Source organism: Thalassophryne amazonica, chromosome 16 (genome assembly GCF_902500255.1).
Source record: "Thalassophryne amazonica chromosome 16, fThaAma1.1, whole genome shotgun sequence".
Lineage (NCBI taxonomy): Eukaryota > Metazoa > Chordata > Actinopteri > Batrachoidiformes > Batrachoididae > Thalassophryne > Thalassophryne amazonica.
The window spans coordinates 7,222,564-7,473,979 of record NC_047118.1 but is presented as its reverse complement, the minus strand read 5'-3'; the positions used below and the strand labels follow the sequence as shown (position 1 = coordinate 7,473,979).

The 251,416-nt window shown below is 42.2% G+C and overlaps 2 protein-coding genes and 2 long non-coding RNA genes across 10 annotated transcripts; 3 read left to right on the top strand and 1 right to left on the bottom strand.

The window, feature by feature from the left end:
- Nucleotides 1-10,795: 10,795 nt before the first annotated feature.
- Nucleotides 10,796-28,397, top strand: LOC117527295 (LIM and SH3 domain protein 1-like). The gene is made up of 5 exons (XM_034189593.1): nucleotides 10,796-10,905; nucleotides 12,196-12,303; nucleotides 17,746-17,827; nucleotides 21,196-21,293; nucleotides 25,899-28,397. The coding sequence occupies exons 1-5, from the start codon at nucleotides 10,897-10,899 to the stop codon at nucleotides 26,070-26,072; spliced, it is 471 nt and encodes a 156-aa protein (XP_034045484.1). The 5' UTR covers nucleotides 10,796-10,896; the 3' UTR covers nucleotides 26,073-28,397.
- Nucleotides 28,398-47,873: 19,476 nt separating this feature from the next.
- On the top strand, nucleotides 47,874-249,108 carry arhgap23a (Rho GTPase activating protein 23a). 7 transcript variants are annotated; one of them, XM_034189548.1, is made up of 24 exons: nucleotides 47,874-48,101; nucleotides 196,865-197,068; nucleotides 204,726-204,750; nucleotides 204,999-205,091; nucleotides 206,365-206,443; nucleotides 212,676-212,730; nucleotides 214,000-215,635; nucleotides 223,470-223,625; nucleotides 227,093-227,204; nucleotides 227,302-227,341; nucleotides 229,599-229,736; nucleotides 229,826-230,134; nucleotides 230,238-230,299; nucleotides 230,521-230,642; nucleotides 232,864-232,982; nucleotides 233,069-233,221; nucleotides 233,322-233,400; nucleotides 233,500-233,573; nucleotides 233,704-233,793; nucleotides 233,893-234,018; nucleotides 234,112-234,153; nucleotides 236,495-236,588; nucleotides 243,077-243,108; nucleotides 245,648-249,108. In XM_034189548.1, the coding sequence occupies exons 1-24, from the start codon at nucleotides 48,093-48,095 to the stop codon at nucleotides 247,082-247,084; spliced, it is 5,286 nt and encodes a 1,761-aa protein (XP_034045439.1). In that variant the 5' UTR covers nucleotides 47,874-48,092; the 3' UTR covers nucleotides 247,085-249,108. The 7 variants fall into 7 exon arrangements, with proteins under 7 accessions (XP_034045439.1, XP_034045437.1, XP_034045435.1 ...); XM_034189546.1 differs by lacking the exon at nucleotides 47,874-48,101 and adding an exon at nucleotides 89,198-89,478; XM_034189544.1 differs by lacking the exon at nucleotides 47,874-48,101 and adding an exon at nucleotides 160,978-161,993 and having other exon boundaries at nucleotides 227,132-227,204.
- Nucleotides 128,819-143,958, top strand: LOC117527276. Its single transcript, XR_004565484.1, has 4 exons — nucleotides 128,819-128,910; nucleotides 130,413-130,418; nucleotides 139,380-139,384; nucleotides 143,948-143,958. It is a non-coding gene; the product is annotated as an uncharacterized LOC117527276 (long non-coding RNA).
- On the bottom strand, nucleotides 129,715-130,402 carry LOC117527277. The gene is made up of 2 exons (XR_004565485.1): nucleotides 130,122-130,402; nucleotides 129,715-130,028 (listed from the first exon to the last, which is right to left on the bottom strand). It is a non-coding gene; the product is annotated as an uncharacterized LOC117527277 (long non-coding RNA).
- Nucleotides 249,109-251,416: the final 2,308 nt, after the last annotated feature.

Here is a 251,416-nt window from a genome sequence, read left to right as displayed (position 1 = left end):
CATTATGCGCACCACTGCATTGTGGGTAAAAACTGGAAGGTTACTTTAACTGGAGAGCGCCTCGTGGCGCGAGTTCACTCGGTCATATCGGAAAAAGGGGCACTGTAAGATTACAGTCACAGCGGTCTAGGTCGAGCTGTGGAGAAACGAAGCTGGAGCAGGTAGTCCTTCCCCTTTCCTGCACAATCGCCGTCGGCAGATCCATGAGCGAAACCGAAGGCTGTGCACGGCTCGACTTTTGACAATAAGTTTAAATTCATTCCCGTTTTTGTGAGTCAACATTCCTTGTTTTCTGTGAGTTGTGATCGAATGTCTGAGAAATGATGCGGTAGAAAAAGTGGGTTTTACTTCACAAGCCCCTCCCCCAAAGTAAAGTAATGGAATGTCAGCCGCAACACTTTTCTCATCAGTTTCGCCTTTAACAAGAGTCTGTAAGCGCAGGTGGGATCCTCGTACGTCGGGACCAGGGACTGAAGCAGTGCAGGTAGCGCCCATAAAGATTCTTGTGAGTTAGAAAATGTTTGTTACCGTTTGCGTTATTTGTGCGCTCGGGTACTTTAGGACGACATCGATCTGAGTAGTTGACGTTGGTGTAAATCTTATTGGCCCCTGATCATTCACGCCTCTTGTTTCATTCTCTGTGTGGTGACTTGCTGTTGTGAGCGATCGGGGCGTTGCGTTCACAGGCGGGGTGAGGGTTCAAACTTTCAACTTTATTTAAAAAAGCGGGGGGGAGTAGCTTGATTCCGTCATACAGTTATATGTATCTTAAAGTGACCATAAAATTTTATTACAGAGATTAGAGCATGCCATAGGTATTAAAGGCACTGCGCTGCGGTGGTTTGAATCATATTTGTCTAATAGATTACAATTTGTTCATGTAAATGGGGAATCTTCTTCACAGACTAAAGTTAATTATGGAGTTCCACAAGGTTCTGTGCTAGGACCAATTTTATTCACTTTAATATGCTTCCCTTAGGCAGTATTATTAGACGGTATTGCTTAAATTTTCATTGTTACGCAGATGATACCCAGCTTTATCTATCCATGAAGCCAGAGGACACACACCAATTGGCTAGACTGCAGGATTGTCTTACAGACATAAAGACATGGATGACCTCTAATTTCCTGCTTTTAAACTCAGATAAAACTGAAGTTATTGTACTTGGCCCCACAAATCTTAGAAACATGGTGTCTAACCAGATCCTTACTCTGGATGGCATTACCCTGACCTCTAGTAATACTGTGAGAAATCTTGGAGTCATTTTGATCAGGATATGTCATTCAAAGCGCATATTAAACAATATGTAGGACTGCTTTTTTGCATTTACGCAATATCTCTAAAATCAGAAAGGTCTTGTCTCAGAGTGATGCTGAAAAACTAATTCATGCATTTATTTCCTCTAGGCTGGACTATTGTAATTCATTATTATCAGGTTGTCCTAAAAGTTCCCTAAAAAGCCTTCAGTTAATTCAAAATGCTGCAGCTAGAGTGCTGACGGGGACTAGAAGGAGAGAGCATATCTCACCCATATTGGCCTCTCTTCATTGGCTTCCTGTTAATTCTAGAATAGAATTTAAAATTCTTCTTCTTACTTATAAGGTTTTGAATAATCAGGTCCCATCTTATCTTAGGGACCTCGTAGTACCATATCACCCCAATAGCGCTTCGCTCTCAGACTGCAGGCTTACTTGTAGTTCCTAGGGTTTGTAAGAGTAGAATGGGAGGCAGAGCCTTCAGCTTTCAGGCTCCTCTCCTGTGGAACCAGCTCCCAATTCAGATCAGGGAGACAGACACCCTCTCTACTTTTAAGATTAGGCTTAAAACTTTCCTTTTTGCTAAAGCTTATAGTTAGGGCTGGATCAGGTGACCCTGAACCATCCCTTAGTTATGCTGCTATAGACGTAGACTGCTGGGGGGTTCCCATGATGCACTGTTTCTTTCTCTTTTTGCTCTGTATGCACCACTCTGCATTTAATCATTAGTGATCGATCTCTGCTCCCCTCCACAGCATATCTTTTTCCTGGTTCTCTCCCTCAGCCCCAACCAGTCCCAGCAGAAGACTGCCCCTCCCTGAGCCTGGTTCTGCTGGAGGTTTCTTCCTGTTAAAAGGGAGTTTTTCCTTCCCACTGTAGCCAAGTGCTTGCTCACAGGGGGTCGTTTTGACCGTTGGGGTTTTACATCATTATTGTATGGCCTTGCCTTACAATATAAAGCGCCTTGGGGCAACTGTTTGTTGTGATTTGGCGCTATATAAAAAAAGATTGATTGATTGATAACTCACAAACTCGCAGCTTAAAGCAGATAACCCGTAAGTTGGAGAGGAAATGGCGTCTCACTAATTTAGAAGATCTTCACTTAGCCTGGTAAGAGTCTGTTGCTCTATAAAAAAGCCCTCCGTAAAGCTAGGACATCTTACTACTCATCACTAATTGAAGAAAATAAGAACAGCCCCAGGTTCCTTTAACTTTAACTAGTAATGACTTCATGACTTTCTTTGCTAATAAAATTTTAACTATTAGAGAAAAAATTACTCATAACCATCCCAAAGACATATTGTTATCTTTGGCTGCTTTCAGTGATGCCGGTATTTGGTTACTCTTTCTCTCCGATTGTTCTGTCTGAGTTATTTTCATTAGTTACTTCCTCCAAACCATCAACATGTCTATTAGACCCCATTCCTACCAGGCTGCTCAAGGAAGCCCTACCATTAATTAATGCTTCGATCTTAAATATGATCAATCTGTCTTTATTAGTTGGCTATGTACCACAGGCTTTTAAGGTGGCAGTAATTAAACCATTACTTAAAAAGCCATCACTTGACCCAGCTATCTTAGCTAATTATAGGCCAATCTCCAACCTTCCTTTTCTCTCAAAAATTCTTGAAAGGGTAGTTGTAAAACAGCTAACTGATCATCTACAGAGGAATGGTCTATTTGAAGAGTTCAGTCAGGTTTTAGAATTCATCATAGTACAGAAACAGCATTAGTGAAGGTTACAAATGATCTTCTTATGGCCTCAGACAGTGGACTCATCTCTGTGCTTGTTCTGTTAGACCTCAGTGCTGCTTTTGATACTGTTGACCATAAAATTTTATTACAGAGATTAGAGCATGCCATAGGTATTAAAGGCACTGCGCTGCGGTGGTTTGAATCATATTTATCTAATAGATTACAATTTGTTCATGTAAATGGGGAATCTTCTTCACAGACTAAGGTTAATTATGGAGTTCCACAAGGTTCTGTGCTAGGACCAATTTTATTCACTTTATACATGCTTCCCTTAGGCAGTATTATTAGACAGCATTGCTTAAATTTTCATTGTTACGCAGATGATACTCAGCTTTATCTATCCATGAAGCCAGAGGACACACACCAATTAGCTAAACTGCAGGATTGTCTTACAGATATAAAGACATGGATGACCTCTAATTTCCTGCTTTTAAACTCAGATAAAACTGAAGTTATTGTACTTGGCCCCACAAATCTTAGAAACATGGTGTCTAACCAGATCCTTACTCTGGATGGCATTACCCTGACCTCTAGTAATACTGTGAGAAATCTTGGAGTCATTTTGATCAGGATATGTCATTCATGCGCATATTAAACAAATATGTAGGACTGCTTTTTTGCATTTGCGCAATATCTCTAAAATTAGAAAGGTCTTGTCTCAGAGTGATGCTGAAAAACTAATTCATGCATTTATTTCCTCTAGGCTGGACTATTGTAATTCATTATTATCAGGTTGTCCTAAAAGTTCCCTGAAAAGCCTTCAGTTAATTCAAAATGCTGCAGCTAGAGTACTGACGGACTAGAAGGAGAGCATATCTCACCCATATTGGCCTCTCTTCATTGGCTTCCTGTTAATTCTAGAATAGAATTTAAATTTCTTCTTCTTACTTATAAGGTTTTGAATAATCAGGTCCCTTCTTATCTTAGGGACCTCATAGTACCATATCACCCCAATAGAGCGCTTCGCTCTCAGACTGCAGGCTTACTTGTAGTTCCTAGGGTTTGTAAGAGTAGGACGAGAGGCAGTGCCTTCAACTTTCAGGCTCCTCTCCTGTGGAACCAGCTCCTAATTCAGATCAGGGAGACAGACACCCTCTCTACTTTTAAGATTAGGCTTAAAACTTTCCTTTTTGCTAAAGCTTATAGTTAGGGCTGGATCAGGTGACCCTGAACCATCCCTTAGTTATGCTGCTATAGACTTAGACTGCTGGGGGGGTTCCCATGATGCACTGAGTGTTTCTTTCTCTTTTTGCTCTGTATGCACCACTCTGCATTTAATCATTAGTGATTGATCTCTGCTCCCCTCCACAGCATGTCTTTTTCCTGGTTCTCTCCCTCAACCCCAACCAGTCCCAGCAGAAGACTGCCTCTCCCTGAGCCTGGTTCTGCTGGAGGTTTCTTCCTGTTAAAAGGGAGTTTTTCCTTCCCACTGTCGCCAAGTGCTTGCTCATAGGGGCTCGTTTTGACAGTTGGGGTTTTTCTGTAATTATTGTATGGCTTTGCCTTGCAATATGAAGCACCTTGGGGCAACTATTTGTTGTGATTTGGCTCTATATAAATGTAATTGATTTGATTTGATTCATTCACTTTCACTGCGCTGCTCTGAACTTGTTGAACACTGATAAAGCATCAGAGGGACACTGAGGACTGTCAGGACACAAATGTAAGTTGTTTTTTTGTTTTTTCCTTTACTTTTCAAGTTGACTTTTGAACTTTCGACGCCCTGAGCTGTGACATAGCTTCGCACTGTCCAATAAGAACGACGCATCGGACCAAAACACGGAAGACTAGTGGCAGAAACCACTGATCTGTATAAATGGTAAATGGGCTGCATTTATATAGCGCTTTTCCATCTGCATCAGACGCTCAAAGCACTTTACAATAATGCCTCACATTCACCCCGATGTCAGGGTGCTGCCATACAAGGTGCTCACTACAGACTGGCAGCAATAGGGGATTAAAGACCTTGCCCTTAGTGATTTTCCAGCCAGGCAGGGATTTGAACCACAGATCAGTGCAGAAACCACGTGTCTGAAGAAACATCCTTGGAAATGTTTTTGTTGTTGTTTGTTACCTTAAAATATCTGATTACTGTTTAAAAAAAGTTTAGAACACTTGTAATTAAAATAGCTAAATCAATAAAGGGTTCTTTAGAAACCTTTCATCTATAAATTAAAACCACCTGTTATTTCAGATTAGATAATTTCTTGTTTAACATAAGGAACCTTGGACACTTATTTTTAGACAAAAAATAACATGGAAATTTGTAAATATTTTTAAGTCTGGTAGATTATTACTTGATTGTTCAAGCTACCTCGAGAAGTGCACTGTTTAAGTGATAATAAAAATAAGGTGATTAAAATGAAATTATTATATTTAGTATTTGTTCATTGTTCATTCAGTTTTTTTAAAGTATCGGATCGGGACTCGGTATCGGCAGATACTTAAAATCAGATGAATCGGATCGGGGCTAAATAAAAACCTGATCGGGACATCCCTAGTCTTAAGTAATAATCTAATTTTATGAGATACTGAATTTGGGATTTTCATTAGTTGTCAGTTATAATCATCTAAATTAAAAGAAATAAACACTTGAAATATATCAGTCTGTGTGTAACTAATGAATATAATATACAAGTTTCACTTTTTGAATGGAATTACTGAAATAAATCAACTTTTTCATGATATTCTAATTATATGACCAGCACCTGTATTTGTGACAAAATCAGACATTTGATTGAAATATATGGAGGGGTGGGCATTCTGACCTAAACTACTACTGGCTGCGCTCTTGTGCATCTGCTCGCCCTCTCTATAGGCACAACATATTGCGGAACACCCTTGGTATTCTGACGCTTGGATACGGTAATATAAATTTTCATTATCATATTGTAGAAAGGTATTTTAAAAAAACACATTTTTATTTTATTTAGGTTACAACTCCTTGAGCTCCCCCTAAATTAAAAATTCTTATATAGTAAAAGACTTGCAACTGAATACTGGGTTTCTGCTGATATTCCGTCTAATTATATTCTACATATTTTGAAGGGACATCACCTTTCTAATGTTTATTTAGCACGGCTGAAAGGAAAGTGGTGTTTATGGCACTCATTGTCTTTAAAGGGGACCTTTGGGTTTGTTCATGCAGATCATATTTACAGAGGTTTTTGGTTAATGCTTTTCACTCAGGACAAAAATAATTTTAATCGGTCCAGCATTGATTTAGAATGCAAATACTGTCATGGGCTAAACTGCTGTACAATATAAGGCTATGGGACAAACTAAAAACCTCAAAGTAAGCAGCCACCACTAAAGGGCTGAAAATATTAGTCTGTGGTAGCATGGAGAGGGCCAAGAGGGAGGTACATGTTTGCATGTTTACCTTGAATGACTATACAGTTGGCGCCTTCAGTTAGCCTTCTACTGTTTTGTCACCGTTACTAATCGGCAAGGTCGTAGAAGTGGATGATCGGGATAGTTAGAAGTTTCTAGTTACCGAAGAATAAAGTGAAGCAAATTTTCATTATCAAGTAGGAAAGTTAACTCGTTTTGCCCTGAGGTGATGTTTTTTTTTTTTTTTTTTTTTTTTTCTTTCTCAGATGTAGTATATATCCAACACATCCCCTCTTTTCTTTGGAGTATCAGTGTTGAACACTGGGGGGTGTTATAGGAAGGGGGATAAATGCAGAGCCACAGGGACAGATGGTGTTTTTCAACAGGGATTGTATGTCTCATAGTCTAATATACAGACTTTATGCTAATAGATTATTATATTAAGATCCCAAGAATGAGGTTATGAATTCACAAAAGATGTTTACATTTGTTGGTGAAGGTTGAAGGCTAATCTAGGTCAAAACACAATGGATAAACATTTTTCACAACAAGCACTCCAAGGGTTTTTTTTTTAAGGACATGTTTCATTTGTTTGTGAATCAACAGGATTTGTGCAGCTCAGTGTGACCAAATATTGAATGACCCTGCAGAATATTTGAGTTACAACTTAATGATTACTTTTGCAATCTAATTTTTCATCTTGGGAATGTCATTAAAATGCATCAGAGCCTGGAGGGGGTTCTCCAGTATCTAGGTAAGTCCTTTTGGTGGTTGTGCAGAGGATTGGCATTCCAGCCACTGTAAAAGAACATTTACAGAGGTCAAAACCACACTAGTAAAACTTAGTTCATAAATTTGTCTGTGGAGGGAAAAGGCTTGTGTACTTTTATAGTTGCTGCATTCTCTTGCAGTGTTCTCCAAAATAACATTTGATGGTAGTGAACAACTCAGTGAAGGCAGTTGAGAGATGACGCTCAAGCAATGGCAGCTTCCCATTTTGTCTACTCCCATTTCATCTGTCCCACTTAGTCTACATCCGATTTTGACAGTTTTTCCATTTCATCAAATGGAATAAACCCAATCAACAAGAGCAAAGAGCATGTAAACTAACTGAAGTCTAATGTCTTCAAGGGGTTTTCTAGGAAAATTTATCAAAGGAGTGACACTAGATGCAAGGGAGCAGAGTCCCCAAGAAAGAACTTTTGAAAATTTTAGGTCAACATGGGCCATTCTGAGACTTCTCGAAAGACTGGAACAACAGTGTGTGGGAGTTGTGTGAAAAAGACATGTTTACGCATTCTTACTGTCATTTTGCCACATTTTTTTAGTATTTTGAGGAAAAAAATGTTTATACGTACGGGCTGCTTTTTCCTGGCATTAGTGTTATATATTTACAGAAGAATTGATTGCAGAGTGGAAGGCTCTGTATGCTCAGTATAAAGCTTAAAAAAATTAATTAAAAAAAAAATCTGCGTTTTGGCATGGAGGCACGTAGCCAAAACAGGAGGGCACTGTGCCTCTACAAACCCATGGTCTTGTTGGCTTTTCCCATGATCTTGCTTGGAGTCGCCACAGCAGATCTGACATGGATCCACATGTTCATTTGGCACAAGTTTTATGCTGGATACTCTTCCTGACACAACTCCAAACATGCATGAAGAACAAGCACTGGTGGACTTGGGCTAGTGGTATTCTGCAATGTGTCTCTTATATTATCATAGGTCTGGTGGCTGCCAGGCTAACGAGATGATAACGAGTATGTCAATCATTGCAGTGCTTCCAGAGGGCTTTGATCTGTGTACTGTTCTCTCACACAAACCATCTTTGCGTGTGTTGTCACTTCAGTGGTTGGTGGACAGAATGATTGGCAGTTGCTGAGTAGTTTCTTCTGATGAGTCTGATAATCATCCCTGTTAAAGAGCATATTATGAATCTAGCACTTTGCTGAATTTCTCTTTAACGTGAGTGTACACTCCAACTGTGTTAAATGGTGTCTTGGTGTAGGAGGTATTTTACTCACACCTTCACTTGGTGGTTGGCAGTTGTCCCAGAAATGACATTTGTTTGGTCATGGGTGTCTTTCGTCCAACCGATGGTACAGAAATGGCTGATTTACAAGTGATGCATTGGGCTCTGAGGATCCAGTAACCATGGCAAAAGGGACTTAATGATCCTTGACCTTTTCAAAAAGGCAGGGACTAGAAGTTGTGGGACCCTTGTTCCATCATTTAAATACAGGAAGTATAGCTAAGGGGGTTCTTCTTGTTCTTCTGGGCACTATATTTTTATTTTATTTACTTATTTTAATGGAATTGCCCAGGCTGTGTACTCTAGAGTCTTGTTGCTTCTCTAAGGATCTAGCTGATTTCATTATCATATTTTTTACGTCTCAGGTTAGGTTCTTCTTAGGAGTGAATGCTGTCTTGTTCAAGGGCTCTGAGATACAGACATGAAAAACTGTGCTGATGCATTGCAGGACCTTTACTGTGATGAGGCCTAGAAGGCTGCCAGCCATTGGACTTTCCATTGTTCACAGGAAGAGGTGTTTCATTGTGGGAATGTCATCCATTGGCAGTCCATGCATTTTTTTTTGGTGGGGATATGTGGTGTCTTCTACAGGCAGATGTCGATAGTTTTCCAATACATTGTAGAGAAGCTTGAATCTGTCGACTGGACTGGGTTGCTTGACGTGAGCACATTTCGCTTCAAATTGCAGAAGCTTCCTCAGCTAAAATTCTTGCTCTGGTAGTCTGACTTCTGTCTTGACTCTTGTAGAGAAGACTAAACAGAAGCCAAACAAAAGCTGGAGGTTTTTTTTTAACTTAACCAGACCCCTCCTACCGAGAGGTTGACTGCTATAGGCTACTGACTAAACAATAGCTCTAATTAGCACCTATTGTGCTCTAGTTAGCACCCTCCTAATGACAGGGCAGCTGTTCCTCCTAATGATGGACAAGGAAGTTAAATCTAAGCCAGAGAGAAGAAATGGTTTGAGAGAGGTGTAAAGGAAGCACTCTATGTGAAACAGTTGAAACCCAGCCTTAACCGGGGAGGAGGTCTGAGACACGCTTTGTCCCCTGTTTACAATGGGGTACTCAGGTCAAAGCAGTTTCAGTCTTTTGTTCACGGTAATGGGTCATTCACGTCATGAGGAGACTCGTCAAGGGAGCCATCAGGAGAGGCTTCCGTCCCATCATTAGGAGGGACAGCTTGCCCTGTCATTAGGAGGGTGCTAACTTGAGCACAATAGGTGCTAATTAGAGCTATTGTTTAGTCACTAGCCTATAGCAGTCGGCCTCTCAGTAGGAGGGGTCTGGTTAGGTTTAAAAAACTCCAGCTTTTGTTGGCTTCTGTTTATTCTTCTCTACAAGAGTCAAGACAGAAGTCAGACTACCAGAGCAAGAATTGTAGCTGAGGAAGCTTCTGCGATTTGAAGAGAAACGTCCTCACATCAAGCAACCCAGTCCAGTCAAAGATTCAAGCTTCTCTACTATGGAAACCACCTGGACAACTGAGAGCCTACACAGAAATATTCCAATACATTGTATGAAGTGGGGTTTTTTTTTGGGGGGGGGGGGGGGGGGGGGGGGTTAGATCTGGGAGGCTGATACATCCCAACTGACTGGAAAGTGTTGCATGTTGTCCTCTAGATCGCATCAGTTGTCAGCCATGTGTTCTAGCTCTCTTCTAATCAGTGATTCTGTGGGCTGGGGGTTGGGAATGGTCACAGGCTTGGGTGAATGTCGGTGAGGAGAGATTCACTGACCTTGATTTTTGCAGACAATGAGGTCATCTTTGTGGAATCATTGTCCTGGTTTCCAGCTTGCATCTGTCCTTAATAAAGTCAAGATCCAGGCTTTATTGACTACCTGGACTTGGCATTCATCAGAGATACTATCTGATGACTGTTTGTTTGAATTTATTGGTAGATTGACTTACAATGATGGTGACATCCATGCCCACAGGAGCACAGCCTGTGAACTCAGACATCCAAAAAAGCTCATGGAATTGTGAACATGTGAGACACTGGTGTGTATGGTGTTGTTGATGACTTCGCATTGGGATGAAAGCCCAAGTTTTCAGGGTTTGGTACTTGTGTGTTTTTGCTGTGTCTTCTGGATGCTAACCAGTAACCCAAGATGACAACTGGACGTCTGTGGTGCTGGGTTTGAATCCTTGGGTACAGTGTATTTGCAGTCGCTATATTCAGTTTTGACGAAGCCTGTTGTTGTCCTGTAAACTATCAGATGGAGGAATTTGATGGTGATTTATGGAGAACGGTGGCATTGTAGTCCCTTATTTTGCTACTGGCAGTCCATTCTTATGGCAGTAGGGTACAGATTTGTCTCACCTCGTTACAAGACTTTGCAGGCAGAAGCATAATTACAACAGAAGAGGAGGCAGGGAAATATCGTAAAGACGGACACTGAATTGGGGAGGAGGAGAGGAAGTGCAGTAAACAAGGAAGAGACAGGAAGGCACCACCACCAAGAGAGGGAGGGGTGTGTGGTGAAAGAGGAAGAGATAACGCTGAAATCTCCAGAGGACAGAATGAGGAATGTAAGTCGAATCAGAGAAAAGCATAGATTATAGAGGAAGGGCTCTGGTTTTGGGAAGAGATTCTGTCTGTTGCTGTTGATACAAAAAAAAAAAGTAAATAATAAAGAGCGAGAGGGGTGTGGGTGGGGTAAGGAAGCAGGGATTTGATTGGAGAAGAAGCAGCTATTGCACAGACGCTTAATAACGGTGGGGAGGCAGTCTGAAAAGCTAAAATCTGGGCCGGCTCATCGTGATGACGGCAGACGGAATGAAGGACAAACAGGTCAAAGCCGTCTGAGTTTTACTGTAGGTTTGTCTCTGTGAACAGGCTGTGGATCAGATTTTATGTAGTGAGGATCCATCAGAGCACTCAGCCGAGACACACACACACACACACGGTGTGATGGCAGATACAGACACACACTCACTTCCTGTGACTCATAGTGATGTCACGTGAGCAGGGTTGTTCAGCGCTGTCACGTTATGTCTGTGTTGTAGCGAGGAGTGGCTGCAGGGATGAAGCTCTGCTTCCTGGTAGTGGACCACACGATCGGGCGTCTTTGTTGGCGTGAAGGCAATAGGTGCCGTCGCCATGGAGGCGAGAATAAGTGTTGGATCGAGGGGGAGGTGGAATGCAGTGGTTTTGTTTGAAAATCACTGGCGTGGCGAGCCTTAAAGAGATAAGATAAAGCTTAGCGTAGCTTTTTTTTTTTTTTGCTTTGATTTAACGCAACAGTCTACCTGAAGACATTTGCATGGTTACGGCTGAGAAATGCGCCAACAGGTTAACAGTTACAGGGAGAATTTCATGCGTTGCAGTTTGTGGCATTTAGCTCACTCTGCAGGGGCTGAACACTTCCTCTTCTGTCCAAAGGGTTGGGATTGGTTGGGAAGGCTAACACGCTCACGTACACTTTGTTTGTCAGACACAGGTTCTCAGTCTAACCATATATGGTTATAAACATGTCCCTGTGTGAAGCCTTCAATCAGCAAACGGGAAGTGAATGTCACCACACAAGCCAAAAATCAGTGGGCCGCACACAGACATACTCGTCACGCTTTATTTCCTCATACCTACATATTAAAACAATATATCCTGGTTCTGCCACTTTTTTTAAATGCTACACTTGCCCAACTCACTGTTTCATAAATAAATAAAAAACTTTTATGAGAATTCCATTTTTAGTGGGGTTTTTTAATGTTTATGACAGGATAAGCTCAACCTTTTGATCAACATTTGTAAAAATCTGTTGCAGTTGAATTTTAACACCTAAATGGCTGTTTGTTTGTTTGACTCCCCTGTTCTTGCAGGTAGCCTACAAGGAGGATTTTGTGAAGAATAAAGGGCGAGGTTTCAGCACGGTCAATGAGACACCAGAGCTGCAGAGACTCAAGAAAATTCAGGACCAAGTCAGCAACGTAAGTGCCGTCACGCTCACCGGGCCACCAAAGGGTGGCGCCTTGTAGTCCTTTTTCAGGAAAAAATAGGAAGCAACTTTTGAAAATTTAAAGGGACACTTTACTCATCAATGTTAACCCCTAAAGTAAGAGATTATATATTGAAATAGTGACATCTTAAATAAAAACAAGATTTGCAATAGATTAGCTTAATTTTTTATGATTTTTAAAAAACTGACCAGCCTTCCATGTGCTACATGTATGAAGTCACAAGTGCTGATTTTGCGCAGCCTGGTGTGCATACATGTATAGATACTCCAGTAAAACACCTGAAAACCTTACACTTAAATTATAATGTGACATCAGAAAGTAGAAAATTATATTTCTTGCTCTTATTTATGAATATTAGTCAAATCATTAGCCTATTTTTGAGATTTTGTAAGGAGTTTTACTGATATCTCTATACATGTGTTTACATTCAACAGTGTGTTAAGAGCACTTGTGATGTCACAGCACAGGCAACTGGAGGAAACTTCATTTGAAAAATTCTCAAAAAATAAATTCCAATTATTATCAACTGTATTTCAAGGTTGATATGATCTTTATCTTTTAGAAACTATTTTAATATGAGGGGAGTATCCCTTTAAGGCGAAACCAGGGCTTGTACTATTTGCTCACAGATTACTCAGGCATCCAGATTCGTCGTACGCTTGTGTATGTCTAATGAGATGTATAGCAGGAGAATTTCACAAGGACAGTTGCAGAATTAAGACTTTGACTATGTTGAACATGAACTCGTGAAAGTTGATAAAAGTTAATTTTGCAAATTAGGGCTGTTTTAATTACTTTGTTCAGTCAAGACTTCAACAAGGACTATTTTCATGTTTAAAACTGCTCCGTGACATCAGTTTTTCAATGAATTACAGGTTTGGGTGATGTGTACTTCACTGGATAACCACGATGTCTACAGTAAAACATCCCAGTGGATGTTGGAGGGGGTGCTATACTTTATACATACTTTTTTTATGCTTTTTAAAATAGCTTAAATTAAATGATAAACAAGATTATTTATTTACTATTGCTAATTTACCGTAACTTGATGTGTAACAGATGGATTTTCTGAAGGAGCTGATGTCTGGTTGTGTTTGAGGCAGTTGAGTCCTTCTCAAGATTTGGAAAAAGTTGTTTTTCCAGAATCTGATCCCCAATGCATGCATAACGGCATCTGATTTTGACCAACAAAATTGGGTGCCAAGTTCCACACAACATTCACCATCGGGTGTGAGCCAGATCACAAGGGATCTCCCCACTGGACATTCGGACAGAAAGGGCACGTGGGCTATTGTCTCTTCAGCCACACACTTTTTTTTTTCTTTTTTTTTTTTGTGCATCGCTGTTGCTGCCGGGCTATTCTGAGCTGACCAGCACAGCGCGTCTTCCTGTAGGAGCACATTCAAGACACCTTGACTCTTGCACAGATTTGATCTCCGCACTGGCTTGCCAGTGAGTAAACATGCTGTGACCTGTGCGTGGCTGCGTACCAGTGCACAGAGAAAACCTTGAAATGTTCAAAATTCCTGATACGCATTAATTTTGTCCCACTTACATGAACTAGTCACAAACATTGCACAGTGTATTCAAAAGCACTGCGTTTCTATGCGTGTCATTGCGCACACGACATCTGAACAATTATGACGAGATGTTACATCTATAATAAACATAACTTTATAGATATATTATCTAACTCTTGAGAAGAAATGAAATGCACCTATTTTACCAATCCGTTATAATACATATTATAAATAATCACCTTTGAGACAAGATTTCAAATGTGTTCTCCACCGCACAACTCGCACGAGACAACCTGCAGCTGTAGAAAATTCCTCTGATTCTGGGAGTGATGAGAGAAGTTTCATCAGCCAAGTTCTGAGAGCAAATGCGTCATTGGCTATGAAATGATAGCGTGGCGTCAAGCAGGATAAAGCGGGACGCATTGGCACAGCAAATTACGCGGCAGTGCGAGGATCAAATTCATTCAAGTGTCAAGGTGCTTGTTCAGCTTGTTCACGGCTGACACACAAACATAATTTAACACCATCTTTTGGTTGTATGTGCTGTGACTGGCACACAATCATTAGTGCACAATTTGTTCTCTGGGGAAATTCCCGACATCAACAAATATGTATGTATGTATGTATATATGTATGTATATATGTATATATATATATGTTGCAGCAGAGACAATGGAGTGTGTGTGTGTGGTTGGCTTGGGAACATGACATCACGATGATGGCTCTAACACAATGCGTCTCAAAGTTTTTCAGACCAAGTTCTGCTTAACCAATAATTTTCAAAATTTGTCAGATAACCTAACTCCCCCAAATAACCAAAAACAATAGTCTGCTAACCACCCCATCAGTGTGTTACTATCTGTTAGACTTTGGAGTCATTTTTAAACAGTTTGAGAACAACTGAAGTTAGAGTATATTTATTTAAAATGTGATATTTTACCAATATACTCATGGACCACTAGGGAATGCTCATGGACCACTTGTCATCTTCAGACCATTCTGAGAAACGCTGCGTTCATGTCATGCTGTCATTCAGCCATTGGTGATGGATGATGGATCTCATCCACGTGTTATTGCCACTCTGTAATGAATGTGCTATAGTAACTTCACTTTTTGTTTGCCTGAAATCTTTAATGACGAGAAGTGGCATCATTTTATATAACAGCTCTCGTTTGCTGCCCCACTGGAATACAGATGACAGATGTGACAATTTTCTGTAAAATGTGCCTTGAAAAGTTGGACATTCTTCCAGGCAGTTGTGGAACTAATTTGAGCTCTGTTCAGTTTGGAAAGCTGTCACATGCATGTGACACATCAGAATTAAACCACGTGAAGTGGTGACGCGTAACCAAAGCCTTTTAGCATCTGACTTCATGAGGTGTTAAAGTGCAGCGATCTCTCCTTGACAGTGCTTCTGCTCTACAGTGGTAGACTTATAGTTTTTCCACTTGAATCATTCACTGCCTCTTGACTCAAATGATTGATTTGCTTATTCTCTGTAAATGCAGAATAGGTAACTTGGTTACCAGTTTGCTGCAAATGTCTTTATTTCCACGCAAGACGCACTAAATCTTAAATTCCAACTCTGCACACATACCAGTTCTGCACCAGCCTCTCTAATTACATAATTACTGTGGAGGGTGATGGGTAATCGCTGTTTTCGTCTCATAAATGATATTGCAGGAAATTTGCGAGAGGAAACTTAATCATGTACCACACACTCACTCAGGGAGATGCTGATAAAGACCATTAAATGTGTTGCACTGTTTTCAAAGCAGATTGCATAAAATTAACCCTGTTGTCAAGAAAAGATTGTTATATACCTTTTTAAAAGTAACCATAGTCAAGTTGTGCACACCAGGTGCCACATTGGTCCTTCCAGGGTCACCCATGTGGTGTTTTTAAGGGGGAAGAACCACCATTGTGCAATCTCTGTAAAATGTCTGTGTCGATTCAGGTCTCTCCTTAGAAATTTAGAACATGATGGCGCTAGAAGTCAAGTCAGTTGCAGGCTTGGCCCAGAGGGCAAGTAGGCCCCTCCTCCATGGGGAGAAGCTCTTGCGTTTTGCCTTTTTCAACTACCAATAGAAGCCATTTCCTGCAACTTCAGCTAACAAATAACAAATAATAAAATAACAAACTAAAGAGCCAGGGGAAAAAAAAAAAAAATCAAAGTCAGGGTGCATTAGAGATTTCTTGACAAGAGCGTCTTTATTGACAGGGGCTGAAGCATTGTTGTTGCGCTACAATGTCTCCAGCCCATTGGTGGTAAGCGTTGACGTGGCCTGCAGCCCACTTTCTTCCATCTGGGCACTGTTTGGTGTTGGCATGTCCCCTTCCCACCTGCGGTTGTTGAATGCAGCACCCTGGACGTTCCAACGTTTCTACAGGTGGTCCACCTCTGTGGGCATGCATGGCGGTTACTGCCAAAGATGGCATAAAAAAAATACAGAAAGTCTTGTGATCGGTCGGCTTTGTGGACCGCTTGAGCTTTGTCATGATTCACGATGTAAACAGCGAGTCAGCTGAAGTTGTTTATGTGAAATTTCACAACTTGCACTGATAACAGTGCTTTATTTTTTTAGTGTCACAGTTAACCTGACCAATGACATGCGAGTCTCACATGTTGATACATCGAGATGACACCGCTTCACGAGATCTCACAGGTAAACAGTGGTACCGGGGGAAAATTAGATGGCGCAGCTGCAAACAGATGAGTTTTGATTAAATTTAAACAAAATTACCTGGGAAAATGGAGAGGAAGCATCCTCAGTTAGAAAATCACCGTGATGGCGTAGTGCCATTATTCCATTGGTTAGGGGAAGCCCTGCAATTAACCCTATTTTGCATTCTTGTTCTGCTCTTTAATGTTAATAGGAAACTGAAAATGTTTAACTTCTGAAGAAGCAGCGGAGTTTTCTGAGAATGGTTTGCGTCACACCCGCCCTGGCTGTTCTTCCAGGAATTACCATCCCGCAAAGACTTTTTTTTTTGTTTTTTTTGTTTTGTTTTGTTTTGGGGGGGGGGGATATGCTGCTTTTTCACTTGATGTGGTAAGTTGATTCACCGGATCGGTCACTTCAGTTTCCCATCACATTTTTCTTAGTACAGCAAAGACTAAGAGAATGATCAGAAAGGCGTTTAGTTCTCCACCGACCTGATCCTAATCACTGGTTCTCACTTAACATATTGCTGCTGAAGAACCACTGTGTTCTCTCTGTCAATTACCTCACTGTCCCTGCACAAACACTTCATCATCCCATCCAGTCTGTGAACACACTTGTCGCTGATGCCGCCGGCACAGTGCTGTCTTTGAGTGCTGCTGTCAGAGTGGACGGGGGGGGGTGGTGGTTGTAAATTTTTGTCCAAGGCAGTGTGAGTCTGTGGTGTCAGCACGGTAATAAGAGGACGGATTATTCAGGCCAGTTACAGGGTTTCATGCAGCGCTGAATGCTGCCATTGTCTGCATTTCTGGTAGATCTGGTAGTCTGCTGTCAGTGTTCCTCTCGCTGCCTCATTCAAACATTCACGCTTCTCTTGCTTCCTTTTTTTTTTCTCACTTCACCTGTTTGTCCTGATGTGTCAGTGCGGGTTGCTAGGTAACTCTGAGCTCGCAGGGCTTCCTGCTGCTGCCATGTCATTTCCTCTGAGCGCCAAGCTGCTTCCTGAGACATTGCTGCACGTAGCTGCCCCACCCATCACAAAAAAACTGTAATGCCAGAGGGCAGATGGGAGCCCTCTGGTGGTGGTTAAGAAAAACTGCAGATTTGGGTTGCTGACTGAAAAGTTGGTTCTGCTGCTTTTGCATAGTGTTTCAGGTAAAAAAAAAAAAAAAAAAAAGCATGTATGTTCCTGCTTTATTTAAAGGTAATGTCCTGTTGATCTCTTGCAGGTTAGGTACCATGAGGAGTACGAGAAGAGCAAGTCGGGAGTAAGAGACACCACATCCCACCAGCCCAGCAACGCTCCTTCAGGTATTCTGCTGCAAGTACAATGACGCTTAACAAAGCCCAACTATCGCCGCACTTCCCCATCCACTGTGTCTGGAATATTCAAATGAATTTATTACTCACTTGTGCATTTTTTACTCTCTGCTTTTCAGTCTTATTTAGACGTATTGGATGTGGGGGGTCTTGTTCTGATTACTGAAAGCAGTCTGGGTTGACATGCTGTCATAAATCCAACCATGAAACTAAGTGGTCACAGACGGAGCGGAGTGACTTTCAGCCTGGTAAAAGTTGGTCCCCAAAGTTATGTAACGATATGGATAAAATGGCTATTAATCTATTAATTTTTCTGATGCAGTTTGGCTTATTTTACTTTTATCAGCTATATCAGTGCCCGCACAAGTTAAAGATTTGGATGGAATGATTTAATAATCTGGCATATAATTATTTATAAGATAGTATTGACTGAAGTGAGATATGCACTTTAAGCCTGTACAAACTGGATCAAGACTGAGACCGAGGCTTTGAATCATTTCCTGGACTCGACACTCAAAATGTACCCGTGTGCAGCACAAGTGTTGAACTTGTAGGGACGTGACTTTTTATCACTTCAGGAAACGCAGATGAAGTATTGTTTGTATTGTGAGGGAGATTCAGCTGTGACATATTGACATATGGTGCGCTTCTCTGTGCATGATCCAGCACAATACTGAGGACCCCAGCAGCTGGAGAAGGCCAAGGGATCCTTTCTCAGCAAAGATGACCACCTTCCACTGTTGCTAAGGGAGCTTTGAAACATCCACGTTGCAATGCCTTTGCTGGCTGAGGTTTGAAGACCTGAAAGTGGCTCAAACCCAGTGGGAGGATGCAACTGCTTTGGGTTTGTGTTTTGAGGCTTGGACTTTAAAATTCACCTGGCTGTGGCAGATCAGGTAGTTATTTTGGAGATGTGGGAATGGACTGGTTGCCTGCCTGGGTGGTTGCCACCCAGGATCCAAGACAGGACCGTGGTGCTGTGAATGTAGCAATGCGTAGCACCAGTGCGTGCTCCCAGACTTGACCTGCCTCTACTCAGGCCCCAGAGGTGACATGCTCCTGCTCATGTGTGGTTTTTGGCACTGATGGGGCTGTTAGAGCAGAAGTATCTGTTAACCATTTCAGATTTGCAACCAATTCACCACCTACTCCCTCCGTTTTCAGAGGTCATAAGTAACTGGATGTGGTACTTTGTGGTAAATCTATCTGGAGTAGGCAGTTCTGAAAATCTGCGTGATTGTGCAGAATAGTGAGGGAAGCCATCAAGACACCCGTGACAACCCTGACCGTTATTTATAGGCTGCTACAGCTGTGCATGGAAAACTAGTGTTGGCTAGTCATGGTGGACTGGAGTACAGAAGAATTTTAATTAAAAGAAAAAGAAGCAGGATCAAATCTAGCCTACAGCCCCCCCCATCATGTCCCTTCTGGCAAACTATATCTAACATCTTATCAAAAGTTGCCTGATGCACAGTTACTCCAGTGACAACCGCAGAAACGGGGAACACCTTTGTTATTGTCATGAGTCTGTTGGTGGAGTCCGAGACTTCAGTCATTGACTTGGAAATATTCAAGTATCCATCCTCTGACAAAGTACTTGTAAATTAATTAAAGGAGATATAGTATTTTTGTTAAACTCTTTGAGTGTCAACGCTACAACCACATCTGTTGCAGAGTAAAAAAACTGCAAAAAACATGTAATCAAAGTTCAACTATTTACAGACCTGACTTTTACTGAATGACAACTGTCTTTGCTGTCTGCATCAAAGCTGTAAGATGTGGATGTTGCACTGTTCATTCCCCTTCTTGTCCACAAACACTAAGTCACTGTTGAGCGTCTGAACTTTGCCTTTCATTTCGTGTTTTTTGTCTGTACTTTGTTCCTGTTTTTTTTTTTTTTTTTTGCCAGAAGCTAGAATATCTCCGTTAACGGGGTGATGTTTTGTCATGCCGCTCATTGAACGTGTTTACTTCACGCTTTCATATTCAGTCACATTTTCCATAAAGCGTTTCAGATTCAGAAAGCAAATTCTAAATGTGTGTAATGTTCAATCCATAGGTGCATTTTGGGGGGCGTATTATTGCTGACAGTGAATTTTCACCAGATTACCATGTTTACATAAGTGTAGAACAATCAGACTTGAAGCAGTATATTTTGAAGCCTTCAGCACTGCAGCTTTACAGTGCATCCAGAAAGTATTTACAACACCGCACTTCTTCTGCATTTTTTTTTATGTTACAGCCTTATTCCAAAGTGGATGAAATTCATTTTTCTCCCTCAAAATTCTACACACAATACCCCATAATGACAGTGTGGAAAAAAGGTGTTTTGAGAAGCTCATAATTGAACTCTGGTGCATTCTGTTTCCACTGATAATCCCTGAGATGTTTCTACAGCTTAATTGGAGTCCACTTGGGGTAAATTCAGTTGATTTGACATGATTTGGAAAGACACACACCTGTCTACATATAAGGTCCCACAGTTGACAGTGCATGTCAGAGCACAAACCAAGCATGAAGTCAAAGGAATTGTCTGTAGACCTCAGAGACACGATTGTCTCAAGCCACAAATCTGAGGGAGGGTACAGAAACATTTCTGCTGCTTGGAAGGTCCCAATGAGCACAGTGATCTCCATCATCTGTAAATGGAAGAAGTTCAGATCCTCCAGGATTCTTCCTAAAGCTGGCCACCCGTCTAAACTAAGTGATTGGGCCTGTGTAGCTTTGCATTGTGCTGTGGATCTGTTACACAGGAATGGCTGCGTATGTTGCGCGCAGGGTGGAAGCTTTGGCCCGCCTCTTCTTCTGTGGTTTTGAAGCTTCACTGCTTCTGAATCTGAGTCTGAATCTGAAAGTGATGCACCAAGCTTGCGGCAACATATTCATGAAGTCTTGAGGCTGTAATTGCTGCCAAAGGTGCATGTGATTTCTTAGTTTTTTAATTTAATAAATTTTCAAAAATTTCAAATGTTGTCATTATGGGATGCTGTGAGTAGAATTTTGAGGGGAACAAAATAATTTACTCTTTTTGGAATAAGGCTGTAACATAATGTGGCAAAAGTGAAGTGCTGTAAATACTTTTGGATGCACTGTACACACAGAATACTTATTGTTCAAGGAGTTGTGTAATGGGGATTAGCTTCTACTGGATGCATGCCTTGACTTGTCGTGATTTTGTGTTCTTTATACTCTAAGAATTTCTGCAGACTTGCAAACAGGAGTTGTTTGCCTGCTATTCCATACATTATAATATGTATTTATCCACAAAACGCTAAAGTACATCTGGCTGGAGGTTCTGTTGCCAACTCTGTCCCGGCCACAAAGATTGTGTTGATTCATTTTTGTTGTCATTTCATCAGCAGCTTTCCAGCCTCCTGCGGCCTCTCAGAACTACCACTATGATCCTACTCCTGAACCGGTTCGCCAGGCGGCCGCCGCCCCACCTCCCAGCACTGGGGTACGTTCTCTGTCAAATTTTTAACAAGCATGAAAACATGAATTAAGAAACATAATTATTTGCTCAACTTTGGAAAGCACACTCTTCATAATGATTCAGCAGTGGTTCCTTTGTTCCTTTGTGCAGAATGATTTTATGTGTTTTCACAAGCTTACAATGAGCCCATCTTGTCCACATGGGAGCAGACCGCCATGTTGCACCACCATGTTGATATAGGAGCCCAAGAGGGGCATACTTATGTCTTGTCCGCAGAGAAACACAACTTTCCCTATGCAATCTTTTTCTTTGCCATTTTCAAAAAGTGTTCCGTAAACACGGCACTGTTTCAAGAAATCCATGTACACACGAAACCACTGAAAACTGCAGAAAACTCTGTAGTGTATATCCCGGGCCTGTAGGTGGCACTGTAATGCTCCCACAAAACGAACAAAAAACAACTAAGACGACGACGTGGAGCATGTGCATAAAACTTGATGGCAAACAGGAATACTAAAGGAAGAGCAAAAGCTGAGATGTTGATGTGGACCAATGACAAAGTTGAACTTCTGCTTTGAATTGCGCTGGATTATAAATTCACTAAGATGTGACTGTTTGCTGCCTCTTGTTGTAGAAAAGGAGCAGCTGATTTTTGCTGAAGCCACCCCAATAAGCTCAGTAGCTTCTGTAGCATGAACACAAATCTGTAGTCCGTAGTTGTTGTTACACGGGTTCTTGCGGTCGGGTTTAGGCTAAGATTATAGAGACGGGCAATCAATCAATCAACTTGTTTCTTATATAGCGCCAAATCACAACAAACAGTTGCCCCAAGGCGCTCCACATTGCAAGGCAAGGCCATACAATAATTACGAAAAACCCCAACGGTCAAAACGACCCCCTATGAGCAAGCACCCGGCCACAGTGGGAAGGAAAAACTCCCCTTCAACAGGAAGAAACCTCCAGTAGAACCAGGCTCAGGGAGGGGCAGTCCTCCGCTGAGACTGGCTGGGGCTGAGGGAAAGAACCAGGAAAAAGAGATCGATCACTAATGATTAAATGCAGAGTGATGCATACGGAGCAAAAAGAGAAAGAAACAGTGCATCATGGGAACCCCCCCACAGTCTACGTCTAAAGCAACATAACCAAGGGATGGTCCAGGGTCACCCGATCCAGCCCTAACTATAAGCCTTAGCGAAAAGGAAAGTTTTAAGCCTAATCTTAAAAGTAGAGAGGGTATCTGTCTCCCTGATCTGAATTGGGAGCTGGTTCCACAGGAGAGGAGCCTGAAAGCTGAAGGCTCTGCCTCCCATTCTACTCTTACAAACCCTAGGAACTACAAGTAAGCCCGCAGTCTGAGAGCGAAGCGCTCTAATGGGGTAATATGGTACTACGAGGTCCCTAAGATAAGATGGGACCTGATTATTCAAAACCTTATAAGTAAGAAGAAGAATTTTAAATTCTATTCTAGCATTAACAGGAAGCCAATGAAGGGAGGCCAACACGGGTGAGATATGCTCTCTCCTGCTAGTCCCCGTCAGTACTCTAGCTGCAGCATTCTGAACCAACTGAAGGCTTTTTAGGGAACTTTTAGGACAACCTGATAATAATGAATTACAATAGTCCAGCCTAGAGGAAATAAATGCAAGAATTAGTTTTTCAGCATCACTCTGAGACAAGACCTTTCTGATTTTAGAGATATTGCGTAAATGCAAAAAGGCAGTCCTACATATTTGTTTAATATGCGCTTTGAATGACATATCCTGATCAAAAATAACTCCAAGATTTCTCACAGTATTACCAGAGATCAGGGAAATGCCATCCAGAGTAACGATCTGGTTAGACACCATGCTTCTAAGATTTGTGGGGCCAAGTACAATAACTTCAGTTTATCTGAGTTTAAAAGCAGGAAATTAGAGGTCATCCATGTCTTTGTCTGTAAGACAATCCTGCAGTTTAGCTAATTGGTGTGTATCCTCTGGCTTCATGGATAGATAAAGCTGGGTATCATCTGCGTAACAATGAAAATTTAAGCAATACCGTCTAATAATACTGCCCAAGGGAAGCATGTATAAAGTGAATAAAATTGGTCCTAGCACAGAACCTTGTGGAACTCCATAATTAACTTTAGTCTGTGAAGAAGATTCCCCATTTACATGAACAAACTGTAATCTATTAGACAAATATGATTCAAACCACCGCAGCGCAATGCCTTTAATACCTATGACATGCGCTAATCTCTGTAATAAAATTTTATGGTCAACAGTATCAAAAGCAGCACTGAGGTCCAACAGAACAAGCACAGAGATAAGTCCACTGTCCGAAGCCATAAGAAGATCATTTGTAACCTTCACTAATGCTGTTTCTGTACTATGATGAATTCTAAAACCTGACTGAAACTCTTCAAATAGACCATTCCTCTGCAGGTGATCAGTTAGCTGTTTTACAACTACCCTCTCAAGAATCTTTGAGAGAAAAGGAAGGTTGGAGATTGGCTTATAATTAGCTAAGATAGCCGGGTCAAGTGATGGCTTTTTAAGTAATGGTTTAATTACTGCCACCTTAAAGGCCTGTGGTACATAACCAACTAACAAAGATAGATTGATCATATTTAAGATTGAAGCATTAAATAATGGTAGGACTTCCTTGAGCAGCCTGGCAGGAATGGGGTCTAATAAGCATGTTGATGGTTTGGATGAAGTAACTAATGAAAATAACTCGGACAGAACAATCGGAGAGAAAGAGTCTAACCAAATACCGGCATCACTGAAAGCAGCCAAAGATAACGATACATCTTTGGGATGGTTATGAGTAATTTTTTCTCTAATAGTCAAAATTTTGTTAGCAAAGAAAGTCATGAAGTCATTACTAGCTAAAGTTAATGGAATACTCAGCTCAATAGAGCTCTGACTCTTTGTCAGCCTGGCTACAGTGCTGAAAAGAAACCTGGGGTTGTTCTTATTTTCTTCAATTAGTGATGAGTAGAAAGATGTCCTAGCTTCACGAAGGGCTTTCTTATAGAGCAACAAACTCTTTTTCCAGGCTAAGTGAAGATCTTCTAAATTAGTGAGACGCCATTTCCTCTCCAGCTTACGGGTTATCTGCTTTAAGCTACGAGTTTGTGAGTTATACCACGGAGTCAGACACTTCTGATTTAAAGCTCTCTTTTTCAGAGGAGCTACAGCATCCAAAGTTGTCTTCAATGAGGATGTAAAACTATTGACAAGATACTCCAACTCCCTTACAGAGTTTAGGTAGCTACTCTGCTCTGTGTTGGTATGACATTAGAGAACATAAAGAAGGAATCATATCCTTAAACCTAGTTACAGCGCTTTCTGAAAGACTTCTAGTGTAATGAAACTTATTCCCCACTGCAGGGTAGTCCATCAGGGTAAATGTAAATGTTATTAAAAAATGATCAGACAAAAGGGAGTTTTCAGGGAATACTGTTAAGTCTTCTATTTCCATACCATAAGTCAGAACAAGATCTAAAATATGATTAAAGTGGTGGGTGGACTCATTTACTTTTTGAGCAAAGCCGATAGAGTCTAATAATAGATTAAATGCAGTGTTGAGGCTGTCATTCTCAGCATCTGTGTGGATGTTAAAATCGCCCACTATAATTATCTTATCTGAGCTAAGCACTAAGTCAGACAAAAGGTCTGAAAATTCACAGAGAAACTCACAGTAACGACCAGGTGGACGATAGATAATAACAAATAAAACTGGTTTTTGGGACTTCCAATTTGGATGGACAAGACTAAGAGACAAGCTTTCAAATGAATTAAAGCTCTGTCTAGGTTTTTGATTAATTAATAAGCTAGAATGGAAGATTGCTGCTAATCCTCCGCCCCGGCCCGTGCTACGAGCATTCTGACAGTTAGTGTGACTCAGGGGTGTTGACTCATTTAAACTAACATATTCATCCTGCTGTAACCAAGTTTCTGTTAGGCAGAATAAATCAATACGTTGATCAATTATTATATCATTTACCAACAGGGACTTAGAAGAAAGAGACCTAATGTTTAATAGACCACATTTAACTGTTTTAGTCTGTGGTGCAATTGAAGGTGCTATATTATTTTTTCTTTTTGAATTTTTATGCTTAAATAGATTTTTGCTAGTTATTGGTGGTCTGGGAGCAGGCACCGTCTCTACGGGGATGGGGTAATGAGGGGATGGCAGGGGGAGAGAAGCTGCAGAGAGGTGTATAAGACCACAGCTCTGCCTCCTGGTCCCAACGCTAGACAGTCACAGTTTGGAGGATCCCAAAAAATTGGCCAGATTTCTAGAAATGAGAGCTGCTCCCTCTAAAGTGGGATGGATGCCACTATGACATCATTGTTTAACAAAAGTTGCGTATTGGTTGTACACACAAAAATGCAAAGGCAGCATTTTGAGATTTATCCACTCTGGGAGCCATTTTCATGTTCTCCATGTGGACAGACCCTCAGTCTGTGTTTCACACTTGCAGCGCAGCAAAGACACGAGACAGGTGACTATATGGTGCATCATGCAATATCACCACTAGATGGCACTAAAATCGCACACACTGTAGCTTTAAGCACTTGATTGGTGAGTTCTTCTTTGTATGAAACTGATAAACACGATAAATGTGATGTGTGTCCACAGAAGCGTTACAGGGCCGTGTACGACTACTCTGCTGCCGACGAGGACGAGGTGTCCTTCATGGACGGGGACGTGATCGTGGATGTGCAGCAGATCGATGAGGGCTGGATGTATGGCCGCGTGGAGCGCACCGGCCAGCAGGGCATGCTGCCTGCCAACTACGTGGAAGCCATCTGAGACAGAGAAAAGGAGGAAGAAAGGAAAAGCCCAGTGCCATCTCATCTTAACGCCGCTTTCTCTTGATTTTACTCTTGTTCTTTAATCTGTTCTGCGACACCCTGAATCTCCCCACCCCGCCCCTTTGCACCCCCGCTCTGCCCCCACTCTAGGTCAGTCAGCAGCACCTGTCTGTCTGTCTGTCTGTGCTGATGTCTCCATTTGGATGTTTGCCATCGTGTCCGGGGTCGTGTCGTGTCACACAGTTCATCTCTTCACTGTAGCACTTAACCCCAATACACCCAAACACAAGAACAAGAAAGAACAAAAAGTCTTAAAAGACCCATCAGCCAGTGCATGGTTGCCATGACAGCAGACGCCGACTGGCATTAATACCGTGTTCAAATTAATTCCAGAGTTTGGGTATGGTAATCCACAGGCCGATGTCTTTGTTTTTGTGAACTTCTCACTGTAATCTTGACCTGACTGGAAACGATGTAGAATCTCAGAACTAAACTGGAATATTTTTGACTTCTGTACATTCCTTTAACCTCGTCACCCTCATGCTGTCACAGCATTCAGCAGGAAATCAGTCTTAAGAGAGCTTTTTAAATATATATATTTATAAACAGACACGTTCTTCTACTAAAGTAGACATTATGCGCACCACTGCATTGTGGGTAAAAAACTGGAAGGTTACTTTAACTGGAGAGCGCCTCGTGGCGCGAGTTCACTCGGTCATATCGGAAAAAGGGGCACTGTAAGATTACAGTCACAGCGGTCTAGGTCGAGCTGTGGAGAAACGAAGCTGGAGCAGGTAGTCCTTCCCCTTTCCTGCACAATCGCCGTCGGCAGATCCATGAGCGAAACCGAAGGCTGTGCACGGCTCGACTTTTGACAATAAGTTTAAATTCATTCCCGTTTTTGTGAGTCAACATTCCTTGTTTTCTGTGAGTTGTGATCGAATGTCTGAGAAATGATGCGGTAGAAAAAGTGGGTTTTACTTCACAAGCCCCTCCCCCAAAGTAAAGTAATGGAATGTCAGCCGCAACACTTTTCTCATCAGTTTCGCCTTTAACAAGAGTCTGTAAGCGCAGGTGGGATCCTCGTACGTCGGGACCAGGGACTGAAGCAGTGCAGGTAGCGCCCATAAAGATTCTTGTGAGTTAGAAAATGTTTGTTACCGTTTGCGTTATTTGTGCGCTCGGGTACTTTAGGACGACATCGATCTGAGTAGTTGACGTTGGTGTAAATCTTATTGGCCCCTGATCATTCACGCCTCTTGTTTCATTCTCTGTGTGGTGACTTGCTGTTGTGAGCGATCGGGGCGTTGCGTTCACAGGCGGGGTGAGGGTTCAAACTTTCAACTTTATTTAAAAAAGCGGGGGGGGAGTAGCTTGATTCCGTCATACAGTTATATGTATCTTAAAGTTCGGGAAGGCTTTGTAAGGGTGCGGCTGCTCTGGGAAGCAACTCATAAAATCGGCGACTGTGGCAGGTGGGAGTTGAGTGTTTAACATTTTGCAGCTTCCTAATGCGATGACTCGTGGACGTGCTGATGAAGACGATCACAAATCTCTTTAAACTGGCTGGAGGCTACTATTCCCAAAACATATCACATGAACATTCCAAGAGTAAATTTTTTTTCTCCCTTTTCGTGCGGACTTCAATAGATGGTTTTTAACGAGTGGGAGCAGCCAATGTTCCGTCTTCATGGTTCAGACTGGAGTTTTATGATGCGTGTAGCGTTGATGCGTTTGTGGTGCCTGGAGATGTGCAATCCTTCACTCTCACCCCTAGGTGGCAGAGCATAGGGATGAGAGCAAAGGGTGTTCAGCTGACCTGGATATTAGTCCGGAGTTCACCTCCTAATCCCGCTCGCTCTTCTACTCTGACCTCGCTTACTCCACCTTTGTGCCATTCCATATCCACCATTTCATTCACTTTTCTTTCTTAGTATCCCGTCATCCATCCTTCTGCGGGTTTCCGTCTTACCTTCAGCCTTCATTGTAGGCTCCTGCGCTTCTGATAACATTCCCTGCTTCTATGATACTGGTTATATACTGTAGACTTTGAAGAGTGAAATCATGTAATCGACAAATGCATTCAGCACAATAGCATTGAGACCAATTATGTGCATTCCATCTCTAATTGTTGTTCTTTTGATATTTTTAATTTTTAAGTATTAATAAAAAAAATGAATACCTTATGCATATTGACACACACACATATATTCAGTTCTTGGAATGCAATTGACCTTCAGGACCTGATGTCATCTCCTGCTACAGCACTTCAAATTGTACTGATGAATCTGCAGTTCAATAAAAGGTCATTTTTTTTCTCACACTGCAGTTTGTGGTGTTGCAAAAGTTTGGTGTATGTTTTATCTGTGCGTACTATAACTGCAAGGTGCTTTGGTGGATTTGGGTTTTTATGTTTTCCACATGTAATGTTGGGAAGCGTAAAAAAAGTATGTAAGAAGACAAAAGGTAGGAAAGTGAGCATGCAGATGCTTCCAGAGAACTTTTGCTGCACTTGTAACCTGTGATGAAAAGTTTCTTATTCAAGGGTGGAAATGCTGCCATCCACAGGGTACTCGCAATCCCTGAACATCTTCACTACAGGGAAAGTCTTCCAGTCGTCAGTCACCCGGGCTTATCTCGTTCATAGGTGGATCATAATGTTGATGATTTTGTACAACATATCCAGGAGTGGCTACACTATTAGGTTGGATTCTCTACAGTGGACGTGGCATGGTTTGTCATTCATGGTGATTTTCCAGATAAGCAAAGAGACTGAGGCACAGTTGGGGTTTGAATCAAAGACCTTGCTGAGAAGTACAAGTAATAGCTGCTACCCCATCATATAATCATGAAGTACTACTGATTTATTAATCATATTTCACTACAACCTGATTCACGTTCTGGCATAGTTTCATATGACATCAGTAATTCAGTGGACACACTCTGGTGAATTCTACTGTTGGAATATGATCTACTCCATTTCTGTTAAATGTCTTCAGTTCTAATTTTCTTAATTTTTGTGTTTGTGGCAGATTCCTTTTTTTATGTGAATAGTTTGAGTCTGCCAGTTTTCTGCACACACGTTTTTTTTTTTTTTTTTGTGTGTGTGTGTTATTAGTGTTCACTGAATCATCTTGCTAAATCTACCATAGCCATCTAGTGGAAACTTAATCCACTGGGGTGAAAATTTGCACATTTGAATTTCCTCCAATCAAATTTGTGATCATGGGTTTCGTGATCAATACAAACCTGAGTCAATGACCACTGGTGCACGTAATCATGAGTCCAACTTGTCAACTAAAACAAAAATAATTAAACGAGGAAGTTGCCCGTAAGGTCAGGGACACAGTAGATTTTTAACTGTCAGCCTGTTTTATTTTCACCAAAGGTCAACTTCCCAAATGAATAAACTGTTTGAGCAGCTTTTCTTGTCATCTAAGTGGGCTCATATGCCCACTTAGATGACAAGAAAAGTTATGGTTCTTCAGTTTTAAGATATGAAAGTTTGCCAGGAGGTCCGAATTTCTCCTAAGTGCAATTTACATTTGTGAATAAAATGATCAATCCTCACTTGGGTTTGAAAAACTGAATGTCTTAACAGGGTTGACATGATCAAAGTCAGCCATTTGATCCTGGATCTTTTAAGTAACTTCAAGGATTCTTTGTCCAAGATGACCTGCAATGTGCATCGTCTTAGTCCACCCAGCTGTCAATGGTCATCAGTCTTGGCTGGGGAAGTAATTTCCAATGGATTGGTGCCCAACCCAGGGGGACCTGGAGGCTGTAGTCCACTTCATGGTTTGATATCCAGGGATAAGCGTCAGCTTGCAGGCTTCAAAGTCAAAATGAAGACTCGTGTCCTGAAGTCAACCCAACCGAAGAGGTATTTTCTGATGCTCTGCATGCAAACTTTCTTCTCGAGATTTTAATTTGTACTGAGCCTTTGTGATAAGGATTTCAAGGAAGCATTTTTTTTTTCAATTACTTAAGCCACAACTCCTGATTTTGTTAGATATGAGGAATTTTTTTTTTTTTTTATATATACATATTACCATTATGCAACCGCAACTTGAGTGACAATTTCAGGGCCGTATATAGGAATGGGAAAGGGGGGGTTCAAATCCTTGAGTTGGGTGTCCAGTGGGCCACAGGGCCCCCGGTGGGGTCAAGGGATGACCTCGGGGGGGCGAAGACCCCGAAGCAGAAGCTTTTTGAGGATTTCGAGGGGGAAAAAGCTACATAAATTTCATTTGAAACCCAAAATGTATCATTTTAGGAAATACATTTTTATATACAAATAGTTCTTGCTTTGGATTGGATCAGTTGCCATAAGAACCACCCAGGAAGAACCAAGGTAACATTAATGCAAACTTTATACCTGCCTGTCGGTTGCATCATTCGCATTCGTCGCAATTTGGCGACCTTGTTTAACTCACGAAATTCGCATAATAAATCCCACGCGAATATTTGCACCTTTACAGTATTTGCAACAGGAAGGAGAAGCTCCCTTTATTTCTCAGCTTATACATACAAACATGTTTTTACAAACCAGACAAGTGTAATTGTGTGTCTACATGGTATTTACAAGCCTACTAATCTGTTTGATATCAGAGGAGGATAGAGACCAGGGAGCAAAAACTCTCAACCCCCATGGGAAACGTTTGTCTAGCAGTTTCCCCTTTCATCACTTAAGGGATTACTCTGGCAGAGGAAATTGAAACTTGAGGGTGTGTGATAATAGCTGTGTAACAGTTAGTGCTTGTTGCTTATTATCAATGAAAAGAAAATACTCGTACATAACGTTGATATCCAGATCAGAAAAAAATCAGCAGAATTCTTGGGGGGTCGGTTGAACCCCCCTGAACCCCCTCTATATATGGGCATGCGTTTGATTATTTGAGATTGGATCATGTAATTTATAATTCTGAGGGCTGAACAGCAAGCATTTTTAAAGTTTGACCTCTGTAATTCTTCATTGACCCCTACTTGGCAACAGCTGCCACCCTGGGATGTCTATCATACATTTTTGTGTGGGCCATGATACACTGAGGCTGGATTCTTGCATGTCGTTTCTTCCCCTTAAGTGGTACCGAAAACCTGCTTGGCCCATGGACTAAAAGGCTTTGTGCTTTCTATCCTCACTGGTGGTTTAGTGTTGGAAGTGCACTTGAGCAAGATTGGCAAAAATTATGGAATCACCGGCCTCGGAGGATGTTCATTCAGTTGTTTAATTTTGTAGAAAAAAAGCAGATCACAGACATGACACAAAACTAAAGTCATTTCAAATGGCAACTTTCTGGCTTTAAGAAACACTATAAGAAATCAAGAAAAAAGATTGTGGCAGTCAGTAAATACTTTTTTAGACCAAGCAGAGGGAAAAAAAATATGGACTCACTCAATTCTGAGGAATAAATTATGGAATCACCCTGTAAATTTTCATCCCCAAAACTAACACCTGCATCAAATCAGATCTGCTCGTTAGTCTGCATCTAAAAAGGAGTGATCACACCTTGGAGAGCTGTTGCACCAAGTGGACTGACATGAATCATGGCTCCAACACGAGAGATGTCAATTGAAACATGGGAAGGTTGTTAAAGGCAAACATACTGGTAGACCAAGGAAGACATCAAAGTGTCAACACAGAAAACTTAAAGCAATATGTCTCAAAAATCAAAAATGCACAACAAAACAAATGAGGAACGAATGGCAGGAAACTGGAGTCATCGTCTGTGACCAAACTGTAAGAAACCGCCTAAAGGAAATGGGATTTACATACAGAAAAGCTAAACGAAGGCCATCATTAACACCTAAACAGAAAAAAAAACAAGGTTACAATGGGCTAAGGAAAAGCAATCGTGGACTGTGGATGACTGGATAAAAGTCATATTCAGTGATGAATCTCAAATCTGCATTGGGCAAGGTGATGATGCTGCAACTTTTGTTTGGTGCCGTTCCAATGAGATTTATAAAGATGACTGCCTGAAGAGAACATGTAAATTTCCACAGTCATTGATGATATGGGGCTGCATGTCAGGTAAAGGCACTGGGGAGATGGCTGTCATTACATCATCAATAAATGCACAAGTTTACATTGATATTTTGGACACTTTTCTTATCCCATCAATTGAAAGGATGTTTGGGGATGATGAAATCATTTTTCAAGATGATAATGCATCTTGCCATAGAGTAAAAACTGTGAAAACATTCCTTGCAAAAAGACACACAGGGTTAATGTCATGGCCTGCAAATAGTCCGGATCTTAATCCAATTGAAAATCTTTGGCGGAAGTTGAAGAAAATGGTCCATGACAAGGCTCCAACCTGCAAAGCTGATCTGGCAACAGCAATCAGAGAAAGTTGGAGCCAGATTGATGAAGAGTACTGTTTGTCACTCATTAAGTCCATGCCTCAGAGACTGCAAGCTGTTATAAAAGCCAGAGGTGGTGCAAAAAAATACTAGTGATGTGTTGGAGCGTTCTTTTGTTTTTCATGATTCCATAATTTTTTCCTCAGAATTGAGTAATTCCATATTTTTTTCCCTCTGCTTTGTCTAAAAAAGTAACCGCTACTGACTGCCACAATTTTTTTTTTCTTGATTTCTTATAGTGTGTCTTAAAGCCAGAAAGTTGCCATTTGAAATGACTTTAGTTTTGTGTCGTGTCTGTGATCTGCTTTTTTTTCTACAAAATTAAACAACTGAATGAACATCCTCCGAGGCCGGTGATTCCATAATTTTTGCCAGGGGTTGTAGTATGATTTCTGTGAATGTATGAATTTGAAAAAAAAAAATAATCGAATGGATAGGAATTACTTATAATAAAATGTGCAAAGGCCTTAATTTTATGTTTTCTTACACAAATGGACGCACAAGTTTGAAGTTGTCGATCAAGGATGCGGGAGCTATGCTTGTGTGAGATTATGCACTGCAAAAAAACAAAAAAAACAAATCGCCTGTCAGTCTCAACTGAGGGCATAAACTCTGAAAGCCACTCTGGCTCTCTATTAGCGGGTGGGGAGGGGCTTCCGAACTCCTCCGATCTTTGCCGATGTCGGGCAGCCCGCTGCGTGTAAGGTGATTTCCGAAATCTACAGCATCCGTCCGTGACTTTGTAATTTTTTTTTTTAAGTCTTCATCATGGTGGACATTTTGGTGTTGATGTTTTTCGCCATCATGGGGCTGGTTTTCTTGTCCTACATCATCTACATGCTGTGATGACGCGCCTTCTGTCCGTCATGGACGCGGCGGTAAGACCGTGTCACGTAACGTCGAGATATGAGCCAAAATAAACGTGAGAAAACGTTTAGGAGCGATAAATATCAGATTTAATTTTGGTTAGGCTTAGGCGATATTATTCATTAAAAAAAAAATGGCAGTTAATATTTTCTGTGCTGCAAACTAACGAATCTTCACGTTATTAATTAGCCGGATGATTGATGCGTTCATTTTTATATCTGGTTCACAAATTGCTTTAAAATAATTTAAAAACGCATCCGTTTTTAAACAACTTAAGACTAATTCAAATATGTACTTTAAAATCCGGACAATTGGCTAAAATGGTTTACCCAAAGGTGGTTTGTTTAAACCAGTTTAAAATAGAGGTGGGCGGATCGATCCTAATATCGATACCAACGCTGGTATTGATATTGAATAATCCTCATGTAAAAAGATCGATACTCAAGCTTTTTTTCTCTCCCACACGCACTGACTGCTGCGCACACAGATTCATCAAAGCCTACTCTCTGTCTGTAAGAGCAGCGCTGCGCTGTGTCACACAACACGGAGCAGCGCACCCTAGTATTGTGGTTTGTCAGCCCTCTACCTCAGGAGATTTTGTTTTAAGTTGTGTTGAGTAATATTTTCTTAAACGTATTTTGTTGTCACGTACAATGTTTGGTGAAATTCTGCCCTAGGTCTTTTGGATCCTTTGGATCTGTGAAGCTTAAATATGAAAAAGTATCAGTATCGATATCGGCGATACTGGGCCTGTATTTACTTGGTATTGGATCAATACCAAAATTCCCAGTATCGCCCACCTCTAGTTTAAAACCAGTTCAGAACAGGTAATATCTGGCATAAAATCTATTTAATCCAGTCTATGAATCACATATGATGGTTTAAAGGGGTCTTATTGTCCACCATGTCAACAAGCTTATACAGGTTATCAGGTCAGGTTGGGCCAGATCTGAGGCCACGCATGGTGCCACCGATCGCCACATCCACTACACTTGGGAACCACCTCCATGGCAACTATCCAGGCAGACAACGGCTCCATCCTTACCTCTTGAAAGTAACTATCTGTTTACCAGAGCCATGTGAGAGATTGCCATTGGTCTTTTCCAGCCATTGGGGTCCTTGGCACTTGGGTATCTGAGTCATGCCCTGGAAAACGTACCACATGGCCAAAATGTCAGAGTTGATGTTCCCTCACAATGCAAGTGATACTCATCATCTGTGTCTCCCTAAGTAACCATTTCTTTGACACAAAGTTATTCCAGTGGAACACATGGATCCTCCAAAGAGACGAAGAACCAAAGACATCCAGTTGTTGCCTGAGGTCACTGGTTAACACACCTGTCCCATGGACAAGTGGATTTCAGAATTAGCATTCAAAGTCATTCCAGCAGACCCCAAGGATCCTCCAAAGAGACCAAGAGCCAAAGACATGGACAAATGGATTTCAGAATGAGTGTTGAGGATCTGGAGCTCTCTGATCCATGTTGTTCAATCTGGATTTAACTGCAGGCTTTGTTTGTAGGCGACAGCACATACTAGTTGGAATTAATAAAAAATAAACAGAAAACAGAGAAAAAAAATGCAAGTATTGATCTGGATAGCGTACTGGCCTATTGCAGAAGCACAAAAATCAAAGAGAACCAGCAACACAGACAAAAAAAAAAAACGCAACACTTCTTACACCTATTCAGTGTTCTACAACCAGACTGATCTGTGCCCATTGTGGTTGAGGGGTTAGTCAACCTAATAGATCACCATAAAATAAACCAAGGTGATCAGGTAGTGTAGGTTGTTAGGTTTAATTCAAGGGGTTTAACAAAAATATCATGATAACCAAATCATACTTACATGTGGCCAATATGTTTTCCTATTGTTTATGTAAATGCTTGAGGCCAGCTGTCATCTTTTTCAGGAGGAGGAGCTGGGGTGGAGCCATAGAAGGGTCCAACAACAGACTGGTGGGATGTGAGAGGCGATCCAGCTCAGAGGAACCAGACGCCAGACGTTTCCAGTTGCACTCTGTCATCATTTCTGCCTGTCCCTCGTTGAGTCAGTTTGGCCTTGGATCCGTGTCCCTTCCCTCACGCGCCTGTCAGCAGTAAACCGTATACGGTGTTTTCTAAAGGCTGTTCATGATCCTGTTTCTCTTTCTCCAGGAGAAGCGTTACTTCTAATGAAGTCCACTTGATCTGCACTTTTCTCCTTCATATATAAATCATGTTCATTTACTGAGTCAGTGTTGTTAAATAAAAATGACTGCAAAACTCAGTTGCTTCTTCATCAGCATTTAACACAAGACTTTCCGTGCATGTAGAAGTAGAATATTTACCATTTTTGTTGCATTACAACCTGTAATTAAAAGCATAATTGGCGGGATTGTGCAATTTTGTGCAAACGATGATCTCACAAATCCTCTGTGGGTGAACACGTAACACATTGCTGGATAAAGTGCATCCAGAAAGTACTTGTATTCACAGTGCTGCACTTACTCTACATCATATGTTACAGCCTTATTCCAAAATGGATGAAATTTTTGTTTTTTTCCCCCTCAAAATTCTTTACACAATACCCATAATAACAATGTTAAAAAAGCTTTTATGAGAGTTAAGCAAATTTATTAAAAATAAAAACTAACAACTCATATATGAAGCTCAAAACTGAGCTCTGATGCATCCTGTTTCCACTGATCATCCTTGAGATGTTTCTACAGCTTAATTGGAGTCCACCTGGGGTAAATTCAGTTGATTGGACATGATTTGGAAAGACACACAACCTGTCTACATCTAAGGTCCCACAGTTGACAGTCATGTCAGAGCACAAACCAAGCATGAAGTCAGAGGAATTGTTTCTAGACCTCCGAGACAGGATTGTCTCGAGGCACAAATCTGGGGAAGGGTACAGAAACCGTTCTGCTGCTTTGAAGGCCCCAATGAGCACAGTGGCTTCCATCATCCATAAATGGAAGAAATACAGATCCACCAGGACTCTTCATAGAGCTGGCCGCCCGTTTAAACTGAGCGATCACATGACAAGGGCCTCAGTCAGGGAGGTGACCAAGAGCCCGTTGATCACTCTCAGAGCTCCAGCATTCCTCTGTGGAGAGAGAGGAACCTTCCAGGATAAACATCTCTGCAGCACTCCACCTTGGCCCATGTGATTAGGCACATGAACAATAGTGGATCACATATTTCCTCCAGGGGACACACAAAAAACCCACTCTGGTTTATATACCTGGGACTCTCCACCTTTTGGTTTTTAGAACTGAAGTAGCCTTTCGGATGAGAGGTGAAGCGTCTTCACGAAACTTAAAGAAGTCTAGTCGTCCTTTATCAAGCTCCAGAGACGTGTTCCTGCATACATGTTGCTGCATACGTAAAGTATTCCTGCATACATAACCTGTCGTGTGAGTGGTATCTGAAGAGAAAGTAAATCCAACTCAAGCCGGATTGCCAACTCCAGTCTGAACGGGGTCTAATATTTTGAGGGTTGTCACCTCATGTAAGGACAGACTTGATCTCTAACATATCTTTTACACCAACAGTCACATGTTGGCCTGGTGGAGGGAGCAGCCATCTGCAGGAGTAGGAAATTAATGCTGCTGCCATTCCTGCAGGTGGCGCTGTTTGTCTGCAGTAGGCTACAAGTAATCAACTGATTGTAAATTCCTGGTGTCCTGATGTGGAGCAGGTCATTACAAGAATCAGAACAACAGCAATGCTAGTATATTAACAGTCAAAGTATGATAGTTCTTCCAGTCTTGGTATGATCTGGTTTCTAGCTCACCAGTGTCCAGTTTGGAGTTTGCATGCTCTCCCATTTATTCAGGGTTTTCTTCCCAGGTGCTTTATTTCTCTTTGTACATATGCAGTTGTGTCAGAAAGGACGTCTTGCATTAAAAACCTCTGCCAAATCAAATTTGCAGCTCATAAAAATCAGGTGTATAGAAGTATATTTGAGTGGTAGAAAGACCCCTAACTTATAATAGGTATATATTTTTACTGGAGGCCATTACATATGGCCATCGGGTATTACGAAGGCTTTGCGTCTGTCTTTCTGTCTGTGCTCAGCATAAGTCCAGTCGTGTTACAGCTAGATTCTTCAAGTTTACAGGGAACATTCTTGGGACACAGACCTTAGATAAGTTCAAAGATGGTTAACCGCGATGTATTTTAAGAGGTTAAAAAGTCAGATTCTTTTTCAATCTGTTCATTTTTGTTTATGAGTGGCGGGCGTGACAGCCAATCAGAGTAGAGTTGCACCATGACGTCAGTTGCTAGTCTCTCAGATCGCTTTGTTTTGTGTGTAACTACTATATCCTCTTTGTCATATATTATGCAAAAACTAGCAAGAAATAAACACTTCTAAAACTAAAAATGCTGTTTTTGTAATCTGATAACACTTCTGGAGTCATTTACAAGACATTTTGCAGGTGTTAGCATGCATGCTAACTTCCGCTAACTCAAAGCTATGGAGTTAAATTTGTCCCAATACCTGCATATACACAAGTTGTGATGTATAAATATTCCTTGATTTGCACAGCTTCCACTCTTAAAATGTAAATACTGTTTTTGATTGATTGATAGAGGAGCTTTATCATTAAACAACTGCAAATTAAGAAGAACGCGATGCTCATATTTTAGCATGTTCGTATTTTAGCATTGTGTTATATTTAGATATGTTAGCACATCCATACATCTAATAGGTAGATATTTTTGACAGGTAGGAAAATCTGGTGGGACACCACTTCTACATCAAGGTAGATGTGGACATGATTAGCTGTAGTGAGCCTGACGGAGTGACATCACAGGTTTAGCATTGCTAGAATGGACATATTCAGAAAAAGAATGTATACTAATTATGAAATTGAGAAATTCTAAATTAGTGCAATTTATTCCCCAAAAGGAGGAAAAAAGTGTGTGTGTGTGTGTGTGTATGTATATATATATATATATATATATATATATATATATATATATATATACGAGGTCCGTGATGAAAAAAGCGGTCCTTTTTATTTTTTTCAAAAAATAAATGGATTTGATTCATATGTTTTTACGTCAGACATGCTTAAACCCTCGTGCGCATGCGTGAGTTTTTTCACGCGTCGGTGACGTCATTCGCCTGTGGGCAGGCCTTGAGTGAGGAGTGCTCCACCTCGCCCGTCGGAATATCTTTGTCTGAATAGCTGCTGCGGACGGCGCGCGTTGCTTTATCAAACATTTTTCTGGACCTGTGAGGAATATCCGAGTGGACACTATTCGAGAAATTAAGCTGGTTTTCGGTGAAAAGTTTAACGGCTGATGAGAGATTATGGGGTGTTTCTGTCGCTGTAAGGACTTCCCACGGAGCGGGACGTTGCGCAGCGCTTCCAGGCGCCATCGTCGGCCTGTTTCGACCTGAATACATTCTAATTTAAGGCTTAATTCACCCAGGACGTCGTGAGAGAACAGAGAAGATTCAGAAGAGGCCGGCATGAGGACTTTATGCGGACATTCCACTGTTTAAGGACATTTTTTTTGCGCGGAAATTCACCGAGTCGTTTCTGTGACGACTCGGCGAATCTGTGTGCGCCGCGACAGGAAAAACACCTCCGTGTTGAAAACCATTTGTAAAATTCAGGCGGCTTTTGATGGCTTTCAACAAGTGAGTAACTGAGACATTGTTTAACAGCTTGGGCATGTTCCAACTTGCCCGTTAAGGTTTCCAACGGAGGTGTTTTTCCTGTCGCGACCCCCCACGGTCGGGTCCAGCCCGACATGCGACTCTGCCCGCACGTTCTTTCATTACAAAATGTCCGTTAACAATGGAATGTCTGAATAAACTCCTCATGCCGACTTCTTCTGAAAGTTCTCTGTTCTCTGACAACTTCCTGGCTCAACAGAGCCTGAAATGTGGAAGTTTTCAACTTGAAACGGCGAGACGCTGCCGCCTCAAAGCGCAGATCGCTGTCAGGCGCCGTGGGCCGTCCTTACGGCGACACTACCAGACCAAAATCTCTCATCAGCCCTTAAAATTTTTACCGAAAACCAGCTGAATTTATCGAATGGTGTCCACTCAGTTGTGCCTTACAGGTTTTGAAATTTTGATCAAACAAAGCAGCAGTCTCTGAGCCATTCCTAAATAATGAAAAAATTGAGGAGAGGGTGGGTGACTCCTCACTCAAAGACTGCCCACAGGCGAATGACGTAACCGACAGGCGTGAAAAAACTCTGGCATGCCCACGAGGGTTCAAGCATGTCTGATGTAATCACACGTGATTCAAATCCATATGGTTTTTGAAAAAAATAATAAGGTCCGTTACTTTTATCACAGACCTCGTATATATACAGTAGTGTTCAGAATAATAGTAGTGCTATGTAACTAAAAAGATTAATCCAGGTTTTGAGTATATTTGTTATTGTTACATGGGAAACAAGGTACCAGTAGATTCAATAGATTCTCACAAATCCAACAAGACCAAGCATTCATGATGAGTGACGCCGGTAACGCGTTACTCTAATCTGACCACTTTTTTTTAGTAACGAGTAATCTAACGCGTTAATCTTTCCAAATCAGTAATCAGATTAAAGTTACTTCTCCATGTCACTGTGCGTTACTATTATTTTTTCATTGTGGGTCGATAGCAGCATTAAACTTGTTCCGTGGGCAGGGAGTTGGGGTTTGACTGAACTGCACACTTTAAGCGAGCTGTGAGCTTTTCAGCTGCTCGACTCGTCCTCACCTCTTAAAGCGCAGTGAAAACAGCACACCTGCACTGAGCTTTACAAAGACGTTTTTATACTTTTTTCCTCCTTTATTTAGAGCTGAGCTGAGCTGCTCCGTATCGTCTCATTAAAAACAGCTGATCCTCCGCGACGCGTCAACAACTAACACTATTTTCCACTCAAATGCACCTAAACTCTCTTTCTGAGGACCACATGATGTGAAAACGCAATAAAACTTTCTTACCTGTAAATCTGGTCATGTTTTCTGCATAAATAAATGTTATCCATTCTTTGTGCTCAAACGCCAAAGCAGGGGCGAATCCAGATGGAATGGGGGCGTGGGGCAGGGATGTGCCCCCCTCACAACACCCCTAGATTAAAGGTCCAGTTTTGAAGCCGTTTTTTACTACAACTACTAATATTGCTTAAAATAATAATCATTTCGACAAGTAAAATGTTTAGAGAGAATTTAAATGTTAGAAAAATGTTAGAATTTAATAGTCGCATTTATAAACAATGTAGGTTTGAAATTGCAAGTTTTACTGTTACAGTGCTGTCAACAGTTAAATATGAGGTCAAGAAAGAGGTCTTTATTTTACTTTTATAAAACAAGTATTTATTTTCATTGAAGTCAAGAAAGGGTGACTATAAAGTGAGTTTTGGCAAAACAGGTATCATTGTCATGATGACGTGGGTTGTTGTCAGCAGCTGGGGAAAGTAACTAAAAAAGTAACTAGTAATCTAACTTAGTTACTTTTACAATTGAGTAATCAGTAAAGTAACTAAGTTACTTTTTCAAGGAGTAATCAGTAATCAGTAATTGGATTACTTTTTCAAAGTAACTGTGGCAACACTGTTCATGATATGCACACTCTTAAGGCTATGAAATTGGGCTATTAGTAAAAAAAAAAAGTAGAAAAGGGGGTGTTCACAATAATAGTAGCATCTGCTGTTGACGCTACAAACTCAAAACTATTATGTTCAAACTGCTTTTTTAGCAATCCTGTGAATCACTAAACTAGTATTTAGTTGTATAACCACAGTTTTTCATGATTTCTTCACATCTACGAGGCATGGAGTCAACCAGCTTGTGGCACCTTTCAGCTGTAATTCCACTCCAAGATTCTTTAACAACATTCCACAATTCATTCACATTTCTTGGTTTTGCTTCAGAAACAGCTTTTTTGATGTCACCCCACAAGTTCTCAATTGGATTTAGGTCCGGGGATTAGGCAGGCCACTCCAAAACATTAATTTTGTTGGTTTGGAACCAAGATTTTGCTCGTTTATTAGTGTGCTTGGGGTCATTGTCTTGTTGAAACACCAATTTCAAGGGCATGTCCTCTTCAGCATAAGGCAACATGACCTCTTCAAGTATTTTGACATGTCCAAAAACTGATCCATGATACTTGGTATGCGATATATAGGCCCAACACCATAGTAGGAGAAACATGCCCATATCATGATGTTTGCACCACCATGCTTCACTGTCTTCACTGTGAACTGTGGCTTGAATTCAGAGTTTGGGGATCGTCTCACAAACTGTCTGCGGCCCTTGGACCCAAAATGAACAATTTTACTCTCATCAGTCCACAAAATATTCCTCCATTTCTCTTTAGGCCAGTTGATGTGTTCTTTGGCAAATTGTAACCTCTTGTGCACGTCTTTTATTTAACAGAGGGACTTTGCGGGGGATTCTTGCAAATAAATTAGCTTCACACAGGCGTCTTCTAACTGTCACAGCACTTACAGGTAACTCCAGACTGTCTTCATCATCCTGGAGCTGATCAATGGGTGAGCCTTTGCCATTCTGGTTATTCTTCTATCCATTTTGATGGTTGTTTTCTGTTTTCTTCCACGCGTACACTTTCGTACATTTGCTAGTTTGCTGTTGGCTAGTGGCTGTTGTAGTTCTGGAATGCACCAGATAGTAATAATATAATCGCTGCCCAAGCATTTATGATGTGGATGTCATTAAATATATGTTATGTAATCTAAGTAGGTGCTATGGTAGTACTATATATACTTCATGTCATGGCCCAGTCAGTAAAATGGCTAAATGCTATCTTCCAGCTAAACTAAACATGCTAGCTAAACATGCGCAGTATCTGATTTGGAAATGAACATGTCAAGATTGTTTTCATGTGAATAATGTTTTTTAATTGGGAAACATCAGGCTGGAACCCAGTTAGAGATTTTGATTAAAGAATTTAGCATTGAATCTGTAATTTTACACATTGTGTGCAATTAGCGCCATGTTAATAGAATTTTTTTTTTCAACCACTTGCTAGTGTAATGCTAGCATTGATAAAATTCAGAACGATTTAAAGGAATAGTATTAAAAATGAGAAAACAAGAAAAATAATTGGAATCATGTTTTTTGTTCTTTCTTACAAACACTATTTTCTTCACATGAATTTTGACTTTTCACAATAATGTTATATGTCTGAAAGCAAGTTCTAATTTAAAATAACTGATCTTACGCTTTTGTCAGGTTAATTGCATAAAAATTGTGAAGGTCTAGGAGCTGTAAAATTGCCCTTTGATTAAGTATTGCCTTTAGAAATATGTTCTTATGTTGACAGTATCCCCCAGGAAGATTTAGAGGACTTGTCCAAGGATTGGGAAATGTGGGATGTGCTGCTTGGTCTACTGCCACTGCAACTACGACCAGAACAACAGCAAAAATGAACTAGACCTGCCAGCAGGTACACACAGGGTTAAATCCTTGTATGCAGATCTAATTTACCTTCATATCTGTTCAATCAAGTATTCTACCAAATAGGAGCAACACTGATAGAAATATTTTCTTTGTGGTACACATGAAGGTCAGAGGTGATTGGGCAATGGATTGAGTTGAACATTTTTATATATGAGAGTCAATCACAATATCAGTCACTTCTTCTGAATAAGGTTTAACCTGAACCCCCCCCCCCCCTTATTGGGGAATAGCGTTCAGAAACAAAACTTCCTTGGGAATTTTGATTATAGCAAGGGATCTCAAGCACACCAGACTCAGTGTGGTGAATGTCCTTGCACATAGTTCTGCAGCTCATATACGTGTTTGCCACATCAAAATTCCTCATGCAATACTACAGCTTTTCTCTTGGCACCCTGTCAAAAGCTTTCTTTAAGCCCACAAACAATGCAACTCCTTCTGGCCTTCTCTCCACTTTTTCATCAGCACTCTCTGAAAGCAAATGTTACATCTGCAGTGCTCAGTCTGCGCAATTTAAAACTATTAATACTGAAAATGATCAAAATTCTCCTTTGAGTATTGCTGCTCTTTGATGGATAAGTTGTTGAGATATGAATTTCATGCTTTTCTATGCATATAATTTCAGATTATTGCTTCCACACTTGTGGCACCAACTTGTGACTGACTAATATGAAATTTGGCATTCGGTGTTTTGTTCATTTTTCTGTGTGATTGGCCCATGTTTCATGTTTATTGGACTTAATCATCATAATGACATAAACATGTGAGTGTCCATTGAATGTATGTGCAGGTTGTGGCATAGATAGCAATAGTGGCCATCACCTTTGGTCACTTCTTAGTGTCGAAGTGTCACAGCCAAACAGTAAAGGCAGTGTCTTACTGGGCTGCGACAGCCTGTGAACGGCATCTGTGAGGAAATTTGTGCCGTTTGGCAACCGTCCCCTCGCCTCAGTCGCGTGGCGGTGCCCACACTTTGCTTGAATTTTGAATTTCTGCGTCGTCAAATCATCAGGTGGACACCTCGTACCTCTCAGCACATCGTCTCTGTAACTCAGAATGTGCGCAACATGTGAGACAACTTGTGTGTGGTTGACACACACTTTCCCTTTTATATGATTGGAGAGGAACAGCGCTTCTGGAAGTGGCTGAACACTCCAGCAGCCTCCAGCCACCCCGCTCTGCAGTCGGCCGGCAGCCACCCGACGTGCACAAGCATGTGCATGAGCAAGCTGGATATGTCCTGTCCAGCCACAGACGAGCTGCAGAGACCGGATCGGATTCATTGTGTTTATTTATTTATATATATATTTTTCTGAGGAAGGAAGTGGAAATTAAGTGTAATGCTCCTGGTCAGTGCACACCCGCTGTGCACGCCGTGCTGGATGGACGATGTCAGCACTCTGGCTTTATTCTTTTATTTTATTTTTATCGAGCTCTTCCAAAGGATCACGGCCACCCGTCTTGTCTGCCACAGCAGAGCAGCGCCATCTCTTGGAGCTCAGTTCGGGACGACCAATTCTGTGAGATTCCACATGAGAAAGTTATTGCCTTTTTGCCTGTTTTTGCATGATGTTGCGTCTCCGCCTCCTCTCCACCACTCATGTGTTAGTGAGATACTAGCCTAAGACAGGAAGCACCAGGAGCCTAAAGACTTTGGACCTCTGTTCTCCTGCCAAGATATCAGCATTGCCAAACACATCTGTACAGGGATTTCATGACTACATAAGTTCTTCCTAGTGTCTCACAGTCTCAAAGGTGGAGGACCCAGAGACATGACAGTCACTACTGAGATAAGTGAATGTCTCTTCAAGTTCAACACTTCCACCACATACAGATACACCTTTGATCAGTAAGTCCAGAAAGTTATTGATCCCAGACAAATGGAAACCCAAACAGCCTGACTCCTCGCTCACTTCGATCACAGCATTGTCCTCAAAGTCAAGGTCAGTAACTGTCTAGTCATCAAAGCTGCTGGTTTCCATGACCTTACCCAACACCCAGTTGATGCAAGCATTGAAAAGTGTAGGAGACAGAACACATCCCTGAGGAACACCAGATTTTACTAGGAAAAATTCTCATATTCTGCCCCTGCAGTGCACAGCACTCACTGGCTAATTGTGATGTCCAGCGATGTCTTGGCGTTTCCGAGAATTCTCAGGATGTCTCAGAGAGCAGCCCGGTTAACCGACTCAAACACTTTGTGAAAATCAACATAGGCTACAAAAAAAAAAGCACCGTCGATAATCACGCTTGTGTTCAGTGAGTAGTTACAGAACTAGGACGCGGTTGATTGGTGACTTCTTGGCCGTGATATATGTCCATCTCTCTCAAAATGCACAGATGAGGATTTCGCACAAACACTAAATGTTAAACCTTGAGCATTTTAAAAAGTTTTCTACTTTCTAAAAACCCATGGCACCGTGTACGTTCCTCAAACAATGAGTTAAAGACTCTCCCACATGAGTGCAGGCAGAGCCACTGTTGGAAATAATTGGAATTCCTTCGTTGATAGTATAATCTACCACTCTCGACGTTACAGTACACCCACTGTGTCTGTCTCAGCGCGCACGTGTGTGTGTGTGTGTGTGTGTGTGTGTCTGTGTGTGTGTGTGTGTGTGTGTGTGTGTGTGTGTGTGTGTGTGTGTGTGTGTGTGTGTGTGTGTGTGTGTGTCTGCGTGCTCTCGTACTCATCTTACTTCAAACAGCACCTTTGGCCAGATCAATTGGCACTGCAGAGCTCTGCATCGATGGTGGTGTTCATTTGAGAGAGAAAAGAGAAAGACGCATCGATGGTGGACTGTGGAATGATGGGGTGGTGATTCCGCGTTTGCTGTTCCTCAATTGTTTGACCTTGTTGTGCTGCTGCATTCCATGACCCTCCCCTTCGCTCATAGCTCATCATAGTGCTCCTCGATAGAATATCGGATCATGTCACAGCTATGTTATGTGTCCGTTGAATCAAAATAAGCCAGAACAGGTGCGCTTATGTCTTTCGGCTCCAGAGACTTTGGGTTTCCACAAACAGAGTAGCCAGTCGCCATACTGTGGAACATTTAAAGAGTTGATTATTTCTTTAAAATTACAATAAACATCTGGAATAATTCATTTGAACTTTTCGGCCCCAGATAAGCTGAGAAAGCTGCAACAATATGTGTCCAAAATGCAGCATCGCTATTTTTCTAGTGCTGTTGTAATACATCAGAAAAACATCATAAGACCAACTTAAAGCTACAGTGTGTAGGATTTGTGGGCGTGTATTAGCGTAAATTGAATATCGCATTAATAACCGTCGGTCCATTAGTGTATAATTACGTGGAACAATGATTCAGTGTTTTTCATAGGCTTAGATTGATCCCTTCATATCGACATGGGAGTCGGCCTCCTTATGGAGACCACCATGTTGCACCGCCTTGTTGATACAGTAGCCCAAAAGGGACACGTCTACTCTACGTTTTGCATTTTGCAGTGCAGCTGGAAGACTGATGGAAAAAAAAGAGGATGAATCAGTGGTTGGTGAGTGTATCATAAAAAGCAGTGCAGCAGAAGAGTGCATAAAAATCCTTTAGTTTTCCACAAACCAAATTCATTTACCTTTCCATAACACACACACACACATGCAATATCTCCGCACCCTCGCAATAGCTGGTCAACACACTTTGGGAACCACTGATATAGTCATTCATAGGTAGATACATAAATCATTTTCACTGACAGCAGGAATGTTTGCTCTTGGCTGCATCCGTGATGCCATGCACTGCCTTGGCACCCAGGCAACTGTTCTGTCCCCGCCTCTCAAAATAACCATCTATCTGCTGCAGACAGATGGAGAGTGGGCGTGTCCCATGGCCTTCGTATGGGCTGGATTGTGCACAGAGAAACATACCACATGGACAAAACTTGAAACTGACGCTCCCTGACAATGCAAGTGTGATGGGGGCCAGCAGGAGGCGCTGTGCAATAGCAGTCAATAGGTCTTACCTCCCTCGACTGCTAAAGGATACGCTGGCTACTCAGGCTACAGCCCGGTTTTTAGGTTTTTAGCCAACTGGTCAGTTTCCTCCCATGCCGGAGATCTCAAATTCGCGTCCCGAAGGGAGCGACGGGGAGGAAACACAACAGAAACACAACAAAGATGAAAGAGAACCCCTCATTTGATACAAAATCATTACAGTGTTACCCAAGAAGAAACTGCTAACATCCCCCCTCTGTGGCACCTGTAAACTAATGCGAAGGTTCCTAGAATGGCACCGAAACACAACTGGAGGCGGAATATTTGGACAAGAGGGAGAGATGTGATATAAACAGAGCAAAAGGACAAGAAGGTAATAGTGTGCATGGGGGGCAGGGGGGCTGTTCTTAGCAGTGGCCTTCGGCGGTTTGAGTTCCTGTTGTTACGGGGTGGGAGTTCCCCTCTGTGGGGAAACGACAGAGGATGTATTTTTGCCTCACTGACCAAGAATGCCCGGGACTCGAGGTCTTTCCTCTTCTTGTGTGTTTCATATAAGCATGTGCTAAGCGTAGCATGCTGGTAGCGTGGCGAGCACGGTGGAAAACGTTCGGTACGGGAGCACCGGGATGCCCGCTTATCCACACCCATCAATCCATCCATCCCACCACCGGAGGACTACACGTCCCAAACTGCTCCCCCCATCACAATAGGAGGCGGGGGCCGTAAATCCTGCCGACCAATAGGTTTGTGTCTGAGGTGCTGTGGCACAGCAGCTGTTGTCAATGGCAACAGAGGTTTTGAGGGAAGCATGAGCTGGACAGCTGGTAGAAGGTCGCTCAGCGTTCTGCCGGGACTCACGTGGTTGATTGCCAACCAATCTCTTCCACCCGCCCTCCTCTTGTCCGCGCTCCCTCGCTCTCATTTGCTCATTCTGGCTCTCTTCTGTGACAACGGGGGGGGGGGGGGGGGGGGGGGACATGGGCAGAGAGGAGGGAAGTGCTGACGGAGGGAGTGAAGGAGGGAAGGAGGCAAGGGGTGAGCTTACACAGGGAACTAGTGAAAGAGGTTGTGAACAAAATCGCAGAGCGGGAGTCCCGCCGCGGTGCCGGTTTTCAAGGAGAATCCTCACGCACGCCCTATTCACCCTCTGACCTCCATCTGGAGACGAGAGGACGAGAGGACAAGGAAGGATCCGGCTTAGCTTGGATGTATTAGACTGTCACCCTGGGAGACAGGAAGACGGAGGTTTAAGAGGAGAGAGGAGTCATGTCTCTCTGGAGAGGCACGGCGGTCAGCTGTGTGAGGAGAGCCAGACTGGTTTGCTGAAGCAGGAAGCGGAACGAAACAAGTGGGCAAGCCTGAGGTATTGTGCCATGCCTGGGAACCGGAGGAGGGAGGAGGCTCACTGAAACCATGGACCAGGTGAGGATGGAGGGTTGGTGTGGTTTACATCACTTGCACCTTGCACAACCTCACATCTATGACACAAAGCACACAGCCACTCCTAGCAATCTCTCCTCAGTGTCCGTAGCCGGTGCAGCATGCTGCCGACGCGCTGCTACGTGCTCTGAGGGAGACGACCATGAAAGCGCTGCCGGCAAGAAACGGACTCCTTGGAAGGATGACACGCCTCAAACACACCGGTTTGTCTCAGATAGCAGACTTCAAGTTCAACATTTGCAGGAGTACAGAGGAAGGTCAGGATAGAAACAACATGTGATAAAAGGGGCGTGGCTACATTTGGTGGGTTGTTAACAGCCATCAGGGATGCAGTTGACATCCTGGTCCAGTTTCAGGGAAGAGCTGGGAGGTTTGCTGTGTGGATCAACGCTGAGATATCATGCAACAGACAGGGCTGCCCAGAGGAGCGAGCGTTCTGCTTTGTGACACGGGGTGCTTATGTCACAAAGCGTCATCCACAGATCAACATGTTTAATTGGTAAGCGTGCCACACCTGTGACAGGAGGTGTCTGTTTGATCAGTTTCATTCAGCAAGGTGTCAGTAAAGGCATCATTTGTGGTATTTACTAGCATAGCACTGCAGGTGTCAGCTAGTTTGAAATTCTACAAAAGGGGAAACTGCTAACGAAGGATAATGAATTAAAAAACAAACAAACAAGCACATCCTCTGAAGTGATGCATCCCAAAATAACCCCATTATCAGGTCTCTAACGGTGCACGTTGCCACGCAGTGTACAAATATGAAATATTCTCAGGCTGGACCATATCGCACTTCTGCTGTTGTGCAAGACCTCCAGAAGTGTGCAAAGTAATGGTTCACATATGGAAGCGTTTTTCAAATTGCTAAACTTTCTATGCATGTCAGGATAATTAAACCATAACCATAAACCAGTTAAGAGAAAGTTAGGTTATGTGCATCATCTGAGACACCAGGTTTAAAGCCTCATCTTGAAAGGAGGAGTGTGCACGCTCTTCCAAAAATGGTGGTCACTTTTGGAAGTGCAACATATTCTAAGTTTGTCCATACTCGAACACTGCGCGGAATACATAATATTAACAGTCAACCTGGAAGATCCGTTTAGTTCAATAAAAGAAACAGCTAGCTGGTGGTAGCATGATAGGGGGAAAGCTGAATTTTTTTATGTTAATACGTAATTAAATTCAGACCACTTTATGTATTAATTAATTATTATTAATTATGTATTGTTAATAATAAATTGCAGACAGTGTTTATCACTTTTGACATTTACAATTTTATTTTATAATAATTTATATTTTCAACATTTATCAGTTAATTTTTTGTTACTTATACCCTTGAGGTTACTTCCTTAAAATGCTAAATTTTTATTTTTGTTGTTGTTGTCAATGATGAACGATGAACATAAGACTCTATTTTAATCACATTATTTTTATTCATCTGACAATGTGTTGATTACTCCATTTTTTATCATTTGATGTTTTTATTATTGTTATTTCCGAGCCTGTTGCTTTAAATGGAAAGAAGCTGCTGCTTTGCCATGCAAATAACACAAAGCCGGTCTTTTACAGAGCAGAAGCCCAAATATGAACTTCTGTAACATATGTTACAGTCGTCAGAAACAACCCATTTCAGGCTTGTATTAGCTTATAGCAGGGGCGTGTCTACATGTTTAGTCATAGAACTTTGAGAGTATGTAACATGAATCTTTGGCCATATTTTGGCACTTTTTGAATCGATTGTTTCCCAGTGCTGACCATAATCCCTCTAACTCATCACAGCAACATGACAAACAAAAGAACATGATGCACACTAACTGGTGAAAAGTTTAGCGTTTGTGTTATAGCACAGTAAAGATGGCGCTACTTGCCGAGCGATAGTTTAAAAATGGCGCATTTGTTATGGACGTCTTTTCTCTCCCATCTTGCATAATAATGACAAGCTGAGCAGTTAATAATCTGCAGTGCTTTTGTGTCACCTTTGGGTATCGTCGAAAACACAGCCATGGACCATGTACTAGGTCCTTTGTAGAAGGTTTGGCCAATGGAAAACTGAAAAACGTGGGTTGGGTCAAGTTGTGGAGGTACTCAGCAGTAGAAAAGCACCATTTGACTGGAAAAAGTAGATTCAGTGAATTTGCACAACATGACCCCTTTAAAGGTTGACGGGAGGCAGTCGGTTATTGGCAGTTGAGGAAAGATTAAATTTAGAGGAGAAGGAGAAGGGGTCCAAGACGTACATCTTACTCCCTCTCCTGAAGTGGAAGTGATCCTAGCATCAGGTTTTAGTTGAGGAGGAGGCGTGTGTGTGTGGGGGGGGGTTACAGGGCCCAGCACTTCCTTTAACTGAATTATGTATTTGATCCATGAGCGGAGTGTCTCCTGCCTGTGTTCGTCCACTCAGGTCTGGGTAACGTTAGCCCCTCAGTGCAGCAGAGATGATGTCACCGTTGCTGCCCGCCAGACTGTGTGTGTGTGTGTGTGTGTGTGTGTGTGTGTGTGTGTGTGTGTGTGTGTGTGTGTGTGCGCGCGCGCGCGCACGCTTTACACATTTAGCTGTTTCTTTCTTAATCTTATTACTCGCACGTATTACCAGGTGTGTTGTTTTGAAGAACACATTAATGCCCCGCCTGCAGGTCGCTGCCTCAGTGTTACAGTCTACCTGTTCACATTCTGCATACAAAACAACAAACAAAAAAACAAGTGGTATTGCATACAGCGCAGAGGAAAGGAAAACTCTTCACCGGCCAGTGCGGTGAAATGCTGACGGGGTTTGGCCTTGGTGCAGTACTGAAGCCACGTCAGTGTCATCTTAGACGAATCATATCGTGATGTAATTGCAAAATATGATTACAGCGCTTCCTGTTCAACACATCAGTTTACAGTAGTGCCAAAGTGGCCGTGAAACTTTATCTCTGCCACTTTCATCCCACAGTGTTATATGGTCTCTTCAGCCTCGATATAAAATCACATCCACAAGCATTTGGACATTGACTCCAGTCAGCGTAGTGTAGACTTTAATGTTCCTTTACACTTACTTTAGACATGTCAGGGGATGGATACATGTACATTTCTATGGTCCTGAATGGTGCATCTGTCTGGAAGAGGCAGTTCTGAAAAACTGAGTGAGCGTGCAAGAGCGAGGCTAGTGAGGGAAGCCATCAAGACACTGACAGTCATGACACTTCTGAGGGAGGTATCAGTGGCTGTGACTGTCAATAGTTCCAACTACTGTACTTATAGACCTGACTGTGCAGCGTGTCTTTGACATTATGAGCTTCCTGTCACTGTGACTGCGTTCACATGCACTAAGATCACTGTCGAGTGGAAACACAGACAAGTGTTGTTTACTATAGTAAAGTAGCGCATCACCTTTGTAAGTAGTTCTTTCTTTCCTTTTCCTGTGCAGGACAGTAGTTCTTTCTTTCCTTTTCCTGTGCAGCACATCAAATCAAATCAAATCAATTTATTTATATAGCGCCAAATCACAACAAACAGTTGCCCCAAGGCGCTTTATATTGTAAGGCAAGGCCATACAATAATTATGTAAAACCCCAACGGTCAAAACGACCCCCTGTGAGCAAGCACTTGGCAACAGTGGGAAGGAAAAACTCCCTTTTAACAGGAAGAAACCTCCAGCAGAACCAGGCTCAGGGAGGGGCAGTCTTCTGCTGGGACTGGTTGGGGCTGAGGGAGAGAACCAAGAAAAAGACATGCTGTGGAGGGGAGCAGAGATCAATCACTAATGATTAAATGCAGAGTGGTGCATACAGAGCAAAAAGAGAAAGAAACACTCAGTGCATCATGGGAACCCCCCAGCAGTCTAACTCTATAGCAGCATAACTAAGGGATGGTTCAGGGTCACCTGATCCAGCCCTAACTATAAGCTTTAGCAAAAAGGAAAGTTTTAAGCCTAATCTTAAAAGTAGAGAGGGTGTCTGTCTCCCTGATCCGAATTGGGAGCTGGTTCCACAGGAGAGGAGCCTGAAAGCTGAAGGCTCTGCCTCCCATTCCACTCTTAAAAACCCTAGGAACTACAAGTAAGCCTGCAGTCTGACAGCGAAGCGCTCTATTGGGGTGATATGGTACTATGAGGTCCCTAAGATAAGATGGGACCTGATTATTCAAAACCTATAAGTAAGAAGAAGAATTTTAATTCTATTCTAGAATTAACAGGAAGCCAATGAAGAGAGGCCAATATGGGTGAGATATGCTCTCTCCTTCTAGTCCCCGTCAGTACTCTAGCTGCAGCATTTTGAATTAACTGAAGGCTTTCAGGGAACTTTTTAGGACAACCTGATAAAATGAATTACAATAGTCCAGCCTAGAGGAAATAAATGCATGAATTAGTTTTTCACGCATCACTCTGAGACAAGAGCTTTCTAATTTTTAGAGATATTGCCGCAAATGCAAAAAAAGCAGTCCTACATATTTGTTTAAAATGCACATTGAATGACATATCCTGATCAAAATGACTCCAAGATTTTCTCACAGTATTACTAGAGGTCAGGGTAATGCCATCCAGAGTAAGGATCTGGTTAGACACCATGTCTCTAAGATTTGTGGGGCCAAGTACAATAACGTCAGTTTTATCTGAGTTTAAAAGCAAGAAATTAGAGGTCATCCATGTTCTTTATGTCTGTAGACAATCCTAGCCGTTTAGCTAATTGGTGTGTGTCCTCTGGCTTCATGGATTAGATAAAGCTGGGTATCATCTGCGTAACAATGAAAATTTAAGCAATGCCGTCTAATAATACTGCCTAAGGGAAGCATGTATAAAGTGAATAAAATTGGTCCTAGCACAGAACCTTGTGGAACTCCATAATTAACCTTAATCTGTGAAGAGATATCCCATTTACATGAACAAATTGTAATCTATTAGATAAATATGATTCAAACCACCGCAAGCGCAGTGGCCTTTAATACCTATGGCATGCTCTAATCTCTGTAATAAAATTTTATGGTCACAGTATCAAAAGCAGCACTGAGGTCTAACAGAACAAGCACAGAGATGAGTCCACTGTCTGAGGCCATAAGAAGATCATTGTAACCTTCACTAATGCGTTTCTGTACTATGATGAATTCTAAACCCTGACTGAAACTCTTCAAATAGACCATTCCTCTGTAGATGATCAGTTAGCTGTTTTACAACTACCCTTTCAAGAATTTTTGAGAGAAAAGGAAGGTTTGGAGATTGGCCTATAATTAGCTAAGATAGCTGGGTCAAGTGATGGCTTTTAAGTAATGGTTTAATTACTGCCACCTTAAAAGCCTGTGGTACATAGCCAACTAATAAAGATAGACTGATCATATTTAAGACCGAAGCAATTAATTAATGGTAGGGCTTCCTTGAGCAGCCTTGTAGGAATGGGGTCTAATAGACATGTTGATGGTTTGGAGGAAGTAACTATGAAATAACTCAGACAGAACAATCGGAGAGAAAGAGGGTCTAACCAAATACCGGCATCACTGAAAGCAGCCAAAGAGAACGATATGTCTTTGGGATGGTTATGAGTAATTTTTTGTCTAATAGTTAAAATTTTATTAGCAAAGAAAGCATGAAGTCATTACTAGTTAAAGGTTAAAGGAATACTCGGTTCAATAGAGCTCTGACTCTTTGTCAGCCTGGCTACAGTGCTGAAAAGAAACCTGGGGTTGTTCTTATTTTCTTTCAATTATGATGAGTAGTAAGATGTTCCTAGCTTTACGGAGGGCTTTTTTATAGAGCAACAGACTCTTTTTCCAGGCTAAGTGAAGATCTTCTAAATTAGTGAGATGCCATTTCCTCTCCAATTTACGGGTTATCTGCTTTAAGCTGCGAGTTTGTGAGTTATACCACGGAGTCAGGCACTTCTGATTTAAGGCTCTCTTTTTCAGAGGAGCTACAGCATCCAAAGTTGTCCTCAATGAGGATATAAAACTATTGACGAGATAATCTATCTCACTCACAGAGTTTAGGTAGCTACTCTGCCCTGTGTTGGTATATGGCATTAGAGAACATAAAGAAGGAATCATATCCTTAAACCTAGTTACAGCGCTTTCTGAAAAAACTTCTACTGTAATGAAACCTATTCCCCACTGCTGGGTAGTCCATCAGAGTAAATGTAAATGTTATTAAGAAATTATCAGACAGAAGGGGGTTTTCAGGGAATACTGTTAAGTCTTCAATTTCCATACCATAAGTCAGAACAAGATCTAAGGTATGATTAAAGTGGTGGGTGGACTCATTTACATTTTGAGCAAAGCCAATTGAGTCTAACAATAGATTAAATGCAGTGTTGAGACTGTCATTCTCAGCATCTGTGTGGATGTTAAAATCGCCCACTATAATTATCTTGTCTGAGCTAAGCACTAAGTCAGACAAAAGGTCTGAAAATTCACAGAGAAACTCACAGTAACGACCAGGTGGACGATAGATAATAACATAAAACTGTTTTTTGGGACTTCCAATTTGGATGGACAAGACTAAGACATGAGCAGGCAACCGTTACATGGCGCTCTGAAGGGACTGCGCGGGTGCTTTCTACTGAATTATTTTCTTTTCTATCCGGCACTGTGGTATTACAGAGGTGTAGAAGGGTTCTACGTTTGAGATCCTGCCTGGATAGGAAGCTGGACTGTGCTCAGCAGATAGCCATCAGGATCAGCAGATTACTCACTGGCAATCCAGGGAGTAGCAGAAGACCTGTGGGGAGGGCGGGTTCCAATCAGGAATCATGGAAACGTATCTGACTGATCCATCCAGGACTGAGACTAATGAGGTCCACATGGGAGCTACTTGCAATCCAAAAAGTGGTTATCGAACAAAGTGGCCATCATCTAGAAGTTTTGGACTTGTATCAGAGTTGGGTAATGTCTTATATGATGATTGATTTGGCAGCAACACAAACGCTGACTCGCCAGTTCCAGTCCATTTTACTGGGACTCTGCTCAACCTTTGTTTGTTGTTTTCTCAGACATTGGTCATTGTGATCACTGGAGTATGTGGTCGCTTAGGGTTTTCACTGCATGTTTGCAATTTTTTTTTGTTGTGTTGTTGCTTATTTTATTAATTATTGTCCTGGCAGTCCCTCTGTGTTGAGGAAGATAGTCTCTGATCAGTTCTTGGATGGTAGATCCAGGTGTTGATCCAGACATGCCTGTGCGTGGGTTTTGTTTAACGTGGAAATGTCGTTGCATGCAAGACCAAACACACGGTCCTGACAGATCCTTAGCCTGGTGTGGATGGCTAGGAAATCCCAGAAGATCGGGGTCTGAGGACCTGCTGCAGCCTTCATTCGGACCGTCACAGCTGTTTGGTTACAAGCCATCACCTCCTCCGTCTGATCTGCTGTTGAGGACTTCTTGTTTCACCAGAGCCCCATTAGGAGTGTCCTGTTCAAGGTTCCTGTTGCATCTTCATGGCGCTATGGTAAATAGCAGCCACAGGGTACAACAAGGTCCCCACCATATTTCATTCCACAGGCAATCCTCTACTTGATCCACTTACCCTAGCTGTCAGTGCGGATGAGGGGCTGGATTTTGACACATATTTTGTTTAGTATGACCAAAGCAGATGGTCCCCCACTGAGTCTGGTCTGCTTGAGGTGTCTTTCTATAATCAGAAGACTCCTGCAGGATTTTTTCCTTAACACGGGTACGAATGTGCTGCCCATGGTGTAGGTATGGTTTAAACCTTGCTTGTGTGTAGTGCCTTGGGGAACCTTAGTTGTGTGTTGAAACTGACCACATGAAAGATGAAGAAGGGTGATGTGTAGTCTTCCCTGCATCCCTGTATGCCTTCCTTGTGTGTCACTCACAGTTATGTTATTACATTCCTTTCTTGGAGGTGTCACATGTTCACAAGAAAGAAGGGAAATGCATTGACCTCCGCCAGGTCAATGCAGATTCCCAGATTAAATACAACACCAAAATACCGGCAGCTAACATATGAGCTATCTGTGCCGTTGAATTAAGAAAATTCTGTTGTCCTGAAGAATAAACTGTTCTAAAAATGATTCAAGTACAGACTCTGTTATGTAAATCATGAATTTATTATCTAGATATTAGATGACAGAAATCTCCATTCATGGTTTTAGAGTATCCCAGAATCCTTTGCGCGCTGGAGAGGTCAGTCCCATTTTTAAATTATAAAATACATCTATCAACCATTTCAGAAGACAGTAACAGGTCGGTTTAACATAAAAAAAGGTAAAAAATTACTCACAGACATATGCTTTTTAGGGTTTAGCAGGGGAAAAATTACGATAAAGCGAAATAAAACAAAGAACCAATGAAGCAGCAGAACGAAGATCGAAGCACTGCTTCATTTGTTCAAGTTCAAAGCAAAGCCGCGCGCAGAAACGGTTGATTACAGACCTGCTGCAGGGTCTGTAATCAATTGTAGAGAAATGTCTATTTTCCTGACAAACACCCCCAAAAACAACAGCCACTCTGAAAAACCGATAAGGGAATCATTAAGCAAAAGGCTATTGATGTCAATAGATCAAATAATTTCTTAAGGATACCTGAAAAGAACCGGTTTCCGACACACAACCCTAACAGCAACACGCTTTTTATTTATTTATTTATTTTTTATAAAACTCACATTAAAGACTAGTGATTATCTTAGTCAAACACCTAAATACATATTTTGGTTGAACTCACCTTGTTGCTTGTCCACTCCACCAACCGCAAACGCTTGTTTACACTGACAACAAAATCTCAGCCTCCCTAGCGAGAATGTGATTACGTACGTGATTTGACACCGTAAAGGCGTCAGTAGATTATAATGTTCATAGATGACAGTGTAATCTACAGGGGGAGTAGGTAGCAGGCTGAGATTAGTTTTGGGGTGTGGAGGTATGCACTGGAAAGAAGAGGAATGAAAGCCAGTCAGAGCAAGACGGAGTACATCTGTGTGACTGACAGGGAGTGCAATGGGATATGGTGGTTGAAAGTAGTAGATATGACAATGTTGGATGGGTTTACTATACTTAGATATCTGTGTGCCTCTCTTTCAAATCCAAACATACACTACAACACAACACACAAAAACATTTGCAGATATTTAGCCGTGGCTGGCACCAATGTACCTCTGGACCAACACAGGTCTTGAAGATGCAGTGGAGACACAAAGCAGTTAGCAGATCTTTATCTGTAGAGTGGGTGCCTCGATGGAATAAGGGGTTGGACTACCAACTATGTTTGATTCCCGGTCACACTATGTCTCTGTGTGCTTGGACAAGACACTTCATCTGCAACGTCTCAGTCCACCCACCTATAAATATGGACCGGCCTTGGCTGGGGAAGGAATCTACAGTGGATCGGTGTTCCGTTCAAAGGGAGTTGGAGAGTCTCATCCGCTTCATGCTATGGAATCTCGGGGTAAGCTCCGAAACCAGCAGGCGTAAAGGCGTGTAATAGGACTTCTTATTTATGGGTCTCAGGCTGTTTGGAGTTTTAATGTAATTTGATTACTTTTATCTTTTGTTGAGAAAATGTATAAGATCAAGAATTTCATGCATAAACTGTCGATTTGAGAGTAGGAGATTGTAACGCATTCCTTGCATGTGATTGATGATGCACTTCATGCTCTGTACAAATCTTTAAAACTGTACATTTAAGACTCTACACACAAAACACTTTTTCCAATTGCAACATAGACACAAGACTTTCTGCAAAGTCTGGATTATTAGCAATTTCTGATCAATAGTCGTAAAGGCGGACATGAGTGTGACTGTGGCGGCTGTTGCTCTCTGAACTCTAGGTGTAGGGATGGAGTCGTCTGACTACATCCATCACTCTGCTGCATCAGTGTTTGCTGATGAACATCCAAGAAGTCTGAGGTCACCAGACGTGATACTCGATTTGTGTTTTTTTGAGATGTGCAGACCGGCAGAGGGAGTTCCTCCTGCAGCTGGATGAACCTCAGTGATGTGGACGCGGGAACACTGTGGTGTTTACCCCGCTGTCAGAATATGACCACCCAGAGGCCACGCGACATATGTCTCACTGCAGAGTGTGTGTGTGAGCCTGAGTGTGTGAGTCCCCGTGGATCTCAGCTGGCCTTATCTGACAAACTGTTTTGTCTGTTTCCCACAGATGTGACTAGAATGGAATGCAGTCAGAATTAGCTCAGAGCGAGGCAGCGACAGTGAGATAGTACGTGTTTTATGAGCGATAAGAATAAGGCTCTTATTAAGAGAGGGAATGTGGAGGAAAACAAGCGTGAGAGAGAAACGCAGGAAGGTTACAAGAGTGGAGGAACAGGGTGTCTAATCTGACGCCTCGTCCATGACACTCAGGGATCCTCAAAACCATTAAATATCTGTCAACTGCAGCTTTAGGATTTTGATTTTTCTAAGTGGTTTGGAAGCTAAATTGAAATTCAGCAGATTTGGACAGACATATGTCCATTTTTTCGCCTTACACAGAGCTGTTCCAGGCTCTCTAATCTGATCGTTGCATCAGGCACCATGTGCAGGACTGTTTGGGTGTCACAGACTGAATGGTCCCCCCCCCTAAAAATCGGTCCACCCTGCCTCCACTGCGCATGCATCATTTCGGACCACAGCAAAACATCTGAGACTGAGTCTCTTCACCCAAAGCAATCAAATGAATTAATCAGATGATAAAGGTCAAACCTCTTAAATCACTCTAAAGTCAGTTTTAAGCAGAAACGAGGCGATATTCTGTGACACTTTGAAATGACGGCCACCCAGTGAGCATACCAGCTAGCAGCCCATGTAGCCGCATTGCTCTGATCGCTTCCTCTGTCTTTTATGATGAAATAATGCTGAATTTATGTGGAAATGATTGCTGTACAAAACCTTCAGATGTCTGTTGCTGAGATAGATGATGACTGGAGTGCAGTTTGAAGCAGAAACGAGGTGATAATCTGTGAACCGCGGCTGATGATGCATGCTCAGTGAAGGCAGGGCGGTCCGAGTTTTAGGGGGGGGGACCATTCGGTCTGCGACACTGGTACAGGTGCTCAGGGCCCGTTCTTGTGCGATCAGGATCAGAACATCTCAGTTTATTCAGGCCATGTCAACAGAAACATGCTAATGTTTTGGCCTGATGCTCTGATGAAGACCACGAGGCCAGAACGTGAAGATATTTATTTTACTGTCAGAGACGATTAAAAAAACAGAAATATTTGCATTGACTAAGGTGAAATCAGAGAATATGGACATTAAAAAAGACTTACAATGATTAATGGATTATCACCATAACTGGTGGTTAATTTAATAATAATTACATAATTATTCATTACAGCTCCACAAACATCTTGAAACTAAAGGCTCATTTATGGTCCATTTCTTTATGTAATTCTGTGCATTTGAAATGATGTAACCGTCATTGTCGACATACTTCCATAAGTTCTTTATGTTGGCATAGTTGTTAAACAAAACATCCACTAGATGGCACTGCAGGCTCTGTTGAAAGTTTCTGACAACATTAAACATGATCAGAGTTGAAGAAATCATCATCATGTTTTCAAAGTAAAAGAGACAAAAGAGTAGGCAGCAATTTAGGTGGATGGTGTGGACATTAAGTTCTTCATTTCTAGATAGATAAATAGATATATGCTGGTGATGTAATCGCCATCTGGTAGTGGAATATATAGGTTTAATGTCAATTTTTTTCATGAGAATATGCTGATATATAGACTTCTCATCAAAATATTTCACCTTTGTTCATGGTCTTCTTCATGTCTGTTTTAAGGTTGTGCTCACAGATGAGTTCTACACAGACCTGACACTGTACAGTCCTGACTAACTCAAGATTAATGTATAGTACACTTAAAATTGATCTGTCCTGAAGGACCAGTGGCTCCTGCTAAATGGCTATTAGAGTGACAGGTAGTCGGGCACTCACTGATATCTAATTAAATAAATTAAATAATCACACTGCTGTATTTCCCCACCACCACCATAATCCTCTGTAGCCGCCACTGCAAGATTTTTTTATTTTTATTTTTTTTAGCGGGATTACACTGAGAGGGGGTAAATATTAAATTAAGTTTAAATATGCACACCTGTGCAGTCTGTTATAGCTTATTAAAATTTACTTTTGCAGAGTAGTTTCTGTAGGTTCATATCATAAATTTTTAACTTTGACTCAAAAAAAAAAACATGCTGTTTTGCATTTTTACAAAAAAAAAAAAAAAAACCAGATTAGCGTTTTTTTTTTTTTTTTTTTTTTAATATATATATTTGAAACATACAAGTACCAGTGTGAGCACCATGTTAATGTCCCGGATTCAGTCTCAGTTTGATTGACAGGCGAATGATGACCAATTTAGTGGATGCCTGAAGGCAAACAACGAGCCTATTGTCTGGGGACAGAAACTAGGGCAGGCATCTCCAGTAAGTAAACAGCTCCTGTTCAGCTCAGGACCTCAACATCAATGCACTCGGGTGCCGAGCAGTGAATGCACATGACCGAGGGGGCTCTCCCTCAGAGGTCAAAGGTTAGCCCGCGTGGTTACAGCCCTCCCTGTGAGCAGCACTTTGCATTGCTCCAGCCCTTGTTGGAGCTGCGATGGAATAAAAGATGCAGTTTATTAGAGATGCAAGGTGACCGTCCAATCAGGATTCTTTTTTTTTTTTCATGTATCACATCGCGATCCTGGTGGTCTGTTACTGCTGTCTGTTTCTGGTTGGATGTCCCTCCTTCCACTGCTCTTGTCCTTGAGTCTGCATCCACTTCAGCAGCGTCCAGGTGTGTGAGTGTGTCAGCGCGGTATGAACAGCTGTGCTGCAGAATCCCGTGGTTTCATCGTGCACAGAGATGCCCCGCTGTTTAAGCTTCACCACCACAGCTGCAAAAATGATGTGTACGGTTCGTGGCCCCTTGATCGGTTTTCCTAACTGCCGTCGACTTCTCACAATATGCAGATGATGATGTTCTGTGGAAGACAAACGGCCAGTTATTTTTGCAGACATGTGCCCTCATTCTTTAGCTGCATTGACTCATTAGATGTATCTCATGACAGATTTATTTAACAGTCTGTGTCCTGGTGTCCAGAAGAGAATGTACTCTACATGTTGCCATCTTCTTCTTCTGTAAATGTGGAGACATTTTGGGCTCAGACTGCATTTGTGTCATAACTTAAAATCCTGTTGCCTCCCTCTGACTGGCATGAAATCAAAAATTCAAAAATGTGCTTCAGGGCAACTTTTCACTCCCCACCATCTTGCTTTCCACTGCAAGTACTGCGTCCCCTAGTGGTGGTCACATGCAACTACAGATGGGGGGTGTAGTTTGAGGATTATCTCCGCAGTGAGCAGTAAAAAGAACACATGGTCACCTTTTGAGGGAAATCAACCCAGAATACAAAAACACACTTATTTACACGCTTATGTTGTTCACAGTGATGAAAATGCACATTTAGGGGATAATAACAGGCTCCTAAAGGGGCTGTTTAACCATTTCAATCACACACACACACACCACACACACACACACCACACACACACACACACACACACACCACACACACACACACACATATATATATATATATATATATATGCAGAATTTTTAGACACTGCGGCACGTGAGTGTCTGGGTTTGATGTTGTCCTTGAGTCAGACTGAGGTCCAGGCTTTTAATGACTTCCTGGACTCGACCATCAGAAGTGTGTGTATGTGGTGAAAGTGTTGAACTTGTTCAAGATTGGATTACTTCTTAGTATTTCAAAATGACATTCATAGAGTGACCAATTGTAAAATAGGAGTTATGGACATATCAGATCATGCTCCAGTTTATATGGATATAATAACAAGTGAGGAAAAAAGGGAAACTTCCTGGAGGTTGAACACTAGCATTTTACAGCCTATGAGAGAACAAATTAGAAAAGACATAGAAAATTACCTAGCTGAAAACAATAATGAAGATGTTAAGCCCACAATTGTGTGGGACGCTTTGAAAGCTGTCATTAGGGGTAAAATTATTGGTTATAGCTCAAATTTAAAGAGGAAAAGGAATCAATGTCTAATGACCCTCCAATCTCAATTAAAGAATTTAGAAAATGCCCACAAAATAAGTTTAAACAGAAACTTGAAAACAGAAATTGGAAAAATTAAAAATGAAATGAATGAGATTCCCTCAAGTGAAATAAAAAAGAAAATGACTTTTATGAGGCAACGTTATTATGAAGCAGGAGGAAAATCCGCAAAGTTACTGGCTTTCAGATTAAAAAAGCAACAACTGGAAAATACCATTCATAAAATAAAGGAGCCATATACAAACAATACAGTATCAAGACTAGAGGATATTCAAAAGGTATTCTTGACTTTCTATAGACAATTATACACCCAACCAAGTGTGGATACCAACCTTATGATTGAATTCTTAGATACAGTAAATTTACCAAAAGTAAGTGAGGATCAAAACAAACTTCTGGTCTCTGATATAACAGAGACCAGAAGTTTAAAATGCAATATCTGAATGTAAAACGAAAAAAACAGGCTGGCCCGGATGGGTTTCCCTCCGAATGGTATAAGGAGATGAAAGACCTTATTGTTCCTATATTGACAGCCACATTTAACCATGTATTAAAATTTGGATTAATGCCTCCATCTTGGGATGAAGCAACTATCTCACTGATACCAAAGGAGGAAAAAGATAGAACTGAATGTTCCAGCTACCGGCCCATAAGTGTGCTTAATCAAGATTATAAACTATTTACACATATAATTTCCAAAAGACTAGAAAATATCTTACCTCAAATTATAAGTTTAGATCAGACCGGCTTTATTAAAAAGAGACAGACACAAGATAACATTCGCCGAACGCTACATATAATTGATCATGTAACTAGAAAGCAGGATAAAATGTTGATGCTGAGCCTTGATGCCGAAAAGGCATTCGACCGGGTTAATTGGGAATTTTTGTATAAAGTCTTAGAAAAATTTCAATTCCACCAATCATTTATAAAAATAATACAAACACTATATAAATATCCAAAAGCAAGAATTAAAGTAAATGGAGCCCTTTCCAAATGATTTAATCTGGAGAGAGGAAATAGACAGGGCTGCCCTAGTAGCCCATTATGCTTTGCCATTTTTATTGAAGCTTTGAGTCAGGGTATCAGCCAAAACACTAATATAACTGGGGTGAACATGTGCGGCCAAGAACACAAGATTTCGTTATTTGCAGATGACGTGTTGATTTATTTGACAAACCCTGACACATCTCTTCCTAGCCTTCTTTCCTACTTAGACACTTTTAGTTCAGTATCTGGGTATAAATTGAATATTTCTAAAACACAAATACTGAGTTTCAATTATAAACTATCTCAAATACTGACTTCCAAGATTCAAACAAATTGGAATTTGGAGCATATAGAATATCTTGGAGTAAACATTCCAAAAGATTTATATAAACTGTATGAAATTAATCTAACTTCTCTGTGTCAGAAGATTAAAAGTGATATAAAAAGATGGGATCTGCTACCAGTATTCAATTTTGAATCAAGAGTGGACACAGTCAAAATGAACATTTTACCCAGGATGTTGTATTTATTTCAGTCACTCCCAATTCCAATTAGTGATGAGCAGTTCAATAAATGGGATAAATTAATCTCCAAGTTTATTTGGCAGGGGAAAAGGCCAAGATTGAGATTGAGGACCCTTCAATTGGTCAAAGGGAGGGGAGGCCTTGTCTTGCCATGTTTCAAGGATTATTATATGTCAGCCCAATTTAGAACATTGGTGTGTTGGTGCAACACAGATTATGAAGCCAGGTGGAAGCAAATAGAAACTAAAATTTCAGAGAATTGCCCAATTCAAGCCATACTGGGAGATAAAAGACTTGTCAAACAACAAATTCAACAAAATAATCAGTGGATTAACCTACCACTGAAATTATGGTTGCATTTCATTAAAAAACTATAATCTTTATGAACAAGTCAGAATATTACGGTGGGCTCCCAATGATCTAGGCTTGCACCAAACCACAATGGATAAGACATAGTGAGGTCTGGGCAGGCGGGCCTAACTTCATTTTGTACATACTTCTTGAAAGAAAACTATGGGAGGACTTTCAATCATACAAGACAATTCGAATTGATGAACAAAGATTTCTTTTGATTTTAACAATTCGTCACCATATATCGGCTTTTTTACCAAAAAGGATAGCAATGTATTTGAAATACCAATTTTAATGATATTTATCAAGTATAACAATGTGATTCTGGCCTTAAATTGATATCAAGAATTTACAAGGATTTCAGGACATCAAAAACTAAACACAGAATACATTAAACAAAATAGGAAATGGAGTCCAATTCAATCATGTCTAATTGAAAGCTGGTTAAAATATACTGCTTTCCAGTGGAAGATCACAAATTCAAATTCCTGGAGAAGTTTTGGCTGGAAATGTCTTAGCAGATATTTTATTACACCTGCTCAAAGTTCTCATTATTCAGGTCAGTCCGATTACTGGGAGGACACTGTGGGACCTCAACAGCAAACCACTTTCATTTGTTTTGGTCATGCCCCTTGATTACAAAATTTTTAGATTAATGTTCAGTCTGAACTGAGTACAATGTTAAATTTACCATCAAACTTAAACTGGGATGAGTTATTGTTTGGCTTTTTGAACTCTGTGGACACCAGTGCTAACGTGTGAAACGCCTATTTGGAATTTTAAGTTTAGCAGCACGTAAATCTATCACTAAAAAGGGCTAAAGCCTGATTCCCCAACAACTGATGATTGGCACAACCTGATCTATTCAATTTTTATAATGGAAGAATTACAATGTCTAAACAGACTTGAGGGAGATAAATTTTGAAAAAAATATGGGCTAAATGGAATGGTTTATATTGTGCTACGGAAGGCCCGAGTTTGTTTGATATGTAACCTGTAATTTTGTATATGGAACATACTTAAGGACAATACTGTACACCTTGTAGATGTTCTGGTGTTATGTATTTTTCTGTGTCAAAGTATTTGAAATTTCTAAAAAATAAAATTATATATAAAAAAAAAAAGAAAGTGTTGAACTTGTGGAGATGTTTCACTTATCTTGCAGTGACATTCATGCTCTGGGTCCTCTGCCTTTGAGATTGAGATACATTTAAGAAGAGCTGAAGCAGTCATGAGGTCGGTGGACCACAGAGGTCTTTGGCGATGCTGATATCTTTGCAGGAGAATGAAGGTTGTAGGTCTGTAGGGTCCTGGGACCTTCCTGTCTTACTGTTTGGTTGTGAGACTTGGACGCGAACCGAAGGGCAATGGCTGGATGTCTTCGGTCCTTGGTCTCTACAGTGAATTCTGATGGAATGGAAGTGAAGTTTTCACTGTGTGTCATTTAGTCTCAGGCATAAATTCTGTCTCCAGACTCTTAATTCTCTCAGGACATTGTATACAGGGTATATAAGCAGACTGTGATTGCACTGATAATTCACTAAACGAGAACAAGGAACTATGTGAGAGCTTCAGACCTGTCAAAGCGTTCCTGTTGTGTGACCTTATATCCTGAAAACTGAAGGAGAACTCTCTGCTTTTAAGGCCGTGTCTAGACAAACGTATCTGTGAGTTTTAATGCCAAGGAGATATACGGATTAGGATCTGATCCCCCTCGGACACCAGGATTACTTTGTTTGCTGTGATTTAAAGCCTTTGTTGCACCACAAATGTTCATGAGATCATAAAGCTTTTCCTGTAAATAAAAAAAAATTATGATTTTTTTCTTTCATTAAAGAATCTTTAATGAAATCCCTAGAGTAGATAATTTGATGATAATAATAATAACAATAATTGTCTAAAACATTTGAAACTAGACTGTATTTGATAATTTAATGGTTGTGCTTCTTCTGAGTGTTTTTGTCTGATCACATGTCCATCAAATACCTACAAATATCTGCGTAATCCAAAATGCCATCTGGAATACTTGAATGATATACTTTTTTATATCTTCTTTTAAACAGAAGATATAAAAAAGGCGGTGGTATTGCTCTGTATACAAAAACAGATCTGATGTGTACAATTGTTGAAGAAATGACAATTATGAATGATGTCATAGAAATTGTAACAGTGGAACTTGTACATGAAACATCTAAGAATATTTTAATCAGTTGTGTATACAGAGCACCAGATTCTTGTGTTGAGAAATTTACAGATAAAATAATTGAATTATTCCATCAAATTAAAAACAAACGCTTTTATGTGTGGGGACTTTAATATTAACATAGAAAGCTCCAGCTGCCAAAGATTAAGTGATTTTGTGAATTCAATGTATAGTTGGGGTTATTCCCCTTGATAACAAAACCAACCAGAATTACATCGCAAAGTGCAACGGTATTGATAATATATTTACAAACCGAACAGATGAAATTATCAAGAATGGGATCTTCATGACAGATATTAGCGACCATTTACCAATTTTTCAATATTTAAACCTAAAATAGGTACAACAAAAAAACTGATATAAACTTTAAAAGGGATAAGTCAGTAAAAGCCTTAGAGGCATTAAAATATGACCTTAAAAATCAAAACTGGGAAGAAGTTTATGTCAGTGATGTTAATGTAGCTATAACTCATTTATGAAAATATTGATGAAATCATACAATAAAAATTGTAAATTAATTGAAATTAGTAAGAAAAGAGTAAATAAACCATGGCTGACAAAGGGAATAAAAAATGGCTTGTGCAAAGAAAAACTGTTTATACAGGTGCTTTTTAAAATTGCAAACAAAGGAATCAGAACATAAATACAAAAAATATAAAAATAACTATTAACAATAATTAGGAAACAAAAAAAAGATTATTACAGTGAAAAACTAAATAAGAGTAAAGATAATATGAGGGTAACATGGGAATTATAAAAAGTGTGATTGATAGTGATGGAACGAAAGAAACTATTCAAAATTACTTGTTAAGGAAAATAAAGAGATATATGATATAAAAGAAGTTGCAAATGGGTTTAATGATTATTTTTCAAATGTAGGGTCAAGTCTGGTGGGAAATAAACCAATAATAGAAGATAAATTATGTACATTGGTAAATACGGTCAATAGTATTTTCCTGGACAATGTGGAAAAAGATGAAATAAGAAATATTGTAAAAAAAAAAACTGTGTAAGCAAAAGATCAACTGACCATGAAGATTTAGACATGGTGACTGTAAAAAGTATAATAGAAATTGTTATTGAACCATTTACTTATATTTGTAATCTGTCTCTGTCAACTGGGGTTTTTCCAGATGAAATGAAAATTGCTAGGTAGTCCCATATATAAAAATGGAGACAAACATAATTTTTCTAATTACAGGCCAGTATCATTGCTTCCACAGTTTTCTAAATTATGGAAAACGTTTTTGTAAACAAAATTGGATAAATGTATTGAGAAACATCATATTTTAAATAATGCTCAGTATGGATTCAGAACAAAACATTCGACAGCTATGGCAATTATGGAACTAATAGAGAAAATATCAACAACAATAGATAATAGGATTATTTTGTAAGTATTTTTATTGACCTGAAAAAGGCTTTGATGTTAGACCACTCAAGATTGCTCCACAAGTTACAACAATATGGGAATAAGAGGTGTTGCACATCAGTGGGTAAAAAGCTACTTAGAAAATAGAAAACAGTTTGTTCAGATAAATAATACCAAATCAGAATTGTGTAACATTATTTATGGAGTACCACAAGGATCGGTACTTGGACCCAAACTGTTTATTTTGGTATATCAGGATTTGTGAATGTAATCCAATGTGCTTGGCAGCATTTTATTTGCTGATGATACAACGCTGTTTTACTCTGGATCAGATATACAGGAAGTAGCACAAGTGATAAATACAGAGTTGGAAAAAGTTAAACATGGTTTGATATAACAGATTGTCACTAAATATTAATAAGACAAATTTCATATTGTTTAATGATAGAGCGAAAAAAATAATGTGTCATTACAAATAGATGGGAATGGATATACAAAGGGTAAAAGAAATGAAATTTTTAGGAGTCATGATTGATGAAGATCTTACATGGAAGTCACACATAAAGTACATAAAAGGAAAAATAGCAAAAGCCATTGCTGTTTTGCATAAAGTAAAATATTCATTAAATAGTTATGGTTATTAACATTGTACAATTCATTGATTGTCCCATATTTAACTTACTGTGTAGAAATCTGGGGATCAACATATACAACCTATATACAACCTTTATTTATTTTGCAGAAAAGAGCTTTAAAAGTGATTAGTAACAGTGGTTTTAGAGATCCATCTAATCCATTGTTTATTAAGTATAGGGTACTAAATTCATGATTTAGGTCGATTTGAAAATATTACAAACGATGTACCAAGTTAATAAAAATACTTTACCAACAAACATTCAAAATATGTTTGAAAAAAGAGTAAGTAGTTATACATTGAAAGGAATAGAAGCCTTTAAAAAAAACAAGATTTAGAACCAAAGTAAGGAAAGGAGTATTGCAGTAAAATGGTGTCAAATTATGGAACAATCTTAATAAAGAAATTAAAGAATTAAGGTCGCTTAAATTATTTAAAAAACATATTAAATTAGATGTATTAAGTAAGTATGAAACTATGAAGTAAGTCAGTGGGCTGCAAGAAAGTCAAAAAAAAAAGTAAACTTATTAATGTTTGGCGTGTCTTAAGTTTAAATGTAACCTATCAGTGATGTAATCTATTAATTAATGGTCATAATTATGAAATGGGTCAGTGGTATGTGACAGTTAAAGAAATGCAATCTGTTAAATAATGTTGACTATGATGCTGTATATTGAAAGATTGTATTGTTAAAAGGGGCAGAAATCATAAGACTTGTTCTTCTTTCTGCTCCTTTTCATTCTGGTATTGTGGTGCTTTTGTTTTTTGCTTTTCTGTTTTTCTTTTAAATGAATGAAATAAATATAAAAAAATAAAAAAAAACCTGAAGACAATCAAAAAGTAAATATACAAACAAAAAACACCATGACCCTTAATTAGATTAAGCAGGTTTAGAAAATGGATGCACCATTTTACTTTGAGCGTAACAGACATAATTTTAGAAATTTCATTTAGAAAGCCATGTTTTTCCCGCCTGTCTTGGTAGCGGCATAGGGCTTGTCCAGCAAAAATGTAGCTGAGTGGGTGAGTGAGTGAGTCCATCCTTCCCAGCCATCCTGTGCAGACAAGAACTCAAATGAAAATAACATGTAATGTGGATGAAGTTATTAGTTGGTGTTAACTTGGATGCACCACCTCTGTCTCAAGTGCATCTTTGTTTTTTCTTTGTAATATCCTATAGACGTGTCTGCCACCTACTGAATGGTTCCTTTCAAAATGCTGCAGCCAGACCTTCGACACGAAGCAGAAAGTTCGACCACATTACACCCATTTTGGCGTCTCTTCACTGGCTTCCTGTTCCAGTGAGATCAGATTTTAAGTTTCTGCTACTAGTCTAGAAAATTGTTCATGGACTGGCTCCTCCCTACCTAGCTGACCTAATTAAACCTTACGTACCGGCCCGAGCTTTACTTTCTCAGGGTGCAGGACTATTTTGTGTCCCTAGGGTGAATTAGAAGTCTGTGGGTCGCAGAGCTTTCTCTTATCGTGCCCCTGTTCTGTGGAATGATCTCTCTGCTTCAATAAAACAGTCAGATTCTGTGGAGACATTCAAGTCCAGACTTAAGACGCACTTATTTTCCCTTTCGTATGGCTAGCATACTGGCATAGTATGTTACTATGCTTTTTACTCTTTTAATTCATTTATTAGGAAATGGAGCGTGCTGCGGCCTCAACTTGACCTAAATTCTGGGTCTTTTAATGAAGTTTAGGGCTAGTGGTCAGCGATCACCTTAGTATTTCCTGTTTTTCTTGTTAATTAATGCTGTCAAATTATACAGTATTTCTTGTCTTTCTGATGCCTGATTCTGTTTTTTCTCTCTGTTTATGGTGCAGCTCCATCCAGAGATGGGAGTTGTATTTCTGCTGGTGACCCTCCTGTCCTGTGCACCAACAGTATTTCCTGTATATTCGTTTTGTGAATTGTTCTGTAATTTATGTCTGTAGCATGGCCAAGCAGAGGGTCAACCCTTTAAGTCTAGTCTGCTTGAGGTTTCTTCCTCAGAATAAGGTTAGACCTTACTTGTGTGAAGCGCCTTGAGGCAACTCTGTTGTGATTTGGCGCTATATAAATGAAAATAAATTGAAATTGAAAAATTTGTCAATGCTGGATGGAAAATTACAAACAGCCATGATTGAATTTAAATGTAGTTTACTCACCACCTGCTGAATACTAGAGACATCATTTGCTCATTTGTGTGTTCATCTTCACATCAGCATCTGCTAAGAAGTTAAGTTAGCAACCAGAGGGAGAAACAAGATGAACGCTGTGAGGGAAAATAAGGGATAAAATATACAGCAGAATGAGAAAGTAAAACCAAAATTAAAGAATGGAGAGAATATGTGGTTGCAGATGATATTAAAACTTTTGTAAGTACTGCAAATTAGTGACGCCAGACTCGAAACACTGTTCTGAAACGTTTCAAAACCTTTGCAGCAATCATGTTTTGGAACATGCGTATAAGTTACACATTTTTTTCTGTGTTATCAGGCCTTTAATTTGGAATTTCTGAGCATTGTTGTAGTGTAATTTTACTTTTGGGAAAGCCCTAATTATTTTTGTTACCTCCATCAACGAAGTTGGGTCTGGGGGGTGGAGCCCCCCCAGAAGCTGAAAGGCAAAAAAAAAAAAAAATATATATATATAGAGAGAGAGAGAGAGAGAGAGAGAGAGAGAGAGAGATAGAGATAGATAGATATATTGATCTAATTATACATGAAATATTTTTAGGATATTATTGATTCATCACTTACCAGCAGATGATATAAACAGAGTAATACCTCGACTCAAGAAATCACTGTGTCTCCTTCTTGAAGGTGACATACATAAAGGTCTCTTTTCCATAGAGTTCATTTCTATTGTCTGCTGTGCCGCAGGAAGTGATGCTATGGACAGGAAGTGGAGCTGTGAAAAGTAAAAAAAGCTCCAAACCTGTGAAGTGGAAACTTCCAGCACCGCTACTGGAACTATGAGCTTATGTTTATTGTCCGTCTCTGCCTCCGAGAAAGGATTTACGGGAAAAGATGTGTTGGAGGTGAGGATGAATGGCGTGGCACCGCAGGCCTTTCAAGGCATTTATAGTAACAGCTGCCATTAATAGAAAGAGCGGAATATCCCTGATGTGCTGTCTGAGTGTTTCTGCAGCTCAGAGGAACCGATTTTTAATGTACAAAGCAGACGGGCGACTTGGGAAGTTGAATCAGAGTGTCATTCCAACAATTTGTACACCTGAACATCTGCAGTTCTCGTCATAAGACACGCTGCCCTGAAAACGTTTCACCTCTTTGGGGCTTTTACCCAGTTTAAAAAAAAAAAAAACATCTATAATTATGTTCTTTGACATTGCAGTGAAGACAAATCTCAATAATACATATGACAGAAATTAAGCAAGAATTGCAACGCTAATATTTTCTTTAAACAAATCGGGGAATGGATACATGAACATTTGCTAGTCACTAAATATATTTTGGGCTTCATTTACATCATTCATGAAGAAATAGTTGCACCAAGAATGGCATCCGCTTTGGGGAAACCAGTGCAGTTTAGAGCTATGTACTGTTTGTTTATTCTTTTTGGAGGAAACTGAGTGACTGTAGGAAGGAGACGGGTGAGGGAAGCCACCAAGATGAGCAGAGCAACTTTTATCAATTGTAGCATCAGTTATAGAGCTTTATGGAGTAATGGAACAGAGAAGGATTTTTTTTTTTCAACACCCGTGATCTAAGTATTACATATTTGTGTTATATTAAAGGGTGCCGTTACTTATGCATTCCATTATTTGGGATTTGATATGTTTATGTAATATACATGATCTTGTAGAGATTTGTAAGAACATAACTTAAGAAATCTTAATATCAAGAAGCTACAAGAAAGTAGTTTTTTTTCTTATAATTTGATGTCTTTTTAAATGTGTCAAACCTCAAAGGAGCTCAAATGTTTCCATACTAGTGTGTGGTGTTTTTCATTCCTTTGTTCCTTTATCAGAAGCACGACCACATGACCTCTGTAATCACCACTCACCGTGTTCAGCTCCACTTTTACGCCGGAAAGAAAACACCAAGTGAAGGTCTGATTGTTTGGCCATGAGATTATTCAGCACAAACTATAATATGACTTAAATTTCAGAGAAAGTCCTACAGCATGTTTTAACACCCCCGGGGAAATCTGTAGGTATTTTATCTTTGACATTTTAAAACACACAAAACAAACAAGACATTTTATATCAGACGTGCACTTTACTCCAAAAAATTAAACTAAATTGCCTCATCATAATCTATATATATATATATATATATATATATATATATATATATATATAAAACATAAATGAATGTATTTATATTTAATAAATATAATATTTATGTTTGTATACATATATATAAAATTTGCGCTTTTTTTCTCAAACTATTCCCTGAGTTGTGCAAAGCCAGCCAGCTGTAAAAGTGATGATTAAGTTATTTTACATTAAAGAGTGTGCATTTTTGAAAGTATTTATTTTGTCTTTTATATGTTATTGAACGCCACTTTGACATTCAATAACATTAAAAAAATACAATTTGTATCAAGAAACCTGAGATATATATATATATTTAGTTGATGTTTAATGGTGTTCAAATTTTTGAATAAATCTGTACCTACCAACCCTGATAAAGATTTTACATAGATTTTTGTTGTGAAAGTGTAGGAACACGGACCCACAACAGGGGGCGACAATGAACGGACAATGGAGGAATCAAATATACTGTTTTTACTGTTGTGAAAAAAAGGGCACAACAAATACAACTGATAACAATAGAGAGATTAAGTCTAATTCAAAGGTGTCGTGTGGGCAGGCTCGACGATAGGAGACGTCTGTCCAAGTCGAACCGGAACCAACCCGATCTCCACCGCCACCGGACCCCGGGGATACTGGAGCCGCCAAGTCCCGAATTCCCAGGTGGCCACTGCCTCCGCTCGCCGGATCCGGTACTGCTGGCAGGAAACAGAAACAGTCAGGTGTGGATGCGGCTGCACCCAGCAAAACGGAGGGTGGAGAGTCCACCTCCACCTCTCGTCAGGAAAATACTGGTGAGTGCAGGAGTGTGAGTACTTATCCAAGAAGTCCAATACAATCTCCCGCTGTACTACTCACTATCTGCTATCCAACACACAAGCAACAAGGTATTATCGTCAAGAATACAATCGGCTGAGTACGTTACCTCTTAGGTATGGCGATATCTCGGCAAATGAGGTGGAGATGCCGTCCTGCTGATATACCTCCGTCTTGATTGGGATCAGCTGTCTCTAGTGATGGATGACAGCTGTCGTCCTGGCTGCTCCTGTGAGGCGGCAGCGCCCTCTGGTGCCTGGAGCCCGCACTCCAAGCAGGGCGCCCTCTAGTGGTGGTGGGCCAGCAGTACCTCCTCTTCAGCGGCCCACACAACAGGACCCCCCCCTCAACGGGCGCCTCCTGGCGCACGACCGGGTTTGTCAGGGTGGCGACGGTAGAAGTCGGCCAGGAGGGCCGGGTCCAGGATGAAGCCCTTCTTCACCCAGGAGCGTTCTTCGGGGCCGTACCCCTCCCAGTCCACCAAGTACTGAAAACCCCGGCCCATTCGTCGAACGTCAAGGAGCCGGCGCACGGTCCAGGCAGGCTCTCCGTCGATGATCCGGGCAGGAGGTGGCGCCGGACCCGGAGTGCAGAGGGGTGAGGTGTGATGGGGTTTAATCCTGGAGACATGGAAAACCGGATGAATCCGCAGTGAGGCCGGAAGCTGGAGCCTCACTGCGGCAGGATTGATGACCTTGAGAATCTTGTAAGGACCAATGTATCGCTCCTGCAGTTTCGGGGAGTCCACTTGAAGGGGAATGTCCTTGGTGGACAACCATACCTCCTGCCCAGGACGATACGTGGGAGCCGGGGCCCGCCGCCGGTCTGCATGGTTCTTCGCCCTCGTCCGGGCCCTCAACAAAGCAGAACGGGCGGCACGCCACACCCGACGGCACTTCCGTAGGTGGGCCTGGACCGAGGGCACACCGACCTCCCCCTCAACCACCGGAAACAACGGGGGTTGATACCCCAAGCACACCTCGAAGGGGGAGAGGCCGGTGGCGGACGACACTTGGCTGTTGTGGGCGTACTCGATCCAGGCCAGGTGGGTACTCCAGGCCGTCGGGTGCGCGGCTGTCACACAGCGTAGGGTCTGCTCCATCTCCTGGTTGGCCCGTTCTGCTTGTCCGTTGGTCTGGGGGTGATACCCGGACGAGAGACTGACCGTGGCCCCCAGTTCCCGGCAAAAGCTCCTCCAAACATGCGAGGAGAACTGGGGACCGCGATCGGAGACGATGTCTGATGGTATCCCATGCAGACGGACGACGTGGAGGACTAGGAGGTCCGCTGTCTCCTGGGCCGTTGGTAGCTTCGGGAGGGCCACGAAGTGGGCCGCCTTGGAGAATCGGTCCACTATCGTGAGGACGACGGTGTTTCCCTGGGACGGCGGGAGACCCGTGACGAAATCCAAGCCGATGTGAGACCAGGGGCGATGAGGCACGGGCAGCGGCTGTAGCAATCCCGGTGTCTTGCGGTGGTCCGCCTTGCCCCTGGCGCAGGTGGTACAGGCCTGGATGTAACCCCGGACGTCGGCCTCCAGGGACGCCCACCAGAAGCGCTGCCGGATGACTGCCACGGTTCTTCGCACCCCAGGATGACAGGAGAGCTTAGAACCGTGACAGAAGTCCAAAACTGCAGCCCTGGCTTCTGGTGGGACGTAAAGTTTGTTCTTTCGGTCCGGTTCCGGGGTCCGGGTCTCGTGTCAGGGCCTCCCGGACGGTCTTCTCCACGTCCCAGGTGAGAGCGGCCACGATAGCGGACTCCGGGATGATGGGTTCCGGGGGATCCGACGGCTCCGTTTTGACCTCATCTTCATGTACCCGGGACAAGGCATCCGATCTTTGGTTTTTGGTCCCGGGACGGTAGGTGATCCGGAAGTCAAAACGGCCGAAGAACAGTGACCAGCGGGCTTGCCTGGGGTTCAGCCGCTTGGCGGTCCTGATATACTCCAGGTTCCGGTGGTCAGTGAAGACCGTGAATGGCACGGACGTTCCCTCCAACAGATGTCTCCACTCCTCAAGAGCCTCTTTCACCGCAAGGAGCTCTCGATTGCCGATGTCATAGTTCCGTTCGGCTGGGGTCAACCTGCGGGAAAAATAGGCACACGGGTGAAGGACCTTATCGGTCTTCCCGCTCTGGGATAGCACGGCTCCTATCCCTGAGTCCGAGGCGTCCACTTCAGCCACTAACTGGCGATTAGGATCGGGCTGCACCAGAACAGGTGCAGACGAGAAGCGCCGTTTCAACTCCTTGAATGCGACATCGCACCGATCCGACCAGGTGAAGGGGACTTTTGGTGAGGTCAGGGCTGTCAGGGGGCTAACTACCTGACTGTAGCCCTTAATGAACCGCCTGTAGAAATTAGCAAAGCCTAGGAACTGTTGCAATTTCCTACGGCTTGTGGGTTGGGGCCAGTCTCTCACCGCCGCAACCTTGGCCGGATCAGGAGCGACGGAGTTGGAGGAGATGATGAACCCCAGGAAGGACAAAGAAGTGCGGTGGAACTCACACTTCTCGCCCTTCACAAACAGCCGGTTCTCCAACAACCGCTGCAGGACCTGACGTACATGCCTGACATGAGTCTCAGGATCCGGAGAAAAGATGAGTATATCGTCTAGATATACGAAGACGAACCGGTGCAGGAAGTCCCGCAAGACGTCGTTAACCAAGGCTTGGAACGTCGCGGGGGCGTTTGTGAGGCCGAACGGCATGACCAGGTACTCAAAGTGACCTAAGGGGGTGTTAAATGCCGTTTTCCACTCGTCTCCCTTCCGGATCTGAACCAGATAATACTCATTTCTAAGATCAAGCTTGGTAAAAATTTTGGCTCCATGCAGGGGTGTGAACACCGAATCCAACAGGGGCAACGGGTATCGGTTGCGAACCGTGATTTCGTTCAGCCCCCTATAATCAATGCATGGACGAAGTCCGCCGTCTTTTTTACCCACAAAAAAGAAACCTGCGCCCATCGGGGAGGTGGAATTCCGGATCAACCCGGCAGCTAACGAGTCCCGGATGTAGGTCTCCATTGATTCACGCTCAGGCCGTGAGAGGTTGTACAGCCTACTGGACGGGAACTCACTGCCCGGAACCAAATCAATGGCACAATCGTACGGACGGTGGGGGGGAAGCGTGAGAGCCAGATCCTTGCTGAACACGTCGACAAGGTCGTGGTACTCCACCGGCACCGTCCCCAGATTGGGCGGGACTCTGACCTCCTCCTTAGCTTGGGAGCCGGGAGGAACCGAGGAACCTAGACACACCCGATGGCAGGTCTCGCTCCACTGAACCACTACCCCGGACGGCCAATCAATCCGGGGATTGTGCTTCAACATCCAGGGAAAACCTAAAACCACACGGGAAGTGGCCTGAGTCACAAAAAACTCGATCACCTCCCGGTGGTTTCCTGACACCACCAGCGTTACAGGTGGTGTCTTATGCGTGATCGGAGGGAGTAGGGAGCCATCTAGTGCCCGAACCTGTACAGGCGAGGTAAGCGCCACCAGAGGGAGCCCTATCTCCCTGGCCCATCTGCTATCCAACAGATTCCCCTCAGAGCCCGTGTCCACCAGTGCTGGGGCCTTCAGGGTTGAGTCCTCATAAAGGATCGTAACTGGGAGTCGTGTGGCGATGTGGGTGTGTCCCACGTGAATGTCTCGGCCCACCCCTAGCCCAGTTTCTAGGGGCGGGCGTTGGAGTTTAACCGCTTGGGGCAGTCTCTCATATGGTGCTCTATTGCACCACAAACAAAACAAGCTCCATGGGCCCGTCTCCGCTGTGCATCTGGTGCCCTAAATGTTGCCCTACTCGTGTCCATAGCTTCGTCAGTAGGGGGAGCTGTGGCCCCACGGAGCGCAGGGGCCGTGGAGCGTGGGGAAGGCGGAGCGCGGTCGGAACCGGAAGGGAGAGTGACGGCGCGTACCCGGCTACGCCCTTCGTCTCGTTCCCGCCGACGTTCTTCTAACCGGTTGTCTAATCGTATGACGAGATCGATGAGCCCATCTAAGTCCCGCGGTTCGTCCTTAGCCACCAGGTGCTCCTTAAGAACCAAAGACAGTCCGTTTACAAAGGCGGCGCGGAGGGCAGTGCTATTCCAGCCGGATCTCGCAGCCGCAATGCGGAAGTCGACTGCATAGGCAGCTGCGCTCCGGCGCCCGTCTCATTGACAGTAGCACGGTTGAAGCGGTCTCGCCTCTATTAGGGTGATCGAACACGGTTCTGAGCTCCCTTACAAACCCATCGTATGTCAGAAGGAGCCGTGAAGTCTGCTCCCAGAGCGCTGTAGCCCAAGCGCGTGCCTCACCGCGAAGCAGGTTTATAACATAAGCTACTTTACTAGCATCGCTCGCGTACATAACGGGACGCTGTGCGAAGACGAGCGAACACTGCATCAGAAAATCCGCGCACGTCTCCACACAGCCTCCGTACGGCTCTGGGGGGCTTATGTATGCTTCCGGGGAAGGTGGGAGAGGTCGTTGAACAACCAGTGGAACGTCAACGCTACGCACAGGGTCTGTGGGAGGGAGAGCCGCAGCGGTTCAGGAGGACGTTCTGCTCGGTCATCAAATCTAACCGAGTCGTGAAAGCGGTGAGGATCCGCTGCAACTCACCGATTACCCCTCCCGCGGACACCTGCGCGTCCTGTTCTTCCATTGGCCGTTCAACAGCCGGTTGACGCCCCTCGGGATCCATGACGTTGCCGAGATATCCTGTTGTGAAAGTGTAGGAACACGGACCCACAACAGGGGGCGACAATGAACGGACAATGGAGGAATCAAATATACTGTTTTTACTGTTGTGAAAAAAAGGGCACAACAAATACAACTGATAACAATAGAGAGATTAAGTCTAATTCAAAGGTGTCGTGTGGGCAGGCTCGACGATAGGAGACGTCTGTCCAAGTCGAACCGGAACCAACCCGATCTCCGCCGCCACCGGACCCCGGGGATACTGGAGCCGCCAAGTCCCGAATTCCCAGGTGGCCACTGCCTCCGCTCGCCGGATCCGGTACTGCTGGCAGGAAACAGAAACAGTCAGGTGTGGATGCGGCTGCACCCAGCAAAACGGAGGGTGGAGAGTCCACCTCCACCTCTCGTCAGGAAAATACTGGTGAGTGCAGGAGTGTGAGTACTTATCCAAGAAGTCCAATACAATCTCCCGCTGTACTACTCACTATCTGCTATCCAACACACAAGCAACAAGGTATTATCGTCAAGAATACAATCGGCTGAGTACGTTACCTCTTAGGTATGGCGATATCTCGGCAAATGAGGTGGAGATGCCGTCCTGCTGATATACCTCCGTCTTGATTGGGATCAGCTGTCTCTAGTGATGGATGACAGCTGTCGTCCTGGCTGCTCCTGTGAGGCGGCAGCGCCCTCTGGTGCCTGGAGCCCGCACTCCAGGCAGGGCGCCCTCTAGTGGTGGTGGGCCAGTAGTACCTCCTCTTCAGCGGCCCACACAACAGATTTTAATATAAAAGCGTGTCAGTATTAAGAAAAATAGAAAACAAGAAAAATAAAAAACAGAAAAATAACCCTCAGCTATTTTAAGTCACTTTTGAAGAAAACAACAACAAAAGTTTCACCACACGTTATCTGGTTCGCCAGTTCAAATGTGAGAATTTGCTTCTTTTAATCATGAAAATAATAAATTTCATTGCATATGACTTTAACTCAGACAACTGGAAGTCCTGTACAACATTAATATTTATTAAAATACAAAAGGAAATAAGCTCATAACAACAGAGAACAAGTGTCAACACAAATATTATATACACAATAAAAAAAAGTACCCCACGAAATTTGAAAAATAAAAATATCATTCATTCATCTCCTACCACTTATCCAGGGTGAGCTTGCAGCAGACCAAGCAGACCAAGCAGCTCGTCCCATGCTTCCCTGTCCTTGGTCAACTACTGTAACTCTTGCTGGGTGAGCCTGAGACGTTCCCAAGCCAGTTGATAAATATAATCCCCCCAGTGTGTCCTGAGTCTTCACCTGGGCCTCCTTCCAGTTGGATGTGTCTGGAAGACCTCTCTAGGGAGACCACAAGGGGGCGACCTCAGCAAATGCCCAAACCATCTCAGCTGGATCCTTTTGATTTCAAGAAGCAGCGGCTCTACTCCAAGTCTCTCCCAGATAGTCGAGCTTCCCACCCTGTCAGGAAGTGTCATCCCAGATACTCAAAGAAGGAATCTCATTCCGCCGCGACCTCGTTCTTTCAGTCATTACCCAATGTTTATGACCATGGGTGAGGACAGGAGTGTAAATCAACTGGCAAACTGAGTCTCACATTCTCGCTCAGCTCCTTCGTCGCCACGACTGTCTGTTACAGCATCCGTGAAACATCAGACGCCGGCGCTGCTCAATCCATCTATCTATCTCACGAATCAAATAGAATCAAATGAATACTGTCATTTATAAGTACTTCAAGTTGACCATAGGTGTGAGTGAAAGTGTTTTTGAGTTTGTCTGCATGTGTTGGCCGTGCAATATTCCCCGCCTCTCGCCTAATGGCTGTATAACTAGGCTCAATCTCACTGACCCTTATTGGGAATAATGGGATCAGAATATGGATGGATGGAATTAGTGCCATATGTCAGCCTGTCATTAATATTTAAATTATTTTATATAAAGAATGTCTTACTTGTTTTAAACCACACAATATAAAACAGACTCCTGCCTGTTGATGCATGTGTAACTGACTGTGTGTGTGTGTGTGTGTGTGTGGGTGGGTGTGTTGTTCTGTTCAGGAATTAGCCACACTAACGTTCCGTGCAGCACACTGTCGTGTCCACAGGTCTGTTGCTGGCTTACGTCTGATTTACTGCAACCTGCAATGGAATGATGGAGGCAGCTGCAAGAGAGAACAGGATTGCAGTAAAAATGTAGTGTGAGAGGTCGAGGAAGGAAAATAAGTGGAGAAATAATGACAGAAAGGATCAAGCACAGAGATGAGCGTTAGATGGATCTATTGATTTGACAGAATTAGCCTTTTACTGTGCAGAAACTTTAAGGCTTGTCTTTGTTTACGTTCTTGTTCAGGGTTTTCAAGATATTATTTTTCATGTTATCAGGTCCAAGAAAGCGTGGCTGATGCAGATATTCTATAGTCCTATTGTGCTGCTATTACATCTATTATTATTATTAATAATAATAATAATAATGCATTTGTGAATCCTTCACATTTACCTTCTCATTTTTCTGGTGGAGCTTCTTAAATTCATGGTGGTGGTGGTGTTTGGGGGGGGGGGGGTAACAGCCCTATCAAGCACCACTCTAGAGCCGCCTGTGTAATGTTTCAAGTTTCATATGTTCCATGTTGAAAGCAAAATCATCTGGGTTTGAGTATCCAGACTCCCAGGAGACACCAGCTTCTGGTTTTGGGAACAGCCTTTAAAAATTCTTATGAGTCAAAGCCAAAAAACCCGTTATCTGCGTGGAAGTGTTCCACGGTGATATCTCAAAAGTCTGATGCAGGAAAACGCGATGCTACATCGTGTTGGAACACAGTGTCTCCCTGCTTGTCTGCGCTGACAGATCAGCTGTTTTCTCCTCTTTGTGCCAGTTGTCCGGCCAGACAAACAGTACTCCTCCTGTCATGCTAAGTGGGGAATTTTATGACTCCCGCTTGAATCCCCCCCCTCCCCCAAAAAATCCCATATTGGCATTCAAAAGAATGTCAACAGGCATCTTATCTGACCGTAGCAGTCACTCACATATGAGTACATTCATTTATAGTGCAGCAGCTAAGAGAATATTTAGAGCAAAATCATGCAAATGGTGATACAAGCACCAAAATTGGCACAAATACTCTTTAGATATTACTCTTTTGAACAAATCAACTGGCCACTTGAATTTTCCATAGGCAGCCAGGTAGGGGTCAATTGAAAAATTACACAAGGGTCAAAATTAAAAATGCTCAAATCATTTTGAAAGCTACACCACATTATTTGTCTGATTGTAAAGATTCCAAAAAGGTATAGTTTGGACTATATGACTGAATGATCAGGAGTTATGGTGTAAAAACAGCAAAAATGGTGACAAAGGTCACTTTCAGTTTGTACAGGGGTCAAAACTTAAAGTTGCTCCAGTTTTGGTAAAACATGATGCAAATTATTAGTTGAGTTAACAGGGTTTTAAAAAGGAATAGTTTGGACCATGTATCATGCTTAGTTATCATGTTACGGGGTAACATATCTCACATGTCAAACAATCCAATGGACGTTGACCTTGTTTGACCTTTACTTTGGAGACCAAACATTCAACACAATCAAAACTATTCCATTTATTAATCCTATTAGCTCAACCAATAATTTGCATCAAATTGGAGCAACTTTAACTTTTGACCCCTGAACAAACTGAAACTGACCTTTGTCACCATTTTTGCTGTTTTTACACCATAACTCCTGATTATTCAGTCATATAGTCCAAACTATACCTTTTTGGAATCTTTACAATCAGACAAATAATGTGGTGTAGCTTTCAAAATGATTTGAGCATTTTTAATTTTGACCCCTGTGTAATTCTTCAATTGACCCCTACCTGGCCGCTTATTGAAAATTCAAGTGGCCAGTCGGTTTGTTCAAAAGAGTAATGTCTAAAGAGTATTTGTACCAACTTTAGTGCTTGTATCACCATTTGCACGATTGTTTCAGTTATCTGCTGCACTATTAACAGTAATCGGTTGAACTTAACCGGTGCATTAAAGCTACAGTGTGTAGGATTTAGTACTATCCTTTCACCAGTCACGGTTTTGCTTCGTTGCAGGTAATATTATACAAATACTTAATGTTTGTGAGTGCAGTGGTCATAATATTTCCATGAGTTGAATGGAACATTCCATCTTTCAATGAATGTAAATGTTTTTACCTTTGCGCTCATAAACATTCATTATTTGTTTTATATGACACCCAAATAGATAAAAATCAAGGCAAAATCCATGTGCTAAAGATACGTAGCTTCCTCATACTGTATATCATAGATGCATTTTTACAAAAAGGTAGTGGAGTTGATCAATGGAGTGAAATGTATGTAAATAAATGAAAAATGGAATCAAAATTAAGGAAAAATTATGCGAATCAAACATTGGACAAATTTTTCTATATAATGGGGCAAATAATCAGTGTCATGGGGCATATATTCCACCATTTGTGGTGTTATATACACATGAATGCACATATGGTTATGAATTCTATATTCCATTTATGCTAATAAACGCCCTTAAATCCTACATATTGTATCTTTAAAGCAGGTATTCCTATCAGCTCATTTACCACATTTCTCCAGCTCTGGACTCTATCTGCCTGCAGCTCTCGTTGGACACATTTCACAGGTCTTGTGTCTAACTAGCTCTCTGCGGTGAGGAAGATCATCTGGGCTGTGTCCGTAAATGCAGTTATAACGCCTTAAAGGTTTGACGGAGATGTTTCCCAGGAGCAGCAACCGTCCACTTTGAGAGATCTAGAATTCTATGCTACTAGGTGCCTGTAATGATACTTAGGATAATAGGGGACCATCCCACTCCCCACTTCCCCCTTCCTTCCTCATTGCCATTAGATCCTCTGCCGACAGAGGGAATGCTCGAGCATCCACCTGGGATGCACCACTTCCTGAGCCGGAGGAAAGATGCGGGACTTGTGGCGTGGTCGAGTGAGTAAATGGGCTGATGATGGTGGTTTTTGGGTGCCAGGCTGCATGTTATGATGGGTGAGACCTCTTGCAGACTCTGCCACCTTTTGAGGAAAGAAGCTCAGGGTGTGCCGCTTCTCATCATCATCATCTTCAGTCAATCACAGGGACATTCCCAATGCCCGAGGCTGTGTGTCAGTGAGGACTGACCCAGAGAGAGGAGGAGGAGCAAGAGGAGACTGGGGTCACCACCCAGTGTGAGATATTAGATGCTGAACACACTTGTCTTCATTTCTTAGGCTCAGCCATCAATAACAGGAGGGCGAGTTTCCTCACCTGACAGTGTGCCAGTGTGTAGCTGCATAACCTGGAAGATGTGGACAGAGTCCATGACTGGAGGGAGCACTGGCACAGGATTATTCTCACTGCAGAAAATTAAATGTCCAGGCACAGACTGATTTATCCCTCTGTTCCAAATGAACTCCACCCACCATTTTATTACCCTTCCCATCCTCAAGGGGACCATCTGTGCTGATGCTACCCCCTGGGGACTAGTTGAGGTCAAACGTTTACATACGCATTCACTAAAAACTTCCAAACTCCATTTTGTCTGACTTCATAGATTTCATTTAACCCAACAGAAGACGGTGGGAGTGTAGACTGTTGGAGGTTTTACAGTATTCTACACAACGAATAAGCTGCAATGTTTATTTACTATATCAGTTGTTCAGTGGATCAGAAGTTTCCATGAACTTTCGTATTTGGTCGTATTGCCGTTTAACTGCTTAATTTGGATTAAAGTAGTTCACAAGCATCTTACAACATTTTGTTGGAATTTTCATTCATTTCTAAATCTGTCAAGAATGTGCGCCTGTTTGCTCAGAGTCTGAGCAATTTTTCCTGTTGGGTTCAGGTCAGGGCTTTGGGATACCCATCGTAACACTTTCACATTGTTGTCTGCAAGCCAGTGTGGCACAGCTTTGGAGGTATGTTTGTGATCGTTAGCTGTGAACAAGTGTGAACTTTCTGCCTGAGGTCTTGATTTGTTACTTGATCATTTCAAAATGAAGCCTAATGCAATTCCCCCGTTGCAATTTTTTGTAAGGACTGTACCAGTCCCTTTCCTAAAATGGTGTTGATCCAATGTTGATCTATGTATTTGAAAATTGGATCAACATACAGAGCATTTTCGCCGTAAATATTCAATATAATATTCAATTTATTAAAATAAAGGCTAAAATAAACAAGTAAGACAACTACAGCTTTTGGGTAAATCATTAAAATACACTACCCACAGGTTTCTGAGATAAATTAAAAATAGATAAAAAAAAATACAGGTCACAAACCTAACCATGTTTAACCATATTATTTAAATTAATGTTACATAAATTAGCTACATTTGGTGTTAAATGTTTTACGTAATATTCATATATTGTTTGAATATTGTGAAGGAATGCAAAACACTTAAAATATTTTACTATTAGATTATATGAGTCAATCAACTTAGTTTTACTGAATTAAAATAATTTTTATGCTTGAATTGCTTGTTAACTAAATTTAAATTATCGAAGGCAATTTCCTCAAGCCATTTGAGTTGATCTCATTCTTCAGGTTTTACAGTGTAAGATAACAATTAATTAATTAATTAGTTATGTGCTCTTAATCTTAAATGGTCGACCAATAGCTGCTGGAACATCTAAATTAAATAAAAATATAATATAAAGCACAAATAGAGTCTGGTTCTACTCGAGGTTTCTTCCTGACTGGAGAAGTCACCCCTTTAGTTCATGTTGTTTGGACAGTTTATATGATGATCACAATTTTAGCACCACTGACTGTCCTTTAGGGTTCTGTTAATTTGTCAAATCTGACTTATTTGAAGAAAACTGGCTGTAAAAGTGATAGTGTTGTATTGAAGAGGTTCGGTATGGAAGCCCTGAGGGGTGATGGATGTATATATTTCATTTCCTCTCTTTTTTCTAGAGTTAGTGTTAATTATCTCATTAGCTAAAGAAAGCAAAAGGCCGTTTTCTTGAGATAAAGCGATAACTTATCAGCTTCCTATTGGGATAAACAGGCTTTATACTGACCACAAACACCATTCCGTCAGAGGAACAGGAGACTATAGATGGCCGCATCACATATTTGTACCGCCAAGGCCTGATACAGGCTGAAATAGCTTTATGGTTTGTTGTGACTAATGATGTACACGTTCATGTGCGTCATCAGAAAAAATGCTGAGCAAGGCTTCAACTTGATGGGCGGCACAATCAAAGTGAGCCTTACATCACAACTGGGCGCGCATCATGGCAGGAAATGGGGCATTCGTCAGTTGGTGCGTCATGTTTGATTATGGAAGAGGACGGGTTCACTGCAGTTGATTCATAAACAATATCAGATTTTTGTCTTAACAAGGTAATTAATTTAACTTCAGAAAGCAGAGGAAATGAAAGGCATCAGAGGGCTGATCCATACCTTACACGCTAGTAAATATACATGTATCTGTAATGGTGTTTTTGACTATGTATGACTCCTGAGTGACTTTGTGATGTCATTCATGCCAGTCAATCATAAATGCTTTGTTGATCAATATATTCTTTAGATCATCTATCTAGCCTTCTTGGTTGTTGAGATATACAAAAAAAGAGGTTCTTTTTCCGACCACAGTTTCCTCGAAGCCACACTTGTGGGACACTTAGACAAATTTCACATCCAGCTCAACAGTGATTGTCTGCTCACTGTTTTCGTGCTGACAGTGCAAATGGCCACACAGTGCCAAGCGAGCGGTGTTAGATGTTCGTGCATGTCACCTGGAATTTGTCCGACACCTGCCGCGAGAGGGTTTGATGGGCTCTCACAGCGCACACTCTGTCTTTCACCCGCTAGTGTGCGCAGATAGTTGTAGCAACAAGTGTACAAGGCGTTAGAGGCAGCTGTGATTTTACACGTATTGCATACGATTCCTGCTTCATACGCACTTCATGTGCAATTCGACCAAATCTGCACTATGTGTAAAGGGGACCTTATTGAAGTGAGTACAAACATTTTATTGTAAGTGAACTTAATCATTTGGAGGTGAGGATTATTTATATCTAGACAATCTTAACAAAAAGCACAAATTTTAATAAACAGTTAATGACTATCAGTGACAGCACAGAGGTCCTGCTTTATTTGTTAAAAAAAAAAAATACTCTTCTTGTCCTTAAAGCTCCGTGCCACAGGCAGAGGGCGCTGTGGGCTGGCAGAGAGGAGTTGTAACTTTTGCAGGCCTGACTCTTTGACTCCTGAGTGTGAAGCTGCCCACAACACCAATAAAACCCTTCTAAAGATTCCATCATCAAAGCCTGGAATTATTCTCTCTCTTCATGTTTTTCCCCCCACACATCTGGGGTCAAAGTGTCAAACAGCCTGGTCCTGCACCTACTCCACATCCAGTCCTTTTTTCTTTCTTCCTTGTCCTTTCCATTACCATCACATTCCTTGTCCATTCTTCCCAAACCACCTCAACCTAGTTCTCTCCGCTCCTTTCATTACCTCTCCCATTCTGTGAGTTGGTCGTTCAAACACTGTTCAGTGTTCATGCAAACACGAATATCTCTTAAAATCAAGCAACTTTTTGCAAATATCTCAAAGAATTGTAACAATGTGAGCAAGGAAGGCAAATATGATTTTCTTCTAAAGTATTATTTGGGCCCAGAAAGAAGAGACAAGAGCTTGTTGCAAAGAAAACAAAGATGGATCGAACTGCAGCAAAAAAAATCATATCAGCCGGGCTCTAATAAAGAATATACTAACTAAAATGTAAAGAATGCTGATAAAATACAACACTGAAAAAAGACTTCTGTAAATTTTCTTGATTTAAATGTATACATTTGTCCAACTAATATATTTTCCTGATGTAGTCCAGTAAGAGATAGAGGAAAAATATGCTCATTGCAGTTACAACTACCTAAAATATAAAGAAAGCTGATAAAATACTACACCCTAAAAAGGTTTCTGGAAACTTTCTTGATGACAAATGTGTCTGTTACACTTACAACTAACTAAAATATAAAGAATGCTGATAAAATGCTACACTGAAATAAGTAATTCATAATTAATTTATTAATGTGATACAAAAATGTACAACTGTACATAAAAAGCACACATTATGCTCAAATACAAGTATAAAAATTGTCAAGAGATGATTGATACACCATCAAAAATATTAAAACTCTCAAAGGAAGCTATAAAGATTGGCCCAAATAAAAAAGATTTCTTGAAACTTTCTTGATTTAAATGTGTACATTTGTCCAACTAACATATTTTCCTGATGTATACCGGTAAGACATAGATGACAAATGTGTCTGTTACACTTACAACTAACTAAAATATAAAGAATGCTGATAAAATGCTACACTGAAATAAGTAATTCATAATTCATTTATTAATGTGATACAAAAAGTGTACAACTGTACATAAAAAGCACACATTATGCACAAATACAAGTATAAAAATTGTCAAGAGATGATTGATACACCATCAAAAATATTAAAACTCTCAAAGGAAGCTATAAAGATTGGCCCAAATAAAAAAGATTTCTTGAAACTTTCTTGATTTAAATGTGTACATTTGTCCAACTAACATATTTTCCTGATGTATACCAGTAAGACATAGATGACAAATGTGTCTGTTACACTTACAACTAACTAAAATATAAAGAATGCTGATAAAATGCTACACTGAAATAAGTAATTCATAATTCATTTATTAATGTGATACAAAAAGTGTACAACTGTACATAAAAAGCACACATTATGCACAAATACAAGTATAAAAATTGTCAAGAGATGATTGATACACCATCAAAAATATTAAAACTCTCAAAGGAAGCTATAAAGATTGGCCCAAATAAAAAAGATTTCTTGAAACTTTCTTGATTTAAATGTGTACATTTGTCCAACTAACATATTTTCCTGATGTATACCAGTAAGACATAGATGACAAATGTGTCTGTTACACTTACAACTAACTAAAATATAAAGAATGCTGATAAAATGCTACACTGAAATAAGTAATTCATAATTCATTTATTAATGTGATACAAAAATGTACAACTGTACATAAAAAGCACACATTATGCTCAAATACAAGTATAAAAATTGTCAAGAGATGATTGATACACCATCAAAAATATTAAAACTCTCAAAGGAAGCTATAAAGATTGGCCCAAATAAAAAAGATTTCTTGAAACTTTCTTGATTTAAATGTGTACATTTGTCCAACTAACATATTTTCCTGATGTATACCAGTAAGACATAGATGACAAATGTGTCTGTTACACTTACAACTAACTAAAATATAAAGAATGCTGATAAAATGCTACACTGAAATAAGTAATTCATAATTCATTTATTAATGTGATACAAAAAGTGTACAACTGTACATAAAAAGCACACATTATGCACAAATACAAGTATAAAAATTGTCAAGAGATGATCGATACACCATCAAAAATACAAAAAATCTCAAAGGAAACTTATAAAAATTGGCCTGAATAAAAAAAGAGTTGTGGTAATTTTGTTGATTTAAACGTGTACATTTGTTGAACATGTGAATAGCAACTGACATATTTGTGGATCTCAACTGCAGTTTTGCACTGAGAATGTCTCAGTATTGCATAACTGAGCAAAGTGATGAATGTGTGTGTTCGGTGATCCACCAATGCTGAATCACCCTTCACAAACAGAATTTTCAGTTTTGCAAATAAACATTTATTTGTAAAAACCGACACACAAGTTATAAATCAGAAATTTGTGTCTGTGGATCACAAAGCAGGTGATTCTAAGTGATGCGTGTGCATTGATACCACATTTTAGAGGAGCATGGGTGACTAAAACATATACCTTGGTATTTATAAAGCAATTTACTATATATTATTCATTTCAACGACATTTTGTGGAGCCCCTCCAACTTTTACCCCAGCCCCCCAACAAAAATTTCCTGGCGCCACCACTGGTCGAATTAACATATTTTCCTGATGTAAGATATTGATTAAAAATGTCAGTTCCACATTTTGATCATTGAAATCAAGACAATTCACAAAATCACACAACTGTTTCCCCCCCCAATGTACACTTGGAAAAAAAAAAGTATTTGTCATGTCATTAAAGCTCACCTTTGTGCACCTTTTCCGGGTTTTATTTTGAAGGCTGAGTCACCCGTTGTTCCCGTATGGGGCGGGTGACTTGACGTTTCCAGGCAGCGCGAGCCGCATTTGTTATACATCTGATGCGGTCTGGCGGAAGAAGAGGAGGAGAAGAAGGAGAAGGAGGAGAGGGGTCGAGCTGAACGTCCCGAAACAACGGGAACAGAGTGGGCTTATGTATTTATTTATTAATTTTTTTTCTAAGGAGGAAGGAAGCCGGATAAGTGGCGGCCGTATAAAGTTAGCTTGGCCGCGGCGGTGCTGCTCACAGACCTCCGCGGGACGTGTGCGCGTGTTGCTCCTTGCTGCGGCTGAACGGTGCGCGCTGTCCAATGAATGGAGTTGCTTTCTGCCTTGTTGGAATACCACCCTACTCGGAGAACCACGTAAGTAGTCACAGCAGCACTTTGGTGCTGCAGGGCTGGTCAGAGAGCGTGATTTCCTAAGAGGATTAACACCAGTTTACACAGCTACTGTGTGCAGACTATCGTGGTGTTGTAGTCTGCAGAAAAGTACTACACAAAAGCTGCTCCCAGGGGCGGCTCCAGGGTTTCTGACTTGGTGGGTCTTGTGTAGGTGGTTGCATAATTGTGGACTGACGGCTATACTAAAATACGAAATGGACAAAATGGAATACAAAATGGGGACTGATTATTACGAAATGGGCGTAAATAATCATGAAATGGGATCAATAAACGTTAATTTCATGAAATGCGTGATGATCTGTGATAATGTGCAAAATGGGATCAAATGTGCTGCTACTGTGGAATCAATTTTGGGTTAAGCATATTTTATTATATGAGTAATCTATGATATAAAGTTTGTTTTATCGTAATTGAGTGCATGTAACGAAATGTATCGTAATTCTAGGCTCCATTTCGCTCCATTTCATTACATTTTACAGATGAAAGATGGAATTTTCACCTGTAAAATTCCATCTTTCACCTCATGAAATATTCTTACCATTGCACGAATGAAGAAACATTCATTATTTGTATACTATTGCACTCGTGATTACAGTACATCAAGCCTTAAATGCACAACTAACTCAACCACTAATGCAATAAATGTTATTAATATCATTATGTCTGTCTATAGATTCTTAGATAACGCTCACTTTCTTAATCATTTTTGCAATAGCAGCCCAAATTTGCTATGAATCTCAACTATTATTGTAATAGTTATTGTAATAGCAAACATATTGGTTAACTCAGAGCAAACCTTTAGTGGTTAGCTCAAATATGGCAACATTTTGCTGTCATTGTAATTCTGTTACCGTAGGTTGCCCTATTAATTCATAACTGTAAGTTGTGCTTGTCAAAAGAAATTTCTGTCCTTTTATCTGTCTGTCCTTACAGCAAAACTTTCTGCGCCCTAAAACTCAAGAACTGTAAAATGCACAAATCAAAATTTTTATACATTAATAGTGGGAGGTCAAAGCTCTGCCTGCCAAAAAAAAAAAAAAATCATGCATTTTTGACATTTATAAATGCCTTTTTTCACTTTTATTTATTTAATTATTATTATTATTTTTTTTTACTGAATTTCAGGTTTGAAGTAGGAAATGTACCAGAAGCTTTGAAATGCTCACATCATCCAAAACCTGCTCAAATAAGTTAATTTTTGGTGAAAATAAGATGGGCTGGCAGCCAAAAATCAGCTTGCAGTTGTGTCCATTGCCCTTATGGGCAATATACTTGTAATTATAAAGAAAGTGACAATTATGTGATGAAGAATCTATAGACAGACTGCTGTGCCAGTGGAAAGAAGTGCGGGTGAAATTTCAAACATTTATTACAATAGCAGTTGAGGTAACAGTGCATTTGCGCACTTTATTGTTGCAATTATGACAATAACAGGCGTGCATGCGCACATTTTTCACCCAATATTACAATAAATATCACAGTAGTGGTTGAAATTTCTTTGCATTTTCACTCGCTGTTGTAATAATTCCAGAGTTTATATAATCGAAAGTTAAAGTTACATTTTTGGTACTGTTAAAAATATCAATTCTTTAATAATGTTTATTACCTAGCAGTCACAGTGACATGAAATTGTATTTTCAACACTTCAGAGCCTACTTTAATTCTTCAGATTTAAATGTCTAACAGTGTGTTTCTAGGAATAGCACAGACAAAGACCTCAGGTTGGGTTTGAACCCACAACCTTCTGGTTACAAGGAAAACAATATTTTTGAAACTGCATGTCGCAAGAACTCATGTTCTTATTTTTCACTCAGCTCTTAGTTATTCCGAACACTTTCTGAGAGTTAAAATTCTGCTTGAAGACAGCTACATCAATGCTGATATTATCAACTTAAAGTCTTCCAGTAACACTTTAAGAGTTAAAGTCAAGTTTGAAATACTTGACTGAGATTTTTAACACTGTAGGTTTTTTTTTTTGTTTTTTTTTTTGCTGTGAGCTGAACCAAAAATATTTCTGGTGTTTAATCTTGTATGAAGGACAAAATACAGTTGTTTTGCTTTGCTGGAATATTTACATTCACCCTGATTGGTCATCTAGTGTACCATGTGATATATGTGTATTTTGTGGGCGTGGCCTTGTGGTTGAAAGTTGGCATGTTGCTTTTAGGACGGGCTTTGATTTACTCAGAGATTCTGTTTTGGTCTTTGTCATGTTTATTTAAAAAAGTTGAACATTAGTCTGTGAATTTGGAGTCGTGTGTGTGAGACAGATATTTTACAGGGTTGTGAGGTCCTTGCGGTGTGTTTCAGGCCCTCTCTGGGCTTATCAGCCTCTGTTGTCACTCTGTTTATTTTGCTGATTCTCACAGTAACTCTCTTTGTAATTAGGAGTTACTGCTTTGTGTTTCGTGAATTGTCCGTCTATCTTTGGCTCGTTTTGTTTTCTTTTTTCCCCGATGGAGCTTCTGTGTCTTTCTTGTGGTGAAGTTTATCCCCTCCAGCGATGAATGATGTTTCCTCCTCTGTGGTCGTACCTTAAAATAACCTCTGCTTCTCTCTTCAGATGCATTGAATTCACTTTTATCTTTTTATTTCCATGCCTGTTACTTGGAGTGTTGCAGGGAAACGATCAGGCCCTTTGTGGTAAATGTGTAGCAACCGTTGTGCATCCCCCATAAAGCTCTCATCTTCAGCACACACTCGTAAAACTCCACGTAAAGTGTCTGATAACCTTGCACTCTTTTTTGCACGTGCCTCTCTGCGCAGAAGGTCCTCCATGCTGCCGACCTCAACTCATCTCACTTTTTTCATTCCTGACTTTTGACCCCACACGTGTCAGCCAATAAAACAATGTCAGTCTGCAGCCACGTGTCGCCACGGAGAGAATGAAAGAGTCTGTATGCTAGAGGCGGTTCTGCTGATGTCTAGCGGGACTAGTTGTGTCTTGTTTGCAGGCAGCGGGCTGTGATCATGTCGTGCAGATCAATGGAGTTGTGTTTGCATGGAGCTTGTGTGCGGTAGGGCGGGGCCGACATCAGGTGCTTCTTCATCCCTAAGTGCTGCACCGGCAGAGTGTATTGATGATGGGAAACATGAGAGCACTGTTATGAAGCTCATGAGCCGAGTCAGTCAATGTTAGGTTCCTTGTGTGTCCTTCCATGGCCTGTTTTGCATCTGTGTGTTTGTGTTCTTTGACACGCTGCATCCTTGTGCTGTATTTTAAGGTTTCTTAAATGTTTGTGTCCAGATGTGATGCTGACAATATTGATGATGGAATCTTTTATTTTTTGCTGATCCTCTTCCTTTCCTCAACCTTTCCGTGCCTCCTTTTTCCTCGCTCGTGCTCCTGATTCGGTAAATGGAAATATCCCTGGGATCACTCGTGACAGTCACTTTTAAGACTCAAACTTCAGACCCATGCTTTCAACACAGTTGACCCACAAACTGCCTCTTTCTGAAATAGTCTACTGATCCAGGACGACCACTTCAGAAAGGTTGCAGACCTCAGACCACAGCAGCCAAGCTGGTCTAGGATCAGTTCCTGGGCCAAGCACTGTTAAGTGAAAAAAGCTGTGTAATGCTGCAGGGGAAGGCATTTCTGTGATCATTAGCAGATGGTGTTACCACATAACACAGCCAACGCTGTAGTGCAGAGAATTCATGGTGACTGTTGGAACTACTACTGATGTCCATTTTTGCACAATGCATCTGGTGTCTGTCTCTGTTCTGCTGTATTTAATAATAATTCTTAACTACATAACAGATTTTATAGTGATTTTCCGTTTGTGTCCAAGACATATACCTCGTGCACCCTCTTTTTGTAGCAGTAAGTTAAGCAAACCGTGCTGATCAAAATCAGTTCTGCTGTAACTTTGGAATTTTTGTGCCAAACTCTGCTGTAAAAACTTAACACTTACCTGGTGAGAAGGTTGTTTAACGGGTACTTAGGGAGCCTCACTGAGGAGTATCACTTGCATCATGAGAGAACATCCGCTATGACATTTTGGCAATGGGACCATGAGGACCACGGCAACTGGGGCCTTGTCCACATGGAAACGGATATGATCTTTTTCTTTGTTGTTTTCAGAAAGTGTTCCATAAACATGGCACTGTTTCAGGAAATATCCGCATACATATGAAACCACTGAAAACCCTGTAGCATATATGCCAGCCCAGTGTGTGGCACTGTAGCACTCACAGAAAAAAATTAAGAAGAAGGAGGCATGGAGCATGTGCATACGGAGTTGAACTTCTTCTATGTCGACTAAACTACAAGACAATGTTGACTAGTGAGCACTTCTCCTTTGCCGAGATAATCCATCCCAACTCACATGTGTGGCATATTAAGATGCTGATTAGACAGCATGATTATTGCACAGGTGTGCCTTAGGCTGGCCACCGTAAAAGGCCACTCTGAAATGATCAGTTTTATCACACAGCACAAAGCACCAGATGTCGCAAGTTTTGAAGGAGATTGCAGTTGGCATGCTGACTGCAGGAATGTCAACCAGAGCTGTTGCCCATGAATTGAATATTCATTTCTCTACCATAAGCTGTCTCCAAAAGCGTTTCAGAGAATTTAACAGTACATCCAACCGGCCTCACAACTGTAAACCACGTGTAACCACACCAGTCCTGGACCTCCACATCCAGCATGTTCACCTCCAAGATCATCTGAGACCAGCCACCCAGACAGCTGCTGCAACAATCGGTTTGCGGAACCAAAGGATTTCTGCACAAATGGTCAGAAACCATCTCAGAGAAGTTCACCTCATCGGGGTCTCGACCTGACTGCAGTTTATTGTCGTAACTGATTTGAGTGGGCAAACGCTCACATTCATTGGCGTCTGGCTGCTGATCAACTCTTTGCGAAGGGGTTGTGTTGCACTACATGAGGAAAATGGTGGTCACACCAGGTACTGACTGGTTTTCTGACCCCCTCCCAATAAAGCAAGACTGCACATTTCATAGTGACCTTTTATTGTGGCCAGCCTAAGGCACACCTGTGCAATAATCATGCTGTCTAATCAGCATCTTGATATGCCACACCCATGAGTTGGGATGGATTATCTTGTCAAAGGAGAAGTGGTCACTGACACAGATTTAGACAGATTTGTGAACAATATTTAAGAGAAACAGGTCTTTCGTGTATATACAAAATGCTTTAGAACTTTGAGTTCAGCTCAAGAAAAATGGGAGAAAAACAAAAGTGCTGCATTTATATTTTGTTCAGTGTAGTTTGACAAGTTTCACCTGAATCAGGGCGATTCCAGCTCTTCCCAAGGCACTTCATGCTTGAATCCTGTCTGCTTTGGAACTATCAGTTGAAGTCTTTCTCAACAAAAAAATCCTGGGCAAAGATCTTATTTTATTTAGAACTACATCACACCACAAAAACTAAAAACACTCACACTTTTGCTGCATTACATATTAATGCAACTTCATGTTTTGCAGTGTGCAGTTCATTAATATCATCAAACTTTCTCTCTTATCCTTCATACAGCCCCCCACCCCACCCCCCACCGCACAGCTACCCACCCCCCTCATCCATAATTATTAACCTGCAGAGCGTGCATGTTGGTAGACCCTCACCACTCATGTACGCATAGTCAAACACAAGTAGCCTCAAATAAATAGACACTCCAGCATGCTTAAATCACACAGTCAGACTTAAACAGGTGCACAAACATCACGTGTTCACATTGGATTTATTTCTTTGCATTCAGACTGAGTTTCGAAGCGCTAGTTCAATGGAGTGTTTGGATTTGGTCTACCTCTCATGTTTGCATGAGGAAGTCCTTGATGCTGTGCAAACATAGTGCCGTGCGTGCATGGGTTTGCGAAGGACATCAGTCATCACTGACCTTGTTTTCTGTGGCAGGGTGGAGCAGCAGATGTAGTACTGCTCTGCAAAGCAGGTGTGGTTCCGTTGCTAATGCATCTTCATTGATCTCTTTTGCATGGTTGGTCAGGCAAATCAACGGGATTTTCTCTCTCAGAGCCATAACTGACTATAAATAATTCAGTTATTTATTTATTGCAAATGGCTGTGAATATAATTACTGTGATAATTATTGTGTATTTAGAGGAAGTGATTGATGGATGAAGAAAATTGCCTGCCGAGTGCTGAATTTGATTGACACCAGATTCACAACTGTTTACTAACTAGGCTAAATTTTCCAGTGGTTTTTGGACGTGTTTTATGGTCTTGATTTTCATGTTACATTACTCCCAACACATAAAACCATTTCCCTTCTGTGTTACATCACCATAGGTTGAAAGAGATGTTTGAGTGTGATTGTCTGGAATAATTGTTCTGATTATTAAATCATCTGGTACATTGGTAGGTGTCAAAAGACTTTATAAAAACAATTTGCACATTATATTACTGATTGCTTTGTTCTGTTCAGTTATATTATTTTTCTGATTGGTACCTTGTTCTGAGGGTATTTAAATGTGTATAGTAACTGGTGCAGGGGGTGGGCATTTATAAGCTTTTGCTTCAGCCCACACCCTTTCGGCCACACCCAGTTGGGAAAACATTTGATTTATTGTTGTATTTTCTTCTGTTTTTTGCATTTGTTTTGTTAGTAAGAGATTCTTATGTTGGTATTCTGTTTATGTGCATGCTGAATAAAACTTATTCATTCATTCATTGTTAAATTGAGATCTTTGAGTAATTTAAACCCAAATTCTGTTCTTATCTCAATCATCGTGTTGGGAAAGTGTAGTGACACGGACCCACAACAGGGGGCGCAAATGAACGGACAATAGAGGGAGTTAAATTTGAACACTTTACTGTTGTGAATGTCACAACCACACACAGCAGATTATAGAATAAATACAAGTCAATGGATAAAGGTGTCGTGTGGGCAGGCTCGACGATAGGAGACGTCCGTCTGGAGATGAACCGGAACCACATGATTTCCACCGCCACCGAACCCGAAGAATACTGGAGCCGCCAGGTCCCGAATTCCCCAGGTGGCCACTGTCTCAGCGTGTCGGATCTGGTACTGCTGGCGAAGAGCAAAGACAGTCAAGTGTGGGTGTGTGTACACCCCGTAACAACAACGGTGGGAATTCCACCTCCACCTCTAACACACACTCGTGCAGCGTCTGAGTACCACTTATCTGGTGGGACATAGAACGAAACAGTCGCGGCCCACGCCGGTCCTCTGGGTAGACAGCTGCAACAAAGTAGCTCTTGAAATCAATTAGTACAATACGCAGGCAGAGAAAGTTACCTCCAAGAAGCACGATATCTCGGTGACGTGGTGGAGGTGTCATCCTGCTTTTATCTGGGGTGAAGTGCAGATGATCGGTGACAGCTGTCATAGTTGATGAGTGACAGCTGTCACCTCGGCTGTTCCTGTAAGGCGGCAGCGCCCCCTCGTGCCTGAAGCCTGCACTTCAGGCAGGGCCCCCTCTGGTGGTGGGCCAGCAGTACCTCCTCTTCTGGCACCCCACACAACAGGACCCCCCCTCAACGGGCGCCTCCTGGCGCCCGACCAGGCTTGTCCGGGTGGCGATGGTAGAAATCGGCCAGGAGGGCCGGGTCCAGGATGAAGCTCCTCTTCACCCAGGAGCGTTCTTCGGGTCCATACCCCTCCCAGTCCACCAAATATTGGAAACCCCGGCCCATTCGACGGACATCCAGGAGCTGGCGTACTGTCCAAGCTGGCTCCCCATCGATGATACGGGCAGGAGGCGGCGCCGGACCGGGTGTACAGAGGGGTGAGGTGTGATATGGTTTCAACCTTGACACGTGAAAGACTGGATGGATCCGCAGTGAGGCCGGGAGTTGGAGCCTCACTGCGGCGGAACTGAGGACCTTGAGGATCCGGAAGGGCCCTATGTATCGGTCCTTTAGTTTGGGGGAAGCCACCTGGAGAGGTATGTCCCGTGTGGATAACCATACCTCCTGCCCGGGCTGATATGCGGGAGCCGGGGACCGTCGACGGTCTGTATGGGACTTTGCCCTCGTCCGGGCCCTCAACAAGGCCGAACGGGCGGTGCGCCACACCCGATGGCATCTCCGCAGGTGGGCCTGGACCGAGGGTACACCGACCTCTCCCTCCACCACAGGAAACAAAGGGGGCTGGTACCCCAGACACACCTCGAACGGGGAGAGGCCGGTGGCAGAGGACACTTGGCTGTTATGCGCATACTCGATCCAGGCCAGGTGTTCACTCCAAGCCGTCGGGTGTGCGGATGTAGTACATCGCAGGGCCTGCTCCAGCTCTTGATTAGCCCGTTCAGCCTGTCCGTTGGTGTGAGGGTGATACCCAGACGAGAGGCTCACGGTGGCCCCCAGCTCCCGGCAGAAACTCTTCCAAACATGCGAGGAAAACTGGGGACCACGATCTGAGACGATGTCTGTTGGTATCCCATGCAGACGTACGACATGGTGGACCAGGAGATCCGCTGTCTCCTGGGCCGACGGGAGCTTCGGGAGGGCCACGAAGTGGGCCGCCTTGGAGAACCGGTCCACTATCGTGAGGATGGTGGTGTGACCCCGGGACGGCGGGAGGCCCGTGACGAAATCCAGACCGATGTGGGACCAGGGGCGATGAGGCACAGGAAGCGGCTGAAGGAGTCCCTGTGCCTTTTGGTGGTCCGCCTTGCCCCTGGCGCAGGTGGTGCAGGCCTGGATGTAAGCCCAGACGTCAGCCTCCAGGGACGCCCACCAGAAGCACTGCCGGACCACTGCCACGGTCCTACGCACCCCTGGGTGGCAGGAGAGCTTGGACCCGTGACAGAAGTCCAGGACGGCAGCCCTGGCTTCTGGTGGGACGTATAGTCTATTCTTCGGCCCTGTTCCGTGATCCGGGCTCCGTGCCAGGGCCTCCCGGACGGTCTTCTCCACATCCCAGGTAAGGGTGGCTACGATAGTGGACTCCGGTACGATGGGTTCCGGTGGATCCGACAGCTCAGTCTTGACTTCGTGTTCATGCACCTGGGACAAGGCATCCGACCTCTGGTTTTTGGTCCCGGGGCGGTAGGTGATCCGGAAGTCAAAACGGCCGAAGAACAGTGACCAGCGGGCTTGCCTGGGGTTCAGTCGCCTGGCGGTCCTGATATACTCCAGGTTCCGGTGGTCAGTAAAAACCGTGAAAGGCACTGACGCTCCCTCCAGCAGGTGTCTCCACTCCTCAAGAGCCACTTTCACTGCTAAGAGTTCTCGATTGCTCACGTCATAGTTCCGCTCTGCTGGGGTCAACCTGCGGGAGAAATAGGCACACGGGTGAAGAACCTTATCGGTCTCTCCGCTCTGGGATAGCACGGCTCCTATCCCTGAGTCAGAGGCGTCCACTTCAACCACAAACTGGCGACTGGGATCGGGCTGCACCAAGACGGGTGCAGTCGAGAAGCGCTGTTTCAACTCCCTGAACGCGGCATCGCACCGATCCGACCAGGTGAAGGGAACTTTTGGTGAGGTCAGGGCTGCCAGGGGGCTAACTACCTGACTATACCCCTTGATGAACCTCCTGTAAAAATTTGCGACGCCGAGGAACTGTTGCAGCTTCCTCCGGCTCGTAGGTTGGGGCCAGTCTCTCACCGCCGCGACCTTGGCCGGATCCGGGGCGACGGAGTTGGAGGAGATGATAAACCCCAGGAAGGACAAAGAGGTGCGGTGAAACTCACACTTCTCGCCCTTCACAAACAGCCGGTTCTCCAACAACCGCTGCAGGACCTGACGTACATGCCGTACATGAGTCTCAGGGTCCGGAGAAAAAATGAGTATATCGTCCAGATACACGAAGACGAATCGATGCAGGAAGTCCCGCAAGACGTCATTTACCAAAGCTTGGAACGTCGCGGGGGCGTTAGTGAGGCCGAACGGCATGACCAGGTACTCAAAATGACCTAACGGGGTGTTGAATGCTGTCTTCCACTCGTCTCCCTTCCGGACCCGAACTAGGTGATATGTGTTCCTAAGATCCAGCTTTGTGAATATTTTGGCTCCATGCAGGGGGGTGAACACCGAATCCAACAAAGGCAACGGGTATCGGTTGCGAACCGTGATCTCGTTCAGCCCCCGATAATCAATGCATGGACGAAGACCGCCATCTTTCTTGCCCACAAAAAAGAAACCTGCTCCCATTGGGGAGGTGGAGTTCCGGATCAGCCCGGCAGCTAAGGAGTCCCGGATGTAGGTCTCCATCGATTCGCGCTCAGGTCGTGAGAGGTTGTACAGCCTGCTGGACGGGAACTCCACGCCTGGAATCAAATCGATGGCGCAATCGTACGGACGGTGCGGGGGAAGGGTGAGTGCCCGATCCTTGCTGAAAACGTCAGCAGGATCGTGGTACTCAACCGGCACCGCCGACAGATTGGGAGGGACTTTGGCCTGCTCCTTAGCCTGGGAACCGGGTGGGACCGAGGATCCTAAACACACCCGATGGCAGGTCTCGCTCCACTGTACCACCACCCCGGACGGCCAATCAATCCGGGGATTGTGTTTTAGCATCCACGGGAAGTCCAAAATCACGCGGGAGGTAGAAGGAGTCACAAAAAACTCGATCTCCTCCCGATGATTCCCAGACACCACCAGAGTTACAGGTGGTGTCTTGTGCATGATTAAAGGGAGAAGGGTGCCATCTAGTGCCCGCACCTGCAATGGCGAAGGAAGCGCCACCAGAGGGAGCCCTACCTCCCTTGCCCATCTGCTGTCTAGCAGATTCCCTTCGGACCCCGTGTTCACCAGTGCTGGGGCTTGAAGGGTTAATTCCCCGCTCAGGATTGTGACTGGGAGTCGTGTGGCGATATGTGTGTGTCCCACGTGAATGCTATGACCCCCCCTTGGCCCAGTCTCTAAGGGCGGGTGTTGTCGTTTTGGCCGTTTGGGGCAGTTTTTCTGTATGTGCTCTTTTGAGCTGCAGAGAAAACACTCCCCGTGGACCAGCCTCCTCATTCTGTCAGCTGTTCTCATTTTGGCCCTGTGCGTTTCCCTAGCAACGTCAGCAGGGGGAGCTGTTGCCCCACGGAGCGCTGCGGCTGTGGAGCGTGGGGAGGGTGGAACCTTTTTGAACCCGGAAGGGAGAGGGACGGCGCATGCCCGGCCACATCCTTCGCCTCGCTCCCGACGGCGTTCCTCCAACCGATTGTCTAACCGTATAACGAGATCGATAAGCCCATCTAAATCCCGCGGTTCTTCCTTAGCTACCAGGTGCTCCTTCAGGACCGACGACAGTCCGTTTACAAAGGCGGCGCGGAGCGCAACGTTATTCCAGCCGGACTTCGCAGCCGCGATGCGGAAGTCGACTGCATATTCGGCTGCGCGCCGGCGCCCCTGTCGCATTGACAGCAGCACTGTTGAAGCGGTCTCTCCTCTGTTAGGGTGATCAAACACTGTTCTGAACTCCCTCACAAACCCAGTATACGTATGAAGGAGCCGTGAATTTTGCTCCCAAAGCGCCGTAGCCCAAGCGCGTGCCTCTCCTGGAAGCAGATTAATTACATAAGCTACTTTACTAGCATCAGACGCGTACATGATGGGACGTTGTGTAAAGACGAGCGAACACTGCATGAGAAAGTCCGCGCCCGTCTCCACACAACCTCCGTACGGCTCTGGGGGGCTTATGTATGCTTCAGGGGATGGTGGGAGGGGTTGTTGAACGACCACTGGAACATTCATATCTTGCACAGGGTCGGCAGGAGGAGGAGCTGCAGCAGCGCCCTGAACGCTCGCTGCCACCTGTGCGGAGAGAGCCTCCACCCTGCGGTTCAGGAGGATGTTTTGCTCGGTCATCTGATCCAACCGAGCCGTAAAGGCAGTGAGGATGTGCTGCAACTCACCAATCACGCCTCCTGCAGACGCCTGTGCACCCTGCTCTCCCATTGGTCGTTCAATTGCTGGGTGACGCCCCTCGGAGTCCATGACGCTGGCCGAGATATCCTGTTTGGAAAGTGTAGTGACACGGACCCACAACAGGGGGCGCAAATGAACGGACAATAGAGGGAGTTAAATTTGAACACTTTACTGTTGTGAATGTCACAACCACACACAGCAGATTATAGAATAAATACAAGTCAATGGATAAAGGTGTCGTGTGGGCAGGCTCGACGATAGGAGACGTCCGTCTGGAGATGAACCAGAACCACACGATTTCCACCGCCACCGAACCACTTATCTGGTGGGACGTAGAACGAAACAGTCGCGGCCCACGCCGGTCCTCTGGGTAGACAGCTGCAACAAAGTAGCTCTTGAAATCAATTAGTACAATACGCAGGCAGAGAAAGTTACCTCCAAGAAGCACGATATCTCGGCGACGTGGTGGAGGTGTCATCCTGCTTTTATCCGGGGTGAAGTGCAGATGATCGGTGACAGCTGTCATAGTTGATGAGTGACAGCTGTCACCTCGGCTGTTCCTGTAAGGCAGCAGCGCCCCCTCGTGCCTGAAGCCCGCACTTCAGGCAGGGTGCCCTCTGGTGGTGGGCCAGCAGTACCTCCTCTTCTGGCGGCCCACACAACACATCGGAGATCTGTTGATGATTTAATTTTCTTGTTGTTTTGTCAATGCCAAACTGTTCAGTTTCTGTCGAGCTCTTGTATTACAGCCTCTAGAAACAGTTTGTGCACCCGTAAACTTGTTGGGAAAGTGTAGGAACACGGACCCACAACAGGGGGCGCAAATGAACGGACAATGGAGTAAGTCAAATAACAACGCTTTACTGTTGTGAATGTGCACAACGAATACAACCAATCACAGAAATGGACAACAGTCAATTCACAAAAGTGTCGTGTGGGCAGGCTCGAAGATAGGAGACGCCTCTCCAAGGTAAGACCGGTACCACACGGCTTCCTCCACCACAGGACCCCGGGAATACTGGAGCCGCCAAGTCCCGAACTCCCAGGTGGCCACTGCCTCCGCGTGTCGGACCTGGTACTGCTGGCGAGGAAACAAAGTACAGTCAGATGGGGGCGCGTTTGCACCCAGGACTCCGAACAGCAGGAAAGTTACCTCCACCTCTCGTTGGAACAGTAATCCAAATAACTAGCTCAATCCAAAAAGATACACTCTGTTAGCGTCAATACGTTACCTCTCCGGTAAAAACGATATCTCGGCAATGAGGTGGAGATGCCGTCCTGCTGATATACCCCACTGATGATTGCCATCAGCTGTCTCAGGTGATGGGTGACAGCTGTCACCGAGGCTGCTCCCGTGAGGCGGCGGCGCCCTCTGGTGCCTGGAGCCCGCACTCCAGGCAGGGTGCCCTCTGGTGGTGGTGGGCCAGCAGTACCTCCTCTTCAGCGGCCCACACAACAGGACCCCCCCCTCAACGGGCGCCTCCTGGCGCCCGACCGGGCTTGTCCGGGTGGCGACGGTAGAAGTCGGCCAGGAGGGCCGGGTCCAGGATGAAGCTCCTCTTCACCCAGGAGCGTTCTTCAGGGCCGTACCCCTCCCAGTCCACCAGATATTGAAAGCCCCGGCCCATCCGTCGGACGTCCAACAACCGGCGCACTGTCCAAGCCGGCTCGCCATCGATGATCCGGGCAGGAGGTGGCGCCGGACCGGGTGTACAGAGGGGCGAGGTGTGATGGGGCTTGATTTTTGACACATGGAATACTGGATGGATCCGCAGTGAGGCTGGAAGCCGAAGCCTCACTGCGGCGGGATTGATGACCTTGAGAATCTTAAACGGACCTATGTACCTGTCTTGCAGTTTTGGGGAGGCCACTTGCAGTGGAATGTCCTTGGTGGACAACCACACTTCCTGCCCGGGGCGATACGTAGGGGCCGGGGTCTACCGCCGGTCTGCATGGGTCTTCGCCCTCATCCGGGCCCTCAACAAAGCAGAACGGGCGGCACGCCACACCCGACGGCACTTCCGCAGGTGGGCCTGGACCGAGGGCACACCGACCTCTCCCTCAACCACCGGGAATAATGGGGGCTGATACCCCAAACACACCTCAAAGGGGGAGAGGCCGGTGGCTGATGACACTTGACTGTTGTGGGCGTACTCGATCCAGGCCAGATGAGTACTCCAGGCCGCCGGGTGCGCGGCTGTCACACAACGTAGCGTTTGCTCCATTTCTTGATTGGCCCGCTCTGCTTGCCCGTTGGTCTGGGGGTGATACCCGGATGAGAGACTGACCGTGGCCCCCAGTTCCCGGCAAAAGCTCCTCCAGACATGCGAGGAGAACTGGGGGCCGCGATCGGAGACGATGTCTGATGGTATTCCATGCAGGCGGACGACGTGGTGGACCAGGAGGTCCGCTGTCTCCTGGGCCGTTGGGAGCTTCGGGAGGGCCACGAAGTGGGCCGACTTGGAGAATCGGTCCACTATCGTGAGGATGACGGTGATTCCCTGGGATGGCGGGAGGCCCGTGACAAAATCCAGGCCGATGTGGGACCAGGGGCGATGAGGCACGGGCAGCGGCTGTAGCAGTCCCGGAGCCTTGCGATGGTCGGCCTTGCCCCTGGCGCAGGTGGTACAGGCCTGGATATAGTCCCGGACGTCGGCCTCCAGGGAGGCCCACCAGAAGCGCTGCCGGACAACTGCCACGGTTCTTCGCACCCCTGGATGACAGGAGAGCTTAGAGCCGTGACAGAAGTCCAGGACTGCAGCCCTTGCCTCTGGTGGGACGTAAAGTCTGTTCTTTGGTCCAGTCCCGGGGTCCGGGCTTCGTGCCAGGGCCTCCCGGACGGTTCTCTCTACATCCCAGGTGAGGGTGGCCACGATAGTGGACTCCGGGATGATGGGTGCCGGTGGATCCGACAACTCCGTTTTGACCTCGTCTTCGTGTACCCGGGACAAGGCATCCGATTTCTGGTTCTTGGTCCCGGGCCGGTAGGTGATGCGGAAGTCAAAACGGCCGAAGAACAGTGACCAGCGGGCTTGCCTGGGATTCAGCCACTTGGCGGTCCTGATATATTCCAGGTTCCGGTGGTCAGTGAAAACTGTGAATGGCACGGACGTTCCCTCCAACAGATGTCTCCACTCTTCAAGAGCCTCTTTCACTGCAAGGAGTTCTCGGTTGCCGACGTCATAGTTCCGTTCAGCCGGGGTCAACCTGCGGGAAAAATAGGCACACGGGTGAAGGACCTTATCGGTCTTCCCACTCTGGGACAGCACAGCTCCTATCCCTGAGTCCGAGGCGTCCACTTCAACCACTAACTGGCGACTAGGATCAGGCTACACCAGAACGGGTGCAGACGAGAAGCGCCGTTTCAACTCCTTGAACGCGGCACCGCAACGATCCGACCAGGTGAAGGGGACTTTTGGTGAGGTCAGGGCTGTCAGGGGGCTAACAACCTGACTGTAGCCCTTAATGAACCTCCTGTAGAAATTCGCAAAGCCGAGGAACTGTTGCAGCTTCCTACGGCTTGTGGGTTGGGGCCAGTCTCTCACCGCTGCAACCTTGGTCGGATCAGGAGCGACGGAGTTGGGGGAGATGATGAACCCCAGGAAGGACAAAGAGGTGCGGTGAAACTCACACTTCTCGCCCTTAACAAACAGCCGGTTCTCCAATAACCGCTGCAGGACCTGACGTACATGTCGGACATGGGTCTCAGGATCCGGAGAAAAGATGAGTATGTCGTCTAATACACGAAGACGAATCGTGCAGGAAGTCCCGCAAGACATCATTAACCAACGCTTGGAACGTCGCGGGAGCATTTGTAAGACCGAACGGCATGACCAGGTACTCAAAATGACCTAACGGGGTGTTAAATGCCGTCTTCCACTCGTCTCCCTTCCGGATCCGAACCAGGTGATACGCATTCCTAAGATCAAGCTTGGTGAATATCTTGGCTCCATGCAGGGGCGTGAACACCGAATCCAACAAGGGTAAGGGGCATCGGTTGCGAACTGTGATTTCGTTCAGCCCCCTGTAATCGATGCATGGACGTAATCCGCCATCCTTTTTCCCCACAAAAAAGAAACCCGCACCCATCGGGGAGGTGGAATTCCGGATCAACCCGGCAGCCAAAGAGTCCCGGATGTAGGTCTCCATTGATTCGCGTTCAGGTCGTGAGAGGTTGTACAGCCTACTGGACGGGAACTCAACGCCTGGAACCAAATCAATGGCACAATCATACGGGCGGTGCGGGGGAAGGGTGCGTGCCAGATCCTTGCTGAACACCTCCGCAAGGTCATGGTACTGCACCGGCACCGTCCCTAGATTGGGCGGGCCTCTGACCTCCTCCCTGGCCTGGGAACCGGGAGGAACCGAGGAACCTAAACATACCCGATGGCAGGTCTCGCTCCACTGAACCACTACCCCGGACGGCCAATCGATCTGGGGATTGTGTTTCAACATCCAGGGAAAACCTAAAATCACACGGGAGGTGGCCGGAGTCACGAAAAACTCGATTTCCTCCCGGTGATTCCCCGACACCACCAGAGTTACTGGTGGTGTCTTGTGAGTGATTGGAGGGAGTAGGGAGCCATCTAGCGCCCGTACCTGCACAGGCGAGGTAAGCGCCACCAGAGGGAGCCCTATCTCCCTAGCCCATTTGCTATCTAGCAAATTCCCTTCTGAGCCCGTGTCCACCAGTGCTGGGGCCTTCAGGGTTAAATCCTCATAAAGGATTGTAACTGGGAGTCGTGTGGCGATGTGGGTGTGTCCCACGTGAACGTCTCGGCCCACCCCTAGCCCAGTTTCTAGGGGCGGGCGTTGGTGTTTAACCGCTCGGGGCAGTCCCTTACTTGATGCTCAATCGAGCCACAAACAAAACACGCCCCGCGGGCCAGCCTCCTTTGTGTGACCGGTGCCCTAAATGTTGCCCTACTCGTGTCCATAGCTTCGTCAGCAGGGGGGGCTGCAACCGCACGGAGTGCAGGGGCCGTGGAGCGTGGGGAGGGCGGAACGCGGTCGGAACCGGAAGGGAGAGGGACGACGCGTGCCTGGCCACGCCCTTCGTCTCGTTCCCGACGGCGCTCATTTAACCGATTGTCTAAACGTATAACAAGATCGATAAGCCCATCTAAATCCCGCGGTTCGTCCTTAGCCACCAGGTGCTCCTTGAGGACCAATGACAGTCCGTTTACGAAGGCGGCGCGGAGGGCAGCGCTATTCCAGCCAGACCTCGCAGCCGCGATGCGGAAGTCGACTGCATAGGCAGCTGCGCTCCGGCGCCCCTGTCTCATTGACAGCAGCACGGCTGAAGCGGTCTCTCCTCTATTAGGGTGATCGAACACCGTTCTGAGCTCCCTCACAAACCCATCATATGTCAGAAGGAGCCGTGAACTTTGCTCCCAGAGCGCTGTAGCCCAAGCGCGTGCCTCACCACGAAGCAGATTTATCACATAAGCTACTTTGCTAGCGTCAGTCGCGTACATGACGGGACGCTGTGCGAAGACGAGCGAACACTGCATCAGAAAATCCGCGCACGTCTCCACACAGCCTCCGTACGGCTCTGGGGGGCTTATGTATGCTTCAGGGGAAGGTGGGAGGGGTCGTTGAACGACCAGTGGAATGTCGTTGTTACGCACAGGTTCTACGGGAGGGAGAGCCGCAGCGGCGCCCGGAGGGCGTGCTTCCACCTGCGCGGCAAGAGCCTCCACCCTGCGGTTCAGGAGGACGTTCTGCTCGGTCATCAAATCTAACCGAGTCGTGAAAGCGGTGAGGATCCGCTGCAACTCACCGATTACCCCTCCTGCGGACGCCTGTGCGCCTTGTTCTTCCATTGGCCGTTTAACAGCCGGTTGACGCCCCTCGGGATCCATGACGCTGGCCGAGATATCCTGTTGGGAAAGTGTAGGAACACGGACCCACAACAGGGGGCGCAAATGAACGGACAATGGAGTAAGTCAAATAACAACGCTTTACTGTTGTGAATGTGCACAACGAATACAACCAATCACAGAAATGGACAACAGTCAATTCACAAAAGTGTCGTGTGGGCAGGCTCGAAGATAGGAGACGCCTCTCCAAGGTAAGACCGGTACCACACGGCTTCCTCCGCCACAGGACCCCGGGAATACTGGAGCCGCCAAGTCCCGAACTCCCAGGTGGCCACTGCCTCCGCGTGTCGGACCTGGTACTGCTGGCGAGGAAACAAAGTACAGTCAGATGGGGGCGCGTTTGCACCCAGGACTCCGAACTGCAGGAAAGTTACCTCCACCTCTCGTTGGAACAGTAATCCAAATAACTAGCTCAATCCAAAAAGATACACTCTGTTAGCGTCAATACGTTACCTCTCCGGTAAAAACGATATCTCGGCAATGAGGTGGAGATGCCGTCCTGCTGATATACCCCACTGATGATTGCCATCAGCTGTCTCAGGTGATGGGTGACAGCTGTCACCGAGGCTGCTCCCGTGAGGCGGCGGCGCCCTCTGGTGCCTGGAGCCCGCACTCCAGGCAGGGCGCCCTCTGGTGGTGGTGGGCCAGCAGTACCTCCTCTTCAGCGGCCCACACAACAAAACTTTTACATTTGAATTTTATGATCAAATAAGTAAATAAATAAAAATAAATGAATCAGGATTTTTATATTAGAAATTCTAAAATTATGCCCTTCAACCTCAGTGAAAAGTAATCTTTACATTTTAAAGTAAAAGAAATTAGAAACTAAAAGCCATGTTTTGTTGCAAAAAGTTTCACACCAAAATGATTCCTGAGATGCAACATAACTACACTGCATCTGTTTATTTTGGGTGACAACACAGGTCAAGGTATTTGCACGTGCTCCTGTATGTATCTTTATTTTAATTTTTTAATTATTTGCCTTTTGTGTGTTCATGATGTTTTGATTTTCTGTTTTTTTTTTTTTGTTTTTTTTTATGTTTTTATGGTTCTGTTTTGAAAATTCCTTTTTAACCTTTCTGTGTCTTTTTTTTTTAATTTTTACAAAACATTATTATTATTATTATTATTATTATTATTATTATTATTATTATTATTATTATTATTATTATTATTATTATTATTATCTTGAGGCATACAGAGTATAGCCAAACATTCTTCTCTTAAAAAAGCATAGGCTTGATTTATTTGTTTATTTATTGGGTAAATAATTGAAGATTGCGTTGGATAGAGTTAATTCAACACCATACTCAGAGTCAGGAGTTTAAACTGAAATGGTCATAAATGGACTTTCTCTACCCACCTACTGTGAAATACATTACTGTGCAATATCTGCATCTAATCCCAACTCTCTCTGTCCAGTATCCACATATAAATGAGGTGGGCTTCATAGATAATTGGCAAAGCTTCTGGGGAAAACCTGGTCTTGTTAGGAGAGACGGCATCCATCCCACTTTAGATGGAGCAGCTCTCATTTCTAGAAATCTGGCCAATTTTATTAAACCCTCCAAACTGTGACTATCCAGGGTTGGGACCAGGAAGCAGAGTTGTAGTCTTACACACCTCTCTGCAGTTTCTCTCCCCCTGCCATCCCCTCATTACCCCATCCCTGTAGAGACGGTGCCTACTCCCAGACCACCAATAACCAGTAAAAATCTATTTAAGCATAAAATTTCAAAAAGAAAAAATAATATAGCACCTTCAACTCCACCACAGACTAAAACAGTTAAATGTGGTCTATTAAACATTAGGTCTCTCTCTTCTAAGTCCCTGTTAGTAAATGATATAATAATTGATCAACATATTGATTTATTCTGCCTTACAGAAACCTGGTTACAGCAGGATGAATATGTTAGTTTAAATGAGTCAACACCCCCGAGTCACACTAACTGCCAGAACGCTCGGAGCACGGGCCGAGGGGGAGGATTAGCAGCAATCTTCCACTCCAGCTTATTAATTAATCAAAAACCCAGACAGAGCTTTAATTCATTTGAAACATTGACTCTTAGTCTTGTCCATCCAAATTGGAAGTCCCAAAAAACAGTTTTATTTGTTGTTATCTATCGTCCACCTGGTCGTTACTGTGAGTTTCTCTGTGAATTTTCGGACCTTTTGTCTGACTTAGTGCTTAGCTCAGATAAGATAATTATAGTGGGCGATTTTAACATCCACACAGATGCTGAGAATGACAGCCTCAACACTGCATTTAATCTATTGTTAGACTCGATTGGCTTTGCTCCAAATGTAAATGAGTCCACCCACCACTTTAATCATACCTTAGATCTTGTTCTGACTTATGGTATGGATATTGAAGACTTAACAGTATTCCCTGAAAACCCCCTTCTGTCTGATCATTTCTTAATAACATTTACATTTACTCTGATGGACTACCCAGCAGTGGGGAATAAGTTTCATTACAGTAGAAGTCTTTCAGAAAGCGCTGTAACTAGGTTTAAGGATATGATTCCTTCTTTATGTTCTCCAATGCCATATACCAACACAGGGCAGAGTAGCTACCTAAACTCTGTGAGTGAGATAGATTATCTCGTCAATAGTTTTATATCCTCTTTGAGGACAACTTTGGATGCTGTAGCTCCTCTGAAAAAGAGAACCTTAAATCAGAAGTGCCTGACTCTGTGGTATAACTCACAAACTCACAGCTTAAAGCAGATAACCCGTAAATTGGAGAGGAAATGGCATCTCACTAATTTAGAAGATCTTCACTTAGCCTGGAAAAAGAGTCTGTTGCTCTATAAAAAGCCCTCCGTAAAGCTAGGACATGTTACTACTCATCACTAATTGAAGAAAATAAGAACAACCCCAGGTTTCTTTTCAGCACTGTAGCCAGGCTGACAAAGAGTCAGAGCTCTATTGAGCCGAGTATTCCTTTAACTTTAATGAGTAATGACTTCATGACTTTCTTTGCTAATAAAATTTTAACTATGAGAGAAAAAATTACTCATAACCATCCCAAAGACATATCGTTCTCTTTGGCTGCTTTCAGTGATGCAGGTATTTGGTTAGACTCTTTCTCTCCAATTGTTCTGTCTGAGTTATTTTCATTAGTTACTTCCTCCAAACCATCAACATGTCTATTAGACCCCATTCCTACAAGGCTGCTCAAGGAAGCCCTACCATTAATTAATGCTTCGGTCTTAAATATGATCACTCTATCTTTATTAGTTGGCTATGTACCACAGGCTTTTAAGGTGGCAGTAATTAAACCATTACTTAAAAAGTTCTCACTTGACCCAGCTATCTTAGCTAATTATAGGCCAATCTCCAACCTTCCTTTTCTCTCAAAAATTATTGAAAGGGTAGTTGTAAAACAGCTAACTGATCATCTGCAGAGGAATGGTCTATTTGAAGAGTTTCAGTCAGGGTTTAGAATTCATCATAGTACAGAAACAGCATTAGTGAAGGTTACAAATGATCTTATGGCCTCAGACAGTGGACTCATCTCTGTGCTTGTCCTGTTAGACCTCAGTGCTGCTTTTGATACTGTTGACCATAAAATTTTATTACAGAGATTAGAGCATGCTATAGGTATTAAAGGCACTGTGCTGCAGTGATTTGAATCATATTTATCTAATAGATTACAATTTGTTCATGTAAATGGGGAATCATCTTCACAGACTAAGGTTAATTATGGAGTTCCACAAGGTTCTGTGCTAGGACCAATTTTATTCACTTTATACATGCTTCCCTTAGGCAGTATTATTAGACAGCATTGACATTAAGACATGGATGACCTCTAATTTCCTGCTTTTAAACTCAGATAAAACTGAAGTTATTGTACTTGGCCCCATAAATCTTAGAAACATGGTGTCTAACCAGATCCTTACTCTGGATGGCATTACCCTGACCTCTAGTAATACTGTGAGAAATCTTGGAGTCATTTTTGATCAGGATATGTCATTCAATGCGTATATTAAACAAATATGTAGGACTGCTTTTTTGCATTTGCGCAATATCTCTAAAATTAGAAAGGTCTTGTCTCAGAGTGATGCTGAAAAACTAATTCATGCATTTATTTCCTCTTGGTTGGACTATTGTAATTCATTATTATCAGGTTGTCCTAAAGGTTCCCTGAAAAGCCTTCAGTTAATTAAAAATGCTGCAGCTAGAGTACTGACAGGGACTAGAAGGAGAGAGCATTTTTCACCCATATTGGCTTCTCTTCATTGGCTTCCTGTTAATTCTAGAATAGAATTTAAAATTCTTCTTCTTACTTATAAGGTTTTGAATAATCAGGTCCCATCTTATCTTAGGGACCTCATAGTACCATATCACCCCAATAGAGCGCTTCGCTCTCAGACTGCAGGCTTACTTGTAGTTCCTAGGGTTTTTAAGAGTAGAATGGGAGGCAGAGCCTTCAGCTTTCAGGCTCCTCTCCTGTGGAACCAGCTCCCAATTCAGATCAGGGAGACAGACACCCTCTCTACTTTTAAGATTAGGCTTAAAACTTTCCTTTTTGCTAAAGCTTATAGTTAGGGCTGGATCAGGTGACCCTGAACCATCCCTTAGTTATGCTGCTATAGACTTAGACTGCTGGGGGGTTCCCATGATGCACTGAGTGTTTCTTTCTCTTTTTGCTCTGTATGCACCACTCTGCATTTAATCATTAGTGATTGATCTCTGCTCCCCTCCACAGCATGTCTTTTTCCTGATTCTCTCCCTCAGCCCCAACCAGTCCCAGCAGAAGACTGCCCCTCCCTGAGCCTGGTTCTGCTGGAGGTTTCTTCCTGTTAAAAGGGAGTTTTTCCTTCCCCCTGTCGCCAAGTGCTTGCTCACAGGGGGTCGTTTTGACCGTTGGGGTTTTTCCGTAATAATTGTATGGCTTTGCCTTGCAATATAAAGTGCCTTGGGGCAACTGTTTGTTGTGATTTGGCGCTATATAAATAAAATTGATTTGATTTGATATGATCAATACTACTATGCAGCATCTAATTAATAATGTGCAATACATGACACTATATATAAACACATTTTCAGACTTCTTGCAAATACATAGTATTTATTTTTTTGGAATTGTATATACATCGCAGACTGGGCACCGTATCTCCCCTCCTGTATCATTGTTTTATATGTTTGCACTGAGAAGGAGTTGCTTTTACACTGAAAAAAGTATGTTCGATGTATATGAAAAAATATGTACATCGGTTGCACATATTAAAGTTATGTTTACTAAAAATGATTTAGTCATGCTCAATATCCTGAATTCTTATTTACTCAAATAACATGACTTTCTTATGTTGATTTAAAGCTTTTCTTTTGTTATGTATATGAAACTACCCTATGTTAAACCAACATGACTTTTTTATGTTTAGTGTACTTAGTCATCATCTGTTAAAGCAACATGACTTTTTTATGTTTAGTGTACTCAGTCACCATCTGTTAAAGCAACATGACTTTTTATGTTCAGTGTACTTATTCATCATCTGTTAACGCAACATGAGTTTTTTATATGAAGTATACAGTGTTTTTTATGTTATCAACCTAATCTGTTCAAGAAAGTCTCACACACCTGAGTTATAAAGCTTCTGCATACTTTGCTTTTTCTGTATGTTGATTTCTGTTATCTAAATTACTTAATCCATCCTAACCTCTCAACTACAGCATTTACTACCATTTCAAAAACATGAGGCATGAAGAAGAACATTTATTTTACAACAGCTGTATTTTGTCAAAAAATAAGACAACTTAACACTGGACTATAAATCCAGTTTTAACACATCTCACTTGTTAGAACAGACCCTTTTTGTTCACAAGGACAACACTTGTTGACCAGGTTATCAAGAGTGCATAGTAAACATCCATAACTGCTACAAAATGCATCACAACACTGAAATGTGGCTTTCTTCTTCTTCTTCTTCTTCGTGTTTAATGGTGGTTGGCAACCAGCTTATATGGAGCATCACCGCCACCAACTGGACTGCGGTGTTGGTCAGGAGGCTAACATCACGTGGCTAACTGCTTCACTGGTAAAGTTGTCCCTGCCATGGAGCGTGGTCCCAGACGGCAAAGTTTCCAGACAAAACATAACTACAACCCCTGGCAATAATTATGGAATCACCGGCCTCGAAGGATGTTCATTCAGTTGTTTAATTTTCTAGAAAAAAAGCAGATCACAGACATGACACAAAATTAAAGTCATTTCAAATGGCAACTTTCTGGCTTTAAGAAACACTATAAGAAATCAAGAAAAAAAATTGTGACAGTCAGTAACGGTTACTTTTTTAGACCAAGCAGAGGGAAAAAATATGGACTCACTCAATTCTGAGGAATAAATTATGGAATCACCCTGTAAATTTTCATCCCCAAAACTAACACCTGCATCAAATCAGATCTGCTCGTTAGTCTGCATCTAAAAAGGAGTGATCACACTGGGAGAGCTGTTGCACCAAGTGGACTGACATGAATCATGGCTCCAACACGAGAGATGTCAGTTGAAACAAAGGAGAGGATTATCAAACTCTTAAAAGAGGGTAAATCATCACGCAATGTTGCAAAAGATGTTGGTTGTTCACAGTCAGCTGTGTCTAAACTTTGGACCAAATACAAACAACATGGGAAGGTTGTTAAAGGCAAACATACTGGTAGACCAAGGAAGACAACAAAGCATCAAGACAGAAAACTTAAAGCAATATGTCTCAAAAATCGAAAATGCACAACAAAACAAATGAGGAACGAATGGGAGGAAACTGGAGTCAACGTCTGTGACCGAACTGTAAGAAACCACCTAAAGGAAATGGGATTTACATAGAGGAAAGCTAAACGAAAGCCATCATTAACACCTAAACAGAAAAAAACAAGGTTACAGTGGGCTAAGGAAAAGCAATCATGGACTGTGGATGACTGGATGAAAGTCATATTCAGTGATGAATCTCGAATCTGCATTGGGCAAGGTGATGATGCTGGAACTTTTGTTTGGTGCCGTTCCAATGAGATTTATAAAGATGACTGCCTGAAGAGAACATGTAAATTTCCACAGTCATTGATGATATGGGGCTGCATGTCAGGTAAAGGCACTGGGGAGATGGCTGTCATTACATCATCAATAAATGCACAGGTTTACGTTGATATTTTGGACACTTTTCTTATCCCATCAGTTGAAAGGATGTTTGGGGATGATGAAATCATTTTTCAAGATGATAATGCATCTTGCCATAGAGCAAAAACTGTGAAAACATTCCTTGCAAAAAGACACATATGGTCAATGTCATGGCCTGCAAATAGTCTGGATCTTAATCCAATTGAAAATCTTTGGTGGAATTTGAAGAAAATGGTCCATGACAAGGCTCCAACCTGCAAAGCTGATCTGGCAACAGCAATCAGAGAAAGTTGGAGCCAGATTGATGAAGAGTACTGTTTGTCACTCATTAAGTCCATGCCTCAGAGACTGCAAGCTGTTAGAAAAGCCAGAGGTGGTGCAACAAAATACTAGTGATGTGTTGGAGCGTTCTTTTGTTTTTCATGATTCCATAATTTTTTCCTCAGAATTGAGTGAGTCCATATTTTTTTCCCTCTGCTTGGTCTAAAAAAGTAACCGTTACTGACTGCCACAATTTTTTTTTTTTCCGATTTCTTATAGTGTTTCTTAAAGCCAGAAAGTTGCCATTTGAAATGACTTTAGTTTTGTGTCATGTCTGTGATCTGCTTTTTTCCTACAAAATTAAACAACTGAATGAACATCCTCCGAGGCTGGTGATTCCATAATTTTTGCCAGGGGTTGTACTTCTTTCTTTCTTAACATGACTGAGACTTGTTGATTTTACATCCCTCTATATTACAAGAATTCTGCAAGACTGACATATGTTCAGAAAATGAACATAAATGAATTGTGTCATATATACAAACTACATATTTGTACATTGAACGATCCCCCTTTCCCCTTTTTTCAGTGTAATGTCATTGTACATGCATATAATGACAATAAAGGCATTCTATTCTATTCTGTGTGTAATTCCTGCACTAGCATCGTACAAGGTTGAATTTCGCACTTTACCCTGAACCTTCTTTGTCCTGTTTCTGCAACATGTTTTTCAGTGCATTTGCTCTACGCGAGCTTGTCTCGAGATCTTGTCTCAGGCATGCTCTTCTTGTGTAGCGAGCAGTCCCCCTCGCTTGTGTTTCAGGTGGGACACAAGAGGGCCGTATGATCACCAGTCGCTGGGAGGTTTGGTGTGAAACAAAGGCCCTCTCAGAAAGAGATGAAAGCTAATTAGATTCAGCCTGTTGATGGTCTGGCCTGCGTCAGTGCCTGCAGAGACGCCGCGCTCATGTTTCTCAACGTGTTGTTTTGTGTGGGGGAAATGCAAAGCGGTTTGACAGTACGTGAGGGGTTCATAACCATGTGATACTTAATGCATAAGAGGAATGAAGAAGGTGTTGCAGCTTGTCCTGAGATGTAGCTTTGATTCTTCATCTGGCTGCAGAATCAGGCTGAAAGCATCGTGGTTGGGTTTGAACCAGGGTCAAGGTTCAGAGGTTAGGGGTCCTCTGGTGAAACACTTGGCCATCAGTAAAGAGGCTAAAGAGGCAGGAGGGAAACCCTGTCAGTGTGTGGCAGCAAGAGGTCACAGAGGTCAATTAGGAGCTTCTGTTCCACTAATCTCTCGTCAGATTATTGGATCATGCAGCTTGTTTTGTCTTTTGACCATTTCTTGTTGACATATTTCTGAGATTTTTTTGTTTTCGCAGAGGCCTGAGATGAAGACTATCTGTGTGTGCATGTGCAGTGTTCTGCACAGAGGCTTTTACAAACAACAAGGATTGCAGTGGAATGTGGCAGAGGACAGACTGATAGGGAGGGGGCAAGAGAAGGAGGGTAGAAGACAACAACATGGAGAGATTCCCGATGAGTCATGGGGAGACAATAATGCGAAGAGGGACAGCCGAAACAGAATGAAGCAGTGAAAAGTGAAAGCGAGCAGAAAGAAAGCAGGTGCTCCTTTCACAGCCTGCAAAGTGCCAAATTTGACAGTGAGCTGATGTGAACCACAGGTAACGAACTCAGGAGCGTGCACTTGAAAGTCATTTCTGGACAACCAGAAAATGTAAACCCTTTTGGACACAAATAAACTGTGAAATTGTTTGAGTTATTTTTGTTTTACGAGCTTTTTTGTTAAGTATGTATGTGTGCCGAATAAATTAATTCATTCCGTTTAGAGTAGCCTTTTATTGTGGCCAGCCTAAGGCACACCAATAATCACACACAATAATCATGCTGTCTAATCAGCATCTTGATATGCCACACCTGTGAGGTGAGATGCCTTATCTCGTCAAAGGAGAAATGCTCGCTAACATAGATTTAGACAGATTTGTGAACAATGTTTGAGAGAAATAGGTCTTTTGTGTATATAGAAAATGTTTTAGATCTTCAGTTTAGCTCATGAAAAATGGGGCAAAAACAAAAGTGTTGCATTTATATTTTTGTTCATTGTATGTTTGCTGTTTTTGTATGTAGTAGTGTTTGACATTTAATATAAACGGTGTGATAGAATATGGGAGGTTATTGCAGTGCACAGCTCAGCTCATTTGACTGTTAAGTCACTGTCCTCAGAAGATTTACAGTGTTTAACATAAACATTATAAACGATGGCTGGAGACTCTGTGTTTAGCTTCCCAGATTGCCTTCGGTCTACATCTGTACAGAGAATGTAAATGGATGGACTTGAAATCAGACTCACTGTCTGTAACCACTGCAACACTGCAAACTTTGCGTTATACAGTGATGATACGGTCTGTTTTTGTATAAATCATATTGTTGATGGGTCTTATGAATTTTTTCAGAAAATCGTGAAGCAGAGTAGTTGTGGCTGATTTGTTTACTCAGTGTGGTTTGTATTCTGCTACTAGATCAGGGAGGAAGCAGCGTACGTGGCAGTAAGCCAACCGGCATCCATCAAAGTGCCGGCTGTGACTTGATGAACTGTAAACTGCAGGTCAGACAGTGAATTAGTGCTGTTCTATTGAGAGTAGCGTGCTGACTCACTGACCTCTATCTCTACTTCCTAAACATCACACATCAACACAAACAGCAGTTCTGCAGCAACATTATAGTGCACACACATGTAATTGTCGGCCATGACTTTGGAACTGTTTGTGAGCACATAGGAGGGAGGGGTGCATTTGTTAACAGCGCAGTAAGATCATGGGACACAGATTTTTCTGGAAGATAATAAGGAGCAGTGCATGCTGGGATGAGATAGGTTGGTTCAGCACAACACTGACTCACTATAAATTCTGAATTCTAGAATTTGTGTGTGTCTGTGTGTTTTGTGGTCTGACAGATTGTCTCTGTCTTCTTTAAAGAGTTCTTTAAGGTTTGTTGCCTCTTTGCACGACTGTTCAACGTTGTTCACTTTGAAAAACATCTACTTTGAAACGTTCCTCAAAGCCCATATGAGAACTTTTTTGTTGAGATTCCCTTCTGTTACTTCAAGGAACGGATGTTACTGTATGTTTTTGGACTGCTAGTCACACCATTATTAATAGTAGATATTAGTCATATCTGTCCAAAAATGGGTGATAAAGAGGAAAAAACATATTTTAGTCACTTTTACTTTTTTAAACATGGTGCATTATTTATTTGTAATGCAAACAGTGCATTGGTAAGCAGAAGCTAATGAGTTAATGTTACTGTATGAGGCACAAAACATGAGTAAAGTTTTTGTTACCACTGAACACTCACTCATCTTAAACTGCTTATCTGGGATCGGGTCATGGGGACAACAGCTCCAGTAGGGGACCCCAAACTTCCCTTTCCTGGGCCATATTAATCACCTTTGACTAGAGGATCCTGAGTAGCTTCCAGTCCAGTGCGGAGATATAATCTCTACACCTAGTCCTGGGTCTTTCCCGGGGTCTCCTCCCAGCTGGATGTGCCTGGAACACATCCCTAGGGAGGCTCCCAGGAGGCATCCTTACCAGATGCCCGAACCACCCCAGCTGGCTCCTTTCAACGCGATGGAGCAGCGGCTCCACTCCGAGCTCTTCATGAATGACCGAGCTTCTCACCCTATCTCTAAGGGAGACACCAGCCACCCTCCCAAGGAAGCCCATTTCGGCTGCTTGTACCCACAATCTAGTTCTTTTGGTCATGATCCAACCGTCATGACCATAGGTGAGCCGTAGGAATGAAGATTGACCGGTAGATCAGAGTTTCACCTTTTGGCTCAACTCCCTTTTCGTCACAACAGTACAGTAGAGGGAATGTAACACCACCTCTCCTGTACCAACTCTGACCTCCTTCAGTCCTTTGCTGAACTCAATCACTTGGGGAAAGACCTCATTCCCTACCTGGAGTAGGCAGTCCATCGGTTTCCTCCTGAGACCCATGTCTCCAGATTTAGAGGTGCTGATCCTCATCCCAGCCGCTCCACACTTAGCTGCGAACCAACCCAGTGAGTGCTGGAGGACACAGGCCGATGATGCCAACAGCCCCACATCATCTGCAAAAAGCAGTGATGAGACACTCAGCCCACTGAACTGAAGACCCTCCTCCACCACACTATGCCTCAATATCCTGTCCATGAATATCACAAAAAGGATTGGTGATAAGGCACAGTTTTTTTTTTTTTGCTGCAGAACAGATGATCATAAATCAGATAAAGTTGTAATGTAAAATGTTTGAAAACCCTTTTGTAAAACTAAAAGAGTTTTAAAAATGGAGTTACCTTAGATTTGGCTTACTGACCTGTCGTTGCTGTTCTTGTTGTTTCTCACAGTCCAAACAAATCTTTTTTCAAGTAGTTTGCAAGTTATAGAAAAATATAGAAGAAAAGGGGGTGTTCACAGTAATAGTAGTCTGGCATTCAGTCAGTGAGTTCATCAATTTTGTGGAACAAACAGGTGTGAATCAGGTGTCCCCTATTTAAGGATGAAGCCACCACCTGTTGAACATGCTTTTCTCTTTGAAAGCCTGAGGAAAATGGGATGTTCAAGACATTGTTCAGAAGAAAGCGTAGTTTGATTAAAAAGTTGATTGGAGAGGGGAAAACTTAGACGCAGGTGCAAAAAGTTATAGGCTGTTCATCTACAATGATCTCCAGTGCTTTAAAATGGACAAAAAAAAAAAAAAACAGAGATGCATGGAAGAAAATGGAAAACAACCATCAAAATGGATAGAAGAATAACCAGAATGGCAAAGGCTCGCCCATTGATCAGCTCCAGGATGATCAAAGACAGTCTGGAGTTACCTGTAAGTGCTGTGACAGTTAGAAGACGCCTGTGTGAAGCTAATTTATTTGCAAGAATCCCCCGCAAAGTCCCTCTGTTAAATAAAAGACGGGCAGAAGAGGTTACAATTTGCCAAAGAACACATCAACTGGCCTAAAGAGAAATTGAGGAATATTTTGTGGACTGATGAGAGTAAAATTCTTCTTTTTGGTTCCAAGGGCCGCAGATAGTTTCTGAGACGACCCCCAAGCTCTGCATTCAAACCACAGTTCACAGTGAAGACAGTGAAGCATGGTGGTGCAAGCATCATGATATTGGCATGTTTCTCCTACTATGGTGTTGGGCCTATATATCGCATACCAGGTATCATGGATCAGTTTGGATATGTCAAAATACTTGAAGAGGTCATGTTGCCTTAAGCCCTGTTTACACATAGATGGTAAGAGCTCCCGGATGTGTCTCGGAAGAGTTTTGGCCGTCTTAAGGATCAAACGCCATGGTCAACGCTGGCACTAGGGGGCGTGGCTTAGTTCCGGCTTTACCGGGAATCGTCGAAAAAATTATTCAACATGTCGAATAATTCCGTGAGTGCTCCCGGAGAATTCGCGTGATGATGGAGACAACGCAAACAACGGCGTTAGATACTTTTTAATCACCGTTTCATCCTGCCCCTTCCTGTAGTGCCACAGTTTACACCACCGTAATTGGCGGCCGGCGTTGTATCCCAAACCAGCGGTGTGTAAAACGGCGATAGAGCCCACATCGGCGTCCTCAAAGGTGTTTTAAACCGACGACAGAGGCAAACAAAACGGCGGCGCTAGCGGACAGTACTCTGTTCTAAACGCCACCTCCCGGTTAACGGCGTTCCAAACGGCCGATAGGCGGCGGTCAGTATAAAAACGCTAGCGCGCTGCATGCAGGCCTCTCTTGTGGCCAGCTCCAGATATTTTTGCAGAGAAGCTCCAGTATGCCTCCTAAAAGAAAATTGGCAGCGGCAAGGACTTACCAAGAGGTCTGGTTCAGAAGCAGAGGGGAGGCCTGTGGTGGAGACGAGCAACACGTTGAGGAGGGAAAAAGGAGAGGAAAAGAAAAGGCTGAGAGATGAGCTCCCTCCCCCTGCAGTGACAGCTGCTTCAGCCTATTATACTCTGGGGGCGGTACCTATATGCAAAAGTTCCTGGAGTAACGCAGGATTTGCCTGGATAAATCCAGCGGTACACAGGGCATTTTCAGCGGCAGCAGAACACCGCCGTTCTCACGCGCGTCTTAACCTGCGATTGTAAAGGATAGAACTGGGTATTACCCCCCGTTGCCTGACGTGTGCCGGATGCTATGGCATCAAAACGCTGCTTTATTCGGCGGATTTAGCGGTATTTTATCCGCATATTTTCGGCTAGTACAGCGCTCAAAACGCCGGCGCAATGCTCCGCCCCTTTCCACCGCGAAAACAGCTGGAACTACCACGAACTTTGGTCTACGTACTGCCCGCGGACAAAACCGTCTATGTGTAACCTGGGCTTTATGCTGAAGAGGACATGCCCTTGAAATGGGTGTTTCAACAAGACAATGACCCCAAGCACACTAGTAAACAAGCAAAATCTTATTTCCAAACCAACAAAATGAATGCCTCGCAGATGTGAAGAAATCATGAAAAACTGTGGTTATACAACTAAATACTAGTTTAGTGATTCACAGGATTGATAAAAAAGCAGTTTGAACATAATAGTTTTGAGTTTGTAGCGTCACCAGCAGATGCTACTATTATTGTGAACACCCCCTTTTCTACTTTTTTTTTACTAATAGCCCAATTTCATAGCCGTACGAGTGTGCATATCATGAATGCTTGGTCTTGTTGGATTTGTGAGAATCTACTGAATCTACTGGTACCTTGTTTCCCATGTAACAATAAGAAATATACTCAAAACCTGGATTAATCTTTTTAGTCACATAGCACTACTGTTATTCTGAACACTACTGTATGTGCGTGTGGTACATGTCCACAACAGGTTATGTCCTCAGGCAAAGCTGGTGCACATTTACAGCTGGGTGGACTGGGAAAATACAGAAAAAGTGTCCTGTCCAAGGACATAGTGGGTGGCATGACTGTGAATTAAACCCAGGTCTACATATTGGGAGCCCAAATCCCGAGGAGCTACCTGCTCTATTGGACCCAGTGTCAGAATTAGACTAACATAGGTTTTTGGTTTATATACATGGTTGTGGATCTCATCGGGCTCAAAATGTAATAAACTTTTCTTTGTTTTTCTGTCGAACTGCGCACCAAATTTAATTGAAGCACCTACATTTTTTACCGTTCCTGCTAATAATAAAAACAGATGAAGTCGTAGTCATTGGTTATCGTTGCTAAATGATGCAGGGTTTCTTCATAAAGATTTTAAAGGCTGAGCCACTGTTAACTAATGAAAATAACACAATGAAAATATTAAGTACAGTGGAAACGTAGTGCTTTCATCATTCTCCCAGTTTCTTCTTGTTTTTTCTTCTTCACTTCCTCTCACTTTTCATTCACATTGTTTTTTTCCAACTGGTTCTCCTTTCCCTCATATGTTCATTTTATGTTTTCGGAATTTCACCTTTCTTGTTTTCAGCATGACTTTGAGCAGTTAGTGCCGGCTTTGATCTCTCCTTTGCTGCCTTGTTTGGTCATTTTTCATGTTCCTCGTGATTTGTCTTTAAAATGTTCAAGCCTTGTCTGAATATGCTCTCACAGATATTTGATGTTTGCCTTTATTATAAAGTGGAAAACTTTATATTTATATTCCTTGTTGGCAGCAGCAAGGACTTACCAAGATTATTAATTTATATTTATATTCCTAAACTTTAACTTTATATTCCTTGTGGAAAACTGTACTTGCTTCTGTGCACTTCCTTTTTTTTTTAACACAGCGCATGTGTGTCATCTGTAAAAATTGTGTCAGACCATATGTGTGCAGGTCCCATGCAAACTCTCAGAGTTCACAGCTGTTTTCCGGCAGGGCATGTGAGACATGAGACAAACCCGCCACCCTTTGAGTCTGCCAGTCTGAGCTTTTGTGCAAAGGTGAAACAGTCATCAGATGATGGGTTATTTTTGCAGGCATCACCTCCACATTAAAGGGGCACCGATACAGAATGACGCAGGCTAACAACTTAGCAGCAGCAGCAAATTGGCATATATTCTAATAAAGGGCATTGCCTTAAGAACTGTTTAGAAAAACAGCTGTGCAGAGACCCATAGCATCCATGTCCTCTAGGGACATCCTTTGCAGCGCTAGGCTGGACATTCTTCAGTGCAACAACAGGAAGGAGCAGGCCGTCCTGGTGCAGATGGACCGATATCGCGGACTGATCCTCTTGCACTCAAAACACACCAGGCAGTATCTGCATATCGTCTTTGTGTCTCTGGGGAATGAAGACAGCAGGAAATGGTTGGGATGTGATCTCTGGTTTAACAGTACACACAGGGTGAGGGTCAGAGCTGGTGTAAATGGCGGGAGAGGCGCATTTCATAAGCCATGCTTGGACTTTATGCTCTGCTTTACATTACGTGTGATCCAGAAATGTGCTTTGTGTGTCAGAGCCGATATATGATTAGACTGAAGAATGTTTGATTTCCAAAAGTTCTTTCAGTTTCCCTGCCACATTGTCACTGGTTAAGGGAGAAAGTAGGAGCACTTATTTTATTGAAGATGATGCCACAATCGAAAAATGCACCAGAATTGTGATTAAGGAATACGTTTGCATAGAGGTGTGACTTGAGATTGCAATTTATTAATTAATTTATTATAGCTAAAATCCAGAAAGTATTCACGGCGCTTCACTGTTTCGACATTTTGTTATGTTAGAGCTTTATTCCAGAATAGAGTAAATAAAATTTTTCTCTCAAAATTATACTCACAACACCCCATAATGACAACATGAAAATAAGTTTTGTTTTGTTTTGGGTTTTTTTTTTTTTTTCTTGCTTTTTTGGGGGGGAATCTATGAAAAATGAAAATCTAAGAAATCACCTGTACATAAGTATTCACACCTTTTGGTCAATACCTTGTTGATGCACCTTTGGCAACAATTTCAGCCTCAGGTCTTGAATATGATGCCAAAAGGTTGGTGCACCTATCTTTGGGCAGTTTGGTCCATTCTTCTTTGCAGCACCTCTCAAGCTCCATCAGGTTGGATGTGGAGTGTCGGTGCACAGCCATCTTCAGATCTTTCCAGAGATGTTCAGTCGGATTCAGGTCTGGGCTCTGGATGGGACACTCAAGGACATTCACAGAGTTGTCCTGAAGCCACTCCTTTGATATCTTGGCTGTGTGCTGAGGGTCATTGTTCTGCTGAAAGATGAACCATTGCCCCACTCTGAAGTCAAGAGCGCTCTGGAGCAGGTTTTCATCCAGGATGTCTCTGTACATTGCTGCATTCATCTCTCCCTCAATACTGAATAGTCTCCCAGTTCCTGCCACTGAAAAATATCCCCACAGCATGATGCTGCCACCACCATGCTTCATTGTAGGGATGGTGCCTGTTTCCTCCAAACATGACGCCTGGCATTCACACCAAGTCGTTCAATCTTTATCTCATCAGACCAGAGAATTTTGTTTCTTATGGTCTGAGAGTCCTTCAGGTGGCTTTTGTTAAACTCCAGGTGGGCTGTCATGTGCTTTTTACTATGGAGTGGCTTCCGTCTGGCCACTCAACCGTACAGGCCTAATTGGTGGGTTGCTGCAGAGACGGCTGTCCTTCAGGAAGGTTCTCTCTTCACAGAGGAATGCTGGAGCTCTGACAGAGTGACCACCAAGTTCTTGGTCACTAAGGTCCTTCTTCCCTGGTCACTCAGTGTAGATGGACGGCCAGCTCTAGGAAGAGTCCTGATGGATCTGTACTTCTTCCATTTATGGATGATGGAGGCCACTGTGCTCATTGGGACCTTCAAAGCAGTACCTTGCTACCTACCAGCAGCAGTCCCTTCCCCAGATTTGAACCTCAAGACAATCCTGTCTCAGAGGTCTGCAGACAATTCCTTTGAATTAATGCTAGGGTTGAGTATCGAGAACCGGTTCTTTTTGGGTATGGTTAAGAAATGATTCGATCCATCGATATCAATAGTGTTTTTGCTTAATAATTCCCTTATCGGTCCTTCAAAGCAGCCGTTGTTTTGGGGGGTGTTTGTCGGGAAAATGATCGTTTCTCTACATTGATTACAGACCCTGCAGCGGGTTGATTACAGACCCTGCAGCGGGTCTGTAATCAACCGCTTCTGCAACGCGACTCCACTTTGAAGCGTGAACCAATGAAGCAATGCTTTGATCTGCTGGCTCGTTGGTTCTTTGTTTTATTTCGCTTTATCTTAACTTTTCCCCGCTAAATCCCCAAAGAGCATATGTCTGTGAGTATTATTTACCTTTTTTATGTTAAACCAACCTGTTATGGTCTTCTGAAACAGTTGAAAGATGTATTTTATAACTTAAAAACGGGACCGATGCTAACGCGTTAGAATGTCTATGGCATTTTCAATGTTAAAGTTAGCATTAGCTGTTCACATCTCAGCACGTTTGTGTGCATTTGTTTTCTGTATAATAATTAATGGCTCAGCATTTGTTGTTGTAAAATAGTCAGATGTATTAAAAATTGTAATTTTTTAAAATTTATTTTAATAGTAGCAACAACAGCAATAATAGTAATAAATCTTCAGAAGCGGCAAGTCCACTTCTTAACCCCTCTCAAAGCCATTAAAATATGTAAATGATTCATTTTTGTGTGGATTAAAGTCACTAACTGGGACTCTTATCTTGTTGCAGTCAAGAAACAAGAATCGTGCTCCTTTTTGTTGGCACAGCGGTGAACGGTGTGCGGCTGTCTGCCAAGACAGAGTCTGGTCGGAATTAATAACTTCAAAACGAATTGCCGCTTTAAATAAAATGACACCTCTTACAAACATTGTAATACAGATAATAAACTACAATAGACTAAAATGTTTTTTCCTCCCAAAATGAGACATCCTGCGTTCTTTATATTATGTCCAAAGTTTAAGGATCCAGTGACCAATTTCATATTTATTTACTTTAAGACTCAATTTTTATTGAGTCTTAAAATGTTGTTGACATAGAAAACCTGTAAATCCTACTTTAAGGAATCGGATCGATAAGCGGAATTGATAATGGCATCGATATCGATAAAATCTTATCAATACCCATTCCTACTTAATGCTTGGTTTGTGCTCTGACATGCACTGTCAACTGACCTTATATGTACACAGGAGTGTGCCTTTCCAAATCATGTCCAATCAACTGAATTTACCCAAGGTGGACTCCAATAAAGTTGTAAAAAAAAGTGGAAACAGGTTGTACCTGCGCCCAGTTTTGAGCTTCATGGCAAAGGCTGTGAATACTTACGTACATGTGAGTACTTAGTTTTTTTTTAAATTTTCAATACATTTTCAAAAATCTAAAAAAAAAAAAAAAAAATCACTGTCGTTATTGGGTATTGTGTGTAGAATTTTGAGGCAAAAATGCATTTCGTCCATTTTGGAATAAGGCTAGGACACATAATGTGGAAAAAGTGAAGCACTGTTACATTCTTGATGCACTGTATCCCCGGGTGCTATTGCATGAAGCGGATGAGTGCCTATAAGCACGTGTGCACGACACACGCGAGACACATGGGGGCACTTAGACACATTTCACATCCAGCTCGAAAGTGATCCTCTGCTGACTGTTTTCATGCTAACAGCGCAAATGGCCACACATTTTCAAAGTGTCAGGTGAGCGGTGTTAGATGTTCATGTTTGTACCTGGAATTTGGCCGATGCCTGCCGCGAGAGGGATCGAATGTGCTCTCACAGCGCACACTCTGTCTTTCAGCCGCTGGTGTTGTAGCAACAGGTGTATGAGGTGTTGGAGGCAGCTACGATTTTACACGTATTACATATGATCTGCTTCATGCGCAATTTGACCACATTCATACTATGTGTGAAGGGGCCTTAATCAGATTCATCAACATGAGAAATATGAAATTGATGAAAGGCTCTTACGGTTGGTTTTGATACATTTTTGATCAATTGTTCAGTGCTAGCATGTCTCATTTTTAAAATGACACACAGTTTTAACTTTTATTCCGTTTCTGCCTGGTCTTTTAAATCCAGTCACAAACTTTCAGTCACTTTACATCCACACCCTCCTTCTCATGCCCTGAGATGGAAACACCTGAATAATTATTTAAACCTGCTCTGCCTCACCAACAACTACACAGAATACATCAGTTCACATTCCGTCAGAAACGGCCAGGTCGCCCTGTCAGTCTGCTCATCATCCAGGCCTTATTCTCCTTGTTCAAGTTTTTCCTGATAACCTTGTCTCGCTCTGCTTAACCACACCTGGTTCTAGGACTTTGCTTGTTAACAGGGACTCTGAAATTTGCCACACATTCCATTGTCACTTCAGTTTTATCGAGCGTCGTTCTTTGTTCCTCACTTTTTCTGCCTTATTGTATTTAGCTCTTTTCTTATTATTTAATGTTTGTATTTTAAACCTACTCAGGTTCATCCATTAACCTATGCAATTAGAGGTGCATCGATCAGGATTTTTTAGGCCGATCACTGAAATTTTGATCGGCCGATACCGATCAAGTACATATTTGGATCATGCCCAAAATAATAATAAATTAATATATAAACAAAAATAAATTTAAGAAATATTACAATTTGAAAACAAATGCACCCGAACGTGATGACAGCTGCAAATGCGTAATGCTAACTTTTAACATTGAAAATGCCATAGACATGCTAACGCGTTAGCATCGCTCCCGTTTTTAAGTTATAAAATACGTCTATCAACTGTTTCAGAAGATCATAACAGGTCGGTTTAACACAGAAAAGGTAAATAATACTCACAGACGTATGCTCTTTAGGGTTTTAGTGGGGGAAAATTAAGCGAAAGAAAGAAAGTATAAACAAAGCAACAGGCTCGAAGCATTGCTTCAATCTGCGAACCACTGGTTCGATTGGTTCAAGGTTCAGAGCAAAGCCGCGCTGCAGAAAAGTTGATCAGGGACCCGCTGCAGGGTCTGTAATCAATGTAGAGAAATGATCATTTTCCTGACAAACACACCAAGCGCTCCCTGCGCTACTGCCTGCACTGTTGTGATCGGTCCTTTTGATTGGCGCATTTTGCCGATCACCGATCAAACCGATCAAGGCGTGATCGGCCGATAATGATCGGTGGCCGATCGATCGGTGCACCTCTGTATGCAATACATTCGCAGGATATTACAGCTTATTTTATTCCTTTTAATCAGAATTAAAATCTTGTTAAACACTAAAGTAGTGAACTGGGTCATAGCAAACCTATGTGCAAAAATAAATGGATAGGTGTCTGTTGAGATGTATGTGTGTATTTTTCTCCTTATATCTCTGACCAGTCAACAGAAAGAAGGCAGATTTTAAGTGCTGCCTTTGGTGTTTGATGTTATGAATGGGTCTGAGAGCGTGCGCTGGTGCTGTGCGCCACCACATCCACCACAGTACAGAACTGTCCTCCGTCTTGGACAACAATGACCCAAGGCATTTCTGGGCAGGGTTCCGCGTCCAGCTCTCGGAATTTGCTACACAAGTCATCTATCTGCTGCAACCAGATAAAATGTAGCTGTCCGCTCTGCCTTTTCCAGTTGGTGGAGTCCTCACCATAGGACCCTAGCATGTTATAAACAGTTAATAGGGCACCCCAAGAGTTGTAACTAACAGAGAACTACTGTTTGCCTATGGTCACATGAGCTACAAATGTGGGTGACAAGCAGGTGGTATTTATCGCTTGGTGGGCGTGCCCAGGATGTTGCCATATCCTGGTTATTTGCCGTTAATGTGCACAATATTTAATGACAAGGATGGAAAAAAGTGACGTCACTGTGATTTTTTTTCCTTCATGCTTAAGAGCTTAACGCAACCAAAGTTTTATTGATTTGTTTCAGTGCAACATCTTTTACAGTGATGTTCCTGTATCGCTAGTTAGCATTTTCAATTTCAATTTATTTTCATTTATATAGCACCAAATCACAACAGAGTTGCCTCAAGGCGCTTCACACAAGTAAGGTCTAACCCCCAGAGCAACAGTGGTAAGGAAAAACTCCCCCTGAGGAAGAACCCTCAAGCAGACCAGACTCAAAGCATGGTCTTGTAAATCCCTTCAGAGATGTCATGTGGTTACACAAACAGAATTTTTAGATTTAGAAGTGTTTATTTCTTGCAAACTTTTTCAAAATAAATGAGAAAAAAATGGCTAATATGTTAGATTTATACAGAAATAAGCTGTTTTAAAGCGTTTTTTTCCTCCATCTTATTTTGTTTGAGCGAGCAGCCAGCTGACATCACACCACACTGCCCTTAGACTCTGATTGGCATTCGCCGTGTCGCGTCGCTCAGCATTTGCGTAAAATAGACTTCTTGCCTATTTTGGCCCCACTTTGCTGGTGTCATCACGAGGGTTGTCTCTTGTTGCTGCAGAATGCTCGCTGTTGCTTCTAGCTAACCGATGTTACTTCTGTTTTGGATTTAAATTTTAAAGTCCTTCACTATAATTCAGCAGTGGACCTGCAGTGGATTTCTTTGATGCTTTGAATGGCCTATAAACTTTTGTTTTCAGTTCGATCCGGTTTTGATACACAACTGCAGATACTGGTTGATGTCGCATGTAGCTAATGTGACCCTTGGGTAAGCAGCAGTAATTTAAAAAAATAACTGTTACGACCACAACTAATTCTTTGTTTTGTGCATACGTTAGCTTTACTCCTTGCCGTAACCGACAGCTCAGCAACAGCAAATAACAGTCCAACAATACTCACTGCTACGTGAGGTAAACGTAAGCATGCTTTACGATTGAAACTTTATTCATGAAATGTCTTAAAACAGCTTTACACATGGCAGATGTGTATTTTCATAAATGTTTAAATTTTATTGAAGTTTTTAATGGCTGAATTAGTTGATAAATCAGCCATATTAGCGAACATTCATCCAGGCAAAAGTTGTATTATGAGAAATAAGTTGATCGGGAATTTTTGTGATATTAATTTAATCATTTAAACTGGTAAAACCCTTGTGCTTAATTTCCTCAGTTGCACTTCAGTGGCAAAAATGTAGATCCATTTCCAGCTACTGTCGTTGCTTAAATTCCTTATTATTTTGTCTGCGGTGCCCCGATATTGTGCAGGTTTTGACTGCACTGTTCTGAGTGTTTCCTTAAGACCTATTTGGCATTGTGTACTTAATTTTGTGACTCATTCAGCTGTACGATATCGTGTGAACAGACTGATGGATTACATTGTCCGTATGAATCAAGGAGTGGGGCACGGCAGGAATGCAACAACCAGATGACCTCAAATGGAAACTTCAGGACTACTGAATCAAGCGGGCCATCTCATTTTCTCAAATAAACACTCAAAACACCTTTCCAAGCTCAAAGCTCTTCCCTCCATTAGTTGGTCTCAACTTGGCTCAGTATTGGCTGCACCACACCCAGCTGTTGGTCCAATGCCTTGTGTTGGGTCTTTCAGCCTGAAGTGCATCCTTTGCTCCAGTCCTCGCCAACGCACTGAAGGAGAGCAATGATGTCATGGCCAAGTCTCAGAGTTATAATTTTCATCTGTTAATTGCACAGAGGTAGAGAAGAGCTAAAAATACACACCACATCTGGGCCTTTAAGTGGGAGGGAGGAAGCCAAGCGGAGAAGGTTCCAAGTATGGCCATCTTTTGCCCAGACATAGTTGGGGGTGGAGAGATTCAAAAGGTCTGCTGGAGCCCTGTGGTTTTCTGAAGCTCCACACCGCTGAGGCCTACAGTATGTCTGAAAACCAAAGGAAAGAAAGGGAAGAGAAAAAAGGAGGCACAAAAAGAAGAAAGGAGGAAGGGAGGGCTTACTCTTATTGCATTGGAGCTCAGATGTGACGCTCTGATTGCTCCCAGCGGTTGTGGTGAGTATAGCGTAGAGGAGGTGGGGTACAGTACAAGGAGCGCAGCGTTAGCTCTTTGCCAGATGTCGTCATTGGCCCCATGCTGCAGTATATAGTAGACACACACTGAGAGACATAAGTACCGTTTCACAAGCAAGAACAGCAAGATGTTAGCTGAGAAAAGGCAGCCGCCGCCTCACAGCAGCAAAGTCTTCATGTGTGGCTGTTGGAAAGCTAGCGTAGGCCATAGCATCAAATGCTTACTCCGCTGTTGGAGGTTTCACATCTCAGAATATGCCACATGAACATGCTGTGAAACATTATCAGATGTTAACAGTAACTGGAAGTAACTTGTGTGGTGTTAATGATTACAAGTTATATCTACATGGTTGTTCCACATAAAACCAAAACAGAGAAAGGAGGAAGACGTTGCATTCTAAACTTGTATTTGTTATAATTGCCTCCTGTTGCACTCTGTAATTCATTGGTTTTCACGGCCCGAGTCATCCACAGCCTACCCCTGACTGTCATATGAAACAGGCTACTTACACAATCACTTCTGGGTTCTACTGTTTTGTTGTTTCCGGTCCAACAATGATAACGTTCTACACCCGCAGGAGTTTCCAAAATTTGATCAGATTTGCAGAAAGACGAAAGCCCCAACCACAATTTTTTTAAAAAAGGATTTAAATTATATGTTTGGTCATATATACGTAACTACAAAGTAAAGAAAACAACAATTCACTGACTAAGTAACGTTAACTAACACGAAATGCTAGCTTTCAGACCAAACTAAAATAAAATGCTGTGTAACGTGTGCTGTAATCTCCGCACTACTGCTAAGAGAAGCTATTTTATGAGAGAGAAAAGCTCCACGTTACTGTTAAGAGTGGCTGTTTAACAGGGAAGAGAAGCTACCGCTAAGAGAGAAGCTACCGCTAGGAGTGGATAAGAAAGTTTATTTTACAGAGAGAGAAGCTACCAATAAGAGATGCTATTTTACTGGGAAGAGAAGCTACTGCTAACGGTTGCAGCTAGGGCTGCAGCTATCGATTATTTTAGTAATCAAATATTCTTGTTGTGAAAGTGTCGTGACACGGACCCACAACAGGGGGCATTAATGAACGAACAATGGATAAGCCAAAAGCAACAATTTAATGTTGTGAATTGCACAACGACGTACAGACAATAACAATATGGTGGACTGTCAATTATACACCAGGTGACGTGTGGGCAGGCTCGACGATAGAAGACGCCTGGCGAGAGAAGAGCCGGATCCCACACAGCTTCCACCACCAACGGAGCTGAAGAACACCGGAGCCGCCAAGCCCTGCGCCCCAGGTGGCCACTGTCTTCAGCAGTCAGACCCGGTACTGCTGGCAGAGAACAGAGACAGTCCTGATGAGTGTGAGTACGCACACTCAGTAATCCCACAGTCTGTGTTCTTTAAGGAGGGAGAACCTCCACCTCCAGAAACAATTTCACCCGTGCAGCTCCTGTTAGTCTCTTCCCTGGATGGAGTGAGAGGCGAAGACCGTCGCACTCCCACTATCCGCCAATCCAGCTTCAGACTGTGTCCACAGGAAAACGGCTGCACACAGAACAATGTTTAGATACAACAAAATCACAGCAGAGAAGGTTACCTGAATGGTAGCTGATTTCTCGGCGGGGAGGTGGAGTTGCAGTCTGGCCTTTATGGTGTTGGTGATGAGTAGTGGATGAGTGACAGCTGGTACAGATGATGAGTGACAGCTGTCACTCCTGGTTGCTCCGACGCCCTCTCCTGCTTGAAGCCCGCACTTCAAGCAGGGCGCCATCTTGTGGTGGTGGGCCAGCAGTACCTCCTCTTTAGCGGCCCACACAACAATTCTATCGATTATTCTGGCGAATAATCGTGTAATTGGGAAAAAATTAATTTAATTTCATTAATTTACTTAAGCTTAATTTAACAGTAATACTTGACAGAGAAAATAATAAGTCAGTTTAATGAACAACCACTTCAACTCCTCTTAAAATAAACATTTTTATTGGCATAAATTGGTGGCCTAACTTAATTGATAGCTGCTTCTTTAAAGTAGACCTGCACTGAAATAAATGCAGTCAGATCTTTGGACCAAAAAATGACTTATATTTACACATAAGATCCTTCTGAATGTTGTAAAGTAAATCTGCAAACCCAGATCTGTCATTCAACGGAGAAATCTTAGTTTAAAAATGACAAATTTACAGCTAAAATTTAGCCCTCCGCAAAACTGTCAGCACATCCGGGACGCTGCCGAGACGTCAGAGAGGAAACCCTATCCCAGCATGCATTGCACGCGCCAACTGTAATTTGTGGATTTACGTCAGTTTGCATCTCTTACAAAAGCACCTTTTTATTGTCTTATCGAGGGTTTTCATGTGACGTATCGGTCATGTCATTTTGTGTCCCGTGGCCATTCTGGATTACAACGCGGTGGCCGCTGTGATTACACTTCGTGCATTTGGCGAACAATTGCAGAAGTTTCAACGTCGGCGTGAAGAAGCCTCACGGCACCGTGGCACTGTGAGAGATCCGCCGCTAACAGAAATCCACTGCTCCCAGAATTTGATTTTATTTTATTCGGCAATAAAATTATATAACAATACATAAAAATACCGCAGAGGATAACACAAGAACGCTTCCAATACGGATGCTTATTTACATTGTGGTCCTCGAGCACCGAGCTGCTGATTCGCAAGCTGCCCTTCCAGCGCCTGGTGAGAGAAATCGCTCAGGACTTCAAGACCGACCTCCGCTGTCTTGCGGTACGTTTGGTGAGTATACATTTCTTTTATTGTTGCTTGAAAATGATTTTTGGGGACTTTTTCCATACGCCCATTTGATTGAGTGGTGTTGCATTGAAAATGTACTGTCTTTAGCCTCCGGTGTTACCGTTGCGGGGTACGGATGCGGGACCTGCAAAGGGGGGGGTTGGCTTTTCAGAGGATTTAATACTCCCATAATGGACTGATGCAGAAGGTGGCAGCGATGCCACAATAAGGATGCCAGCTGCCATTAAACACCACAGAAGAAGAAGAAGGGTACGTTTGGTTTTTGTCACAGAAGAGGTCAGAGTGCATTTTTGCATTCACAAAATGCCTCAAGAAACCACAAAAAATGCAAAAGTACTTACTTTACTTATATTTGTTATCAGTCTGGTTACATCGTCAGACTCTGATCCACTGATCCATGTTCTCTCAAGTTGAGAGGGTTACCGAGAAGAGGTGTAGCACCTGTGATGAACTTCTGCTATGCCCGGATGTTTTTTGTTGTCCATACTTCACGAGGTGTGTTTACATTGTGCCCTAAGCCAGTGTCGCAGACCGAACGGTCCGCCCCTAAAAATCAGTCCGCATTTTGCATCTGCGCGTGCATCATTTTGGACCACAACAGCACGTCTGAGATGGAGTCTCTTCACCCAAAGCAATCAAATGGATTAATGGGATTATTAATCATCAGCTGATAAAAGTAAAACCTCTTAAGTCATTCTAAAGTCAGTTTTAAACAGAAACAAGGCCGTTTCAAGCAGAAACTCGGCAAAATTCCGTGACGCTTTGAAATGATCAACGCGCAGTGAACGTATCAGCTAGCAGCGCGTTTAGCTGTGGTGCTCTGATCACTTCCGCCGTCTTTTATGATGAAATAATGCTGACTTTATGTGGAAATGATTGTTGTACAAACCCTTCAGATATCTGTCGCTGAGATAGATGATGACTGGAGTACAGTTTGAAGCAGAAACGAGGTTTTAAACCGTTAACTGTGGCTAATGACGCATGCGCAGATGCAACATGTGGACCGATTTTTAGCGGGAAACTGTTCGGTCGGTGACACAGAAACTCTGCTGAAACTGACCTCTCGTGTGAATCACGGACCACGAGACGGCGCGAGATTCACAACTGTGAAACAGCGAATTGAGCATAAATGAGGCCTTAGATGACAGTGGAAAGGAACTTTGGGTCTTCAGGTGACATGTGAGATCATTAGAAAGTACCCGTGAGTACATTTACACATGTTGGGTTTCATTGCTCTGTAAATTGTGCAAAGCGTCTCCTTGCAATCTTGTCTCTTGGAATTCTTGACTCTACTGTTTTGGATACACTCTTCTCTCTCTCTCTCTCTCTCTCTCTCTCTCTCTCTCTCTCTCTCTCTCTCTCTCTCTCTCTCTGTCTCTTTCTTTTTTAAATTCTCTGTACGCTTTTTTCTCTAGTGCTTTCTAACGTCTGGCAACCCCCCCTTTCACCTACATATCGCAGAATAGATGCTGGCTGGTTGGCTCACGTATCCCACATTCCCTTGTGGCAGCTGTAGAATAACGAAGAGTCCTGTATCCAGTATCCTGATTTAGCCAGCCATCTCTTTGTGTAACTTCAGAAACAGAGTTCATCCCTCTGTTTCCCATGAAAAACTCATCCACACCCAAGTGCAGTCTCATGATCTGATTCAGTTTAATACGGGGAACCTACAACCCCAATTCCAATGAAGTTGGGACGTTGTGTGAAATGTAAATAAAAACAGAATACAATGATTTGTAAATCCTCTTCAACCTATATTCAATTGAATACACCACAAAGACAAGATATTTAATGTTCAAACTGATAAATTTTATTGTTTTTGTGCAAATATTTACTCATTTTGAAATGGATGCCTGCAACACGTTTCAAAAAAGCTGGGACAGTGGTATGTTTACCACTGTGTTACATCACCTTTCCTTCTAACAACACTCAATAAGCGTTTGGGAACTGAGGACACTAATTGTTGAAGCTTTGTAGGTGGAATTCTTTCCCATTCTTTCTTGATGTACAACTTCAGTTGTTCAACAGTCCGGGGTCTCCATTGTTGTATTTTGCACTTCATAATGTGCCACACATTTCAATGGGCGACAGGTCTGGACTCCAGGCAGGCCAGTCTAGTACCCGCACTCTTTTACTATGAAGCCATGCTGTTGTAACACGTGCACAGTGTGGCTTGGCATCGTCTTGTTGAAATAAGGAGAGACGTCCCTGGCAGCATGTGTTGCTCCAAAACTTGGATGTAAATTTCAGCATTGATGGTGCCATCACAGATGTGTAAGTTGTCCATGCCATGGGCACTAACACACCCCCATACCATCACAGATGCTGGCTTTTGAACTTTGCGCTGGTAATAATCTGGATGGTCTTTTTCTCTTTTGTCTGGAGGACACAACGTCCATGATTTCCACTGTGGACTCATCAGACCACAGCACACGTTTCCGCTTTGTGTCAGGGTCACCTGATCCAGCCCTAACTATAAGCTTTAGCAAAAAGGAAAGTTTTAAGCCTAATCTTAAAAGTAGATAGGGTGTCTGTCTCCCTGATCTGAATTGGGAGCTGGTTCCACAGGAGAGGAGCCTGAAAGCTGAAGGCTCTGCCTCCCATTCTACTCTTACAAACCCTAGGAACTACAAGTAAGCCTGCAGTCTGAGAGCGAAGCGCTCTATTGGGGTGATATGGTACTATGAGGTCCCTAAGATAAGATGGGACCTGATTATTCAAAACCTTATAAGTAAGAAGAAGAATTTTAAATTCTATTCTAGAATTAACAGGAAGCCAATGAAGAGAGGCCAATATGGGTGAGATATGCTCTCTCCTTCTAGTCCCCGTCAGTACTCTAGCTGCAGCATTTTGAATTAACTGAAGGCTTTTTAGGGAACTTTTAGGACAACCTGATAATAATGAATTACAATAGTCCAGCCTAGAGGAAAATAAATGCATGAATTAGTTTTTCAGCATCACTCTGAGACAAGACCTTTCTGATTTTAGAGATATTGCGTAAATGCAAAAAAGCAGTCCTACATATTTGTTTAATATGCGCTTTGAATGACATATCCTGATCAAAAATGACTCCAAGATTTCTCACAGTATTACTAGAGGTCAGGGTAATGCCATCCAGAGTAAGGATCTGGTTAGACACCATGTTTCTAAGATTTGTGGGGCCAAGTACAATAACTTCAGTTTTATCTGAGTTAAAAGCAGGAAATTAGAGGGCATCCATGTCTTTATGTCTGTAAGACAATCCTGCAGTTTAGCTAATTGGTGTGTGTCCTCTGGCTTCATGGATAGATAAAGCTGGGGTATCATCTGCGTAACAATGAAAATTTAAGCAATACCGTCTAATAATACTGCCTAAGGGAAGCATGTAGAAGTGAATAAAATTGGTCCTAGCACAGAACCTTGTGGAACTCCATAATTAACTTTAGTCTGTGAAGAAGATTCCCATTTACATGAACAAATTGTAATCTATTAGACAAATATGATTCAAACCACCGCAGCGCAGTGCCTTTAATAGTCACTTGTAATGACTAACTGTGTTAACTGACAATGGTTTTCTGAAGTGTTCCTGAGCCCACATGGTAAGATCCTTTACACAGTGATGTCGGTTTTTAATGCAGTGCTGCCTGAGGGATCAAAGGTCACAGGCATTCAATGTTGGTTTTCGGCCTTGCTGCTTACATGTAGAAAGTTCTCCAAATTCTCTGAATCTTCTGATTATATTATGGACTGTAGATGATGGAATCCCTAAATTCCTTGCAATTGAACGTTGAGAAACATTGTTCTTAAGCTGTTGGACTATTTTTTCAGGCAGTTGTTCACAAAGTGGTGATCCTCGCCCCATCTTTGCTTGTGAATGGCTGAGGCTTTGGGGGATGCTCCTTTTACACCCAATCATGACACTCCCCTGTTTCCAGTTAACCTGTTCACCTGTGGAATGTTCCAAACAGGTGTTCTTTGAGCATTTATCAATTTTCCCAGTCTTTTGTTGCCCCGTCCCAGCTTTCTTGAAACGTGTTGCAGGCATCCATTTCAACATGAGCAAATATTTGCACAAAAACAATAAAGTTTATCAGTTTGAACATTAAATATCTTGTCTTTGTGGTGTATTCAATTGAATATAGGTTGAAGAGGATTTGCAAATCATTGTATTCGGTTTATATTTACATTTCACACAACGTCCCACCTTTATTGGAATTGGGGTTGTATGTTGTTCTATGTTGATTACTGATGTTATGTATTGACTGTAGCGACTTTGCACCAGCGTCACATGATAACAGCCAGAACCATCCATGCGTACAGGCAAAACAGTCTATTGGTGGGCATACAAGAGGTTTGAGTTGAGTTTGAGCCTAATTTCAGTGCTTATCTGCAACAGACAACAAGAGATATGGGTGTAAATGAGTATGTAATAATTTCAGAAGATCAGGCTCTTTAACCATGACAAATCAGCATCTGAAGATCACAGCGGCCTATAAACATGATCTACCGCATAGTTTGTTGATGTAACATGCCAGTGTAGCGTGCAGCATCACGATGTAACGCACAGTGCTTATCCCATGCGATGTGTGCAAAAAACCATAGCACACTAGTCGTACAGCTTTAGCACAATCATGGCACTTCTGGAAAACCTCGCAGTGATGTCACATTACGCATGACAGCATTACCATGAAAAACAAGAATTTACCAAAGTATGTCAAAGGTTGCAATGAAAAGTAAATTTTTATTGTAGAGGGGGAAAAAAAAATCCTAATTTGTCCATTTAATTAATGCTGGTAAATAATGTATTCTGCTGTAATGACTGACATGATGGCTTTTGCCAAAATGTGAATCTGTAAGAAAGGTGAGGTCATAGCTGCACAATTGGAATGATTGTGTCCAAACTCAGCCAGACTCACTCAGTCTCTCCATGTTTTTCAGAAGATCTTTTGTCCAGTTGCCTTCATTTTTGACATCTGTTGGCAAGCAAAAGAATAATTTTCCTTTGTCTCTGTGTTTCTTTTTTTCTGTAACCTACAGGAAAAAAAATGCACACATAATACTACATCCAACTACATGACATTTAACAACATTAAATATAAAATAAATGCTGACAGCTTGTTATATGCGCTGCAGTATGTATTTGTATTCCAAGATAGCAGCACGCACGATAGATGACGTCAGCTGCAGAGCCTCTAATGGCAGAGCTGTGTGTCCACAAGGAATGTGCCTGTACAAGGGAATAATGCAAGATTCAAAATTCTGTATTGTCATACATAGCAATTGTGACACCTGGAGGCACTCATGCACACATGCACCCTAAAATAAACAGTAAAATGAAATCTCATGATCACTAGAGCAAAGGTTATTGGCCTTTAGTGTGCTAAAATTGTAAGATACTTTCAAACAAAACAAAAATCATAAATTCCACTGGTCCATAAATAAAGTTAATTTCTGGCTATAGTGTTGTAGGTATTGAAATCTTCTGTATCCGTTCTAATGTAGCTGTGCGCTTCATTGCTCCAGTTGCTAAAGCTGCTCGTTCAGAAACCAAAGAGCAAATATATGAAACAAGATTTACTTGACAGAGGTAGTAAAACCTTTAAGTGTTGTTTTCTCTGCTGGGTAGCTGTTTAATATGTTTGAATTATGCAAAAATATATAAACACACCTTCCATATATTTGGCTTGGTGTCACATTTGCATGAATGAAGAGGTGGGAAAATATAAACAAGGACGTGCTCGTTTCTTGAGGTTTGAGTCCAGTTTGGTGTTTCCGACAGTAAGGGCCCACATGGTGTGATCTCATGTGGTTGCTGTGTAACAACACACACACATCACACGGAACTTATTATGCATGCACAACGTGTTTCCTTCCTGCACAGGCACACACGGTCTGGTGGACTGCTTTTTTCCTTGTGCCTACAGCCTGCAGGAATGATCTGTGCATTTAATCCCTCTTGTATGAAATACAGGGGAAATATAGTGATCAGCATGTCCGTCCGTCTGTCCAATCATCTATTTTCTCTTGTTAGTGTGATATCTGACGAACCAGTTGACCAATTTCATTTATATTTAGCATAAGAGTGTACTTGGGTGTTCCCTGACATCATTCAGTTATGGTGACCTTGGGGTCAGTTTCAGGAATACAGCAAGATATTCAAGATATTGTCATTGCCACCCTTGTTAGCGCGATATCTCAAGAACCAGTTGACCAGTTTCATTCATATTTAGCATAAGGATGTACTTGGGTGATCCCCCAACATTTTGTATTTCTGATTTGTGGAGACTGGGGGAGTATTCGTATATCCACTGCAGTGCAGTGGCTTAGTGGTTAGCATTGTTGTCTCACAGCAAGAAGGTCATGGGCTTGATTCCTACCTGTGGCCTTTCTGTGTGGAGTTTGCATGTTCTCCCTGTGATTGCATTGGTTTCCTTCGGGTGCTCCGGCTTCCTCCTACATCCAAAGACATGCAGTTTAGGTGGATTAGAAACTTCATAATTGCCCAGGTCTCCCTTGTAAACAAGATCTCGATCTCAGTGGAACTAACCTGGTTAAAGAAAGGTAAACAAAAAAAGGTCAACTCTTGATGACTCTTGTCATTGAATTCTGCCATAAAGCTTGTTTAGGCTCACATCTGTTCATCCATTTAGCTGAGATAGGGGTGGTCAGCTTGTTCCAGAAAGGGCCAAGAGGGTGCAGGTTTTCTTTGCAGCCACTGACTCCACCAGGTGATTTCACTGATTAATATCACTTTGAGCAGATGGAATCAGTTAATCAGTGAAATCACCTGGTGGAGTCAGTGGCTGCAAAGTAAACCTGCACCCTCTTGGCCCTTTCTGGAACAAGTTGCCTACCCCTGAGCTGAGATGACCACAAATTAATCAGCTGATCCTCCTGAAAACTTTGGTGTCAAGAGATAATAGGGCACTGCAATCTCATTTGAACCCTGTGTGATATAGTGGGATTTGTCCAGAAGAGAGCGAGAGAAGAGTGATCCCGTTCTGCAATATATTTGTTTTCGGTTGCAATTACCGAAGCTGTTGCAAAAAGTGTTTTTTTTTGTTTCGGTTCCCAGTGGAGAAGGGAAGACAGTGAGTGGGAGATGTGGTGTTGGTAAGTGTTAGCCTACATGGCTAACCAGAGTAGCTGCGTTCTCTCACTTGCAAAAGCACCTCACATGTTTAAGCTCCAGGTTATAAACAAACTGCAACACATGTCCACTTTCCCACTGCATCATCACTTTTTCTTTGCATTTTCTCTTTGTGTATAATTTGCCCATAAACCTATTGAAAATACCATGGTTTTTCCCCGGAGGTAGCAAAATTATCATCATATACGTCATATTTTACCCCTTTAGCACCCGCCCTCAAACGAGACTGCGGTGCCCAATTGTGTAATTTGCACTTTGTAATTTTTTTAGATGTTAAAAAGGGCCTGGGATGCATCACAGAATCTTTCAGGTCATCTGTGGAGCCCAGCCTTCTCTGGGCCTTACACCCATATTCCACAGGGCGCCATTCTTCTACGATCACCCACGAATCCAAAAAATACAATGGCTTAATCTGGCTTGCCTCCTCAGGCTGTCTTATAAATTGCAGACCTGGCAACTCTCCCGAAAATGAAAGAAATGAGCTGCAGCCTCGGCCAGACTTCATTAAAAATTGCAACAAATGCTGCTTGGCTTCAAATTTTTACCCCAGTGGAGCATGATCAAACAAGTTTCAACCAGCAGTCACTACGAATACCTCGTAAAGAAGTTTGAACATGATTGAAGCCGTTAAGACTGCGAATACCCAGAAGTTACCACATATGCTCAGCGATTTCAAGAAACGGGATGAAATTTTTGAACAGTTCAAAAATTGGATCCCGATTTCAAATCTGGTGCCAATGATCTCTAGCTACTACATACATCGAGTATATTCAAGATTGACAAAGATGGATCAAGAAGTTACTATGATGCTTCAAAGCATGCCCCAATTTGTTATTACTGATTAAACAGGAAGGAACGGCACCCTGTGGAATAGCCCCATTACCATGAAGTTACTGAGAGGGCTGCTGCGAGAGAGGTGGATGTGTGTCTCCTTTCTAAATTAAGAATCAGGTGCAAAAACGATTTTTTAAGAGATGCAAAAAGGCCTAATTTCAGGAAGCATTTGTGTGGTGATTGTTGTGCAGAATGTTCTGCCTACGCTTTGTTTGTAGATGTTTTGGTGTTCAATAATTATTTTAATTGGTCCACTTTTGAGTTTGAATTCTTTGAGCTTCACATGTGAATAAGCTATGCAGCGTCATGGTATGGGGTAAGCTAAAACCCTTGGGCCTGTTGTAAGGAGAAGACCAAGCCCACCATAGACTTTTGACTTGTAATGACTCAGTGCAGAGTGGCAGCACCAACACAAAAAGACGCAAAGGTGAGGTAAATATGCACGCTTGAGGTAAATATGCACACATACACCTGAAGGAAGTCTGTCATTTTCACCAATTTGATAATGACAAGAAGTGGTTTACTTTGAGGGATTCAGCTTGCCCCGTACTATTACATTGGATACCTGTTTAGCCCACGAAAGTGTTTGTGTCTGAACTCAATATCATTTTTGGCCCATTTGAAAAATTTAACCAAAAACATCTCGATCAAGGTCGAGGTTAAAATATTTCAGAGTTCCACTTTTAATATCTGTTTTTAAGAACCCCAGTGAGATGTAATAGCTTGCTGAAAAGATCCAACCCTTCAATTTCTAAACCCACATTTTCCAGTCTCAAAGGGAGGCTGGACCCCATCCCAGTGGTGACTGGACGAGGGGCCGCCAGTCTATCGCAGGCTTGCTGAAATCGAGTCTAATGAGTCTCCTTCTGGTTTTGCTGTTGTACTCGGTGGAGAGATGGACCACCCAGCTGCACTCAGCTGCTTTTCATGGGGTATCTGACCTTTGCACTCCTCGTCTCCATCTCCACCTGCTGACGTCTGTGGATTTCTGTGGGCTGTTTTCTTCTCAGAGCCCACAGCAGGTGTGACCTCTGTGATCTTCAGCCCCACTCTGATGTTACCTATTAGCAACTGACACACGGCAGCAGATAAATTAATCATTCTGCAGACATACACCATCGTCACCATCGAAAGTTGCTTGCTTGCAAATTGCTTGCTTGCCTCTACTGGTGGTTGGCTCTCACTGCGGTATTGTATCACTTACTGTTCCGGAGCACAGCAGTGTTTTTCTGTATCTGTTAGCTGTTTAATCTGCGCAGTTAGATTGATCTAGTTATCTAGATTACGATTTGTTTCCCAGTGTAATCTTTACGTGCCTTAACTAAAGCACTCCTTCTGCTGAATCACCTCTAAATTATTTACACATTATTCACTTTGCGTGTTTTTAGGAATCCGCTAGCTTAGCGTAGCTACTAGCTCTTAGCCGATTTAGCATGGCGGCTTCTCCTGTCTCTCCCGCACTTTTCTGCTCTGGGTGTGAAATGTTTAGTTATTCCTCGGCCTCCTTTAGCAGTAATGGTACTTGTAATAAGTGTAGCTTATTCGTAGCTTTGGAGGCCAGGCTGGGCGAATTGGAGACTCGGCTCCGCACCGTGGAAAATTCTACAGCTAGCCAGGCCCCTGTAGTCGGTGCGGACCAAGGTAGCTTAGCCGCCGTTAGTTCCCCCCCTGGCAGATCCCGAGCAGCGGGAAAGCAGGCTGACTGGGTGACTGTGAGGAGGAAGCGTAAGCCCTAACAGAAGCCCCGTGTACACCGCCAACCCGTTCACATCTCTAACCGTTTTTCCCCCACTCGACGACACACCCGCCGAGGATCAAACTCTGGTTATTGGCGACTCTGTTTTGAGAAATGTGAAGTTAGCGACACCAGCAACCATAGTCAATTGTCTTCCGGGGGCCAGAGCAGGCGACATTGAAGGAAATTTGAAACTGCTGGTTAAGGCTAAGCGTAAATTTGGTAAGATTGTAATTCACGTCGGCAGTAATGACACCCGGTTACGCCAATCGGAGGTCACTAAAATTAACATTAAATCGGTGTGTAACTTTGCAAAAACAATGTCGGACTCTGTAGTTTTCTCTGGGCCCCTCCCCAATCAGACCGGGAGTGACATGTTTAGCCGCATGTTCTCCTTGAATTGCTGGCTGTCTGAGTGGTGTCCAAAAAATGAGGTGGGCTTCATAGATAATTGGCAAAGCTTCTGGGGAAAACCTGGTCTTGTTAGGAGAGACGGCATCCATCCCACTTTGGATGGAGCAGCTCTCATTTCTAGAAATCTGGCTAATTTTCTTAAATCCTCCAAACCGTGACTATCCAGGGTTGGGACCAGGAAGCAGAGTTGTAGTCTTACACACCTCTCTGCAGCTTCTCTCCCCCTGCCATCCCCTCATTACCCCATCCCCGTAGAGACGGTGCCTGCTCCCAGACTACCAATAACCAGCAAAAATCTATTTAAGCATAAAAATTCAAAAAGAAAAATAATATAGCACCTTCAACTGCACCACAGACTAAAACAGTTAAATGTGGTCTATTAAACATTAGGTCTCTCTCTTCTAAGTCCCTGTTGGTAAATGATATAATAATTGATCAACATATTGATTTATTCTGCCTAACAGAAACCTGGTTACAGCAGGATGAATATGTTAGTTTAAATGAGTCAACACCCCCGAGTCACACTAACTGTCAGAATGCTCGTAGCACGGGCCGGGGCGGTGGATAGCAGCAATCTTCCATTCCAGCTTATTAATTAATCAAAAACCCAGACAGAGCTTTAATTCATTTGAAAGCTTGTCTCTTAGTCTTGTCCATCCAAATTGGAAGTCCCAAAAACCAGTTTTATTTGTTATTATCTATCGTCCACCTGGTCGTTACTGTGAGTTTCTCTGTGAATTTTCAGACCTTTTGTCTGACTTAGTGCTTAGCTCAGATAAGATAATTATAGTGGGCGATTTTTAACATCCACACAGATGCTGAGAATGACAGCCTTAACACTGCATTTAATCTATTATTAGACTCTATTGGCTTTGCTCAAAAAGTAAATGAGTCCACCCACCACTTTAATCATATCTTAGATCTTGTTCTGACTTATGGTATGGAAATAGAAGACTTAACAGTATTCCCTGAAAACTCCCTTCTGTCTGATCATTTTTTAATAACATTACATTTACTCTGATGGACTACCCAGCAGTAGGGAATAAGTTCATTACACTAGAAGTCTTTCAGAAAGCGCTGTAACTAGGTTTAAGGATATGATTCCTTCTTTATGTTCTCTAATGCCATATAACAACACAGTGCAGAGTAGCTACCTAAACTCTGTAAGGGAGATAGAGTATCTCGTCAATAGTTTTACATCCTCATTGAAGACAGCTTTGGATGCTGTAGCTCCTCTGAAAAAGAGAGCTTTAAATCAGAAGTGTCTGACTCCATGGTATAACTCTCAAACTCGTAGCTTAAAGCAGATAACCCGTAAGTTGGAGAGGAAATGGCGTCTCACTAATTTAGAAGATCTTCACTTAGCCTGGAAAAAAGAGTCTGTTGCTCTATAAAAAGCCCTCCGTAAGCTAGGACATCTTTCTACTCATCACTAATTGAAGAAAATAAGAACAACCCCAGGTTTCTTTTCAGCACTGTAGCCAGGCTGACAAAGAGTCAGAGCTCTATTGAGCTGAGTATTCCATTAACTTTAACTAGTAATGAGTTCATGACTTTCTTTGCTAACAAAATTTTAACTATTAGAGAAAAAATTACTCATAACCATCCCAAAGACGTATCGTTATCTTTGGCTGCTTTCAGTGATGCCGGTATTTGGTTAGACTCTTTCTCTCCGATTGTTCTGTCTGAGTTATTTTCATTAGTTACTTCATCCAAACCAATCAACATGTTTATTAGACCCCATTCCTACCAGGCTGCTCAAGGAAGCCCTACCATTATTTAATGCTTCGATCTTAAATATGATCAATCTATCTTTGTTAGTTGGCTATGTACCACAGGCTTTTAAGGTGGCAGTAATTAAACCATTACTAAAAAGCCATCACTTGACCCAGCTATCTTAGCTAATTATAGGCCAATCTCCAACCTTCCTTTTCTCTCAAAAATTCTTGAAAGGGTAGTTGTAAAACAGCTAACTGATCATCTGCAGAGGAATGGTCTATTTGAAGAGTTTCAGTCAGGTTTTAGAATTCATCATAGTACAGAAACAGCATTAGTGAAGGTTACAAATGATCTTCTTATGGCCTCGGACAGTGGACTCATCTCTGTGCTTGTTCTGTTAGATCTCAGTGCTGCTTTTGATACTGTTGACCATAAAATTTTATTACAGAGATTAGAGCATGCCATAGGTATTAAAGGCACTGCGCTGCGGTGGTTTGAATCATATTTGTCTAATAGATTACAATTTGTTCATTGTAAATGGGGAATCTTCTTCACAGACTAAAGTTAATTATGGAGTTCCACAAGGTTCTGTGCTAGGACAATTTTATTCACTTTATATATGCTTCCCTTAGGCAGTATTATTAGACGGTATTGCTTAAATTTTCATTGTTACGCAGATGATACCCAGCTTTATCTATCCATGAAGCCAGACGACACACACCAATTAGCTAAACTGCAGGATTGTCTTACAGACATAAAGACATGGATGACCTCTAATTTCCTGCTTTTAAACTCAGATACAACTGAAGTTATTGTACTTGGCCCCACAAATCTTAGAAACATGGTGTCTAACCAGATCCTTACTGTGGATGGCATTACCCTGACCTCTAGTAATACTGTGAGAAATCTTGGAGTCATTTTTGATCAGGATATGTCATTCAAAGCGCTATTAAACAAATATGTAGGACTGCTTTTTTGCATTTACGCAATATCTCTAAAATCAGAAAGGTCTTGTCTCAGAGTGATGCTGAAAAACTAATTCATGCATTTATTTCCTCTAGGCTGGACTATTGTAATTCATTATTATCAGGTTGTCCTAAAAGTTCCCTAAAAAGCCTTCAGTTAATTCAAAATGCTGCAGCTAGAGTGCTGACGGGGACTAGAAGGAGAGAGCATATCTCACCCTATTGGCCTCTCTTCATTGGCTTCCTGTTAATTCTAGAATAGAATTTAAAATTCTTCTTCTTACTATAAGGTTTTGAATAATCAGGTCCCATCTTATCTTAGGGACCTCGTAGTACCATATCACCCCAATAGAGCGCTTCGCTCTCAGACTGCAGGCTTACTTGTAGTTCCCTAGGGTTTGTAAGAGTAGAATGGGAGGCAGAGCCTTCAGCTTTCAGGCTCCTCTCCTGTGGAACCAGCTCCCAATTCAGATCAGGGAGACAGACACCCTCTCTACTTTTAAGATTAGGCTTAAAACTTTCCTTTTTGCTAAAGCTTATAGTTAGGGCTGGATCAGGTGACCCTGAACCATCCCTTAGTTATGCTGCTATAGACGTAGACTGCTGGGGGGTTCCCATGATGCCCTGTTTCTTTCTCTTTTTGCTCTGTATGCACCACTCTGCATTTAATCATTAGTGATCGATCTCTGCTCCCCTCCACAGCATGTCTTTTTCCTGGTTCTCTCCCTCAGCCCCAACCAGTCCCAGCAGAAGACTGCCCCTCCCTGAGCCTGGTTCTGCTGGAGGTTTCTTCCTGTTAAAAGGGAGTTTTCCTTCCCACTGTAGCCAAGTGCTTGCTCACAGGGGGTCGTTTTGACCGTTGGGGTTTTACATCATTATTGTATGGCCTTGCCTTACAATATAAAGCGCCTTGGGGCAACTGTTTGTTGTGATTTGGCGCTATATAAAAAAAAAATTGAATTGAATTGAATTGAATCATACCATTTTGTTGTAAAAATGTGTCCCCCCCCGTGTCTCTCCCATGTTCCAGTGCCTTTCAGTGACCTCCCCAGTCTCCACCCTCCTACTGTGTGACTATGTGTTACAGCTGCCCTCTAGTGGCTGCCAGTGGTTCACTCCACTCTGCCTGTAGCCCCAACCGCTGGGATTTAGCAGAGATTAAAGTTAAAATGAACCTGCTTAAAACAGCTGTGTCCTTTTTTTTTTTTAACCTTCTGTCTCTCATCCCACCCCACTTCCACAGATTATACTACTAATGTTTGTCTAGACAGATATGGAGCCTTCTAAAGAATTCACCCCTTCATCACAACCAGGGCTTTGGAGGGTTAGTGTAGAAACAGTAGTCTGTAACCTAATCTCATACAAATTAAATTAACATAATATTACTATTGGATTACCTCAATGCCACATGCAAATGTGAGACAAAAGAACATTAACTATGTCTTTTGTGCTGGTGTATACTGTAATACGACAAACATTATTAATGTTGGGTAAAAATGAAGGTGTTGCAGTGAGGAACTAATTGCAATATGATGGTTCCAATTTTTTGCATGAATACAAAAAGTAAAGGCTGTACACTAAAAGTTTGTAAATTTCAGCAGGAGTGATCTTTATTTTATTGATTGATATGATATTAGTAAAACTTGTAATCGAAGTCACAATTCCACATGACTGTTGCAGTTTTGAAGTGATCAATATTTTCACACTTTAACCAATTGCACCATGCGTGTGTACTCTAAGAAAAAAACACTGTATTTATTTAATGTAGTTATGTCAACCAGTCCCAGAAAATGTGGTTGTTTTAAGTGGGGAAATAAAATATACAGTTAATTACAGTTAATTATAGATTTTCAGTAATTGCAGGTTGTTACAGTTAATTGTATGTTTTGTTCATTAATTGTATAATAGTTGCATTTGTTGCAGTTAATTCTATATTTTGTTTTCCGTTGAAACAACCAGGTTGACATACCTACAATAAGTAAGCATTTTATTTCTTAGAAAGTCTTCTCATTAACCTTTTTTTATTTACTGATTTGTAATCAATAAAATAATCCTTTTTTTAAACAAAATATAATCATACTCACATTGCTACTTATTTTTCTCTGTATTTAAATACAGTTGCATATTCCTGTGTCCTGATTATGTCATTTTATTACATGTAATCCGTTAATCCCTAAAGCCTGACCATGGCACAACGTGCATATATTCCATTAGCATCACTTTCTTTCTCACTTTTTTCTTTCTTTTGTTGCCGCAAAGCAGTGGCACATTGTTCACATGGCTGCTGCTATAATACATCAGGGGCCTCATTTATAAACGGCGTGTCTACACACACATAAAAAAGAAAACCATGCTGTATTTGCACATGAACTGGAGTTTATAAAGAAGAATGTGCAGTGAGGATGTGTGTACCTTACGCCTGTGTCAGACCGTGTGCTCACATTTTCTGAGCGCATCCAGCCTGATACGGTAAAGTAAGAAACACAAATAAGGCGAGACAGAATTTAATGCAAAACAAAGCAGCTGCTGTATTATTTCTGGTCACGCACACACACCAAAATATTAATTTAATATTTACAAACTGCACTGCAATTGTGCGTGAATTAAATTTTATCAGTCGACCTCATATACTCATATTATTTTCTTTTTTTTTGTCTTATTGCACATTTTATTTTACTTGCACATTTCATTTGCACATTTTTATTACTGTGACTTATTCAGTGTTTAGTGTATATTTATACATGCTGTACAGAGAGAGAGTGCAGCTCAAACTGAAGTCAAATTCCTTGTATTCTATGGATACTTGGCGAATAAAAACTATTCTGATTCTGATTTTTGGATTCTTTTATTAGTGTTGTTCATTGTAGGTGTGATAGTTGCAGCTGTGAGTTGCGCCGAGTTGGTCACGTGTAATTTTTTTCCCCATTCGGTGGCTTTGTTTTGTTTGTGATTCTATAACTGACACCACCCCAAACAAAACACATTGTATTTTCCAGAGTATAAGTTGTGTTTTCTTTACTATTTTGGGATGTCCTGTGACTTATGTCCCCCCCAAAATCTCACATATGTTATTAATTATAATAATAGTTAGAATGGCTATTTATGTTGGACTTTCCCAGTAATCACTGCATGAAACAAGATAAAGTCTAATAATGAAAGAATAAATACCAATAATAAAAAGTGCACTACGTATACACACAACTCTGACTGTGCCTGTGCACAGTATCTAGTGGTAGAAAAGGGAAACTGCAGTAGTACAAAGTGTTGCTGGTGTCACAGCATGCAACTTCATCTACATGTATTCTTTATTTCCATGAATTAATAAGCACAGGATTAGTTATTATGTTGAGTTAGAAACAGATGTGTAGCCTCATTAGTGACCTACAAAAGACACCTGTTAATCCAGTCAAGGGTCACACACTCTCACTCACACCTACAGTCAGTCCTACTGTAACATACAACAGTTTATTACTGTATAAAGATTACAGTACTGTTCCACTGTTAAATGATTATTTGAGAGTGTGTCTACATCTAGTCACAGCTAAAGATGGGAGTGGAACTCAGCCCTCTCCATGTGTGTTGATTCAAATTTATTTTCAATTCAATTTCAATTTATTTTCGTTTATATAACGCCAAATCACAACAGAGTTGCCTCAAGGCGCAGGTAAGGTCTAACCTTACCAACCCCCAGAGCAACAGTGGCAAGGAAAAACTCCCTCTGAGGAAGAAACCTCAAGCAGACCAGACTCAAAGGGGTGACCCTCTGCTTGGGCCATGCTACAAACATAAATTACAGAAACAATTCACAGAACAATTCACGGACGAATATACAAGAATTGCTGTTGGTGCACAGGACAGGAGGGTCGCCAACACAAATACAACTCCCATCTCTGGATGGAGCTGCACCTTAAACAGAGAAAAAACAGAATCAGGCATCAGAAAGACAAAAAATACTGTATAATTTGTCAGCATTAATCAACAAGAAAAACAGAAGAAATACTAAGGTGATCGCCGGCCACTAGCCCTAAACTTCACTAAAAGACACAGAATTTAGGTAAAGTTGAGGCTGCGGCCCACTCCAATTACTAATAACATGAATTAAAAGTAAAAAGCGTAAAACAAAACTGTACCAGTATGCTAGCCATATGCAAGGGAAAAGAAGTGTGTCTTAAGTCTGGACTTGAAAGTCTCCACAGAATCTGATTGTTTTATTGACGCAGGGAGATCATTCCACAGAACAGGGGCACGATAAGAGAAAGCTCTGTGACCTGCAGACTTCTTATTCACCCTAGGGACACAAAGTAGTCCTGCACCCTGAGAACGTACAGCCCGGGCCGGTACGTAAGGTTTAATTAGGTCAGCTAGGTAGGGAGGTGCCAGTCCATGAATAATTTTATAGGTTAGTAGCGGAACCTTAAAATCTGATCTCACTGGGACAGGAAGCCAGTGAAGAGACACCAAAATGGGTGTAATGTGGTCGAACTTTCTGCTTCGTGTCAAAAGTCTGGCTGCAGCATTTTGAACCAGTTGGAGAGCCCTAATGCTGGACTGCGGTAAACCAGAAAATAGAACATTGCAGTAGTCCAATCTAGAAGAGATGAATGCATGGATCAGGGTCTCAGCATCAGCCATAGACAGGATGGGACAAATCCGCTATATTTTGCAGGTGGAAGATAACAGTCCTAGTAATATTTCTAATATGGAGGCCAAAGGACAACGAAGGATCAAAAATTACCCCAAGGTTCCTCACTTTGTCAGTGTGATGTATGACACACGAGCCTAGGCTGAGTGTTAACTGGTCAAATTGATGCCGATGTCTCACTGGACCGAGAACCATCATTTCAGTCTTATCAGAGTTTAAAAGTAGGAAGTTTCTAGACATCCAGCTTCTCACTGCTGCAAGGCAATCTTCTAAGGATTTTATGTGAACGAGATTACCAGCAGTTATCGGCATATACAGTAGTGTTCAGAATAATAGTAGTGCTATGTGACTAAAAAGATTAATTATAATAGATTCAGTAGATTCTCACAAAGCCAACAAGACCAAGTATTCATGATATGCATACTTTTAAGGCTATGAAATTGGGCTATTAGTAAAAAAAAAAGTAGAAAAGGGGGTGTTCACAATAATAGTAGCATCTGTTGTTGACGCTACAAACTCAAAACTATTATGTTCAAACTGCTTTTTTAGCAATCCTGTGAATCACTAAACTAGCATTTAGTTGTATAACCACAGTTTTTCATGATTGCTTCACATCTGCGAGGCATTAATTTTGTTGGTTTGGAACCAAGATTTTGCCCATTTACTAGTGTGCTTGGGGTCATTGTCTTGTTGAAAAACCCATTTCAAGGGCATGTCCTCTTCAGCATAAGGCAACATGACCTTCAAGTATTTTGACATATCCAAACTGATCCATGATACCTGGTATGCGATATATAGGCCCAATACCATAGTAGGAGAAACATGCCCATACCATGATGCTTGCACCACCATGCTTCACTGTCTTCACTGTGAATTGTGGCTTGAATTCAGAGTTTGCGGGGTCGTCTCACAAACTGTCTGCGGCCCTTGGACCCAAAAAGAACAATTTTAATCTAATCAGTCCACAAAATATTCCTCCATTTCTCTTTAGGCCAGTTGATGTGTTATTTAGCAAATTGTAACCTCTTCCGCACGTCTTTTATTTAACAGAGGGACTTTGCAGGGGATTCTTGCAAATAAATTAGCTTCACACTTGGCCTCTACTGGTGGTTGGCTGTCACTGCGGTATTGTATCACTTCCTGTTCCGGAGCACAGTGGTGTTTTGCTGTATCTGTTAGCTGTGTAATCTGCGCAGTTAGATTGATCTAGATAACTAGATAACAATTTGTTTCACAGTGTAATCTTCATGTGCCTTAACTAAAGCACTCCGTCTGCTGAATCACCTCTAAATTATTTACACATTATTCACTTTGTGTGTTTTTAGGAATCCGCTAGCTTAATGCCCCCTCAAAAATGAGGTGGGCTTCATAGATAATTGGCAAAGCTTCTGGGGAAAACCTGGTCTTGTTAGGAGAGACAGCATCCATCCCACTTTGGATGGAGCAGCTCTCATTTCTAGAAATCTGGCCAGTTTTCTTAAATCCTCCAAACCGTGACTATCCAGGGTTGGGACCAGGAAGCAGAGTTGTAGTCTTACACACCTCTCTGCAGCTTCTCCCCCCCTGCCATCCCCTCATTACCCCATCCCCATAGAGACAGTGCCTGCTCCCAGACCACCAATAACCAGTAAAAATCTATTTAAGCATAAAAATTCAAAAAGAAAAAATAATATAGCACCTTCAACTGCACCACAGACTAAAACAGTTAAATGTGGTCTATTAAACATTAGGTCTCTCTCTTCTAAGTCCCTGTTAGTAAATGATATAATAATTGATCAACATATTGATTTATTCTGCCTTACAGAAACCTGGTTACAGCAGGATAATTATGATAGTTTAAATGAGTCAACACCCCCGAGTCACACTAACTGCCAGAACGCTCGTAGCACGGGCCGAGGCGGAGGATTAGCAGCAATCTTCCATTCCAGCTTATTAATTAATCCAAAACCCAGACAGAGCTTTAATTCATTTGAAAGCTTAACTCCTAGTCTTGTCCATCCAAATTGAAAGTCCCAAAAACTAGTTTTATTTGTTATTATCTATCATCCACCTGGTCGTTACTGTGAGTTTCTCTGTGAATTTTCAGACCTTTTGTCTGACTTAGTGCTTAGCTCAGATAAGATAATTATAGTGGGCGATTTTAACATCCACACAGATGCTGAGAATGACAGCCTCAACACTGCATTTAATCTATTATTAGACTCTATTGGCTTTGCTCAAAATGTAAATGAGTCCACCCACCACTTTTATCATATCTTAGATCTTGTTCTGACTTATGGTATGTAAATTGAAGACTTAACAGTATTCCCTGAAAACTCCCTTCTGTCTGATCATTTCTTAATAACATTTACATTTACTCTGATGGACTACCCTGCAGTGGGGAATAAGTTTCATTACACTAGAAATCTTTCAGAAAGCGCTGTAACTAGGTTTAAGGATATGACTCCTTCTTTATGTTCTCCAATGCCATATACCAACACAGTGCAGAGTAGCTACCTAACCTCTGTGAGTGAGATAGAGTATCTCGTCAATAGTTTTACATCCTCATTGAAGACAACTTTGGATGCTGTAGCTCCTCTGAAAAAAGAGAGCCTTAATCAGCTTTAAATCAGAAGTGCCTGACTCCGTGGTATAACTCACAAACTTGCAGCTTAAAGCAGATAACCCGTAAGTTGGAGAGGAAATGGCGTCTCACTAATTTAGAAGATCTTCACTTAGCCTGGAAAAAGAGTCTGTTGCTCTATAAAAAAGCCCTCCGTAAAGCTCGGACATCTTACTACTCATCACTAATTGAAGAAAATAAGAACAACCCCAGGTTTCTTTTCAGCACTGTAGCCAGGCTGACAAAGAGTCAGAGCTCTATTGAGCCGAGTATTCCTTTAACTTTAACTAGTAATGACTTCATGACTTTCTTTGCTAATAAAATTTTAACTATTAGAGAAAAAATTATTCATAACCATCCCAAAGACATATAATTATCTTTGGCTGCTTTCAGTGATGCCGGTATTTGGTTAGACTCTTTCTCTCCGATTGTTCTGTCTGAGTTATTTTCATTAGTTACTTCCTCCAAACCATCAACATGTCTATTAGACCCCATTCCTACCAGGCTGCTCAAGGAAGCCCTACCATTAATTAATGCTTCGATCTTAAATTTGATCACTCTATCTTTATTAGTTGGCTATGTACCACAGGCTTTTAAGGTGGCAATAATTAAACCATTACTTAAAAAGCCATCACTTGACCCAGCTATCTTAGCTAATTATAGGCCAATCTCCAACCTTCCTTTTCTCTCAAAAATTCTTGAAAGGGTAGTTGTAAAACAGCTAACTGATCATCTGCAGAGGAATGGTCTATTTGAAGAGTTTCAGTCAGGTTTTAGAATTCATCATAGTACAGAAACAGCATTAGTGAAGGTTACAATGATCTTCTTATGGCCTCAGACAGTGGACTCATCTCTGTGCTTGTTCTGTTAGACCTCAGTGCTGCTTTTGATACTGTTGACCATAAAATTTTATTACAGAGATTAGAGCATGCCATAGGTATTAAAGGCACTGCACTGCGGTGGTTTGAATCATATTTATCTAATAGATTACAATTTGTTCATGTAAATGGGGAATCTTCTTCACAGACTAAGGTTAATTATGGAGTTCCACAAGGTTCTGTGCTAGGACCAATTTTATTCACTTTATACATGTTTCCCTTAGGCAGTATTATTAGACAGCATTGCTTAAATTTTCATTGTTACGCAGATGATACCCAGCTTTATCTATCCATGAAGCCAGAGGACACACACTTCAATTAGCTAAACTGCAGGATTGTCTTACAGACATAAAGACATGGATGACCTCTAATTTCCTGCTTTTAAACTCAGATAAAACTGAAGTTATTGTACTTGGCCCCACAAATCTTAGAAACATGGCGTCTAACCAGATCCTTACTCTGGATGGCATTACCCTGACCTCTAGTAATACTGTGAGAAGTCTTGGAGTCATTTTTGATCAGGATATGTCATTCAATGCGCATATTAAACAAATCTGTAGGACTGCTTTTTTGCATTTGCGCAATATCTCTAAAATTAGAAAGGTCTTGTCTCAGAGTGATGCTGAAAAACTAATTCATGCATTTATTTCCTCTAGGCTGGACTATTGTAATTCATTAAAACTAATTCATGCATTTATTTCCTCTAGGCTGGACTATTGTAATTCATTAAAACTAATTCATGCATTTATTTCCTCTAGGCTGGACTATTGTAATTCATTATTATCAGTTTGTCCTAAAAGTTCCCTGAAAAGCCTTCAGTTAATTCAAAATGCTGCAGCTAGAGTACTGACAGAGACTAGAAGGAGAGAGCATATCTCACCCATATTGGCCTCTCTTCATTGGCTTCCTGTTAATTCTAGAATAGAATTTAAAAGTCTTCTTCTTACTTATAAGGTTTTGAATAATCAGGTCCCATCTTATCTTATGGACCTCATAGTACCATATCACCCCAATAGAGCGCTTTGCTCTCAGACTGCAGGCTTACTTGTAGTTCCTAGGGTTTGTAAGAGTAGAATGGGAGGCAGAGCCTTCAGCTTTCAGGCTCCTCTCCTCTGGAACCAGCTCCCAATTCAGATCAGGGAGACAGACACCCTCTCTACTTTTAAGATTAGGCTTAAAACTTTCCTTTTTGCTAAAGCTTATAGTTAGGGCTGGATCAGGTGGCCCTGAACCATCCCTTAGTTATGCTGCTATACACTTAGACTGCTGGGGGGTTCCCATGATGCACTGAGTGTTTCTTTCTCTTTTTGCTCTGTATGCACCACTCTGCATTTAATCATTAGTGATTGATCTCTGCTCCCCTCCACAGCATGTCTTTTTCCTGGTTCTCTCCCTCAGCCCCAACCAGTCCCAGCAGAAGACTGCCCCTCCCTGAGCCTGGTTCTGCTGGAGGTTTCTTCCTGTTAAAAGGGAGTTTTTCCTTCCCACTGTCGCCAAGTGCTTGCTCACAGGGGGTCGTTTTGACCGTTGGGGTTTTTCCGTAATTATTGTATGGCCTTGCCTTACAATATAAAGCGCCTTGGGGCAACTGTTTGTTGTGATTTGGCGCTATATAAATAAAATTGATTTGATTTGATTTGATTCACACAGGCGTCTTGTAACTGTCACAGCACTTACAGGTAACTCCAGACTGTCTTTGATCATCCTGGAGCTGATCAATGGGTGAGGCTTTGCCATTCTGGTTATTCTTCTATCCATTTTGATGGTTGTTTTCCGTTTTCTTCCACGCGTCTCTGTTTTTTTTTTTGTCCATTTTAAAGCATTGGAGATCATTGTAGATGAACAGCCTATAATTTTTTGCACCTGCGTATACGTTTTCCCCTCTCCAATCAACTATTTAATCAAACTACCCTGTTCTTCTGAACAGTGTCTTGAACGTCCCATTTTCCTCAGGCTTTCAAAGAGAAAACATGTTCAACAGGTGCTGGCTTCATCCTTAAATAGGGGACACCTGTTCACACCTGTTTGTTCCACAAAATTGACGAACTCACTGACTGAATGCCATACTACTATTATTGTGAACACCACTTTTCTACTTTTTTTGACTAATAGCTCAATTTCATAGCCTTAAGAGTGTGCATATCATGAATGCTTGGTCTTGTTGGATTTGTGAGAATCTACTGAATCTACTGGTACCTTGTTTCCCATGTAACAATAAAAAATGTACTCAAAACCTGGATTAATCTTTTTAGTCACATAGCACTACTATTATTCTGAACACTACTGTATAACTGAGTATCATCTGCATAGAAGTGAAAGGTAATCCCAAAACGCCGCAATATGTGCCCAAGGGGTGCTATATAAAGGGAGAAAACCAGGGGGCCTAAGGCAGACCCCTGTGGAACCCCAAATTTCATGTCAGTAAGGTTAGAGGTATTGTTACTGTACAAAACACAGTGAGAACGACTGGTCAAGTATGACGTCAGCCATGCAAGGGCACTGCCAGTAATCCCAAAATGATTTTCCAGCCTATCAAGTAGAATATGATGATCCACTGTATCAAATGCAGCACTGAGATCCAACAGCACCAGAACCGTAGTGGTGTCCGAATCCATTGTAAGCAGAAGATCATTCACCACTTTAGTGAGAGCCGTCTCTGTGGAATGATATTTTCTAAAAGCAGACTGCAGTGGCTCAAAGAGATTATTCTCAGTAAGATAGTCTACGAGCTGCCGTGACACCAATTTTTCCAGAATTTTAGAGCAAAATGATAGATTTGATATCGGCCGATAGTTTTTTCTATACACTAGGGTCAAGATTAGGTTTCTTATGGTTTGATCACTGCAGATTTGAAACATTTAGGAACAGATCCAGAAGTTAAAGAAAGATTAATCATTTCCAGCACAGTCGGCCCAAGAGTGGGCCACAGGTCCTTAAACAGTTTTGTTGGTATAGGATCAAATAAACAGGTTGTGCTTTTTGTTGACATTACGAGTTTCGTCAGCATGCCTAGAGAGATACTGTCAAATTCTGTAAATCTAGGTAATAACTCAGTAGTGGCGCCCACCTCAATAGCAGGGTGTAGTGGCTGGGTTAAGGCATGCTGGGATATGTTCAACCTAATGTCATCTATTTTCCTCTCAAAGTAATCCAGGAAATCTTGTGCTGTAAAAGGAGAGCGAACTACAAGTGGTTGTCCATGAATAAGTGTTGCCACCGTGTTGAACAACATTAATGAAGGAGAACTGTGTGTGCAGGCTTTGTTTTTATAACTGTGGCAAAAATAATGCATGTTTCATCAGGGATGTTTTTCTCTCACCAGTAGGGGGTAGGATTTATGCTCTTGATTGAGGCTGTTTGGAAAGAAGATGTGAATGTTGGTGCTTATTTTGATTTTGAGATCATCTCTGCCTTTTAGAGAACCCAGCGTAGAGATCCTTGTGAATTTGTGGCTTGTTGAGTTCCTGTTGGCTTTTTTTTTGTTAGTGTCAGTGTCAGCCAGTCCATCTGTGTTGTTACGGCGTGTAGCAGACAGTGGAAAAAACCTCATGGCCCTGTGTGCTGCGTGAATCTGTTAGCCTGTTTTGAGATTAAAACATATCGTCTAACTACTCTTCCTCCCACCCCACCTTCTCGCTGACATGATTGTTATCAGAGAGTGGAGGGTGCAAGCGTGAGACAAATCCAGGCATCGCTCCTCAGAGATTATCAGCATGTGTCTGCCTTTGATTTCCAGACTTCAAGAGATTTGTCCTGGCTGGTTACGATTTAAAAGGGAAAAAAAAAACATCGGGGTTCTCCAGGCTGGGATGTGTTTACTTAGCAGTGAAAGAAGGCAGGCTCTTGTGATGTACAGAATACCCGCATCCAGTTCTGTGCAGACGGCCGCAGTGCGGCCCGTCTGCCTGCACAGACACGCTTCAGCTGAACGGGGGTCAGCATGGGTCACCGCTCTCCATGTAAACTGTAACTCAAAGGCTTTTTTTCCCGTCTTTTATTACTACCTCTCCTCACACACGCCCTCTTGTTTTTTTGTAAATGACTGCAAGGTTCATGAGAACGAGGGGGACGGCAGGGTGGCAGGATTTCTTTGGCTTGCATTTTAGCCCAAAACTGATGGTTGTTGTGACTTGAAACCCGTGCTTGTGTATTTATTTTACTCTGCGGATTGTTAGTCATCTGTGATTTCCTCTGACAGTCTTTTCTTCACATCTGCTCATGCTGGAGAAGAGTCTGTCCTGCTCTCTCCCGTGATCTGTCCGCATGATGGAGGTTTCTCGTGGCGGCACGTCGATCCTGCAGACCTGCTCTGATGGTCTGTGTGTTCTGACTTTATGAGGAAGCTTAATTACACAGGATGGTGTATTTATACCCGGCTGTGACTCAGTAACACAATGTGTGTGTGTCTGTGTGTGTGTGTGTGTGTGTGTGTGTGTGTGTGTGTGTTAGTGAAAGTCCATGCTGACTCATTAACTGGGGACTTTGTCGAGCGCAGGTCCGCCAAAACCCTGTTTATTCTTTTTGCGGAAAACTTTTTTGAGGCTGACCTGAAAAAAGAATTACAGGCAAATATATATTTGCCTGTAAATCATCTCATATATATATATATATATATATATATATATATATATATATATATATATATATATATATATATATATATATATATATATATATATATATATGAGATGATTTAAGAGCCAATTTTTTTAAGGATCGGGGGTGCAGTGATTCAAACCGACTCAGATTTCAACTAAACATGGCTCAGAGATGGAACCTACAAAGAAACGAACTGTCCCAAAATTTTTCGACTGAAAACCAAACGGTGACCTTGCCAGGGGTCATCAAAGTTCAAGGCAAAAGTATGCAAAAACTGGTATTTCATTAAATTCCCATCTTTCAAGTGGTGTAACATTCAGTGCCATCAAGTCCCCAGGCCAGTTTAACTATCAAATGACTTATGGAAGCAAACTCTTTCACCTTACATACATATTAGGTTGGGGGATTGATGGCGCTGAATATAGGGGGCTCAAAGTCTGGTCATTTCGCGAAATTGGCTGTATTTAAAGGCCCATAACCCTCTGCGCCATCAAGACCCCAACCAGATTTCAATGTTATCAACAAATATAGACCCTACTCTGTCAAATGCAACTGAAAAAACATTGGGGTCTTGATGGCACTGACCACTAGGGGCCAAGGGAGAAGCTTCAGCTGCTCCTTTGTTTTTCACTCTGGGCCGCTGCAGCAGATCCGAGGTGGACCTGCATGTTGAATTGGCACAAATTTTACGGCGGATGCCCTTCCTGACGCAACTCTACATTTACATTGCATGGAGAAATGGGGCAGGTGTGGGGTTTGATCCAGGAACCAAGCGCACTACCCACTTGGGCACCACCCCCACAGTGGAACAACTGTATTAAAACCATAAAAAAGAAATGAGTAGTTACAATCATTTCGCTTGTATGCACGATTTTTACTGGTCATTTAATTATCATCTGATAATTCAGTGCAGACTATAAAAGCCTGCAGTGTGTGTTCTTATGGGAGAAGCGCTGCGTATCCAGAGGGTATAGTCTGCGCCAACGACTCTAGTCGAGTTGGTACTTGCCCCTTTGTGCAGCAGGTGAAACCTGTCTAACCTCACTGGTAACGGATGTGCGGAGCATTAACAGGGATGAAGTGGAGCGCAGGACTGAAAAGCAACATGGTCACCTGTCTGCCGCTCTCGCATGTTTCCTGGACGCCTGGATGTTTGGTGAGAACTTCTTCCCCTCGTGGGGCAGGGGGAGGCAGTGGGGCACACCCGTCTGATTTAGCCGTGTGGCGTTCAGGTGTCGTAGGAGTCGACTGGGAATAGGAGTGTGTGAGAAGTAGCGCGATGCAAAGGTTACGGTGACACACAGACGCTTTTGTTTTTTTCCAGCTTCGGCTGCAAATAGTGATTGTTGTACATGTTGATGAATCTTTCATCTTTATGATGAATGATTTCATCTGCATTGTTGTTGTTTGTTTTTTAACTCATAGTTTTCAGACATTTCTCCACATGACTTTTTACAAATCCAGAGATATTTGGTTTAATTGTGGCAACTGATCTGGCCATGTTTTTATTTATTTATTCTTTCTATACATTTTAACTCCTTAAGTCTGTTTTTATCTGTTTTTATTAGTTTTATTGTTATATGTTATGTTATTGTGTTTGTTTACGGACTGCTCAAATGTAATTGCCCCTTGTGGGATTAATAAAGTTGTTTGATTGATTAATTGATTGATTGATCAAAACCAGTTAGTCTTAAACATAACCAGTTTGATGCTGTTTACAGAGTTCATTAGTTATGTTTTAATTAAACAACAGAACAGAAGCATTTTACCAATGATTAAATAAAATTCAATTAATATTTGGACTCTTTTCCAACTTTGGAATGCTTCTTTTTTCCCTTCTTCTTTTTCCTTCCTGTTTTTCCAGTTTTTTGTTTTTTTTTATTCTTTGTCATCTTTCTTCCTCTTCATTTTTCCATCTTATAAAATAGAAAGGGAGTGTAACAGTGAGCGCGACAGCAAAGCCGGTGTTGTGTTGGAAATTTCTCTTTTTTTATTTTTTTAATTGTCATTTCCTGATTGGAGAGTTTAATCCCGAGGATCTTTGGTTTTTGTCGCTCAGACATACGTGCAGCAGATGTGTAATTGCTGGGTTTCTTCTTGGAGCAGCATAACTCAGACTTGTTGTGGGAGACACGTCTCCATCTGGATTGTTGGCTGCCGGAATCGGGACTGCCACTGGCCTCAGCAATGCTTGCCACTTTTCGGTTGAGATGACTGATAAACAGCACAGTGTTTGTTGTCTGGTGGCTGTCAGACTGGTTCCTGTGGAAGGCGGGTTGTAATGGCATGAACCAATTGTTTGGATATGGACTGAGTTACAAAACAAAGAGGAAAGAGAAAAAAAAAGAAAACAAAAAAACAGGCACAGATCACAGGCTAAGTAGCTGATGCTTGCCGACTGTTGAAGGTGAAGGGGTTTGTTTGGTGCTCGAGATGCAGATGGAGGGTGGAAGAAGAAAGAAAGAGAGAGAAAAGGTAGAGAGAAATTAGTGGGAGGGAGGAGAGAGAGAGGATCCAGCCCCCTGGGACAGCAGTGCCTGCTTTGGGGGTGGACAGAAAAGCTTTGTATGCAGAACATCACTGGACACAAACGGCAGGGAGGCTGTCAGTTGTTCTGTGTATGTGTAGTGAAACCAGACCTACCTCTGATCCCTGCGCCTCACACGCTCCCCCATCTGCTGCCCGGGATCCTTGCTTGGGACTGAACCCCCTCTGAACATCTCTGTCTTTGTGCCAACATCTCCAGAAGATAACTCCTGTTTCTTCCTTGGAGGTCAGGAGCAACAGACTGTGATGTGGAACTTGTGGGATTAAACTTTCTGGAGGAGTGTCACTGAGAGGAATGGAGAGGAGCCAAGATGCAGGGAGTCCGACTCTGATTCATGACTGATTGACCGCAGTATCTCAGAGGAGGGATTATAAACTCCACTAAATCCAGCCGGCACCCTGGGTTCCATTACATCTACCGGAATTCTGTGTCTCGCCGTTGTGCGTGACTTCGAGTAGGTACCTGAACGTGTGGCATGTGAGCGGCCCATGTGGGGCATGAGTGATGCAGATCTGAGAGAACTCCATGCCCCGATGCCCGCTGCTATGCTACCATGTCCGAGGCCAGCCGGGTCCAGCTGGAGCTTCCAGAACCCGGTGGGGGTGGACTGTAGCTCCCCCGAACCTCGCTGTATCTGGCTGGCAGTTCTCCGTGGCACCACAGGACCAGTGCCTCCACCTTCAACTCCTCCCCCAGCCATCAGCAACCAGTTTTCACTCCAGCTGAGGGTAAGTAGAGGTCAACCTCCTCCGATATAGAGTTCCACTTCCTCGGCTTATGTTATTTCAGAATATTTATCCATCCGGTTTAGTGGTTTACATGTATTCAAGGTTTTTCCACAGGACTCGTGTGTGTGTGTGTGTGTGTGTGTGTGTGTGTTGGGAGGTGGGCATCTTGTTTATGGCACCTGCAGACATATGTATAGTGCTACAAATTGTTTGACCAGTAGATGTCAGTATGACAATGAGCTGCTATGGTGACAGCGATTTTGCTTCAACATTTAAACAGGACAGTTTGATCTAACAATACTCTGTGACTTTTTATTGGACAAGCTTTAATTTTTGTATTATCAACGAAAACGTTGCATTGTGAATAGCTGTCCCTTTGATTTGACGATGTGTGCTAGGGAGGTGATAGGAAGCGATGCTTCGCGATACGTTCAGTTGGGTGTTCATTGAATGCGCGCTTCAAACATTGTTTGAAGAAGATACAAGTTAGGAGATATGTACTTTGACTTTGTTAATAACCCGCACTTATGTCTGGGAAGATTCTGTATTTATGTAAAATCCTTGTCCTTTTTATATTTGTTGTTTTGTTTGTTTGTTTGTTTTTTAGATTAGATTAGATAGAATTTATTATTCCCTTGGGAAGACTCCCTCAGGAAAATTAGGGTTCCAGCAGCATTGTATAGCAGCACAAAGGGTAAGAAGCACACAGAGTATCAAAAGTGAAAGTAAAAAACAAACTGTAAAATGTAACTACAAATATAAATACCAGAAATACTGCTTGCTACTGTCTTACTGGCTACTACTGTTCCTCTCCCTCCTGTCCTCTGTCTTCCTGTTACTCCTTATTTAATAGGGAAACAGTATTTCCTGGTTCTCTCCCTCAGCCCCAACCAGTCCCAGCAGAAGACTGCCCCTCCCTGAGCCTGGTTCTGCTGGAGGTTTCTTCCTGTTAAAAGGGAGTTTTTCCTTCCCACTGTAGCCAAGTGCTTGCTCACAGGGGGTCGTTTTGACCGTTGGGGTTTTACATAATTATTGTATGGCCTTGCCTTACAATATAAAGCGCCTTGGGGCAACTGTTTGTTGTGATTTGGCGCTATATAAAAAAAAAATTGATTGATTGATTGATTGATATTAAAATGAACCAAGAACCTGTACTGTTCCATAGAGAAAATAAACTGACAAATGTATTTCTGTCAAATATTTTGTTCCAGGTATTCTGACTTTTTTGTGTTGCACTGATAAATCTGGCTATCCGCATCAGCTGGCAGCAGCAGAATCTGAGAGAGACATTCTGACAACTCACGTGCTGATCAGATAAATGTGTACACCCCCCTGTGATGATGTTAAACCTGCAAAACAGCAAAAATGACACTGATCAATGACTGGGCGAACATCATTAAAATATTTTTGCCTGAACCTTTACTTTGGTGTTGACACCAACAGAGCGGGACAGTTTTAATGAGGCCACCACCTTACATTTCTGTATGCAGGAAAAAATTAAAATGAAACTGTGACATCACCAAAACACACTAAAGACATTTTGTCAGAGATTTTTCAACCTTTCAGCGTTATCAGGCAAACGTTTACACAACCTTGTGGCTGTTTTGTTTAGAGTGCTTTATATTTTAGGTTTTTTTTAGACGCTTCACCTGGCTGTGGCTGATAGGTGGCTCCTTTCAAGAGGTGGGAATGGACTGGTTTTCTGCCTGGGTGATTGCCATCCAGGATCCAAAGTGGTTCCATAGTATGGTAGACGCAGTGACCTCACCTGACATGACCTCCTGACCTGACTTACTTATCAGATAAAGTTATGTAACTGCCTGTTTGCTACTCCCGTACTGTTTACATATGCATTTCTATCATGACTATTTCTATTTATGCATTTTGTCTTCTATTATAATACACACATTCAAGGAGAAAACCCAGTGTATGTTAAACCAGGAGAGCACCCATTAGAGTGTCTTACTCCATGAAAGTATTTATTCCCTTAATTATTAAAATATGATTTACTCACTTATTATTATAAAGCATGCTGACAGCTGTGTGCATACTGTGAGTTATGCAGTGAAGTTTTATGTTACCCTGGAAAAATAGTGGCTTTGTCCTCTTCGTTTATATATATATATATATATATACAGTAGTGTTCAGAATAATAGTAGTGCTATGTGACTAAAAAGATTAATCCAGGTTTTGAGTATATTTCTTATTGTTACATGGGAAACAAGGTACCAGTAGATTCAGTAGATTCTCACAAATCCAATAAGACCAAGCATTCATGATATGCACACTCTTAAGGCTATGAAATTGGGCTATTAGTAAAAAAAAGTAGAAAAGGGGGTGTTCACAATAATAGTAGTGTGGCATTCAGTCAGTGAGTTTGTCAGTTTTGTGGAACAAACAGGTGTGAATCAGGTGTCCCCTATTTAAGGATGAATAATGCTCAGTATGGATTTAGAACAAAACATTCGACAGCTATGGCAATTATGGAACTAATAGAAAAAATATCAACAACAATAGATAATAAGGATTATTTTGTAAGTATTTTTATCGACCTGAAAAAGGCTTCTGATGTTATAGACCACTCAAGATTGCTTCACAAGTTACAACAATATGGAATAAGAGGTATTGCACATCAGTGGTAAAAAGCTACTTAGAAAATAGAAAACAGTTTGTACAGATAAATAATACCAAATCAGAATTGTGTAACATTATTTATGGAGTACCACAAGGATCGGTACTTGGAACCAAACTGTTTATTTTGTATATCAATGATTTTGTGAATGTATCAAATGTGCTTGGCAGTATTATATTTGCTGATGATGCAACACTGTTTTACTCTGGATCAGATATACAGGAAGTAGCACAAGTGATAAATACAGAATTGGAAAAAGTTAAACATTGGTTTGATATAAACAGATTGTCACTAAATATTAATAAGACAAATTTTATATTGTTTAATGATAGAGCGAAAAAAATAATGTGTCATTACAAATAGATGGTGTCAGGAACTCGGGGTGATGTGGCACCAAAGGTTGTGGGACCCAAATGCAAAAACTCACAATGGAATTGAAATTGAAAGGCTTTATCGGTCAAAAAATGAGCTTGGATTCGGTACACAGTTAGGCAGTCATGGATGCAGAGGTAGAGATAGTCGGCAGGCCAGGGCGTTGTCAAAAAGGCAGGCTCAGGTCTTTAACACAAGACAGACAAAGTACGTGGGCAGCAGCAAGACGAGGTCACAAAACAGAGCTGGGTCAGTACACGGCAAAACAAGGCAGAGCTATGAAAAGGCTGGTACGAGGACTGTGAAAATCAACGAACTGGCGGGGCTTGAGTGAAGGCAGAGAGTTTAAATAACCAAAGTGGAAATGAGGAAAGTGAGAACAGGTGTGTTGGAACAGGTGTCCTCTTTCTGGTTCGAAAGAGGACGTGGCAAACAGAAGAAACAGAAAAGTTCAGGTGGGCGTGACGTAGTGCAAAAATACTGAACAGCAAAAACCAAAAGGTAATTCTGATGAAGAAAAAACACAAATAACAAAATGCAGAGACAAGTGCAATGAGACAAAGATGAAAGAAAACAGAAAAAACAACTAAACATCATGACATGCAAACGGAAAGAAATGACCCCAAAAACTAGTACATGTTAAAGTGGACAGACCAGCCAGAATATAAAAGACTAAGACAAAACTAGAACGGAACTGACCATGGCTAGAGTATAAAAACTAAGAACAAAATGGCAAACAAACCCACAGACGACAGAATAACAGATAATGCCTAAAATGACTAAACAGAAGACTAAGTGATAAACTGAAAACAAAAGCAGAGACAAAAGTAAACTTCACAGAAAAGGCCAGACTAAAGCATAATACAAGAAATTAAATAAACAGAACAAAACCAAGACTGAAGTGAAAACTAAGGTAACAATTAATGAAAACAATGTGGCAAAACAGCTACTAAGACAAAACTACACAATACATGAACGATGAACAGAAAACAAAACCAATGAAAACATGAACATGGCAGGAATGCAAATACAGATGTACAGAACAAGAAAGCAAAGATCAATGAAAAAGTCATAACAGAAAGCACATCAAGGGCAGGACCATGACAGATGGAATGGATATACAAAGGGTAAAAGAAACGAAATTTTTAGGAGTCATGATTGATGAAGATCTTACATGGAAGTCACACATAAATTACATAAAAGGAAAAATAGCGAAAGCCATTGCTGTTTTGCATAAAGTAAAATATTCATTAAATAGTTATGGTTTATTAACATTGTACAATTGTACGATTGTCCCATATTTAACATATAACATATTGTGTAGAAATCTGGGGATCAACATATACAACCTATATACAACCTTTATTTATTTTGCAGAAAAGAGCTTTAAAAGTGATTAGTAACAGTGGTTTTAGAGATCCATCTAATCCATTGTTTATGAAGTATAGGGTACTTAAATTTTATGATTTAGTCAATTTGAAAATATTACAAACAATGTACCAAGTTAATAAAAATACTTTACCTACAAACATTCAAAATATGTTTGAAAAAAGAGTAAGTAGTTATAAAGTGAAAGGAATAGAAGTCTTTAAAAAAAACAAGATTTAGAACTAAAGTAAAGGAAAGGAGTATTGCAGTAAATGGTGTAAAATTATGGAACAATCTTAATAAAGAAATTAAAGAATTAAGGTCGCTTAAATTATTTAAAAAAATGTATTAAATTAGATGTATTAAGTAAGTATGACACTGTGAAATAAGTCAGTGGGCTGCAAGGAAGTAAAAAAAAAAGGTGATCTGTTAATAATGTTTGGAGTGTTTTGAGTTTGGAATGTAACCTGTCAGAGATGTAATTTATTAATTAATGGTCATAATTATGAAATGGGTCAGTGGTATGTGACGAGTTAAAGAAATGTAGTGTGTTGAATGGTGTTGATTATGGTGCTGGGTATTGGGTGATTGTGTTGTTGGAGGGGGCAGAAATTATAAGACTTGTTCTTTCTGCTCCTTTTCATTCTATTGTTGTGGTGCTTTGTTTCTGTTTTTCTGTTGTTGTTTTTTTTTAAATGAATGAAATAAATATTAAAGAATAAAGAATAAAAGAATGAAGTCAGCACCTGTTGAACATGCTTTTCTCTTTGAAAGCCTGAAGAAAATGGGACGTTCAAGACATTGTTCAGAAGAACAGCGTAGTTTGATTAAAAAGTTGATTGGAGAGGGGAAAACCTATACACAGGTGCAAAAAATTATATGCTGTTCATCTACAATGATCTCCAATGCTTTAAAATGGAAGAAGAAAAAAAAAAAAACAGACACGTGGAAGAAAATGGAAAACAACCATCAGAATGGATAGAAGAATAACCAGAATGGCAAAGGCTCCAGGATGATCAAAGACAGTCTGGAGTTACCTGTAAGTGCTGTGACAGTTAGAAGACGCCTGTGTGAAGCTAATTTATTTGCAAGAATCCCCCGCAAAGTCCCTCTGTTAAATAAAAGACGTGCAGAAGAGGTTACAGTTTGCCAAAGAACACATCAACTGGCCTAAAGAGAAATGGAGGAATATTTTGTGGACTGATTAGATTAAAATTGTTCTTTTTGGGTCCAAGGGCCGCAGACAGTTTGTGAGACTACCCCCAAACTCTGAATTCAAGCCACAGTTCACAGTGAAAACAGTGAAGCATGGTGGTGCAAGCATCATGATATGGGCATGTTTCTCCTACTATGGTGTTGGGCCTATATATCGCATACCAGGTATCATGGATCAGTTTGGATATGTCAAAATACTTGTAGAGGTCACGTTGCCTTATGCTGAAGAGGACATGCCCTCTAAATGGGTGTTTCAACAAGACAGTGACCCCAAGCACACTAGTAAACCAGCAAAATCTTGGTTCCAAACCAACAAAATTAATGCCTCACAGATGTGAAGAAATCATGAAAAACTGTGGTTATACAACTAAATACTAGTTTAGTGATTCACAGGATTGCTAAAAAAGCAGTTTGAACATAATAGTTTAGAGTTTGTAGTGTCAACAGCAGATGCTACTATTATTGTGAACACCCCCTTTTCTACATTTTTTTAACTAATAGCCCAACTTCATAGCCTTACGAGTGTGCATATCATGAATGCTTGGTCTTGTTGGCTTGAAATGCTGAAAACATAGCCACAGTTGACTCATGTTTTTCTCAGTCTTATACGACCTGTGTACCATCGTGACGTTTTCCTCCTTCAGTGTTTTGTAATTAGTATTTTGTAAAGACACATAAAGGTAGCTGGTGAGTTCCAATTAGAGGGGTGCTGTGGGGTCAGCATAAGGTTCCCACAATGTATGTAGCCCCAGTTAAAGAAGCCTATTGATTTTGGGCTCAGAATCTCAAGGCTCAAGATCACTGGAAGGAAGTTATACTGTAAGTTAATAACTGCTTTGGAAGGTAACAGGTTTTTGCACCATTGATGCAGTGATGTGAGCCAACAAGAGCCAATGAGAGATGTTGTTACAGATTTCATTGTGCAGCCTGTGACATTCTGAAAATAATTGCATCGTCATGTTGGAACTATAAATGGATGGAAACATTGTTCTTCAGTGGAACAATGATTTTAAGTTGCGAAAGTTACATCAGGATTAAATTCAAGAAGACCGAAACTCTGACTTTTTTAAAATCATTGTTTATACAGAAAAACTAATCATCCCACTAACAGGGCTAGTCCACAGGCTGCTGTTCTACTACGATCACCCTCGATCCAAAAAAGTGCATAAATGGGATGAAACAATTTCATCCAGCTTGCCTCCTAACAGGCTCACTTATACGAGGTCTAAAAGTAGCCGACCTTATTATTTATTTCAAAAACCATATGGATTTGAATCACGTGTGATTACATCAGACATGCTTGAACCCTCGTGGGCATGCGAGAGTTTTTTCACGCCTGTCGGTTACGTCATTCGCCTGTGGGCAGTCTTTGAGTGAGGAGTGGTCCACCCTCTCGTCGATTTTTTCATTGTTTAGGAATGGCTCAGAGACTGCTGCTTTGTTTGATCAAAATTTTTCAAAACTGTAAGGCACAACTGAGTGGACACCATTCGATAAATTCAGCTGGTTTTCGGTAAAAAATTTAACGGCTGATGAGAGATTTTGGTCTGGTAGTGTCGCCGTAAGGACGGCCCACGGCGCCTGACGGCGATCTGCGCTTCGAGGCAGCAGCGTCTCGCCGTTTCAAGTTGAAAACTTCCACATTTCAGGCTCTGTTGACCCAGGAAGTCGTCAGAGAATAGAGAACTTTCAGAAGAAGTCGGCATGAGGAGTTTATTCGGACATTCCATTGTTAACGGACATTTTGTAATGAAAGAACGTGCGGGCAGAGTCGCATGTCGGGCCGGACCCGACCGAGGGGGGTTGCGACAGGAAAAACACCTCCGTTGGAAACCTTAACGGGCAAGTTGGAACATGCCCAAGCTGTTAAACAATTTCTCAGTTACTCACTTGTTGAAAGCCATCAAAAGCCGCCTGAATTTTACAAATGGTTTTCAACACGGTGTTTTCCTGTCGCGGCACACACAGATTTGCAGAGTCGTCACGGAAACGACTCGGCGAATTTGCGTGCACGTCTTTCATTAAAAAATGTCCTTAAACAGTGGAATGTCCGCATAAAATCCTCATGCCGGCCTCTTCTGAATCTTCTCTGTTCTCTCACGACATCCTGGGTGAATTAAGTTTTAAATTAGGATGTTTTCAGGTCGAAACAGGCCGACAACGGCGCCTGGAAGCGCTGCAGGACGTCCCGCTCTGTGGGAAGTCCTTACACCGACAGAAACACCCCATAATCTCTCATCAGCCATTAAATTTTTCACCGAAAACCAGCTTAATTTCTTGAATAGTATCCACTCGGATATTCCTCACAGGTCCAGAAAAAATTTTGATAAAGCAACGCGCGCCGTCTGGAGCACCGTGTTAAACAAAGGAATTCAGCCGAGAGGGCGGGACCACATCTCACTCAAGGCCTGCCCACAGGGAAATGACGTCACCGACACGCGTGAAAAACTCACGCATGCGCACGAGGGTTGAAGCATGATTGGTGTAATCGCACGTCATTCAAATCCATATAGTTAAAAAAAAAAAGGGTCGGTTTATTGTCTAATAGACCTCGTAAAGTGCAGACCTGGCAACGTGCCCGAAAATGAGCACGATCAAACAGGTTTCAAGCCATAGTCACTACAACTACCCTGTTTAAAGAAGTTTGAACCCGATTGAAGCCGTGAGGACTACAAATACCCAGATCAATCAATCAATTTCAATCAATTTTATTTATATAGCGCCAAATCACAACAAACAGTTGCCCCAAGGCGCTTTATATTGTAAGGCAAAGCCATACAATAATTACGTAAAAACCCCAACGGTCAAAACGACCCCCTGTGAGCAAGCACTTGGCGACAGTGGGAAGGAAAAACTCCCTTTTAACAGGAAGAAACCTCCAGCAGAACCAGGCTCAGGGAGGGGCAGTCTTCTGCTGGGACTGGTTGGGGCTGAGGGAGAGAATCAGGAAAAAGACATGCTGTGGAGGGGAGCAGAGATCAATCACTAATGATTAAATGCAGAGTGGTGCATACAGAGCAAAAAGAGAAAGAAACACTCAGTGCATCATGGGAACCCCCCCAGCAGTCTAAGTCTATAGCAGCATAACTAAGGGATGGTTCAGGGTCACCTGATCCAGCCCTAACTATAAGCTTTAGCAAAAAGGAAAGTTTTAAGCCTAATCTTAAAAGTAGAGAGGGTGTCTGTCTCCCTGATCCGAATTGGGAGCTGGTTCCACAGGAGAGGAGCCTGAAAGCTGAAGGTCCTGCCTCCCATTCTACTCTTACAAACCCTAGGAACTACAAGTAAGCCTGCAGTCTGAGAGCGAAGTGCTCTATTGGGGTGATATGGTACTATGAGGTCCCTAAGATAAGATGGGACCTGATTATTCAAAACCTTATAAGTAAGAAGAAGAATTTTAAATTCTATTCTAGAAGTAACAGGAAGCCAATGAAGAGAGGCCAATATGGGTGAGATATGCTCTCTCCTTCTAGTCCCCGTTAGTACTCTAGCTGCAGCATTTTGATTTAACTGAAGGCTTTTCACGGAACGTTTAGGACAACCTGATAATAATGAATTACAATAGTCCAGCCTAGAGGAAATAAATGCATGAATTAGTTTTTCAGCATCACTCTGAGACAAGACCTTTCTAATTTTAGAGATATTACGTAAATGCAAAAAAGCAGTCCTACATATTTGTTTGGTAGGAATGGGGTCTAATAGACATGTTGATGGTTTGAAGGAAGTAACTAATGAAAATAACTCAGACAGAACAATCGGAGAGAAAGAGTCTAACCAAATACCGGCATCACTGAAAGCAGCCAAAGATAACGATACGTCTTTGGGATGGTTATGAGTAATTTTTTCTCTAATAGTTAAAATTTTATTAGCAAAGAAAGTCATGAAGTCATTACTAGTTAAAGTTAAAGGAATACTCGGCTCAATAGAGCTCTGGCTCTTTGTCAGCCTGGCTACAGTGCTGAAAAGAAACCTGGGGTTGTTCTTATTTTCTTCAATTAGTGATGAGTAGTAAGATGTCCTAGCTTTACGGAGGGCTTTTTTATAGAGCAACAGACTCTTTTTCCAGGCTAAGTGAAGATCTTCTAAATTAGTGAGACGCCATTTCCTCTCCAGCTTACGGGTTATCTGCTTTAAGCTGCGAGTTTGTGAGTTATACCACGGAGTCAGGCACTTCTGATTTAATGCTCTCTTTTTCAGAGGAGCTACAGCATCCAAAGTTGTCTTCAATGAGGAGGTAAAACTATTGACGAGATACTCTATCTCACTTACAGAGTTTAGGTAGCTACTCTGCACTGTGTTGGTATATGGCATTAGAGAACATAAAGAAGGAATCATATCCTTAAACCTAGTTACAGTGCTTTCTGAAAGACTTCTAGTGTAATGAAACTTATTCCCCACTGCTGGGTAGTCCATCAGAGTAAATGTAAATGTTATTAAGAAATGATCAGACAGAAGGGAGTTTTCAGGGAATACTGTTAAGTCTTCAATTTCCATACCATAAGTCAGAACAAGATCTAAGATATGATTAAAGTGGTGGGTGGACTCATTTACATTTTGAGCAAAGCCAATTGAGTCTAATAATAGATTAAATGCAGTGTTGAGGCTGTCATTCTCAGCATCTGTGTGGATGTTAAAATCGCCCACTATAATTGTCTTATCTGAGCTAAGCACTAAGTCAGACAAAAGGTCTGAAAATTCACAGAGAAACTCACAGTAACGACCAGGTGGACGATAGATAATAACAAATAAAACTGGTTTTTGGGACTTCCAGTTTGGATGGACAAGACTAAGAGTCAAGCTTTCAAATGAATTAAAGCTCTGTCTGGGTTTTTGATTAATTAATAAGCTGGAATGGAAGATTGTTGCTAATCCTCCGCCTCGGCCCGTGCTACGAGCATTCTGGCAGTTAGTGTGACTCAGGGGTGTTAACTCATTTAAACTAACATAATTATCCTGCTGTAACCAGGTTTCTGTAAGGCAGAATAAATCAATATGTTGATCAATTATTATATAATTTACTAACAGGGACTTAGAAGAGAGAGACCTAATGTTTAATAGACCACATTTAACTGTTTTAGTCTGTGGTGCTGTTGAAGGTGCTATAATATTTTTTCTTTTTGAATTTTTATGCTTAAATAGATTTTTGCTGGTTATTGGTGGTCTGGGAGCAGGCACTGTCTCTACGGGGATGGGGTAATGAGGGGATGGCAGGGGGAGAGAAGCTGCAGAGAGGTGTGTAAGACTACAACTCTGCTTCCTGGTCCCAACCCTGGATAGTCACGGTTTGGAGGATTTAAGAAAATGTAATCGTTGATACAGATGTAATCATGTATCAACGATTTTGAGAATCAGGATGAAATTTTTGAACAGTTCAAAAAAAATTGGATCTCAATTTCCATTCTGGTGCCAATGATGGCCGAAACTACTACATATACCAAGTTTGTTCAAGATTGACAACAATGGATCAAGAAATTATGAGAATGCTTCAAAACGTGTGGTGATTTGCTCTGTGGAATACTCCTCTGTCTTTCATCTTATTATTATTGTTGGCGGCACAGGCAGCAATATTCTCCCTAAATTTGTTGTCAGTTGACGTGATTAAAGTTATTTCACACAAATCAAAATCTGTCTTTGAGGTGAATTTACTTCAAACTGTCTTCATGCAAACTCGATAAGTTCTATTTATGTTTTTTACCTAGCGTGTATGTAACAGAAAAAGTCATAAATATGCGTATTTATAGCTTCTTCTAAATTGTCAAGGTGTGATAGGGGTGTTACATGGGCGTAAACATTGAGCACGCTTGTAGGAGACATGTAAGTAAACAGCCCAGAAATGCTGCCATCAGAAAATTGTTACTCCCTTTCCCATTTATATAAGTGAATAAGAAATCAGTGTTGTTGAGAACTGAAAGTGTCATTGGTGACTATTAATGAATAGTAGGTGCAGCTTTACGTGTGTCAAATGTTATTTTTATTCATGCGAAGATGCGATCTGTTGTGTTATAAAAGCACAATTTGCTGAAGTCAGATGTTTGGGTAAGTGTAGAGATCGAACAGGAACAGTCCAATGCGAATATGTGGTTTTATGAAATAGTAATAGCACCGTGTTCTAATCCATGTGGGAAAATATGTATTACAGGCCCATCATCTCACCAATATGAGAAAATAGGCTTTCATGACTAACATGCACAAGAAAATGGTAACGAGAAATGTCTCTCATTTGTTTTACAAATTGCACCAGATTGCACCAAGTTGCATGTAATATTTCAAAATTTTCTGGGGGAGGTTTCCCAAACCCCTCAAAAGGCGCTGCAGCTTTCCAAGGTCATGATTTTTTTTTTTTTCAGATTTTTCTTTGTTCACTCACATCACTGTTGATGACATTGCATCTCTTTTTTATATGCGCAGTATGTATGTATGTAGCTAGATATCTCAAGTGGGCCTAATCCAAGTTTGATCAAACAACACATATTTAGGCGCATCGATGGGAAAATTGGATTTTGGTTTCGATTGGTCAACAAACAAGGTCAGAAGGTCATGGTCAAATTTCTGGCCCTATGCTAACATGTAGGAAAATGGCAGATTTTACAGAAATAAGTTTGGATGTTTTGTTACTATTGAACGTGGCTGTTTAAAAGTCTGTGTGGCATTTTCTGTCTGTGTTATAGTTTGAAATGTGAGTGTAGCATCACTTTGAACTCTTTAGTCACGTGGGAGTAACAGCGCCACCTAGTCATAATGAGTGGTGACAAGTCATGTACTATGTTATAGCTTTCAGTGTGTGCTTCACTTTCAGTATGTGCTTTTGTCTGTATGCAGTTTAACTCGTAGTTTGACATTTTCTTTGTTTTTTTTTAAGCCACTAGTTGTTTTCCATCTTTACCTTTTTATTATTGTGCCATATTGTCTAGAATAGAACTGGAGCATAACTGCCTTTGAATTATAATTAACGTACTGTTTTTATGGCACTCTTCCTTCTCTTAGAGCATTTAAACAGCAAAAAATTCCATGCCGTAATCAAACCCATGTTATATGGTTACATTTCCTCAAAGGTTTCCCTGAAAACTTTTTGGAATTCATCCTGGCTTTTTTGGCAGTGAGTTTCAGTTAGACAAAAAAAAAAAAGTGTAATATGTTTTACTGTTCAGAGTCGTCTCCAGCCCTGCTCAAGTAGAAAACCCTGTTTAACCAATGTTGCATCATCAACTGTTGGCCGAGCTAAACCAGCAGTGGAGTTGAACTGTTTTTTGTGTGTATACGCTCTAGTTGTATTGACATAAAGACAAGAAATCGGCTTGGAATGTCAACTATGTGGGCTTGTATTTGTAGATCTCTGAGGAATGCTCATGTTTCTTTTGAAACTGTGTTCTCTTCTCATTATTAAAGACGGGTGTGTGTATGAAATCTTAAAGGACACATCGCACGTTATTTAACGTCCTGGTTAGCGGCACAACATCAAAGTATTCATGATTGTAAGTCTATCCATGCAAATGTGGTAATAATTAGTGGTCGCTGATGTATTTTATTGCTGTTTATCCCTCTCACTCAGCAAGTCAGCAGGTGCATTTTCAGAAAACATCTTACTCGCCATTTCTCGCCGTTTTTCGACGTGTGACATACATTTTAGCAAACACAGAAACATCCCAATGGCTGGAAGACAGAGTGAAACGAACGCTGTTACATCCGAAGCTTCTTAGCTTTGATTTGAAAGTGATGGCTCAGATTTATCAGATATGATCGGGAACATCGCCCTGACATCTGGCAGTGAATTTGATGATGATGATGATGATGATGATGATGATGATGAGGGACCTGCAGCGGGGTTTGCTGAAATACTGCCCTACCATTTAGCACCAAAGGTCCAGCAGCAAGCCACTGCCACTGACATGGAGGATGTAGCTGTTGGGGATGATTGTGTGGAAAATACAGAATGGTGAAAATCACTGATAATTAATTTTGTATAACTATACTGTTTAGGCCTATACTAACAGCAGATACAGATGAGGACAAAATCATTAGCCCCCTGTGAAACTTATAGCTTTAATTTCATGTAAGGTTTTCCTATTGGGAAAGTGAAATGCACGGACCCATGCCAGGGGGTGTAAGTGAACGGCCAATAGGAATTCCAATAAATAACAATTTAATATGCAAATGTGCAACAAAACCAAATATGCTTAAGTCAATCAGTAACCAAAAGGGTGACGTGTGGGCAGGTCCGAGGGTAGGAGACGCCTATCCAGAGAAGAGCCGGGACCCACGAAGTTCCACCGCCAACGGAGACCTGCAACACACCAGAGCCGCCAAGTCCTGATTCCTCCAGGTGGCCACCGCTCGTGGCTGTCAGACCCAGTAGTGCTGGCAGGAACAAAAACAGGTTTAGGGTGGGTGTGTGAACACCCAGCAAACAGTCAGCAACTCACAGAAATCCTCTTGTAGGAATAAATCCAAATACTCCCAGAGTGCAGAGGAAAAACTGGAGAACATGCAGTGTCAATTGTTATATTAGTAAGTTAGAAGTGAGGAGTGGAGACGCCAACTCCACCAACTTCCACAAACTCGGCTACAAGCTGCAAGTATAAGTCACAACTGGAAAGACTTCAGTAACAATGAATGTGCAAACGGCACAAAACGGCTGAGTCGGTTTACCTGCGTGGTAAGCTGATAACAGAGTAGTGGTGTCTCTCCCAGGCTTTTATAGATGAGATGATGATGAGTTTAGATGACTGACAGCTGATACAGTGCACCTGGTGGATCTACCTGGCCAGTGCGCCCTCTGGTGCCTGAAACCTGCCAACAGGCAGGGTGCCCTCTGGTGGTGGGCCAGCAGTACCTCCTCTGCGGCGGCCCACACAACATTTCCAAGATTTACCAAATTATTTTTTATTTTATTCTTTTATTTTGTAAACACAACAAGGAAATGTCAGTACATTTCTAAAGTTTTATTTTGGATGCTTACAGTTGTGTATTTAAAGTTGTTTGTTTAAAGTAATCCCGGTGAATGATCGGATGATCACTAACAGCCTAAATCTAAGTTGTTATGATTTCTGTGTGATATGTCCTTTAATGTAAAAGGCAAGCTTCAGTGGTTGTCATGTAGCTTGTAGCTGACTCTGCTTAACTCCTGGGTGGGATGAATGAACCCCAGATACATCCCCCGTCTTGGCGTTACCCTTAATCTTGACTCTTAACGCATGTTTTTTTTGTGGACTGGGTGGTGGCTTTTTATCATGCTCATAGCTCATAGCAAGCTCTTAAAACCTGCTAATTTGTGCTAATGGTGCCAATATTCAAATGAATTAACACTGAGATTTCACACAATGGAAACACTTCTTAGATGTGTCGTTAGTGCGGTTAACTCAACAACTTTATGACTTAAAATAGTTTTATGATGATGAGTTATAATAATTAAATAAATAAAGTTCACCTGGTACGATTGTCACAAATGAGGAAAATAGTTTAAACATGTTTATTTCTACTCTAAAGTTGGGCATTTTAACATGAAAGGTCTGTGGGGAGTGACTAAACGTTTGGAGGAAGATTTGGCACTTCCACGTTGGCTTCATTTTTCAACACCGAAGGTTATTGCTTGTGTGAAATTCAGCATGCAGCTGCAAAGATTTAAAGCATGTCGTCTGGCACACGTGGTGCACTGAGATCTTCATAGCACCAGGGCCGGAGATTTGACTTGTCCCTGATGTCCCTCCCAGCTCAGGCCTCTGGGTGCGCACAGCAGCTATCAGAATTAAAGGCTTGTCAGCATTTGTAACGCCTCTAACGCTCCACTTTTCAAACAGGTTGCAGCTCTCAGCTGTTTAAAAGAGCATTATTGTTCTGCTCTGCTGCGGTTTAACAGCAGCCAGGCTCCGCGTGGCTGCTGTTTTCCCTCAGGGTAGAGTGAAGAGAGTGTGCCAAGCAACACGTACGCTGATACCTTTATTACACCACAGCGTGACGTCCGAGTAAAGCCTCTTACGTGTGTGAATTCCATTATTACCTGATTTGAGAAACGGGTATCATCTTTGATTGTTTTGACTACTGAAACCTCTGAATTAAAGTAAATTTTACCTGCAGATTTGACACATGAGGCCAAAGCAGGTTGTGTTGGAACTTTTTCATCATTACAACTTTTGCTTTCACTTAGCTTAATTTTGTTTTGGATTTCAGCCATGTATCTCAGTGACATGCTCTATAATTAAAGTAATTACTTATCTCCCTATTTGGGAACAAAAAGCCTGCACTTACAGAAAGGTAGACATTCATTTTGGCCCCTTCACACATAGTGTGAAGTTTGGACGGTGTTTGGACGAAAACGGTGAAGCAGCGCCAGACAGTTCGAAATTAGCGCACCACGAAACACTGCGCCAACTGGCAGGCGTGCACAAACCCGGTGCGAGAGTTTGTGCGTATGGCGGTGTCTTTCGGGCAGGAACACACAATGCCAGCTGTGGCACATCGCGCCGCTTATGTGGAGGAATCATAAAGGAATTATTAAAAAAAACAGCCGGTATCGCCGCTTATGTGGAAAAAAACAAAAAACATACAACCTACTGGACGCAAACCCACACCATCCTAAAGCTCTGATTGCCAGTCAGAGACTTTACCACTGAGCTACAGAGCTGTTCTTTGAAAGCTGCGGGAATCTGCCTCATAACAGGAAGGACATGGAAGTATTACAAAAAAAATTAAATATAATATAAAAACACAGCATTTATCAAGCAAGCAATACAAATATGATCCATCTGTTCCCCTGTAAATGACCCATGGTCACAGACATACAGTCATGAAATGACATGAATGAGAAGCAGTTCACTCGTCTCATTCATGTCCACATCTGCTGGCGTGTCTCCAACCGGCTGCACGTGAGCGTCTTATGGAACAGAGCTTATGTGTGTTAGGTGACATTGAGATCGCCTGCTGCGTGATCTGATCTGACGGTCCGTTTCAACCTGGGAGCAGCTTTTCCATGTGCGTGCTGTGTGCGTGCTCGCTCGCTGCAGCACATCACCACAGTGATATATGTTTTTATTTATGTCCAGTTGATAACAGCAAACAGACACACTCACATCACAGTGGGCAGTTGTTTGTCCATGTCCGTCCAAACACAGTATGTGGTGTCCAGCTGGAATGTCCAGATCCACAGATTTCCACAGCCGCTTCAGTGGGAGGACACACCTCCTGTCATCTCAGCGCACACCAAAGCCACACTCGTGTGGGACTTAGAGAAATTTCTTTACGAGTATGAAAGTGATTGTCTGCAGTCTGGTGTCGAGCCAAGAGTATGACTGGCCACACATTTTCTCAGTGCCATGCGAGTGGTGTTAGGTGTTTTTGCGTGTCACCTGGAATTTGGCCAGCACCTGCTGCGAGAGGGTGCGATGGATTTGCATAGTGGACACTTTGTCTTTTAGGTGCTTGTGCACGCAAATAGTTGTAGCAACGGGTGTACGAGGTGTTTGAGGGAGGGACGACATTACATGGTTTGCACACAATTCCTGCATTATGCTCACTAAGTGTCCACTTCAACCCAACTTCGCACTATGTGAAGGGGCCCTTTTTAGAGTTTAGACTTTTTTTGTTGTTGTTGTTGTTGTTTTGGCTAGGTTAACACCTAACCAAATAGTTTTGAAGTATAGTTTTAAAGGATAATCAAAACTAAATTTGAATGGTGTAAGTTTTGAAAGTTTTATTGAAATTACAATACTGAGCAAAAGTGATCAGTATTAATTTTTTAAAAAACAAAGATGCTGCAAAATAATGAAATCTCTGCAATATCAAATAATTCAAGATAAATAGTATGAAGCTTTAAAGTCAAAATAAAATTAATATTTCATGTAAGAATTGTGCCTGTCAGTGTGGCTTCTGTGGAATGATGCTACTGCTCCACTATGTGTCAATTAACATGAAGACTGGTGCCTTAAGACAGTGAGAATGGGTGTTTTGAAACAGTGAGAATGGGTGTTTTGAAACAGTGGGAATGGATGTTTTGAAACAGTGAGAATGGGTGTTTGGAAACAGTGGGAATGAGTGTTTTGAAACAGTGAGAATGGGTGTTTGGAAACAGTGAGAATGTGTGTTTTGAAACAGTGGGAATGGGTGTTTTGAAACACTGAGAATGTGTGTTTTGAAACAGTGGGAATGGGTGTTTGGAAACAGTGAGAATGAGTGTTTTGAAACAGTGGGAATGGGTGTTTTGAAACAGTGGGAATGAGTATTTTGAAACAGTGGGAATGGGTGTTTGGAAACTGAGCATGGGTGTTTTGAAACAGTGAGAATGGGTGTTTGGAAACAGTGAGAATGGGTGTTTTGAAACAGTGAGAATGGGTGTTTTGAAACAGTGGGAATGGATGTTTTGAAACAGTGGGAATGGATGTTTTGAAACAGTGAGAATGGGTGTTTGGAAACAGTGGGAATGAGTGTTTTGAAACAGTGAGAATGGGTGTTTGGAAACAGTGAGAATGTGTGTTTTGAAACAGTGGGAATGGGTGTTTTGAAACTGAGAATGGATGTTTTGAAATAGTGGGAATGAGTGTTTTGAAACACTGAGAATGTGTGTTTTGAAACAGTGGGAATGGGTGTTTGGAAACAGTGAGAATGAGTGTTTTGAAACAGTGGGAATGGGTGTTTTGAAACAGTGGGAATGAGTATTTTGAAACAGTGGGAATGGGTGTTTTGAAACAGTGGGATTGAGTATTTTGAAATAGTGGGAATGAGTGTTTTGAAACACTGAGAATGTGTGTTTTGAAACAGTGGGAATGGGTGTTTGGAAACAGTGAGAATGAGTGTTTTGAAACAGTGGGATTGGGTGTTTTGAAACACTGAGAATGTGTGTTTTGAAACAGTGGGAATGGGTGTTTGGAAACAGTGAGAATGAGTGTTTTGAAACAGTGGGAATGGGTGTTTTGAAACAGTGGGAATGAGTATTTTGAAACAGTGGGAATGGGTGTTTGGAAACTGAGCATGGGTGTTTTGAAACAGTGGGAATGGGTGTTTGGAAACAGTGAGAATGGGTGTTTTGAAACAGTGAGAATGGGTGTTTTGAAACAGTGGGAATGGATGTTTTGAAACAGTGGGAATGGATGTTTTGAAACAGTGAGAATGGGTGTTTGGAAACAGTGGGAATGAGTGTTTTGAAACAGTGAGAATGGGTGTTTGGAAACAGTGAGAATGTGTGTTTTGAAACAGTGGGAATGGGTGTTTTGAAACTGAGAATGGATGTTTTGAAATAGTGGGAATGAGTGTTTTGAAACACTGAGAATGTGTGTTTTGAAACAGTGGGAATGGGTGTTTGGAAACAGTGAGAATGAGTGTTTTGAAACAGTGGGAATGGGTGTTTTGAAACAGTGGGAATGAGTATTTTGAAACAGTGGGAATGGGTGTTTTGAAACAGTGGGATTGAGTATTTTGAAATAGTGGGAATGAGTGTTTTGAAACACTGAGAATGTGTGTTTTGAAACAGTGGGAATGGGTGTTTGGAAACAGTGAGAATGAGTGTTTTGAAACAGTGGGATTGGGTGTTTGGAAACAGTGAGAATGGGTGTTTTGAAACAGTGGGAATGGGTGTTTGGAAACAGTGGGAATGTGCCTGAGTGACAGAAAACGTATGACTTGAACAGACATTAGCAGTGTTAAATAAATGTTCATTTAAATACAGCTATTTTTGTGTCTCAATTGTTATTATTGTTCAATTAAATTGTTGTATAATATGAAAAAAATCAGCATTATATAGATTGACCACCAGCTACCCTGTTTTCTAAAAGCAGGAATTGGCATCAGTTATTGAAAAATCCATATTGGTAAAGCACTACTCTACATTTAGACATTTTTGTTGGCGACGTTGTGTAAATTCTCGACCTTAAGGTCCCATGATCCTTTGCGTGTGCGTGGGGGGGGGGGGTTCACAACATTGCATCACACGGAATTTTGTTGTTTTCTCGCAGTTATTGGCAAATAAGGACCTTCTGGAATGTTAATATTGATGGCACGTATTCTGAGTGTGACTCGCCGCAGGATTTCATGAAAAACAAATAAATAAAATTTAAAAAGCTATATAAACAGTAACCTTCGTTTGAATGCCTTCAGTAACCGCATTTCATGCTCATTTGCATTTTTTGTTCCTCGTGCGTGATGAGCCGTGATGATTTTGTTGTTTACAATGAGCAAGTTCAACCAGAACACCCCCCCTTCCCCATGCGCGCAAAGGATCATGGGTCCCTGAAAGACTCTGTGGCCCGTCTTTTTCACCCTTAGATGTTTATATTCTTCAGTTTTCTTACCAGCTGTATGACATAAACGTCATCCATGCGCCCACTCACTCGCTGTGAATCCGCCAGATAATCTGTCTGCTCATTTCACACATGGGCTTAGTTGGATGCTAGACAGACTTGGTACTAGTGACCTGGCAGGTTTAGTGTCCAGCTGAGTTTAGATGCTTACGTGTTTTCACACACAACCTCCGGATGATGTCCAGATACGTTTCAGGTTTGCAATGACTTCAGAGTCACATTGCAGTTGCACCATTTCTACTGTTGAGTTAATTAAAAATGTACTTAAATAGGCCAAAACACAGAATGTGCTCATTTGCGTTACACTCTGTGTTCCTGGAACACCTCATCTAACTGAACGCCGCCTCAAAACCAGCCGCTGTCTTTGCCACCTTCAGACTGTTTTGCGGATTCCATCATTTCCACTGCTGCTTTTGTGTTCTTGGCATTTATCTGCAGGTGGTAACAGTTTACCTCAATGCTCTTTATTTTCTCAAGTGTCAGTTAAAGTTTATTTAGTTTCTTAGTTGGGGTAACAAAAGAGAAATTTCCCAAATTTTTAGTTAAGTGTGTTCAGGGAATCGCAGTTGAAACTGGTGAAGGAAGGAAATGTTTTTGTCTTAGCAGCAGAAGAGGGTTCCCTTGTCTGTGTCTTAAACCTTCATAGGAAGTCAAGTTTAGACCAGAAACCACAGCAGATTTTTCCGAGCGTGCCGCTGGTGGAGCTTCCGACCGAGTGCCGAGGCCTGTGTGTCTCAGGACTTTTTAAATTTGCTCTGGATGGAGGCAGAAATGGCAACAGACAAACCGACAGATCGCTAAAGGAGATGGGAGGTCGTCTCGATCTTCGATCTGAGGGGACCAGGTGATCTCAGCTAGTCCCGCACAGTCCAGACTGGCCGAGTGGGAAGTGGCGCTGGCTCAGGGACCCACTCAGACCCTGTGTGTTTTGGGTAATCACAGGGTTTGGTATTCCCAGTGCTGGGAGAGGCCATGCGGTCGAAACCGGCGTGCTGGAGCCTGTCCCGTGCTGGGGCCCGATACTCCTCATCCTCCTCGTCCTCATCCGTCTCCTCTCATTCACTCGCTCTCTCTCTCTCTCTCTCTCTCTCCCCCTCTGTCCTCTCTGCCTCCTTCACCAGTTACAGTGTGTGTGTGCGTGCGTGTGTCTATGTATGTGTGTGTTCCAACTTGCCTGAGCCAAACCGCTCCCTCTGAGGAATTCACTCTTTTCCTCCTTTCACCCTCATACTCTTTCATTTCCTCTTTCTTTCCACTTTTGGCCTTTCTTTTTCATTATCATTTTAATTTGACACCCCAAGCGCTCTCTCGTCCTCCCTTACACTCTTCTTTTGAATGTTTTCACGCCACACGGAGTGCTTCCATGATGCTCTTCTCCTTTCTTTTTTTTTTTGAGGTTGTTATACACAGTTCAGAATGCCAGATTAAGCAGGCCAAGTAGTTAGTGCGCTTGGATTCAGTGCGGAAGGTTCCCAGTTCTAGTCCCACCCCTCCCACATTTCCCCATGTAATGTGGAGTTGCATCAGGAAGGGCATCTGGTGTAAAACCTATACCAATTCAACATGCACTTCCACCTTGGATTTGCTGTGGTGACCCCAAGTGCAAACAAGGGAGCAGCCGAAGGGTCTTACTTAGATTGCCAGAATAACCTGCAGCCTTTGTCGCCAGTATTCATGTATCTCAACCTGCAAAATGCATCCTGTCCACTCACACATTTGCTTCCTTATACATTGCAGAATTTGCCAGATTTGCCCACATGATTATTTGGAATAAATTCATGAAAGTGGAAACATTTCCCCACAGCATGTATCTACAAACAAACAAACAAAAAGTCACTTTAAAAAAAAAGACTGATTCTTCAAAAGTAAAGCAGTGGTCAAGAAAAAAATTCATCTGGCCTACAAAGAAACCATTTTTGTTGAGCGTAAAAGTGAATAAAGGGATAGAGGAAGCCAGAAATCTATATTTGTAATTTATAATATTGAAACTGGAACTGATGCAAATGAAGAGTTAGTCAGGTAATTAAAAAAAAAGAATCAGAAGACATGACCCGTTTTCCCAAAACAGGAAATTTAAATAGTTATATTCAACATTACAAGATATTGTTTGTATTTTGTGGTATGTAATCTATTAATTTTGACCATGTTATGTCAAAGCCCCCCCCCCAAATGGAATGTAATAGAAGAGGAGGAAGAGCGAGTAAGTGTAGTTAACAGCAAGACAGCCGGATTTCCATTGCATGGAGTGAGGTTGGAAGGGAGGAGAGGGTGGAAGTGCCTCCAAGCTGCAAAGCAGGAGCTCAGCATCTGTCAGGCTATTTATAGGTGCGTTTTGGTTATCCCGCCCTGCAACGCTCCTGCGCTTCCTGTCTGCAAGCCCACCTCTTCCTGTTGTTGTGTGGCTGCATACAAACCTGTCAGGTCAACTTCATCAGGTAAACACGCCACACATCAGTGTTTGTGCGTAGCGGTGAGCCGAAAGTGAAGCCTGACTCGTGCATTTTTGTGTGGCGGCCAGTGGTCTCGACATGTTTGTTTCTGGAGCACTGCCACAAAACAAACACACTTTCTCAAACTTTCACCTGCTCACCAGTTGCATTTGTCCAAAAAGCCACCGAAAGTCTGATGCATGATGATGCTTAGTTTTGGGGTCCCCCACCCCAACAAATGTTTAATAAATCTAATGAATCAGCATACATGTTGACTTGTTTCAGTGGACTTACTTTCATGTCAGTGTTTTTGCAAATTATTGAAAATCCTGATATAATAAATATAAATAGTGCAGTTTTAGACTAAAGGCTTCAGCCACAGTAATCACACCAATGAGTGCTGTTTTTGGGCCCTGTCTTCTACCTTGCGCAAAGCAGTGCACGACACAGTGCAGGTGACGTTGCTGCTAGTTTCCAGCCTATGCAGTTATCATTTTCACATTATTCAAAAGTGCATTGATTGGGATACAGAGACATGTGGATGGTGTTTTTATTCATGCTGTATCCATGCTTTGGACCCCCCTCCCCCTGAGCATTCAGCCACCCCTTTTACCCCTTATTAAAGTTGTTTAAACACCCAACTGCGAGAAGGCCCCGGGTAAGACCCAGGACATGGTAGAGGGATTATCTATCTTGGGAACACTTCAGGATCCCCGGGGGGAGTTACAGCACTTGGCTGAGGATAGGGAAGTGTGAGATGAGCTGCTTGGTCTGATGCCACTGCAACACAGACTCGGATAAGCAGAAGAAACTGAATGAATGTTAACCCTCTGGGGTCCGAGTGCATTTTTTGGACAGTTCACTCGCCTGGCATAAATGTTTTATTATTGCTGTTAACAGCTCTCCCTGCATCCCACAATCAAGTTTTATGTATCTTTTTTCATGACAACCTGTGCTTTCAGAATATATGTGCTTTTGTTGTGTTTTATAAGTGTAATAAAGGCTTACAAACAAAAATAAGAAAGAAAAAAGAGAAGTGGAAAATAATTTTTCACACAAATTTATTCAAAACACACAGCAAACTATAATAAACAACTGTTTTGACACTTTATAAAGGTAATTTGAGGTCTTGTGTGAAAGACTGTACAACAAAAAGGTTCAAACAATAAACACAAATGCACATTTTGAACAATATATACAAAATGGTCTATGCTTTTTTTTTTTTGTCTTCATCTCAAAGCAATTTCTGTCTGCTGTTACACAAAGGTTACAACACAAACGTCTACTTCTACTCTGTTTTGGACTGTTCTGTGCTGCTCCTAAAGCAGCTTTCACGTGAGATTGTCATCAGGTGTCGCTTTAAGGACGGTCCACAGCGCCTGACGGCGATCTGCGTTTCGAGGCGGCAGCGTCTCACCGTTTCAAGTTGAAAACTTCCACATTTCAGGCTCTGTTGATGCAGTAAGTCGTCAGAGAACAGAGAACTTTCAGAAGAAGTCGGCATGAGGAGTTTATTCGGACATTCCATTGTTAACGGTCATTTTGTAATGAAAGAACGTGCGGGCAGAGTCGCATGTCGGGCTGGACCCGACCGCGGGGGGTCGCGGCAGGAAAAACACCTCCATTGGAAATCTTAACGGGCAAGTTGGAACATGCCCAAGCTGTTAAACAATTTCTCAGTTACTCACTTGTTGAAAGCCATTAAAAGCCGCCTGAATTCTACAAATGGTTTTCAACACGGAGGTGTTTTTCCTGTCGCGGCGCACACAGATTTGCCGAGTCGTCACGGAAACGACTCGGCGAATTTGCGCGTACGTCTTTCATTAAAAAAATGTCCTTAAACAGTGGAATGTCCACATAAATCCTCATGCCGGCCTCTTCTGAATCTTCTCTGTTCTCTCACGATGTCCTGGGTGAATTAAGCCTTAAATTAGGATGTTTTCAGCTCCAAACAGGCCGACGACAGCGCCTGGAAGCGCTGCAGGACGTCCTGCTCCGTGGGAAGTCCTTACACCGACAGAAACACCCCATAATCTCTCATCAGCCGTTAAACTTTTCACAGAAAACCAGCTTAATTTCTCGAATAGTGTCCACTCGGATATTCCTCACAGGTCCAGAAAAAATTTTGATAAAGCAACGCGCGCCGTCTCGAGCAGCGTGTGAAACAAAGGAATTCAGCCGAGAGGGCGGGACCACGTCTCACTCAAGGCCTGCCCACAGGGAAATGACGTCACCGACACGCGTGAAAAAACATGCATGCGCACGAGGGTTCAAGCATGATTGGTGTAATCACATGTCATTCAAATCCATATAGTTAAAAAAAAAATAAAAGGGTCGGTTTATTATCTAAGAGACCTCGTATATATATATATATATATATATATATATATATATATATATATATATGCGAGATCTATTAGAAAAGTATCCAACCTTATTATTTTTTTCAAAAACCATATGGATTTGAATCACATGTGATTACATCAGACATGCTTGAACCCTCGTGGGCATGCGAGAGTTTTTTTCATGCCTGTCGGTTACGTCATTCGCCTGTGGGCAGTCTTTGAGTGAGGAGTCACCCACCCTCTCGTCGATTTTTTCATTGTTTAGGAATGGCTCAGAGACTGCTGCTTTGTTTGATCAAAATTTTTTCAAAACTGTAAGGCACAACTGAGTGGACACCATTCGATAAATTCAGCTGGTTTTCGGTAAAAATTTTAACGGCTGATGAGTGATTTTGGTCTGGTAGTGTCGCCGTAAGGACGGCCCACGGTGCCTGACGGCGATCTGCGCTTCGAGGCGGCAGCGTCTTGCCGTTTCAAGTTGAATACTTCTACATTTCAGGCTCTGTTGACCCAGTAAGTCGTCAGAGAACAGAGAACTTTTAGAAGAAGTCGGCATAAGGAGTTTATTCGGACATTCCATTGTTAACAGACATTTTGTAATGAAAGAATGTGCAGGCAGAGTCGCATTTCGGGCCGGACCCGACCGCGGGGGGTCGCGACAGGAAAAACACCTCCGTTGGAAACCTTAACGGGCAAGTTGGAACATGCCCAAGCTGTTAAACAATTTCTCAGTTACTCAATTGTTGAAAGCCATCAAAAGCCGCCTGCATTTTACAAATGGTTTTCAACACGGAGGTGTTTTTCCTGTCGCGGCGCACACAGATTCGCCGAGTCGTCACGGAAACGACTCGGCAAATTTGCGTGCACGTCTTTCATTAAAAAATGTCCTTAAACAGTGGAATGTCCGCATAAAGTCCTCATGCCGGCCTCTTCTGAATCATCTCTGTTCTCTCATGACATCCTGGGTGAATTAAGCCTTAAATTAGGATGTTTTCAGGTCGAAACAGGCCGACGACAGCGCCTGGAAGCGCTGTGCTACGTCCCGCTCCGTGGGAAGTCCTTACACTGACAGAAACACCCCATAATCTCTCATCAGCCATTAAACTTTTCACCGAAAACCAGCTTAATTTCTCGAATAGTGTCCACTCAGATATTCCTCACAGGTCCAGAAAAAATTTTGATAAAGCAACGCGCGCCGTCTCGAGCAGCGTGTGAAACAAAGGAATTCAGCCAAGAGGGCTGGACCACATCTCACTCAAGGCCTGCCCACAGGGAAATGACGTCACCGACACGCGTGAAAAAACTCACGCATGCGCACGAGGGTTCAAGCATGATTGGTGTAATCGCACGTCATTCAAATCCATATAGTTTTTAAAAAAAATAAAAAGGTAGGATATTTTTCTAATAGACCTCGTATATATGTATATTCTATTTCTACCTCATTTTCTTATTTTATTGTATTGTTACAAGTATTATTATTATTATTATTATTGCTTATCCTTGCACACACTGTTTGATGCACATTTTCCTCTACTCGCACCCATCTTGTGTGTTTTTTAAGAGCTGACGTAACATGTGAATTTCTCCACTGTGAGATCAGTAAAGTCTTATCTTAAAAAATAATGAGTTTTCATGATGTTTTCTTGTTGCTTCCACGTCTTTCCTGTGACCACATCATCAGTGTGCGCTGGTAGTAGTTACATGAAAATGACATCAGTTTGCAATACGAGAGAAGAAGACAGAACAGATCTTGCGCAGAAGACAGAACAGAACTGGCACTAAATGGTTGAGTTATTTATGATTTATCATTTATTTATGATGAAATCAAACATTTCAAGTGGGGATTCTGGTGAACGTAATATTGGCCGCACTCGTGCATCCACCGAACAACTCTTCAGGCATAATTTCACAAGGAACGCTCAGGGCTTTCCAACGTGCGAGTACGGTAACTTATGCTATTGTTGCTATTGCTATATGTTCACTGTGTTCAATTCCGCAGAACAGAAAGTTTGATGTGAATGTGTACCATGAGATTGACGGAATTGCTGCACACCAGCATCACTTTTAGCCGACACAGCGTCAAGAGTGAAAGCTTTTTGACGTGAGGGCATACAGCCCTCCCAACACTCAAAATCATGTTGTCATACTAGTGGAGGAAAGAACCTGATTATTCAGATAGGTTGCTTCAGCCGCAACAAAATGATACACAATAGACCCCGACCGATATGGATTTTTTGAGGCCGATGCCAATAACGATATTTGGATGAAAAAAATGCAGATAATCGATAAATCGGCTGATTTGCCGATAGCCGAAATCAGCCGATATATTTTTTTTTTTAATGAATAAAATGTTCTTTTTTGGACCCTTAACAAAAAAGGTATGAGCTAAAAGCTGAAGCTTTATCCTCATATTGATTAACTTTATAACAGAGAAGAATTTTCAAGTTAAAAAAATGCAATCAAGAATTAAACCGTAGCAAATACATATTCTTTAAAACAGTTGTGAAATACATCTGATCTTGTCAGCTGATCAGTGCAGTGTGACAGCGAACTATGGGGGCTGGTGATGAACACATTTAAGCAGGGGTGTAAGCAGCTCTCAGTTGAATGGAGTCAGACCTTCATCTACTGGACAAACGGTGCAAGGACATTTTACATTGCCGAAACAAACATTATTTCAGTAACTGTTCTGTTTATGAGAAATTATCGGCGTTCTATCAGCAAAATTTCGGCCGATAGTGAGTACTTTGAAAAGGGCTTATATCGGCCGATAATATCGGCCGGACGATATATCGGGCGGGCTCTAATACACAAACAAAACAGAAGAGATGAATTTCAGAATACACAAAGGTAAACCATTTTTATTTATACTGTGTTATTTCTTTGGGAGATATGACATGCTAAGCTAACGGACTGAAATCTTCTTCTATTCTGCGTTATCTGGCTTGGCTTTGTGTGTAGCACTGCCCCCTAGTGGTGATGTTGAACTACAGTCACGATCGCGCTGATGTGCAGCATTGCTGTGGAATGATGTTTTCCCTTCCTCCTGCTCCTCTTCACTCCCTCCTGTTTAGTCAGGTGATTGTGTTTGACTAACAAATGTGGGTCACTGGTTCAGCATGAGGGTGATAGTTCTCACGTGTGTGTGGCAGAAAGGCCAGCCGGTTTTATTTACTCAGACTGAGGAATGAGAGATTTAAAGAGGAGGTGCAGATTCCCCCTCTCTCCCCCCTTAGGGCAGATTCTTTCTCATCATTTCTGGAGGTGAGGTTATGCCATCTGCGTGTCCTTGACTTGACTTGGGCCTTTCTTGGAAGTCGAGTCCCCGTACCTCTGTTCAGTGAACTGCCAGAAAATGAGGGTTTATTTATGTTCCCGTTCTCCCTGTAGTTACATTATGCAAGTCTAATTTGAATAAATATATTTTACACACATTTGTGATGACTTTTTATTTCCACAATGGGAATTGAAATCAAGAACTCAAACATGCAGATCAAATGAAACTGCTGTATCTTTGATCATGTGTTATTTGAAGAGATGGAACTCATAACTGTCAGTGTTATGTAATCTGTTGAATGTTCTTATGAATAAATTATTCATATTAATTTCTGTAAAATCTTTGAAATATTCCTATCAGTTTCTCTCAGCATTACATTTTTTCAGTATTCTATTCTATTTTAGAGGTGTTTAATACATAAATCAGTCTGCATTGTATGGTATCAAATTGACAGTGCAGCCAAGTCCACGTTCAAGCACAAGTGATTTATTTCAAACAATACTAGTGAAATAAAATCAAAGCTGTCTGTAAAATTAACGTAAACAATTCATATTACCCCATTTGTACAGAGTACATCAAATTATTCAATTTCGTGGACATAGCATCACGATTTATTTTATTTTTTGAACATCTTCAAAATTTTCTATATTGGTTCTATATTCTACAACAATACTATTACCACAAATTACATTTTCATGCCCCGATTGAGTATCCAATTGTTTTATTATTATTATTATTATTATTATTATTATTATTATGGTGCCTCTACTGGTGGTTGGCTCTCACTGCGGTATTGTATCACTTCCTGTTCCGGAGCACAGCGGTGTTTTGCTGTATCTGTTAGCTGTTTAATCTGCGCAGTTAGATTGATCTAGTTATCTAGATTACGATTTGTTTCCCAGTGTAATCTTTACGTGCCTTAACTAAAGCACTCCTTCTGCTGAATCACCTCTAAATTATTTACACATTATTCACTTTGCATGTTTTTAGGAATCCGCTAGCTTAGCGTAGCTACTAGCTCTTAGCCGGTTTAGCATGGCGGCTTCTCCTGTCTCTCCTGCACTTTTCTGCTCTGGGTGTGAAATGTTTAGTTATTCCTCGGCCTCCTTTAGCAGTAACGGTACTTGTAATAAGTGTAGCTTATTCGTAGCTTTGGAGGCCAGGCTGGGCGAATTGGAGACTCGGCTCTGCACTGTGGAAAATTCTACAGCTAGCCAGGCCCCTGTAGTCGGTGCAGACCAAGGTAGCTTAGCCGCCGTTAGTTACCCCCTGGCAGATCCTGAGCAGCCGGGAAAGCAGGCCGACTGGGTGACTGTGAGGAGGAAGCGTAGTCCTAAACAGAAGCCCCGTGTACACCGCCAACCCGTTCACATTTCTAACCGTTTTTCCCCACTCGACGACACACCCACCGAGGATCAAACTCTGGTTATTGGCGACTCTGTTTTGCAAAATGTGAAGTTAGCGACACCAGCAACCATAGTCAATTGTCTTCCGGGGGCCAGAACAGGCGACATTGAAGGAAATTTGAAACTGCTGGCTAAGGCTAAGCGTAAATTTGGTAAGATTGTAATTCACGTCGCCAGTAATGACACCCGGTTACGCCAATCGGAGGTCACTAAAATTAACATTGAATCGGTGTGTAACTTTGCAAAAACAATGTCGGACTCTGTAGTTTTCTCTGGGCCCCTCCCCAATCAGACCGGGAGTGACATGTTTAGCCGCATGTTCTCCTTGAATTGCTGGCTGTCTGAGTGGTGTCCAAAAAATGAGGTGGGCTTCATAGATAATTGGCAAAGCTTCTGGGGAAAACCTGGTCTTGTTAGGAGAGACGGCATCCATCCCACTTTGGATGGAGCAGCTCTCATTTCTAGAAATCTGGCCAATTTTCTTAAATCCTCCAAACCGTGACTATCCAGGGTTGGGACCAGGAAGCAGAGTTGTAGTCTTACACACCTCTCTGCAGCTTCTCTCCCCCTGCCATCCCCTCATTACCCCATCCCCGTAGAGACGGTGCCTGCTCCCAGACTACCAATAACCAGCAAAAATCTATTTAAGCATAAAAATTCAAAAAGAAAAAATAATATAGCACCTTCAACTGCACCACAGACTAAAACAGTTAAATGTGGTCTATTAAACATTAGGTCTCTCTCTTCTAAGTCCCTGTTGGTAAATGATATAATAATTGATCAACATATTGATTTATTCTGCCTTACAGAAACCTGGTTACAGCAGGATGAATATGTTAGTTTAAATGAGTCAACACTCCCGAGTCACACTAACTGTCAGAATGCTCGTAGCATGGGCCGAGGCGGAGGATTAGCAGCAATCTTCCATTCCAGCTTATTAATTAATCAAAAACCCAGACAGAGCTTTAATTCATTTGAAAGCTTGACTCTTAGTCTTGTCCATCCAAATTGGAAGTCCCAAAAACCAGTTTTATTTGTTATTATCTATCGTCCACCTGGTCGTTACTGTGAGTTTCTCTGTGAATTTTCAGACCTTTTGTCTGACTTAGTGCTTAGCTCAGATAAGATAATTATAGTGGGCGATTTTAACATCCACACAGATGCTGAGAATGACAGCCTCAACACTGCATTTAATCTATTATTAGACTCTATTGGCTTTGCTCAAAAAGTAAATGAGTCCACCCACCACTTTAATCATATCTTAGATCTTGTTCTGACTTATGGTATGGAAATAGAAGACTTAACAGTATTCCCTGAAAACTCCCTTCTGTCTGATCATTTCTTAATAACATTTACATTTACTCTGATGGACTACCCAGCAGTGGGGAATAAGTTTCATTACACTAGAAGTCTTTCAGAAAGCGCTGTAACTAGGTTTAAGGATATGATTCCTTCTTTATGTTCTCTAATGCCATATACCAACACAGTGCAGAGTAGCTACCTAAACTCTGTAAGTGAGATAGAGTATCTCGTCAATAGTTTTACATCCTCATTGAAGACAACTTTGGATGCTGTAGCTCCTCTAAAAAAGAGAGCTTTAAATCAGAAGTGCCTGACTCCGTGGTATAACTCAGAAACTTGTAGCTTAAAGCAGATAACCCGTACGTTGGAGAGGAAATGGCGTCTCACTAATTTAGAAGATCTTCACTTAGCCTGGAAAAAGAGTCTGTTGCTCTATAAAAAAGCCCTCCGTAAAGCTAGGACATCTTTCTACTCATCACTAATTGAAGAAAATAAGAACAACCCCAGGTTTCTTTTCAGCACTGTAGCCAGGCTGACAAAGTGTCAGAGCTCTATTGAGCTGAGTATTCCATTAACTTTAACTAGTAATGACTTCATGACTTTCTTTGCTAACAAAATTTTAACTATTAGAGAAAAAATTACTCATAACCATCCCAAAGACGTATCGTTATCTTTGGCTGCTTTCAGTGATGCCGGTATTTGGTTAGACTCTTTCTCTCCGATTGTTCTGTCTGAGTTATTTTCATTAGTTACTTCATCCAAACCATCAACATGTTTATTAGACCCCATTCCTACCAGGCTGCTCAAGGAAGCCCTACCATTATTTAATGCTTCGATCTTAAATATGATCAATCTATCTTTGTTAGTTGGCTATGTACCACAGGCTTTTAAGGTGGCAGTAATTAAACCATTACTTAAAAAGCCATCACTTGACCCAGCTATCTTAGCTAATTATAGGCCAATCTCCAACCTTCCTTTTCTCTCAAAAATTCTTGAAAGGGTAGTTGTAAAACAGCTAACTGATCATCTGCAAAGGAATGGTCTATTTGAAGAGTTTCAGTCAGGTTTTAGAATTCATCATAGTACAGAAACAGCATTAGTGAAGGTTACAAATGATCTTCTTATGGCCTCGGACAGTGGACTCATCTCTGTGCTTGTTCTGTTAGACCTCAGTGCTGCTTTTGATACTGTTGACCATAAAATTTTATTACAGAGATTAGAGCATGCCATAGGTATTAAAGGCACTGCGCTGCGGTGGTTTGAATCATATTTGTCTAATAGATTACAGTTTGTTCATGTAAATGGGGAATCTTCTTCACAGACTAAAGTTAATTATGGAGTTCCACAAGGTTCTGTGCTAGGACCAATTTTATTCACTTTATACATGCTTCCCTTAGGCAGTATTATTAGATGGTATTGCTTAAATTTTCATTGTTACGCAGATGATACCCAGCTTTATCTATCCATGAAGCCAGAGGACACACACCAATTAGCTAAACTGCAGGATTGTCTTACAGACATAAAGACATGGATGACCTCTAATTTCCTGCTTTTAAACTCAGATAAAACTGAAGTTATTGTACTTGGCCCCACAAATCTTAGAAACATGGTGTCTAACCAGATCCTTACTCTGGATGGCATTACCCTGACCTCTAGTAATACTGTGAGAAATCTTGGAGTCATTTTTGATCAGGATATGTCATTCAAAGCGCATATTAAACAAATATGTAGGACTGCTTTTTTGCATTTACGCAATATCTCTAAAATCAGAAAGGTCTTGTCTCAGAGTGATGCTGAAAAACTAATTCATGCATTTATTTCCTCTAGGCTGGACTATTGTAATTCATTATTATCAGGTTGTCCTAAAAGTTCCCTAAAAAGCCTTCAGTTAATTCAAAATGCTGCAGCTAGAGTACTGACGGGGACTAGAAGGAGAGAGCATATCTTACCCATATTGGCCTCTCTTCATTGGCTTCCTGTTAATTCTAGAATAGAATTTAAAATTCTTCTTCTTACTTATAAGGTTTTGAATAATCAGGTCCCATCTTATCTTAGGGACCTCGTAGTACCATATCACCCCAATAGAGCGCTTCGCTCTCAGACTGCAGGCTTACTTGTAGTTCCTAGGGTTTGTAAGAGTAGAATGGGAGGCAGAGCCTTCAGCTTTCAGGCTCCTCTCCTGTGGAACCAGCTCCCAATTCAGATCAGGGAGACAGACACCCTCTCTACTTTTAAGATTAGGCTTAAAACTTTCCTTTTTGCTAAAGCTTATAGTTAGGGCTGGATCAGGTGACCCTGAACCATCCCTTAGTTATGCTGCTATAGACGTAGACTGCTGGGGGGTTCCCATGATGCACTGTTTCTTTCTCTTTTTGCTCTGTATGCACCACTCTGCATTTAATCATTAGTGATCGATCTCTGCTCCCCTCCACAGCATGTCTTTTTCCTGGTTCTCTCCCTCAGCCCCAACCAGTCCCAGCAGAAGACTGCCCCTCCCTGAGCCTGGTTCTGCTGGAGGTTTCTTCCTGTTAAAAGGGAGTTTTTCCTTCCCACTGTAGCCAAGTGCTTGCTCACAGGGGGTCGTTTTGACCGTTGGGGTTTTACATAATTATTGTATGGCCTTGCCTTACAATATAAAGCGCCTTGGGGCAACTGTTTGTTGTGATTTGGCGCTATAGAAAAAAATTGATTGATTGATTGATTGATTAAAACCCAAAATGTACAATCGGGTGTCAGAAATTGGCAGTGGCAATCGTCAAGTTTTTTTTTCCAAGTTTGGTAGGTCTTGTGACTTGTGAATTACTTTCTGAAAAATCACAAGTTTGTTAATAATGACAGTAGTAATAATAATAATGATGCTAATAACTATTTCTGTAGGGCTTTCCTAGGACCACTTGGCCATAATGTTGCCTAATTTTGACATGGATAAAGCATAAAGAATAATCATTCTGTTCTTGGTATGAATTTGGTATTTATGGACTCCCAAAATTTCCTGTATATTTGTATTGTCAAGTGTGTCAGTAGCATGGAGCAAGCAGAGGTTCACCCTTTGAGTCTAGCCTGCTTGAGGTTTCTTCCTCAAATCATCAGAGAGAGTTTTTCCTTACCACTGTTGCCTGTGTGTTTGCTCTGGGGGTTGGTAAGGTTGCACCTTACTTGTGTGAAGCGCCTTGAGGCAACTTTGTTGGGATTTGGCACTATATAAATGAAATATATGGAAATTGAATTATTAAATAACTTTAAATAATTAATTTTCTAAGTAGTTGTGGATTATTTTTCTGCTGATCAGCTAATTGGATAATTGACTAATGGATGAAGTTGGAGGTACGTCACCTCCACATACTAGCAAAGTAATAATACTCAAGCACTAAACAATGGCCAAACCAGTAACATCTGCACTTTAAGTGAGAAGCAGCAAGAAAGACATTGTGTGATTTTCTTTCAGAATAACAGAAGATTTTGAGCTGAGTCTGGTGTACAATTACATCAGTAATCTACCAGGAGATGATATAATGACAAAACAGCTTTAATTGGACTGCAGGAATGCCTGCACCAAAAAGCGGATGAACAGGAACGAGCTGTATGCTGAGAGGTACATCTGTTCCAAAGCATCACAACTTATTTTGTTCTTTTCTTCCCAGCACTTCAAGCGTGAAATAGATAAAAGATTAATTAGCTTACAGCAACAGTTACGTCGAAGCTGAGACAGCTGAGCAGGATGTGCTTATTAAGTCAGACTACAGGTGAAAATGTTTGAGGAATCATTTTCTCATAAGACAGGTTTTTGTATGAACACAGTTTTTGTTATTTCGGAATGTGGCTGCCAGCGTTTATGGTGCTGTTGCCACGCTGGTAATGAATTAAAATGACAGACAAGGATGATATGCCTGGTTATGTCTACTGATAACTACACAACAACTTATTAATCAAGTTCACACACTGAGAAATTTACTACAATTCACAAGGACGATGTGCACACTCTTCTGGAATACAGTCACAGCGGCTGTGAAACAAATGTTCAAGAAGATCCTGGATGACCTGCTTCCTCCGTAGTTTCAGCACTAATTTCCTTTCGTCATTTTGCTGTGTTATTGATTATGCGCTATTTTTGCCGTATTCTTCAAAGAGTGTTATTTCCTGCTGTTTTAAAAATGTTGTTTCAAAGATCTGAGTATTTCTATTCTAACTGAACGGTTATACAAATTGGTTGGACCTCATGTTTCTCAATGTCGTGTATCCACAGGGTAAGGGGTGGCGGGATGGTCTCTCTTCTGCCAGTGACAACCCTCGGCCGCCGATGGCGTCCAGGCCGAGAAGAGAGGGCATCGGTGTGGACTGGAAGGGTCCGCGGACGCTGGTTCTCTGCAAGAACTCCCAGGGCTTTGGTTTTACGCTGCGCCACTTCATCGTTTACCCTCCAGAGTCTGCCGTGCACACCACCCTCAAGGTAGAACCAGCAAGTCCTTTAAGTTTATTTTTCTCCCAATTCCATGTTAAGATCTTAGACTGTACAGTGGTCCCTCGCTATAACGCGGTTCACCTTTCGCGGCCTCGCAGTTTCACGGATTTTGTTAGTCCAGTTTTGCATGCTTTTTTTTTTTTACAGCACATTGTGTTCTGCGTGTCTGTTTATAAGAATCTTCTCGCACAGAAGAAAAAAGAGCGCCTACCCATAACTGTGTTCTTCACTCGGAAAAAGACACCTGCACCGAGGTATGACTCAGTGGAAAAAGAGTGGCGCCAGGACGAAGAGGCGCGATCATAGAAACTGTGAAATACTGGTCAGTCACTATTAATAATTTCTTATGTGTCCAACCTCGTAGGTTGATCGTTAAAAATAAATTTGTTAGTTCTAAAAGCCATCATAATTATTTGTAGGAAAACATTCTATTTTTATTTCTCAAAAAAATGTTTGGGCCTGAAAACAGGTTGGTCTTATTTTTCTACTAAGGTTTGAACTTTGAGAGTGTTTACACACAAGAGAAAAGTGAGAGAATGTTAATGCCTGTTTGAGAAAAGTGTATAAAGTGTGTAGTGAGGGGTTTTACAGCCTTAAAACGTCTATAATAATTGTAAAAAATAACGCTGACTACTTCGCGGATTTCGCTTATTGCGGGCTATTTTTAGAACGTAACTCCCGCGATAAACAAAGGACCACTGTATAAAGCCGTGTTAAAGGCCAAAAACTGCTGCTTTGGGTGTTGCCAAGTTGGCAACACTTATATGTCACGGCGAACCCATAAATGGATAAAGAGGTAGCATGTGGGTGAGGCCCTGCATAACCTGGGTGGGACAAATGCAGCCTGAACACACCCCTGTCTTAAAGTGACCTGCTTATTTCCTCGGTAATTGTGGATTAACTAGACCTCATTGCATCAAGTTACTTAATAGCTGCTAAAAGTGCTAACACCTAACTATATTAAATTACACAAAAACAATTTTCTCAGTGGAAATGCTGGAGCACAGAGGTCTTAGATGATCTGTTAGGAAAACTGGCTGCTCAACAATCAATTATATTACAGATATTTGTTTTAAAATGCTCAGAAAAGCACCCCCCCCCCCAAAATCAACTAGCAGCTACAGTTAGCAACCTGTGTACTACCAGAACTTTGAGCCCAGCTCAGCAGCACATGCTAGCTGTCATTCAAAGTGACCGCACCCCTAATTATACATAATTTACAGCTTAAAACATCCTAAACTAAGGAGAAATAAAAATCCACCCCTGTACAGTTGCCATGGAGGGGGAAAAAACTATCTATAGAGAGCAAAACTGTGTTTTTTACCAGACTGTAAACATGTTTATTTTTGCTGTAAATTTGGACATTTTAACATGGGCTTCTATAGGAACTCATTACTTTCTGGAACCAGCCTCAAGCAGCCAGTCAAGGAACTGTGACTTTTTCTTCTTCCTGTTGTGCCTCATTTTGGAAGGCCAGAGAAACAGCAATCATGGTGTTTAGTTATACTCGCTGGAATTCAAATATTCAAAAGATTGTCATTGAACCTCCTGAACTCTGACATCATATTAAAGCAGCAGAGACGGGGCCAGTCCTACTGTGGCCAGTGGTCGGTTAGTTATGTAAAAATGGAGACCTACAAAATACAAGCATGAATAGAGACTGAATACTGCGAAACCCAAAATATTCATGCTCATGTAAGGAATGGAGATTTGGAGACAAAAGAAAGACCCAGATTCTTCACTGAAGAGAACAACAGATTGTCCCATTTGTAGTGCTGCTAATATAAAACCTTTAGACCCTTCAGACAGGACTGACTGACATGGAAAAGGAAGGTGATACCAATATGTAACCCTGTTCTGACAGGATTGGTTGAGAAGGGTTGTAAAACCAGTTTCTCAATGATTTTAGTCCCATCTGAATGCTTCATTTCAGGCATTTTTACAGACTGCGCTTTCTCTTGCCTGTAGTGGTTTTGGTGACTTTTTCCTTCTGTAACAGAAATGACCTCGAGTTATACTAATCACATATGAATAGACATGTCTGTCAGTATTCCATCATATCCTACAGACAAGGAATTTTCCAAATTTCATCTCCTCCTGTACCTGCAGGACAATACAAGCTGCAAATCTGCTATCTGTACTCGACACAAACTGTAGAACCTCAACAGTAACTAAAACAACGTAGCCTAAACACTGAAATTAAACAAGAGTTTCTGCATTATGGCCAGTTGAAGCAATGTATTACAAACCTTTTTTTTTTTTTTGAGGGTCAATGGCAATGAAATTGAGTAGCCACTCCCATTTCTGTCATTTGCAGAGATTTCTTATGCTGTGAGAATAAATGTATACAAATGTCCTGTGGTAAAACTATATTCGTCTACCTCCCCATGTAAAACTAATCATGTCCAACTAGTTATAGACAAATAATCCTGTTTGCAGGTCTCCCTGTTAATGTAGCTGTAAACTAACAATTTCTCCATGCTGTTGGTCTTTATAGTCACAGGTTTTATTTTTAATCAGAGTAAATTTAATGTTCTGGACATTTGGAATGAGCCTGGAGGAGAGATGTAATTTAGGTCTTTAAGGTGTGGGGTAAACAACCACAGATGTGAAATTGAGGAATATGGAGGTTGGGGAGGGGGGGGGGAGTATGCAAAAACAAGGCCTCCATTATTTTGAAACCACCCCACCATTCTCACCCCAAGCCAGCAGCTGCTGCAGATAGAAACCCAGATTCAATGAGATCTGTTGTCTTAGGCTGGTACCACTTGCTGGCACCCGTTCTGTACCAGGCCAGTCCTGGACAATGGGCCCACTGCTGGCCTTTGACCCTGGTTCTGTCCTTGTCTCCTCTTCCCCGAGCATCACATGGTGTTTTGGGACAATTGTAGCCACACAACCACCAATTCTTCCTTGAAACGCCTCCATGGAAATCTCCTAAACTGCCCTGAAATTGTACAAAATTGTCAAAGACATCCTGCTTGTGGGACCCGGTCAGATATTCAGTTGATAGGCCTTGCAAGTCCTGAAACAGCAGAGATGTATCTTACAATAAAACTGGTGCAACAAAGGCACTGGAGGATGAAGGAAGATTCTGGACATACCATTTACACAGAAACCCAAAGAAACGCGTGTATACCAAATAAAGAATGAGAATTCACTTGTGCTACATGTGGACATTTTAAATTGAAAAATAAATACACATTTGTAGTGAACAACATAGCACTACAAAGATATAAAAAAAATCCTTGCAGTAAAGAGTTGTCTGAATTGAAGGATTTAGAAAAGGCGTTTATATATATATATATATATATATATATATATATATATATATATATATATATATATATATATATATATATACGAGGTCTGTCCAAAAAGTATCAGACCGTTTTATTTTTTTCAAAAACCATATGGATTTGAATCATGTGTGCTTGCATGAGCCAACCTTGAACCTTCATGCGCATGCGTGATTTTTTTCATGCCTGTCGGTTGCATCATTCGCCTGTGAGCAGGCTTTGTGTGAGCACTGGTCCACCCCCCTCGTTGGATTTTCATTGCGAGGTGGAACCATTTGGAGCTTTGTTGCATCAAATTTTCAGGAAACTGAGAGACAGCCAGGTGGAAACCATTCGGAAGATTCAGACGGCTTTTGGTGATGATCCTATGGGCATCACACAGATTGAGTGTTACAACTGGTTTAAAGATGGCGCACAATGGCGGAGGGTGCGCCGCGTTCCGAGCGGCCATCGACAGGCTGAAACGACCAGATCATTTCCAAAGTGAACGCTGTGTTGATCCGGGACGTCATCTGACTACCAGAGAAATTGCAGAAGAGGTGGACATCAGCACTTTTTCGGCACATTCCACTGTTACAGGAGATTTTGTAATGAAAGACGTGCAGACGATGGAAGTCTCACAGGACATGTTGTGACATGTCCAGCTCTTACACAATTCCTCGGATACTCACTCGACTGAAAAGCCACCGAAAGCCGTCTGAATCTTCCAAATGGTTTCCACCTGGCTGTCTCTCACAGTTTCTGGAAAAATTTGATTCAGCGCTGCTCCAATTGTTCAGACATTTTCCTCGCAATGAAAATCCAACAAGGGGGGAGGACCAGTGCTCACTCAAAGCCTACTCACAGGCAGGTGACGCAACCGACAGGCGTGAAAAAACTCACGCATGCGCACGAAGGTTCAAGGTTGGCTCATGCAAGCACACGTGATTCAAATCCATAAGGTTTATGAAAAAAATAAAAAGGTCTGATACTTTTTGGACAGACCTCGTATATATATATATGGTGAAGAGTTTAATATTAAGATTGAAAGATTTGACAAAATATTTAATTACACGTTTGCAATACTACATCTAATAATTAAAACTGTGGCTGTTTATTTTTCAGTAAATTCAGCTTTGGCTCTGTCTTGGCCTCCTGTGTAATATCATAACACCAGGGATGTCCCGATCCAGTGGCAAAGTTCTGTTTTGAGCCTGATCAAGATGATTTTTGAGGAAGTGGAGTTGATAAAGAGCTGTATTAAAAGAAAAACATCTATTTACTTGGTTATTCTGTGTAAATAAATAGCTCTGAACAAATTTGTAACCTGATTTCTGTGCATATATAAAAAAGTTGCAGTACTTACAGATTGTGTAAGCCATTAGTTTATTAGTTCTTTAATTTGAAGAAAAATAAACTTTGCCACTTTCCCCATATTAAAATTACTCATTGGTTTTTATTTATTAAGGTATGTAAATTGCAAAAAAAAAGTACATTGTTTGTGATATTTGTCATTTTAACTGGCTATTTCAACAGTCCTTCACCATATTTAAGTTTGAATATGACAATACAATAAAAGGCCACTCTGAAAGGTGCAGTTTTGTTTTATTGGGGGGGGAGATACCAGTCAGTATCTGGTGTGACCACCATTTGCCTCATACAGTGCAACACATCTCCTTCGCATAGAGTTGATCAGGTTGTCAATTGTGGCCTGTGGAATGTTGGTCCACTCCTCTTCAATGGCTGTGCGAAGTTGCTGGATATTAGCAGGAACTGGTACACGCTGTCGTATACGCCGGTCCAGAGCATCCCAAACATGCTCGATGGGTGACATGTCCGGTGAGTATGCCGGCCATGCAAGAACTGGGACATTTTCAGCTTACAAGAATTGTGTACAGATCCTTGCAACATGGGGCCGTGCATTATCCTGCTGCAACATGAGGTGATGTTCTTGGATGTATGGCACAACAATGGGCCTCAGGATCTCGTCACGGTATCTCTGTGCATTCAAAATGCCATCAATAAAATGCACCTGTGTTCTTCGTCCATAACAGACGCCTGCCCATACCATAACCCCACCGCCACCATGGGCCACTCGATCCACAACATTGACATCAGAAAACCGCTCACCCACACGACGCCACACACGCTGTCTGCCATCCGCCCTGAACAGTGTGAACCGGGATTCATCCGTGAAGAGAACACCTCTCCAACGTGCCAAACGCCAGTGAATGTGAGCATTTGCCCACTCAAGTCGGTTACGACGACGAACTGGAGTCAGGTCGAGACCCCGATGAGGACGACGAGCATGCAGATGAGCTTCCCTGAGACGGTTTCTGACAGTTTGTGCAGAAATTCTTTGGTTATGCAAACCGATTGTTTCAGCAGCTGTCCGAGTGGCTGGTCTCAGATGATCTTGGAGGTGAACATGCTGGATGTGGAGGTCCTGGGCTGGTGTGGTTACACGTGGTCTGCGGTTGTGAGGCTGGTTGGATATACTGCCAAATTCTCTGAAACGCCTTTGGAGACGGCTTATGGTAGAGAAATGAACATTCAATACACGAGCAACAGCTCTGGTTGACATTCCTGCTGTCAGTATGCCAATTGCACGCTCCCTCAAATCTTGCGACATCTGTGGTATTGTGCTGTGTGATAAAACTGCACTTTTCAGAGTGGCCTTTTATTGTGGACAGTCTAAGGCACACCTGTGCACTAATCATGGTGTCTAATCAGCATCTTGATATGGCACACCTGTGAGGTGGGATGGATTATCTCAGCAAAGGAGAAGTGCTCACTATCACAGATTTAGACTGGTTTGTGAACAATATTTGAGGGAAATGGTCATATTGTGTATATGGAAAAAGTTTTAGATCTTTGAGTTCATCTCATACAACATGGGAGCAAAACCAAAAGTGTTGCATTTATATTTTTGTTGAGTGTATAAGCTTTAACAAAAAGGAAAGTTTTAAGCCTAATCTTAAAAGTAGAGAGGGTGTCTGTCTCCCTGATCCGAATTGGGAGCTGGTTCCAGAGGAGAGGAGCCTGAAAGCTGAAGGCTCTGCCTCCCATTCTACTCTTAAAAACCCTAGGAACTACAAGTAAGCCTGCAGTCTGAGAGCGAAGCGCTCTATTGGGGTGATATGGTACTATGAGGTCCCTAAGATAAGATGGGACCTGATTATTCAAAACCTTATAAGTAAGAAGAAGAATTTTAAATTCTATTCTAGAATTAACAGGAAGCCAATGAAGAGAGGCCAATATGGGTGAGATATGCTCTCTCCTTCTAGTCCCTGTCAGTACTCTAGCTGCAGCATTTTGAATTAACTGAAGGCTTTTCAGGGAACTTTTAGGACAACCTGATAATAATGAATTACAATAGTCCAGCCTAGAGGAAATAAATGCATGAATTAGTTTTTCAGCATCACTCTGAGACAAGACCTTTCTAATTTTAGAGATATTGCGCAAATGCAAAAAAGCAGTCCTACATATTTGTTTAATATGCGCATTGAAGGACATATTCTGATCAAAAATGACTCCAAGATTTCTCACAGTATTACTAGAGGTCAGGGTAATGCCATCCAGAGTAAGGATCTGGCTAGACACCATGTTTCTAAGATTTGTGTTTTTAAATATTAATCAACTCAAAGGGAGTCTTTAAGACGTATTAAAGTGTTGATGTTGTGCTACTTTGCTGGCTTGAATAGCTAACCCCGTTCAGCTTGTCCTGACTTCTCAGCACTGTCTCCTCTCCATACCCAGATGGAGCCAGACTGGTCCCCGTCAGTCGTCCTGAAGTCTGATCTCTGTTCTGGTGTCACCACCGATCTTTTCTGTGCCTCTAAACCCGCCGCCATTGTCTGCACAGTCAGGAATGAGCTCACTCAGCGCAGCGTAAAGCCGAGCAGAAGTCCGTGCAGCAGTCCGTGCAGCGTGCGCCCCGAACCAAACTGTCCACTCAGCTCAGTGCATGTGCATGCTTGTGTGGCAGCGTGCACACAGCCGTCAGATCTCAGCACGGTCCTCATCCTCCTTGGCTTCTTGTGAACACATGACGTCACTCGCGCGCTGCAGACTGTCTAACCTGAAAGTCAGTCCGTACTCGCCAACGTTCACAGCTCCTAAACAAAACAAACAAGCCTGTCTCGGGAGATTTGGCTCGAGATTCCATGTGAGGACGCTTGTACACACGTATGACTGCAGGGTGTAAGGACACATGGAACGCCTCCCGTGATCTGCAGTTCATTTTTTTCCATTTCTAAATAGTAGATTCAGATGAATGGACTCAGTATTGTGTATGTCAAATGTGTATGCGTGTGTGCAACAATGACCTCAGAGCTTCGATACTGATTTTGATGTGTTCTTTGCAGGATGTGGAAAATGGCAATGTAAAGGGTGAGTGTTCACTTTGTCTCTTCTTTCAAATTAAAACTCTCTGTAATGGGAGAAGGATGGCGCTGGTTCCTCCCGTTTTCACTCCCATCACTCCTGCAGCCTCTCTGCACCCCCTACAGGACAGTGTGCAGCAGTGCATTTGAAGTAGCCAAGTCAAACTAGTGCAAGGATGTGTTTTGAAAATTTTAAACTTTAATAATCAGTCAGGCTTGATTTCTAAGTGTTTTTTTTTTTTCTTCGCTCCTCAGAGTTTCAGAAAGATCGACTGGAACCGATGGACACGATATTTGTGAAGAATGTGAGAGAAAAGGGCCCAGCTCACCAGGCAGGCTTGTGCACAGGTAAATGCTACATGAGGTGCAGGAATGCTATTGCCATGATTTGCAATGGAAATCTTTTGGTGGGAGAGGTCATCAGTCACATGAAAGTGCAGAATGCAGCATGTGAGGAGATGCTGCTGCACACTGAGAGAGAAGCACAGACGAGACAGTTTTTTATTATTCGGTATATAAATTGTGCAAACCATCAACTGGAATATTCCTGAAAAAGATTATTTTTCTTCAAATCTCTGTTGGTGAATCTCACATACAGTAAATGCTTTCCTGTTGTGGCTCGCTTCGTTAGCAGGCCAGTAGCACCGACAAAGCAAACAAGTGTTTGGTGTTAAACAGACAGTCACATCCAGAAAGTCAAATGCCATCACAAACACGTCCAAACTTACACAATCTGTAAAATTTGTAGTGTCAAGAGAAGCCAAACTGTGGTGGCACCTTTGCATTTGGTAAAAATTTTCACTCTGTGGATGAATTTGAATATATTTTTGTTTGGTTAACATAATTGCCCACACAAGCCTGTTCTCCATGTGCACCTGGAGGTGTTTCAGGGATGGCATCCCGTGTAAAACAAAGTGGTGTAACTGGCCAGATTAACCTCCTGTATCAACTAGTCCAGGCTAGTTGATACTCGGGGGTATGTATGTATTGGCCTTGAAAATAGTAATAGCCTAGACTAAAGAGTACTCTGGGTTATAGGCCAGAATATATCCAGGATATAGAAGTGCTAACCCACTTTAACTCTGAGTGTAGTTTTGGCATCCAGAGATAGACTAACTGCACAGTTAATTTTGAAATGGTTTAATAGCATCACAGCTGTAACACTGTTGTGGCAATCTGTTTTTGAATTAGTTGAAAACTACACAAACATTTTTTGGATGAGGCTAATAGTGACCCTTGATCTTGGTGATAGATGGATGGATAATAATGTTGCTAATGTTATTGTTTTAAAAAGGAATCTACATGTTTAATGAAAAATACAAGATTTTCTACACAATATTTATTCAAATAGGTATTTATTTACTGAAGGAGTTATATGTCAGCACCTCCTACTTTGGGTCAGAGGTCAACCTGTGAATCAGAATTAAATTTATTGCCAAGTAAGTTCTCAAATAGAAGAAATTTGATCTGGTGTCATTGGTGCATAAACAATAAAAAAATAAAAGGAAAAAAATTCTCCTGTTAGAAGTGAAGGAGTCAAATAGACAAAATGGGCAAAACTATGTTCACTGTCAAATAAATGGACCGTTACTCATATCTCTACTGGATGGATGTTTTTCAGGGGATCGACTGGTGAAAGTGAACGGAGAGAGTATTCTTGGAAAAACGTACTCGCAAGTGATTGCCCTCATTCAGAACACGTAAGACCTTTTGCTTGCATGTCAGTGCTTTCTGCCTTTCATGTGTTTTGCACACATAAATGCGTTATAGTGAAGCTGTATAGTTTTATAATGGACATAAAAATCTTTAATCCTCTGATATGTGAGTTCAAAGTCGATATTGTCTGGCTCTTAATAGGTTCTATGTCCAGACTTCAACAACAGAAACTTATTTTAAGTAAAATAAACATGGCAAATTTGTATTAAATCATCTACAATCATAGTAATATAATGCTTGGGAAAAAAATGTAAGCATTTTGTGCTATGACCCAAAGGAGCAGTAAGCTACTGATTCAGTGACCTTTTGATTTAAGAACAACCTGTTCTACTAACTCATACTCCTGTCCAAAATTACACTTTTTGTGTGTGTGTGTGTGTGTGTGTGTGTGTGTGTGTGTGTGTGTGTGTGTGTGTGTGTGTGTGTGTGTGTGTGTGTGTGTGTGTGTGTGTGTGTGTGTGTGTGTGTGTTTAATTGTCTTGATCTGGGAGTTGCTTAAATGTTTCTTTCTGTTGGGTTAGTGAGGTAGACTCAGATGGTATAGATGAGGGAGGTAGACTTAGACAGTATAGATGAGGGAGGAAGACTGAGATAGTATAGATGAGGGAGGTAGACTGAGATAGTATAGATGAGTGAGGTAGACTGAGATGGTATAGATGAGTGAGGTAGACTCAGATGGTATAGATGAGTGAAGTAGACTCAGGCGGTATAGATGAGTGAGATAGACTCAGACGTTAGGTGAGGGAGGTAGACTCAGACAGTATAGATGAGTGAGGTAGACTCAGGCGTTATAGGTGAGTGAGGTAGACTCAGATGGTATAGATGAGTGAGATAGACTCAGACGTTATAGATGAGTGAAGTAGACTCAGACGGTATAGATGAGTGAGGTAGACTCAGGCGTTATAGGTGAGTGAAGTAGACTCAGGCGGTATAGATGAGTGAGATAGACTCAGATGTTAGGTGAGGGAGGTAGACTCAGACAGTATAGATGAGTGAGGTAGACTCAGACAGTATAGATGAGTGAGGTAGACTCAGGCGTTATAGGTGAGTGAGGTAGACTCAGATGGTATAGATGAGGGAGGTAGACTCAGATGGTATAGATGAGGGAGGTAGACTCAGATGGTATAGATGAGTGAGGTAGACTCAGACGGTATAGATGAGGGAAGTAGACTCAGATGGTATAGATGAGGGGGGGTAGACTCGCACGGTATAGATGAGTGAGATAGACTCAGGCGGTATAGATGAGGGAGGTAGACTCACACGGTATAAATGAGGGAGGTAGACTTGGATGGTATAGATGAGTGAGGTAGACTCAAACGGTATAGATGAGGGAAGTAGACTCAGATGGTATATATGAGGGAGGTAGACTCACATGGTATAGATAAGAGAGGTCGATTCAGATGGTATAGATGAGTGAGGTAGACTCACATGGTATAGATGAGTGAGGTAGACTCAGATGGTATAGATGAGGGAGGTAGACTCAGATGGTATAGATGAGGAAGGTAGACTCAGATGGTATAGATGAGGGAGGTAGACTCAGACGGTATAGATGAGGGAGGTCGCCTCAGATGGTATAGATGAGTGAGGTAGACTCACATGGTATAGATGAGTGAGGTAGACTCAGATGGTATAGATGAGGGAGGTAGACTCAGATGGTATAGATGAGGGAGGTAGACTCAGATGGTATAGATGAGGGCGGTAGACTCAGATGGTATAGATGAGTGAGGTAGACTCATGTATAGATGAGTGAGGTAGACTCAGATGGTATAGATGACTGAGGTAGACTCATGTATAGATGAGTGAGGTAGACTCAGACGGTATATATGAGGGAGGTAGACTCAGATGGTATAGATGAGGGCGGTAGACTCAGATGGTATAGATGAGTGAGGTAGACTCAGATGGTATAGATGAGTGAGGTAGACTCATGTATAGATGAGTGAGGTAGACTCAGATGGTATAGATGAGTGAGGTAGACTCATGTATAGATGAGTGAGGTAGACTCAGATGGTATAGATGAGGGCGGTAGACTCAGATGGTATAGATGAGTGAGGTAGACTCAGATGGTATAGATGAGGGAGGTAGACTCATGTATAGATGAGTGAGGTAGTCTCAGATGGTATAGATGAGGGAGGTAGACTCAGACGGTATAGATGAGTGAGGTAGACTCAGATGGTATAGATGAGGGAGGTAGACTCAGACGGTATAGATGAGTGAGGTACACTCAGAAGGTATAAATGTGGGAGGTAGACTTGGATGGTATAGATGAGTGAGGTAGACTCGTACGGTATAGATGAGGGAGGTAGACTCAGACGGTATAGATGAGTGAGGTACACTCAGACGGTATAAATGAGGGAGGTAGACTTGGATGGTATAGATGAGTGAGGTAGACTCGTACGGTATAGATGAGGGAGGTAGACTTGGATGGTATAGATGAGGGAGGTACACTCAGACAGTATAAATGAGGGAGGTAGACTCGCACAGTATAAATGAGTGAGGTACACTCAGACGGTATAAATGGGTTAGGTAGACTCGCACAGTATAAATGAGTGAGGTACACTCAGACAGTATAGATGAGGGAGGTAGACTTGGATGGTATAGATGAGTGAGGTAGACTTGCACGGTATAGATGAGGGAGGTAGACTCGCACGGTATAAATGAGTGAGGTACACTCAGACGGTATAGATGAGGGAGGTAGACTTGGATGGTATAGATGAGTGAGGTAGACTCAGATGGTATAGATGAGGGAGGTAGACTTGGATGGTATAGATGAGTCTGTGTTACCTTGGAACAGTGGTACAGAGAGTAAAGCATGTTGTTCTGAAACTAGAAAGTTGGTGGTAACTTCAAGACAGTCATGTATAAAGTATATTAATTTAAAAAACCTTACTATTTGTGGGCCCTCAAAGATCACTGCATGTATTGCTAAATGTTCAGAATTGCGTACTTATATTTCAGTGTGCAGGGTCGAAGCCCTCTGCACCATTTCACTGATGTTTTTTTTTTTTTTTTTACTTGATTGTAGGTAATTGGTTGCTCGGTGTATTTAGCAAAATGGTCTTTGTCTCTTTTATGTGAAAAACGAGCATTTTTCCAAAAAAAAAAAAAAAAAACTATACAGAGACGTCATTCTGGGGTAATACTTCACAACAGTCTCGTTTGGGGGCGGGCGCTAAACAGGTAAAATATGATGCATATGACATAATTTCTCTACGTCCGGGGGAAAAAAACACTGCATTTTCTCTGAGTTTTTGGGCAAATTACATGCAAAGTGAAAATGCAAAGAAAAAGTCACGTTGGGGTGGAAAGTGGACATGTGTTGCGGTTTCTTTATGAACCGGAGCTCAAACATGTCAAGGCGGTTTTGCAGGCAAGAGAACGCAGGTTAGCTGTGTAGGCTAACACTTAACACCACTTCTTCCACTCGTTTCATCTTTCCTTCTCCACTGGAAACCAAAAAACACTTTTCGCGTCTGCTTTGGTGATTGCAGCCGAAAACAAAACGGTACACCATTTTTCCATGTGAAATTATGTTGTCTATATATTGCACAATGACAGCGGAGGTCCCAAATCCTGCAATATGACACAGGGTTCAGACGAGACTGTGCAGCCCTATTAATGCACTAAGGTTTATGTCTAAAAAGGAATTTCAGTCCCTAACCCTACGATCACATTAGCCACAAAGGAGGGCGACAAGCAGTTGCCGTTTGACTCTTGATGGGCATTTCTTGGATGTGGCCATCTTGTGGTTACTTGCCATTAATGTGCACAATGTTTAATATTAGATTATAAAAGACATGGAAACCCGACAGTGTCACTATGTGTTTTTCCTCCATGCTTGACTGGTTAACAGAATCAAAGTTCACCTGATTTGTTTCAGTCCCACGTCTGACGTTAGTAACTCATTACTCTAATCTGACCACTTTTTTCAGTAATGAGTAATCTAATGTGTTAATCTGTCCAAATCAGTAATCAGATTAAAGTTATTTCTCACTGCGCATTACTAATTTTTGGATTGCAGGTCGATCGGAGCATTAAAATGGCCTGTGGGCAGGGGGTCGGGGTTCAACTGAACTGCCCACTTCGCCCACTTTCTGCGAGCTGCGAGCTTTTCCTCCACAGTTTTGCGCTGCACCTCCGAGTTGAAAAAACAGTCATCATCTCTCAAAGCGTGGCAACGACAGCACACCCACACGGAGAATTTAATAGTTACATTTATAAACCATGTAGGTTAGAAATTGCAAGTTTTACTGTTACAGTGCTGTCAACAGTTAAATATGAGGTCAAGAAAGATGTCTATTTTATTTTTTATTAAGTATTTATGTTCATGGAAGTCAGGAAAGGGTGACTATAAAATGATTATTGGCTAAATGGGTTATCATTTTCATGTTAAGGTGGCGGGGGGGTTGTTGTCAGCATCTGCTGAAAGTAACTAATAAAGTAACTAGTAATCTAACTTAGTTATAAAACTGAGTAATCAATAAAGTAACTAACTTAATTTTTCAAAGAGTAATCACTAATTGGATTTTTTTTTCAGAGTATGAGGTCTGTTAGAAAAGTATCCGACCTTATTATTTTTTTTAAAAACCAAATGGATTTGAATCACGTGTGATTGCGTCAGCCAAGCTTGAACCTTCGTGCGCATGCGTGAGTTTTTTCATGCCTGTCGGTTGCGTCATTCGCCTGTGAGCAGGCTTTGAGTAAGGTGTGGTCCACCCCTCTCGTCTATTTTTTATTGCGAATAAATGTCTAAACGACTTGGAGCTTTGCTGCATCAATTTATTTCCAGAAACTGTGAGACCTCCAGGTGGACACCGTTTGGAAAATTAATGTGGCTTTCAGGGACGATTTTATGGGGATTAAACAGATTACGGGGTGTTACTGCCGCTTTAAGGATGGCCCACAACTGCTGAGAGCGCGCGCGCTCCCAGCCCCCATCGACAGGCTGACACCCCTCCGGAACAACCAGATCATTTCCTCCGCACGTCTGTCTTAATGTGCCGGAAAAGTGCTGATGTCCACGTCTTTTCACAATTCCTGTGCTAGTCAGATGACATACTGGATCAAGACAGCGTCCAGTTTAAAAATGAATGGCACATTTCACTGTTACAGGAGTTTTTGTCATGGAAAGAGAAGCTGCTCCACCGCACATCGCGGTGCAGCCGCTCGGCGCAAAGCAACGCCATGATGAAGCCTCACGGGACATGTTCTGGCATGTCCAGCTCATGCACAATCACAATCAGATATTCACACGACTGGAAAGCAACCGGAATCCGTCTGAAATCCACCTGAAAGCCGTCCTGAGAGACCAACACTGAGGTGGTTTTGTCCCGCGTAATGAACGGAGCCGTGGCGTGTCCCTCGGCTTCTTTTTCCATGAAACAAAAACTCCTGTAACGGTGGAATGTGCCGGAAAAAGTGCTGATGTCCACATCTTCTGCCTTTTTGTGAAAGTCAGACGAGGTCCCGGATCAACAAAGCTTTCATGTTGGAAATGATCTGGTTGTTCCAGCGGGGTGTCAGCCTGTCGATGGGTGCTGGGAGCGCGCCGCGCTCTCAGCAGTTGTGGGCCGTCCTTAAAGCGGCAGTAACACCCCGTAATCTGTTTAATCCCCATAAAATCGTCCCTGAAAGCCATATTAATTTTTCGAACGGTGTCCACCTGGAGGTCTCTCACAGTTTCTGGAAAAAAATTGATGCAGCAAAGCTCCAAATCGTTCAGACATTTATTCGCAATAAAAAATAGACGAGAGGGGTGGACCACACCTCACTCAAAGCCTGCTCACAGGCGAATGACGCAACCGACAGGCATGAAAAAACTCACGCATGCGCACAAGGGTTCAAGCTTGTCTGACACAATCACATGAGATTCAAATCCATATGGTTTTGCTGCAAAACGCCCGCTCTGATTGAAAATGAACAGCAAGTCGCCGCTTTGCCCGTGTCACTTGTAGCTAATGTGACTGTAGGCTTAGCTTCAGTGCTATAGCTGGCTGACTTATGTGGTATTTTAGTTTACAGTGTCAACAAATCAGTTTGTAGTCATCACTGTTCTGGGATTAGTGGATGAATTCTGTATTCAGTTTTGTGAATATTACTTTATCAAGCTGGATCAGATTATATAATATGAGGTCAGCACTTCTCAGCATCTGGGAGTTTGTTTGTATTTGTTTGTTTATCACCTCTGTCTCTTTCTTCTTCCTGTCCTCCATCTTGCAGTGAGAGCATGTTGGAGCTCTCCATCATGCCAAAAGATGAAGATGTTTTACAGCTGGTAAGTGTCAAAAATCACTTTCCTCAAACTTTACTTAGTCTCCACACCTTGTGCACTTTATGTTTTGGTTGCTGCCACATGGAAGTAAAAAATAATTCCTGATTTTTAATCCTATTTGGCTGCACTGGAGCTTCATGTTTATTAAATCCACCATCTGATAAAACTCACGTTGAAAGGTGCCCGTGTAACGTGCTGCACGTTCCTCAGTCCACAGGTGGCTGGCTCTGTGTTGGCTCACATGATCAGACATGCATCATCATGGCCCCTCCCATTAACCTGGAGCAACATGTCAACATGCAAAACCAGATCACCAGACAAAGTGACCCTTCTCCTCCAGCCAAAGTCCTCAGTGTGTCTGATGAGGGAGTCCCACAAACAGATTGTCCACTCATGTGGATGACCGTCTCTTAATAACACATTAATAAACCCACTCCTCTGTATTTACACTCCAGCCCTGACTGCTCGGCTTGTATCTGCTGCATTCCTATCATGACATCACTGGGGCCGCGCCTCCTTTCTCACTCCCACAGGGTGGAGTAAGGGAGAAAATGAGAGGGCGGAGAGAAGGAGTTTGGAAGGATCCAACAGACGAGACGAGAAGAGATTCAGCAGAGAGAAGGAGGAAAATCTATAAAAACAAAAAAAGCAAGTGAATGATTTGGGAGGTGTAAAGCCGGAAGTGTGGCGGGTTTTCTCAACGGTAGCATCAGTGTTGGCGTGTTGTGAGGAGGCGGCTACTGTCTTCCCCCTCTGTGTCTGTTTGTATTGACAATAAACTCGGCACACACTGTGAAGAACGGTTCTGGAGGTCGACTAGGTAAAGCACAATGTCCTCTCAGTTTGTCCTCTTGATTTATTTATGACATCTGCAGAAAAAACAGGTGCTTTAGAGTTGAGTAGCTAAGTCGATGTTTTAAACATTGCTTTGGTTGAAGTAGTAGCGTAATGATGTATTTGTTGTTGTGCATTAATAGACCAGTGTGTGTGTTCAAACGCAGTGTCAATGGGGACGTGTACTTTCAGCGAGCTGCTCTGCAGTCATGTGTTTTTTGCTCAAGGTGGCTTGTATAGATTGTTAGCTACTGTGTGTTTGAGTTATGAGTTTAGGCCCTGAGGACATACTGTGACGAAGGAGTTGAGTTCAAACTCTTCCAGAGTAGTTTGTTGTGTAATGTGTTGCAGTGTGCCGCTGACTTATAGACTTGTGTTTCCAGTCTCGTTAATTGGAAAGCTTGTTCACTCCGAGTTTATATTTTGTGTCTTTTCCAGGCATACTGCGAGGATGCCTACCTGAGCGGCAACCAACCTTATTCAGGGGCAGCTGAGAACCTCCCACCACCACCTCCCCTCTGCTATCCACGCACCAAGGCGCAACCCCCTGCCGGAACCCCGACGTCTGCTTCCATGGGCCAGAACCAGCTGGATAACTGGAGTCGCTGGCCAGGATCACCCAGTCCTTCTTCACCTCTGGATAACCGTTCTACCGTGGTTAACCCTGCAAGCTGGCAGGAGTGTCGAGCAGGAGAACCAGGAGGTGTAGGTCACAGTAGTCCCGCCCACCGCACAGAGGAGATCCAGTACGGTATGACCAGCCAGCAGCCTCAGGGCCAGACCAGGGGTCGTTCCTACTCTTCTTCCTCCTCTTCAGGAGGTCCTTTATCCAGCCCGCTGCAAGTCCACTACCCCAACCACCACACAGGCAGCTCAGCGCAAAGCCAGCCATGCAAGTCTAACCTGGCGTGGACCAGCCCTCCCCTGCCCCAGCTTAGCCAAAGTAGCAGTGAGCGCTGCCAGCAGGCCCTCTCTGATTGGTACTACAGCCAACAACCTGAGCGCTCAGGACGTAGCATGCAGACACGCCACCGCAGCTATTCCCAGGACCGGCTGAGTGAAACGAGGAGGCAGCGTCAGCGAACAGGTTGTTGGCCACAAAGCGCCTCCCAGGACACACTTTTGATATTACAGCAGTCAGGACCTGGGCCACACGGAGACCCCTTCTGGTCCTATGGAGACTGGGAGGGGGACTCTGGCAGGGGCTACCATGCTTCAAACTATACCCGTACACGCTCTGAAAACCTCCTGGCCCATTACGACCGTCATGGCCGTTCGTTAGAGATGCTGGACCGGGCAGCAGCGGGAGTGGTCTTGCCTCATTCGGAGAGGCCTTCCCGGCATCAACAGGCTCCAAAGCCACCACCCAGGACTGATGCCTACCCGAGACAGTCGAGCCATTTCAGTGCAACACAAGCGCAGCCAGCATCCCACCAAACACAGTCACATCCAAAACACAGACCCCAAGCCCACACACAGCGTCCGTCCCCTCCTCAAACACAACATGCAGCTCCGCAGACCAGGCGGCTGCCCCTGGGTCAGAGCACGGATGACGAGCCTGTGGGTTACCGCAGTTACAGCCCCTCTTTTTACCGCAAGACAGGTCGCATCATGCAGCAAGCTCACTCTTTTAGGGACCCTTCATACTCAGGCCCTCACCTAAACTGGAACCCAACTCCGAAAACCAGTCCCCCAGAGGACACCCCTGCACCTGTTACCGTCTCTACTGCAGCCCCCCTTGCCTCCGTCACACCTGACTCTCGGGACAGAGCATACAGGCCAACAAACCATGACAGGGAAAGGGGGTCACTGGAAGGGCAGGCGGAGGTGGCGGCACAGACGCAGGAAGTGGTTCTGCGGCAGAAACCCCCAACAGGACGGAGGAACATCCACGGCATGCGTGGCCACTATGCCCTGCCCATAGATGCTCTGGACCCCTTGTTATTTTCACCAGATTCCCAGGACTCAACCACAGACCTTTGTTCCATAGGAGATGGAACCCCCCGAAAACCAAATGGCAATATCGCTCCCATTTCCACAGAGGACGACTCTCTTGCCTCCATACCCTTCATAGGTAAGAATGGAGATTAACTCCTGTCCCGTCTCCTCCTCCTTACTCCATAACACACATGCTGACCTTCATGAACGTTTAACTGAAAGGAAATGCAGAGCTAGAGTTCAGATAAGTCCATGAGGTTGGGAAATGATTGTGTGTTGCGCAGGTTTACGTCTTGTCTGTCATTTCAGGCTCCAAGCTTTTTTTTTTTTTTTCAAGTTTCCATTTTCTTCTTGTCAATATGTGAGTGTGTTTTTGTCTGTGTCTTGGGTAATAGGTCACACAGACGGTGTTTACAGGTTGCCTGAATCATATTGAGTCATTAATTCTGATATTTGGTTCAGTCACTGAAGTCGTCTCTCAACACTGAGGTGGTAAAATGACGTCTGGCTTCCTGACTGTGTTGGTGTCAGCGTGTGATGATTACAGAAATGTACATTAATTCTTGTAACTGTATCACTGTCTCTTCTTCCACATCATTTTCATACAGTCAGTCCCTTGGGAAGTTAAAAAGTAATCATGTAATGCTGTAATTTTTATGAAATGCTAATGATATTAAGGAAAATTGCAGCAGCCATAACAAGGTGGGTTTTTTCTTCCCACGAAACAGTAAAAACATATAAAACATATCTTGATTTTGGGATTTTTTTTTTTTTTAATTCAGACTTATCCCATTCGAAAAGCTGCCTAAATAACACAAATATTGAATATATTTTGTTGGCATCGCAACAGTTTTTCAAATAGTGAATTGCTTTATTGATAAAGATATTAATATGCATTAGTATTGAAATTCCTTTGAATTGATGTCATTCAAATTGTGCACTTTCACAACAGTTCAGGTTGCCTTCTGCATGAAGAAACACTGTAAAGTTACAGTAGGATTTAGTGTCATCGAGTGGTGAGGCTGCAGATTGCATGATGCCATTTTGCTTTTGCTTCTTTGCAGACAGGGATTCATGTTCAGCCACTTCCTAAAACTGTTCACACACTGAGTAAATATAAAGTTTTAATCTGACCTGTTGCTTTGTTTCGGTCGGGTTCATCATCACAACCTGACAAGAAGACATTCTTGTTTTGGAAGATGACGGCTGGGAACTAATTTCATTTCTTATCGTGGAAATTAATGAAGAAATGCAGCGTTTTTAAAAGAAGTCCCTCAATGTTTGTCTGCTCCAGGTGTGTTTCTCAGCCTGAACCCGAGAAATCCAGTGCTTTGTCCCATCAACAAGAAAAAATGATTTCTTTTTCACTCTTCCAACTGTTGGGCAAAATGTGAAAGGTGGAGTAATTATGTCTCTATTGTGCTGCTGTGTCAACATGGTGGTGCAACACACCCACTCCCATGTAGATATGAAGGGCTCATTCCAAAAGTATGAAAACACATCGGTTCATTATTGTAGGATGTAACATCATACACTAATGCACAAGGTGAACATGAATCCTATATTTCATTTATTAAAATTTCTGCACACTGTCGCTTTCATTCATTTGCTGTACTCACCTACTCCAATCAAGGGTCACAGTGAGGGGGTGCAGGAGTGTAGCAAATTCTGATGGAAAGACATCTGGTTTTAGTTTCAAAATTTTAGAAAAAAATTTTTTAAGTCAAAATGTCTAAATGAAGTCTAAATTAAGCGAGTAAAATGAGAATTATTGCAAGACTTTGGAAATACCGAACCACCTACTCCATAAAATGCAATGATCAATACAAAAAGCTGCTTTGTTTTGCTTATGTGACATACATGGGTGATTCTTAGACTATGGGTACTTATTATGTCCTTTGATCATATTGTATGAAAAACAGAAAAAAGGGGAAATTTCACACTTTTATAGTTATCTTTACAATGAAAGTGTGTTAAGAAATTTGTTCTAGTAGTCTATGATGACGTTTTCACCTTTTTTCAGCATCATTATATGCAAATATTGCCGTTTTGTGCTTGTCCCACACCCAGATTTTTGATCTTCAGTGATAAAAATGAATGGTAAAGAAACGTTTTTTCTAATGTTTTAAAATATCTCTGAATAAAATATCAGTAAAATAATCAAAACATAATTGGGGTATTCAATGTCATACAACTGTTGTGATTTTTTTAAACAAAATGTAGTTGTCCCACACTGTTGCCGTAATTTCCACCACAACACTGTAATGTCCCTTAACAGTTTGTATGAAAGATTGTTTGGGTAGTTTCTATGGAGATAAACAGTGACATTAGAGCACATGTATATAGCGTCAAATCACAACAAACAGTTGCCCCAAGGCGCTTTATATTGTAAGGCAATGGTGTGGTGGAAATTACATTTACAAGGCCAATAGTGCCTGTAGTTAAAGAATCACCCACATATGCCTACCTGTCCAGTGCAGCACTGTGTCCTTTCTGTGTGGAAATTACATGGTCTCTTCATTTTTACATGGGCTCTCTCCATGTGCTCTGGCTTCCTCCCACTTCCAAAGACATGCAGGTTTAGGGGTCTATACCAGGTCACAGTATTATCGAAGACATTTAGTGTGCATACGGGTAATCCCATCCCTATATTTTCAATATGTCAGCGCTGGATGTGGTGGGCCATTTGTCTGCTTTTTCTGCAGCAGCTCCGACTTTTAAAACAGTTGGCGTCATCTTGCTGTGTCTCCCAGCAGGGTGGTGACACATTGATCAAGAGCAGCACACCCGCAGTGAGTTTTAGAAACATATTTATGCTTTGTTTTCTTTCAAAGTCAGTGCTTGTCACCTGGCTGTATTAGCTGACAGCAGCTAAAAACAGAGAATGACAACATTTTATTTTATTTTACTTTTTATCAAATACACACAGTCTCTTTCTGGGGATGGCATAAGATAAAAGCATGGATAACACCTTCTTACCTGTCAGTGAAGTAGGGGGAGGTGATGGTCTAGTGGTTAAAGCGTTGGGCTTGAGACCAGAGGATCCCTGGCTTAAATCCTAGGAAATCACTATCAGGACCGGGAAATCACTAAGGGCCCTTGGGCAAGGTCCTTAATCCCCCTAGTTGCTTCCGGTGTGTAGTGGGCACCTTCCATGGCAGCAGCCTCACATCGGGGTGAATGTGAGGTATTGATGTGTAAAGCAGTTTGAGCGTCTGATACAGATGGAAAAGCGCTGTATAAATGCAGTCCATTTATTTATTTACCATTTAGTGCTTTCTTCATAAATACACGAGTTCTCCATTCTTCATGCTCACACACTGTGCAGGCTAGGGGTGTAGCCACAGGGAAACAGGACAGAATGCCTCCAACCCTCTTAAGAGTAAAGATGCATTTTTGAAGGCATTTTTTCATATAATAATACTACTACTAGTAATAATAATAATAATAATTTTTTACATTTTACATTTTTATTTATAATTTTTTACATAATTTTAACATTTTTAATCAGTATTACTCTCTAAGTGGAATTGAGGAGCCATATAAAAATATGTTCATTAATTTAACATTTCCACATAACTAAAGTGAGATGTGAAGCAATATCTAATTTTTAATAAATGTCTAAGCTAGGGCATAACTGGGTCTGCTTGGGGTTCTTGTTTAAATTCAGGTCAGTTAGGGTGAGGGAAGCCATAAATATGAAAAAAATTATTAAGGCGTAATGTTATCAAACAAACATGAAGCTTGGGACAGTGTAAAGGCAAATAAAAGGTGAGCATGTGCAAAAGAAAATACTAATCCAACACACATTTATCTGTGTAACTAAAGTATTGAAAGGCTGGGTTACACACCAACACCGTACACTACAGTTTATGAATGCATTTAAATGAAATTTATATAAGCAGCATGGAGCATATAAATGTATCGATATCGTGATACTTACCAAGTGTTGGACATCCAATAATATGTATTTTATCGTATGCTGTTTTGAGAAACGATATGGAGCCTGTGGAGGTTAGGTAAATTGGTGACTCTGTTGGCCGTAGGTGTGAGTGAGCGTGTGTGTGTGTGTGTGTGTGTGTGTGTCGGCCCTGCGATAGACGGCGGCCTGTCCAGGTTGTACTCCGCCTCTCATCCAGTGGCTGCTGGGATATGCCCCACTTCTCGCCCCAGTATAGCTGCACTTGCTGCAGGGAATAATGTCATCATATGCGTGATGGAAATTAAGAGCAGGTGTGGTTAAAGTCAGTTTCTAGATCTGCTGACCGAGGCCACAGCTGTGTGTTATTTGTGATGTCACCAGAACGCTAAATCTGATGTGTTTTTTTTTCCTTTTTTTTCTTGGATTGATATGTACAGTGTACGTGTTGTTGTGAGTGGGTGGTGAACGTGCTCATGTCCAGACTTATTCCAAAGAACTAAGAAGGTGTGAGATCTGCTGCTCAACCTCCACACAGGAAGCAGCCATGAAATCAAATTACACACGAAAGAAGTCTTCCAGTCGAGTAAGCTGCTGAGAAAAAACAAACGCTGTTTACCCTGACACTGAATAGATTCAAATCAGCTGACATCTGCAAGCTTTGTCTGAGCTCAGAAGGTCCCAAGTTATTTGAGCCAAACCGCGGCGGTCCAAAGTCGAGGAACACCACGGGAAAAAGTCATTTAAAGAGGAATCCTGCCGCTCAGTAAAGCGGGAGGCTTCTCTCCGTCTGTCAGTGCACATTCTTGTCTCATATCTGCAGATGAATTAAACGAAACCAGGCAGTCAGACCTACAGGCCAGGACAAGTTTAATGACCATAAACTGAAACTAGGCTCGTTTCTCCCCGTAGCCGAGCGCCGGCTTCATCGCTTCATCTTTTTGACAGCAATGCTGATATGCTCTGGACCCCTTTTTGGGGGGGATGCGTCATTTTGATCAGCTGTTGACTGCAAACCACAGGCGTACAGTGGCGTGCTGTGTCTGGCGGCGGGTATTTTCTCCGTCGTCTCAGATGGAAGCGGCAGTTTCTTTAAAGCTGCAGTGTGGAGAATTTCGAGAAATGGAGAAATGCAGTATGGCACTGTGCACATTAGTGTTAGTAATTAGTGTGTGTAAGGTGATGTCTGTGTGTGAGTTTAGAATCAGCCCCTTTATATCCACCCAGGAGAGGGCCCCCTCATGGAGACCGCCATGTTGCACCACCATGTTGATACAGGAACCAAAAAGGGACATACTTAGGTCATGTTTTAAATTTTTTTTTACAGAGTGGCTGGAAGACTGAAGGAAAAAAAGAAAGAGGAATCAGTGGTTGTTCCACTTTAGAAGTGAAAATGTGACCAATGATGTCAAAGTTCAGTCTGCAATCTCACCACTAGATGCCACTAAATTCTGCACACTGTAGCTTTAACCCGAGACTTTAAACATGTGTTTAATATTTTTCAATTTTCAGGACACTGAGCAAGTTACAATGCACCCCCTCTGTGTGTGTGTGTGTGTGTGTGTGTGTGTGTGTGTGTGTGTGTGTGTGTGTATGTTGCAGAGGACAGCAGGGACCCACACATTCAGATTTTGCCTTCAATGCTGCTATTGTGCTCCTCTGCCAGATGAAGGAGTTTGTGTGGGTGCGAAGAGCCTCAGATTTTAGTCTTTATTAGCTGGGCTCTGTACAGAGCAGAACCAGGACCAGAACCAAGACTCATGCCTCAAAGGGCTTCTTGTCCATTCTGTCTCATCCCACCACCACCACACACACTTTATCAGACTCCAAAAGGAAGCAGGCATGGCCAATTAGCCTTGTGAAGTCCCAACTCTGAAACGCCGTCATTCGCACCAGTCTCATGTGTCCAGTGGTCAGCTGTCCAGTGGTGTCACTTGAGGGCCCCCCCCCCACACACACACACAGGCCTGTGCTGAACTTTATTGACACAATCTCTTCTGAAATAATGAAAAACAGCACAAGTATAAGAAAACTGCCAAACCTCTCTGCTTTTATTCTTACTTATATTGTTGCCAGGTTCAGTCATTTTCAGTAACTGCGGGATTATTATTAGTATTTATTTATTTATATTTGCCCTTGTTTCCTTGCTGGATTGTCAGGTCCATAAATATTTGGACAGTGAGGAGTTGACATGAAACAATCAAGATGTGCTTAAAATGAAGACTTTTAGCCTTAATTTAATGGGTTTCTCAAAATATTGCATTAAACATGTAGGAATTACAACCACTTTTTAAAAATAGTGCCTCCATTTTCAGAGGACATGTTATTGGACTAACTAAACATAACGATTATTTTCACACAAATCACCAGTTTTACAGCCTCTTTTCTTTAATCAAGTCCGGGGACGGATACATGAACATTTCCAACTCACTGAACATGTCTTAGGAGTAGATCTGTCTGGGGTAGGCAGTTCTCAAAAACTGAGTGACTTGTACAAGAAGAAGCAGAGTGAGGGAAGCCACCAAGACACACCTTTGAATGGGTTATAGGCTTTTGTGGCTGTGGTTGGAGAAATGATGCAGCTCTAGGAGCATCGCAATGGAGTGAAACAGAAGGATATTCTTCAAAAGAAGGCAAAGTTCCTGCTACAGTGTGTTAGAAGGCATATGGGAGACTCAGCCTAGATTTGATCTGTGTTCTTTTATGGAGGAATAAAATGGCAAAATATGAAAGTGGAATGAGGAAAAGTTGTCATAGAAACCTTTGTGGCAGTTGGATTCACTCTAATGGATTTCGTTTTTGCGTGTATATGTTTTCTTACTTTTCTCCATTGTAGTTCTCCTCACCTTTTTTTTTTTTTTTTTTAATTTCTGAAGGTTTTTGTCCTAACGGCGTAACAGTGCTGTAGAATGTTGCTCCCCTCTGCTGGCCCGTCTCTCTCGTGGCTCCGAGCTCACTGACTTCTCCTTAATGACGGCCTTTGTTAAACCCACAGACCGACTATTTTTGGGCCCCGCTGTAAACAGATCCCTCACCACAGATCGGGAATGTTTTCCACTTTGTGTCGAGGCTGTTGTGAGTACAGGAGCTATTGAAGCATATGGGTAGAAGATCTAAATATGAAGGCTGGTAGGGAACAAAAAGAAGGATTTAGAAAGAGGAAATGTGAGCAGGTGTCAGATGAAATGGAGAATTGTGGATCCAAATGGGAATCTCTGACATCAATGTTGGGAGTTGGAAAATATACCAGCCTGAACTCAGTCCTGTGCTGCCCCCTGTTGTTCAACAGTGGGAGAACCGGACCTCACAGCAGGATTTAAGATGATAGGCATTTTACTGATCTGGGGAGGACTTTAATCCTGAGATTGTAAAATGTCGTCCAACCTTTCCTCACGTTCTGCAAATATCTGGTGTGTCAGGCAGGAAGTGAGAACACCATGCTGGTTTCACATCACTTCAGAATCAAATGCCCTCGTAAACCGATGTGAGCCATTAAAACCTGTTTTGTGTCTTCTCACCACGGAATCCTTCAGATTTCATTCATGTCAGGAAAATTAGATTTAATTACCCACAAAATTCACTTCTCAACGTGTCGTGTTTCATCACTCATGATGAATCATCCACGAGTGTAAAGCTTGTAAAGAACTGAAACCTAGAACAAGTCAGACCGGCCGGCTCTTCCTATGTCAGCAGGAGACACAGGTAGTGTGATGTTTGTTTATTTTTCAAATGTGTCTGTGCAGCCCGGTGTCTCCGCCGTCATTTTGTACTCTGTCGGTAGTGGATTATTGCGTTTGTCTCTTGTGTTCTGCTGAGAGCTCAGATGTGCGTCATTTTGTGCTAATGAATCAGATTTAAGAACAGGAATCTGTGAACGGGGCTTATTTTTCTTTCTAATGGTAACCCTGCGATTCCTCGTCACCTTCTTTGCTGCCTTCTTGTGTCTTTTGCCCTCCTTCTGTCCCCTGTCCCCCCTGCTAACACCTAACTCTATCTCCTCTTTACCTCTCGCTTCTCTCCTCCTGCCTTCCCGCCCTCCGCCCTCTCACAGATGAGCCGACCAGCCCCAGCGCTGACTTGTGTGCCCGCCATGTACCGGCATCCTCCGTGGTGTCCAGCGGCATGAGTTCTGCGCCCGCCGTGGTCACCAGCCCTGTCTCCCCCACCTTCACCTTTCCCCTCACTAGGCTCTTCTCACAAGACTGCAGTGAGTGCCCCACCCCCACCTCCCCTGCATGTGACCTGAGGTGTTTACCGACCGTCTCACACGCTGCCTCCGCCTCTACCCGAGATGGGCGGCAACTCTGGAGTCACTGTTCTTGAGTGAAAATTGCAGCGGGGTGTCTCTGCTTTCCTTTGGCATGATGAGTACAGACCCGTTCTCACTTTGACACATGTGCATCCTGGAGGTCATGGTTTAAACCTCGTCAATAACTTGCAAATTCTTGGAGGGTTTAGGACTATGCCCACAATGAACCGGGACATTCCTTCACTGCATCCTGGTCTTATTTTAATTTTGGCATGATTTCCAAGATGATTGAAAGTTTCTTTATTCCGATGCAAGTTTAGACTTTTTTTGGCGTTCCTGTAGAGTCTGTATTGCTGTATGTGATTTGACATCCCGGAGAGGTTTTCCAGAAGCCCTGTGGTTGTGCTAAAGCTATACTATGGGTGTGCTACCCTGTGTATTGTGAAAGTGTAGTGACACGGAGCCACAACAGGGGGCGCAAATGAACGGTCAATAGATGAGCCAAAAAGTAACAATTTAATGTTGTGAAGGGGCACAACGAATACACAGACAATCTGAGAATATGATTACAGTCAATCCACAAAGGTGACGTGTGGGCAGGCTCGAGGATAGAAGACGTCTGTCCTGAGAAGAGCCGGAACCACACGATTTCCGCCACCACCGAACCTGGTGAATACTGGAGCCGCCAAGTCCCGAATTCCCAGGTGATCACCGTCCCCGACTGTCGGATCTGGTACTGCTGGCGAAGAACAAAGACAGTCAAGTGTGGGTGTGTGTACACCCAGTAACAACAACGGTGGGAATGCCACCTCCACCTCTCACACACACTCGTGCAGCTCCTGTCTCAAACACTTATCTGGCTGGGGTGTGAAGCGAAGCCGTCGCTGATTACGCCAATCTCCCAGATAAGGCACTCCACAGGAAAACAGCTGTAAAACGAGTTCAGACTAAGACACAGTTAGTTTTAAGGCTGAGAATATTACCTCCAAAGAAGTACGATATCTCGGCGATGAGGTGGAGATGACGTCTGGGTTTTATGGAGTGAGATGATGAAGAATGAGTGACAGCTGTCAGGAATTAATGAGTCACTCCCGGCTGTGTCCGTGGCGGCAGCGCCCTCTCGTGCCTGAAGCCCGCACTTCAGGCAGGGCGCCCTCTGGTGGTGGGCCAGCAGTACCTCCTCTTCTGGCGGCCCACACAACACTGTGTATAGGTATGCTACATTAGGGCTATGTGCAGTTTGTATTTTTACACCTGACATGGTACAATCCAGTGGTTACATTACCGGACCACGAGCTCAATCACATACATGAGCAACCGTGACCATCACATGCCAGTGTGGCATGGTTATAGATAGGGGTGTAACAGTTAACCAATAGCAATCGACAATCAATACTAACATAAAAGATACAGCTACATCGAAACACAGACACGCCACCCCACCCCCCGCCCCCAAATCGTTGGTTGGATTGAGTTTAATGTCATTTTTCAATTTGTTTCAGTGATACTTCCACATCTTCAAACTCCTATAAACTTTTTAAACATCAGGGCGACGCGCTTACGAGACACCTGTAAGGTAAAACAAACAAACAAACAACAGCAAAAAAAAAACAAAAAACATGTTCAATAGTGACAGGTGATATAACAGGTGAAAAAAAAACCATAGTCCATGAGCCAGTAGACAGTTCTGACCTAACCAGTCCCACTTAAAAGGACAAAAATGACACTTACAATCCATCCAAATTAAAGTTGCTCCAGTTTAGGTCAAAAGCGATGCAAATTATTGGGTTTTAAAAAGGAATAGTTTGCACCATCTGTTATGCTTACTTATCAAATTACTTGGACGTGTCAACACAAAATCTGTTCCAACAAAAGCGATTATGTGAGCTATATAGTTTTATTCCATAATAATAATAATATTATTATTATTGTTCACTCACTTATCTTCAACCACTTTTCTGGGTTTGGGTCGTGTGGATAATTATTATTATTAATAATATTTTTTTTTTTTTTTTTTTTTTGTAGGTGTACTGGCCAGTAGAATATGACACAAACAGTTTCAAATGATCATGCAGTGTTAAAATAATTGTATAACACAGTTACTCATACCTGAAGTCGCATTTTTCTTAAAATAGTTTTTGAGGTCCTACGACTTATAGTCTACACGTAAATAGAACCCAGTTTTCATATCACTTATCATTAAAGTTGAAATTCATCACACATTTAATTTATTTATGAATATTCATCATGTTTTTATCAATTTGTATAAAAACCACAGTGGACCCAATTTGTATAAATAATGTGATATATTGTAGAATCCAATGGATGTTGACTTTTTTTAACCTTTATTTTGGAGACCAAACATTCAGCACGTTAAAAATTATTCTATTTATTGATCCTATTAGTTCAAACAATACTTTTCACTTTTTCTTTTCTTTTCTTTTTTTTTACCCATACTGGAGCAACTTTAACTGAAATTGACCTTTGTCACAATTTTTGCTCCATAACTCCAGAACATTTAGTCATAAATAGTCGGAACTATACTTTTTTGGAGTCTTTATGATCAGACAAATAATGTGGTATACTTTTCAAAATGATCTGAGCATTTTTCAATTTTGACCCCTGTGCAATTCTTCATGGACCCCTACCTGGCTACATCTACCACCCCGGGATGGCCATCATACATTTATGTGTAGGAAAGTATACTGTTGCTGGATTATAATAAGCATTGTTTAGTTCCCCTAAATGGTAAAAACAAAAAAACCTGCTTGGTCCATGGACTATCATTTCTGAATCATATCATAGCCCATGTGTCCTGATACGTATTGTATTGTTTTATTAGATTCAGACAACTTTTTTGATCCCTAAAAGGGCAATTAATTTCACACCCAGTTACCCCAGACAAAAATACAGCAGTTAATCCACAATTATTACTAGATGAATGTAATAACTATTAGGAAGAAATACACAGTCCAATTTACAAACCGTGTCCTTCTAGGTTGCACATCGTTGAAAGTGAGAAGTGGGCTTTAGTGCACGTTGGATTTGTCGGTTGCATGCTTGGTGCAAAGTAAATTGTGCACACGTGGTCATAAGATGTTTGGTTTTTGGTTGTTTTTGTAGCAGGCATCAGGATCATATTCAGTGACTCCGGCTTGGTTTTACTCCCAGTCCCTTTAAAACGCGCAGCACTGAGTTTGACTTTTCTGTGAAATGCATGACGGTCTCTCCTTCTGCATGCCCGTGATGGTCACTCCAGCGTGTCACCCATCCACCACCTCTTCCTTCCTCCCTCACTATCCCCACCTGTTAATCCAGTGCCTTTCACTCTGGTGATTGGCTTCACATCATCATTCTCTTTTTCTTTTCTCTTTTCCTCTTTACTCTCCTTCTTCTCTCCGCTCATTCATCCTGTCACTGAGCAGGCAATATTAAATCCAGTCGCCGTTCCTCCTATGTTCTAGCCATCACCACGGAGCGCTCCAAGTCGTGTGACGAGGGACTCAACTCGTTTCGAGAGGAAGGACGCGTCTTCTCGTGAGTGCTACTCTTTATAATCACGTCTGTTAAAGCTGATCTGCAGGCAGCCACGTTTGTGTCACCATTGTGTTGTTATTTGTGTTGTTACCCGCAGGCGGCTGCCAAAGAGAGTGAAGAGTTTCTTCACAGACGGGGTGAGAATTCCTTTCTTTAACACACGAGCACAAAAAAACAGACACTAACTACAAAAAAACGGGCACTTTTTGAATCTTGAAAACACTTTTAGTTGCTTTAATAGGTGTGCATTTGGTTTCTGCACGAGAAGCTATGCAGCCAAACTTTATTTAGCCAGACATATCGAGTCAGATATTAGTTTTTACGGCTGCATTTTGCAGTAGACACTACTACACTGCAACCAGAGAGTTGCTGGTTGAATTCCCAGTTCATCTGTGGCAGTGTGGTTGTCTAATGCCAAACTGAAAAACCCCTTTGGCCATTACAAGCCAGATTTACACGTGAAGCCAAAGACATTCATGAGGATATTTTTGCTTAACAGTACTCCAAACTTTTGACTCAAAAGAACCGTAATTTACATTCACTTCTGAACAGCTGGTGGCCGTTTCCATTGGGAATCTCATTTCCTGCTTTTTCTATTTTCTGACCGTTTTTGGGTGAATCCTTTCAGAATGTAAATTTATGTATCTTGGCTGCAAAAAACACAGCTGTATGGGCGCGAAAACCTTTCACATCATCCCTCACAGGTCAACAAAAGGGGCACCGTAAACATTTATATTAACATTTAGAATATGTGGACCACCTTGATTATGTGCATTAGTTCACACAGTTGCCACCAGGGGCATTTCAAGCATGTAGAAAGTACGAGGTCTCTTAGATAATAAACCGACCCTTTTATTTTTTTTTTTAACTATATGGATTTGAATGACATGCGATTACACCAATCATGCTTGAACCCTCGTGCGCATGCGTGAGTTTTTTCACGCGTGTCGGTGACGTCATTTCCCTGTGGGCAGGCCTTGAGTGAGATGTGGTCCCGCCCTCTCGGCTGAATTCCTTTGTTTCACACGCTGCTCGAGACGGCGCGCGTTGCTTTATCAAAATTTTTTCTGGACCTGTGAGGAATATCCGAGTGGACACTATTCGAGAAATTAAGCTGGTTTTCTGTGAAAAGTTTAACGGCTGATGAGAGATTATGGAGTGTTTCTGTCGGTGTAAGGACTTCCCACAGAGCGGAACGTCGCGCAGCGCTCCCAGGCGACGTTGTCTGGCTGTTTCGAGCTGAAATCATCCTAATTTAAGGTTCTGTTGACCCAGGACGTCGTGAGAGAACAGAGAAGATTCAGAAGAGGCCGGCATGAGGAGTTTATGTGGACATTCCACTGTTAAAGGTCATTTTGTAATGAAAGAACGTGCGCGCAAATTCGCCGAGTCATTTCCGTGACGACGACGCAAATCTGTGTGCGCCGCGACCAGAAAAACACCTCCGTGTTGAAGACCATTTGTAAAATTCAGGCAGCTTTTGATGGCTTTCAACAAGTGAGTAACTGAGAAATTGTTTAACAGCTTGGGCATGTTCCAACTTGCCTGTTAAGATTTCCAACGGAGGTGTTTTTCCTGCCGCGACCCCCCGCGGTCGGGTCCAGCCCGACATGCGACTCTGCCCGCACGTTCTTTCATTACAAAATGACCGTTAACAATGGAATGTCCGAATAAACTCCTCATGCCGACTTCTTCTGAAAGTTCTCTGTTCTCTGACGACTTACTGGATCAACAGAGCCTGAAATGTGGAAGTTTTCAACTTGAAACGGCGAGACGCTGCCGCCTCGAAGCGCAGATCGCCGTCAGGCGCCATGGACCGTCCTTAAAGCGACACTACCAGACCAAAATCTCTCATCAGCCGTTAAAATTTTTACCGAAAACCAGCTGAATTTATTGAATGGTGTCCACTCAGTTGTGCCTTACAGTTTTGAAAAATTTTTTATCAAACAAAGCAACAGTCTCTGAGCCATTCCTAAACAATGAAAAAAATCGACGAGCGTGTGGACGACTCCTCACTCAAAGACTGCCCACAGGCGAATGACGTAACCGACAGGCGTGAAAAAACTCTCGCATGCCCACGAGGGTTCAAGCATGTCTGATGTAATCACACGTGATTCAAATCCATATGGTTTTTGAAAAAATAATAAGGTCGGATACTTTTCTAATAGACCTCGTACATCAGTGGACCCATAGGGTTTCACAGCATGTGGTTTCAATTGTTAAACAGTGACACTGTTGAATCCTTGAAAACACTGAGCACCACCAACATCTAATCAGTTCATCTGTTTTAAAGAGGGTACCTCTGGTGCAAGTTACAAGCTGTGTTTCAGGGCTCCATGAAGCTGAAAAAAAATGGATTAAATGATGTTTTTTTTTTTTTTGAACATGTTTCAGTCGCTGGACAACCTCGAAAAAGCAGAGGAGGTTCGATCTAAACGCCACTCAACATCAGAGCTGGGAAACATCACTTACAGCGACGTACGGCGGGAAGGATGGCTGCACTTCAAACAAACGCTCACAGAAAAGGGAAAGGTGGGAAGAGCAGAGATCATAAGGAACAAACACTGAAGAGCACAAAGGCCCCCTCGTGTGTTAAACTACACCTCTTCTTTCTTTCGCAGAAGGTGGGCAGCGGCATGCGCCCGTGGAAGAGAGTTTTTTCAGTGCTTCGCTCCCATTCGCTATTCCTTTATAAGGACAAGAGGGAGGCGGTGCTTCGCGGGGCCACTGTCGGAGGCGGGGCTGAGGATGAACAGCCAATCAGTATCCGCGGCTGCCTGGTGGACATTGCGTACAGTGAAACCAAACGTAAGCACGCCTTGCGGCTGACCACGCAAGACTTCTGTGAGTACCTGCTGCAGGCGGAGGACAGAGAGGACATGCTGGAGTGGATACAGGTCATCAGGGAGAGCAGCAAGACAGACAGCGAGGTCAGAGGTCATCTGTCACCTATCAGCTGTTGGCACAGTCACACTGAGGGCTTTTATTCTGAAAGACAGCCCACACATTTGTAATGCCGATACTTTGTTGCAGGAACTCGGCTTTTCCAGACAGGCGCTGATCAATAAGAAACTGAATGATTACAGAAAATACAGGTAGGCCAAAGGATGGTTAGGCTCTTCTGAGATCCCCGTGTCTCTGATGTAGAGTTTGGCATAAGTGGTGCACCACCTATAGACAGCTTTGTTAACCTCTAATTGAAAATGGAGGGATCTCAGAAGATCTGTATTAATCAAACTTAAACACAGTTAAGTTGCTGCTTCTCCTGAACTGTTCTGATGCTGCATTCCATCCTTCTCACCTGCTCCCCCTGCAGTCCGACTGGCGGTAGTAAGCCTGACTCCTCTCCTAAACTGCCCCGCATGAAGCCTCCGTTCCTGATGGCGAAGACAGAGAATGCCACTGGGGCGCCACGCTCCCCCAAACCTGAGGGCAAAGGTCAGTGTCCATGTGTCCTACAATATAAACATATCCTAGAATCCAAAATGTAGCTCAGAGTGCAGACAAAGTATATTTGAACTTTAATCTTGACTTACACAAATTGCAAAAATAAAACATAATAATAATAATGTTAAACAGAATTATAAACTAAATCAGACAATTTTTCTGTAATTAAAAAAGGAAGCAAAGTTTTAAGCCAGTTGCCATTTTTGACACAACTTCAGTTGTGCGTGGAGAGTGATGAATGGGTGGCTTTTTTGTTGAGAGGCAGGAGCATGACCTCTGTATCACCTACATGGCTAAACCACACCCCCTGACCTACAAATCATCCACAGCAAAAACACGACTTGAGAACAAGATGAGAGAAAAATACGACTAATAATTTATCTCCATGTCTTGCTTGTTGCTGAGCAGATAATTCAGTGGGTTCAGTATGTAGACCTGGGTTTGAGTCTCCGTCTCCTGGGTTTGAGTCTCCGTCACACTGCCTGTCTGTGTTCTTGGACAAAACACTTTCCATGAATTGTTCCATCTGTAAATGGGTTCCACCACTGACTAAGGAAGTAAACCTGCAGCGGGCCGAAGCCGTTGACTGTCCACCACTTTGTGCTACTACTAGGGGAGCTACGACCACTACCTTTGCACCCACCCCCCCAGGACTAAACCAAACCAACTTTTTTAGGTTCCTTAGATGACCCCAAAACACAATCAGGATGTTCCCAAAATAAAAACCGGCCTCAAGCCAGTTATCCAAGATGGCTGACAAAATAGGTTTTTTCACTAAAACATCAATGATTTCTGTCATTATTAAGTCTATTGTTTGTTCCAAGTATGTATTTTAATGATAACGGTCTATTGGCGGCCATTTTGGATGCCATTTTGAATCTTAAACCCATTAATGAATTTAGTTTAGGCACAAATGAGTTGGCTGTGACCTGCAGTGGTCTTCCCATTGAATTTCTGTGATATTTAAGTTGTTTAAAGGTTTTGTGTAAAAGTGTTTTAGTGAAACAACCCTATTTTGGTGGCCATCTTGGATAACTGGCTTGAGGCCAGTTTTTATTTTTGGGAACATCCTGATTGTGTTTTGGGGTCATCTAAGGAACCTCAAATAGTTGGTTTGGTTTAGTCCTGGGGGGGGTTTCCAAAGGTAGTGGTAGTAGCTCCCCTAGTATACTGGGGGGAAATACAGATGGCCGGGCCTCAGGGCCTCTCTAGGTCTTACTGCACTCTCTACTTCTTGAATAAGAGATTCAAGTGGAACAAAAAGCTTAGAATTATTTCAGGTGTATAAACCAGAAATAAGTACAAGTTGTGCCAATGGTTATCATCAACATTACAATGACGTCATAGCAGGTGCCTGAATATTGGCCAGTTTTGGAAATGTTGGAAAAAAGTTGTTAAACTGCAAACTGTCGGCCAGTTAGACTGTCGTCAGCACGCTGTCAGTGTTTGTCGATGGTCAACACAGACAAACAAACAAACAAAAGGGAGACAGAGCCAACATTCAAAGGTATGGGTCACATTTGTAATCGCACCGTCAGCAGCTTATAACTTGTGACAGTATCGTGACGTCATTATGATCGCATGCATTACACCAAAAATTACTGCATCATTTTTTGTCACATTTGATGGAAGCATTAATGGCACAGAGATAGAGCCTTATGCAAAACACTTTTGTTAACTCTGAAATTTATTTTTTAAGTCCCGTGGGATCGTATGAATATGCCACACCAAATCCAACAAACTCCCACACATCCAGATAATTTGCATAAATGCTACCAGTCTCCTGGTGACATAAACCTCATGTGAACAGTCGCGTTCTTATTGAGAAACTTCCTAATCTGATACCAGTTAGGAGTTATTCCACACATCAGGTGGTGGTGACCTGTGAGGGTGTGGATTTAGGGTTTTTTCATGCCATGTTTTTAAGTTTCATGCTGTTGTGTCATTCATACATTTAAGGAATGTAGTGAGTCACACCTTGGTAGTGGTTTCATTTTGAGGGATCAGTGCTACAGGATATGATATGCTGTGATAATGACTAGAGCTCTTGACAAAATTTTGTTGTACCTGCATTAATGATAAATGTCCACCAGACGGAGATAGTGCTCCATTTCAAGAACCTTAAGTACAAGCTGCTGTGGGACACGATGACGAACAACCTGTTGGTTATACTAGTAGATAATACAAGTTTTTTTTTGTGATGTTTTGTCAGATGAGAGCAGCCCACCAAAGTCTCCATGGGGCATCAACATCATGAAGAAGTCAAAGAAGGCTGGACCGAAGGCTTTTGGTGTGCGGTTGGAGGAGTGTCAGCCGGGCATCAACAACAAGGTGAGTTAACAAAATCCTCTCTCTCTACCCGACTGCAGGAAACCGAATGCTAAATGTGTGGTTACATCCCACGGTGTACACCACAGTTCATTCCAATAATCGTGGAGATTTGCTGCGGTCTGGTGGAGGACATGGGTCTGGAATACACTGGAATCTACCGTGTACCAGGGAACAACGCCATGGTGTCCACGCTTCAGGACCAACTCAACAAGGGAGTCGACATCAACCCAGCAGAGGAGGTGAGGACTAACTACCACATGTTTAGGACACAAAATTTATAAATAAGAGATCAGGTTCAGTCAGATTCATAGTCTCGCCTCTGTCTTTGACTGTCAACAGAAGTGGCAGGACCTCAATGTTGTCAGCAGCTTGCTCAAATCCTTCTTCCGCAAACTCCCAGAGCCACTTTTCACCAACGGTGAGTCCTGACGTGTTACAACAAGCTGCAGCACAAATACAGTGTGGCCCTGCAGTTGAATAAAAATGCCTTCCTGAAATATTTCTGCTGTCTTCACAGACAAGTATAATGACTTCATTGATGCCAACCGGCTCGAAAATCCATCAGACAGGCTGAGGACCATGAAGAAACTGGTGCAGATGATATTACTGTTGTATTTAAATGCATTGAATTTGAATCATTTCCTCACTTGGCATGTGTGCGTTTGTGTGACGTCCAGCAGGTTCGACAGGCTGGTCCTAACTATTATTTCACTCTTCACAGATACGAGACCTCCCAGATCACTATTACCATACCCTGAAGTTTCTCATTGGCCATCTAAAAACTGTAGCCGACCACTCAGATAAAAACAAGGTGTGTAGAAGAAAGACCCGTCTTTATTTTACATATGTGACATTGTATCCTTTGGATAAATGTCGCGTGTTTTATCTTTATTATTTGTTCGTGCCACAGATGGAGCCTCGAAACCTGGCGCTGGTATTTGGGCCGACTCTGGTCCGGACATCTGAAGACAACATGAAAGACATGGTCACACACATGCCTGACCGCTACAAGATCATAGAGACGCTCATCCAACATGTGAGCGCTGCTACACACATGCACATCTTGAATGAACTTTTTGTATACGAGAATGCACTCATGATGAAGGTTTTTAATGTGCTGTTTTTGTAGCATGCCTGGTTCTTCAATGAAGAGGTCGACAAGGATGAAAAGGTACATTTCTCATATTGTGAGAATCATTTTGGAGTTTATAATGAAAGCTTAAATACAGAGTTCTTAATGTTCGAAATACATAGTAAGATAAGCAGAGTGTTTCGGCTTTTTCCCATCTATCCTGCCATTGTTTGCTTTGTTTACATTATGAAAGCATTTTTGGTGATGAGTTGGACTTTGGGACCAGTTACAAGAGGTTTTTTGCAAAATGGGCTATGATCACTGCCCCCTACTGGCCTCTTAAAACAGAATTGCTGGATGTAATTTTCTCCTTCTTTCCTGTTGGTAAGGCACAGTTTTTGTGCAAACAGGTTGTTTATTTGGTGAATCTGAACTATTCTAGAATATCGCCTGTAAAGTTGTTGGTGTTAATAGTAATACCATAACAACATTGTTTCAGTGGCAACAACCTGAAATGCACCTCTGTAGTTTTTTCCTCCATTGATTCAGGTTGTCATTGCCTTAAAAGTGACAACACTCCAAAGCCAAACGCACATCTGTCTACAAACTAAACATCTGCCAGTACGCTGAACTGCAGCCCACATGGGGGAGGGCAACAAGACACGTGCACGTCTGTGCACACATCTCTGATCTGCTTGCGTAATTGCAGTGGGAAACTAAACAACCTGGTGAAAGGAAAAAAGAAACATGCACGCTTTGGTCCAAACTTTTGGGTGTAAAAATGTTTTTTATTGAATTCAGCTTTGTGCATTTAAATGTTATTATTGAAACCAGAGGGTTGCCACCAAAACCCCTCCCCTAAAAAGCAGGACACTTTGAATAAGGATTAAAATGTAAAAATAATAACTATAATAAAAAATATTTTAACAAGCAACACATTATTATATTGTACTTTAGGGTTTTTTTTTTTTTGTTGTTATTGTTGTTTGTTTTTTGTTTGTTTTGCAAATCTTCACATTGACAGTTCTTTGTTTGCACCAAAACACTAAGACAGATTCCCCGTAGGTGAAAACCATAAACCCACTTGGGAATAAAGCTGATTCTGATGTGCTCAGAGATTATGAATAAGTAAATAGAAAAAAATTAAACATTTCGAAGGCAGACAGTCCAGAATTAATAAAGCTGTGTCACTCATCGAAATACCCAAAAACCCAGTTCATTAATTTTTACGTAAACATGAAAACAAACCCAAACACGTATGTGTTGTATGTAACCACAGATCACTTGTGGTTTCCTCAGAATGAGTGTCAATAACAGGAGACACCTGGATCAGATGATCATATTTATTCCTTATCATAGTTGTGCAGTTTGTGAGAATTGAAGCCAAATGACTGCCAGCACCAGACGTATGTGTCTGCTGATGTTCTGTGTCTTCTTTCATGTCCACATGAGCTACAGCATGGGTGCCCAAGTTCGGTCCTCGAGATCTACCTTCCTGACACTCTTAGTTGTCATCCTGCTCCATCCTACACTATGCCAGGAAAACAATGAAATAGACCTGCAAAAGCACAGCTTCTAGAAATGAACTCTGATGCAAAAAAAATATATTAAATTTCTTATTTTGAGTGCTTTCATTCTGTGTTGCTGAACAAATGATTGGAGTAGCGATATTAATCAAAAACTGTTTAGATTCCTGTGTAATTTATTACTTTATATGACATTATATCCACATGGTCTGAATAATGAGCTGTCTCAATTTTTTAGCACATATTTGTGTGTTTGTGTTGAAGGGATTTGTGAGTGTATTTATATGAACATGTATTTTTTTTTTTTACAGCAGTTTGTTAAATAAATAAATGGATAAATTAAAAGATAACAATAATGACAACAGTATCAATGTATTGTAAATATATAAAATGCATAAAACAATAACTGCCATAAGCTACAAAGCTGCAGATGAAGAATAATATAATATTGAGATAAAGATCGTATAAATTCATTATGCAATTTCAAACATTATTTTTTTATCCCTGCAGAAAATTTTGTTACAATATTTTAATTTCAATAAAATATTTTTCTACATTCAGACCTGAGCACACATACACACATCATGTAAAGAGCTGGTGTGTAACACATATAACACATACGTTGAAAGCCTGCCATGCAGTTGTAACTAGCTCAACGCTAATGTTAGCATTAGCACATGGCTAATGGTAAACAGGCGGTTGTCTTTGGAACATTTATACTTTATTACACTTTGTCATACTTCTAATAAACATTCAGTGTTTTCAGAAAAACACTGAGAAATATGCTGAAGTTCCTTTTTTTAAGTCACACTTAGGATTTCGCTAATTTGAGTAAATGGGTACCTGACAGTTTCATCCATTAATTGTTTGTCTTTTTTAATTAAATGATGTTGGTCCTGCATCTGTCCATCCAGACGCCAGTGGACACAGAGGACGTACAGCCAGCCCCCAACATCGACCACCTGCTGTCCAACATTGGCAGAACCGTGCTGCTCGGAGAGGCGTCAGGTGAGTGCGCCGGTTAAATACTTACAGCTAATCTCCGCTAAGTAAAACCAACAGTAGCATTGAAGTAGCTGCACTTTGCAACAAAACACAAATGCTGCATTCGGCTGAAAACTGGAAGCAGAAAATTCTCTACCAGAATACCGTAAAGGCAACCTGCTTTTTCAAGGGAAAAGAAACAAAGTAAAAAAAAAATAAAAGAAAGAAAAGTTGTGTGCAGTCTCCAGGCAAGATATTTTTAAATTGTAGAGTGTTCTAAGGATTTTAACATTGGTTCCCGGTCTGATTCTTGTATTTTCTCAGATATTGCACATTAAAGTCAATCTGCTGTACATCCATGTTCATCACATGTCAGCTGATATTTAAAAAAAAGATCTGGAAGTTTATTGTTGTTATTAATAAGTATTCATGTATGAAAACTGCCGAACCAGACCTGGCAACCGTCAAAAATAGACAGTGCATATTGAAGCAAAACAGACCACAAATAGGCTTTTGAAACATTTCTGAAACACGGTGTGATGCTGCTGGTGAGCTAGAAAACGGCTCATAGACGGATTGAGCAGAGAGAATCCTGTTTAATAAATGTGATGATTGACCCCAAAAATACCTTAATCAGCCCAGATTTCGATCTTTGTGATAAGATCGGGACATCCCTCCTTTTAAATTCTTGGCTTCACCCAGAAAACATTACAGGAGAAAGATCTTTTTGAAGCACCCTCATAGATTTGAGCCTGAAGTCAGAACTTTTCTGTCTCATTTTGCTTGAATTGACCATACATGATCAGTTTTATACAGATTTGTACTTTTTAAATCGAGCATTATTTCCATGAGCTAACGTGTTGGGAGTGTCAGCTGCTGTGATGGCTCGCTGACATTTTACCACATTCCTTGGCTGAGCTTCCGTATTGGACTGACTGACAGGGCAAGATTCCAGATTTTTGAAAACAGCTCGAATGCAGCAGGAGGACTTAAACTCTTACATCCATCAGAACTTACTGTGCATGATTATTCATCTTTCCTTTCTGTTGACCTCTCGTCCCTCCACAGTGCTCATCTTTCACTTTCTCTCTACATTTCTGCATTTCCTTCTCTTAGCTGAGCCTGTGGAGCAGCCACTACTGCGGTAGGACGGAAACTCCCACGGCTGTGTACGTGTGTGTGTACATCTGTGGTCCCACCAAATAATAAAGCGATGAATAATGAGCCACATATGGATTTGTCAGAAATTTCAGTGATTATTCAAATAATGAGCCACGTATATGAACATTGTGTAAACAGTTAAAAAATACTACGAGTGAGTGCGAGTGATTGTGTCAGCACACACAGCGCAGCTCATCTGATCGATTATAAATGAGATTTTAAATCTATCATAAACATACTTTACAGCTGTTCATAAGAAGGAATGAACATGCAACTGTTTTACCAAGCCATTACAAAATAAACATTAAACATTTGGAACAACATTTTAGGCTGTTCCAAATATGTTCTCCACCTCATGCAGCGCACGGGAGAGGGAGAAAGAAAAGTAGCAGCTGAAACGGTCCCTCCTGTGATTCCAGAAGCGATTACAGGTGTTTTCAACAGTCAAACTCTGACAGAAAAGAATTAATCCGCTAAAAATAATTATTTTATTTACAGTGTCCAGTGCACAAAGCAGGTGAGATTGTCACGACAATCTGTGCGAGAGGGCAGAACCAAAATAGCCTGTCCTGTCCTTGTAGCCACCAAGTGCTCAGATAATGGACCTCTAACAGCCTCGTCCTCACCACAAACATGCCTCTAACATCCTCGTTTGTCCTCGTAGTACCTCGTATACAAACTGTCCCACCCTGTTTTTGATCACTTTTGAACCTCTTGAAATTAACACCACGCTCAGAGATGAGACTCGTTAGCTGAATATTCTGCCTCCAAGAGCCACTATTCACCAACATTTGTTGAATAACTGGACTCGTACCAAAAAAAAAAAGCCATGCTATGTACAACCCCTGGCAAAAATTATGGAATCACCGGCCTCGGAGGATGTTCATTCAGTTGTTTAATTTTGTAGAAAAAAAGCAGATCACAGACATGACACAAAACTAAAGTCATTTCAAATGGCAACTTTCTGGCTTTAAGAAACACTATAAGAAATCAGGAAAAAAAATTGTGGCAGTCAGTAACGGTTACTTTTTTAGACCAAGCAGAGGGAAAAAAAAATATGGAATCACTCAATTCTGAGGAATAAATTATGGAATCACCCTGTAAATTTTCATCCCCAAAACTAACCTGCATCAACTCAGATCTGCTCGTTAGTCTGCATCTAAAAAGGAGTGATCACACCTTGGAGAGCTGTTGCACCAAGTGGACTGACATGAATCATGGCTCCAACAGGAGAGATGTCAATTGAAACAAAGGAGAGGATTATCAAACTCTTAAAAGAGGATAAATCATCACGCAATGTTGCAAAAGATGTTGGTTGCACACAGTCAGCTGTGTCTAAACTCTGGACCAAATACAAACAACATGGGAAGGTTGTTAAAGGCAAACATACTGGTAGACCAAGGAAGACATCAAAGCGTCAAGACAGAAAACTTAAAGCAATATGTCTCAAAAATCGAAAATGCACAACAAAACAAATGAGGAACGAATGGGAGGAAACTGGAGTCAACGTTTGTGACTGAACTGTAAGAAACCACCTAAAGGAAATGGGATTTACATACAGAAAAGCTAAACGAAAGCCATCGTTAACACCTAAACAGAAAAAACAAGGTTACAATGGGCTAAGGAAAAGCAATCATGGACTGTGGATGACTGGATGAAAGTCATATTCTGTGATGAATCTTGAATCTGCATTGGGCAAGTTGATGATGCTGGAACTTTTATTTGGTGCCGTTCCAATGAGATTTATAAAGATGACTGCCTGAAGAGAACATGTAAATTTCCACAGTCATTGATGATATGGGGCTGCATGTCAGGTAAAGGCACTGGGGAGATGGCTGTCATTATATCAATAAATGCACAAGTGTACGTTGATATTTTTGGACACTTTTCTTATCCCATCAATTGAAAGGATGTTTGGGGATGATGAAATAATTTTTCAAGATGATAATGCATCTTGCCATAGAGCAAAAACTGTGAAAACATTCCTTGCAAAAAGACATATAGGGTTAATGTCATGGCCTGCAAATAGCCCGGATCTTAATCCAATTGAAAATCTTTGGTGGAAGTTGAAGAAAATGGTCCATGACAAGGCTCCAACCTGCAAAGCTGATCTGGCAACAGCAATCAGAAAAAGTTGGAGCCAGATTGATGAAGAGTACTGTTTGTCACTCATTAAGTCCATGCCTCAGAGACTGCAAGCTGTTATAAAAGCCAGAGGTGGTGCAACAAAATACTAGTGATGTGTTGGAGCGTTCTTTTGTTTTTCATGATTCCATAATTTTTTCCTCAGAATTGAGTGAGTCCATATTTTTTTCCCTCTGCTTGGTCTAAAAAAGTAACCGTTACTGACTGCCACAATTTTTTTTTCCTGATTTCTTATAGTGTTTCTTAAAGCCAGAAAGTTGCCATTTGAAATGACTTTAGTTTTGTGTCATGTCTGTGATGTGCTTTTTTCTACTAAATTAAACAACTGAATGAACATCCTCCGAGGCCAGTGATTCCATAATTTTTGCCAGGGGTTGTAGGTCATTATTCATCGTTCATTATTCGGTGCGACCAGGGCTACTCCCTTACAAGTTGGTGTCCCCCTGTCAGTGTCACACAGACAACCACAGGTCTTCATAAGAAGTGTGTCACTCAAATGCCACCGCAGTCTGACCAATGAATAAAGGCATGAATGGTGGCTCACTGTCTGCCTCACCGGGGGTTTGATCCACTCGTCTTTTGGGCCTGTGAATTTGATGGCTGGTGGAATTCTTGTTTTGGAAAAAGAAAACTGAAAGCTAAAATTGAGAAACAAACTTTCCCCCAACTGCACTTCTGTTTCTGAATTACAAAATACAAAATAAACACTTGATTTTTAATGTCTGATTTTATGTGAAGACTCTGTATGAAATTTTAATGACTAATGTAGCAGCCAGCAACTATTTATTTCCTCTGTAAAGATTTAGTGGTCTAATGATGTCCTGTGCAGAAAATGAACACTCCCTCTGTGTGTGTGTGTTATCTGAGCTTTTCTGTCCTTTTTACATAGTCGTGCTGATAGCATGTGCATGTTTATTACATATGAGTCCCACCCAGTCAAACTGTTGCTCCTCCCTACGTCTATAAGAACAAGCGGTGCATAAAAAGTGGTGGGCTGTAACAACTTGCCAAAAAACCCTCTAAAAACCATTTAGTGGCAAAAAAGGGCCTTTGCAGAAGAATGGGGTACTACTAGAATGAACATAATCTTGCTTTTTCCACTTTACCATTCCACCTGTCAAAAGGCTCCAACTGACTTTCCTTCTTCTCACTATGGAATAGGGAGGGGAGGATTAGCTGAAGAGGAGGTTTTGGTCCTGAAAACCTAAAGCTACTGTGACAGTTTTAGCTTGTATTGATAGTTTCTACAATAAACAAGTATGACTAATTAGTAAATGAATGTGTTATAACTGAGAAGTCATTGCCCAGCCAAATACTTATGAAGAATCAGCTAGTACTTGCATAGCTGTTTGCATAGCTGTTGTTGTTGTTGTTGTTTTGGCAGCAATTTTCCAAAAATATCTCCAAAATTCACATTAGGGGCTAAAAATGTCGCTGACCAAGAATATAGTCTAAATAGAATCTGCATGCATGTGGCTTTTCATGGAGAGTCACTGAACCTGTTAAAAGGCTCCAGTTTCTCTTCCTTCTGCCTCTGGGGGGATTGAGAAAGAGTGGCCAAGGAGGGAAGCTTTGCTAACATCATGAAATGTGGTGTGACATTTAGTGGGAAAAAGGCATCCACAGCACCTTTAAATTCTGAGATGGAATATTCATAGCTGTGACTGCAGAAATGGATGGCAATCAGTTCATTCATCCGGTGGAGTTCTGTGCCACCTGTTAGGTTGAGTATTATAATAATAAACAGTGGCACAATATGTTGTAATGTAAACAAAAAAAATCCATATAGAAGTTCTAAAACTTTGTGACACCATGACCCCAAGAATAAGCACTCAAACACCTTTGTAAAGTTACAGTCAGTCAGTTCACAGAGATATTGACAGTTTCCAGACAGTAACGTCAGTCACTGTTCTACAAGGAGGCTGATACAAAAATGTAAACACCAGTATGGGGTCAGGTGCTTTGCAAACAGGCAGTCAAAGGTCAGCAGGGTCGAGGACAGAGGCAGGCTGCAGCTGAGCAGTCAGCAAGCAAATCAGGATTTCAAGGGTTTGGCAAAAAAATTTATATATGTTTTACAAAGAAGTAGTTGTTAGTGTTTTTAGCTCTACTGTAGACCAAAACGAAACAAGCCTGACAGAGGGTGAAAGTTTCACTAGTTATTATTGCACACTGATTAATGATTGGATAGTGTGCAGTCAGGTGACTCAACAGGACCAGCATTGAAGAGAGATAGAGAGAGACGGAATTTTTCAACTTCAAAATGCAAAAGCACTCACACAGTGGACAGAAAACATCAGTAACTGCTGTGACAGAGTTCCATAGCTGCATTTTAGGAAAAAGGTTTTCAGATGCAAACACCAAAAAGAAGCGTAAACCCACCACTGGCCTGCTACTTGGAAAATAAATTTACTTTCACGTGAGAAACACCGCCATCTAGAGGTGCTTATGGGTCCACCAGCCCTTCACTTATCTGTGGGCTTCCCAGCGTTTTTGGATGTGTGCAAAGACAAAGCTGGACTTTTTGTCTTGTGTTGATCTCCATGCTTGTTCTTGTTTGAGCGATTGCGTCACTTTTCCTCCTTCTTTCGGTGGTTGATGCAATCAGCATTTTAGGTGATGTCATCTCTGGGTGCTGTGATTTCTGAAAGGGCTTTACCTCCACTACCCTCTTCCCCAATCCTTTTCCCCCCTCTGCTTGACACACATAATGTGTTTGGTCTGTTGGTTCTGAGGTCATGTCAGCGTAAGATGGCACAGAGACGAGGTCCAGCTTTGTAATGTCTACCAGTAGATATCTGATCAAATGTCCAAAACAGACATTTCAGAAGCACCACATGTTTTCCACCTCACCCTGCTCCAGCCACTGCTTAGACGTCAGGTGGGCTTAGTCAATCAAGAGATAGGAAACATCACACTTAACTAACCAGCTGTGGCTGCAGCAGGTAGATGTGGAAGATCTGCAGGCCACGTGATCTCCAGCAGCGAGTTTATTAGCTTAAAACGGACCTTAAGAACAGTTATTTTATTTGGGCAGAAGCAGTTTTTTACCAAATACTGTCAAACGTGACTGTACTCTTTAAAGACAAACTATCACACCAACTGTCTCTGTGACATCTACCTTGACTGTTCTCTTCCCCTTGATGGCTGTTGGTTGACTTTCTCGATCCCGTCCTTCTGATCTTCTGTACTGTTTCTGTCCCCAGATTCAACCAACAGTGATTCGGCTAAATCAAAGGTAACATCTCCTTACGTGGTACAAAGATACTCAAAGAGTAGCTCATATTCTAACTAGGGATGTAATGATACACAAGCTCCACAATATGATACATATCACAGTACACATCGTGATTCGATACGTTTTGTGACACATACTAAGTGTAAGTAAAAAAGTCCCTTTGGCTTGTCCCTTTTTACACTCAGGGTCACCACAGCAGATCTGAGATGCATTTTGCATTTTGATTTGGTACAAGTTTTATGGCAGATGCCTGACCCGATAAAACTTCACATTACATGGAGAATGGGCAGAGGTGGTCTTGATCCAGAAACCTTCCACTCTAGAAGCAAGTGCACTAACAGCTTGGCCACCATTCTAGGATTGGGGCATCACTCGCACCCTTTTTCAGTTTTATCAGCTCTGGGATTTGGGATTTTTTTTGCATTGTTGTGTACTTTTATTCTCTACATTATTCTTTCATTATTGGAGTTTATTTTGTTTTGTGCTTTGATTCATGGAAAACCCACCCATTTTCTTCCGCTTTATCCGGAGTCGGGTTGCGGGGGCAGCAGATCAAGCAAAGCCGCCCAGACCTCCCGATCCACATACACGTCCCCCAGCTCCTCCGGGGGAACCCCGAGGCGTTCGGAAGCCAGCCGAGAGACGTAGTCCCTCCAGTGTGTCCTGTGTCTTCCCTGGGGCCTCCTCCCAATGGGACGTGCCCGGAACACCTCTCCAGCGAGGCGTCCAGGGGGCATCCGGAAAAGATGCCCAAGCCACCTCAGCTGGCTCCTTTCGACGTGGAGGAGCAGCAGCTCGACTCCAAGCTCCTCCTGAGTGACCGAGCTCCTCACCCTATCTCTAAGGGAGCGTCCAGCCACCATGCGGAGGAAACTCATCTCGGCCGCTTGTACTCGCGATCTCGTTCTTTCAGTCATGAGCCAAAGCTCATGACCATAGGTGAGGATCGGAACGTAGATCGATCAGTAAATCGAGAGCTTTGCCCCCCTACTCAGCTCTCTCTTCACCACAACGGTCCGATACAGCGACCGCATCACTGCAGATGCTGCACTGATCCGTCTGTTGATCTCACGCTCCATCCGTCCCTCACTCGTGAACAAGACCCCGAGATACTTAAACTCCTCCACTTGAGGCAAGGACACTCCACCGACCTGAAGAGGGCAAAGCACATTTTTCCGGTCGAGAACCATGGCCTCGGATTTGGAGGTGCTGATTTTCATCCCGGACGCTTCACACTCGGCTGCAAACCGTCCCAGTGCACACTGAAGGTCCTGATTTGATGACAGGACCTTCCGAAGAGGAAGCATAGACTGGGGACTCAGAGGCAGACTCATCCATTACCCAGGCCGAAGTCACCGAGGTGGTTAGAAAGCTCCTCGGTGGCAAGGCTCCTGGGGTGGATGAAATCCGTCCTGAGTACCTTAAGTCTCTGGATGTTGTGGGACTGTCTTGGCTGACACGCCTCTGCAACATCGCGTGGCGGTCGAGGACATTGCCTCTGGATTAGCAGACCGGGGTGGTGGTCCCTCTGTTTAAGAAGGGGGACTGGAGGGTGTGTTCCAACTACAGGGGGATCACACTCCTCAGCCTCCCCGGTAAGGTCTATTCCAGAGTACTGGAGAGGAGAATTCGACCAATAGTTGAACCTCGGATTCAGGAGGAGCAATGTGGTTTTTGTCCCGGTCGCGGCACACTGGACCAGCTCTACACGCTCCATCGGGTGCTCGAGAGTTCATGGGAGTTCGCCCAACCAGTCCACATGTGTTTTGTGGATCTGGAGAAGGCGTTTGACTGTGTCCCTCGGGGCACCCTGTGGGGGGTGCTCCGGGAGTACGGGGTCCGGGGTCCTTTGGTAAGGGCTATCCGGTCCCTGTACGACCACAGCAGGAGCTTGGTTCGCATTGCCAGTAGTAAGTCAAACCTTCATGGAAAACCCCTATACAAATAGTTACTATCTACTACGATAAGCAGCAGATTTGTTGTGTCCCAGGGTTCTTGAAATTGAACAGTATATCCACCTGGTGGACAATTAATGCATGTACAATAGAATTTCATTAAGTGTATTATTATTGACATTAATAATTATCATTTATAACAAAAGTGTGATTTTTTTTTTTTTTTTTTTTTGGAGGTATATAAATCACATTGGAGTATTCGTTGCAGGACCTCCCAAACTAGTAAAAAAAAATGAAAATAAAATGCAATTTGTACTCTGGAAAATACAGTAGTTACATTACCTTCATACTAATTATGTAGAAAGTCATCTGTGGTGAATGTTTAAATTTAAGGAAACAAATTATAAATTGCAATCCTTGATGTTACGAATAATTTATGATTGTTCTGCAAGACATCATTATTTCTTCCATGCAGTGGTTGACTTTTCATGGTATCACGATACTCTCTTCAAAAATCAATATGATTCGATACAGGCTCCATAAACCAATTATCATGATTCACGATGTATCATTACACCCCTAATTCTAACAGAAATTTACACGAATGTCCGATGGTGCCATAGTGATGATTGTTTGTTTGTTAGGGGTCTTGGGGATCAAAGAAAGACCTGACGGCTAAGGACTTCCTGGCTCTGTCCATCATGTCAGCTGTTACAGGGCGAAAACGCAGGAAGCGTCACAACATTCGTGTAATGGGCAGCAGCACCGACGACGACTCTGTGCACAAGCCGTCACAAACCGGGCATTTAGGGGGAGAGGAAGAAGACGATGATGACGCAGAGCTGCCAGTTGGAGACACTGCTCCTCGAGCCGAGGGAGAAGAGGATGATGACGAAGAAGAGGAAGAGGAGGTGGAGGAAGATGAGGAAGTTGTAGAAAACAGAATCCAGGTTAAAAAGGAGATACATGAAGAGGCCTCAGTTAATTCTCGTCAGCTGTGCTGGAAAGAGGAAGAGAAAGTGGAAGGAAGTCCGGCTGCCACGCTGCTTCACGCGGAGGAGGCGCAAGCGGAGACGAAGGGGCCGACTTGGCGAGCACCAGAAGACGCACGCTCTATTGTCTCTGGTTACTCCACCCTGTCCACATTGGGGCGGAGCCTGGGGTCAGAGGGGAGGGGAGACGATGCTGATGATGAACACAGCGAGCTCGTGAGCGAGACGGACAACGAGAGCGGCTTCGCCTCACGCTCCCTCACTCAGGAGAGGCCCGATAAACATCCACAAGCCGCGGTGAACACACAGCCGGCAGCAGCGCAGCACAGCTTCCTCTACACGCACTACAAACCCCCTGTCCTCGCACCCACAAACCTCCTCGCTCCACCCACACATCTCACACACATACAGGATGCTGCGGAGAGGAGCGACGGAGGTGCCCGGTCCACCACACCCTCATCATCCTCCTTTTCCTCTTCTTCTACCACTCACAAGCTCCACCTGCGGCCTTCCTTCAACTCCCACAAACTGATCCAGTGTGACACGCTCGCCCGGAAGAAGCTGAAGAGGGACAAGGCCAAGGCTCGCTCCCTGGACTTGTTGGAGCTGCCGGGGACGGCACCTCTGGATGTGGAGGCTCGGCCTGGGTCACAGTGTGCAGCCAGAGAGAGGAGGGACACCTCCAGGACTAACCCTTCCTCAGGCAGCAGCCAGGAGAGCCTGCACCTGACCCGGCCCAGTCCAGCTCAGGCACCCAGCGAAGCCACTTCCTTCACCCCGACTGGACCTGGTAGCAAGTTGCTGGCAGAGCAAGTTCGTGCACATTTTCTGGGCTCGGCTGATGACCTGTATAATGTCGGACTGAGAAAGCCTCTGTCGCCTGAAACAAGGAGGAGGAGACGGGCATGGCGAAGACACACCGTGGTGGCCTCCCCAACAGAGGCATCCAACAAGAGACTCCCACTGAATGTCAACATGTTTCCTCTGAACCAGGTCAAAACACCAGTGTTGCCTCATGACCCAGAAGGACTTGATTTAGGACCAGCTGCACGTCAAGCACCCACCTCCAGATTCCACCAGTACCTGTGATGTCAGTTCAGCAGCACCCCCCCCCCCCCCCCCCCCCAAGGAGAAGATGGTACTGATTCTGAATGGAGTCCAGAGCTGCTGACCCCCTGCAGGTCAGTGGATGGCACCGAGGTTGCACGAGGTTGTGGTTCATGGTCACTGGCAGCACAGAAGACCGACCAATCAGCAGGTCTTTGAGAGTGGTCCAACCAACGCCCACTCACCCCCCCCTTTATTTTTTTTAAATAAGCTCCACTTGCATGGCAAGGAGCGCTCCAGTGTTGCCAAAGCTTTTTTCTTATTTGTGTGATTTTATAGTGTTTATCCAGAACCGGGACAGGGACACAGACGGACCTCGTCAGTCTATGACACAACCACAAATAGTGAGTTCAGTAATAAGTTTGACAAATGCAGCCTTCCTCTGGTTCTTTACAGAACGGTGCTTCTTAGCAAAGTAGGGTTTACCAGTTACTATTACGTTTTAAAATACACCGAAACTACTTCAGTGGTCCAAGACAGAGACTGTAGACAGGAAGACCCACTCATAAAAAAACCACTGTGACTAACTGTTTAACCAAACCTTAGCCTGGAAGCTAACCATACTTCAGCATAATATGTGACGAACCAGGGGACAAACGGAACACAGTATTAATTACAGCAGTAAAAACTTTTTGTCCAGTATCTGAGACTAGTTCCAATTTGCCAAAATAAACAATCTTGTTGTGCAAAAATTGTATTGTTGCTGCCAAAATTGGAGATAAGTCCAAATAATTCAGTGGGCCATGGCACGTCTCGACCACAGCATGTGGTCTCTCTCCTTATTTTATCTCTCGCATACATGTGACGTACGGTTAGCTGCCGGGTTGAGCTTCCATAAAATACACAGTTAATCTCAGCCTTACAAAAACAGTAACTGGCCGGATTGGAACCATTCCAAGAGGATTTCGACCTTTGAGTCCAGAGCAGATTTTTTTTCTTGTCGGTCTTCTTCACCTGTTACACCTCAGACCACACACACTGTAACAACACACCTGTTACAAACACACCATACACACTTGTCTCTTTGTTTGCGTTTCTCTGTGTTTGTGATTATGTCCCAGTGTCTTTGCATTAAGTGATTTTTGTAACATTTGTACAAAGCTTTATTAAGTTAACCTTGTAAATATGTTATCTTTATTGTTTTTACTTTCTTAGTTGTTTTTTAATGGTTTACAAAAGCGCGTACATGTGCACAGTCATTTCTTTCAAGATGTTACTTGAAATGTTTCCCTTAATATATTATTTTTGTTTGTTTTGTATTCAATATATATTTTATATATTATATACATATTGTAGAAAGTAATTTGAACTTTTATTGTGTTTTCACCTGTTCAAAGGAGACCAGATAAAAGCGGAAAATACTAAGTTTTTTATCCCTTTATGTTGCCTTTTTTTCTGATTCTCAGCACTGTGCAAAAAAAAAAAACCCTTTAACTCATTACAGTGTTTGAAAGAATAAGTAGACTTTTATCTGGCGACTGTTCATGCAATAATGCGACATCAGCATCAATTGTATGTGGCGGTAATTCTTACAGCTGATGTCATGTTTGGTGGCTCAAAGCGATGCTTTATGGCCGACCTCGTTTCTTCTGTGAGTCGTGCTTGGGATTACTCAACATTTCCTCCAGTGATCTGCTCAGATTTACTCAGCTCAGAAGAAAGTATGTTCTTTATTGTTCTCCAGCCACAGATGCCTGGTGGTGTTAAAAACGTGTCGCTCATACAAACGACATTTAGCTTTCTGTTGGGGGGGGTGTCGCATGGCAGAGAAGTTTTCGACAGTTTACAGTTGTGTCCTGAAAGTTGAGTTGAGGTTGATTAATTGCTTATCATGTTGGTAATAAAACCACGTGAGAATGGAATGCGTTTAAAAAATGTATGCATACGCATATCACGTCTTTTGTAGAAACAACAACAAAGATTGAAATGTTTGTTTCAGATTCAGTCTGTCGTAACCAAATATTTTGTTAATAACTCACCTTATCCTCGGCGAAGCAGAAGATGTCTAGATACTCTTTATCAGGTTTTTGAAGCTCGGTTTTTCATCCTTTACCAACTCGGCCATCAGTCATTTGTTGCTTGCGGTTAACCGCGCAGAAAACTGGGTCACCTCTCGTATCTAGATTACACGTTGTCGTGCTCTAGAAGGGCTCAACGCTTTTGGACAAATCGCGATCGTAGCTTGTTGTGTCGTTTCTGCTCGTCCCGTGTGACGTCAGCTTCAAGTCTTTTCCTCGTCATTGTGGTTTTTTTGTTGCTTTTGCATACATAGTGTTAAACACCACAAGGTGGGGTAATTTTAATTTTTTTGGTCAACCTGCTGCATTGCTGGTCCAGCCCCTCCCCCTGGCCTCTCATGTCAGGGGTACCACTAACCAAATGACAGTGTGGCAGATGGCATGCCGTAAGTATGTGATCAGTCACTAGTCAACATTATCACTGCAGAGCAGTAAAGTTGACAGACTAGTCTGAGCAACCCTTAATTTGGGCAACACAGTGGCTCAGCGAGGACCACTCTTGCCTCACCACAAGATGATCTACGGTTCGAGTCTACCCATGTCTGGTTCTTTTTTTACGTCTCTTCATGTATGTACAATTACAAAAAAGACCCTTCTCTCCTCTTTGTCGTCCATGAGCTGCGTGTCCAGCATGTCCATCTCTCTGGAGTTCTTCACTAAGCTCAGGCTGAAATAATGGTACATAATCAGAAACGATTGCAAGCACCTACAAATACAAAACTATTTCATATCTTATTGTTATTTACAATAGTGTTCAGAATAATAGTAGTGCTATGTGACTAAAAAGATTAATCCAGGTTTTGAGTATATTTCTTATTGTTAGTAGATTCTCACAAATCCAACAAGACCAAGCATTCATGATATGCACACTCTTAAGGCTATGAAATTGGGCTATTAGTAAAAAAAAAAAAAGTAGAAAAGGGGGTGTTCACAATAATAGTAGTGTGACATTCAGTCGGTTTGTCAATTTTGTGGAACAAACAGGTGTGAATCAGGTATCCCCTATTTAAGGATGAAGCCAGCACCTGTTGAACATGCTTTTGTCTTTGAAAGCATGTTCAAAGAGAACATGCTTAGTTTGATTAAAAAGTTGATTGGAGAGGGGAAAACTTATGCGCAGGTGCAAAAAATTATAGGCTGTTCATCTACAATGATCTCCAATGCTTTAAAATGGACAAAGAAACCAGAGACGCATAGAAGAAAATGGAAAACAACCATCAAAATGGATAGAAGAATAACCAGAATGGCAAAGGCTCACCCATTGATCAGCTCCAGGATGATCAAAGACAGTCTGGAGTTACCTGTAAGTGCTGTGACAGTTAGAAGACACCTGTGTGAAGCTAATTTATTTGCAAGAATCCCCCGCAAAGTCCCTCTGTTAAATAAAAGACATGTGCAGAAGAGGTTACAATTTGCCAAAGAACACATCAACTGGCCTAAAGAGAAATGGAGGAATATTTTGTGGACTGATTAGATTAAAATTGTTCTTTTTGGGTCCAAGGGCTGCAGAGAGTTTGTGAGACGACCCCCAAACTCTGAATTCAAGCCACAGTTCACAGTGAAGACAGTGAAGCATGGTGGTGCAAGCATCATGATATGGGCATGTTTTTCCTACTATGGTGTTGGGCCTATATATCACATACCAGGTATCATGGATCAGTTTGGATATGTCAAAAAAAATGAAGAGGTCATGTTGCCTTATGCTGAAGAGGACATGCCCTTGAAATGGGTGTTTCAACAAGACAATGACCCCAAGCACACTAGTAACCAAGCAAAATCTTGGTTCCAAACCAACAAAATTAATGCCTCGCAGATGTGAAGAAATTATGAAAAACTGTGGTTATACAACTAAATACTAGTTTAGTGATTCACAGGATTGCTAAAAAGCAGTTTGAACATAATTTTGAGTTTGTAGCATCAACAGCAGATGCTACTATTATTGTGAACACCCCCTTTTCTACTTTTTTTTTACTAATAGCCCAATTTCATAGCTTTAAGAGTGTGCATATCATGAATGCTTGGTCTTGTTGGATTTGTGAGAATCTACTGAATCTACTGGTACCTTGTTTCCCATGTAACAATAAGAAATACAAGTATACTCAAAACCTGGATTAATCTTTTTAGTCACATAGCACTACTATTATTCTGAACACTACTGTACGGAACCAAGTTGACATCATAGAACACAAACAGGATGTGCAAAGAGTCTAACTTTCAAAGTTGGGACTTGCTCGTCTTCATCGGCACCCACTGGGTGGGTGTCACCAAATAACACGTAGCAAAAATATTGATGTTA

Excerpts from the sequence above, each read along its gene's own strand:
- arhgap23a (XM_034189543.1), top strand. The coding sequence starts at position 161,754 with ATGTGGGGCATGAGTGATGCAGATCTGAGAGAACTCCATGCCCCGATG. Across the intron at positions 205,092-206,364 it reads CCAGGCAGGCTTGTGCACAG|GGGATCGACTGGTGAAAGTG; the intron begins GTAAATGCTACA and ends GATGTTTTTCAG. Across the intron at positions 234,019-234,111 it reads TAGAGACGCTCATCCAACAT|CATGCCTGGTTCTTCAATGA; the intron begins GTGAGCGCTGCT and ends CTGTTTTTGTAG.
- LOC117527295 (XM_034189593.1), top strand. Across the intron at positions 12,304-17,745 it reads TTCAGGACCAAGTCAGCAAC|GTTAGGTACCATGAGGAGTA; the intron begins GTAAGTGCCGTC and ends GATCTCTTGCAG. Across the intron at positions 21,294-25,898 it reads CCCCACCTCCCAGCACTGGG|AAGCGTTACAGGGCCGTGTA; the intron begins GTACGTTCTCTG and ends GTGTGTCCACAG.